The following is a 288,358-nucleotide window of genomic DNA, read 5'->3' as shown; positions in this document are numbered from 1 at the left end:
TTTTCTTCCAATTGTTGTGGTGTCAACCTTATAGGTTGTGGAATACTAGGGGCAACAACACTTCCGTCTTTATAGTTGTGAGTGGTATGCTTCTTGGTTGCCATAATTTTGCTTTCCATTTTTCTTGCTAACCTGAATGCCTTTTCTAATGAATCCGGTTCCCAAAGGCGAACATCATGTTGGATATTATCCTTTAAAGACCCTATGAACACATCAATCCTATGCTCCTCTGGAATATATTTTACCCTTATGTTCAATTTTTGGAACTCCTCAATGTGCTCCATTACTGAACCCTTTTGTTTGAGACTTATCAATTGGCTAAAAAAAGTGTTGTTTTTTGTATCTTCATAATGTGCTATCAATTCTTTCGTAAAAATTGCCCAAGTGATAAATTGTTTACGAGAGAAAAGCCATTGATACCATACAAACTGATTTGGTTCCAAATATACAGTTGCCATACGTACCTTTTGTGCGTTTTGCACATTATTGAGATCGAAGAATTGCTCCATCTGTAATATCCATGTAGCGGGATCCTTGCCATCAAACTTCGTCATATCAATTTTTGGAATATGGTGATTCTTCAATCCAACATTAGCATCTATGGTATCATGATTAACATTTCTTTTGTTTTCATCATGAGTTTCCTTTACTACCTTTTCACCATTAGTGACCCTTTCTTGTAGCAACTTCTTCAATTCTTCCATGTCTGTCTTCATATCTATCTTCAAATCTGCCATGTCTCTCTTCAAGTCTATCTTTGAATCATCCATCTTAGCTTCCATGCCCTTTATCTTAGATTCCACGCCATTTATCTTAGATTCCACGCCACTTATCTTAGCTTCTGTTAGCTTTTGTGAGCGTGACATTTGTTGCACTTGTTCTTGTAATTTTGATATATCATGTAGCATTTCTTCCTCTTCTTCATGGGTCATGCTAGAGCTTTCATGTTGCTTACTAGGTGTTTGCATTTTCTTTCCTCGGGGCATCAGTTACCGATAATAATGCTTTACTATGCCCTTTGAATTCCGTTAAACCAAGCTTACACAAAAATTAAAAAAAAAAACTACACACCTTTTTTAACTTTATAGAAGCCTGATATTGAATCTGATGTATCTCTGTAATTTTCGATCATCCAGTTTTGAAATTGCTACCTGTAGTAGCCTTCTACGTCATCTTTCCAATGCCACAAGTCTGAGCCAAATTGGATTCTCCAAGGAAGATTTATGTGAAATCTTCCACAGTGACTTGCTTTTAGACTGGTTCAGTAGAACGAACTTGTACGACGTGCCACGGGTCACTGTTTCAACCTTTGAATCTGAAACACACACACAAGAAACTACAGTCCGTCCTCTTTCTGTAACTTTTTACGAAATTTCAATCCGATCCTCAGAGAGAGAGTTATGACGATTTTCCCCAGATCACCTGTTTTGAATGTAATTCAGGAGTCTGCAAAAAGGTCAACATCCTCAGATCATATCTCCGAAAATATCGCACGAAAAGATCTGAAATTTGGACCCAAGGTTCAGCGCCAATTCTTCTCAAATGGGTGTTTTTTGTGACTTCTGAAACGTCACAGAAAAAAAGTTATAGTGAAAATGCCACGATGACCTGTTTGGAGCAGCGAAACCCTAGAATTCCAAAGCTTTGATACCAAATGTTATGAAACCAGCTCAAGAAAAGATAGAAAAGATAGATCAACGCCTTAGAATTCAGCCTCTTCGAGGGGGAAACCTCCTTTACATTACATAAATGAACAATTCTTGGATGATACAAATGACAAAACCTCCTTTCTATATATAGGAGTCTAAGGAGTCACAATATAATCCATTACTGAACCCTTTTGTTTGAGACTTATCAATTGGCTAAAAAAAGTGTTGTTTTTTGTATATTCATAATGTGCTATCAATTCTTTCGTAAAAATTGCCCAAGTGATAAATTGTTTACGAGAGAAAAGCCATTGATACCATACAAACTGATTTGGTTCCAAATATACAGTTGCCATACGTACCTTTTGTGCGTTTTGCACATTATTGAGATCGAAGAATTGCTCCATCTGTAATATCCATGTAGCGAGATCCTTGCCATCAAACTTCGTCATATCGATTTTTGGAATATGGTGATTCTTCAATCCAACATTAGCATCTATGGTATCATGATTAACATTTCTTTTGTTTTCATCATGAGTTTCCTTTACTACCTTTTCACCATTAGTGACCCTTTCTTGTAGCAACTTCTTCAATTCTTCCATGTCTGTCTTCATATCTATCTTCAAATCTGCCATGTCTCTCTTCAAGTCTATCTTCGAATCATCCATCTTAGCTTCCATGCCCTTTATCTTAGATTCCACGCCATTTATCTTAGATTCCACGCCACTTATCTTAGCTTCTGTTAGCTTTTGTGAGCGTGACATTTGTTGCACTTGTTCTTGTAATTTTGATATATCATGTAGCATTTCTTCCTCTTCTTCATGGGTCATGCTAGAGCTTTCATGTTGCTTACTAGGTGTTTGCATTTTCTTTCCTCGGGGCATCAGTTACCGATAATAATGCTTTACTATGCCCTTTGAATTCTGTTAAACCAAGCTTACACAAAAATTTAAAAAAAAACTACACACCTTTTTTAACTTTATAGAAGCCTGATATTGAATCTGATGTATCTCTGTAATTTTCGATCATCCAGTTTTGAAATTGCTACCTGTAGTAGCCTTCTACGTCATCTTTCCAATGCCACAAGTCTGAGCCAAATTGGATTCTCCAAGGAAGATTTATGTGAAATCTTCCACAGTGACTTGCTTTTAGACTGGTTCAGTAGAACGAACTTGTACGACGTGCCACGGGTCACTGTTTCAACCTTTGAATCTGAAACACACACACAAGAAACTACAGTCCGTCCTCTTTCTGTAACTTTTTACGAAATTTCAATCCGATCCTCAGAGAGAGAGTTATGACGATTTTCCCCAGATCACCTGTTTTGAATGTAATTCAGGAGTCTGCAAAAAGGTCAACGTCCTCAGATCATATCTCCGAAAATATCGCACGAAAAGCTCTGAAATTTGGACCCAAGGTTCAGCGCCAATTCTTCTCAAATGGGTGTTTTTTGTGACTTCTGAAACGTCACAGAAAAAAAGTTATAGTGAAAATGCCACGATGACCTGTTTGGAGCAGCGAAACCCTAGAATTCCAAAGCTTTGATACCAAATGTTATGAAACCAGCTCAAGAAAAGATAGAAAAGATAGATCAACGCCTTAGAATTCAGCCTCTTCGAGGGGGAAACCTCCTTTACATTACATAAATGAACAATTCTTGGATGATACAAATGACAAAACCTCCTTTCTATATATAGGAGTCTAAGGAGTCACAATATAATCCAGCCGACCTAACAATAATAATATAAAGCCACAAAAATAACAATAGAGGGATTCTATGGGGCACAGAAATAACAATATGGGGGTAATAGGGGCACAACAATATAAATAAGGGGTATAACTACAATAGTAATGGGGTAATCACTAGTATTATAGGGACCCAACAGAGAGCCTTACTCTCGGCATTCCCGATGTGAGGATTGATGAGTTACCTTTACAGTTGCAGCGGCATACTACTGGCGTGCCTAGACGATGGACTCGTCTCTTGTGCATGATTGCACAGGCCGTGAAGTGCTATCATGAGCATCACTAGGCTAGGGTGCCCCCTAGCATTTTTGAGTTTTTGGGTCATATGACCGATTTTTGTCTTGGTTACAAAACATTATGTATGAACGATAAACAACTTATATATATATATATTTTGATTTTCGGGGTTTATTTTGGTTGAGTTATATGATCCATATGTACAACATTGATGATGTGTCTCTTTTTATAAATGTCACAAATGTCTATCTAACACATAGTTTGCTAATGAGTCGGTTAATGTGTTTAAGTTTCTGGAAATATGCTGGTATTTAATTGAATCAAATTGTCTTTCCAAAATCTTAACCCTTAGGAACATGCGATAAATAGCTGGGTTGCGAACGGAATATATACCATTGAGTTGTAGTATTACGAGTTGTCAGTCTAGCCTGACAATTAGTCGGCGTATACCATGGGTGATGGCATCAGAGAGTAGTTCTATCAACGCGCTATACTCAGCGATGTTATTCGTTGATTGCCCAATACATACTCCTCTGAAACTTACTAACTCGCCGCTTGGATCAAAAATGGCCCAGGCTGCGGAGGACAGGTTCTGCGAACTACGACTCACTCTGTCGGCATATCCAACACATGTCTCCAGAAGGTTTGACATCTGCAATAAATGTAAAAAGGTGGATTACTCGACCAAAACAAATACTTTAGCGAAAACAAAATACAACAAAAGCATACAGGTTACTATTTAAGCATAGTAACGCTTGAGGTACAACCCATTACGGGGTTGCGCCAGTGGAATTCCGTCATAATCCATTAACTCGTAAGCTCCTTTTGCTAACACTCGTTTAACAATATAGGGGCCCATCCATAAATAATTAAATTTTCCTGCTCCCAATTTATCGGATTCTTGGTCGTAAAGCAAGACCAAGTCACCTTCTTAGAAGACACGGGGTTTGACATTTTTGTCGAACTGCGCCTTGACGCGTTTCTTATGGGCTTCGTTAGCCAAAGCGGCATCACGACAGGTTTCATCCAATTAGATTAATTCCAAGAAACGGGCCTCTTCTTCCGAAGTTGCGGGGAGGAGATCAATTGCGAGTTTAAGCGACGAAATTTCACACTGGATTGGCAAGACTGCTTCCAGGCCATACACCAGTTGGAAAGGTGTGAACCCGGTTGCATTCTTTACCGATGTTCGGTAAGCCCACAAGGCTGAGTACAGGATTAGGTGCCACCTTCTTTTGTGAACCCCGATCATCCTTTGCAACATACGCTTCAGGACCTTGTTGATTGCTTCAACTTGTCCGTTGACTTGCGGATAATACGGGGTAGAGCTGTCATGAGATAGCCCTAGCTTGGCAGCTAATTCAACCATCATGTGATTGGGAAAATGCGACCCATGATCTGTAACTATAGCCTGTGGTACGCCAAACCTGGCGACTACATGATTGAAAAAGAAAAGGGCAGCTGTTTCATCAGTGTTATCTAATGTAGGCATCGCCTCGGCCCATTTGGTAAAATAGTAATATACCCATGCCCCCTGGTCGAGGTGGGGTTACATGTCATGAAATCGATGCCCCATTTGGTGAAAGGCCCAACAGCAACTATTGGCTGTAAAGGTGCGGGTGGTCTTCTGGTTTTGCTATAAAAAATTTGACAAGCATGGTAACTTCTGACTATGGTTATGTAATCTTTGAACATGGTTGGCCAGAAGTATCCTGCTCGTAAGATTTTTTGTGTTGTAGCATATCCAGATTGATGCCCCCCACACGCGCCTGAATGACACTCATTCAGGGCTTTTTCAGCCTCTTCATGGGTTAGGCACCTCCTCAGAATTGTATCGATACCACGACGGTAAAGCGTATCACTGACGATCATGTAGTCTTTCACTTGGTATCGTATACGTTTCTGTTCTGAGTGAGAGGTGTCAGGCCTGAACTTTTGGGTTTGGAGATAAATTATTATATCTCCATACCACTCATTGCTTGCAGATATCAGAAACAAACTTTCGTCCACGATTGACTCTTATGATGTTTCATCGTTGGACGACGATGGGAGATCGCGCAATAATTCTGCGAAAACTAAGGCTTTCTTTGATTTGGATTTTACAAATTCCAGATCAAACTCTTGAAGGATCGCTATCCATTTTGAATACTTGCCCCCCAGCAACTGTCGCGACAATATATAAGTCATGGGGTTGCAATCTGACAGAATGGTAGTTTTATGAAAGAGGACATAATGTCGAAATCTTTGTATCGCTTGAATAGCAGCGAGTGCTAGCTTTTCAACGTAAGAATATTTGCTTTCTGTATCATTCAAGTTTTTACTTAAATAATATATAGGATGTTCAATTCCATCGACTTCTTGAACTAAAACCATCGCAATGGTCGTATCCGCTGCAGCCAGATACAGGTTAAAATCTCTTTGATAGTCCGGGGCATACATTAATGATGCTTTTACTAGAGAATCTTTCAGAGCATCAAAGGAATCTTGCGCCACCTGATCCCAGACAAAAGGTACATCCTTTTTCAAAAGACGAGTATAACCTTTAGCAAGTTCTGCATAATTTGGAATGAACCTCCTCAGAAAGTTTGCTTTCCCTTGGAGTTTCTGAATCTGAAGCAAATTTGAAGGTGGAGGCAAATTGATGATTGCCTGAACCTTGCAAGGGTCGAGACGAATCCCATCCTTAGAGACTACAAAGCCAAGTAAACGACCAGAACCAATGCAAAACACACATTTGTGCGGATTGAGTCTTATCTTGTAGTGTCGGCAACGTAGAAATATCGCTCTTAAATGCTGCGGATGATCCGTCCGCTTTCGCGAATGAGCCGGAAGGTCGTCGACATAAAGTTGAACGATGTTCTTGATTTCATGGAAGGCATAATTCATTGCCCTCTGAAACGTCGCCCCTGCGTTCTTTAAACCAAAGGGTAATTTTCGATAAGCGAATGTGCCCCACGGACAAATGAATGCAGTCTTTGACTGGTCCTGTGGGCGGATATTTATTTGATTATACCCGGAAAATCCATCCATAAATGAAAATATTTCACATCTGACGCATTCATCAATTATCTCGTCGATGAAGGGTGTAGGGTAGTTGTCCTTCGGACAAGCTTGGTTTACATCCTTATAATCGACACACACTCTAATTGTCCCTTGTTTCTTCATAACAGGGAAAATATTCGATACCCAATCGGTTAGAGGAACCGGGTAGATGAAACCAGCATGGAGAAGTTTTTCAACTTCTGCCTTAATGGCAGCGGCTTTCTTGGGGTGCACTTGCCGAAGCCGTTGTCTTACTGGTTTGACATCAGGATACATTTTAATTTCATGTTCAACGATACTCGAGTCAATGCCTGGCATTTCATCATATGACCAAGCAAAGACATCTCTGAACTCGCGAAAAAGAGCGTTATATATTTCCAGTTCTGAAGGAGAACAACCTTTGCCGACATAAATATTCTCTACAACATTTGCTTTAGTCGAGATATTTATGGCTATAGTCTCTTCAATATTGGATAAGTTTCGCTCGGAATCCACCGTATTTACAGTATTTGATAGGAATTCAAAAACTGAAGGGTGGTAAAGGTCATGCTGAGTATCTTCTTCATATTCTGGAAGAACGGAACGATGGTGGCAATTATTCGATGGTGCCCCCTTGTTATAGACATTTTTTTGCCTTACAGCATTGAGCATGAAATGTCCATGATCTAAGGGATCCAAAGTCCCTAAACATGTTGTTCCTACCCCTAGAGGAACAAGGCTAACAAACCATAGCAATTCACAAAAGTTCTCCACCTGAAACTGCTCAAAAACAAGTCAATTCAGGATCATGTCAGCTGCTCCACTGACCATCTGCGCTGAATGTCAATGGCTCCACTGGCTACCTGCACTGAATGTCAACTCCAACACTGGTTACCTGCGCTGAGCGAGATTGGACAAGTGGCAGACTCATTCCTCAAGGTGTCAGAACCCAGGAAGATTCCAAAATGACACTTGCCTCAGGGAATTCGACTGGTGATGAGTAAGAGGTTCCAAATCTCCAAGTGGAAGTAAGAACCTCCAAGTGGACTCAAGAACTGACAGAGCGAGAGGACACTAGTCAGATCTCAAGCTGACTCATCCTCTCTCCAAACATCTATATATGGATCTCTCCTCCATGAGATCTAGAGGCTGGAATTTTATCATTGCAAAGAATTGCTGTTGGTTTGAGACTGGAATCATTGGGTGCTTAATGCTTTGAAGGGGCTGAAGATAGGAATTCCATTTGCTGGGAAGGAGATGTTGGATTGGAGCCCTCTGGGTTGTATCTCTTCCTGAACCTTGTTATTCATCAATAAAGCTATCTTGGTTTCTCCTATATGCTGATATATTTTGATGTTTGAATGTATTAGTGTATTTGGTTTATTTCTAATCCTAAATCAGTTAAGAATGTGAATATCTATCTTTGCGTAGTGTTCTTCTCTTGTCTCAAGTAGTTGTTCTCTTGTCGCAAGTAGATGTTCTCTTGTGATCTTGCAGGAAGTTGTAGCTGGATAAGCAGTAAGGCAAGTAGCTGTGAACACCCAAAGAGAAGGGAGATTGGATCGAGGGACAAACGAAAGACACTAGTAAGTCTATTGATCTCTCTTCTTTCACATTTCATAAAGGAAGAAACCAGTGTAGCTGTATTCGTTTGTTGCTAAGGCACTGTCACACCTTAGGTGGATAGGATCGTCCTGCATAGGCATTTTTCCCCACAACAAATTGGCGACTCCACTGGGGAGAATTTGTTTAGTCATTTTGTTTGTGTTTCTATCATTTGTTTGCATCATAGACTTGACAGCAACAGTCGAACTGCATCTTTCCCGGATGCAAAGTAGAAAATTGTTGCTTTGATCCAATTGCTGGACTTGTCTATGATCTAAACAATGGATCCACAAATGATTTGATGATCCTTGTGATAGATCTTAGTAGCTTTCAAAGCATCCCTTTGATTATACCTTGCTTGTGTTTCTGATTTGGCCTGAAACTGTTGATTTTTGAGCAATTTGTGACCCAGAACCCAGGAGAAACGAGAGTTTCTCCTTCAGCGCAACTGCTGTGAAGGCAGTCTGCATTTCAACGCAGGACCTGTGAAGGCTACCTGCGCTAAATGTCAAGTCCTCAGTGTTGAGGTTGCGCTGAACCAGTTTGGCCTTGTGCAGCTGGGGTTCTCTGCTCTCTGTTGCCCTGTTTTGATCTCTGTTTTTTGCAGCCTTTAACCAGCATAGGTACCAGTCAGATAACTCCTTTTCTTTGCTTAGATTCCGCCTCCTTTTGTACAAAAAGACTGTGAGTGTTTTTATGTGTTTGTGGCGTCATTTACAGTTTTCCTTTGCATGAGTGAAATAATCATCCTGTAGCCCTTGATTCAGATCTGATTAATTGTGATCTTAGAAGAGAGTTCATTGGTTGTTTGCAGATTGATTATACATTTACTTTTGCTTATTGGTTTGAATTTGTCTCTTTTAAGTGTCAAAACAAGTCTTTATTTCGAAAATCGTTAAGTGTTGTAATCTCTTCTATCTTCTCTGATTTCGAAAAAGTGAACTTGTTTGTATTGATCATTTAAAAGCAAATTCAAAGTTGTACAAAAAGCTTTCTTTGTAGGCATCAATACTAAGAAAGCGGAAAACAAACACCTGCATTGTGCACTTTGCATTTGATAGTTTGCATGTTGGATTTAGGAAAAGTGCATTAGAGTGCGCTGATTGCTATTTGAGAAAAGATGGTGTCTTTCTTTTCCCTTAGTAGCTAGGATTTTCAAAGTTGAAAAGATATAAAGCTTGCTTATCATCTTTAGACTGCATTTAGGAATTTGTATCATACATCTCGTGGTGAACCTTGAAAGGCAAACTTTAAAAAGATCAACCTAAAATAAACTGAATGAACCTAGCAACGCTTTCCAACATAACGCACAACATAGAGGTCTAGGCTAGAGACGTGTTCCGGCGTCGTTAAGCCTAGTGACTGTCGATCTCGTGGAAGGTGGGTGATTCCTCCTAAGGGACGATAGCACTAGTACGGATTGTGCTCCCACGTACCGTCGCGTATATATTGGGAGACCCCTATGGGCATATATCCTTTATCCTTAGGAAGTCGTGTCAGCCACCCTACTGATTGCAATGCAGTGAACACAGCATTCACGAAGATCGACCGCCCATACCCTAAAAAGTATTCTGCGGTTTTGTGAAAAGTTTGACACACCCTCTGCCTAGAACTCCAGAGCAGTTCCTTTTGGCCTTTTTCAGACTCTATAACAGAAAAAGTCCATCCGAGCATTTGTCACTTCGGGCTCGTTAAAACATCGAAGGAGACTAGAGTCATCTTTAGCTTTTTCTCGACTCTTTAAAACTGAAAAAGCAAGTTGTGTCTAAAGCGTCGTTAAAATTTATTTTAAACGGAACAATCACCCTTTAATTCTTGCATTGATCTTTAGGTTGAAAGATGGAGCACACCAACCAAGGAATTCCCCTTGGTGGAAATCCTAGTCCCTTCTCCTCTTGGGGAGATGTTGGTGCGCCCCACATGGCCACATTTTCGCTTCCAAGACTGACAATTGGCCTGCCAGTCTGGCTCTTTTCAACCAATGTCGTTCAGAACACCACCATTCCTAAACAGTCGAGTCAACAGTTAGACCAGACTAGACTTTCCCACCAGCCTTCTACTTCATCTTCCTCTCCTCCTTCTTCTTCGCTAGACGGAACTGGTAAAACAAAAAACCAGGCTCCTAAGGAGAAGAAGGAGAAGAAGAAGAAAGAAAAGAAGAAGAAGGAGCCAAAGGCGACTGGGGGCAAATGAGAGTCGTCTGACAAAAATCCACACACAGCACTGACAAGGCCTAAATCACCATGCGTCATATGCAAGGGAGACCACTTCCATAGAGATTGTCCCTGTATCCCTCGAATACTAAGGGACTGGTCTCCCCGTTTGCACAATTCAGTAACATCAACCTCTGATAGCCATCTTGACTGCTCACCGTCAACTAGTGAAAGTGAAGTCACAAGACAGAGAGGGAAAGCTAGATTTCCCTGCAAACTATGTGAAGGCGATCACGCCATCCACCGTTGTCCCTTCTTAGACGAGGCTAAAAGAGTTCTGGAAGATCGCCCGATTTTACGAGCGCAACTTCCTCTTGGATATCAAAAACTCCTGCCAAGTCCTTCACTAGTTGAGAACCTGGCTGGCCCGCCTAGGTGGTCAGCCAAAGCACCTATCATTGAAGATGAACCATCTAGATCCATGCCTGACGAAAGTCAAAAGGTTGATATGGCAGTTGACCCGGTTTTGCCTTCAGAGGCTCTATCTTCGAATGATACCATCACAGAGGAGAATAAAGACGACACCGTCCAAATTCTCTTCATCAACACTGACTCTGATGAACAAGGGGGCAATGCTCCCATTCCTTTATCGCAAGAAGGAAGTTCATCAGAGCGATATCCGGTCGTTTATTCGGTCCCACCACCAAGCAACCTGGTTGTGTCCTTTGACTGGAACTAACTAGGCAGACCCCGGTTGCCAGCAAGCATACCATTCAGAATTATCGTTCAAATATACAGAGTGGTAATGGCTGGCACTATCATTGATGAGGGGGCATCTGTGAGTATCCTTTCCTCTATTGCTTGGAAAGCGCTTGGTTCGCCAGCGCTTTTACCTGAAATGAGAAATCTATCATGTTTTGATAAAGGAACCAGTCGACCTTTAGGGATCCTCCCCAATGTGCCTATAACATTGAAAGGGAAGACCATTCAAATGAACGTGATGGTCGTTCAAGGACCCTTGGATTATAACCTACTCCTTGGACGAGACTATATATATTGCATAGGAGCTATAGTCTCCTCACTCTTTAGAGTAATGTGTTTTCCGCATGAAGGAAGAATGGTCAAGCTCGTAGACAAACTTTCATTTCCCGGATCACGCATCGCAAATAGTCATGTACCATCCCTAAATGGTCTATTCATGCAAGAAGTGTCTTAACCCACGGTCCATCCTCCTGATGAGCGCGAGTAATCCGGGAGGATATGACTGGAACCCGGGGGCATGCATCCTGGCCTGCTTCGGCAGGGAAACTTTGGGTATAGAGTAGGTTTCCGCGGGAGAATATGACTAGTCTGTACCCCGTCCGTAGAGGAAGAGGGGTTATTCTAGAATAAGATTCTTTTGTCAAAGTTATGTGAGTTGAAAAGAGCATCACTCACCTTTGTCTATTTCGGTAGACATTGCTAAAGAAGTGTTTTGTTTAAAAGATTAACGAGACAATCTTTGGGTAACTTGAAAGAGGTAAGCCTCTCTCGTTAAAACATATGTCTTGACGGAAGAGAAGTAGAGGTAACCTTGAAAGAAGTAGAGGTTATTTATCTTTTTTTTGGGTTAGCCATTTCCTAACTTGCATAAAGAAAGGATGGGGAGCAAAGCTTAGTGAGATGAAGCTCCATAAAAAATAGAATCTTGATGAGACACTCTTATCTTATGACTGGGTAATCGAGCAGTTTTAGCACAAAGTTCATGCTCGTTAAAAAATAAACGCAAGATCCGAGCAGTTTTAGCAAAGTTCATGCTCGTTAAAAAATAAACATAAGATCGAGCAAATGTTTCCACCCGCGTTTAAGCTCGTTAAAAAATGAACTATCCCGGTAAATAACCACTGTGAATGTAATATCATCAGCCATTAAAGCCTTGGTCGTGTTTGCACCGTCACCTCCACTTTTCATTTGGCCGATCGTTCACCTCCATATGATTGTTTAACCATTTTGAGGAACAGCGGCGAAGAGTGATTTCACCTAGCCATCCTTGTGACACTGCCGTGTTTGGAAAATTCCAACCTGTACCTGGAATCTGCTGCTAACCCTGTTTATCACTCGTTCCTCAAAAGACAAGTCTTCTTTAAGCTCTTTTCAATTGACTCGTGAAATATGAAAAGATTGCCAAGTTTTGGCCTTCCAGCTCGTTAAAGGATAGGAAGAGCTATCCCTCCTCTAGATTTTAATCTTTTTGGACCTGAGGGATTATTGCACAAAAAGATCGAGCGCTTGTTTTATTCGGCTCGTTAAAACTATCGAAAACTCATCCCTTCTGTATTGTTTTATACTTTTTCGGACTTAAGGGATTAGATGACAAAAAAGGAATTTTGGAGTTGACTTTATGTACCTTTTCGGACTCTCTAAAAATGAAAAGGACCGAGTTATCCTTGTCTTTAGACTCGTTAAAATTATTAAATAGTGACAAACTTGTCTTTAGACGAGAATGAGTGTCACTATCGCTAGGCTCGTTAAAACATAGCGATGGGCTTGCCCGAAGGGCAGGTTATAGAACAAGCATATGTTATCCTCCTCAAGCTTGACAAAAATAAAGAGGTACTGGTCAGCAATGACTGGGGAAAAATTGGGAGAAACTAAAGAAAACTTTGATGGTAGCAAGTCGCTCTTGAACATGACACTTTTCCTCCGTACCACAATCGGGTTGGGTTGTTTCATTCACCGGTCACATCACCATGGTCTCGCCATACCATCCATATTTGGGGTAATGCTACTGATCCATCACATCAGTGTCGCCATATGTTCAAGAGAAGTCATTCAGAAAGAGTCAACCGTGTCCCATCCACTGCCATACATTATCCTTCATCCATTCATGACTGCCACCCTGAATCATATGTCACAGATCGTTTTCACCTCCATTAAAATCATTAGCTCCGTTCTGTGTCACTGATGTGGGATTCATTAAGGCCCTCCTGTGATGGATCGCTTCTTGTCGACGTCAGCTCATTATCCAAGAAGTTGATCTAGGAACAACTCCTTCAGTACTTTGAAGCTTGCATGCCACAATGGCAAGTTTCTCACTTCCGGCGACAGGTATACATCAATGACCTTCGACCGAAAGATTTTGTGTGGTGTTCGACGCCAAGTCCTTTATTCACACCACGTGAATTGTACTACAGTACCTTGAGGGTCATTATCATTATCGGTGATTCCTCTCGCGCTTGTTAACGGTTTACATCATTGACCGGTAATCAAGCGATGTCCTTCCATGTTCAACTTCGGAACATTTCTCACATGGATCGACTTGTACTAGAGTGAAGATCGAACGAGTTTGAAGACCCCGGATCTAGTTTCATCCATCCGGGCTTCGATATATATTCAGTAAAGATAAAGACATTGACATGTGCATCATTGCAGCAGATAATCATCCTACTCAAAGGATGATAATTTCAACAAAATTATTAGTCTATCATCAGACGATTGTCTGTTCTATGTATAGAAAAATGAATTTATAAAGCTGAGCATGGGAATGCCCACCTCAGCTAGATCATGAAAGCAGTATGAAAAATAATGTATTGTATTGTATTGTTTTACAGGTCTCCTCCCAGCATTGGATGAACTTCGGATCCCCCTGATAAAGCATTTCGCCCGATAAACAGCCTCATACTTTAGGGGGCAACTGTTATAGACATTTTTGTGCCTTACATCATTGAGCATGAAATGTCCATAATCTAAGGGATCCAAAGTCCCTAAACATGTTGTTCCTACCCCTAGAGGAACAAGGCTAACAAACCACAGCAATTCACAAAAGTTCTCCACCTGAAACTGCTCAAAAACAAGTCAATTCAGGATCATGTCAGCTGCTCCACTGACCATCTGCGCTGAATGTCAATGGCTCCACTGGCTACCTGCGCTGAATGTCAACTCCAACACTGGCTACCTGCGCTGAGCGAGATTGGACAAGTGGCAAACTCATTCCTCAAGGTGTCAGAACCCAGGAAGCTTCCAAAATGACACTTGCCTCAGGGAATTCGACTGGTGATGAGTAAGAGGTTCCAAATATCCAAGTGGAAGAAAGAACCTCCAAGTGGACTCAAGAACTGACAGAGGGAGAGGACATTAGTCAGATCTCAAGATGACTCATCCTCTCTCCAAACATCTATATATGGATCTCTCCTCCATGAGATCTAGAGGCTGGAATTTTATCATTGCAAAGAATTGCTGTTGGTTTGAGACTCGAATCATTGGGTGCTTAATGCTTTGAAGGGGCTGAAGATAGGAATTCCATTTGCTGGGAAGGAGATGCTGGATTGGAGCCCTCTGGGTTGTATCTCTTTCTGAACCTTGTTATTCATCAATAAAGCTATCTTGGTTTCTCCTATATGCTAATATATTTTGATGTTTGAATGTATTAGTGTATTTGGTTTATTTCTAATCCTAAATCAGTTATGAATGTGAATATTTGTCTTTGCGTAGTGTTCTTCTCTTGTCTCAAGTAGTTGTTCTCTTGTCGCAAGTAGCTGTTCTCTTGTGATCTTGCAGGAAGTTGTAGCTGGATAAGCAGGAAGGCAAGTAGCTGTGAACACCCAAAGAGAAGGGAGATTGGATCGAGGGACAAACGGAAGACACCGGTAAGTCTATTGATCTCTCTTCTTTCACATTTCATAAAGGAAGAAACCAGTGTAGCTGTATTCGTTTGTTGCTAAGGCACTGTCACACCTTAGGTGGATAGGATCGTCCTGCATAGGCATTTTTCCCCACAACACCCCTCAATCAAAATTGATTGTAGAATTCCTTTGTCAGTCCCATGTACTTTCGACCAAGGATCTAATGGGGTACCATATTCTCTAGACCTATCTACCCAAACGCTTGACGAGCGTTGATTTGGGTTTGCCTCCCATGCCAGAAACATTGATTGCTACAATATTTCTATAGGGCTTGGGGGCAAAACCATTGCATGATCCATGTCGATATCGTCTTCTGAGATCTTCGTGGAAGATATCATGTTGCAGGCTCTTACCAATGCTACTTCCCCTATATAGAATGGAGGTGGAAGTGCGAAAGTTCCCATTAATGTGGGGTCTTTCAGTAGGCCTACTCCGATGTCTTGAAGCAAATGGTTGCTTCCATGGATCATGGGAATGCTTCCTGTAACTTGTGAACCATTAGGGAGGAAGTCTTGTTGGTCGACGATCGTAATCCCTCCTTGAAAAGGGAATGCGATCTTCCTAAAATAAGTCGACACTACAACTGCCATGGCATAGATCCACGGTCTTCCTAGTAGGATGTTGTAATCAAGATTTCCATCGATGACTTCAACATCTATTTCTACTGTTTTTCCTCCTAGTTCAACTTTCAAGTTATTAAGGATACCACACGAGGTATAGGTCCTTCCGTCGAATGCTCTCAATGTTGTCAAAGATCGCGACAAGGTCGGAGTCCCTAAAGTTTTCCAGCAACTCATCGACATAATACATGTAGATGCCCCCTCATCAATAATCGTTCGGTGAACAGTTTTGTTGAGGGCTTTCACTTGAATAAGGAAAGCTAGTTGAGCTGGTAACTGAGGATCGTATCCTTTGTGGTCAAAGGATACAAGATTGGAATCCTTAGGATCAACCCCACCAATAACCGATAACAAAGCCTGCCTTTGGGATGGGCAATTTTGTAGTACTTCAAGAGTCGACATAGCGGATGGCGATTGGGCCAAATCTTCCACTATGTTATAATGCTGCGCCGCTCTGGCGCGAGGATTAAATGTCGACTTGTGTACTACTCCCTTTGGCGGTTTTATTGTTAATTCGGGAATGATGGGCAGTACAACTTCTGTCGAAGTTGTTGTCAAACTACTTGGTTGATCTTTACCTTTGTCGTTCGACAGCTGCGGATTCCCGTAATCTTTGTTCCTTGTCAAAATCAAAGCATCATTCTGCTATTTTGAAACCGACAACATAAGCACTTGCGACGGGGAAGCATTTCCACTATCAACCAGATTTTGACCTGGATTGGGAAACGGATCAGTTAACACAGCTGAGGTTTGCGAACTTTTGAAGAACCTTCTAAGCTCAGCTTTGTATGGACAATCGGCTGTCCAATGATCTTCGTCACATATCATGCATGGACTTTTTGGTTTCCCTTTCCTAGGAGGGTTTGAAGAAGTTTTTTCAGGAGATGACTCACCCTGTTTCTTCTTCTTCCCTTTGTTTTGCTTCTTCTTGCTCCCTGGTTGATTGGTTTCTTTGCCTTTATCTGCTGATACGGCATTTACTTTCGAAGCAAGAATTTCTTCTTTTGCATTTTGATCTGAAGTCTTACGGGCTTTCTTAGACGAAGCCTTTGTCGATTTCGCGTTTGCCGTGCCAATCACACCATCGCCGGCATGAGAGTCACTATTTGATTTAGGAGGAGGAGGAATTGAGAATTTCGGTCTAGGGGCGTCAGGTATTTTTTCGTAGAGCATGCCAGACTGAGTATAGATTAAGTCTAGATATTGTGCACGAGAAATAACTTGCTCCTCTGTTACGACCCCCCCCCTTTGCCACATCTTCTGTTATAGCTGGAAGTAACGACTTTATAAACCATTCAGCTAATAGCTGATCGGGAACGTATGTTTTGACCATCCTACGACGATGACGCCACTCATGTATATGATCGGATATATGAGTGGCAGTTGTTTGCTTGAAGTTGGTTAAGATTTCGGTTCCCGTTTCATACCTTATCGGTAATTGAAAATGGGTTAAGAAAGTCGTGGCTAGGGAGCTGAAATTGTCGAACGAGGCTCTAGGTAATTCAATATACCATTTTGCCGCTGGACCCGTTAACGTCCTCTGGAAAAGGCAAAGCCTTATCGAATCATCGTTTAGGGTGTTTGATGAACACCACAGATGAAAAGTCATCACGTGACTCGATGGGTCTTCACCTAGATTTCCATTGAATTTAGGAATTTCAGATGGAAGTTTGTGAGGAATCGCTGGCCACCAAGGGGCGTAAGCAATCGGATCGTTGGTTAACCGGTGTAAGTCGAGTAACTCTAAAGTTGCCACGAATGGTAACTGTTGATTCAGGTTAGGTGAAGCATACCCAGGGTACGATGGAATTTCCTGAGCAGTGGGCCTTTGCATACCAGCATAATGTAATTGATGTTGGTACGACCGATACGGTTGGTGGACTTGACCACTATAAAGCGGTTGGTTTTGACCGTTTTGAATATACGGTTGTCCACTGTTCGCAAAGATCTGCTGCTCAGAACCTCGGTACACTTGCTGGAATTGTGGTTGTTGGTATTGCACCAGCCATGGTTGTGAAGCCATGTTCTGTTGTGCTATACTAACTATTGGACCAAGGTGTGGGGTAATTGTACCCGTTTGGACGTGTGTCGCCCCACCAATTGGCGATTGTGGTTGTGTCACAGGATCAAGGGGCTGTTGCATTACAACCTGAGAAATCTGAGGTTGACATACAACAGGCAACGTTTGAACTTGTGACACTGTCACAATAGCCGGTGTGGTCGGGATGTTCGACATAGGTACACACTGTTGCATGGAATAGACAACCCTTGGTTGTTGAGGTAGCATAGGTACCCAACCACTTGATGTAATTCTAGTATAACCTGAATATTGTTGTGAACTCCCGTACGGATACCCTCCCGGAGGGGGTAATGAAAGGGCATACTGCCCCCCATACGGTAGCAATCCGGAACTCAAGGGGATTGTTTGTCCTCGGGGACTGGATTGCCCAAATTGACCTCCAAATGGATCAATCTGGCGAGTCTCAACATAAGAGTTGCCGGATATTATTCCGGATGAACAAACTAGAACAGACCACACTGTCGAAATAGTCGCTTGGTGGACTCCTTCTAGCAGTTGCGAGCTAGTCGGGACAGATGGTATGCCGGCAAACATTGTCGGAGTGACGACAGGGGCTTCTGTTGTCGCTGTGTCGTTCGACACAGTCCTAGATGTTGACGGTTGTTCAGACATTTTGAGTCTATCCAATAGATTGCATAGCGATTCTACAGGAACTTCCACTTGTGGTGGACTAACTTCTGATGAAGGAAATAGAGTGACCCCTACTCCAAAATGGGTTGGAGTATTTGCTTGCGGATCCTCTACAATTTCCTCTATCGCAATCAAACCAGGTGGAAGAGGAAGACCGTCAGGTCGGTAAAATATTTCTGGTGCCGAAGAAGGGGTTGAATCGATAGCGACAGTTGTTTGAGGAGCAAGACTCTCCGAACCGGTCACAGATGGAACGGGTTCAGTAACGCAAGTATTTGCCCCCAGACTAGGATCAGTGTTACTGTCCCTCTGTGGCTGTTGAACTTCTTCTATAGAGGCAGGGTTTCCAGAAATGTTTGGAGTTACCAGAATCTCAGATGTTGTTGGAACACTTGTTCTAACTTTGATAGGAGATTTCGAACCGGTTAAACAAGTTCGCTTTGTCCGTACTGTTTTCGATTCCGGAGACAAAGACGGTTGACTCGTAAGCCTCCGCGAACGACGGGGTTTCAATTGAATTTCTTCCACGATTGCGGATTACTCGATCAACCAAAATACAAAAGGGGAAAGTGTGTTTCCAAATTAAATGAATTTTTTAGACGCTTTTAGACACAACTTGCTTTTTCAATTTTAAATAGTCGAGAAAAAGCTAAAGATGACTCTAGTCTCCTTCGATGTTTTAACGAGCCTGAAGTGACAAATTCTCGGATGGACTTTTTCCATTATAGAGTCTGAAAAAGGCCAAAAGGAACTGCTCTGGAGTTCTAGGCAGAGGGCGTGCCAAACTTCTCACAAAACCGCAGAATACTTTTTAGGGTACGGGCGGTCGATCTTCCTGAATGCTGTGTTCAGTGCATTGCGATCAGTAGGGCGGCCGACACGGCTTCCTAAGGACAAAGGTTTTATGCCTATAGGGGTCTCCCAATATATACATGATGGTACGTGGGAGCACAATCCGTACTGGCGCTATCGTCCCTCAGGAGGAATCACCCACCTTCTACGAGATCGACAGTCACCAGGCTTAACGACGCCGGAACACGTCTCTAGCCTAGACCTCTATGTTGTGCGTTATGTTGCAAAGCGTTGTTAAGTTCATTCAATTTATTTTAGGTTGATCTTTTTAAAGTTTGCCTTTCAAGGTTCACCACGAGATGTATGATACAAATTCCTAAATGTAGTCTAAAGATGATAAGCAAGCTTTATATCTTTTCAACTTTGAAAATCCTAGCTACTAAGGGAAAAGAAAGACACCATCTTTTCTCAAAGAGCAATCAGCACACTCTAATGCGCTTTTCCTAAATCCAACATGCAAACTATCAAAATGCAAATGCACAATGCAGGTGTTTGTTTTCCGCTTTCTTAGTATTGATGCCTACAAAGAAAGCTTTTTGTACAACTTTGAATTTGCTTTTAAATGATCAATACAAACAAGTTTACTTTTTCGAAATCAGAGAGGGTAGAAGAGATTACAACACTTAACGATTTTCGAAATGAACACTTGTTTTGACACTGAAAAGAGACAAACTCAAACCAATAAGCAAAAGCAAATGTATAATCAATCTGCAAACAACCAATGAACTCTCTTCTAAGATCACAATCAACAGATCTGAATCAAGGGCTACAGGATGATTATTTCACTCATGCAAAGGAAAACTGTAAATGATGCCACAAACACATAAAAACACTCACAGTCTTTTTGTACAAAAGGAGGCGGAATATAAGTAGAGAAAAGGAGTCATCAGACTGGTACCTATGCTGGTTACAGGCTGCAAAAATCAGAGATCAAAACAAGGCAAAACAGAGCAGAGAACCCCAGCTGCACTAGGACAAACTGGTTCAGCGCAACCTCAACACAGGGGTTTTGAAATTCAGCGCAGGTAGCCTTCACGGGAACTGCGTTGAAATGCAGAATCCCTTCACTGGGTCTGCGCTGAAGGAGAAACTCTCGTTTCCGACAGGTTCTGGGTCACAGATTGCTATTTAATTCACTGCTTTAGGCCAAATAAAAGCAACAAGCAAGGTACAATCAAAGGGATGCTTTGAGGGGTACTAAGATCTATCACAAAGGATCATCAAATCATTTGTGAGTCCATTGTTCAGATCATAGACAAGTCCAGTGATTGGATCAAAGCAGCAACTGTCTACTTTGCATCCGGGAAAAGCAGATGCAGTTCGATTGTTGCCGTCAAGTCTATGAAACAAACAATGATAGAAACACAAATAAAATGACTAAACAGATGTCCCCAGTGGAGTCGCCAATTTGTTGTGGGGAAAAATGCCTATGCAGGACGATCCTATCCACCTAAGGTGTGACAGTTCCTTAGCAACAAACAGAGACAACTATTCTAATATTTCTTCCTTTATGAATTGAGAATGAAGAGAGAGATAGATGGACTAACCGGTGTCTTCCGCTTGTCCCTCGATCCGGTCTCTCTTCTCTTGGAGGATTCCCAGCTACTTGCCTTCTCGCTCACCCAGCTTCAAGAGGTTTTTGCAAGATCACAAGAAAAGAACACTACACAAGACATGGATTCATATTCATAACTAGTTCAGGATTAGAAATAAACCAAATACACTAATGCAATCATACATCAAGAATACACCAGCATATAGGAGAAACCAAGATAGCTTTATTGATGAATAACAAGGTTCAGGAAGAGATACAACCCAGAGGGCTCCAATCCAGCATCTCCTTCCCAGCAAATGGAATTCCTATCTTCACCCCTTTCAAAGCATTAAGCACCCAATGGTTCCAATCTCAAACCAACAACAATTCTTTGCAATAACAAAATTCCAGCCTCTAGATCTCATGGAGGAGAGATCCATATATAGATGTTTGGAGAGAGGATGAGTCAGCTTGAGATCTGACTAGTGTCCTCTCCCTCTGTTAGTTCTTGAGTCCACTTGGAGGTTCTTGCTTCCACTTGGAGATTTGGAACCTCTTACTCATCACCAGTCGAATTCCCTGAGGCAAGTGTCATTTTGGAAGCTTCCTAGGTTTTGACACCTTGAGAAATGAGCCTGCCACATGTCCACTCTCGTTCAGCACAGGTAGCCAGTGTTCCAGTTGACATTCAACGCAGGTAGCCAGTGTTGGCTTTGACATTCAGCGCAAACAGCTAGTGTAGCCACTGAAATGATACTGAATTGACTTGTTTTGAGCAGTTTTTGGTGGAGAACTTCTGTGAATTGCTGTGGTTTGTTAGCCTTGTTCCTCTAGGGGTAGGAACAACATGTTTAGGGACTTTGGATCCCTTAGATTATGGACATTTCATGCTCAATGCTGTAAGGCACAAAAATGTCTATAACAAGGTCCACAACAGTTCTTCGCCATCGGGGACTGCCCTTGGCGGAGGTCTGATGCGATATCACTATCGGCAATTGTAATGGCCCACTTGACACGGTATCGCCACTCCCAAAGTTCCGATGCGACATTGTGTGCTAGACCCGATATAGCTTCAACACTTCCATGAATAAGGCTTCAAATCTGCTGATAATGTTAAAGCTTATGTACACGCCTTAGCCTCCATTTGCACCTCCGATAGTGTTAAACATATATATATGCATAGTTTTTGTTGCCGATGGTGTATTTGCATATATAACCAAGTCTTCCGCCTCTACTTGCATTATATGCATATTTATATGGTTTTTAACCGCTGATAGTGATAAAGCATGCATACATGGGTCTTACAGGCCCCGATAACATAACTAGATATATATATGTGAGTTCTACTCCCGATGGCTGTGTATGCTCCCGATAGCTATGTATGCTCCCGATAGGCTCCCGATAGGCATATATGGCTCTGTTTGCTGCATTTGCTCCTTTGATGGCTCCTCTTGTAGCTCCTCTTGCTCCAGTGTGGCTCCTCTGGCTTGTTGAAATATTAATTTCACCTGCGCATTTATTTTTACAAAACAGCTGAAGAAAACCACCAAGCTCATCGGACCGCTTTTGCTGTGAAAGTGGTATTCCGTAAATCTCACCCGATGCAATAAAATTTTGCCACGCGTCAACTGTACTTTTCACAAAACCACTTTCTATCGGGACGTAACATTCGTTCTGTTTGGGCGAGCGATGATCGTTGGATTAGTATGAAGACTGTTCGCCGTCGGATCGAAGTCAAAGCTGGGTACGGTCAGAAAAAATTCCCAACATGGCTTGGTCTGCTCCTATGTGGCTCCTCTTGCTCCTCTTGGCTCCGTCTGCTCCTCTGATGGCTCTGTCTCCTCCTCTTGAATATTTCCATATTGACATCAATGACAATCTGTGTCCAACAATCTCCCACTTTGTTATTGATGGCAATATTCTTTTGCTCTCTCCCCCTTTGACATCAATGGCAAAGGAATGCATACGAACTCCCCCTGTCAAACTGCTCCCCCTGTCCTACTGCGTCTTTATGAATGAACTTGAGTGATGATAACGAAATAACCCCCATCTTTTTACGCAGATGTTCGAATGCTTCTCGAGGAAGAGGTTTTGTGAAAATATCAACTATCTGCTCCTTAGTACTGATATATTCCAAAGCGATGTTTTGTTCAGCTACTTGCTCATGGAGGAAATGATACTTGATTTGTATGTGTTTGGTTCTTGAGTGCATCACTGGATTTTTGCTGAGACTGATAGCGCTGGTGTTGTCACAATAGATGATAATCGGTTGATCTGTACATATGTCGAGATCTTTTAGAGCTTCCTTCATCCATAGTATCTGAGAGCAACATTCTGCTGCACCAATATACTCGGCTTCAGTTGTGGATAATGATATGGATGACTGTTTTTTGCTGAGCCAGGATACTAAACAGTCTCCTAGGAAGGATGCATTTCCACTAGTACTTTTCTGATCATCTATGCTTCCAGCCCAATCAGCATCGGTGTATGCAATTACCGTCAGTGTTGAGTCCTTTGGGTACCAAAGACCAAAATCAGAAGTTCCCTTCAGATATCTGAGAATTCTTTTTACAGCTAATAAATGAGATTGTTTGGGAGCAGATTTAAATCTTCCCACCATTCCTACTGCTTGCATTATGTCTGGTCGTGTAGCTGTTAAGTATAGAAGGGCTCCAATCATTGACCTGTAATGAGTTTCATCTACTAGAGGGGAGTCATCATCTTTGCTCAATTTGCAGTTTGTGGTCATAGGTGTACTCACGGGTGCACAGTCCTCCATTCAATATTTTTTGAGCATGTCTTTTAGATATTTGGCTTGAGATATACACAATCCTGCTCTGGTTTGAGATACTTGAAGTCTAAGGAAGTGGGAAAACTCTCCTATCATTGACATCTCAAACTCTTTTTCCATGCTTTGAGAAAATTCATGGCTCATTTCATCATTATTACTAGCAAAAATCAGATCATCGACATAAACAAGAGCAACTAGTAACTTACCTTGATCTATCTTTATGTATAGATTGCTTCCAGCCACTCCCTTTTTGAAGCCTTGTTGTTGGAGATAGTTATCCAGTCTTGCATACCAAGCTCTAGGAGCTTGTTTCAATCCATACAAAGCCTTTTTCAACTTACAGACTACGTCCTTTCCTGTTGTCAGATCAAAACCTTCTGGCTACTCCATATAGACTTCCTCTTTGAGTTCCCCATTTAGGAATGCTGATTTCACGTCCATTTGATAGATTTTGAATCCTTTTGAGAAAGCAAATGCTAAGAACATCCTGATAGCTTCCATACGGGCCGCTAGTGCAAAGGTCTCTTCAAAGTCAACTCCTTCAATTTGTGAATAGCCTTTGCAGACAAGTCTTGCCTTGTTTCTGATAACCTGTCCTTCCTCATTCATTTTATTTTTGAACACCCATTTGGTTCCTATTATGTTTTTGTCCTTTGGGTGAGGTACCAACTCCCATGTCTTGTTCTTCTCAATTTGGGACATTTCTTCTTCCATGGCTTTTACCCAATGAGGATCCTTACTTGCTTCTACAAATGTTGCTGGTTCTATCATAGATAGGAGGGCAATGACTTTTCTCTTGGGTGTGATTGATATCCTTCTTCGGGTCTGCACACCTTCATCTCTATCGCTAATGATCTACTCTTTTGGATGATGTTTTTGGACATACTTCATCTTTAAAGAGGTATTAGGTGGTTCTCTTTCCTCTTCTTCTTCTCCTTATTTCTCATCTATTTCTTCTTCTTTAGGTTCTTCTTCTTCAATGAGAAAGTCATCTTCATGTTCTTCAATTTCCTTTTCTGGAAGATCTTCATCAACCTTTACATCAATGCTTTCCACTATTTTCTTCAGTCGATAATTGTAGCACTTATAGGCCTTGCTCCGTGTAGAGTATCCAAGAAATATCCCTTCATCAACTCGAGAATCAAACTTTTCGGGTGAGCCATCATTTATTTTTATGAAGCACTTGCTTCCAAAGATCTTGAAGTACTTCACCAAAGCAGGTCTTCCTTTCCATATCTCATAAGGATTTTTATCACAGTTTGGTCTTAATTGAGTTCGATTCAGTGTGTAGACAGCTGTCCCTACTGCTTCTCTCCAGAATCTAGGCTGTAAGTCTGCTACTAATAGCATGGTTCTTGCCATCTCTTGGACTGTTCGGTTTCATCTTTCAACTACCCCATTTTGTTGAGGTGTTCTGGCAGCCGAGAATTCCCTTTTAATTCCATGAATATTACAGAACTTACTGAAATCGTTCGATGTGAATTCTCCTCCTTTGTCTGTTCTGAGGCACTTAATTTTTGAATCTTTTTCATTTTCTACAAGGGCTTTTAGATTCTTAAAACACTCAAAAGTTTCAGATTTATACTTTATGAAATATATCCACATCATTCTAGTATAATCATCAACAAATAACACAAAGTACCTTTCTCCTTGGAGTGCTTGATTTCTAGTTGGCACACACACATCAGCATGGATGATCTCCAAGGGCTTCGATGTATAGTGTTCCTTTGTCTTGTGGCTGGTTTTCGTCTGCTTTCCATGTTGACATGGACCACACACTGCTTGATTTGGTTTGAACAGCCTTGGGATGTCTTGTACAGCTTTGATCTTGTTGATATTGATCAGATTTTCAAAGCTTGTATGCCCAAGTCGCTTGTGCCACAGCCAACTCTCATCTGTCTAGCTCAAGTAGCATTTATTTTCCTAGATCTTGTTTACAATGTAAATGTTGTCTGGTGTTCTCACCCCTTTTGCCACAAGTTTCCATGAGGCAGAGTTCCTTATTTCACATTCTTTGGTGCTAAAAACAACCTTATGTCCTTGATCACAGATTTGGCTGACACTCAGGAGGTTGTGTTTGATTCCATCAACCAGTAGAGCATCTTGAGCTTTTCCTTTTCCATTTATCAGAGTAATTGTTCCTTTTCCTGCAATTTTGCCAGATCCACTTCCAAAAGACACATTCCCTTCCTTTTTGCTCAGTGAGACAAACTTCCCTCTGTCCCCTGTCATGTGTCTGGAGCACCCACTGTCTACAAACCACTGGTTTCCATTATTTTGAGCACATAGAGCCAGGCCGCATTTGTCCATGTTGGAGTTCTTGCTACTCGTCTTTCTTCCATTGAGTGGGAAGTCTTGTTCATAGTGTCCATTATTGTAGCAAAAAGAGCAAATCAGATCAAATTTGGTCAAGGGATCAAATGAATTGAAGGTTTTGATTTATCCCTGCCTTTTGGGGTCATATGAGTTGATTACTTGGTCCTTTTACGTTGTCTTTTCACTTCTGCAAGCCATACAGTGTCTAGCTTGGTGACCGAAGTTTCTACAGTGAAAGCAGTGTCCAAGAAAGATGGTTTTGAAGCAACCATAGTTTGAGTCGATTTCCTTCCTGGGAATTACTCCTCCCTCGTCCTTTGGATTTTTGATGGGCCCTTGGTGGAGTACAGGTTTGTATTTGCTGTAGTGTCCATGATTCGACTCCACATTCTTCTTTGGAGTAATTCTTTCTTCATTCTTGGAATCTGGGATGCACTTTTGATAACATACTTTTTCATCTTTTGGATAGCTGGAAAGTGCATCGGAATAGCTTTTCACACTATTCTTAGTGCTTGAGGATTCTCCTTTGAAACCTATTCCAGACTTATCATGTTGAGGTTTTTTATTTTTCAGAATAGTCTCAAGTATTTGAGAGCTTTTACAACCTTTTTTAATTTGCTCCAACTCCTTTCTCAAAGACACTATTTTGGCCTTGTGTTCTTCACAAGTCTCTTCTTTTTCTTTAAGCTTTTCTTCCAAGAGATCTTCTCTCCTTCTTATTTCCGCGTTTTCCACTTTGAGAGAAATGATTTTGTTCCGTAGTTTCTTGTTTTCTTCAATGGCGTTAATTAACAGTTCATCTACATTTCCTTCTAGCCCCAAGTCATCATCATCTGTGAGTGCCATGAATAATTCTTCTTGGCTTTCATCATGATCACTTTCCTCATCTGATTTCTTTTTGATGACCATAAACTCATCCTCATCAGACTCATCTTGATTGGAGAAGAAATTTTTCTTATTGAACCCTTTCTTTTTATGTGCCATTCTTTTGGAATTTCCTTCATCATCACTATCATGTTTATGAGGAAATTTTGCTCCATAATGACCTATTTTACCACATTTAAAATAGATAAGAGGATACTTGCCTTTAAGCTTAGATCCTCTCTTCAGCTTTCGTACATATTGAGCCAATTCAGATTCCACATCTGACTCATCACTACAGTCATTCCTTTCTTTCCCTTCCTTTGACTTTGAGGCCTTGAATGCTGCATCTTTGGAGCTAGGGCCACCTTTCCTCATTTCATAGGCAGTGAGAATTCCATGGAGTTCATCCATTTTGAGGGTATCTAGATCCTTTGCTTCTTCTATAGCACTTATTTTGGAGTCAAATCTGTCTGGAAGAGACCTTAATACCTTTTGAACAATGGTACTTTCTCCGCAGGCTCTTTGGCTTCCTCAACGCTTGCTTATCCTATCAGTTTCCTCTATCTAATCGTTTTCTTCTTCAGCTTCCCACTTTCGGTTTCATCTGTATATCGAACATTCCAATATTCACAGGACACATACAAGAGGAAGAGAGGCCACATACACCCAGTTGTCATAGCTTAACGGACAGCCACGTCCCATTCGCAATCATTATCACCAGAGTCAGTCTCCTGAACTATCAGGAGCATTATCATATGAATTTTTGCCTCAGAGGCGCGCACAGGCCAAATATCAAATTAAACAGGAAATATATGCAAAAATAGGCAACAGTGCTAAAGGGCGGACTTCAAGGATCATAGCACTCGTATCTATAATGTATCGGGTCCGCAGCATTCATCACAATCGGTGATCGCAAAGGGCCGATGGCCGATGGGCCAATCCTCCTATGGACGCGATATTCCATTGAATCATATTGTATATACCTATCGGGTCCACTGCTCCTATCGCTATCAGCGATCACAACATAACTGCAGTCACCAATGGCCAATGGCCGATGTGATGGACAGGATGCGATATGGTATTAAACCATAATTTATATGCCCGTCGGGTCCGCATATATTGTTGTAATCGGAGGCAGGACCTTTACCACTCTCGATACCCGCTCCGAAATTCCGGATGCGATATATTATAAACTGTTTTTAATGAGTCCATCGGTCCATGCCTCTATCGCAATCGGCGATTGGGTGTGGGAAGACTTTATAACATATGCGATTACCACAGATGCGATATATCATTAAGCCACAGTTTATATTCCCATCAGGTCCGCAACAGTTCTTTGCCATCGGGGACTGCCCTTGGCGGAGGTCCGATGCGATATCACTATCGGCAATTGTAATGGCCCACTTGACACTGTATCGCCACTCCCAAAGTTCCGATGCGACATTGTGTGCCAGACCCAATATAGCTTCAACACTTCCGTGAATAAGGCTTCAAATCCGTTGATAATGTTAAAGCTTATGTACACGCCTTAGCCTCCATTTGCACCTCCGATAGTGTTAAACATATATATATATATATATATATATATATATATATATATATATATATATATATATATATATGCATAGTTTTTGTTGCCGATGGTGTATTTGCATATATAACCAAGTCTTCCGCCTCTATTTGCATTATATGCATATTTATATGATTTTTAACCGCTGATAGTGATAAAGCATGCATACATGGGTTTTACAGGCTCCGATAACATAACTGGATATATCTATGTGAGTTCTGCTCCCGATGGATGTGTATGCTCCCGATAGCTGTGTATGCTCCCGATAGGCTCCCAATAGGCATATATGGCTCTATTTGCTGCATTTGCTCCTCTGATGGCTCCTCTTGTAGCTCCTCTTGCTTCAGTGTGGCTCCTCTGGCTTGTTGAAGTATTAATTTCACCTGCGCATTTATTTTTACAAAACAAATGAAGAAAACCACCAAGCTCATCGGACCGCTTTCGCTATGAAAGTGGTATTCCGTAAATCTCACCAGATGCAATAAAAATTTTCCACGCGTCAACTGTAGTTTTCACAAAACCACTTTCTATCGGGACATAGCATTTGTTCTGTTTGGGCGAGCGATGATCGTTGGATTAGTATGAAGACTGTTCGCCGTCGGATCGAAGTCAAAGCTGGGTACGGTCAGAAAAAATTCCCAACATGGCTTGGTCTGCTCCTATGTGGCTCCTCTTGCTCCTCTTGGCTCCATCTGCTCCTCTGATGGCTTTGTCTCCTCCTCTTGAATATTGTCATATTGACATCAATGACAATCTGTGTCCAACACAATGATTATCATGCCTTGTTTTGTACTTGGCCTGACATTTTTACAATTTTTCTTCTACTATCTAATGAACCAACTGGATTTTTTCAATGAACCACTTCCTTTGTACACATCACTATATCCATCCACTACAATGTACTTTCCAAATATAAACTCCAATGAATACTTTGGCAAATATCTAAAACATGCTTCAAATGGAGATCTCTGAGTTGATGAATGTTTGGCATCATTGTAGGAATGTTAGGTGTACTGTGAATTTTCATCCTAAAGATTAGGATGCTTACCATAATACCCATTAAGTAGATGCACTATTATTCTATTCAATACCTTTGTCTGACTGTCAGTTTTTGGATCAAATGATGTGTTCTTATTTAACTTTGTGTCCATGCGTTCCCACAAACTTGACCAAAACTTCCTGATGAATCGATCATCTTGATCAAATATAATAGAAGTTGGTAACCCATGCTGAACCCATACATTATGAAAGAACATCTCTACAATTAGTTTAATTGTTACCTATTTCATACAATGCATAAAAGCACACACTTTGTTGAATCAATTCACCAAAACATACAAATAATCATGGCGTTTCTAGACATAGGTAATCCTCCTACAAAATCCATAGAAACACTTTCCCAAGGATGAGAAGGAATAGGAAGTGGAGTGTACAAACCTATTTTCTTATTACCTGGCTTACCAGTAGCACAAATAGAACATCCTCTTACATATATTGATGCAGTTTCATTCATACGAGGCCAATTACAGTACCTTCACAATCGGGCAATTGTTTTTCCTACACCAAAGTGACAAGCAATAAGAGAAGTGTCGGCTTCTCTTATGACATTAACTCTTTCACCCTCTGGAACACACACCATGCCAAGATGATACCACAATTTCTTATGAACATGAAAATCCAACTCTTCAACGTGATTTCCTTTACATAAATTTGCATGTACATATTTAAAGTCTTCATCTTGAGCATATTGTTCAATATAACTTTACGCATGAATGAATTATGCTTAAAAGTGGCAGATGCATTAACTCTAGGTCTAGATAACATATCTGCAACTTTATTATAAATACTTTTCTTATACCTTATGACTAAATGAAATTCCTACAAAAATCCCATCCACTTGAAATTCCTTGCTTGTTGTAGCTTATTCTGCAATTGAATATATTGCAAAGGTTGATGATCATATAATTATTTCCTTAACTATCAAATGTTTCTTTCATTTCTTGATGCTTTGAAATAAAGTATATAAATACTTATCGTAGGTTGGATACTTAATTACTACATTAGAAAAATTCTTAGAATGATAACATATTGGCTTACCATGTTGGATCAACACTTCTCCCACAACATATTCACTTGCATTGGTCTGAATTTCAAATGGTTGTTTGAGATATAGAAGTGCTAGAAATGGTGTTGTACTAGTCTTCTCTTTCAATGTGTCGAAGGATTTCTATTATTTTCCTCCACATCCAAAGACTTTTTTCACACTGACCAAATCATGTAATGCTATTGCAATAGATTAGAAGTTAGCAATAAAATTTCTCCAGTATTGGGTTGCTCCCAGAAAACTTCTAACTTTTCTTACATTATTTGGATTAGACCATTTCATAATAACATCAACTTTGGACGGATCTATTCTCAATTCACCAAACCCTACAATATGACCTACGTACACAAAATATTTTTTTCTAAATTCACAATTGGACATATTTAAATACAAATTTTATTTTTTCAAAACATTTAGCACTTGTTCTACATGCTTTACATACTCATCTCAAGTCTTATTGAAAATCAAAATAGCATCTAAGTAGACTATGAAAAATCAGCAATAAATGGATGCAATAAATCAGTCATCACCTTCACAAAAGTAGTGAGTGTTATACATGAAAATGACCTCGTCATTAGCTCAGAGGAGAGAGACAAACTGGTTCAAGACATGATATACTTCACAGGCTTATTTTCCAAGGTAACACTCCCCAGGAACTAGAAATAAGAGATATAACGCTCCCTGTGCATGATCTCGGGGAATTAGTCCTTAGGGTAACTCACTGTGTTGCCTAAGGGACATCATTACCAAAGTTTTGTGAGATTCTAGAGGTCAAATGAGCAAGCTGACTAACTAGTATTCCACGTTTTACTCAAATGTCAACCCAAAAAGCATGAAACATCAACCTTGGACCTGTCTAAGGATATTATCATTCCTAACATAGTATAATGGAAGGGGAAATAGCATTAAATAAAGGAAACATCCTATATTTTTCCAAATGGAACTCATGAGAAAATTGGAAAGGAATGACTTCTCATCATCTATATATTAGAGGCTTGGGGATTGTGAAGCAGGTCAAAGAATTTCCAACTGATTGTCGAAACATTGTACGAGATATAGTTGCTTTGCTACCAAGAGGTTAAGAAGAGAGAGAGAGAGAAAGGTGTTGGAGGATTAATGGAATATTGATTCACTAGATGGTTGTAATCATTCTTTCCTACCTAATAATATAGACTTGTTGTGTTGTCTACTCGATGGTGCCAATGTCGTGATTGTTTACATGTTGATTTAATACCATTGTTTATGAGTAGCTTAGATGCATATAGTTTTAATATATTTATGTATTAACATTGTGATTATCAGAGTTTATATGTTGTATTATTACTCTCCATCTTGTTTATGCGCGAGTGTTGATCTAGGAGCTAGCAAAGGGGTCTTCCACTCTGCTACATCAGGTTCTCCAGCAAGACTGCATCAAGATTTGAGGTAATATCTCCTTTCCTGCTTTGAATATCATGCATTGATATAGATATGTATATGATCCAGATTTAAATAGGAACGCAACAAAATACATAGATAATCATATACACAAAGATGCAGAGGAAATAATACTTCATTTCATTAATGTAAAATACTGAAATATGCTTACAAACAAAAATGGAAATAAACCAGCTAAGGTGATGGTAGCTTATCTCTGAGAAGAGATGTGGCGTCTACATGCCCCTGAACTATGTTACAATGAGGATCGAATGCCTATTTATTGTTGAGAAACAATGGAAAACTATAAACATCCAAAATCCTAACCCTAGAAGATGAAATGCCAAACTGTCGGCCCCGTTTGGGTAAATTAGTACATCAACTTCCTAGGGTCGTAACTTTGGCATACGATCTCCATTTGACGCACACAGTATCTCGTTAGAAAGATCTATTCGAGAACTACAATTTTGGGAAGAGAAACATCAATCTATGAACCCATGTTGCTTCCATTTTTCCCAAAAAATGTCATTTAGGGCCTCAAAACGGCTCCAGAAGTTCAAGACCTGAAAAACTACTAAAAATAGTAAATTGTACTACAATTAAGGAAACTAAAAAGCTAAAAGAAACAATGGTGTGGGTCGAAGTGGACTTGGTAGGTGGCCACCAATATCCACCTGGATCATTCCTCCCCCCTTAGGAAGCAAAGGTCCCCATTGCATTGAGTTCCTCCATGAGATGAGGAAACTTCTGCTAAACTTGGTCCCTGGTGAAGGAGTTGGCATGCTTTGACAGCTCGATACAATTGGATATTCTGCTGGTGAGTGTGCTTGATCTATGTGTCCATGATCCAATTAGTTGCAGCTTGTTCCATGCAATCTGGATTTAACTCTATGTGTGTGAGCTGTTCTGCAATGTTGGATGTGTCTAGTAATGGTGGAAACTATGGCCGAAGGCGATCCACATTCAACATTGGGTGCAGGCCAAGGAATGGGGGAATGTTGAGCTCAAATGCATTGTCTCCCATAGATTTGGTAATGGTGTAAGGACCATGTCAGAGTGGTCTAAGTTTCCGATAGGCTCCAGTAAGGCGTTCCTTTTACAAATTCAACCAAACTTTGTCGCCCACTTGAAACTTGTGTGGCACCCGATGTTGATCATGTCGCTACTTGTACTTGGCATTTGATTTCTCCAAAATGTCATGGACCTACTGGAAAATATGTTGGATGTTCTCAATGAAGCTGTTTGGCTTATCTATTTCAGATTGGACATGAGTCGAATCTACGTGAGTAGCTGCAACTAGCATGGCCACATCAATGGGACATATTGGCTGGAATCCCAAGCCCACCTAAAAAGGGTTGTGGCAAGTTGAGCTGTGGAGAGCCCAGTTGTAGCTGTGTTGAACATAGGGGAGCCTCTCATCCCATGTGCGTAGATGCTTTGAGTTGTACATGCACAAAATGTGCACGATCATCTTGTTAACAACCTTTGTCTGGCCATCAATTTGAGGATGGAAGGCTGTGGACTTAGTGAGTTTGGTGTCGAGCATCGACCAGAGACTGGACCAAAATTTACTGAGGAACCTACTATCCTGATCTGAGATGATAAACTATGGGATCCAAAAGTGTACCCACACTCGTTCAAAGAAGAGTTTAGCAGTGGCTTCTACTATGATATTCTTCTTACAGGCAGCCATAATGGCCATCTTCGAGAACCTGTCGACGACCACAAAAGCACAGTCATTTCCATGCTTAGTGGAAGGAAGACTTGACATGTAATCCATGGAGATGGATTCCCAAGGTCGACTAGGGGTAGGCAGTGGGGTATAGAGGCCTTGCTTCTTGATGGTTAGTTTGGCAATGGCACAGGCAGTGCATGATCTAATGTACTTCCCGACATCATGTCGAAGATTCGGCCAATAGATATACTTCTACAGTATTGCCATCATTTTCTCGACTCTAAAATGTCCAACAGCCCAACTGTGGTGTGCTTCCCAAATCATCTTCACACCCTCGCTTGAAGGAACACAAAGGTGACCTAGGTGGCATAACAGGGCATCCTGGAGGTGAAAATTTGGAACATGCTAACCCTCCAAGAGTTTCTGGTATGTGTGGCCGAATTCTAGGTCACTTTTGCAAAGAAGTGGCCAATCAAAAGTCTCGTGCCCATAAGAGTTAAGCACAGTGGTTAACGCGATGATCGGTGGTCGACTGAGGCAATCTGCAACATTATTGGTGCTACCCTTCTTATACTTGATATTCAAATGGAACTATTGCAGGTATGTGGATCACTTTTGATGGCAATCATGCTGCAATTTCCCTTAGGTCTGCATGAACTATAGGGGTCGTTGGTCTATGTGGATGACCGTTTCCTTCCCCAAAATGTAATGCTTCCATTGTCGGTAGGCTTGCACAATGGAATACATCTCTTTGTCATAAGTGGGTACTTCCAGACTGTGTCTGAAAGTGTCTCACTGTGATATGCCACTAGATGCCCGTGTTGAGTAAGGACAGCCCCAATAGCATAGTTAGAGGAATCTGTCTCGACCTCAAATGGTTGTTACAAGTATGGTAATGCGAGAATGGGTTCTGTGCAGAGCTGATCTTTCAACTCTGTGAATGCCCTATGTTGAGATTCATACCAAAAGAATTTTTCTTTGCCTCCTCCCTTGGTGACTTGACTCAAGGGCCAAGTGAAATGAGAAAATCCCAACATGAACTTGCGGTAGAAGTTGGCAAGACCTAGAAAGCTGTGGAGCTCTATCACAGTGGTTGGAGATGGCCAATCTTGAATGACTTGGATCTTGGATGGATCCACATGCACCCCCTGTTCATCAATAATGTATCCCAGATACTGAACCTGGGTCATGCCAAAAGTGCATTTCTCCAAATTGGCACATAACTTGTGTTGCCGCAGTGTTTAGAGAACCCATCGGATGTGGTGGAGGTGCTCTTCCCAACTCTGGCTGAAAATCAGGATGTCATCTAAGTATACCACTACAAATGAGTTGGTGAATGGCTGAAAGATGTCATCCATTAGCCTCATGAAGGTTGTAGGAGCATTCTTCAATCCAAAAGGCATCACCAACCATTCGAACAGGCCCTCCTTAGCTTTGAAGACAATCTTCCACACATCGGAGGGTTAAATTGATACCTAGTGATATCCTGACTTCAAATCGATCTTGCTGAAATATGTTTCCCCCTTCTGTTGGTCCAAGAGGTCATCAATCCATGGGATCGGGTACCTATTATGGATAGTGATCTTGTTCAGTTCCCGATAGTCAATACAGAGTCTCCAAGTCCCATCCTTCTTCTGTACCAACACGAACGGTCTCCCACAGGGTGATGAACTTGGACCGATGTGACCTTTCTGTAGCAACTCCTAAATCTACCTCTTGAATTCATCATTCTCCAGAACATAGCACCGATAGATTGGTATATTGGGCAATGGCACACCTGGGGTCAGATCAATGGAGTGCTTGACCTGACAGTGCAGAGGAACCCCTGTGGGGGAGGTGAAGATGTCCTTGTACTCCTCCACGACCTTGTCCATCTATAGTTGTCATGTGGAGGGACCCTAGCTGGAGGTCCTGATCACCAGGAAAACAAATTTCTCGGTTGTGGAAACGAGCTTACTACATTGTTTTGCAGTAATCAAAGAGATGGAGGTAGGTGGTGCTACCTCCAGTATCCTGTACAACTTAGTTCCAAAAGTAACAATAACAGCACGGGGCCTTGATTCATACACAACATGTGGCTTCCACAAGTATGGTTGTCCTAGTAGTACATCACAAACTTCAAGGGGAGCAATCTCACAAAATACCTCATCCGTGAAGGGCTTGATGTTGTATGGAAGGTGACACTACTGGCTCACACGAAGATCCCATCCTTGGTGAAGTGTATGGCTGTTGATGTGTTGTGGTCGGTAAGCCCAGTCGCTTCATGACCTCTACCAAAATAAGGTTCCTTTGGCTCCTGCTATTGACAATGAACTATAGAGAGGAGTCCTTTGGCTCCTCCTCCTCTGGATCTTCGGGTTCCTCCTTTTGGATCTTCCTGGTGGAAACAGTGGCATTGGGCTCCGCATCAATAATCTGCTGCCCTTTGTCATTCCCCTTACCGGGTTCTAACTCAGAGTCGAAACTTGCATCTGATTCTGAAACCTTTAGCTCAGCCACCAGTGACTGCTTCGCTCGACACTCACTTGTGTTGTGAGTGGAGCTCTTATGGAACTCACACCACTTTCTCGTGTCCTTTTTCAGCTTCACGGCATTGTTCTTTTCTTACGGCTTTGGAGGGTTGTCTTGGGCCACCCCACCTTGGCTTTGTCCTTTGTTCTATAGTTTGGGGGCACCTTTCCCGTGCTTCAAATTCACAGATCCAAAGTCTCGCTTCTTTTGTTTAAACCTTTCCTCGACCCTGACGGCATATTGGTATGCAGTGCCGAGCGAGGAGATGTTCAGGAATTCTATTTCTTCCTGGATGTACTTGTGCAGGCAGCCATGGTATTTGAGTACCAAATGCTACTCTGAATCCTTGATACCTAACTTTTTGTGAAGCATATGGAAAATATTGGTGAACTCTGGCACGTCTTGGTCACTTCCCTGCCACAGCGTGGTCCACTTTATGTATTGATCCTCATAGCTTCTGACAGGGTAGTGCTTCTCCTTGTTGGCATCCTGGAATGAATTCCAAGTGCGTTTGGCTGAAAATAATGACCCTATACTTTCATGCTTATGCTAACAGTAGGTTTCCCACTAGTCCTTGACGTGGGGGGCTGCTTTGAGAAGAGCGAAAATAATCTTTTCCCGACTAGAAAAATCATGAATAGAAAAATAACCCTCTAGCAGATTTAACCATTTATCGACAACATCTGCATCTATCTAAACCTCAAATATGGGGATTTCAAAATTAACTTATACCTTAAATGGTGTGGCATTTCCAGAGTAGCTATTGGAAGCCGATGCGTCGCCCATAGGTAGTCGCTGAAGGATCTGGGAAAATTTGTCCATCATCGCGTTCCTTTGTCACTCGAGGGCTTCTTCGAGCAAGGTTTTGATAGGATCTCTTTCCCCCTCATCTTTCTTTTCATCCACCATGTGTTATCGAGAAATCTAGTGTCCACTCAGAGCTGCTAGTCCCACTAAGACTAGTAGCTATCTTAGAAACAAACAAACTAAAACTACTTTTATTTTCCTTTATGAGAAGTAGATAAGAGGGGAATGAAGGACACCAACCTTAGTCTTGTGCTTGGTTCCTTACTCGGTTCCTCTCCCTTCTGACAGATCCTTGCCACTTCTCCTTCATCTACCTAGCTTCAAAGATCACCCGTGGAATCAAAGCAACATAATACTATCGAAGAACAGAGATCTAAAATCATAAACAATATAGGACCATAAGTATATTGACCACACAAATGCATATATCATCAAACATACAAGAATGTGGAGGAAAACTTGAATAGATTTATTAATATCAAGAATAGCAAAGAGGATTACAACCAATTGTTCTGACCCAGCGTCATCCTCTAGCATGAAAGCCCTTCTTTCACCTCATGAAAAGCTTAGATCACCCAAAACTATGATGTTCCACCAAGAAACCAACAACACTTCCTTACAAGATACAAAATTCCAGCCTTTGGATCTCTTGGATGAGGGATCCATATATAGATGATTGCAGGGGGTGAGTCAGCTTCTGGGATTTTGATTAGTGTCTTCTCTCTGATAGTTCTTGATTCCACTTGGAGATTGATGATCTCCTACTCATCCCTGGGCGAATTCAGAGAAGCAAGTGTCATAGGAGAAGTTTCTGGAAGATTCTACGATCATCAACCTCGTAAATTGTCTCTGCCATTTGTCCACTCTCGCCCATCACACCCTACAGAATGGATTTTTAGTATGCATCACACCCTTTTCACTGGGCATGTGAGATGCATCGCACACTCTGCACTGGGCAGTCTGTATGGTCCAGCTTTGACCAGTTCTGAGATGTTTTCTGTGGAGAACTCCTGGGAGATTATGTAATCAGCTGACCTTGTTCTTTTAGGGTGTGAAGCAACACTTTTAGGGACTTAGGAGCCCTTGGTTTATGGACATGTTTGATTGGGGTTGCAGTGCCCAAAAATGTCTATAACAATTGCCCCCTAAAGCATGAGGTCATTAATCTTTTGATGTCGGGTGAAATTATTTATCATGAGGATCCGAAGTTTTTTCAAGTTGGAAGGATACCTGTAATAAGATACAATACAACACATTATCTTCATAATATTTTTCATGATCTAGCTAAGGCGGGCATTCCCATGCTCAGCTTTATAAATTCATTTTCATGTACATAAGACAGACAACCGTCTGTGTGGCAGACGGATGATTCTGATAGAGTCATCATCCTTTGGTTCAGATGATCATCTGTGTAGCAACAATGTACATTTGATGTTTTTATTTTCCTGAATATATCGCAGCCCGGATGGATGAAACTAGATCTGGGATCTTCAAACCTGTTCAATCTTCACTTGGAGTACAAGTCGATCCATGTGAAAGATGTTCTGCAGTCGAACATGGAAAGACATCGCCTGATTACTAGCCAATGATGCAAGTTGTTAACAGGCGCGAGAGGGATCACCGATAATGATGATGACCCTCAAGGTACTACAATACAATTCGCATGGTGTGAAAATGGACTTGGCGTTGAACACCACGCAAAATCTTTCGGACGAAGGCCAATGATGTAAACTTGTCATTGGAAGTGAGAAACTTGCCATTGAGGCATGCAAGCTTCAAAGTACTGAAAGGGTTGTTCCTAAGTCGACTTCTTGGATAATGAGCTGATGTCGACAAGAAGCGAATCATCGTAGGAGGGCCTTAATGAATCCAAAATCTATGACACGGAACGGAGTAAATGATTTTGGAGGTGAAAACGATCTCATGACACAGGGTTTAGGGTGGTGGTCATGAAAGAATGGAGCGTGAATGTATTGCAGCGGATGAGACACAGGTGAATTCTCTGAGCGACTTCTCTTGAACATACCGGTGACATTGACATGGATTGGTATAGCTAACCCCAAATATGGATGGTGTGGTGGACCAATGGTGATATAATCGGTGAACGGAACAACCCAACCCGATTCAGATGCAGAGCGAAAGTGTCATGTTCAAGAGCAACTTGAAACCAATAAAGTTTCTTCAAGTTTTCTTCCCAATTTTTCCCCAGTCATTGCTGACCAGTACCTCTTTATTTTTTATCAAGCTTGAGGAGGATAACATATTCTTGTTCTATAATTTTCCCTTCGAGCAAACCCGTCGCTATGTTTTAACGAGCCTAGTGACAGTGAAACTCGTTCTTGTCTGTATGGACAAGTTTGTCGCTATTCGGTTTTAACGAGTTTAACGACAAAGATAACTCGGTCCTTTTCAATTTTAGAGAGTCTGAAAGGGATGTAAAGGAAACTCCAACAATCCTTTTTCGTCATATAATCCCTTAAGCCCGAAAAAATATAAAATAATACGAAAGGGATGAATTTTCGGTAATTTTAATGAGCTGAGCAAAACAAGCGCTCGATCTTTTTGTGTAATAATACCTCGGGTCCAAAAAGATTACAATCTAGAGGTGAGATAGCACATTCGGTCACTTTAACGAGCTGGAGAGGCCAATCGCTCGGTAATATTTTCATATTTTATGAGTCAGGTGAAAAGAGCTTAAAGGAGACTCGTTTTTGAGGAATGAGTGATAATTTCGGGTAGCAGCTGATTCCAGGCAAGGTTTGGAATTTTCCAATCACGGCAGTGTCACAAGGATGGCTAACAAGATCACTCTTCGTAGCTATTCCTCAAAAGGGGTAAACAATCAAATGTAGGTGAATGATCGGCTAAAACAGAGTGGAGGTGATGTTGAGAACATGACCAGGGCTCAAAAGCTGATGATAATGCATTCAAAATGGTTATTTACCGGAAATTGGTTCATTTTTTAATGAGCTTAAACTTTGGGGGAACGTTTGCTCAATGCTAAGGTTTAATTTTTAACAAGCTTGAACTTCGTATAAGAATTGCTCATGCTAGTCGTATAATAAGGATGTCTCATCGATAGGTTCAATTTTTAGGGAGCTTGCACCATTCGAAACTTTGCTCCGGATCCTTTCATTATGAAAGCTAGGAACGACCAATCCTACGAGTTTAAAGGGTTGAGAAACTACAAACTAAGAAAATAAATGGTCACTCTTCGCTTGCATGCAAAAAGGTTTGCATGCCCCAAGGTATAACGAAATAGAGTTTCTAGGTTACCGTATGAAAGCTCTCCATCCACGTTGTAGATAAAATGCTTCCTTGGCGATGTCTACTGAAATAGACAAAGGTGAGTGGCACGATCACCTCCACTCACATAACTTTGATGAGGGAATCTTATTCCAGTCTATTCCCATTTTCCTAAATGGCTGGGTGTGTCAGACTAGTCATATATCCTCTGCAGAAACCTACCCTATACCCAAGGTTTTCCTGTCGAAACAGACGAGGGTGCATGCCCCCTGGGTTTCAGTCATGTCCTCCCGAATCACTCGTGCTCTTCAGGTGGACGGACTGGAGATTGATGAGACATTCCTTGTGTGAAAAGACCATTTAGGGATGGCATTTGACTATTAGCTATGTGTGAGCTGGGGAACGAAAGCTGTTCTACGAGCTTGACCACTAAGCCTTCATGCGGAAAACACATTACTCTAAAGAGTGAGGAGACAACAGCTCCCATGCTATAAATATAGTCACTTCCAAGGAGTAGATTATAATATAGAGGTCCTCGGACTACCATTACGTTCATTTTAATGGTTTTCCTCCTCAATGTTATGGGCACATTAGGAAGGATCCCTAACCGGTCGATTGGTTCCTTTGTCGAAGCTTATCAGATTTCTCATCTCAAGCAAAAGCGATGGTGAGCCAAGCGCTTCCCAAGCAGTTGAGGAAATGATACTCACATAAGCCCCTTCATCTATGATGGTACCGACCATGATCATTTTGTAAGCTTGTACAATGATTCAGAATGGTACACTAGCCGGTACACAGTGTCTGCCTATTAGATTCCAATCGAAGGAAATGACTAGGTTGCTTGGAGGTGGTGTTGTTGGGAAAAGTATCCATTCGGAATGCCCCTATCCCACTCTAAGGTGTGATAGTGCCTTAGCAACAAACAAGGTAAACTAATTGAGTATTCTTCTTTATGAAATGTAAATGAGGAAGAAGGATGTAACTAACCTGTGTCTTCCGCTAGTTTGTCGATCCAAATCACTCCTCTCTTCAGTAGCTCCCAGCTTCTTGCTCCTTCACCGGCCCAGCTTCGCCGAATTCTTACAAGATCACAAGAGAGAGAAACTACACAAAGATACAGATATACATTCATAAAAAGCTCAAGATCAGATTAAGCTAAACATGTAAGCATAACAAAACATCATTGGTACACAGCATGTAGGAGAAACTCAAATAGTTTATTGATAGAATAAGAAAGTCCAAGAGGAGATACAACCAAGTGAGTTCCGATCCAGCATCTACCTCCCAGCAAAGGAATCCCTTCCTCTCCTCCAACAAAGCATAAATCACCCAATGTACTAATCTCAATCTCAAACCAACAGCAATTCTCTGCAAAGTACAAAATTCCAACCTCCTGAACCTCTGGGTGAGAGATCCATATATAGATGTAAGCAGAGAGGATGAGTCAGCTTATGTTTTGACTTGTGGCCTCTCTCTGTCAGTTCTTTCTTCCACTTGGAGGTTGAGAGCCTCTTACTCATCACTAGTCGAATTCATTGAGGCAAGTGTCATTGGAAAATATTCTGGAAGCTTCCAGGGTCTTTCCACCTCGTTGAATGAGTTTGCCATTTGTCATTTCCTGCTCAATGCACCCTGGTAGTGCTTCCACCTGCGTTGCAGTGCACCTAGCCAGTGTAGTCTCTGCATTTCAACGCAGGCAGCTAGTGGAGCCTCTGAATTGATCCTGAATTGACTGTTTCTGAGTGGTTTTTGGTGGAGAACTTCTGGGAGAAGCTGTCATTGGTTGACCTTGTTCATTTAGGAGCTGTAACAACATCTTTAGGGACTTTGGATCCCTTGAATTATGGACATTTCATGCTTATAGCTGTAAGGCACAAAAATGTCTATAACAGGTGGGACCGAATAGACAGTCGGATATGACTCTGACGAACTTCCTTCCTGTGGTAAAGGAATGGGTAGACTGCCCCCATGTTCATTGGAGTTTGTTCTTACGAAAAGAATTTGAACGGTGTCATTCTCATTCTCTTCGGTGATTGTGTCATCTGAAGACGGACCTTCCGAAGACAAGACCGGGTCGACTGCCACCTCAACCTTTTGACTTTCGTCTGGTATGGATTCAGTGGGTTTATCTTCAATGACAGATGCTTCGACCGACCATAATGACGTGTCAGTCGAATTTTCAACTATTGATGGACTCGGCAAGAGCTTCTTATATCCAGGAGGAAGTCGTAGCGGTGAAGCAGGACGGTCATCCAAAACTCTTTTAGCTTCATCTAGGAAGGGACAACGGTGGACGACGTGATCACCTTCACACAGCTTACAAGGAAATTTACATTTCCTCTTTTTTTCAAATGCTTCGCTTTCACTAGTTGATGGTGTACTTTCAACATGATCTTCAGAGGTTGATGAGATCAGATTGTGCAAACAAGGAGACCAGTCCCTTAAGATCCAAGGGATGCAAGGAAAATCGCGATGATAGTGGTCTCCTTTGCAAATGACACATGGAGATTTAGGCTTGGATGGTGCAGTGTGTGGATTTTCACTAGACGATGCCTGGTTACCCCTTTTCACCTTTAGATCCTTCTTCTTCTTCTCTTTCTTATCCTTCCACTTCTTCTCCTTCTTAGTTACTTGATTTTTGGCCTTACCAGCTTTATCAAGTGAAGAAGAAGAAGGAGAGGGAGAATCAGATGAAGTAGAAGGTTGGGGGGTAACTTTAGTATCACCCAGTTTCTGACTTGATTGCTCAGGAATCACGGTGTTCTGAATGACGAAGGTCGAGAAGAGCCATATTGGCAAGCCAATCATCAATCCTGGAAGTGACAATGTGGCCATATGAGGTGCACCAACATCTCCCCAAGAGGAGAAAGGACTAGGATTTCCTCCAAGGGGTAATCCTTGGTTGGTGGACTCCATTTTCCTCGACCTAAGACCAGCGTGGGAATGGTGATATTATTCTAATTAAAATAAATTTTAGACGCTTTGACACAACTTGTTTTTTCAATTTTTAAGAGTCGAGAAAAAACAAAAGATGACTCTAGTCACCTTCGATTTTTAATGAGCTTGAAGTGACAAGTGCTCAAATGGACCTTTTCCTTTAAGGAGTCTAAAAAGGAACGAAAGAGACTACTCTAGAAATCTAGATAGAGGGATTACCAAACCAATCGCAAATCTACAGAATACTTTTTACGGTACGGTAGTCAATCTTCCCGAATGTTGTGTTTAGTGCATTGCGATCAATAGGGTGGCAGACACGGCTTCCTATGGATAAAGGATATAACCTATTGTGGTCTCCCAATATATACTCGACGGTACATGGTAGCACAAGTCCGTACTGGCACTTGTCATATCAAAGAGGAGGAATCACCCAACCAACAGTGAAAGCGACAGTTACCAGGCTTTACGACGTCGTAATACGTCTCTAGCCTAAACTTCTAGATGTTGTGCATTAGGTTCCAAAGCATTTTTATGTTCATTGAATTTATTTTACAGATGATCTTTCTTAAGAAATTTGCCTTTTAGGTTCACTGCGTGATGTAGATATAAAATTCCTTAAATGCAATCTAAGATGATAAACAATCGTTTAATCTTCTTTTTGCAATGAAAATCCTAGCTACTAAAGAAAGATGATATTCTTTCAACATAGAGCAGAGAGCACACACTAGATGCACTGTCCTAAATCAAACCAACAAGAAGTCTAAATGCAAATGCACATGCATGTATTTGTTTTCAACCTTCTTAATGTGTGAATGACAAGAAGAATGCTAAGTACAAATCTGAAGTATCTTTTCAAAGAGACAATATTAACAAGATTCTCTTCAAAAACGAAAGGAAGATAATGACGAAACTTTGCTATTTTGAATTGAAAACTGCTTTCGACACTTGAAAAACTACTAATTCAAATCAAATACAAGAGTAACTATATAATTGACCATCAAGAACAATAGAATTCTTTTCTTTGACTGAAAATGACACTTGCGACACTTTCAAATCAAAAGACGACAGTTTGATTATGCTACTTCTTTGTAAAAGAGAACTGAAAATGGCACAGAATACATAAAAACATTCACAGTTCTTTGCACAATGGAGGTAGAATGATGGAGAGGAAGGGAGTTTCCACAGTGGTATACTGATCACAGATAGAAAACTTCCTGAATAGAGCTAAAAAAAGTAAAGAAAAACCAAAACCTGGAGGCAAAATTAGCATTTTCTGATCATCGCACCTGTAACACAAGGAATCCAGTATGCATCCCACCTATCACACATGGGAGGTGCGATGCATACAGACTTCCTTGAAGAGAGGGTGCGATGGTACTAGGACGAGACTTTACTTGGCTCTTGGTCACAGTTTGCAGCTCAGTTAAGGGATTTAGGCTTAGGAAGTGATGTTCAGTAAATATAAATCACAGGGTCTGATCTAATAAGGTTACTAGAGCCACCACTAGGGCAATTAGAAGGTTTGAAAATCGATTGTTCAGTTTATAAACAAAACCTGGAGATAGATTGAAGCAACATTCATCTACGTTGCACTCACATAGCAAATGCAGTTCGAAGGATAGCTAGCTTGACTTCAGGCTCCATCTGTAAGTTTATAAAACAAACAAATACAGACAAATAAACAATCTATTCGCTTCCCAGTGGAGTCACCATTTTGTTATCGAGAAATCTAGTGTCCACTCAGAGCTGCTAGTCCCACTAAGACTGGTAGCTATCTTAGAAACAAACAAACTAAAACTACTTTCGTTTTCCTTTCTGAGAAGTAGATAAGAGGGGAATGAAGGAAACCAACCTAAGTCTTGCGCTTGGTCCCTTATTCGGTTCCTCTCCCTTCTGACAAATCCTTGTCGCTTCTCCTTCATCTACCCAGCTTCAAAGAGCACCTGTGGAATCAAAGCAGCATAATACTATCGAAGAACAGAGATCTACAATCATAAATAGTATAGGACCAAAGGTATATTGACCACACAAATGCATATATCATCAAACATACAAGAATGTGGAGGAAAACTTGAATAGATTTATTAATATCAAGAATAGCAAAGAGGATTACAACCAATTGTTCTGACCCAGCATCATCCTCCAACATGAAAGCCCTTCTTTCACCTCATGAAAAGCTTAGATCACCCAACACTATGATGTTCCACCAAGAAACCAACAACACTTCCTTACAAGATACAAAATTCCAGCCTCTGGATCTCTCGGATGAGGGATCCATATATAGATGATTGCAGGGGGGTGAGTCAGCTTCGGGGATTTTGATTAGTGTCTTCTCTTTGATAGTTCTTGATTCCACTTGGAGATTGATGATCTCCTACTCATCCCTTGGAAAATTCAGAGAAGCAAGTGTCATAGGAGAAGTTTCTGGAAGATTCTACGATCATCCACCTCGCAAATTGTCTCTTCCATTTGTCCACTCTCGCCCATCGCACCCTACAGAAGGGCTTTTCAGTATGCATCACACTGTTTTCACTGGGTAGGTGAGATGCATCGCACCCTCTGCACTGGGCAGTCTGTATGGCCCAGCTTTGACCGGTTTTGAGCAGTTTTCTATGGAGAACCTCTAGGAGATGACGTAATTAGTTGACCTTGTTCTTTTAGGGTGTGAAGCAACATTTTTAGGGACTTAGGAGCCCTTGGTTTATGGACATGTTTGATTGGGGTTACAGTGCCCAAAAATGTCTATAACACCATGGGAGTCCGTCGGGATTTGTGAGGCTGGTCTTGCAAATGTTTGACCAATTCAAGCCCCAACTCCTTATATCCCAACCTCGTTGGTGACATGAAAAGAAAAAAATAGAAAAGAATAGACCGCTCTAATACCACTGATCCAGATTTAAACAGGAATGCAACAAAATATAGAGATAATCATATACACAAAGATGCAGTGGAAATAATACTTCATTTCATTAATGTAACATACTGAAATATGCTTACAAACATAAACGAAAATAAACCAGCTAGGGCGATGGTAGCTTATCTCTGAGAAGAGATTTGGCGGCTACATGCCTCTGAACTATGTTACAATGAAGCTCAAAGGCCTATTTATTGTTGCGAAACAATGGAAAACCCTAAACATCCAAAAACCTAACCCTAGAAGATGAAACAGTAAACTGTGGGCCCCATTTGTGTAAATTGTTACATCAACTTCCTGGGGTCGTAACTTTGGCATATGATATCCGTTTGACGCTCACAGTATCTCATTAGAAAGATCTATTCGAGAACTACAATTTTGGGAAGAGCAACATTAGTCCATGGACCCATGTTGCTCCTAGTTTTCCCAAAGAACATCGTTTAGGGCCTCAAAATGGCTCTGGAAGTTCAAGACTCGAAAAACTGCTAAAAATAGTAAACTGTGATATAATTAAGGAAAATGAAAAGCTAAAAGAAACAAGGTGGGGGTCCAAGTGGACTTGGTAAGTGGCCACCAATATTCACCTGGATTAGTATATGCTTATTTGTGTGAGTTGCAGTTAACTGAATGGTCTACCTTGGATCTTAGGAAGACCCTTGAGGGTATTCTAACCACAACCATCATGGATTAATCCCTATAATAGAATTAGCAACTCCGCTGGGGAATACACTAAGCTCCCGGTTTTCTCCTTCCACATTCCCATATTTCTCTTCATTTACAGGCCCTCCTATTCTTCTTGGTTCCCTTTCTGACCACTCAAGACTCTTCATAACATTCTGTGTTGTGCTCAACCTTTGATTTGAACCTGAAAGACTCTTTTTATAGCTTCTACCCACCTAACGCACCCCATTAGTGTACTAGTGAGTTAAAACACTCTGATGGCTTGCAAATACAATTTTAGTCCTACCATTAACACCCTGTTGCCTTTCTAGAAGTGTGTTATCTAGCCAATATCTTGATCAACATCATGTTCTATGAATTCCTAGGTTGGGGAAGCTACCTATAGTCTATTTAAGGATCTATAGTTGTGCACTGTGTTTGGTTGCCTGTTTCCTAAGCATTTTTTCTTTTTAGGAGAATAGATTGAGTGTTTATGTTTTTGAAGAAAAGAAAATAAATTTTTGTTTGAATTTTTTTGAGTTTCAATTGGTTAGATTTTTCATCTATATATTGGGTTAGTTGTTAGAGAGCATTACATGTCTACAAGTTGTTCTTGTGTTTACTGCATTGGATGCATGCTACGAATTCATATATAAATGATTCTCTCCTTTTAGATATAATTCATTCATTGAATTGAAATTGAAAATCATTTTCTGCATGGTTTGTGTCAGAGTCTCACAAAAACCCATACATCAACACCCTTTCCAAAGACATTAATAAAGTACGTCTAAAATCTATCTCATAATAAAATAAATCAGCAACACTTTTTTGAATATTGATGAGCCTCATCATTGGGCAACTATATGGACCTTACTTCACCTCCTAGCTTAGTCAAATAAAATCATCTCACAATTTATTACATATTTTGATTGTATTTTGTTTAATGAGATGAGTCAAAGTAAGATACTATGCCTAGTGGACTAATGTTCATTGAATGTAGGTCTGTGAGAGAAAATCATGGATTTTTGGCTAATTAAGGGCTGGAAATCGAATGATACATGGAGGAGATATTTTAGGAGATAGATCCTGATTTACTCCTCCCTCATTTGAATATTCCTCCATCAATCACACTATCTCGAAGTACAAGTAACCAAGTCATGGAGATCAAAAGGGATTCCAAGTAAGTGATAATCAAAGAGCTAGTTTATCTCATGTTTCGGAGCAGAGCCTCTCTAGATTTAAGGAAGTCATTGGAGACTTAAGTTGTATAACTAAGTAGGCCTAGAGCCTCATTGGGATTCAAATTTTTGTTGTAAAAACACTAGTCATTTTTGAGTTCAAGACTTGTGGAAGACATTGCTATGTAATTTTCTATTTTGATAATGAGAATGAACATTTCCTTGATCCATCACTGAGTTAAATTAGAGGGATAAATCTCTTGGGTTAGGGCCCAACCCTAGAATCAAACCCTCCTCTTCTTGAATTTTTATGCTTAGATTGATTTCATAGATTAATGATTGAATTGTCTTCAGAATTATTTCATCGCAAGTAGTGTAGATCTGATTAGTTTGCTTCCATTTGTGCTTTACCTTAGCAGTAGTTTAGAAGAGATAAAGGAACATCAAAAAGATGTAAATAGGTGGTTTTGGTCTCACTCCATCCTTCAGGGATCATGGTTTGAGGAAAAGACTCCTATGCAGCCCCAAAAAGATAGAATTCTAGTTTCTCATGGAATTTAGTGTTTTCTGTACTTAGTCTAGCATTTGATCGGTTTACAAGAGTAGGATTTCATTATAATTTATTCTATCTTTAGTATTACATTAGATATCATCCACGATCCATCTTATCCTACAATTTTTCCTCATGCATGAAGTAGGTTGTTATATCATGAAATATTTTTTTCCTAGATCATTGAAATTCTTCTTATTTACATGATTTTTCGGTAAATGTCAATGTTTGATGCAGCGCATATGTTTTAGAAGCATAGGTAGATTTCATAGTCAGAAACCTCATTCCAACTTCATCCATCCATTATCATTCTTTTCTTTCACTAAAACCCTCACCAATTTCATCATTTCAGAAGGAAACTTCTCCAAGTTTGTTGAGCAAAGGCAACCATCTCCCAACCTTGGTTTTGAGTTCTGAAGTAGTCCTAGGCACTCCCTTGTCTCATTCCATCCACCAACCACCTTCGGTAAACCTTCCATCATCTTCAAAACCAATCATTTTTCTCTCAGCTATATCCTGTAGAAATACAAGGGATCTTGTAGGTTTTCAGGACATCTTGTAAAACACATTAGGACATCCTGTAGGTTTTCATGTAGTGGCCTATTTTGAGGTTGAATTAAGCGAAAATCCTCTAGGAAACTAGAAAATTTCACCTACTAGTATCCCCAACCTTCTAACCATTCACCAACATCCCTAAGCCACCTACCACATGTAGGTTTTAACCTCGTACAGAAATTACCTGCATATGAACTCTAAAACATAGAAAATAAACAATAGCGAGAGAATACACATATACACAAATATTTTCCCCTGGATCCCAAAACCGGGACTACCAGCTTGATTTTTCATTATGTTCATTTCAATTTTACAATATATATATATATATATATATATATATATACATGCCGAAGCATCCAATACCATGGACTGAAAACAATCGCTCGCAAAACCATGTGGAAAAATCATGCACATAACCATAGGTAGGTTCACCCCACCTAATATAGGGTCCAAAAAATATTTTCCCCAGGGCGCTGCCCCAAACCCCATAGAGGGGGGCTACTCGCCCCCCTCAAACCCCCTGTGACCCCCCAGTTGTGCAATTGACACAATGAAGGGGGGGTTCCGCCCCCCATCTAACCCCCTGTGACCCCCATATTGCACGATCAACGCAACGAAGGGGGGGCTTCGCCCCCCCTCTAACCCCCTAGTTAACTAGGGGAGCTAGTTGTGGAAAGAATATAACACAACCCAACATTCTCCCACTTGTTATTTTCTTTCCACAGGGGGTCACATGAGAGCTTAGTCATTCATCTAGCCTCCAACGCCCATTGTTTCTCTACACCAAGAGAACTTCTCAGAGCTCACAGACTATTGTCAATGCATCTACAATATTCTTCAAAGTGTCCTCCTTTACCAGCAACACCTTTTTGTCTTCTATCATATCCCTCACAAAGTGATACTAAACATCAATGTGCTTTGTCTTTGAAGGATAAGCAGGGTTCTTTGCCAAGAAAATTGCACTTTGGCTGTCAAAGTCTATCGTTATAGCTCCCTGTACTAACCCCATACTTGAACACAATCTCTGCAACCAAACCGTTTCCTTTCTTGCATGAGTGGCTGCCATGTATTCTGCCTCTGTAGTTGATAGTAGCACTACAGATTGTTTCTTACTCATCCAACTGACTACACCTCCAAATAGGTTAAACACAGACCCACTTGTAGATCTTCTTTGATCTAGATCTCCAACCCAGTCTGCATCAAAAAAGTCATGAATATCCAAAACCCTATCCAATCCTGGTCCTCCTTGGTAGTACAAACCATAATCACTAGTGCCATGCAAATACCTTAAAACCCACTTCACTATTGTCCAATGCTCCTTCCCTGGTTTTGACATAAACTTGCTCAATACTCCAATTGCATGTGCAATGTCTACTGTAGTACAAACCATTGCATACATCAGGCTACTAACTGCACTTTCATATGGAACAGGGGACATGTCCTCTTCCTCTTCTTGTGTCTTGGGACACTGTTCAACAGATAAATTTACACCTACAGGAATAGGAACCTTCACTGGTTTACTATCCTCCATATTAAACTTTTGCAATATTGTCTCAACATACATCCTTTGGTTTAACCAGAGCTTCATCTTTGCCTAATCTCTTTTAATTTCCATGCCCAAAATATAGTTTGCAGCACCAAGATCTTTTATCTTGAATTCAGAGGACAATTGGGTTTTCAAATCTTGGATAATTTCTTTGTCATTTCTAGCCAGCAACATGTCATCCACATACAAGACCAGACAAATAACATGGTCACCAGTTGATTTAAAATAGACACAATGATCTACTTTGCTTCTGGTGAAGCCAGGCCCTCATATAAATATATCAAATTTCTGATACCACATCCTTGGTGACTATTTTAGCACATACAAAGACTTCTTTAACTTGCATACTAGTTCTTTCTTACCGTTCACCACACAGCCTTTTGGTTTCTTCATGTAGATCTCCTGTTGGGTGCGGGATCCCCCAAGGGAGGTTTTGGGGCTTAAAGCCTAGATTTTGACTAAATCTAATGTAAAGACTCTGCGTTTTGTGGGCACAAAAAGTGAGCTTGTAAATGAATCATAGGGTTTCCGACCCTCATTTTTGTAATGTAATGTTGGCTTTAGAGATCTACCCATGGTCTGCAGACCATGGGATTGTATAAATAGAGTGAGGCTCTTAGGTTTAAAGAGGTAAGTAGATGGAGAATTGAGTCTTATCTATGTGTAGAGACGAGTTTGGGGTCGTAGAGTAGGAAAACGCTTTGCAGCTAAGTGCGCAGAGGCCTAGTAGTCCGTAACTGATTGCGTGGACCCCTGCAGCTGAGTACATGGGGCATGTTGAGTCTGTAACTGATTGGAGAATTAATAAAGAGAAGTTTTATACCATTCTTGTGTATCTATTTATTTTTTTCTGCATCAAATGTATTGGCTATAAATTACATTTTTGTTGTTTATATGATGTGTGAACATATATGATTGCATTGATTAAGTGAATATAAGATAAAGTATCTATTTACGTGAAGTTAACTAACAGTTATAAGATAATATGTAAGATTCGTGGTATAACTTGGGGAGATAGCGCAGATCACTGCCTTAGCAGTGTGAAACCTCCTCAGCCCATAGTTAGCGCTGCACGAAGGTGATTATAATAGATTGTGAAGGCCTCGCAAGTTAAGGAAGTGCGTAAAGTGACCTGCACGAATCCATTCACAGTTGGACTCAATTGACCCCTCATTCATCTCAAGGGTGCAAAAACCTGGTTCTAGAATCCCCCCATACTGCTTCGAGTGAGACCTCAATCCGCGCTCCACGGGCTGTTGCCGAAAGGGCCAGTAGTGTAGAGATTTGTTTGGCTAATTAACTCTGAACCTAGGTCAGGCTCCATCAAGCCAACAAATGGTTTCGTTGCCAGGACAACAATTTGCATATAGATGTCCGATGTCATATCATTAGAATCCAACTAAGAAGGAAATTGAAGTTTGGTTGGATAGGATCATTCATGATTTTGTGGCGCAAGAGAATAGGAATCTGCGAATGATAAAAAGGAGTGGTTAGACTGTTACCTATACTCAAAGATCCATTAAATATTCTTCGCATCATTCCCTACTGAGTTGTATGAGTGGATCGTGAAGCTAGCAGGTAGCCAAGGAAGGTGGAAGCTTAACAATCATATTGTGTGGACCCTAGAGTTGGTACGCAGATTGGAAGCATAAAAGGATAAGATCGTGCGCTTTGTTGATCACTGGCTCGATCGGATTATAGGAGGATTCATTACTGAGTTCGCGGTAGATACTTCAGTCAGTTATAGCAAGGTGAAGTGACACTTTCTCAAAGGACTGCAAGGTAAGTATGTAAAGTCTTTGAATACTTGCATTAAAATGATATTGTGTTAAAATAGGTTTATTTAATTACCTTGATGTTTGGAGCTACGTGAAGCAGAAAAACCTACAAAAATGAAGGTAGTAACAGACTAGAGAATAACCCTTTGATTTCACCTCCGCGAGGGGACGAGGAAGAGGTCGCAAAAGTCTCTTCGTGAAGTGCGATCCATTTTATAAGGAAAAGGATTCCACACATACCACCCCCACCCACACCACGACCAGCTTCACCACCATCACCTCCATCTTCACCCGTACCACCTCTGCCACCACTGTGAGTCAATATGGCAGGCACGAAAAAGTTGCCTATGTTCAAGGGAGTAGGAAATGAGGATCCAGACCAGTTTTGGTTCATGATAAGATTTGTATGGGAATCACAGGGAATTACAGATGAAAATATAAAGAAAGCGACATTGGTTAGTGCCCTCTAGGACCGCATGCTGACCTGGTATATTAAGCATTCTAATGATAATCTGAATGCCGACATCGCAGATATCCAAATTGTGCTAAATAGGGAATTTAGTAGGCTGAAGTCAGAAGCAATGTCGATCATTGGATTCAAAGAGATCAAAATGCTACCAGGCAAGACTACTTGGGAGATGGATCAGAGGTTGAAGTGTACAATTCGCGAAGCTAATATGAATCTGATGGATGGAAAACATCGAGAATGGTTTGTAGCATTGCTAACGCCGCATTTGAGGAGCACGCTATCACCACAGAAGTTAACGACTTAGGCAGAGGCCTTAGAAATCGTGATGAGGCTACATGAGATCCTGATGTAGGATCCTAACTTGAGAGTTTAGCAGATCCACATGCACTTGAAAAACTTATGCCTTGAGATGCAGAGTCTAAAGCAGGACATGACAACTCACTTGGAAGTGCGTGAAGAGGTATGGTGCGTAAAATGCAAGGGTCAGGGTCATGATAAGGACCACTGCCTGGTGTTCATGAATTACCTCATGGGAGGAGGACTGGTGCCATTAAGGATGAAAGCACAACTAGGACCTAGTGTGGTGCCTACTTTTTGGTGTGCAATTTGTCAAATAGGAGGGAAACATGCTACAAACAACTGCGATTTGTTATAGAAGTATACTAAAAAATTCACGGCAATTGTTCTATAATTTTTGTAGATCGGTTGGACACGATGAGCACACTTGTAGAAGCTATGAGCTAATGATGGGTATAACTCCCACCTATGGGGTTTAGGCCAGAATGTGGCCCCTAGACCCGAATGCAGTAGTGGCGCAAATAGAATTTCAGGGGTGCGGACGAGGCTGAGGTGGATGAGGACTTGGAAGATTTCACGGACAGTTGATATGCTACAATTGCAAAGGGCCAGGACATTATGCCCATGATTGTACAAATCCAACGCGTTCATCATGTCTGTATTGTACCTTGTTTGATCATGAGACAGAGGATTGTCCTACACTGATAGCTAGGATATGTGACAAGGGAGCGCTACCACCTCCCCCAACTCAGAACCTATAGATGATGAGGTCTGAGCCACATGAGGAAGATCAAAATGTGAACATTGTGCTCCGAAGTGGAATCGCAATGGGAGATGATAAAGGAAAATAGCCAAAAGATATTACTTGGGTTTGCAAGGCTCTGACAAAATAAGCAGAGTTTGATTTGGAGCGCACTAAGGAAACCTTCATGGAAGCTAAGAAGAGCTTCGTTGATGCCTCCACTTTAGGAAGAAAAGATAGACCGAAGCCAGAAATGGACCCATCTATGCTGACGACATTCCTGGAAACATGCATGAGGCTACTACGTGACAGTAGCGCTATAAAGGGACTATAGGAACTCAGTAACAGATGCATTGGGACCGCGCTAGGAGAACCACGCATAGTCCTGAAGATTGGAAAGCATAAAGTGAGAATAGGAAGAGAAATGAGGTTAACCACACAGATTGGAGAATATGAGATGGACCAAGTAATTATGGATCTAGGATCGGATGCGAATGTTCTACCAAAGTAGACATGGGAGCACATGGGGAGGCCTATGCTGCAATGGTCTCCTATTTAGTTGCAAATGACGAACCAGCAGAAGATAATACCTATGGGGTGATTGCATGGAATCACTATGGAAATTGAGGGAGTGAGCATGCTAGCTAACTTTTAAGTAATAGAGATTGTTGATGACAACAATCCCTACCCTGCACTCTTAGGAATTGATTGGGCCACTGAAATGAACAGCGTAATCAATATGAAGAAGCGCAAGATGATTTTTGTGAAGAAGTCTCTTCACATATTTATAACCTTATACCCTACTGAGGGATTGTGCTACACAGAGCCAGTGTGTGACTATAAAAGCAACGATGATTTGGATTGCATCTACAAGATAACTATGCAAGAGCAAGATTGGGTAAATCCTACCACGGACGGACATATCTCATGGGAGCTCGAAAAATCCTGTACATCGGATTCTAATGAGGAGATAGAGCGATGGCATAAATGGTTACACAAGGTAACCACGTTGAACTGTAATATGATCACAAGATCACTGTGTTGCATATCAACAGAAGTGATGGATCTACCTACTTATGATGGGTTAAGTGAGGTAGACAATTTCCTAGATAAGTTTGAAATGGAGGTGCTTGTTAAACACACATGGGTAGCAAAGGAATCTGAATGATAAAACATGAGAATACAATTTTATTAACAAATGATATACATTTATAGTACATGGTTTGACCATTGGGTTTCACATCCCAAGGTCTCTTGGACTTCTTTTTGTCTATTCGGCTTCCACACTAACCCATTGAGGATTAGGTGTCGAACATTCCCCCCCTTAATCCGAAGGGTTATGTATGAGTTCAAGAAGAGAGCTGTAATAAAAAATGTGCAAAATGGTAGCACTAGGCTGAATTTGCTCTCTGAAATGTTGGTATAAAGGGCGGTGGTTTAAGGATGACCACCAACACTGGAATGCTTAGTGTAGTTCCCGGAACTCTTCCAAAACTGGCAAGAAGCTGAAGTATTCTGCTAGAGGAAGTGCTCCTATTGTTTTGAAGAGGGAAATATTCAACAATGAAAGGGAGGTCTCACCCCGCATAACTTCAACCTAAAAAGGGAAGTCTCAACCTATGATGGTTTAAGGATGACCAACAACTCGGGAATGCTTAATGCAATTCTTGGAACTCTTCCAAAACTGGAAAGAAAATGAAGTCTTCTGCTAGAGGAAGTGTCCTCAATTTTGTTCCTGGAATACTTCCAAAACTGACAAGAAGCTGAAGTCTTCTGGTAGAGGAAGTGTCCCAAATTACCAACCGAAGGCATGCTCAGGGGCATCTTTGTCTCTGGCTACAACTCGGAATCTAGTGTGACAGGTTGTTGCTCAGGATCGCTTGATGTGACTTTGAAGATTGTAGATGACCATCATTGCCCCCCTTGTCAGATACAAGGTGAGATGATGGAGAAAACTCAACTGCAACATTGTTCAATACTCTGGAACAAGTTCTGACATTTGATTGTAATATCTTCTTAGCTATTGATGCCCATTGCCCAGAAGCGATCCATCCAAGATGAATCGTTGTTCTTGCAGGATGTTTGTTTTTGAAGCATCTGTGTGAAGAATGGGCGATTTTATGACAATGCTTACATGGATGAAGATCAAAACAATGATCTTTCAAATGGCCAACTCAGTCACAGTGTTGGAATTTCACAATCTCTTGTTGTTTTTGTGGAAGAGTAGCAGAATCTAGAACAGTTGGAGGTGAATTGTCATGAATGAATCCAACACTCTGAAACTGAATGGGCTTTTAGTAGTCTGGAATATGAAAGGACAAGTCCTTCTCATATCCAAGACTAGTTCTGTGGTTGTTGTGGACAAGCTGTTCCTAAGGTCAAATGATAGGCTTGGGCAGTGCAGACTATGTTTCTGTATCTACATGTACAACTGCTACTTTATTGGGTACTAAATTTGAACCAACTGTAACATTATTGAATTGCTTCTGATGGGTTGTAGTCTCAATGTTCTGAACAAAAACATGTTCAGAATGACTCCTCTATTTTAATTCTTCTTGCTGTAGCTGATATTCGAGCTGCAAAAAATCAATTTTCTCTTATGCATTTTGTAGACAGACCTAAATGACTGTGAGAGAAACTTTGCTAACTTTTAATGTATCATGATTAGTAGACAATATGAGAGTTTTGAGGAACTCTAATACTTCACTGATTCTGTCCATTTTTTCTTCAATGTCAGATTTACACCTTAAAAACTAATCACAACTACTACTCAATGCAGAAAAGTAATACCCACTCACAGTACACAACAATATCCTTTATAAATGTCAGCAAATGATTAGTGTGCAACCAGCAAGCACCAATTACAATCCATTACATAAGAAATAAGAGTTTACTCATGACCAACATTATGTTCTAACAATACAACCGACAAAACTTTTCTCCATAAAAGATTAAATCATCCCACCAAACTTTTTATGTAGCAGTCAAATCAAGGAATAAATGCACTATAATGAGTTTTAAATACAATGCCAAACTGGGGTAGCATCAACTGCAAACTTTCTTGGATCCTTCAAATACTCCACTTTCAAAGCAGAAATGATGGCTATCAAAACTTCAACAACTATAGCACCATGTCATGGACAAGACTTGAATGCTCATATATAAATACTTTGAGTAGGGTATGAACAAATATTCTTTGATTTGGCCACTTTCTTCAAAGAAAATAGTAGTCCACTATAAGAAACCCAACTAGAATAACTAAGAGAAAACCACAAAGAGTCCTGAGTTTGCATGGTTTGGTCCACTGTAGTATTTTAACAAACAGTTTGTGTATCAATTATTGTAGGTGCATTCCTTGTTGCTAGCTCATGTAAATACATAATATGTTAGGACAAATACTTGGGGAAGAACTTCAAAATATTAATTTGATATCAACTTTCGACCCAGAAAGCATAAATAATACTAATAACAAGTGTAGCAACCACAAACTTCTTCACTCTTCACTGAAATACACGTTCAGAATTTACACAATGATGTTGTAGATGCTAGCAGTGATTTGATACCATGAGCAAGAACTACCAATGCTCAAATCAACACAGGGTTTGGATTTACAAATCACCAAGACAAAAAATAGGGGCAACATTCCAATGGACCATCTGGTACAGCTCTTGAAGACTGTGAACACATTCTACACATTTTTTTTTATTAAATATGATCAGATATCTCATTAACTCACAAACATAATTTACAATACACAGAGATAGAGGAACCTAGGATTATCTTCAGCAAGGAGGCTCTGATATATCATCCATACAAATAAGATATTATAGCAAGGCACTCTTCAAAATCATAGGCTCCAAATATCTGCGTACTCATCTTCTTTTTCCCATAGTAAATGTACAGTGTTTTCTTGACAAGTAGCTACAACAGTGAGTCTCAAATATGGTACATATAGGCTCGGTAAATGCCATAGTTCATACAGTGGTTAGCTACAACCAAAATACTCAGGAACTTGTCCCCCAAGACTCACTGAATGTGAAGCAAGATTATAAGGAATGCTCAGCCCACGTATAAGCGTGTAAATCTATTTGGGGAGAAGTCCTTGGCCCACTAAAATCTTATGAACTCAACCCACATAAATTGATCCTCCATTTGATAATAAAGACCCCATCCTGTAACACCAAACTAATCCTCCAAGAGTGACAGAACTTCAGTCAATGTGCGGGCCTCTATGACAGTGGAAAACTTGACCCTTTGGTAAGCAGAACTCAGACCATAGAAAATGATGTCACCAGTGTAATAGAGGGTGACCTTCTTGGACTGGAAAATTTGAGCCAATAAATTACAGGAATACTCTGCCTCTTTGGTGAAGGAAAAATTTGCTTCTTCCTTGGCAGAGTAATTTCTAAATATGTTTACACAATTCGGCCTTCAAAAACATCTTGGTATCGTTGAATAGCTGAAACTTCAGCCTCTTGCAACATATACACCATGAAAGGTGACAAGGTGAGCACCTCACTTTTTGTGGCATCTGTCCCTACGAAATTATACCTGGAGGTTGGTTGATCTTTTCGAGGAATGGCGTGGAGAATGCAAAGTAGCATTTTGAAGGACATCACACACAACCGCTGCTATGAATTAATTAGGGAAAATCTCCAGTGATCTCAAGCAATTGTGAGGGGTGGATTGCCTGGACGGCGTGAGGAATATGGCAGGACAGGAACTTAATGCCATTAAATGGCGACTCTGAAAGAGGAGAGTGGGAAAACAATGCTCCCATATTCATAATGCTAGACATGTGATCAATGCACCAAAGTTATCATCCTCAGGTGCAACCTCCATGCTCACCGCACGAAACTATTTCATATATGCAATATCAAACTTTCAATCCACGGAAATCCAGTCGATTGAGCATGAAGTTGACAGCCCGGGACCAGTTACACATAAATGATGGGCCAACACAGACTTGAACACATACTGGGAGATTATCAATGTATTTCAACTTCAACGCACATACCAGGAGATTATTCGATACATGGAGAAGAGATAATGTTATTAAACACGCAGGAAATAAACCACAGAGCTGTAGAAAAACATAACCTTCAATTATTCGTTGGAGATGCCTTATGCAATCCGCAACATTCATGGGCTTCAAAAATAAATCTCAGTCGTTTCATCATCCACCTTTAAGAACACCAGCATTCCTACCATAGCATTCAGCTTTTAACTAAAATACATATGACAGAGGGCGCAGTCTAGACAGAAGGTGCAATCTTGATAGAAAAATTCATATATGACACTGCCATAGAAGGCATAAGGCAACCAGGCAGAATATAGATAGTTCTGACAAGCTGGAAAATGGAGTTACAAAGGCAGGAATACTAAAAATAAGACCTGCTCATAAAGACCATACAATAAATGGCTCAAAGAAATTATGCGGGGTAGGAATATGCCTGCTCTGATACCATTTTAAACACACATGGGCAGCAAAGGAATCTGAATGATAAAACATGAGAATAAATTTTTATTAACAAATGATATACATTTATAGTACATTGTTTGACCATTGGGTTTCACATCCCAAGGTTTCTTAGACTTCCTTTTGTCTATTCGGCTTCCACACTCACCCATTGAGGATTAGGTGTCCAACAGTGCCAGAAAAGCAATGGTTCTAGGATTTGAATTGGGTACTGTGCGCTACGCCAACGAGGTGGTGGGGTACGCACAAAGGGAACTTTGAGGACTGGCGTGAATGCAAGAGAATGATGCGTGCATAGTTTGGGAAGCCTAAGATGTGACTAACAGACAAGTATGATGGACAGGATGATCTGCACACACACCTGGCCAAGTCGACGAAGGTCTATGGAGAAAATCCACAAACTAAGTGGGTGCACATCTTCTGTCATACCCTAGATGTTATACCCATTAATTGGTATATAGAGACGAAGCTCCGCCATGGGATAGGTGAATGGGATATCCTGCGCGAAGGGTTCATGATGACCTTAAGTTTTGAGGATAGATGGTGGGACAACGTTGATGAAGTGCTACAAGGGGTAAAAGCAACTATCTTCAAGATACCACAAGAGTCGGTAGAATCGATTCAGCCTGAATGGGCTACTCAGCTGAGCTGCACGCTAGAATGTTATAATGTAAATGCTGAAGAAGAAGACGAAGATCCGCGGAAAATTAACATTCCCGAAACAAAAGGCCATCACAAGGTTCAAGGACCATAGGTTGAGAACCCTGACATAACCATGCCGATAAAAACGAAGCAGGTGAACATTGGTATGAAGGCCGAACCTAAGTTTACAATGCTCGGCGACTACTGGGATGACGCGATGATGGATAAGGTCATTGAGTTACTCCGCGAGTGCCAAGACGTATTCATGACCAAGTTTACGGAGTTAAAGGGAATCATCAGAGATTTAGGAATGATGAGGATCTCATTAAAACCCAACGTGAAGCCAGTTAAACAGAGGCCTTACTGCTTAAATCTGAAATACAAGGAGAAGGTCCACATAGAACTAGACAAAATGCTCACAGTAGGAATTATTGAACTAGTGTAAGAATCCAATTGGGTAAGTCCAATGGTGGTGCAAGAAAAGAAGCAAAAGGATGAAATAAGAATATGCGGGGATCTCAGGAAATTGAATGACGCTTGTGTGCATGATCCATTCCCAACTATTTTCACAAATGAGGTGTTGGAAAATTTCGGTGGGAATGAAGCATATTCTTTCATTGATGGGTTCTCAGGGTACCACCAGATCAGAATCGCACCAAAGGATAGGAGCAAGACAACCTTCATGACTGAATGGGTTTGCTTTTAATACACTTTCATGCCATTTGGGTTGAAGAACGCATCGGCCATCTTCTTGCGCGTGGTGGTTGCAGCATTCAAGGAATATATTCATAAGTTCTTGGAGGTTTATTTTGATGATTGGACTATATTTGGGTTGGTTAAGAACCATGTAGCAAGCCTACGCTTGATGCTGGATACTTGCCCAAGACACCAAATTGCACTTAACCTCAAGAAGTGTACGTTCCTCATTCCTCTTGGGAACCTATTGGGACATGTGGTTTGTAGACAGGGACTGATGGTAGATCCCATGAAGATTGTGGTGATTCGGAATTTGGAAGCGCCGTGAAGTGTGAAATAGCTGCACACTACCCTGGGACATACGGGGTACTATAGGAACTTCATGAAAAGCTATGCCCAGATCATTGCATGGATGGAAAAGCTGTTGAAAAAAGATGTCACATTCTAATGGAATGATGGATGTAAGAAAATCCTAGATGTATTGAAAGAAAATATGGTCACTGCATTGATCCTGGTCTTCCTAAACAGGGACAAGGAGTTTCATGTCCATGTTGACACATCATGTATAGTGTTGGGAGCGGTACTAACATAGGATGGTGGAGAGGGCTTGGACCACCCTATCGCATTCACGAGTCATAGATTGTCTAAAACAAAAAAGAACTATTCCACCACTAAACGTGAGGGACTGGCTATGGTGTATGAACTCCAGAAATATCGATACTACTTGCTAGGGGGACACTTCAAAATGTATACAGATCATTCCACGCTGAAATACTTGGTCAATAAGCCTGTGTTGGGGGGGGCGCATATGCAGATGGATTTTATTGTTCCAAGAATATGATTTTGAAGTTCTTGTGAAACCTGGATGATTGAACGCAAGACCATATCACCTGTCATGCATTGAGACAGGAGAGGAACCTACTAGTCTAGAGGAAGGATTAGTTGATGCACAGCTCTTTGTTGTGCACACAGTGGATGGACATTTTGAAGATATAATCCATTTTCTTACAACTAGAACTATGTCAAAAGAGTACTCCATCCAACAGAAGAAGGAACTAGTGGTGCACGCAGTAGATTTCTTCGTCATTGCAGGGAATCTACATAAGATGAGCAATGATGAGATATTGTGAAGGTATGTACCTGAATTTGAATGAAGAAATATCCTCGTGGACGCTCATGGGGGTGCTGTGGGAGGACATTATGTAGGGAGAGTGACCATGCAGAAGATTCTCCGTGCAGGGTTGTGGTGGCCAACCCTTCATCAGGATTCAAAAGCACACTGCAACCCTATGATGTATGTCAAAGAACAAGTAAACTATCATGGGGGGATGAGATGCCTTTGAATCCACAAATTACACTACAGTGCTTTGAAAATTGGGTGATTGACTTCGTAGGACCTATCAAACCTCAAGGAAAAACGAGTGCGAGATATATTATCACTGCGATAGAGTACCTGACTCATTGGGCAGAAGCGCAGCCAGTAAAAGATTGCACAGCGGCCATGGCCGCAAAGTTTCTGTTTGAACACGTATTGACACAATTTGGATGTCCAAAGATCTTAATGAGTGACTGCAGTACAAATTTTCTGAATAAGACGATCAGCACACTGACAGAAGAGTTTCATGTGTATCATCAAAAAAGCACACCATATCACCCACAAGCCAACAAAACAATAGAAGAATTTAAAAAAGTACTAGAGATTGCACTGACCAAAGTATACAACGCACAGTGAAGTGATTGGGACCTACACGTAACTTCAGTATATGGGCTTATAGGACGACATGTAAGAAACTAACCGGGTGAACACCTTTCTCGCTGGTCTATTGAGTGGAAGCTGTAATGCTGATGGAATACATCATACCTAGTCTACGCATAGCATTGCTCATAGGTATGACAGACCGCGGAGCCCTGGAGGAGAGGCTTGCGTAGTTGGAGGAACTCGAGGAAGAATGATTTTTGGCTAGCTTTCACCAACAAGTACAAAAGCAGCGTGAAAAGGCCTGGCAGGATCGACATATTAAGTTACGCACCTTCAAGGTGAATGATTTGGTGTTACTGTATGATAGTAAGTTTGATAAATTCCTGGGGAAATTCAGAATGCATTGGCTTGGAAAGTATGCTATTAAGGAAGTCACAACCGGAGGCACGGTGCAATTGGTAAAGTTAAATGGAGAACCTTTCCCAGGAAAAGTTAATGGTAGTCGGTTGAAGCCATACACAGGTGGCCTGACTATTTGACTAGCCGACCGAAGCACAGTCTTAGTGCTACAGGCAACTAAAAGGAGGCGTGGGACTATAACCAGGTACAAGGAAGCAATTTAGATATCACGATCTCTGAACAACGCGTGCAGGAGGTATAGCAGGCAGCTGCTTAGTGTGTTTCTTATCTTGCAGTAGTTCAGGTAGAGTTGGGAGGTCTCTGAGCAAAGATCTCCACACTGACAGAGTGACTTGAGGGCGAGTCACGATGTTTATGTTGGGGGGTTGTTGGGCGAGGGATCCCCCAAGGGAGGTTTTGGGGCTTAAAGCCCAGATTTTGACTAAATCCGATGTAAAGACTCCGCGTTTTGTGGGCGCGGAGTGTGAGCATGTAAATGAGTCATAGGGTTGTCTGCCTTCATTTTTGTAATGTAATGTCGGCTTTAGAGATCTACCCATGGTCTGTGGACCATGGGATTGTATAAATAGAGCGAGGCTCTAAGTTGTAAAGAAGTAAGTAGATGGAGAATTGAGTCTTATCTAAGTGTAGAGACGAGTTTGGGGTTGTAGAGTAGGAGAAGGATCTGTAGTTGAGTGCGCAGAGGCCTAGTAGTATGCAGTTGAGTGCATGGACCCCTGCAGCTGAGTGCGTAGGGTAAGTTGAGTCTGTAACTGATTGAAACATTAATAAAGACAAGTTTTATACCATTCCTATGTATTTATTTACTGTTTTCTGCATCGACTGTATTGGGTATAAATTACATTTCTATTGTTTATATGATGCACAAACATATATGATTGTGTTGATTAAGTGAATATAAGATAAATTGTTTGTTTACATGAAGTTAACTAACAGTTATAATAATATAAGTCAGATCCATGGTATAACTTGGGGAAATAACATGAATCGCTACCTTAGCAGCGTGAAATCTCCTCAGCCCCTGGTTAGGGCTGCACGAAGGTGATTATAACAGATCATGAAGGCCTTGCAAGTCAAGGTGGTGCACAAAGCCATTCAAAGTTGGACTAAATCGACCCCTCAAACATCTCAAGGGTGTCAAGCCTAGTTCCAGCACCCCCCCATACTACTTTGGGTGAGACCTCAGTGCGTACTCCACGGGCTGTTGTCGAAAGGGCTAGTAGTGTAGGGATTTGTTTGGCTAATTAACTCCGAACTTGGGTCAGGCCCCATCAGGCCAACATCTCCTCTTTGAGATCCCCATGAATAAATGTTGTCTTCACATCCATCTATTCTACCTCAAAATAAAAAGCAACAACAACATATAAAAGTAATCTAATAGAAGCTACCTTGGCAAGAGGAGAAAAAATATCACGAAAATCAGTTCTCGGCACCTGGGAATAACCTTTTGCTACCAACTGAGCTTTGTATTTCTCCACCTTTCCTTTTTCATTTGTCTTCTTCCTAAACACCCATTTGTTGCCAATGGGTTTCCTTCCAGCCGACAACTCTATCAGATCCCAAGCCTCATTTTTGTGCAAAGATGCCATTTCATCAACCATGGCCTCTTTCCAGAGTTTTGATCCTCTAAATTTACTGCTTCCTTCACAGTTCTGGGATCATCATCAGTAATAGATAAAGCAAAATTTTAATAGAAAGTAGATGGACTATACCTTTCTGGCTTCCTTCTTTCTCGAACTAATCTTCTCACAACCGGATTTTGTGGCTCTTCATATTCTAATTCCTCTTCTTCTGTAGAGTCTGATTCTTCCTCCTTTAGCTTAAATTCTATCTTCTCAGGTTCCTTTGATGGGACTTCATGTTTAATAACATTTTTCACTTATCTGAACACCACATCTTAGTTGTACACAACCTTCCTTGTTATTGGGTTCCAAACCTTATAGCCCTTTAAACCATACTTATACCAATAAAGATGCACTTTTCAGATTTACTATCCAAATTTGTTCTTTTCTCCTTTGTAACATGTACATATGCATCACATCCAAATACCCTCACATGTGAAAGAGAGGGTTTCTTACCAATCCGTACCTCTTGTGAAGTCTTATCCTCCAACGCTGATGAAGGTGATCTGTTGACTAGGTAACATGTTGTCTCCACCACCTCTTCCCAAAATTCTTGTCATAGCCTAGCACCACTCAACATGCTTCTTGCCCTTTCCATCAACGTATTGTTCATTCTTTCTGCAACTCCATTTTTCTTAGGTGTGTATGGAGTAGTCTTCTGTCATGATATACCACACTTCTTACAGAATTCTTCAAATTCCTTGCTGCAAAACTCTCCACTGTTATCTATTCCTAGCACCTTTATCTTCTTCTCTGTTTGGTTTTCCACCAAAACCTTAAATTCTTTAAACCTGTCAAAGACTTCAGATTTATTCTTGAGGAAATATATCCATGTATTCCTTGAGAAGTCATCTATAAATGATACATAGTACACAAACTTACCCAGTGATGGAAACTTCATAGGTCCAAACACATCACTGTGCAAAACCTCTAATATATGTTTTGCCCTCTTACTACCAGAGGGGAAACTCACCCGATTTGGCTTCCCATATATACAATTTTCACATAAATCAAAATCCAAAGAGTTATTAGTCATACCTTCTACCATACCTTTACCATGAAGTATTTGAAGGTCCTTCGCTCCAATATGTGCAAGCCTTTGATGTCATATCATGATCTTTTCTCCAAAGACCATTAGATTTTCTACTCCACTTTCAGGAACCACAGAACTATTGCACCGATCAATGATAGTGCTACCTTGCAGCTTGTACAGAGTTCCAATCCGAACTCCCCACATAAATACCAATGCTCCCTGAACCATCTTTCAAATATCTTTCTCGAACACTGTTTTTACACCTGCGTCATCCAACTTGCCTACAAAATTTAGATTTATGGCCAATGCAAGGATATGCAAAACACCTGTAAGTGTTCTAACCCTTCCACCTTGCAACTTCAGCTTTAAGTTTCTGTGACCAATGACTATCATCGCCTAAGAAGACATCACCACCATCATATTTATCATACTGATAGAACCACTCTCTATGGGGAGTGAAGTGAAAGGATGCACCTGAGTCAATCAACCATGCCTCATGATCTACATGTGTACTTGAAGAAGCCAAGTACACATCCCCACCTTCATCTAAGGTGGTTTTCGCCTCTACAAAAGCAGCATCATCAGATCCCTTTCCTTTGTCAGGAGCTTTAGATTTACATTACATTTTCTAGTGTCCTTCCTTTCCGCATTTCCAACACACCACCTTTACAGGTTTTCTTGGAGATTTAGATCTCCTTCTAGATTTATATCTCCCACTCGATGACTTATTTTTGTTTATGTTCTGGGACTGTCCTCATACAGACAAGGCATCACCATTCTATCACTCCATATTTTTCTGTCTCATCTCTTTCGTCAGCAAGGGTGAGACTATTTCATCAAACTACAAGGCAATTGCATTCCTACCTATTGCAATAACCAGACTATCCTATGAATTTGGTAGAGAACACAACAAACTAATGCACTTATATTCATATGAAATTTTAATATCAACAGAGAATAACTGAATTACCATTGTATTAAATTCATTCAAATGCTTTGTCACTGAGTCTCCATATTTCATCCTTGGGTTATACAACTTTTTCCGTAGGAACAATTTAGTCACCAGAGACTTAGATTGGTACAAAGTCCCTAACTTGTCCCACAAAGCCCTCATTGTAGCTTTCCCTAATACATTCAGCAATACTGAATCTGATAGACACAATCATATTGTGCTATTTTCCTTCCAATCCAACTTCTTCCATTCTTCAGTGGACACTCCCGTTGGTTTAGTACCTCGATCTACTACGATCCACTGATCTTTATCCACCAACAAATCCTCCATCTTGAGTTTCCATAACTCAAAACTCTGACCATTAAATTTCTTGATCTCTATCTTTTCACTGCTCACCATCTTCTTTCACCACCATAATTGATCCCATAGATCTCCCACTAAACAGGGTCTACCACAGGCCCGAGCGAAAACCCCTCAGCAATAAAGGCATCCCCTTGAAGCCAAAACAACTCTGATACCAAATGTAGGTTTTAACCCCGTACATAAATTACCTGCATATGAACTCTAAAACACAAAAAATAAACAACAGAAAGAGCTTAACACATAAGACACACATATACACAGAGATTTTCCCCTGGATCGCGAAACCGGGACAACCAACTTTCTTTTTCATTATCTTCCTTTCAGTGTTACAATACATATATATACATGTCGAAGCATCCAATACCATGGACTAAAAACCATCGCGCCCAAAACCATGTGGAAAAACCATGCACAAAACCATAGGTAGGTTCATCCCACCTAATATAGGGGAGCTAGTCGTGGAAATAATATAACACAACCCAACACCACATCACCACAAGAGATTAGCTTGCTCACTTTCACATAAAAAATGGGACAAAAATAAAAACAGATTTGTTTTAGTCGTTTATATGCATAGTAGTATAATTTTGATGTTTTGAATTTGCATGCTTAGGACAATAGGATTTCATACATTTTAACTTAGCATTCCTTTGAAGCATAGCCTCTTAGAAGTTAGTTAGAAAGTGGTGTGTTTTTAGCATTTGATTTCAATCTTTTTCCTTACTGCAGTAGACAAGATTTCTCTTAGAGTAGATTTCTCTTTCCCTTATTACTAATCAGGCTTCTTCTAAATCCATAGAAGTTTGGATTGAAAAATACTAGTGATCTATCGCCAACTGAGCAGTTACAAATAGCAGACCCATCACTTTTACTTCTGTATACAACACTGTCACCTCCAAGTTATTATAAACCCCAAGTTGATAAAGTAAAGTTGGTAGCCCCATGAGTTACAACATTCTTGCTGCAATACTAGTGCTCATCAAATTTTGGCATTGTTTCCAGGGAGGTGACTGAGTAATATGTGATTATTGATTTCTTTCTTCCATTTCTTGTCTTTGATATTCTATTATTAGTTTCATTTATGCAAAAGTAATTTAGTTTTATTTCTTTTACATTCTGCATTCTTTGATTTCCTTTCCATTCTGCAAGTAAGATTTCATTCAAGTAGTTAGTTTTTATTCAGTCAATTAGTTTTCATTTAGTCTGCAATTTGAATTCTGAAATTATTTTCAAATCTTGAAAAAACAAAAAAGAAAACAAAAACACTTCTTTCTTGCCTCTTAGGCATAGGGATAGCTTATGGAAATCTTTTCCAAATACCCCCACCGCTTCAAACAACCAACCTTCCCTCTTCTTTGGTGGTTGTGAATTGGAGGAACCCTTAGGTGAGAAACCAGAGATATTTGAAGAGCCTACAGGGGGAGAAGAAGAAGAAGAACCGATCCCAACTGACCCAATGGCTGAAAATAGAAATCACAGGGGAAATAGAGAAATATTTGAGGGTGCCTTCCCCATCAGGAAAACTAATGGGAATACGAAGATGAAGAATATAAGCCCCTCTTCGCTTCCTCAGTTCCATGGCCGACCTCAAAATATCCAAACACTTTCTTGTTTGAGTTTGTTGTTATATGCAGAACCTATTATTACACCAATGATGAGCAGAAGTTGAAACTATTCCCATCCACTCTCAAGGATGCAGCTTTGCACTGGTTCATGGGTTTACCTGGAGATAGCATCACAAATTGGGCTCAGATGCAATAAGCCTTCAACAACTAGTATCGAGACTACTGCAAGTCTAAAGACACTAAAGAGGAAATTTTTAGGATGACCTTAGGCCATGATGAATCCCTAGAGAATTATGAAGAAAGATTCCAGCTTAACTACAAAAGGGCCAGGTGCACACTTGACTCTAAGTCACTGAATCTAGTCCTTCTTAGAGGGGTAATGGAAGATCTTCTAGATACCCTAAAATTTCTAACAGCAGGGGACATCTACCAGGTACCTTATGAGGATATCAAGACTGTCTTTAGAAACCATTCTAGGGCAGCCAGGAAAAAGGGTAGGGGTAGTCAACCTATGGTTAGTCCATCCTCTTCCAATACATCCATCAAAGGTGGAATTGGAAACATCCTAGAAGATTTCAAGAGTGAGATGTTGCAAACCCTTTCTCTACAGATGGACACTATGCACATTAAGAGAAAATGGGAGGAAGCAGAGAGATCCTTAGCCATTTTCTACCCTAGATGCATAAGGAGGCACCCTAGGAATGAATGTCCATTAAACCTGATTGAAGTCTGCTCAGTCTGTGAAGAAAACCACTCCACAGACAAGTGCCCTTCTCTGCCTGGACTAAAAGTTGTATATCAGGGAGTTGAAGGGGTGATTGAATAGCTCTGCTACATAAATCAAAGGAGACCTCATGGGCCTTGACTATACTAGTAGGCCATGCAAGGGTCATCCCATGCATATTACAACCCCAACCAGACTACATCCATTACCACTTGGGGGCCCCCTGCCAACCAGCCAATCATTTCAACCATATGCTCTGTCGCAACCTCAGTGGAATGCATCGCCCCAAGGGACAAGACCCCATACAACAATGCTCTAGCTTTATTTCCTTCACCACCTTCTCAGCCACAAAGTTTACACCCTGCTCCACCTAAACAACCCCAGATGTCTACGCAGCCAAATTCGAAACCGAACAATAGACAGGCACAAAAAACATACAATGGGGAGACATCCTATCCTATTTATGTTGTGGAGACTCAGGAAATCAACCTGAGATTTGGGAGAGTAATCCCAGACAACCAACCGCTACCTCCACCTAGGGAGAGTGAGGAAGAAACAGAGGAAAGCATGCCTGAAGTAAATCCACCACCCTTTCCTGAGAGATTAACCCAACCAATCCAGCCTACCCCAGAAGAGACTGAACTTCTGGGAGAATTGAAAAATTTATGTGTCAAAAATAAACTTCTCCAAGCTATAAAAGATGTACCTATTTACAACAAGTTTATTAAGGACAAGTTCTTCAAATATCCAGGGAGGCAAGAAAGAGATGCCCCTACAATTAATGTCATTGGACAACTATCCGACTTAATGCTGGGGCAGCTAATCTATCCAAAGTATTTGGACCTTGGAACCCCTGTAGTAGATGTACAGAATAATGGCACCATTGTCCGCCACACTTTGATTGATCTTGGGCTTGCCATTAATGTGATGACCAAGGACACCATGCTCAACCTCAACCTCCAGGGTTCATTGAGAAACACCACAACAGTCCTGCAACTTGTAGAACACTCCACAATGACCCTTGAGGGGATTGTGGAGGATGTAATGGTCTCTACTGACTCTTGTGAGTACCCTGCAGATTTCCTAGTTCTCCAACCTAAGGCCAAGCTTATTGGTTACCCTCTCATCTTTGGGAGGCCCTGGTTAGCCACTATCGATGCCTACATTAGCTGCAGGGCTAGAAATATGACTATAAAAAATGGGCATATGTCCAAGCAGTTAGTCCTACACCCTCCTGCTCAACCATCTCTAGAACATGACTTACCTTTATTGCTGGATGAGGAGGAAGAAGATTAAGTTTATCCAGCCCACCTCTATACCTTAGAAACAACCATGGGGGGAGGACAACAAGATGAATATGATTTGATTGAACACATACTCCAAAGTCCAACTCCTAGCACATTCTCCTTGGAATAAGTAGTAAAGGAAACCCAGAACAACCATCAGATTGATCTATTCTTAGATGATTCAAACCCTACCCATATTAAAACCATAGAATTATGCCCTGAGAGAACTTTGAATATCAACCCATCTCTTTATGTTCACTAGGAAGAAAAGTTGTGCAACATGCTAAAGGAACTGTTAGAAAATTATATATTACGGAGCAATGGAACACATAAAATACTGCAGAAATATAAACACAGAAAACGCACAAAACAAGAGAGACATAGATATACGTGGTTCACCCAGTTTGGGCTACGTCCACCCCGAACAGCCAGTCCTTCCTTTCTATTATCCAACAAAATGAAGAGACACAACCTACAACAAATCTGCTGTAATATCCTCTGTTTTCTCTCTCACAGTCTCACCTCTCTGTTTCTCGCTCAATGAGTACACATATATCTCAGCCTCAAATACAATGCCCTCATACAAAGAGAGGGGGTTGCCTTCTAGGGCAAAAAACCCTAAACTAAACATAAGTTCTACCATCAGATCATCCGCCTAATGAACGGCCCAGATTGACTAGAAATTACTATACTTTTACAATGCAATTTTACATTTGTTTTTAGCTTCGGGGGCGCTGCCCCTGAGCCCCCGCCGGGGGACCGCTGGCCCCCAAACCCCCGAGCTGGGGGGGATGGGCCCCCCCCCAGACCCCCGCGGGGGGGACAAGTCCCCCCCGCACCCCCCCGCATGGAGGGGTGTACAAACTTCTTGGGGTATACATCCGGCTGAAACAAAGACCTCTGAACAATCATGCTCCACACACAACAATCTCCCACTTGGAGAATGATTGTAGAAACTCCACCGCTGCTTCATTTGCTGGACAATGACTCCTCTTTGGACCTGGTTGTTTTTCATCTTCATCTTCATCCTTGAAGACCAATTGAAACTGAGCATATTCTCAGTTTCTCCCTGGTTACAACTTTTGTTAGCATATCTGCAAGATTCTGGCTAGTGTGTATCTTTTCCAGCTTCAACTCTCCATCTTCCAACACTGATCGTATGAAATGGTACTTGAGCTGTATGTGTTTAGTCCTAGAATGAAATGCTGAGTTCTTTGCAAGATGAATGGCACGTTGGCTATCACTGTATAACGTGCCCATATCATGCTCCTTACCTAATTCATCCATAAACCTTTGTAACCAAATCATTTCTTTACTAGCCTCTGTAGCAGCAACATACTCTGCTTCTATTGTTGAAAGTGCAACAACACTTTGGATTTTTGAAATCCAACTGACAGTTGTTCCACCAATAGTAAATACATATCCTGTAGTGCTCCTCCTGTGATCCCTGTCACCTGCCATATCTGCATCAACATGTCCCTGTAGAGAAATGTTTGCACCACCAAAGCATAATGCTTGATTTGTGGTACCTTTCAAATATCTGAGAATCCTTTTCACTGCCATCCAATGTTCCTTTCCTGGATTGTTCATGTACCTGCTTACAACTCCCACTACATGTGCAATATCAGGCCTTGTGCAGACCATTGCATACATTAAGCTTCCAACTGCTGATGCATATGGAACTTTAGACATATAATCCATGTCTTCTTGGGTCTTTGGGAACATTTCCTTACTAAGTTTGAAATGGCTAGCAAAAGGTGTACTAACTGGTTTTGCATTGTGCATATTAAATCTTTTCAACACCTTTTGTATGTACTCATTTTGAGACAATGTTAATTTGCGATTTGTCCTGTCTCTAGTGATTCTCATACCAAGGATTTGTTTTGCAACTCCCAAATCCTTCATTGCAAATGAATTCGCCAATTTTCTTTTGAGTACATTTATTTCTTGCATGTTAGATCCTGCAACAAGCATATCATCCACATACAATAACAATATAATATAGCTGCCATCATTTTGCTTTTTCAGATAAACACAATGATCAGAGTGACATCTAGTATAACCTTGTTCAGACATAAACTTGTCAAATTTTAGATACCACTGCCTTGGAGCCTGTTTTAAGCCATACAAGCTCTTCTTCAACCTGCACACTAGTTTCTCCTTCCCTTTCACCTCATATCCTTGTGGCTGCTGCATATATATCTCTTCCTCCAAATCCCCATGGAGAAAGGTTGTCTTTACATCTAACTGCTCAAGATGCAAATCTTCCACTGCTACAAGACTTAAAATAGTTCTGATTGAAGTCATTTTAACAACAGGAGAAAATATTTCATCAAAATCAATACCTTTCTTCTGTGCAAACCCCTTCACCACAAGTCTAGCTTTGTACCTATGTTTTCCTCCATCTTCTTCCTTCAACCTGTAAACCCATTTATTCTTCAATGTAGTTTTTCCTACAGGAAACCTGACTAAATCCCAAGTCTGGTTATGCATTAAGGAGTCCATCTCTTCATCCATGGCTACCTCCCACTTCTTCCTGCTTTCAACCTGCATTGCTTCTTCATAACATTCAGGTTCACCAGAATCAGTCAACAATAAATAATATAATGAAGGAGAGTATCGTTCAGGGGGTCTACTTATCCTGGTAGATCTTCTAACACCACTTTCAGGTGTTTGGAGTGCCTGTTGCTGTTGTGGTGGTTGTTGTTGTTGATTATTATTATTTTCAGGCACCTTTACCTTTTCAGTGATTTCATCAAGAACTACGTATTCCTTGTTTTCTTTTTCCTGTTTCTTTTCCTGCAACTGGTTCTTATACAAGACCTTTTCATTGAATATTACATCTTTTCTCCTAATGATTTTGTATTTTCGTAATCATATAAGCGATAACCAAAATCATTAACACCATATCCAATAAAGGTACATTTCTTTGACTTTGCCTCAAGCTTTGTTCTATTTTCTTTATCAATATGGACAAAGGCCTCACAACCAAAAGGCTTTAAAAAAGAGTAGTTTACCTTTTTACCTGTCCATGCTTCCTCTGGAACACCACCATCCAAGGAACTTGAGGCCCTCTGTTTATTAGATAAACAACAGTATCTACAGCATCTGCCCAAAACTGTAAAGGCAATCCTGCATGCAATCTCATGCACCTTGCACGCTCCATGATTGTTCTGTTCATCCTTTCTGACACACCATTTTCTTGTGGTGTTCTTAGAACTGTCTTCTCTCTGCGAATTCCATATTCTGAACAGTACCTATCAAACTCTTTGCTGCAATATTCACCTCCATTGTCTGATCTAAGACACTTCAATTTCTTTCCTGTCTCAATCTCAACCAAAGCTTTCCATTTCTTGAAAGTATCAAATACATCAGATTTATTCTTAATACAATAAATCCAAGTTTTTCTAGTTGCATCATCAATAAAAGTGACATAATAACGAGAGCCACCGAGAGATGATACCTGAGCAGGTCCCCATACATCTGTATGCACAAGCTCTAATTTTTCGCTCTTCTTTTCTTTCCCAACTCTGAGAAATCTGACTCTCTTCTGTTTTCCATAAATGCAATTCTCATAGAAATCCAAATCAACATTCTTCAAACCCGGCAACAAATTCCTTGAGTGAAGAATCTTCATACCCTTTTCACTCATGTGTCCGAGCCTATGATGCCATAATGCTACATCTTCCCCTTTGGAAGTTAAAGCATTAACAGAGTTAGAAAAACCATTGCATAAATACAATGTACCAACCTTTTCACCTTTTGCTATTACCAGGGCTCCTTTGGTTACCTTCCAAGTTTTGTCTGTGAAAGTTGTCAAACAACCTTCACCGCCTAACTGCCCTGTTGAAATTAGATTTTTCTTTGGATCTGGAACATGCCTTACCTCCTTTAGTATCCATTGGTTTCCATTCTTTTGTTTTACAAGAACCTTACCCATTCCAACAATTTTATAAGGTTTATCATCACCCAAATGAAATTGCCCAAAATCTCCTTGAACATAGTCATGAAAGTATTTCTTATCAGGTGTGGCATGGAATGAAGCCCCTGAATCTACCACCCAGGAATCAACAATATTTTCGAAAGAAAGAATCAAAGCATCTTGTAACACTTCACCTGTCACATTTGCTTCATGATTGTTTTCTTGTTGTGCATCTCCTTCTTTTCCCTTCTGAGATCTACAGTCTTTCTTTAGGTGTCCTTTCTTTCCACATTTCCAGCACACTATCCCCGATCTAGACATGGATATGCCTTTCCTTGATTTACTGCGATATCCTGAGCTCTTTCCTCTTTCCATTTTTCTTCCTCTAGACTCTGCACTCAAAGCATTTCCCGATGTCTCACCGGAGCTTTTCCGTCGCATTTCCTTGCTAAGGATAGCACCGACAACATCATCAAACTTTAAAGTACTAGATCCAGAAACAGAGTTACTAATGGCCATTACCAAACCATTCCAAATTTCTGGTAATGAGCACAAGAATAACAGAGCTCTAACTTCATCATCAAAGTTTACCCCTACAGAGCTTAACTGACTTGTAACTGTATTAAAATCATTTAAATGGTTTGCAACAGATCCACCTTCCGACATATTCATATTAAATAATCGTTTCATAAGAAATACCTTGTTTGAGGCCGAGGGTTTTTCATATAGTTTCGACAACGTCTGCATCAAACCCTCTGTCGTGGTTTCCTTCGAAATGTTGAAGGCGACTGACGCAGCAAGGCACAAATGTATTGTTCCGAGTGCCTTTCTATCGAGAAGGTTCCATTCTTCGTCTTTCATACCCGTCGGCATCCTTATTTTTTCGCCCAATGGTAGGTATAGATCTTTCTAATACAGATAATCTTCCATATGCATCTTCCACAGTGAGAAGTTTTGGCCGTTAAATTTCTCAACCCTAAACTTACCATCTTCCGGCATTGCTCCCACTCGAACCAGGAACCCTTCTTTCCTGCGAGTTTATCAGCCAAATAGACCTTCGGCTCTGATACCAGTTGTTAGAAAATTATATATTACGGAGCAATGGAACACATAAAATACTACAGAAATATAAACACAGAAAACGCAAAAAACAAGAGAGACATAGATATACGTGGTTCACACAGTTTGGGCTATGTCCACCCCGAACAGCCAGTCCTTCCTTTCTATTATCCAGCAAAATGAAGAGACACAACCTACAGCAAATCCGCTGTAATATCCTCTGTTTTCTCTCTCACAGTCTCACCTCTCTGTTTCTCGCTCACAGAATACACATATATCTCATCCTCAAATACAATGCCCTCATACAAAGAGAGGGGGTTGCCTTCTAGGAAAAAAAACCCTAAACTAAACATAAGTTCTACCTTCAAATCATCCGCCTAATGAACGGCCCAGATTGACTAGAAATTACTATAATTTTACAAGGCAATTTTACATTTGTTTTTAGCTTCGGGGGCGCTGCCCTCGAGCCCCCGCCAGGGGACCGCTGGCCCCCAGACCCTCGAGCCGGGGGGGATGGCCCCCTCCCAGACCCCCGCGGGGGGGACAAGTCCCCCCCGCACCCCCCCCCGCGTGGAGGGGTGTACAAACTTCCTGGGGTATACATCTGGCTGAAACAAAGACCTCTGAACAATCATGCTCCACACACAACAGGAACATCTAGATGCCTTTGCTTGGAGTTACAAACAAATGAAGGGAGTGCACCCCTCAGTGTGTACTCACCACATTTATATCAAAGAAGGTTGCGAACCAGTTTGACAACCCCAAAGGAGAATGAATCCAACTCTCAAGGATATAATCAAAGAAGAACTGCAAAAGCTACTAGATGCAGGATTCATTTACCCTATCTTAGACAATGAGTGGGTCTCTCCTTTGGTGTTGCTTCTAAAGAAAAATGGTAAGTGGAGGATTTGTGTTGATTATAAAGAGTTAAACAAAGCCACAAAGAAGGACCATTTCCTTCTACCTTTCATTGACCAAGTGCTAGATGACCTGGTAGGGAATTTTTTTTTCTCTTTCCTAGATGGGTTCAGTGGGTACAATCAAATCTAGATCAGCCCAAAAGACTAGGACAAAACCACCTTCACTTGTCCTTGGGCTACTTTCACCTATAGGGTTCTTCCTTTTGACCTATGCAATTCCCCTGCACTTTCCAGAGAGTAGTCCTGAGTATCTTTGTCGAGTTAGTCCAACTTAGTAAGGTGTTGAGCAAATGCATTGAAATGAACCTATCCCTTAGTCTAAAAAAATGTGAGTTCTTGATGACTATAGGAACTGTGCTAGATCATTCAATATCCCAACAAGGACTACAAGTGGACCCAAACAAAATAGCCATCATCCAAAGTGTCCCACCTTTACAAAAGCAGAGAGATGTTAGAATTTTTCTAGGTTTAGCTAGATACTATCAAAGGCTTATAAAATATTTCATCAAGTTAGCTTATCTTTTATTTCGGTTGTTGGCCAAAGACTCTGAGTTTGTATGGTCCAAAAACTATCAAGAGGCCTTGGACACCCTGAAGGACAAGTTGACCACTGCACCTATTCTGTGAGGCCAAAATTGAGCCCTTCCTTTTCATATACATGTTGATGCCTCACACAAAGCCATAGGAGAATCTCTAGGCCAGATAGATGATAGATTTCCTTATGCCATTTACATTATTAGTAAGAATCTGTCAAAGGCCAAACTGAACTACACAGTCACCGAAAAGGAGCTCCTGGCTGTGGTGCATTCATTGAACAAATGTAGGCATTACATTATAGGTTATTAAACATTTTTACATATTTACCATGCTACAATCAAATATTTAATGAATAAACCTGATGTGAATGCTCAGACTATTAGATGGTTACTTTTACTACAACAATTTTATCTAACTATTGTTGATAAGCCTGGCAAGGAAAATTTTATTGCAAATTTTTTGTCTGGATTGACTTTGCCTGCAGGGGAGTAAGGAATGGTTGATGATCAATTACCGAATGAACACTTATTCGCCATTTCAGTTCTCTCTCCATGGTTTGCCGACATAGAAAATTATTTGGAAACTACACAACTCCCACTGAATTTGTCCTCCAAAGAAAAAATCAAGATTGTAAGGAAGAGTGCCCCATTCACTTGGATAGGGGGCAACCTCTTCAAACTAGGCTGGGATGAAATTCTGGGAAGATGTGTTAGGGAGGAGGAAGTCTTTGAAATGCTTCTGACCTGTCATGATGGGCTCTGTGGCAATCACTTTGCAACCAAGGGAACAACATTCAAGGTGTTACAAGTTGTTTACTATTGGCCCACTCTTCATCAGGATGTGAGAAGGTATACTAGTCAATGTGATCGGTACCAAAGGATGGAAAAGCCTACTCCAAGGATGAAATGCCTTTGCAACCTCAAGTGACTTTCGATCCATTTGACAAGTGGGGCATGGATTTCATTGGACCTATTGACCCTCCTTCTAAGAAAAAGCGGTACATCATTGTGTGCACTGAATATTTGACTAAATGGCCTAAAACCAAGGCAATCAAGGTAACAACAGAGGAGAAGGTGGCTGAGTTCTTAAGGGAAGTTGTATTTTACAAGTTTGGGTACCCTAGAGAACTAGTTATTGATCAAGGCATCTAGTTTACATCTAACATGATTGAAGACTTGTTAAGCTAGCACAAGATCAAGCATAGAACCTCCACTCCCTATCACCCACAAGCTAATGGAAAAGTGGAGGTGACCAACAGAGCACTGGAGGGAATTCTTACCAAAGTGGTTAACAGCAATAGAAAAGGTTGGGCATATAGATTATTTGAGGCCACCTGGGCCTACAATACCACCTAGAAGACCACCACTAGATTCACACTCTATGAGTTGGTCTATGGGAAGGAGGCCCTGCTGTCCATTGAATTTGAGTACAATACATTGAGGATGGCAGCCCAACTAGATCTAGATCTTAGCAGTGCACAAAAAGAGATATTTCTCCAGTTGAATGGGTTAGATGACTTCAGAATGCAAGCCCTCCTACACATAGAGGTGACTCAAATTCAGAGGAAGATATGGCATGACAAGAACATCAAGGACAATAAATTTCAAGAAGGTGATCGGGCGTTGTTATATGATTCAAGATATAAAGACTTTAAGGTAAAGTTAAGGCCTAGATGGTTAAGGCCTTATGTCATAGAGAAATGCCACGAGAATGGTTCAATGTAGATTAGAACCATAGATGCAGAGGCCATTCCTTTACTTGTTAATGGGCACAGTTTGAAAGTTTACAAGAGACCATTATCAAAGCAAGAGATCATTGATGGTATCAACAAAATAGTGATGGTGGTGGAGAAATTCTCAGCTCCTACCTCATCAAGTAACTGAGAGAAAAAAAGAAAAGAAAAAAGAAAAAAAAAGGAGAAAAATAAGGAGACTCAGGTGAAAACCTCCATGAGGCGCCTAGTTCCCGTTGTTTGGTTGAATACCTCTTGAGGCAGCCCAATGGTGTAAAAACAAAAAAAAAGAGAAATAAAAGAATCTCTGGGTGAAAACCTCTCTTGAGGCACCCAGTGCAAGCAGCTAGGATGAAAACCTCTTCAAGGCAGACTAGTTGTTTTCAAGATTTTGGTGTTGTTAATTTGCACGTATTAGTAAGGTTAGTTAGTTTGCTTCCATTTGTGAATAGTTCTAATAGCAACATCATAGTGACAATAATACATTATAGAAAGGCTGCCAGTAAATGGTTTCCACCTCATTTCTCCCTTTCAAGGATCATGATTTGAGGAACACTTCCCATACAGCCCAAAAAAAACAAAATTCTTGCTTTTTCTGCATAATCTAGGGTTTCTTGATAATTAGGTCATTATCTTTTAGTTTCATAGGATAAGTTGCAATTGGAATTTTTGATCTCTTAGGTTTTTTACTGATTTCACAACGCTTTTGTATTGATTTCAAGCACTTCCATTCATGAACTTAGAAAATAAATGGTAACAACTCTGTTTTCTTCTATTGAATAAACCCTTCTTGTTTATAGATGAATTTATGTATAAATGCAAACAATGATGTGTGTTGTTGTAGGAGCTTCTACATTGTAGGGAGACCTCATCTCATTAGCCTCATCCAAGCCATATCCACCCATGTTGCCAAAAGTCACTAAGGTCTCAATTTGAATTCTTGTTTTATAAGGAAAAATTTCCATTTCCATTGAGAAAATCCAACCATCTTAAAGCCTTTGCTTGAGTTATGAGTAGTGTCTACCACTTCCATGCCTTATTCCCTCCTTATTCACCTTTCCCAAGCTCCATTCCACCTTCTAGACCACTTGTTAAGCTTTTTCCATGTTCCTATAGTAAAACAGGGGATCCTGTAGGAGAATGAGTACATCCTGTAGACATCCTATAGGAAATCATGTAGCACCCTGTTTTGAGCCTTAATTGAGAAAAATCATCACTGAAGCCAATTAGGCCCCTACATGGCCTCCAAGCCATCAAAAACATTGTACCCATCTTCCTCCACACCTATCTTCCTTGCCAAAGGACAAGGAAATATTAGCATTTACATTTATAAAACAAAAATATTAAAAAAATAGAGTTATTTTATATTTACACATGCACACAGCAGTTAGTACTCTCTAGATCAAATTTCATGCTTAGATTAGTTAAAACCTCACATGTGACAAGTAGGGTTAAAGTAGGGTTATTTTGCAAGCAAAGTGTGTTAACAAGTAGATAGAGGATTTCATGTTACTTTGCAAGCATTTTTTCAATCTTTCATTCTTGCAATTAGGCAACATTTCTTTTCTCTCATTTAGGGTAAATTTCCCCTCTCCAGTTGGTAATCAGACTTCTTCTAGTCAATGGAAGGTTGGTTTAAGAAACTCTAGTGTTCTATCGCCCCAGATAAGCAGTGAGAAGAGTAGACCAATTACATCGATTTTTATATACAACACTGTTACCTCCAAGTTTGTGCGAACACCCAGTTGATGAAGTAAAACCGATAGCCCCAGGAGTTGTAGCATCCTTGTTTCCATACTAGTGCTCATCACTTTTTGGCAGCATTGCTGGGGAGGTTTCTAAGTATATGTGATTTCTTCTTTCTTTCTTCCTTTTCTTATCTCTTTCATTATGCATTTAGTTCCATTCAACAAATAGTTTCAATTTAGTTATGTTTTCTTTCAATTGTGCAAGCAATTTAAAACTTAAAAAAAAAAACACTCCTTTGAGGCCTCATAGTAATAGAGATAACTTAGGAAAATTTCTTCCAAATACCCCCACCACTTCAAATAGCCAACCTTCCCTCTTCTTTTGTGGCTATGAGCTAGAGGACCCTTTACACGAACAACCAGAGATTTTTGAAGAGCCTATAGGGTAAGAAGAAGAAATCATTCCAGCAATTGACACAATGGATGAAAATAGAAATGAAAGGGGAGAAAAGAAAGAATTGAGGGTTATTTTCCCATCAAACAAACTAATGGAGATGCTAAGATGAATAACATAAGCCCCTCTGCTCTTCCTCACTTCCATGGCCTGACCTCAGAATATCGAGATACTTTTTTGTTTGATTTTGTTGTCATATGAAGAACTTGTGATTACACCTATGATGATCAGAAGTTGAATTATTCCCATCCACTCTCAAGGATGCAACCTTGTGTTAGTTCATGGGTTTACCTAGGAATAGTATAACCACTTGGGCTCAGATGCAGCAAGCCTTCAACAAAAAGTATAGGGACTATTGTAGGTCCAAATATACCAAAGAGGAAAATTTTAGAATGACCTTGGGACATGATGAATCTTCAGAGGATTATGAGGAAAGATTCTGACTTGGCTACAAAAGGGCCAGATGCACCCTTGATCTTGAATCGCTTAAGTTAGTCCTTCTCATGGGGATCAGGGAAGATCTCCTCGAAACCCTAAACTTGTTGTCAGGAGGGGACATCTACTAGTCACCCTATGATGATATCAAGACAATTTTCAAGAACCAATCTAGGGAATCTAGAAAAAAGGGTAGGGATAGTCAAGCGATGGCCATTTCATCCTCTTCGAATACATCCATAAAAAGTGAAATTGGTAACATGTTGGAAGACTTTAAGAGTGAAGTGTTGCAAACCCTTGCTCTGGAAATGGAAACTATGCATATCAAAAGGAAGCAAGAGGAAGTAGAAAGGTCATTAGACATCTTCTACCCTAGATTCAGAAGGAGGCACCCCAGGAATGAATTTCCATTGAACCTTATAGAAATTTTCTCGGACTATGTGGAAACCCACTCCATAGACAAGTGCCCTTCTCTGTCTGGATTAAAAGATGTGTCTCAGGGAATCGAAGGGGTGGATGAACAACTATGCTACATAAATCAAAGGAGGCCTCATGGACCTGGACCATACCAATTGGTCATGTAAGGGTCATCCTACTCATATTACAAACCTAATCAAAACACATCTATTCTCGCTTGGTGCCCCTTGCTCATCCTTCCTAGTATACACCTTCTCCCTGATTGTTTGCACCTCAATACCATTCCCAATCGTCCAGCCAACCATTTCATCCATATACTCCTCCACAACCTCAGTGGAATGCACCACCCCAGGGTTGGAGGCCCCCATCCAACCAAGCTCTAGCTCTATTTCCTTCACCTCCATCTCAACCATAGCTCCTACAACCTGGTTCGCCTAAACAACCTCAAATTCCTACCCAATCAAAGTAGAACACAAACAACAGATAGACACAATAGGTCTACAGTGGAGAAACATCCTACCTTACCTATGCCATGGAAATTCATGAAATGAACCTTAGGTCAGGGAGAGTTGTTTCGAATAACCAACCTCCATATCCACCCAGGGAGCGTGAGGAGGACAGAGAGGAAAGTGTACCTAGAGTGAATCCACCCCCCTTTCCTAAATGTTTAACCCATCCTATCCAACACACCCCAGAAGAGACTGAACTTTTGGGTCAGTTGAAAAGTCTGTGTGTCAAAATCTCACTTCTCCAATATACCAAAGATGTCCCCATCTACAACAAGTTGATCAAAGCGAAGTGTTTAAAACATCTAGGAAGGTGAAAGAAAGACACCCCTACCATTAATGTCATTGGACATTTTTCTGACTTAAAATTGGGGCGGGTAATTTTCCTAAAGTATCTAGATCCTAGGAGTCTTGTAGTAGATGTACACATCGATGGAACAATTTGTCCCCATACCTTGATTGATGTTGGAGCTGCCATCAATGTGATGACTAAGGAAACTATGCTCAAACTGAATCTCCAGGGATCATTAAGGAAGACAATGACAGTCGTGCAGCTTGTAGACTGATCCACAATATCTCCTAAGGGAATTATTGAGGATTTTATGGTTTCCATTGATTATTGTGAATACCCTACTAAATTCTTAGTTCTCCAGCCTAAGACCAAATTCAATGGTTATCCTCCAATCCTTGGGAGGCCTTGGTTAGCCACTGTCAATGCATACATAAGTTGCAGGGCTAGAAATATGACCATAAAAATGGGCATATATCCAAACAATTGGTCTTGTACCCTCCTTCTCAACCATCCCTAGAGCATGACTTACCTTTATGTATAAAAGAGGAGGAAGAAGATGAAGTGTACTTTTCCCTAATATATACCCTAGAAACTACCATAGGAGGGGGACGACCTGATGAAGATGACCTGATTGAACACATCCTCCAAAATCAATCTCCCAACACCATGTCTCTAGGGGAAGTAGTAAAGGAAGTCAGAGGCGACCGTCAAATTGATCTATGCTCAGCTGACTCAAACCCTACTCATGCCAATACGATAGAATTTGGCCCTGAAAGAGAATTGAAAATCAACCCCTGTCTCTTTGTACACCAAGAAGATGAGTTGTGTAACATGCTAAGAGAGAATTTGGATGCCTTTGCTTGGAATTACAAAGAAATGAAGGGATTGCACCCTTCAGTGTGTACTCACAACATTTACATCAAGGAAGGTTGCAAGCCAGTTTGCCAAACCTAGAGGAGAATGAATCCATCCCTCAAGGATATAGTCAAAGAGGAACTACAAAAGTTGTTGGATCCAGGATTCATTTACCCCATCTCAAAAATGAGTGGGTGTCTCCTCTGGTTCTAGTTCCAAATAAAAATGGAAAGTGGAGGATCTATGTGGATTATTGAGAGCTACACAAAGCCAAAAAGAAGGACCGTTTCCCTCTACCTTTCATTGACCAAGTATTAGATGGTCTGGCAAGAAAGAATTTCTTCTCTTTCCTTCATGGATTTAGTGGTTACAATCAAATCTAGATCAGCCCAAAGGACCAAGATAAAACCACCTTCACCTATCCTTAGGGTACTTTTTCTTATATGTTCCTTCCTTTTGGTTTATGCAATGCCTCTGCCACTTTCCAGAGAGTAGTCCTGAGCATCTTTGCAAAGCTAATCAATGATTCAGTAGAAATTTACATGGATGATTTCACCCCCTATGGGTGCAATTTCTCGGAGGCTCTCTCTAACCTAGGAAAGGTGTTAAACAAATGCATTGAAATGAACTTATCCCTTAGTCCCAAAAAATGTGAATTCTTAATGACTTCAGGGACTATTCTAGGTCACTCAATATGCTAGGAAGGACTGCAAGTTGATCTAATAATCACCCTAAGAGTGAGTGTTATTGAAGCAATGGATCGATCAGATTGCCAATACAAAGACAATAAAATGGAAAGACAGTAGAGAAATATAGTAAGCAACACAAAGACACAAGAAATTTAATAAGGAGTTCACCTTATTCTCCAAGGCTACGTCTCCAGTCCAGATTTTAGTGGTAGCCTTGTTTTATTGTGTCTTTAAGCAGAGAAATTACAATACAGGGACTGAATATGAGTTCTCTTGAAGAAGATTTGCTTGGCAGGGTGGTTCTTGGTTTTTCCAAGCCACTGGAGTGCACAGACTCTTCTTCTTCCTACCAGCTCTATGACCTTTTGGTCTACAATGGAAAGAGCCAAATGTGATGCTCAGTTCGGATAGATTCCTCTATGGGATGGCTTGAATCTTCAACCTCTTGGTGCTCGATGCTGCCTCTAGTCAACTCAGCCCTCTGTCTCTTCTACTTTGCTTTACTGTTCTCTGTGTTCAGTCCTCCTCTCTAGGTTTGTTGTTCCACTTCTTCATCGTCGACTCTTCTCTGTGTCTCTCGACTACTCAACTCTCTTGTCTTCTTCCTCTGTTCACGGCTTTAACCATTTAAACCAATACCGGCTTGGTTCCTCTTCTGCCTCTGTTGATTAACCTTCTGCAGTTGTGCTTGGAGTTCCTTATTTGGTGTTAGCTACCTATACCAATAGGTTTCATATTTCATGATTGGCAAAGAAAGTTCCAAATATGCTCTGCTTTGGTGATACAAAGATCCCATATTTCCAAAAGGAGACCAGGTGTGTATATAGCTTCATGTTGATTAAGTTTTGATGGGTGGTCCAAAAGCCTAATCTGGATCATGCCATGTTTCAATTTTTCTGTTGTAGAATAGAGAAAGAAGTCTGTCCAAACTGTTTAATCTTGGCAGACTAGTAGATTAGGTAGAGAAGTAAGGTTCCCAACTGCTTAATCTGGGACCTTGGAAGAAATAAGGGTAGTTCTAGATAGAAAATCAAAAGGGAAAAGCCAAAGAAAAGGAAAGGCACATAAGGGTCTACAAGTCTAAGTGCACCCTCCATGAAGAAACAAAAAATGCTAGACAAATAGATGGGTAGGCAGATGGGGTTGTAGAAATGTCATTCCTTACAATTCAATGTGTGCTAACCTATTCATAAAAGAATATCAATGGATTGAGAAGGTCTTCTTCTCCATCATGTTGCAGCAAAATAAAGAAGCATGACTAACTTCCTTTTCCCCTTTCTCACCTTCATTACTAACATCCCTTCATAAGTTGTGTTCATGAAAGAATTTGAGGTTTCATGCTGGTTCTTATTCCTTTGAAAGCCACATTTCTTGTCTAAAATTCTTTTTATTTTGATCTACTCCCTAAGCTAAGTTATCTTCACATAAACTTAGTGATTTCACTCCTCATTCACCTTTTCCATCCATATTAACCCCTAACTTCTATTATCTAAATCCCCTATGTTACCTTTTCCCTACTATTATAACACCATGGTGTATAAATCCAAGTCATTGTATAAATATCCTCCCTTTTTAGCACTATAGCTAAATAAGTTTGTCTAAGGGAGACATTAGTCCACCAGGGACTATGGTCAACCCTATCATGGGATTGCTCTAACCTCTGGTTGGAGTGATAACCTCCCCCTAAGCCCTCACCTCACCTCTGCTCAAGAATTCCACAAAAACCCCTTCCCTCTGCTTAAAACCCACTTTTTAACCCTTCTTCCCCCCTCAGATTAACCCTTGCCCCGAAAAACCCACAAAAAGCCCTTAAACCTAAAGTTCTCCGCCCAAAATATTAATTCGAATATTTTAATATGCCGGCGGGACCCCCCCAACATGCACGATCCGTCGGGAGGCCCGCCAGCCGTCCATCGTCTGCCACCCCCGATCCAACGGTGGGCGGGTATTTCCAGATTTGGATCTGCCGTCCTTTAGCGTCCGGGGAACGGTGGTTTTCCGCCCCGTACATGGGACGCGTGGCAGGCGGCGGGGTTGTTCGGAGCCCCCCTCCCCGATACCGCCTTTGCCCAAAGGTGGTGCGGGGAAACCGCTTACCACCCTCCCCGTTACCACCTTCCCTCCTACGTCACCTACACGTCACCATGACGTCGGACCATCTCCCGCCCTGCGCCATGTGGCCCTCCCCGTAGCCCTGCCACCTTATCCGCCCGCCACCGTGTCCGGCCACGCTAGCCTCCACCTTAGCGCCCACGTCACCCTCCGTACCTGGGCCCACCATGACATCATGCTGACGTCATCGGCGGAAAAGCGCCAATAACCCGTTTTTGCCAAAATTGTCGTTATAAACGCCCGAAATAGCCGTTTTGTGTCATTTTCGAGCGAAATACACAGAACTCTTGTCGCTGCTTCGGCGCCAGATTGTTCCCGAACCTCCAAATTTGAATTTTCGACCGCCCGAGCTTATCAACTCAGGTACATTGAGCCTTCATAGTTCGGCCTGCAGGCTTTTCAAGCGATTTTATCTAGGTATTCAGCATAATTCTCCCATTTCGCCCATACATACCATTTCTCTACAAATTCACCATTAAAGCACTTGTCAAATTCCAAATTAAACTCTGTCTGCCACCTAAAAGTGAGCTAAGGTAACCTGCATTGCCCCAGCACCATAATTTAACATTAAAACAGTCAATTCGCGGACCAAAATTGTAAATTTGTCCTCGAGGTGCCCGGCATTGTTCCCTTTTGCCGGGTGTAGACCAGCTGCAGCTTTTTACAAAAGTAAATCTCACATACCCTCTGCAATCATCCTCATAAATTCACAATCCCTGTGAATTTACTAGCAAACAGAAAAAACAAGTCTGCCAAGCCTGCCTTTTCCACTTTGAGGAGAATTTCAAGTATTGTCTGTTAAGCCTGTCACTCAAATCTTTGAGGAACCTTGCAAACCATTGTAATCACCTCAGTTAAATTCAAACTGCATAATGGCTGCTCCTGCACCCTCAGCCCTCAGTGTTGCTCCATTAAATCCACCAAATAAAGACCTGGAGTCCTTACCTCTTGCTGACAAGGACTACCTCATTGAAGACTTTGTGGGTAACAGGGACTTTCTGCAGACCTTCAGGCAATTGAGAGAGGACTACCTGAATGGTCATGATACATATGGGATATGGGAGTCAAACCTGCCATACTATTGTCTCCCCTCTGTAAATGTTTTTCCTGAGATCATTCGCCTATGTGCTGAAAACTATGATGTGCAGCAAAGAGCCATTAAGTCTCCATCTGGGAGCATCCTCTTTCACATCAATCCTGAAACTATCAATAAGATGCTCCACTTTGATCAAACTGAGCTGCTGTTCCCCTTTTCCATGAATTATCTGCTGGACACTGGTGCCAAGATGACCAGTGAGGATATTCAGAAGGTCACCAGGACATTTGTGAAACCTGAATGTCAGCCTGCAGGGCCTCCTCCCTACTTGGATGTCTATTTTACTGAGGTAGGCAGAATGTTGCTAGACATGATTGCTTATGTGTTGGGATACAGAACCAATGAGCATGTGGATGAAACAATGCTAGTATTGCTAGCTGCTTACAGCCTAGGCCAACCCCCTGCCCGCAAATATAACTTTGCCAAGTTCATAGCTAACAAGATTCATGATCAGCTGTGCAAGGTAGACAGACAGGGTGTCTTCAAGTACTCATCCTATATCTACCACCTTTTTATGTACTATCAGTCTGAGGCTTTTCCATGCTACATCAAAAAGCTGGACTATAGAGGGGAGAGAAGATCTGTTATCTTTTGGACATCTGTCTATCACCAAGTCCAAACTTCACCCTATTCCTATTGTGAGTTTATTGACCAATTTGCATACCCTGTCTCTTGCCTATTGATGAGGTCCCCTCCTCCCAGAATATCAACTGAGATACAGAAAGCTCTGCAGCTTTCCAAAAAGTACAAAATAGGTGATTGGTACCTATATGAGAATCATACAGTCATCAGAGTCTATGGCTGTGAGCTCTGTCCATACAGGCTCCCAAAATATGTGCCTATGAGAATTTTTTCCTTGGAGTATTACAGGCAGTTGATTCAGTCTGACCTCACTCACTTCCACAGCTCCAAGAAGAAATCCCACCTCAAGTTCAAACACCAGGTGGGCCCCTTCATCATGAATAAGAAAGAAGGATGGGAAGATGTCGACCTAATCCTCAAAGACAAATACAAGCTGTCATATAGTTTTCGGTGGGTCCCTTATGACCCTGAAGGCTTCATCACTACTAGAAGAATCAAGTACAGGCTTCTAGGTTATAGGCATTGTAAATACCCACATATTGAAAGATATGCCAACCAGCAAGAATGGCAGCAGGATACTCTAATTGAAAAACTAACTGAAGAAGAGAAAATGTTAAAGAATGTCAAGGAACTAGAAAAAACTCTTGACCTAGACTCTGTGCAGTAGGTACCCTTCAAACGGCCTTATTCAGCAGGAGAAGGGACCTCGGCCTCAAGGACTGCACTAGCCACACAGGCACCTTCCACAGCAGCACCAGCTACAGACAAAGGGAAAGGCATAATGGGTGCTGAAGAAGAAACCGTGAAAGAAAAGTCTGCCCCTTCAAGTGAACAACAACAAGGGCAGCAACAAGGGCAGCAACAAGGGCAGCAACAAGAACAGCAACCGGAGCAGCAGCAAGAGCAGACTCCCCCTCCACAAACTGAGCCACCAACAGCTCCAATTTTGCAGACCCCAGCACAAGAAGACAGGGGTACGAAAAGAGCCAGAGAAGAGTCCACTCCTGCTAGTGGATCCTCCCAGCAACCCCAGACCAAGAGGCCAAGAGCTGATTCCCCGGAGGTAGAAGACATCACTGAAGAATTCCTTGACAGTTCAAGGAAAAACAGGGAGGGCAGCCAGCACACAGGGACAAGCTCCTTTCAGCAGGAGCAAGGATTACAACTTGGCTTGGAGTTGTCCTCCCCCTCACAGCAGAGCAAGAAGCCCAAAGGCACTAAGGACTTCTTCAAGCAAATAAAGGCACAGAATGACCTACTGAGGGTGGAGGTTTATAAACAATTTCTCAATGCCACACCAGCCCAAAAGGAAAGGCTAATGTCTGTGTATGACATTCAAGAGGAGAAAATGATCCTCAGCCGTTTCAAGCCTACAGTTCCCCATCCAAAATCAGCAGCAGATTATGTGAAGACAAGGGTGGAGGTCCTAGCCAAAGACATCCATCCCATGGACCAGATTGAACTCCACAAACAGACTGGAGAAATGGTCTATGCAACCTTGGTGGAGAGGGCAACCTTGGCCCATGAATTGAAAGAGTCACTCAAAAATACCAACACTCAGTTGGATTTTGAGAGAATGTCCTCCCTAGCCAAGGATAACAGAATAGAGTCACTGGAGGACATTATTATCGACCTGGGACATGATCCTAAGGATCCAAAGGGTGTAAAGGCCCTTATGAAGAAAAAAGAAGATGACCTCAATGCATTGAAGAAGAGGTTAAAGCTGCAGCCCACAGAGCACCCTCAAACAGCAGAGCTACAAAAGGAAAAATAGGCTGATGAGCAACTGGACCTCATAATGCAGCTAAATCAAAAGGTCCTCGATTTGGAGAAGGAGCTTGAAGGAGAATTGCAAGATAAACAGGGAGAATCTACATCCCAAGCTCCTCCAACTACTTCAACCACTGCAACAACTACAAAGGCAGCAGTGGCCCCTACGACAGAAGCAGCAGCAACAACAACAGCTCCAGATTCGAGTGCAAGTGTGGAAGAATTAACCAAGGCCATTAAGGAAATGGAGCTTCAGGCAAATGAAATAAAGAAGGCCATGGAAAAATTGGCAGAACTAGATGCCAAGTATGACAAATCAAAAGTGACCATAGCAGAGCAAGGCAGAGAAATAAAGGCTCTAAAAGAAAAAATAAAAGCCTTGGAGAAAGAGCTAAATCTAGAGAGTTCCATGGCTGAGATAAAAAGAATTCTATGGGCCAAAATTGGCCAATCCATCACTCAACAATGGAGGTCAATCAAAACTATACATGAGCAGATGGATTTAGTTGGCCAAGCACAGACAGAGATTCAGAGGGCCAAAACAACACTGGGAGACAAGCCTGAACAAGCCAACAGAATGATAGATTTTTTGAATAGGCAGGAAAAGGAGGAACTGGTAGCCATTGGCATAGTCAACAGAACAGAGGCCGTCCTCACAGCCAAGAAAGTACTCACTCTCAGGAATTATGTGCAGACTCTGGAGAGAAAGTGCTTTCAAATACAGGCTGAGGTGCATGAGTACCAACAGAAGATGGCAGCACTGCAAGCAAAAGGACTGCCCAGCCTACTGAGCGGTACAGGAAGACTGATCTCCCGAGATCAATTTGCTAACAGGATGGCAGCTCATCTTGAAAACCAAATCACTGCATCTGGCAGTACCTCTCAGGAAACAAGGCCTCCAACAGGACAGAGCTTATATAATAAACTTGAAGGCCTATTTTTTATTGAGAATGAGGTAAAGCACCTTTTTGAAATTCCTCCTAACTTTTACAGGTATACATAGGCCGATGAAACTTTGATTAAGATTCGAAGACATCAAATGCCCAAGGAGGATTGGTGGCAGGCAATGCTTCAAATTTTGCCACGGTAGCCTCAGTTGCTTGGTCACTGCCATCTCCAACTCACTAGAAGACAAACAGCAGGAAAAGGTTAGCATTTAAGGCAGCTGAAAAGTGACTCAGCACATGTACAACGACAGTTAGCCCAAAGGAAAAGAAAAAAAGCATATCTTTGACAGCTTATCCTCAGCCGACTCCAACAGCCACCAAGTCAACAGTCTCTAGCCATTTTGACAGCTAAAGCACTGAAGAGTTATTACAGCATTAACTTTTTCAGCTACAACACTCCAGGAGTTGGCATAACATCAATGAGCCATTAACTCATTTCCTTGATATTTTTCATGTAAAATTTGTATATATACCCCCTTTAGCAACTCATAAGGGGTTGGTAATTTTCACTCTGAGGCAAATGTATTGTACACTTTCAGAATTGTCTAATACAAAGGGCTGGATCAGCTCAGTGATTTCCTGAAATTTTGATGTCTTGCTGATGACCTACGTGCGGTTGCAGAATTCTTGTGCTGTCTGATGAAATAATAAGTTTTCCTTAAACTCTGTTTGTTTTCCTATGTTCATTAAATCATACTCATGTTTCACTGACTAGCAGTAAAGAAAAAGAATAGTGCATGAATTGTCTGGTTACACCTTGTGCTCAATTTTTACTGCTGTAAATGTTTTTCTTCAGGATTAACTATGGACATGAATTCTTAAATGCTCATGTTTTTATTAATTCTATAATGTGAATGTTGTCTAGAAATTCTTCACTGCTTCTAAATAACACTCTCACTTCTTTAGCATACCAGTTTATTGGAAGATCCTTAACTGCCTTTCATGAACTGGACACATCACACTAAATCACAATTTCAAAGTATTGTTTCTCAGACAGTTATCCAGCTCTGCAGCTTCAATACTATATCAATATAGCACACCAAACAACTAAAGGACCACTGACTCCATTGCCCAATGACCTATAACATTCTAGTAAGAACATACATATCTTGACTGAAACATTATCCAACCAAATACAAAACAAATCTTGAACATCATAGCTAGCCTGAAATTTCTACACAAACAGAGCTAAACCTTAAAGAGTGAGCTCTCTCTGATTACAGCCTGGCTAGAAGCTGCAATCCAAAGATTGGTTAGTGGTTACCCCAGCCGTATTCCCTTGGGAGTCAAAGGGAACAACCTGGGTGCTAACATAATTGGCGACTCCACTGGGGAGCAACTTATTGTTCAACTGTTGTCTGTCTATAGACAGTGGTTCTAAAAATTTGAGCAGTCCCTTGAAATAGTTCTAAAAATATCCTAAAATATCAAAAACAAATTCAGAAGCTAGCTCCTAAAAGGGAACCTAGACACACTAGGTCAAACCCTGACCCCAATCCACCAGCTATTTTTGAAAATCCTAATACAATCCCCAAGATCATTAGGAAGCAGCAGGAACAGGAGACCCTTGCTGACTCAAGTCCTGAGACAGCTCATCCAAACCCTATTCCAACTCCAATCAAGGTTCTATTTCGGTCTACCCTTGGTTCCCCCAGCTCACCATCCACATCTCAAAGCCCTTCTTTCACACCTCCATCCACTGCACATATTCCCTTGACCAACACTCTAGTTTCCACCTTTCCCACTACCCCTGTTATACCAGTCATTCATGCTATCCCAGTTATCCCTGTTAACCCTCTAAATCCTGCAAATATGGCTAATAGATATGCACCCCTGCAGTTACTTGCCAATGCTCTAGCTCTACCTCAGGACTATCAATCCAAGATCTCATATTTTGACTCCACTGGCCCTTTCACAGCAATTCAGCATGCCAGAAGGATGCAAGACCACTTTGAGAACTATGAGATAGATGATGACAGTGTGAGAATGAGAATCTTTGTTCAGAGCCTCACAGGGGATGTAAGAACTTGGTTTAGATCACTAGCTGCAAATACCATCACAACTCCTGATGACCTTTATCAAGCCTTTACTAATAGATGGGAGAAGAAGAAAGATCCCCTGCACATACTTGGTGAATATGACACAATCAAATGAGGTCCTCAAGAGACCGTTTTGGAGTATTGTGCAAGATTCAATAATGTATATAACGCAATACCACAGAATTTAAGACCTCCCCCTGATTTAGCCTTGTACAAATTTCCTGATGGTTTTGACCCTGATATGGCATATCAATTAAAAGAAAGGGCGCCTGAAACCCTTGAAGAAGCCCAAAAGGTTGCTGTCACAGTCGAGGCTAACCTGATTGCCAAAAGAAACAGGGCAAGATTAGAAAAGAGAACCACCTTCAAAGAAGAACCCTCAGCCTTTGATCAAAAACTGGATGCAATACTCACTGGTATGAAGAGATTGGGGGATAGAGTAGAATCAGTTGAGAGAAAGTCATCATGGGATGCACCACAAAATAACCCTAACAGGAATCCAAACTTTAGGAGAAATCAAAACCCAAACGTTGGCAAGATCGGTTCTGACCCAGACATAAGACCTCCTTTCCAGGAAAACTATACTGAGGCATCCACTTTGGATGAACAAACAGATGACACCCACATTAACCTGATGGGCCTGAATGATGAGCAGCAAGTTTTTCTAAGTCAAGAGGATCATAAGGATGATGACATTCAGCAATTCCAAACCAGGTCAGGTGAGTCGTTTGACTTTAAACAAGGATATGACACAACTGTTTATGAAGTTCATAAGCAATACAAGCTAAGAAGCAGAACTATAAATGTGACACAGCCTGACAAGACAAAGGACACTCCGCAGCCTAAGAAAGCCACTGTCACAGAACCAAATGACAAAACTGGCCCAATCACAGATGAGGTAATAGTTGAGGAAGTAACTGAACAACAGCCTATGGCTACATCACCCTTGCAGCCCAATCCAAGTAACACTTCTCAAGAGGTCAGTAACAAGGACAAGCTTCAAGATCAAGATAAGAATCAAGAAGAAAACCTAGTGAACAAGGAAAAGGCTGCCACCCACAACACCAAGATCCAATCTGAAAGACCCTTTGACTTAGAAGCTGAAATTGGCAAATTGAAGGTAGTTGTTCCTCTTTCAGAACTAGCCAAGCATGACATTTATAGACAACAAATCAAGAAGTCCCTTCAGCTAACTCGTAATAAAGATAATGTAAATGTGTTAGATGACACCCCAGAATTGCTTTTCGGTCCAGAAGTTGATGGAAAAATAGCCGTTGCAGGTATCTTACCTTTTTATGTCAGTTTACATGTTCATGATAAGATACTACACAATGCAATGTTTGATTCAGGTGCCTCTCACAACTTGATGCCCAAATCAGTCATGGAAAGATTGAATCTAGATATTACAAGACCATATAAGGACCTATTCTCATTTGACTCCAGCCAAGTCAAGTGTCTAGGCTTGATAAAAGACTTATGTGTGTCCCTTGTTCAGTACCCAATTAAAAAAATTCTCATGGATGTTGTGGTTGCTGATATCCCACCTAAATATGGGATGCTGTTATCAAGATCATGGGGGGCTAAACTCCAAGGTTCCCTACAACTAGACATGTCATATGCAACCATCTCTGTCTTTGGGCAACCAAAAAGACTATACAGAGAAACACTTATGAAATACATGGTCAGCAGTGAAGAAAAACCTCAAAATTTTCCCATATATGTTGTTCATTCTGATCTAGACTCATATATTCTTTTCAATGACAATACAGGTCTTACAAATAATGATGTTGAAACCAAAACATTTGAACAAGACCAGGACATTAATGAACAAGCTGCTGCTCTAGAAATCAAGCTAATTCAATCAAGTGATCAGACTGTCCTAGAAGACAAACCAGGTGAAAAACCAGAACTTCAACTTATGATCCCAGATCACAGAGAAGTTATTAAATCTCCCCTAGAAAAAGAGAACCTATGGTTTCTAGAATTTGATGGGTCAGTTAACAAATTAGGGGCAGGAGCTGGGGTTTGGATACATAACAAGAAAAACAATCATGCAGAAGGTCGAGCCTATAGACTGAATTTCAGATGCACTAATAACATGGCAGAATATGAAGCTCTCTTGCTAGGCCTTAAGCTAGTAAAATCCTTACAAGCCATAAAAGTTTCAATCATGGGAGATTCAGACTTGATTATCCAATAGGTAAAGGGAAATTTTGTTACTAATGATAAAAGACTGAGATCTTATAGATCTGCTGCTGCTGAACTACTACAGTCCTTCACTGAATTTCAAATTACCAAGATTCCCAGGACCCATAACCTGCATGCTCATAGCTTGGCCACATTTGCAAGCACCTGCAAGTTACCTTTTGAGCCCCATCATTGCTTTACAGCTGAGGTAAAACACAGACCTTCTGTCCCAAACAATGTCAAAGACTGGCAAGTATTTGAAGATGATGCACAAATAAATAATTTCTTGACCTTGCAACAAGAATTTGCAGGACTAAATATTGACACTGAGGGAGCAAGTCAATCACAAATACTTGAAAGAGCAAGTCAATCACAAATACAGAGTAAACATAATAACAAGCCAATATCACCTAAGACAGCTCACCAAATCCTACACCCAACAATTTTCAGCAAAGACAACATACAAGAAATTCAACAAATCAGTTGTGAAGAAGTGGCTGATGCTGAAGCTGAAGTGATACAATTGAAAGATAATTTTCTTCCAACAGGCCTAACTCCACTAGAGGATATCTTTGATTCAAATGATGTCCCAAGAAAACCAAAAATGCAGCCCCTTAACTCTGCCATTGAAGAATGCAACATTGGCACCATTGAAAAGCCCAAGATAATAAAATTGTCTGCTTCCCTACCCCCTGATCAAAAGCCCAAATACATTGACCTTTTCAAAGGATTTCAAGATGTCTTTGCATGGAGTTATGAGGACTTAAAATCCTATGACACCTCTGTTATCCAACACACAATCCCTCTCAAGCCAAATCAAAATCCATTCAAGCAAAAATTGAGAAGAATAAACCCCATGCTTCTCCCCGCAATTGAGAAAGAGGTACAAAAAATGTTTAAGGTTGGTATCATAGCACCAATCAGGTTTTCTGATTGGATCTCAAATTTGGTACCTACAAGAAAGAAAACTGGTGAAATAAGACTTTGTGTCGATCTTAGAAACCTAAACCAAGTATCCCTCAAAGACAACTATCCCCTACCTAAGATGGATCACATCCTCCAAAGAGTGGTAGGAGCATCAAGGATCTCATTACTTGATGGATTCTCAGGTTTTAATCAAATCCTAGTGCACCCTGATGATCAAGACAAAACTGCATTCACAACCCCATGGGGAACCTTTAAATACGTAAAAATGCCTTTTGGATTGAAGAATGCAGGGGCAACATTTCAAAGAGCAATGGATATTGCTTTTGCCAAAGAGATTCATGACTTCCTTGTCATTTATTTGGATGACCTCACACCTTTCTCAAAATCAGACCAAGAACATTTGAAACATTTGAGACAGATCTTCCTAACATGTAGGAAATATGGAATTTCCTTGAACCCAAAGAAGTCTCTATTTGGTTTGGAAGAAGGAAAGCTCTTAGGACATATCATTTCAAAGGATGGCATCAGAATTGACCCAGACAGGATACAAGCTATCTTGCAAATGCCCCACCCAAGAAACATCAAAGAATTGCAAGCCTTCTTAGGGAAGATTAATTTCTTAAGAAGGTTTATCCCAAACTTAGCAGAACTGATCAGATTATTGAACAACATGCTAAAAAAGGATTCAAAAGGAAAATGGACAGTAGAGGCAAATCAAGCCTTTGAAGACATAAAATTGGCCCTTACCCAAACTCCAGTCTTAACAAATCCTCAATTTGACAGGGAATTTATCATTTTCTCTTTTGCCTCCCAGCATACTATTGCTGCTGTTTTATTACAGAAAGATGACCAAGGAAATGAGAAACCCATTGCTTTCTTTAGTAGAGCCCTTAGAGATGCACCTCTGAAATATCAGATCATGGAGAAACAAGCTTATGCTTTGGTCAAGGCCATTAAAGACTTTAGGATTTATATCCTTTATTCCCATGTTATAGCTTATGTGCCAAGTCCCATTGTAAAAGACATACTCACTCAAGAAAATTTAGAAGGCAGAAGAGGAAAGTGGATTGCCAACATTTTGGAATTTGATATTGAGATAAAGCCTACAAAACTAATAAAAGGGCAAGGTTTGGCCAAACTAATGACAGAAGCAAACTTCCAAGCCCTAGACATAAACCAGCTGGACAATGAACCGGAGCTGGCGACTCCAAAGATCAATGTAGCCTTTGAACAATCCCCTTGGTACTCTGATATATGTTATGTGTTACAAAACCTGTGTGCTCCACCAGGATTGTCCAGAACTAAGTGTAGGTTCCTAAAAATGAAAGCTTCAAGATTTTGTGTCATGGAAGGCAATTTGCTTTGGAAAAACCATGAAGGTATACTGCTAAACTGCCTGATTGAAAATGAAGCTAATAATATCACCAAAGAATTTCATGCAGGTGACTGTGGTGGACACTTGTATTGGAAGTCCATCGTGGATAAAATACTGAGGGCTGGTTATTATTGGCCCACTGTTTTCTCTGATGTCAAGAAATTCACCACCTCATGTCATAAATGTCAAGTGTTTGAGGGAAAGAGAAAGTTACTACCACTTCCTTTGAGGCCTATTGCAACAGAGAGACCTTTTCAACAATGGGGCTTGGATTTCATTGGGGAAATTCATCCCTCATCTTCAGGCCAACATAGATGGATTCTAACAGCTACAGACTACTTTAGTAAATGGATTGAAGCTGTTCCATGCAGACAAGCAAATGATTCCACTATCATTCAGTTCCTTGAGACGTTTCTAGATTTGGTTGTCCTGATAAAATAATAACAGACAATGCTGCTACCTTCAGATCTAAGAAGATGGTCAATTTCTGCCACAAATTTCACATTACCTTGGGCCACTCTACTGCATATTATCCCCAAGGAAATGGCCTTGCTGAGTCATCAAACAAAAGCCTTGTAAACATCATAAAGAAGGTATTGGAAGAAAATAAGAAGAATTGGCATAAGAAGCTTGTGAATGCCTTGTGGGCAGATAGACTAACAACCAAGAGATCAATTGGGATCAGCCCATATGAGTTAGTTTATGGAATAGAAGCCAAATTCCCTTCATCATTAGGGGTTCCTGTTATGAAACTACTTCAAGAAAGTCAAGCTGAGCCAAATGATATGCAAAGAAGAATCAATCAAATAATATGTTTGCAGTAAACTAGAGACCAAGTTTACAGCAGAGTTCAAGTTTTACAAGAAAAGTTAAAGAAAGCCTTTGACAGAAGGACCAAGGCAGAAGATTTTAATGTTGGATACAAAGTCCTCAAGTGGGACTCAAGAAGAGAAGATAAGGGAAAACATGGAAAATTTGATTCCCTTTGGAGAGGACCATTTGTTGTTCAAGCAGTACAAGGAAACAATACTTATTTCCTTAAAAGTCTTAATGAAACTGATGTGGATGAAGGTCCTGTGAATGGCAGGATGTTGAAGCACTATTTTGACTACTACCCATAAGTGCAGCCTAAGTTTCCCTTGTACATATTCAGGGGTATATATTACTTTCTGTTAAAATATAAAAATGCAGTTTCTCAAGTTTTATTACTTATCAGCAGAGGGAAAATGAGTTCAGAGATCTACCAAGATGGGAAGAGTACAATTTGGCATGTCAAAGCAGCATACTTTAGGATTTAGTAAAAGCAGTCAAGGGGCCAGGCATTCTGACCTGCTGTTCTTGGCTTTTCAAATGGAAAAGCCATCCCCATGTGGAGCCACTGTTAGCTACCTATACCAATAGGTTTCATATTTCATGATTGGCAAAGAAAGTTCCAAATATGCTCTGCTTTGGTGATACAAAGATCCCATATTTCCAAAAGGAGACCAGGTGTGTATATAGCTTCATGTTGATTAAGTTTTGATGGGTGGTCCAAAAGCCTAATCTGGATCATGCCATGTTTCAATTTTTCTGTTGTAGAATAGAGAAAGAAGTCTGTCCAAACTGTTTAATCTTGGCAAACTAGTAGATTAGGTAGAGAAGTAAGGTTCCCAACTGCTTAATCTGGGACCTTGGAAGCAATAAGGGTAGTTCTAGATAGAAAATCAAAAGGGAAAAGCCAAAGAAAAGAAAAGGCACATAAGGGTCTACAAGTCTAAGTGCACCCTCCATGAAGAAACAAAAAATGCTAGACAAATAGATGGGTAGGCAGATGGGGTTGCAGAAATGTCATTCCTTACAATTCAATGTGTGCTAACCTATTCACAAAGGAATATCAATGGATTGAGAAGGTCTTCTTCTCCATCATGTTGCAGCAAAATAAAGAAGCATGACTAACTTCCTTTTCCCCTTTCTCACCTTCATTACTAACATCCCTTCATAAGTTGTGTTCATGAAAGAATTTGAGGTTTCATGCTGGTTCTTATTCCTTTGAAAGCCACATTTCTTGTCTAAAATTCTTTTTATTTTGATCTACTCCCTAAGCTAAGTTATCTTCACATAAACTTAGTGATTTCACTCCTCATTCACCTTTTCCATCCATATTAACCCCTAACTTCTATTATCTAAATCCCCTATGTTACCTTTTCCCTACTATTATAACACCATGGTGTATAAATCCCAAGCATTGTATAAATATCCTCCCTTTTTAGCACTATAGCTAAATAAGTTTGTCTAAGGGAGACATTAGTCCACCAGGGACTATGGTCAACCCTGTCATGGGATTGCTCTAACCTCTGGTTGGAGTGATAACCTCCCCCTAAGCCCTCACCTCACCTCTGCTCAAGAATTCCACAAAAACCCCTTCCCTCTACTTAAAACCCACTTTTTAACCCTTCTTCCCCCCTCAGATTAACCCTTGCCCCGAAAAACCCACAAAAAGCCCTTAAACCTAAATTTCTCCGCCCAAAATATTAATTCGAATATTTTAATATGCCGGCGAGACCCCCCCAACATGCACGATCCGTCGGGAGGCTCGCCAGCCGTCCATCGTCTGCCACCCCCGATCTAACGATGGGCGGGTATTTCCAGATTTGGATCTGTCGTCCTTTAGCATCCGGGGAACGGTGGTTTTCCGCCCCATACATGGGACGCGTGGCACGCGGCGGGGTTGTTCAGAGCCCCCCTCCCCGATATCGCCTTTGCCCAAAGGTGGTGTGGGGAAACCGCTTACCACCCTCCCTGTTACCACCGTCCCTCCTACGTCACCTACACGTCACCATGACGTCGGACCATCTCCTGCCCCGTGCTGCGTGGCCCTCCACGTAGCCCTGCCACCTTATCTGCCCGCCACCGTGTCCGGCCACGCTGGCCTCCACCTCAGCGCCCACGTCACCCTCCGTACTCGGGCCCGCCATGACGTCATGCTGATGTCATCGGCAGAAAAGCGCCAATAACCCGTTTTTGCCAAAATTGTCGTTATAAACACCTGAAATAGCCGTTTTGTGTCATTTTCGAGGGAAATACACAGAACTCTTGTCGCTGCTTCGGCGCCAGATTTTTCCCGAACCTCCAAATTCGAATTTGCGACCGCCCGAGCTTATCAACTCAGCTACATTGAGCCTTCACAGTTCGGCCCGCAGGCTTTTCAAGCGATTTTATCCAGGTATTCACCATAATTCTCCCATTTCGACCATACATACCATTTCTCTACAAATTCACCATTAAAGCACTTGTCAAATTCCAAATTAAACTCTGTCTGCCACCTAAAAGTGAGCTAAGGTAACCTGCATTGCCCCAACACCATAATTTAACATTAAAACAGTCAATTCGCGGACCAAAATTGTAAATTTGTCCTCGAGGTGCCCGGCATTGTTCCCTTTTGCCGGGTGTAGACCAGCTGCAGCTTTCTACCAAAGTAAATCTCACATACCCTCTGCAATCATCCTCATAAATTCACAATCCCTGTGAATTTACTAGCAAACAGAAAAAACAAGTCTGCCAAGCCTGCCTTTTCAAATTTGAGGAGAATTTCAAGTATTGTTTGTTAAGCCTGTCACTCAAATCTTTGAGGAACCTTGCAAACCATTGTAATCACCTCAGTTAAATTCAAACTGCATAATGGTTGCTCCTGCACCCTCAGCCCTCAGTGTTGCTCCATTAAATCCACCAAATAAAGATCTGGAGTCCTGCCTCTTGCTGACAAGGACTACCTCATTGAAGACTTTGTGGGTAACAGGGACTTTCTGCAGACCTTCAGGCAATTGAGAGAGGACTACCTGAATGGTCATGATACATATGGGATATGGGAGTCAAACCTACCATACTACTGTCTCCCCTCTGTAAATGTTTTTCCTGAGATCATTCGCCTATGTGCTGAAAACTATGATGTGCAGCAAAGAGCCATCAAGTCTCCATCTGGGAGCATCCTCTTTCACATCAATCTTGAAACTATCAATAAGATGCTCCACTTTGATCAAACTGAGCTGCTGTTCCCCTTTTCCATGAATTATCTGCTGGACACTGGTGCCAAGATGACTAGTGAGGATATTCAGAAGGTCACCAGGACATTTGTGAAACCTGAATGTCAGCCTGCAGGGCCTCCTCCCTACTTGGATGTCCATTTTACTGAGGTAGGCAGAATGTTGCTAGACATGATTTCTTATGTGCTGGGATACAGAACCAGTGAGCATGTGGATGAAACAATGCTGGTATTGCTAGCTGCTTACAGCCCAGGCCAACCCCCTGCCCGCAAATATAACTTTGCCAAGTTCATAGCTAACAAGATTCATGATCAGCTGTGCAAAGTAGACAGACAGGGTGTCTTCAAGTACTCATCCTATATCTACCACCTTTTTATGTACTATCAGTCTGAGGCTTTTCCATGCTACATCAAAAAGCTGGACTATAGAGGGGAGAGAAGATCTGTTATCTTCTGGACATCTGTCTATCACCAAGTCCAAACTTCACCCTATTCCTATTGTGAGTTTGTTGACCAATTTGTATACCCTGTCTCTTGCCTATTGATGAGGTCCCCTCCTCCCAGAATATCAACTGAGATACAGAAAGCTCTGCAGCTTTCCAAAAAGTACAAAATAGGTTATTGGTACCTATATGAGAATCATACAATCATCAGAGTCTATGGCTGTGAGCTCTGTCCATACAGGCTCCCAAAATATGTGCCTATGAGAATTTTTGCCTTGGAGTATTACAGGCAGTTGATTCAGTCTGACCTCACTCACTTCCACAGCTCCAAGAAGAAAGGCCACCTCAAGTTCAAACACCAGGTGGGCCCCTTCATCATGAATAAGAAAGAAGGATGGGAAGATGCCGACCTAATCCTCAAAGACAAATACAAGCTGTCATATAGTTTTCGGTGGGTCCCTTATGACCCTGAAGGCTTCATCACTGCTAGAAGAATCAAGTACAGGCTTCTAGGTTATAGGCATTGTAAATACCCACATATTGAAAGATATGCCAACCAACAAGAATGGCAGTAGGATACTCTAATTGAAAAACTAACTGAAGAAGAGACAATGTTAAAGAATGTCAAGGAACTAGAAAAAACTCTTGACCTAGACTCTGTGCAGCAGGTACCCTTCAAACGGCCTTATTTAGCAGGAGAAGGGACCTCAGCCTCAAGGACTGCACCAGCCACACAGGCACCTTCCACAGCAGCGCCAGCTACAGACAAAGGAAATGGCATAATGGGTGCTGAAGAAGAAACCATGAAAGAAAAGTCTGCCCCTTCAAGTGAACAACAACAAGGCCAGCAACAAGGGCAGCAACAAGAACAACAACAAGAACAGCAACCGGAGCAGCAGCAAGAGTAGACTCCCCCTCCACAAACTGAGCCACCAACAGCTCCAATTTTGCAGACCCCAGCACAAGAAGACAGGGGTACGAAAAGAGCCAGAGAAGAGTCCACTCCTGCTAGTGGATCCTCCCAGCAACCCCAGACCAAGAGGCCAAGAGCTAATTCCCTGGAGGTAGAAGACATCACTAAAGAATTCCTTGACAGTTCAAGGAAAAACAGGGAGGGCAGCCAGCACACAGGGACAAGCTCCTTTCAGCAGGAGCAAGGATTACAACTTGGTTTGGAGGTGTCCTCCCCCTCACAGCAGAGCAAGAAGCCCAAAGGCACTAAGGACTTCTTCAAGCAAATAAAGGCACAGAATGACCTGCTGAGGGTGGAGGTTTATAAACAATTTCTCAATGCCACACCAACCCAAAAGGAAAGGCTAATGTCTGTGTATGACATTCAAGAGGAGAAAATGGTCCTCATCCATTTCAAGCCTACAGTGCCCCATCCAAAATCAGCAGCAGATTATGTGAAGACAAGGGTGGAGGTCCTAGCCAAAGACATCCATCCCATGGACCAGATTGAACTCCACAAACAGACTGGAGAAATGGTCTATGCAACCTTGGTGGAGAGGGCAACCTTGGCCCATGAACTGAAAGAGTCACTCAAAAATACCAACACTCAGTTGGATTTTGAGAGAATGTCCTCCCTAGCCAAGGATAACAGAATAAAGTCACTGGAGGACATTATTATCGACCTGGGACATGATCCTAAGGATCCAAAGGGTGTAAAGGCCCTTATGAAGAAAAAATAAGATGACCTCAATGCATTGAAGAAGAGGTTAAAGCTGCAGCCCACAGAGCACCCTCAAACAGCAGAGCTACAAAAGGAAAAACAGGCTGATGAGCAACTGGACCTCATAATGCAGCTAAATCAAAAGGTCTTCGATTTGGAGAAGGAGCTTGAAGGAGCATTGCAAGATAAACAGGGAGAATATACATCCCAAGCTCCTCCAACTACTTCAACCACTACAACAACTACAGAGACAGCAGTGGCCCCTACGACAGAAGCAGTAGCAACAACAGCAGCTCCAGATTCCAGTGCAAGTGTGGAAGAATTAACCAAGGCCATTAAGGAAATGGAGCTTTAGGCAAATTAAATAAAGAAGGCCAAGCAAAAATTGGCAGAACTAGATGCCAAGTATGACAAATCAAAAGTGACCGTAGCAGAGCAAGGCAGAGAAATAAAGGCTCTAAAAGAAAAAATAAAAGCCTTGGAGAAAGAGCTAAATCTGGAGAGTGCCATGGCTGAGATAAAAAGAATTCTATGGGCCAAAATTGGCCAATCCATCACTCAACAATGGAGGTCAATAAAAACTATACATGAGCAGATGGATTTATTTGGCCAAGCATAGACAGAGATTCAGAGGGCCAAAACAACACTGGGAGACAAGCCTGAACAAGCCAACAGAATGAGAGATTTTTTGAATAGGCAGGAAAAGGAGGAACTGACAGCCATTGGCATAGTCAACAGAACAGAGGCCGTCCTCACAGCCAAGAAAGTACTCACTCTCAGGAATTATGTGCAGACTATGCAGAGAAAGTGCTTTGAAATACAGGCTGAGGTGCATGAGTACCAACACAAGATGGCAGCACTGCAAGCAAAAGGACTGCCCAGCCTATTGAGCGGTACAGGAAGACTGATCTCCTGAGATCAATTTGCTAACAGGATGGCAGCTCATCTTTAAAACCAAATCACTGCATCTGGCAGTACCTCTCAGGAAACAGGGCCTCCAACAGGACAGAGCTTATATAATAAACTTGAAGGCCTGTTTTTTATTGAGAATGAGGTAAAGCACCTTTTTGAAATTCCTCCTAACTTTTACAGGTATACAGAGGCCGATGAAACTTTGATTAAGATTCGAGGACATCAAATGCCTAAGGAGGATTGGTGGCAGGCAATGCTTCAAATTTTGCCACGGTAGCCTCAGTTGCTCGGTCACTGCCATCTCCAGCTCACTAGAAGACAAACAGTAGGAAAAGGTTAGCATTTAAGGCAGCTGAAAAGTGACTCAGCACATGTACAACGACAGCTAGCCCAAAGGATAAGAAAAAACGCATATCTTTGACAGCTTATCCTCAGCCGACTCCAACAGCCACCAAGTCAACAGTCTCTAACCATTTTGACAGCTAAAGCACTGAAGAGTTATTACAGCATTAACTTTTTCAGCTACAACACTCCAGGAGTTGGCATAACATCAATGAGCCATTAACTCATTTCCTTGATATTTTTCATGTAAAATTTGTATATATACCCCCTTTAGCAACTCATAAGGGGTTGGTAATTTTCACTCTGAGGCAAATGTATTGTACACTTTCAGAATTGTCTAATACAAAGGGCTAGATCAGCTCAGTGATTTCCTGAAATTTTGATGTCTTGCTGATGACCTGCGTGCGGTTGCAGAATTCTTGTGCTATCTGATGAAATAATAAGTTTTCCTTAAACTCTGTTTGTTTTCCTATGTTCATTAAATCATACTCATGTTTCACTGACTAGCAGTAAAGAAAAAGAATAGTGCATGAATTGTCTGGTTACACCTTGTGCTCAATTTTTATCGCTGTAAATGTTTTTCTTCAGGATTAACTATGGACATGAATTCTTAAATGCTCATGTTTTTTATTAATTCTATAATTTGAATGTTGTCTAGAAATTCTTCACTGCTTCTAAATAACACTGTCACTTCTTTAGCATACCAGTTTATTGGAAGATCCTTAACTGCCTTTCATGAACTGGACACATCACACTTAATCACAATTTCAAAGTATTGTTTCTCAGACAGTTATCCAGCTCTGCAGCTTCACTACTGTATCAATATAGCACACCAAACAACTAAAGGACCACTGACTCCATTGCCCAATGACCTATAACATTCTAGTAAGAACATACATATCTTGACTGAAACATTATCCAACCAAATACAAAAACAAATCTTGAACATCATAACTAGCCTGAAATTTCTACACAAACAGAGCTAAACCTTAAAGAGAGAGCCCTCTCTGATTACAGCCTGGCTAGAAGCTGCAATCCAAAGATTGGTTAGTGGTTACCCCGACCGTATTCCCTTGGGATTCAAAGGGAACAACCTGGGTGCTAACATTTAGCATCATCATGAATGCTCAGGGAGTGGCCACTTGTCATCCTCTAAACGGTGCCAGCATGCTTGATCGGTTCATTTCTTCAGTTACGTCGTGGATGTGTTCTTCTTCCACCGTGGCAGTCAAACGGATTCTAAATCCCTTTTAAAACATGGCTTAATTCTCTGTTGATTTTGCTTCCTCCATTGGGTATGATCTTAGCCGTCTAATCTGGGCCCTCCAGATCTGACGCCATACGCACGTTTCGCACGGTTGACTTGCTCGACCGATAACATGCGATCAACGACAAGTTTCTCTCACCTCCGTCTACCACGCGTTGATCGATGTATGGGATCATTCGACTCTTGTCCAAAACCTCTTACCATTTAAGGGTGCCTCGATCGAAACCACCAGTTTCCAAAGCACAGGTATCGCCTTGTACTTTCGGTACTTTTTCCTTTTCCACCCACGGTTCTTCGGTTCCCCCATGCGACCGAGTGGTCGGGATTTTCCTTCATGGCCCTGTTCACCTAGTGATGCACGATTAGTGCTAATCTCGCATCAAAAACCACCTCCGTTTCCTGATCCGGGGCTCCCAGGGGCTACTTTAACCTCCTACGCGGTCTCCATGGGCCTCGTTCAGTGCTCTTTGACCGAGGTCCTCATCGTTCCACGTTGGCTTCCATTGCCACTGGTTCAGGGTGTCTTTGATCACTATTTTTTTTATTTCTTTAGAGATATGTTTCTACCTGATACAGTTATGGTTCTTTGACAGTCTTTTATGGATGTAATTTGGATCATGGCCTTCCCACTAAAAAAGTTTTTGGACCACCAAAAGTTGGTTTTCAGGCATCGTAAGTGAGGATATTGTTTCTTCACTTGTCTAATCTCAATCCACTTTGCACTACTCGACTTTGAACCTTTGAGCCCAATCCTGAGGTATTCAACATCTCCCCTGTGCATCGTCCTCACCTTCCTGTCCAACACTATGTCTTCCTGCAACTCATTGAGGTATTCAGGTAGCAGGTCATCAATAGAAGGCAATTGACTTTGCTCTTCAAGGTCCTAAATCATTGAAGGTTCAAACAATCTCAAGCAATCTGCATTTACGATTGAGTAGATGTGCATGTAAGCTGGTAAATCAAGGCGAAAAGCATTTTCACCAATCTTCTCAAGTATCCTAAAAGGTGCATACCTGATAGGTTTTATCTTTTTACCTTCACCTTGCATCCTGTCCTTGTTGATATACAGCTAGAGTTGGTCTCCAACTTGAAAAATATGCTCCATCTGATGCTTATCATGCCTAGCCTTGTACTTGGCCTAGCTCTTTTCCAACTATTTCTGTACTACCTGGTGGATCTCCTGGATCTGTTCAATGAACCTAGTTGCCTTGTCCACATCATTGTGTCCATCAACCATGGTATCTTTACCAAAGACAAAATCCAAAGGAGACCTTGGTGTGAAACTAAAACAAGTCTCAAGAGGAGATCTATATGTAGAAGAGTGTTTGGATCTGTTGTAAGCATGCTGCACATAACACAAGTGTTCATCCCAAAGCTTAGGATGTTTGCTGCAATAGAATCTCAGTAACTGGATCACTATCCTGTTTACTAATTCTGTCTGGCCATCTGTTTGTGGATGAAAAGCTATGCTTTTCTTCAATTTGGTTTCCATCAGTTCCCAGAGACTCGACCAAAACTTTCCCACGAATTGGGTGTCTCGATTAGATACAATGGAAGTGGGTAATCCAAAATCAACCCATACATGTTCAAAGAACAGTTTTACAGTCTGTTCAGCTGTGATCTGTTTACTACAAGGTATCAAAATACACATTTTGTTGAACCTATCCACAACAACATATAGATAATCATGACCTTTCCTAGATTTAGGCAGTCCTCCAACAAAATCCATGGAAACACTTTCCCAAGGGTGAGAAAGAACTGGAAATGGAGTGTACAATCCTAGTTTTCTATTGCTGGGCTTGCTTTTAGCACACATGGCACACCCTCTTACATATCTAGAAACTATCTCATTCATTTTCGGCCAGTAGCAGAATCTTTGCAGCTGTACAACTATTTTACTTACCCCAAAGTGACCCAATATCAGAGAAGTGTGTGCTTCCCTAATTATCTTTACTCTCTCAGTTTGTGGAATGCAGAGTTTCCCACAATGGTATAAGAGTCAGTCCTTCACATGATAGTCCACTTCTTCTACTCTTTTTCCTTGACTCAAAGTTGTATGTACATCCTTAAAGTCCATATCTTGAGCATATTGTTCTATGTAGCTTTCATGTAGCACAGAATTATGCTTAAGTATGGTAGATGCATTTATAATGGGTCTAGATAACATGTCTACAACCTTGTTATGTGTGCCCTTTTTATATCTGATGACTAAATGAAACTGTTGTAGAAAACCCATCCATTTGTAATGTCTTGATTGTTGTAACTTAGTTTGGGAGTGTAGGTATTGAAGTGGTTGATGATCAATATGTATTACTATCTCTTTTCCCATTAAGTAATGTTTCCACTTTTTCACACTCTAAACTAATGCATACAATTCTTTATCATATGTAGTATAGTTAACTACTGTAGAATTAAAAGTCTCAGAATGATAACATATGGGTTTGTCGTGCTTTGTCAACACTTCTCCCATGGTATAGTCACTGGCATCAGTTTGGATCTCATATGGTCTTTGTAGATCTGGCAGTGCTAGTATAGGTGCTATGCTAATTTTCTCTTTTAAGGTGTCGAAGGCTTTCTAATGTTTGCCTCCCCACTAAAACACCTTATTCAATCCTGTTAAAGCATGTAAGGGAGCTGCAATCGAGGAGAAGTTAGAAATGAACTTCCTCCAATATTGTGTTGCTCCTAAGAAGCTTCTCACTTTTGTAGCAGACCTGGGTTTAGGCTAGTTCACAATGACTGCCACTTTAGAGGGATCTATTTTCAATTCACCTCCCCATACTATATGACCCAAGTAGTTTAGAGATGTTTTTCCCAATTCACATTTTGAGAGTTTAACATAAAGTTTTTCTCTTTTCAAAACATCTAATGTCTTCTTAACATGCTTTAAATGTTCTTCCCACGTTTTACTAAAAATCAGAATGTCATCTAGATACACAATAACAAAATCATCAAGAAAAGGTTTGAGTACATCATTCATTAGTCTCTTGAAAGTAGCAGGAGCTTTAGTTAAGCCAAAAAGCATAACTAGCCATTCATACAATCCCTGCTTTGTTTTGAAAGCAGTCTTCCATGCATCTTGCTCTGCAACTCTAACCTGATGGTATCCACTATACAAATCTAGCTTAGTGAAATAAACAACTTCTTTCAATTGATCTAAGAGATCATCTATGCGAGGAAGGGGACAACGATTTTTTATTGTTATCTTATTCAATGCTCGATAGTCAATGCACATTATCCATGAGCCATCTTTCTTTCTCACCAAAATGATTGGTGACCCACATGGTGATGTGCTAGGCTTGATGAAGCCATTCTCGAGCAACTCTTGCACCTGCTTCTTTATTTCAGCATTCTCTAAAGCAGACAGCCTGTACATCCCAATGTTAGGCAATGGAACATCTTGCTGCAAAATAATATCATGTACTATTCCCTTTTTGGATGGCAAACCTTTAGGTTCCTAAAATAAAACATCATACTCTGAAACAGCCTTTCCTATATCAGCTTGTTCTTTAGTATTATAACCCTCAAATACATTGGTTTTATCAGGTTTCTTTTCCTTTACAACCATTAGTAAGAATTTTTTGCATGAATTTATCATTCTTTTCATCTGTCCTGAATTTATGAGAGTGTAATTATTATTGAGCTTATGATCTCTTACAAAGTATTCGATTCCATCTTTAACAAGTAGATACTTGTTCTTAGCTCTATAGAAAATATCATTTCTATCATACAAGTAAGGACTTCTTAAAACAATTCCACATATATCCAAAGGAATTATGTCTAACTCAATCTCATCTACAAATGTTGACCCAAAAGAAAACTTGAGTTTTCACTGTCTAGTCACTTGTAGTTATGCTTTATCATTCAACCATCCTAATGGGTATGGTTTCTTGTGAGGTTTTGTTGATAATCCCAATTTCTTTACAATTGCTTCAGAAATTAGATTTACCTGTGAGCCACTATCAAACAAAGTATCAATCTTTTGATTTTTGGAAATAACTCGAATATGGAAAAACTCATGTCTTTTTCTCTCATTTTCTTCATCAATAATAGATTGAGCAGAATTACTAGTAGATGCTTCAGAATTCTTACCTTTTATACCTTTGGCTATTATAGTTGTTTCATCTCCCAAGTCTGACCCCAAATCTTTCTGAATAGCTGCAACTTTCTTCTTCTTTTTTCCTTCGAACTTCTCAGGTCTTAGCTCTGGATGCAGAATCCAACAATGCTCATCATCATGCCCCTCCTTTTTACAGTGAGTGCATGAAGCTTTGGCTTTCTGTGCAGTGTTAGCCTTCCCTGCTTTTCACTTCTGCTTTCTTTTCTCCTTGCTCTTGCTTACAGTGGGTTGGGATGGTCCCCCAACTTTTGGATTTCCATTCTTTCCTCTAGCCTCTAGATGAGTAGCTTGTACGGATATAGCTTGTACGGATACCTCATTGGGATTAAACATGAGAATGGTATGCCTCATGTGGCTGTGTAGACCACCAATGTACTTCAAAAGAGTCTCTGGTGAGTCTAGTGAGATACCCAACATCAATGCTCTCTTTCTGAACTCTTGAGTATACCCTTGCACACTTTTCCTTTTCAACTGTCGAAGAGTTTTCCAACTCATCATGGCTTGTTGCATGTAGGCCAATGGATAGAATTGCTTTTTGATTGGAGAAACAAATTCACTCCAGACAGAGATGGTCTTGCCATGTCTTTTCATATCAGCTTGGGTTCTGCCTTCCCACCAAACCAAGGTAGTGCCTCCTAGGCGTAGGCTTGCCAGCTGAATCTTACTCTTGTATGAGTTTATGTTCTGTAACCTGTGATACACATCAATTTGTCTAATCTAATTGTCAAATTTTTCAGCATTTAGCTCTCCATCATATATAGGAAAGTCATATTTAACATCTAGCCTAATCAGAGATGCTTTCTTATTATGCACAGGGCTATTAGGAGGTGTGAGAAAGCTTTCCTCTTTCCCCTTTCCTTTGGAGTGGTCATGGAAGTGAGACTCATCTTCTTCTTTATCTTGTTTAGAACCTGATGAATCTTCAACCTTTTGCTTTCTAAAGTCTCTGTACATTTCTTCAACCATAGACTTTATAGCTAGGAAACTCTCTATGAATTGAGGTTCTGGCCCTATAGAACCTTCCTCTAACATTGTCTTTCAAGAGTAGACTCTCCCAATTTCAAGATTAGTTTCCACCAACTCTCCTTCTCCTAATTTGAGCTTTGATTTTGTTATATACATATTTGGGCACCGCAACTCCAATCACATATGTCCATAAACCAAGGGATTCTAAACCCCTAAAAGTGTTGTTTCATACCCTAAAGGAATAAGGTCAGCTGATTACATCATCTCCCAAAAGTTCTCCCTAAAAAACTACTCAGAATTGGTCAAAACTGGACCATGCAGACTGCTCCATGCATAGAGTGTGATGCATCTCACCTATTACACATTGGGGGTGTGATGCATACTAGAAAGCCCTTCTGTAGGGTGCAATGAGCGAGACCAGAAAAACGGAAAAAACATTTTTCTAGGTGGAAACTCAAAGAATCTTCTAGAAACTGCTCATATGACACTTGCCTCTCTAAATGCGCCCAGGGATGAGTAAGAGATCATGAAATCTATAAGTGGAACCAAGAACTATCAGTGAAATAACACTAATCAAAATCTCATAAGCTGACTCACTCTCCTGCAAACATCTATATATGGATCCCTCATCCAAGAGATCCAAAGCCTGGAATTTTGTAATTTGCAAGGAAGTGTTGTTGGTTTCTCTTTGAAAACATTGTTGGGTGATCTTGCTTTGTATGAGGTGAAGAGGGCTTTCATGCTGGGAGGATGATGCTAGATCAAATAGCTTGGTTGTAATCCTCTCTTCTACGACTTCTATCAATAAAGCTATTTGAGTTTTCCTCCATATGCTTGTATATCGTTGAATCTTGTATTTGTATATGCATCTATATGGTTAATGTATATCTAATCCTACATTATTTATGGTTATAAATCTCTATGCTTTGATGGTATTTTGTTGCCTTGACTCTACAGGTGTTCTTTGAAGCAGGATGAGCGAGAAAGGAGTGGCGAAAGCTCTATCAAGGGAGAGAGGAAACAAGCAAAGAGGCTAGCGAAAGACTTAGGTTGGTACTCTCTGCTTTTCTCTCATCTATCTCTCATAAAGGAAAACAAAAGTGACTTTAGTTTGTTCGTTTCTAAGATAGCTACCCATCTTAGTGGGACTAGCAGCTCTAAATGGACACTAGTTTTCTCGATAACAAAATGGCGACTCCGTTTGGGACAGAATAGTTTATTTGTTTTGTTACTATTGTTTGCTTTATAAACCACAGACGGAGCCTGAAGTTAAGCCAGCTAGCCTTCAAACTGCTTTTGCTATGCAACTGCAAAGTAGATCAATGCTGCTTCAGTCAATCTTCAGGCTGGTTTATGAACTAAACATCTAGCTTGCAAACATCCTAAGTGCCCTGGTGGTAGCTCAAATAACCTCATTAGATTAGCCCCTATACTTTGTCTTTACTGACAATCATTAGCTCAGCCTAAATCCCTGAACTTAGCTGTAAACTGTGAGTGAAAACCAAGCTCAGTCTCATCACTAGTCCATCGTACTATCTCCTCTTGGAAACCTGGATGCATCACACCTCCCATGTGTTGCAGGTGAGATGCATCCTAGTTTCCCCGTGTTACAGGTGTGATGATTGAATGAGACTGTTTCTGCCTCCAGATTTTGGTTTTTTCTTCATTTTCTTCAGCTTTATTCAGTAGTTTTGTTGTCTATGATCAGTATATCTCTGTTGAAACCATCTTCCTTTGCATTATTCAGCCTCCATCATAAGGAATTGTGAATTTTTTTTATGTATTTTTCATCATTTACAATTCTCCTTTGCAAATAGTAGCTTAATCGAACTGTCGTCTTTTGATTTGAAAGTGTCGCAAGTGTCGTTTTCAGTCAAGAAAAAGAGTGTCACAAAGCATTCCTCTTTTAGATAGTCGATTACACTTTTGCCATTGTATTTGATTTGAATCATTAGTATTTCAAGTGTCAAAAGCAATTTTAAATTCGAAATCGCAAAGTGTCGTCTTGACTTTACTTTCATTTTTTTTTTAAAGAAAATTGTTAGTACTGTCACTTTGAAAGAAGATATTTCAGATCTATACTTAGTTTTCTTTTTGTAATTCTCACATTAAGGAAACTGAAAAAAATACATGCATGTGCATTTGCATTAAGACTGCATGCTGAAGTTGATTTAGGAAAAGTGCATCTAGTGTGTGCTCTCTCCTCTATGTTGAAAAAATTTCATCTCTCTTTCCTAAGTAGCTAGGATTTCATTGCAGAAAGAAAGTAAATGACTATTTATCATCTTATATTGCATATTTAGGAATTGTATATCTACATCACACAGTGAACCTTAAAGGAAAACTTCTTAAGAAATATCAACTATAAAATAAACCTCAATGAACATAAAAAATGCTTTGGAACCTAATGCACAACATCTAGAAGTCTAGGCTAGAGATGTATTTCGGCATCATAAAGCCTAGTAACTATTGCTTTCATCATAGGTTCGGTGAATCCTCCTCTTTGAGATGACAAGTACAAGTACGGACTTATGCTCCCACGTACCATCGATTATATATTGGGAGACCACAATAGGCTACATCCTTTATCCTTAGGAAGCCGTATCTGCCACCCTATCGATCGCAATGCACTGAACACAGCATTTGGGAAGATTGACTGTGGTACCGTAAAAAGTATTCTGTAGTTTTTCAATTGGTTTGGTAATCTCCTCTGTCTAGATTTCCAGAGTAGTCACTTTCATTCCTTTTCAGACTCTTTAAAAGAAAAGGCCCATCTGAGCACTTGTCACTTCAGGCTCATTAAAAATCGAAGGCGACTAGAGTCATCTTTAGCTTTTTCTCGACTCTTAAAAATTGAAAAATCAAGTTGTGTCAAAGTGTCATAAAATTTATTTTAATCGGAATAACGTCATTGTTCCCTCGTTGGTCTTTAGGTTGAGAAATGGAGTCTACCAATCAAGGATTTCCCCTTGGAGGAAATCCTAGTCCCTTCTCTTCTTGGGGAGATGTTGGTGCTCCACATATGGCTACATTGTCCCTTCCAGGACTCACAATTGGCCTGCCAGTATGGCGTTTCTCGACCTCTATCATTAAAAACACCACAATTCCTCAGCGATCCAACCAAAAACCAGATGAAGTTGCTCCCCAACCTTCTACTTCATTTGTTTCTCCGTCTCCTTCTTCCTCTTCGCTTGGTGAAGCTAGCAACGCTAAAAACCAAGTAACTGAGAAGAAGAAGAAAGGGAAGGAGAAGAAGAAGAAGAATCCAACAACAAAAGGGGGCAATTGTACATCATCTGGCAGAAATCCACACACTACACCTTCCAAACCTAAATCTCCATGTGTCATTTGCAAGGGAGACCATTATCATCGAGATTGTCCCTGCATCCCATGGATCTTGAGGGACTGGTCTCCCCGCTTGCACAATCCAGTGTCTTAAACTGCTAACAATCATGGTGAATGCACACCGTCAACTAGTGAAAATGAAGTTAATGGAAAAAAAGGAAGATCCAAAATTCCTTGTAGACTTTGTGAAGGTGATCATGCCCTCCACTATTGTCCCTTCCTAGATGAAGCTAAGAGAGTCTGGGATAACCATCCTGCTTCACCGCAATGAATTCCTCCCGGATACAAAAAACTCTTGCCGAGTCCATCGCTAGATGAAAATCTGACTGACACATCGTTGCTATCGATCGAAGCACCTATCATTGAAGATAGACCCTCTGAGTCTACACTGGACCAAAGTCAGCAAGTCGAGATGGCAGTCGACCCAATCTTGTCTTCAGAGGGTCCACCTTCAGATGATACTATCACCAAAGAGAATGAGAATGACACCGTTCAAATTCTCTTCATAAACACAGACTCTGATGAACATGGGGGAAATCTACCCATTCCTTTACCACAGGAAGGAAGTTCGTCAGAGATTTATCCGGTCGTTTATTCGGCCCCACCTCCAAGCAATCTAGTCATTTCCTTCGATTGGAATATACTAGGTGTTATCACTCAGGTTGCTCCCTGCCTCCTGAAGGGAATACGACCGAGGTAACCACTAACCAATCTTTTAGCTGCACGTCCTAGCCTACCTGCAACCAGAGAGGGCTCTCTCTTTGTGATTTAGATTTATTTTGGTGCTTTTAGGCTAGTTATGATGTACATGGTTTTTGTTTTAAGTTTTTTGGATGGTGATTTCAGGCAGAGTTGGGATGCAAGTCTAAGACAGTCTCTTCCATTGCGCTATGGAGTCTATGATGGTGTATAGCTGAAAGTGTTTCCTGGGTAAAGGTAATACTACAAAGCGAGATAGGCAGTTCTGGAACAATTTTCAAATCTGGAAATTTGTGGAATGAAGTCAGGGAATGAAAGGCAATCAAGAATCTTTCATTATGCTGGCAGAGGGAAAGTGTACGAATGTTATTCAGGAGCAATTAAGAATCCCTAAACAATATTCAAAATGAAAGGAATTAGTGCAAACATGAGCAGTTAGGAATTCATATTTATGACTAATCCTAAAGAAAACATAATTAATAACAGAGATTGAGCACAAGGTGCGTTTAAACAAATCCTGGGCTATTCTTCTTCTCTATTACTAAGATTATGGAACATACATGACATTTTACAAACACAGAAAACATAAAACAGAGTTTAAAATAACTTATTGTTCGATAGAGTGACACAGGAATCCTGTAGCAGGTCCTAGACCATCATTTCCACATTCAGACAACGCAGAAACCATGAACTTCAATAGCCATTTGTATTAGAGATTCTAAGAAATTACAACGTAGCTTAGAGAGGAAATCACCAACCCCAAATACATATTATGGGGAGGTATTTATACAAAAGGGAGATACAAAATATCATGAAGATAAGTTTTGAACTCATGACTTCCTTTACCAACTCTTAAGAAGTAGTAAATGAGGGAATAAATGCTGCAATAGATATGAATATGCTAGCTGTCCAATTTGTTAGAGGTATTTTGACTTTCTGGGTTGAGTGAGTCGGCTGGTCACTGCGCATTGATTCTGCATTTGTTGCCTTGATGCTGCTATGTTGTTTTTCATTGTCTTGGCCTTTGTCATCGGTGTTTGATTTCTTTGCATTAACGAGCTGTAATCACCATTCCATTTCTGCTTTATGCTGCTTTTTATCTTTTGACAGGTGGACCATGTCTCTATATTCGCTGACCTGTAGCTAATAAAAAATAATCAAAAACAAAATTTACCTGAGCAATGTCTCCATCATTCCTTTCCACCAATCCTCTGTAGGCAGCTGATGTCTTTGTATCTTTATCAATGTTTCATAAGCTTCAGTGTATCTATAAAAGTTGGGCTGGACTTCAAATAGGTGGTTTATCTCATGTTCAATGTAGAACAGATTTTCTAGTTTGTCTTAGAGACTCTGTCCAGATGGAGGCCCTTTTTCTTCGGAGGTGCTTGAGGACACTATGATTTGATTGGAGGCATAGTTGTTTACTCTGTTGGCATAATGCTCATGTGACAGCAATCTTCCAGCGCTGGTTACTAAACTAGGTAGCCCTCTGCTCTATAATGCTGCAAAATTTATCCTGAATTCGTTCACCTGTGCTTGCATTTCTTGGCATTTTCTTTCCAGAGTTTGCACAAAATTCCTTAGGGTCAGCACCCCTTTTACTAGTAAGATGGTATCAGTCCTTTTCCTGATACCTATTGCTGCCAGCTGCTCTTTAGTATGAGTGTTGAGGAATTGAATCATTCTGTTGGCTTGCTCAGGCATATTTCCTAAAGATTCTCTAGCCTTTTGATTTTCAAACTGAGCCAAGCCTATCAAGTCCATCTGCTCATGTATAGTTTCAATGGATTGCCATCGGTCTGTAATGGATTGGCCAATCTTGGCCCACAAAATTTTCTTGACCTCAGCTAAAGTCCTATCAAGAGTAAGTTCTTTCTCTAGCTCTTTTATTCCATTTTCCAGTGTTTCACTTCCCTCGTCTTCTCAGCTACATCCATTTTTGACTTGTAATATCTTTCCTCAATTTTGGCCATCTTTTCTTTGGCCTCTTTCAATTCTGCCATTTGTACTTCCAGGGGTTTTATTTCTTCATTATCCCCTCCATACTCAGGCAGGTCTCTTGCTCTGCTGTTGCTGTAATTGTTGCTGAAACTGGTGCTGAGCTTGAGGTACCTGCTTCTGTTGTTGGACCAGTGGGAGGGACTATTGTGGTCGCTGTAGGAGGAGCAGCTGTAAGAATCTGAGTTGTTTGAATTGGCTAAGAGGCCAACTCTCCCTGTCTTCCTTGCAATGATGCCTCCAAGGCATTCTTTGTTTCTATCAATCTTTTGTGCAAGCTCATAAGCAAAGTTACCACATCCTGCTCTTCTTTTTGTTGTGCTACCTCTGTGGTTTGAGGATGTAGTGTAGCTGGCAGCCTGAGTTGTCTTTTGAGGTCTGCTATGTCTTCCTCTTTCTTTTGATCAAGGCCTGAATGCCCTTTGGATCTTGGGGATCATGTCCCAACTCTATAATAATCTCCTCCAAAGACTTGATTCTATTGTCCTTGGCCTGTGATGAATATTTCTCCAATTCTAGTTGGGAAAAAGTATTGTGCAAAGAGTTTTGCAATCTATGGGCCAACGATGTTTTTTCTGCCAAGGTAGAATATACCATTTCACCGGTCTGCTTGTGTAATTCAATCTGGTCCATCAGATGGATATCCCTATAAAGAACTTCCAGATTGGTTCTAATATAATCAGCAGCTGATTGTGGTTTCTGTGTTGTAGGTCTAAAATGACTGAGAGTCATTTTTCCTTCTTGAATGTCATAGGCTGCCATTAGCCTTTGCTGATTAGTGGGAGCCATTCTTAGCAGTTGGTTGTAAAGCTAGAACCTGACTGGCTCATTTCTAGCCTTAATATCAGTGAATGCCTTCTTGATGTCAGAGCCCTGTCTACTCTGTTGCCTGGTAGATGTAACCTCCACCCCTTGTTGTCTTTCTTGCTCTGGCTAGAAGGAGCTGGCTGATGTCTCCATGCTTAGGGGAACTTGTTGTTCAGTTGGCCCCTCTGGCATTTCTTCTTCTGAATAAGGATTTAATCTCTGTCTCTTTTCTCCTTGCTGATCTGTAGATGTCCCGGTGGGAGTCTCTTCTTGTCTATCCCTTTTCTTGGCCCTTTCCTCATTAAGAGGAGTCTGTAACACTGGGATTTCAGTTGCCTTTGCTTGAGTTAAAGGGTCTTGCCCTTGACTTTTTTCATCTGTTGAAGCTGGGCAGTCTGCCATTGTCTCTTGCTGTTCTGAATGCTGCACCTCTTTTCCTTTAGATGTTCCTGCTAGTGGAGCACTTTCTTGGGTAGGTTGTTGGGAAGCTGTGGTGGATGAGGTGCCTTCTCCAAGGTGCCGAGGAGATGTGAAAAACACCTATGCAAAAGATTCCAAGTCAACTGATTTTTCAAGATTCTTGATTGCTTTTTCGGTTATCTCTTCTTTAGTAAGCTCTTCCACTAGTGTGCCCTCTACCCATTCTTGTTGGTTGGCATATTGTTCAATTTCAGGGATTCTATGGTGGGGATACCCTGTGAGCTTGTTCTTGACCCTTCTAAAGCTTATGAAATGTTCAGGGTCATATGGTGACCAATAGAAACTCAGTTTGAGCTTAAGTTTCTCTCTCAGAATCTCATCGGCATCCTTCCATGCTTCTTCCCTTTTATTAAAAATAAAGGGGCCTAATTGATGTCTTATTTTAAGTTGTGCCTTTCTCCTAGCACCATAGAAGTGATTTAAGTCTGCACTGTTGAATTGCCGATAGTACTCCAAGGCAAAGAGTCTCATGGGGACATATTTTGGTAGTCTGCATGGGGCTAATTCACAGCCATAGATCCTTATTACAGTGTGGTTTTGGTAGTAGTACCAGTCACCAATGCTGTATCCTTTTGAGAGGTGCAGAATTCTCTGCATTTCAGCAGCGAGCCTAGGAGGAGGATCTGCTGATAAAAGGCAAGTGGTTTGGTAGACAAAGAGGTCAATGAACTCACAGTATGTGTAGGGGGAGAGATTAACATGATGGAACACTGAGGACCAAAATATCACAGACCTTTGCTCTCCCCCAACATCCAATTTCTTAAGGAAGACCAGGACACTTTCAGACTAATAGTATAGAAGCAAATGATAGATATATGAGGTGTATTTGAATACCCTTTCCCTCTCTAAGTTCATGAACTACTCATGAATCTTGTTGGCTATGAAGGTGGCATAGTCATACTTGAAAACATGGGGTTGTCCTGGAGTAAAAATAGACATCAAAGCAAAGACAGTCTCATCCACAATTTCACTTGTTTTGAATCTTAGGATAAAAGAGATCATGTCTATGAGCAATTTTCCCTCCTCGGTAAACCAAGCATGGTGATAGGGGATTGTGAATCTAGAGTAACAGTCTGGTGGCATAAATAGCTTGGCAACTCGGTCAACTTCTGCAGAGGACAACTTTGAGGCTTGATCCAGTAACTATTTCATGGAAAGGGAGACCAGAGGTTGAGTTGGCTTGAATTGTAGCATCTCATTTATGGACTAAGGGGTAATATAAAAGAGGACATTTCCAGCAGGATCCATCACTGCCCTTTGAGAAGGCTCATAGTTAGCACAAAACTAATGGATGAGGTCAGGGAAGACATTCACTGAGGGTAGATAATACATAGGCATATTGGATTCCCATATTCCTAATAGGTCAGCTTTGTTTTTGAATTTATTCCTTATTTCACAGAAAGCCTGAAGGTGAGGCTTATCTCCCTCCATATCAGCAATTTGATAGTCTCTGTCTGCCAGAGGTATCCACTCTAACTCTCTATGAGGTGCATTTAGTGGTGCAATGTTGAGGGCAACTGGAGCCTCCACGATTTTACTGGGATTATAATTGAATTTGGTGTATACTTCAACAGGAAACAGAGTCCTGATGATGGATTTTTGACGGGGAATTTACAGTTTTAAGTTCTGTGCGAAGATGCCCCTGCTGAGTAGAGCTCAAGGGGAATAAAGAGTATGCAGGGCTCTGCAACAACGAAGCTTAAAAAGGAATGGAAATAGCAGGGATTTTGCAGGTTTTCTTTAGTGTTTTTGCAGGTGAACAAGGGTCAGATTTTGAGCTTTAATGGGTAGTATGTCAGAATCATAGAAATTGGCAGGTTTTTGCCCGAAAATATGGTTGCCCAGTGAGGCAGAGCAGAGGAGTTTGCAAACAGGAATGTCTTTGGATTGAATTTAGGTGTATTAGTGATCTTATGCAGAGAATTTATGAAAAAACAGGGTCAAGGGCGTTCCTGGGTAAATACATGTTTGTTTCGAGAGTTTGTGGTGGAAAGGAGCTGCAGATAGAGCCGAGGAGGTCAGGTTGGTAGGTTGAACAGGCGTGGGTGGTCGACTGGGACATAAATGGTTTACTGAACGTAAAAACTCATGCAAGAACTTTTACAATTAGTCACGCAAAAACAAATAAAAACATCACTTTCATTGGTTTTTAACGAAAATTTGCGTTTCTGCGGTCTTTTGGTGCTTTTTTGTGCTGATGTCAACATGACGTCATGTGGTCCTGTAGCAGGGTATGGCGGGTAACGTGGCACCTGACATGGATGGGTGACGGGGTGGCCACGACGGACTATACAGTAGCAGGGATGTTGACGCAGAGCTGATGTGGACAGCGGGGAGGACAGGCGGTAAGTGGTTTGCTATCGGACTGCCTTTGGTACGGGGGCAGTATGCCTTAGCACAGGCCTGATGCAATCAAAACGGGCCACGCGCCCCCGCGTACGGGCTTCTGCAACCTCAAACTGCCTACCCAGCCTAATACACCTAAAAAATTTTCTTCCTTTGGATTGGGTGCATTTGAACTTGCAAACCCTGAAGTTCGTCTTTTCTTTTGACTGCCCTCCTATCTAAGTCTACCCTTATCTCTTCCAAGGGCCCAGATTAAGCAGTTGGGCTCCTTAATTTCTCTACCTATCTGCTCATCTGCCAAGCTTGAACTGTTTGGATAGGTAATCATTCTCTATTCTATAACAAGCAATTTAAACATGGCATGGTCCAGATTGAACTGTTGGACCACCCATCAAGTGTGATAAACAATAGTATTTGCACATTGTGAATTTGCAAATAATATGATAGTGGCATTTTGGCTGGCCACTTTCTTGGTCTTTTGGTTTGGGGTTCATTTTCTTTACTTTTGTTGACCAATTTACTCTTTTTGCCCTTTTATTTTTCTTTTAGGGCATACCCTCTTTACATTTTTTAATTTTCCCTATCTGTATACAAAATATGGAACCTTTGCAGCATAAAAGGATGAACATATTTGGCACTTCCCTGGTCAATCATGAAAAATGAAACCTATTGGTATAGGAACCTAACAGTAGGCAAACCCCACCTACCATCTAATGTACCATTCCCAATAATAGTACAAGCTTATAGAATGATCATGGTTGGTATTGTTATAGATGAATGGGCTTCTGTGAGTATCCTTTCCTCAACTTCTTGGAAAGTGCTTGGTTCGCCATCACTTTTGCCTGAGATTCAAAATCTGACAGGCTTCAACAAAGGAACCAGTTGACTGTTAGGGATCCTTCCAAATTTGCCTATAACTTTGAGAAGGAAAGCCATTCACCTAAACGTGGTGGTAGTCCAAGGACCTCTAGATTACAATCTACTCCTTGGGTGTGACTACATTTATAGCATGGGATCTATCGTTTCCTCACTCTTTCGAGTGATGTGTTTTCCACATGAAGACAGAGTGGTCCACCTAGTTGACCAACTTTCATTCCCTGGTTCAAACACAGCTATTAGTCAAATGCCATCCCTAACTGGTATTTTTGCACAAGGAATGTCTCATCAATCTCTAGTCTGTCCACCTAATGATCGTGAGTGATTCGGTGATTGTGACTGAAACCTAGGAGGCATGCGCTGTGGTCTGCTTCGGTAGGAAAACCCCAGATATAAGGTAGGTTTCTGCATAGGAATATGACTATTGTGATACCCCTATCCATTTAGGAAAATGGATTTGGACTGGAAAAAGATTCCCTCGTCAAAGGTTATGTGATTGGCACTGACAATAGTCACCTTTGTCCATTTCGATGGACATCGCCAAGGAAGTGTTTTGTCTGCGACGCGGATGGAACAATCTTGCTAATGCAAGAACTTCCATATGGTGACCTGGAAACTCTACTTTATACCTGGGGGCATGCAAACCTTTTTGCATGCAAGTGAAAAGTGACCATTTATTTTCTTAGTTTGTAGACTCTTAACCCTTTAAACTCGTAGGTTGGTCGTTCCTGTCTTGCATAACGAAAGGCTCTAGGAGCAAAGTTACGCATGGGGAAAGCTCCCTAAAAAATGAACCTACTGATAAGGCATCCTTATTATATGACTGGCACAAGAAGTTTTACACAAAGTTCAAGCTCGTTAAAAAATAAACCTCACCATGAGCAGTTTTACGTGAAGTTCAAGCTCGTTAAAAAATAAACCTAGAAATGAGCAAGTGTTCCCATAGAGTTTAAGCTCATTAAAAAATGAACCCCACCTTCGGTAAATAACCATTGTGATCGCATAATTATCTGCTTTTGAACCTTGGTCGTGTTCTCACCATCACCTCCACCTTTTTCAGCTGATCATACGCCTCCATTTGATTGTTTACCCTTTTGAGGAATAGCTACGACGAGTGATTCTATTAGCCACCTTCTTTACACTGCCATGATTGAAAGGTTCCAAACCTTACCTGGAACCAGTTCCTATCCAAAAACATCACTCGTTCCTCAAAAAATGAGTCTCCTTTAAGTTCTTTTCATCTGACTCGTAAAATATGAAAATATTTCCAAGAAATTGGCTTCTCCAGCTCATTAAAGCGATCAGAAGTTCCATCCCTCCTCTAGATTTTAATATTTTTGGACCTAAGGGATTATTACACAAAACGATCGAGTGCTTGTCTTGTTCGGCTCATTAAAACTATCGAAAAGTCATCCCTTTCGTATTATTTTACACTTTTTCAGACTTAAGGGATTACATTATGAAAAAGGACCACTGGAGTTGCCTTTCCATCCCTTTTAGACTCTCTAAAATTTAAAAGGACTGAGTTATCTTTGTCGTTAAACTCGTTAAAACAATAGCGACAAACTTGTCCATGCAGACAAGAGCGAGTTTCACTGTCGCTAGGCTCGTTAAAACATAGCGACAGGTTTGCCCGAAGGGAAAATTATAGAACAAGCATATGTTATCCTCCTCAAGCTTGACAAAAATAAAGAGGTACTGGTTAGCAATGACTGGGGAAAAAGGGAAGAAAACTTGAATAGCTTCATTGGTAGCAAGTCGCTCTTAAACATGACACTTTCACTCTGTCACCATGATTGAGTCGAGTTGGGTTATTCCATTCACCGGTCATATCACCATTGGTCCACCGTACCATCCACCTTGGGGTTAATGCTACCAATCCATTTTAGTGTCGCCAGTATGTTCAAGAGACGTTTCTCAGAGAATTCACCAACCTAGCTAACGCCTCATCCGCTGCAATACCTTCACTCTTCATTTTTCATGAATGCCACCCTGAACCTTGTATCATCATATCGTTTTCACCTCCACAAAATCATTTGCTCCATTTGTTATAGCTCCAAATCTCACTCTTATGGTTTGTGATGCTGCACTTATGGCCTAGGGCAACCCCTCCTTCCAGACCTGGTCCAAAAATTTAAAAAACAGTGTTTTATTCCCTATACGCGACTTTGCCCTGTGTTAAACGCGTGTACACGCGGGTCTGTCATACCCAACCCGCGTGTATCTATTAAAACACTTAAAAAAATATAATTTCCTCTTTTTCGGGCAGTGATCGCGGGTTTACCTACTGGATCACCTGTTAGTGCCCGTGGCCCAACTGTTCCCAACCAACTCCTAACTAAAAAACTACTTTGGAGAGGGTATAAAAAGACATCAAAGGGAAGGCCAAGGGGAGAGAGAAAGGAGAGCAAGATTATTATGCTGAGATTTTTCCCTTACACCAGGTCTGAAGTCCTTGGTGCATTCTGCACTTCCCCCATTTTGCATTGGAAACCCTTGTTTCCATGTGTATTGGTGATCATTCATCCTTGACATCATCATTGAGTAAGACTTGGAAGGAGCTCTTGTTGGAGGCTGGAGGCTGGAATGAATCCGGGAGGAAGCTTGCTTGGAGCCTGCTGAAGGTGTTCAGGTGATATCTTTCCGATATATGTACTTTATTTGCCTTTATATATAAAGAAACACGTCTTTGTTCCCGAATAATCTTTCTTTATGCTTATGAGATTCTTGTGATTGAATTCTTATGAAAGTGGTTACTTAAATATTTTTTATAACTAACTTTATAGCATAAAGATGATTTATATATAAACTTCTATACATGTACTGTCGTGTTCTTTGATTTGTTTGTCTTGCAGGTCAAAGAAAGAAGAAGGGAACTCCAAGAAGGGTTTGCACCCTAACGGTCTTCTCGAACGTAGGACCTTAGGTATGTACCCTAAACATTAGAATTTGCTTAAAAGTAAAAAAGATGGCTGTGTGTGTGTGTTTCTTTGAATAAGCAATTTTCAGTCTGGTAGAGTCTTAGCCCAAAGGACCCTAGGGGTACTTTCCCTTCAACCAGAATTGGCGACTCCACTGGGGACAACACTCTTGTTGTTCCTAGTTTGGGTAGTCCTCAAGCCAATCAAGGCTCAGTCCCTCTGTTTGTTGGTTCTGACTGTCTGATATTTTCTTGAACTCCAAGCTTTTCCAGTTTTTCAGTTTGTGTTTTTTTTATTTTTCTAAGACTTCAGATACGCACTTTTTCTGGATTACAGAAGCGTATATACGCAAGTTTCACTAAGTAAACCCGCGTATACGCAGGTTTCCTTAGTTACAGTCGCGTATACACGCATTCTGCAAATAATTGCAGGCGCGTATATCACATAATTTTCAAGATTTATAATTTTTCTTTTGCTGAATGTTTGTCTGGTAGTTTGGGTCAGTTTAAAACAGTCAATTTCCAGTGACAGTTCTCTGTTTAACAGGGGGCATCTTGTTTCGAACTCTCTCTAGTTATAAGGAGTGCTAGTCTTGTTTTTCGTTGATTGCAAGCGTCATTGATTTTTGACACACAAGATTTCTGTTTAAGAATCTTGATTGCTCTGTTTCGGCAGAGTGGGAAGATTGTCTTCAAATCTTTGTGTCCATTTTGTTTTCATGACATTTGTGTTTGCTTAACGAAATCATTTTTATGACCATTTACTCCTTAGTTTCGGGAAATTTGTTTGTTACCAGTTTCTTGAAACTTGTCTTTTGATATTTTAGACTTTCATTGCTGCTTTTGATTGTCAAAAGCGTTTTCGAACACATTTTATTTTTGTTGAGTTTTCATCATTTGAAAGGTATCAATTCACAAAAGTGTTTGGTGGCTTGTTTATCAATCATTAGTGTCAGTATTTTTGAGAGTTTTCCTTTGAAAAAGACTTTTTGGTTTGATTGAAAGAAAATCTTTTGAAAGTTTTTGAGTTTTGCTTTCTTAAACTTGCTTCTCATTTGATTTCCTTTTTTGCGAAGTGAAAGTGCTTTGTTTTTATCTTAAAACTTGTTTTTATTGTTTGGACGAAATGATTAGTAACAAATCATCTTCTATCTAAGCATTTCAGTGGCAAGACAAAATTTGGTAAAGCAGCAACTTTCCTTCTTTGTTTTTAGAGTAGTCTTTGAATCATGCATCCACATTTAGTTCTTGCATTAGGGTAAGATTTGCATCTTTTTTTTAGGCATATTTAGTTTTGTTAGTTTTTGTGAGTGTGGAGTCTGAAAAGAAAAAGGAAAAAATTTTGTTTATATTACAAGTGCCTTCTGAACCTCATAGAAATTGCTATTCATCGAAAACAAAAGTGCATATGCATGTAGCTAAGTTTTATTAATTTCTTTTGCGTCCATAAAACACCACAAGTTTCACCTCCATTACCTTTGACTTAAAGAACAGCCTAATAAAATCAAGCGCTTAATTAAAATCCACTAGAACTTTTTGTTTTAGTTATTACACCAACAAGGTTAGGATTTTAGGGCCTTGGATTAGGCGAGTGGAGAGTTAACTCTCCAAGGCCACACAAAACGTCAAACATAAGAGTCTGATTAAAGAGAGTAAATCCAATAGCGTTAGGAAGATCAGGAAAGCTCCGGATCTGGGAGTTAAGCACGAGGGTCTGTGAAGACAGGGAAGAGAGATACCCCCTCTCCTACTTGTCCGAACTTACCTCACGACTGTTCCGCCTGGCTTCTGCGACGAGTTGGTACCCATAGTTGCCTCTCCTAGGGATCTGCATAGGTGGCTGCGGAGGGGAATCCCGTAGCACCTGAGGTCGACGTTGTATCACTCTCGACAGTACTTCCGGAGGGCACCCTTGCGAAGCTTGGGGGCTTGCACCGGCGCAGACTGTTGTTAGGAGGTCAGCGTAACTTACTCTGATACCTTCGCTGATAGGACTGGGCCCTCATCATCCCAGACTATCCTCGGAAGGCCCTTTGATTCACTTTCTCGTATTTTGGTGTCTGGTCTCAATCACCCGGAGCGGAAATACTTGAAAGTTGTTTGACTGGCTGTATCTTTAGGAACTTTATACTGTGTGCTCTGTGCTCCTAGTCGGCTTAGCTTTTAATTTTTTGAGTCTTTAGTTAGATCTTAACAAAAAATTCAAAGTGGCTGACCGGTCTCCAAGACAGCCTCGAAGACTTCGTGGTCTCTCGCCACCTAGTTTAGAGCCTTCTCCTAGAAGGCGCAGAGGGAATACTACCGGTGGGGTCCGTCCCACGCCGGTTGACGCATCGGGGATTGATCCTCCTCTCGGGGATATTAGCGGCCAAGCAAGGCCTGGTACTTTTGAACAAGAGAGGGACACTCCAGTCTTTTCTCAAGTTCGCTTTCAAGCGGAGAATAACGTAGAGGTAGAAGAACTTTCAGAATCATTAGTGATTCCAAATTCTCCACTACCATCTAGTTATCCAGACGTATTGCAATACGTTGGGCCTCCATTATATAGACCAGCGAGTCCAGGTTACGCTACGCGCTTACCATTTATAATCACTACTGGAAGCATGGCTTCCACGAGTGCTGCGACTATGCAAACCCCAACATCGGTGCAAGGGGGAGGAACCATTTCCATCCCCTCCGCTTCCTTGTTCGGATCGTTTGCTAGCACATCTTTGGTTGGGTCTACCTCCATTCCGTCCACGAGTGGAAATGCCCAAACCAATGCTTTTAGTACTGGTTCCTTCCTTTTTGGCACCCAATCACAGGGTATTCCGTCAGTTCCGTTCAGTGTCGCTACGTCCATGATGGGCGGATCGGCTTCATTTCAGGGTTTTCCTTTTGGAAGTGGTCATATCCCACATTCCAACCCAACGGTAGGATCCATGCCTTTTTCTTCAATAGGACAAAGCAGCAATCCTTTCCAAGGTTGGAATAACCCTGGGGTTAGTAACGCAGGAACTGCGAATCCATTCATTGGCCAACAAGGAAGTAGGCCGTATTCCACGGTTAGCATGTTTCAAAGTATTCCTCCCCTCGCTTCGGCTTGGAACCCATATCAGGGGTTATCGACTCCTTACAATTCTTTAGGAGGAAACTTTGCAAGCTATGGAGCTTATACGGCAGGAGTCGGTCAAACTCCGAATTTAGCTGGACCACAAGGCTTGCCTTTTGGTTCAGCTGCTTCTACTGGTCACTTGGGGCAGCCTGGTGCCTTTCAAATCCCAGGACAATCTTTTCAGAACTTTGGGAGTTCTGCCCAGTCTGGGTGGAATCCCCTAGGTCCTCCTAGGCTTCCATTTCTGGCAACGTTAAACTTGCCAGATCTCACTAAGCTAACGAATGACCCTATCAGATACAATCCGGCCTGGCCTCCGGTCCCAACCAAACTCCCTTCGGACATCCCAAAATTCGAAGGGAAGAGTGGTGAAGATCCGGGCAATCATGTAACCACATTCCATTTGTGGTGCTCATCTAACTCCCTCATCGAAGATTTGGTTAGGTTGAGACTCTTTCAGCGCACCTTGACTGGTAATGCGGCTAAATGGTATATAGAGTTGCCAGGGGGCAGCTTTACATCGTTCGCTGACTTAGCCAATATCTTCTTGAATCACTTCCAGTTGCCTGTCCGCTATGATGCCGGAACTGAACTTCTGGCTACCTTTCGTCAGGATAAGGCAACCCACATTTCTGATCACATACAGGAATGGAGACGGAGAAAAAGGCTCATTAAAGCCGAAATCCCTCCGGAGTACCGTCTAGAGTGGTTTTTGAAGTCTTTGCAACCTGAGATCTCCAAGGATGTCTCCATGTCTGGGGTCTATTCTGAGGAGCAAGCCATTTTCAGGGCCCAGCAATTAGAACTGATCTACTCTCAGTCTGGGATCCTCCAAAAGTACTTGCCAGATGCTCCTGGATCTAAGGTTGATTTAGCTAAGCCAAAGCCAGGTCCTCACGCGGATGGTATCGTGGGGTCAGTAGACTCAACTACAGTGAACTTGTTGAATCAATTGCAGCAGTTGTCATTACAAACTGCTCCTAACAACCAAGTCACAATGTCTAATCCTCCCGCTTCCCAAAATTCTTCCATTAACGTCGTCCAATCCGATAACCCCAAAGGAAATCAAAATTCCAATGGGAAAAAGAAAGGACGTGGTAAAAAGAAGAACTCGGATGGGAAGCCCGATGCAAATAAATCCGGCAACAACGCTGGTGGTGGTAAGGGTGAGTCGAGAAAGAAAGTTAAGTTTCCTTGCAAGTTATGCAGTGGGGACCATCTAACTCATCTTTGCCCTAGAATCGAAGACGCTCAGCGCTTGTTAGGAGAGCAAGGGACTTCTAGTTCGCAAGCTGTGTTGACTAACCCGTTTCCCCAAGGGCAGCAACTTCTTGCTGGCGCAAATTCGAATCCTGGGACCTCCTTGGGGGGCAACCAGGAAGGGGAAAAAGCATCAAATGTTTTTATGATGGGTTCAAACGTTAACATGACTACTCGGTCACGTGATTATGGTGAAGCTGAAACATCTAAGGATAAAACGGTTCCCGGAAGTAATGACCTTCATATTGAGCGACCTCCTGTTGAGACTGTACCTAGGATACCGAAAGGTTCCGCCAAACGCGCGACAATTAACCCCAATGCTAGAGCTGCTCAAAATTACTCCATTGTGGAGGATTTGGCTCAAAGCCCATGTGCTATGTCCACTTTGGAAGTTCTCTAGTCGTGTCCGTCTCAGAGAAGTGCTTTACTCTCCGCCATTGGAGCAGTCGATCCAGCTAACTCTCTAGTGCTCTCTTTTGACATGTCAAATGTCAAAAAGAGACTCCCTCATCATATGGCTTTTCAGGTAAAGTCAACATACCGGAAAATCAATATTTTTCGCACCGTTATAGATGAAGGAGCTTCCACATGCGTCATGTCCATGTCATGTTGGAAGGCTATTGGTTCACCTTCGGCCGTTCCTTCACCAACCGTCTTAACTGCATTTGATGGCCATTCTCACAAGCCGCATGGGATTATCCCGGCCTTTCCTATATGTGTTGGAGGGAAGGTCGTTAATATCGAAGTTGAAGTCATAGATGCTAACCTAGACTATAATCTCCTATTAGGAAGGAACTGGGTGTACGAGATGGAAGCCGTTGTTTCGACTCTGTTTCGTGTCATTTGCTTTCCTCATGAGGGGAAAATCATTAAGGTTGATCAATTGGACTATGCTCCAATCGATCCTCAAGCAACCTCCGACTCTACTGTTCCTTTGGTGGATAACCCTCGCCCGCCGACTGAGAATTTAGGAGTAGGGATGTATTCCTCATTGATGGGTACGTTTGATCTTCCCTCTCCTTTTGCAAGAATCAATGCTATTTCATCATCCAAGGAATCTTCTCGAGAGGAGTTCTTCCGAACTCATCATTTTTCCGACCCTTGGACCTTGCCTTCACCTACGACCACATTAGTTGAAGGGCAAGTTAATGGAATGGCATTTCCTATATCTGCAGCTGAGCTTAGATATCAGGCTATCGTAGACTCTGCAGATAACCATTCTACTCCTTTTTCCGAAGAGGAGTTAGATGGTCATGTGGCCCCCACTTGGAGCTTTGATTCTAACTCTGCCTTGGACTACTTAGATTCGGTTCTACCTTCTGAAGAAGCAATCCTCGAAATTATGATGGGTATAGATCGACCTTGGGAAGACTTACACCATCGCTCATATTTTCTTCCTCCATTGCAGGAAGTAGAATCTAGATTCTCCGAGCTCGTTGGTAGTGATGTTTGTACGGTGTCGAACCCTTTGGCTCCAACACACGTGCGTGCCGAAGGTAATATGTCAGTAATCTCAAAAACGATACCTATAAACATCTCTAAGGATCCTAACATCATCGAGAATATCTTCATCGGAAGTGAGTGTTCCCCTGAAGAAATTCAAATTTACACCGACCTATTCAAGGAATACCGTGATGTATTTGCTTGGTCTTATGAGGAAATGCCCGGCATTGATCCTTCTATAGTCCAACATGAGATCAAGACGTATGAAAACGCAAAACCGATTCGTCAAAGGCTTCGGCCGGTTAACCCTAGGAAAGCAGCGGCTATCAAAGCTGAGGTTGAGAAGCTGCTAAGGGCGGGTTTTATATACCCTGTTCCTCTTACGGATTGGGTTTCGAATCCAGTCCCTGTGGACAAAAAGCAAGGAACAATCCGAGTATGCATCGATTTTAGGGACTTGAACAAGGCTTGTCCAAAAGACAATTACCCCACGCCATTCATTGACCAGATTATCGACGAGTGTGCGGGTAATGAAATTTTTTCCTTCATGGACGGTTTTTCGGGTTATAATCAGATCTCCATTCGTCCTGAGGATCAGCATAAGACTGCCTTCATATGTCCCTGGGGTACCTTTGCATATCGAAAGATGCCCTTTGGTCTTAAAAATGCTGGAGCCACCTTTCAGCGGGCCATGTCTTACGCTTTCCACGACATCAAACATATCATCGAAGCATACTTAGATGATCTCGCTGCTCGTTCTCGAAAGAGGACTGATCATCCTAGTCATCTTCAATTAGTCTTTGAGCGATGTCGTTTCTATAAAATCCGGTTGAATCCCAATAAGTGCGTTTTCGCGGTTACATCCGGTCGGTTGTTAGGGTTTATTGTGTCTAATGAAGGGATTCGGGTTGATCCCTTCAAGGTTGAGGCAATAGTTCAGTTGCCTCCCCCGTCTTCAATTCGTCAACTTCAAAGTCTTCAAGGGAAGGCCAATTTCTTAAGAAGGTTTATAGCAAAATATGCCGAGATCACTAAAGGGTTCATGCGTTTGCTACGGAAAGGAGTTCCATTCCTGTGGGACGACTTTGCGCAGCGGTCATTTGATGCTTTGAAAAAGGCATTAGTCTCTGCCCCGCTTTTGAGTCCACCGGATTATGGTAGAGACTTCCTTTTATATCTCGCTGCAGCAGAATCTACCATTGGTATGGTTCTAGTTCAGGAAGACGATGCTCTTGTCGAGCACGTGATTTATTATTTGAGTCGAGGCTTGATAGGCCCTGAACTCTGCTATTCTCCAGTTGAGAAGTTGGCCTTGGCAGCAGTCCATGCTGTCCAGAGGCTCCGTCATTACATTTTGCTACGCAAAACTTTTGTCTTAGCGGTGGTCAATCCATTCCAATTTGTCCTCAGTAGGCGAGTGATTGGGGGCAAATATAATAGATGGATAGTCATTTTACAAGAATTCGACCTCGAGTTCTTGTCCGCCAAGTCTAAGAAATCTATGGTCTTCGCGGAGCTAATTTCTGAGCTTCCTTGTGGAGAGGATGTTGTTTATGAGGAAAGTTTACCCGACGAACATATATTCCTCATCTCTTCACAAGACCCTTGGTATGGAGATATCATTGTTTATCTCCAGACTTCGAAGTTTCCCTCTAATTCCTCCAAGAATGAACGTCGCAAGTTACGTCACCTGGCTAAAAACTATGTTATCATTGGTGACACTTTATACCGTCGAGGGGTTGATTCAATTCTTCGACGTTGTTTAACCTTAGAGGAAGCAGAGTCTGTTCTTAATGATTGCCACAGTGGAGCTTGTGGTGGTCATCTATCCGGGCTTGCTACAGCCCAGCGCATCTTACGTGCTGGCTACTTTTGGCCTTCACTCTTTAAGGACTGTGTGGAAGCGGTAAAACGCTGTCACCCGTGTCAAATTTTTACTCGCAAGATGCACGCGCATCCAGCTCCCCTTTTTCCCGTTGTCACTGTCGGTCCCTTTACTAAGTGGGGTATTGATTTTACGACTTGTAATCCGCCTTCAGCGGCAAATCACAAGTACATTATCGTGGCTGTAGACTACTTCACGAAGTGGGCTGAAGCCATGCCTACTTATAAGAACGACAGTGACACGGCAGCTTTGTTTCTTTTCAATCAAGTTATCTCAAGATTCGGTATCCCAAGCGAGATTGTCACTGACCATGGCAGTCATTTCCAAAATCAGCTAATGTCCAAATTGGCTTTTAAATTAGGTTTCCGTCAGGAGCATTCGTCCCCTTACTATCCTCAGGCCAATGGACAGGTCGAGGCGGTCAATAAAACTCTTAAGACGATACTCCAACGGACAATCGATAAAAATCGGTCCAATTGGCACATTATGTTGTATCCGGCTCTTTGGGCATACCGAACCTTCGTTAAAACGGCTACTGGTTTTACTCCTTTTCAGTTAGTTTACGGGATGGAATCTATCTTTCCGATCGAATGTGAAATTCCATCTCTGAAATTGGCTGTCGAGCTTCTTCCTGAGACTTCGAGTCTCGAGGAGCGCCTAGTTCACCTGGAACATCTCGATGAGCAACGTCGAGATGCCGCCACGACGAATGAGGCCCATAAGAAAAGGGTTAAAACTCAGTATGACAAGTCTGTCTGACCTCGTGTCTTTTCTGAAGGTGACCTTGTCTTGGTCTATGACCAAGATAAGGACGCCTTGGGGGCAGGCAAATTCAAGCCTATGTGGTACGGTCCTTTCATTATCAAACGAGTCTTAGAAAAAGGATCGTATGAGTTAATTGATTTCGAAGGAAACAAGCTGGCGGAGCCCCGAAATGGGCTCTATTTAAAGAAGTATTTTTCTTAGTTTTACCAGGCAATGACTTCTTTGTGTTTTATGTATATTTGTACATATCTTATCGAGCGTTTTCTGATATCAGCACTTTTTGGTCTGCTTTGGCAGGTGTTGATGGATGATTTGGTTTATTTTGGATTCGCCGATGGTGCTAGTCGGCACACTCGGAATCTTGCTTCCGCAGCTTGGGTACTTTATTACCCAACTGGTCAGTTGATGACATCGAGAGGCGTGTGTATCGGTCCTGCGTCAAGCAATATGGCCGAGTATACAGCTGTTATCAATTTACTATCCGAGGCAATCTCTTATGGGATCGACTCGTTGGTAGTGTATCTTGATTCTCAATTGATAGTGTCTCAGTTAAATAACATTTATCGGGTTAGAGATCCATCATTATATCACCAATATTTAAGGGTGAGGTTGTTGCAAAGATCATTTACTTACATTAATTATTTTCACATTCCAAGATCTCAAAATTGGTTAGCTGATTCTATCGCTAATCAAGCATTAGACTGGCATATCAATCATTCATCATCATAAAATCATGTATCAAAAAGTCAAACTGTATATATATATATATCGCAAAGCGTCTCGAGTGTACATATGTGTGTCCAAAATATACAAAATTGGGACTCAAATGCCCATAATCATGTCAGGCATATCTAATGCCTCGGCTCTGGATGAGCAGCTAAATAACTAACTATAGCATTGGCCACGCGCCGAAAAACGTGAACCCAGTCACGTGGCATCCCAACCACATGACGCTGCATATCTGGAGGAAGGTCCTCTATCTCAGCCATCGGTACTTGGTAGCTCAATCTCGCCAAGTGTCGCTGGACGTTGTTGAGGGTCCTTTCCGCATTCGCAGCCTCCTCTTCGGCTCCGCGGCCACGCCGTCCATGCCGTGGGAATCCATCTGGTCGCACGGGCCCAATGTCTGGAACATGATCATTATATCAGTCATTTGAATCTCATCAAAAAAAATATATATATATATATATATATATATATATATTTTTCAAAGTTCATCATTATACTTGAAAAATCCTAAAAATCAAAAAAATCTTACCGATCTCGCCCCATGCTGCATCTGGTGGCAACACTAGGTCAGGATCTCCTCGGAAATCCAGTCCAGCATAGGGGTAGTCGTCTATGGCGATGATCTGTTGCTCCCACCAAGCAAAAAAGTCGTCGTCGAATGCATTCCTGGGCACTTCCCCACCCCCCAGACGTTTCATCAAGTCAGCCCACCGGCCCATGCGTGGATCACGTGGACTACTGATGGGAACTGCTACCCTGGGGCGGAGTGCGGGAACCTTCTCGAAGAAAAAAGTGCATAAAATGGTTCCGTACCCAAAGTTCTTGGTCTGTCCCCTCCTGATAGAAGCAAGCTGCTCCTTCATGTTGGCAAGTAGAGGAGTACACCAGTCAAACACCGTGGTGAGACAGTCCACTGCTACGCTCATGTTTACCCGTGATGCCTGATGTAGCGAAGACGATCCGTTCACTCGAGCTATGGTGAACAAGATTATCCGCAGTGACAAACTCGCCACGTGTGGGATCGATATCTGACTCCCGACCTTCCGATGACCTGGGCAGTAAAGTTGTACATAGTCGTCTACACTGAGACTATTCTGGGTCCTGCCCCGGGAGTGTACTACCTCTCCCCTTTGGGAAAGGCTCGTGATGAAATATATATCTTCCACTTCTATCCTGAGTGGCATCTGATCAATCATAAAAGCTTCTTCCTCGACATCCCAATAATCAATAAGTCTCTCGAGCAGACGCATATTTGCTTTCATATTCGGCAACTTGAAGAATTTTAACAATCCGCATCCCCGTAAGGCATCTAATGCCTCATCATTGTCCATAACTTCATTATCTACAGCTGAGTGCTCTCTTTCACGCCATGTGAGAGTCATCCTGGAAGAAAAAATCACTTTCATCCATTAGTTTTATGTATAAAAATTTTTCGCTGCGCACACGCGGTTTACCCTATACACAGTCGCGTGTAGGGCCGTCGTATACGCGATTTATATACATCCAACCCGCGTGTACGCCGCAGAGCGATTTTTTGCAAAAATCTAACGGTGAAACATTAATTAAACTTCCTAAAAACTATCACAATTGATTGCAAGACAAGTTTAGTGCTTACCTGGAAGTTTTCGGCAAGTTTGAACGGTGGAATAAGTCAAGGGGAAAGTTTGCTCCTTTTGCTCCACAATTTGCTCTCCAAGTCAAATGGTGAAAATGGTAAGTCCAAAATTTCTTTTTATAAGTTTTGAAAATGCAAAATTTTTTCAAAATTTTATTTTGTTTGGTTTCATGTCACTTTTAACTTGGGAGCTTGGAATGTCGAGATTGAGTTGTTTTTCAGGACATTTTTGAACATTTTTCGACGGTTCGAGACGGTTCCATGACTGCTGACCCGTCATGGCAGGTATCGTGTTCTCACTGGCATATAGGTTAGGGACACCATTTTTCCGTTGCATTATGCATACTAGCCTCCATTTGACCGATACATCTGCCGTAGGGTCGATCCCATCATGTTATGGTTCGCAAGCCATTTTCACTCGCCGATTCTTTAAATCATGACATGATGGTAGAGCCATCCTTTTACATGGGCATCCTAGTTAGCACCTCACTGACATTTGTTGCCCATGCTGCTTCGTTTTGAGTAGGCTCGGGAGTCCTCTGTAGTCCCGCCATGACTTATGCGTTGAAGACTCATTCTTCTTTGCTTCTTCGTTTCGTTCTGGCCTTATACCCCAGAGGCTCCTATGTGTGTTGAGTTGTACTTCTGCATTGCATGTTGACCATTTGCACCTTTTGGCCTATAGCCGGCTTCACTTGGACTCGTGTTAAACCCACTTTTGACCATGACGTCTGCAAAAATCAACCTTGCATACCCTTGACCTCTGCAGCTTGACATACCCAGACCCGTGGAAGGGACATACCTCTGAGTGTCACTGACCAGTTTTTCACCTCCCTGCATTGAGCATAGGAACGTTCCTTTCCCAGGAACTAGATCATCTGTTTCACCGACACTCGTTCTTTCCACTGTACCATAGCATTCTTTTATTCTTTTTCCAGCTTATCAGAAAAAGACAAAAAAATTAAATATTCCAAAAAGAGCGGGAACAGGGACATTATTTCCATTTATTCTTGGCAGCTAGAGTCAGTCGTGTCGCCCTTGAACAAAGCACTCAAAACAAAGTCTCCTCCGCATGGGTGGGATTTAGTTTGACTTAGGTAAGCCATAACCTTGTTATCGAGTCAGTTCTCCCCCGATTGGTTATCTCTTCCAATCATATGGAGGGTTCGTTCGTGCCTCCTGCATGACGAACTTATACAGATTCATTATATGCTGCCACATAGTCACATTGAGTCGTGCTTTTGTTCAAGGGAAGTTAGCCTGAGTCGGCCTTTCTGCGGTGTCTCTTGACTCATTTTTTCAGTCGGCCATCCCTGGTTGTCAGTGTCATGTCTATCATCACATCAGTTATATTGGTCCTTCACTCGTGTCGGTTTGAGAAGGTCCCCATTGACTTCTTGCTGGCGGGTCTTGTCCTTATCGACGACGACACATTGCTCTGAGGGCAGACCTAGAGACCGCACCCTGGCCCTATTTTCATTATTGATAGGTCACCTTGTGCTCAACATCGATCAGTATCATGGGTCTTTGACTGAGTGGTTTCCCTTGTGTTCGACATCAGCATACATTATCACACATTGGGATTCGTGCAGTACCTTGGTTTCCATTTGACCCTATTGGTGGATACCTCGCCTCTGTGTCAGCTTTCATTATTGGTTGGTTCAGAGGGTTTCTGCCGTGCGCTAGCCACATCTTGTGTACGCCGGAAACATACTTCGGTTGGGTTACTACATCTTTTTCGTTCGATTCCTTCCACATTATTGGCCTACGGGTTACACTCGCGCTAGATTGATGGAGGATGCCTTAATGCCTTCCTTCTAGCGGATCTTTCCCTATCGACTCCGACTCATTGCTCTGGGGCAAAGATCTAGAGTCCATTTGGCAGTACCTTGGGGTTTGCAGTCATTAGTGGCAGATTCCTCGCTATCGACAGTGGGAAACCATCATTGTCTCCTGATTGATAGATTCTTACAGGTGTTCGACTTCAGCTCATCTATTCACACTTGTTAGATTGTACTGGGTACCTTGACGCTCATTATCATTATCAGTGAGTAGTCTCGCGTTTGTTAACGGTATACATCAATGACCGGTAATCAAACGATTTCTCACATGGTCGACTTCAGATCATTTATTCCCATGGTGTAGAAATGTACCACGGCGGTCGGTGAAGACCTCAGGTTGTATCAGCATTCATTGGTTCACTTGACAGTTGCTCCTATTGCTGCTAGTTGATACCACTCCACCTTATATGTTGCAGTCAGTCATAGCGACATTCTATATACTGGCACCTGAGTTTGCAGTATAGTACCATCCTATTCCATCATGTTCAGTTGGTACCTTATGGGATCAGTCTTTGATTTCAGTGATCCGTTGCATCTTTCAGCATCATTGACAGTTTTATATGTGATATTCAGACATGTACTTACTCATTATGATCAGATGATCCATTATGTATTTTACAGTCATTTATACTTGTATACTTAGTGGATCCGCTCGTACTTGATATGCGGACATGCTTTACTTTTCCTGAGCATGGGTATGCCTGCCTCAGACAGTGTTTCTTTCTGATCTCCTTTCGGTGGCTTGGCAGGCTGAATTCTGGTGAAGTCCTCCTCGGTTTTTCGGCAGAGTTCCTTTCCTTGTACTTACTTAATATATTTCGGCCATCATGTTCCCCTTCTGACCTCATACATTAGGGGGCATCTGTTATAGCTCCAAATCTCACTCTTATGGTTTGTGATGCTGCACTTATGGCCTAGGGCAACCCCTCCTTCCAGACCTGGTCCAAAAATTTAAAAAACAGTGTTTTATTCCCTATACGCGACTTTGCCCTGTGTTAAACGCGTGTACACGCGGGTCTGTCATACCCAACCCGCGTGTATCTATTAAAACACTTAAAAAAATATAATTTCCTCTTTTTCGGGCGGTGATCGCGGGTTTACCTGCTGGATCACCTGTTAGTGCCCGTGGCCCAACTGTTCCCAACCAACTCCTAACTAAAAAACTACTTTGGAGAGGGTATAAAAAGACATCAAAGGGAAGGCCAAGGGGAGAGAGAAAGGAGAGCAAGATTATTATGCTGAGATTTTTCCCTTAGACCAGGTCTAAAGTCCTTGGTGCATTCTGCACTTCCCCCATTTTGCATTGGAAACCCTTGTTTCCATGTGTATTGGTGATCATTCATCCTTGACATCATCATTGAGTAAGACTTGGAAGGAGCTCTTGTTGGAGGCTGGAGGCTGGAACGAATCCGGGAGGAAGCTTGCTTGGAGCCTGCTGAAGGTGTTCAGGTGATATCTTTCCGATATATGTACTTTATTTGCCTTTATATATAAAGAAACACGTCTTTGTTCCCGAATAATATTTCTTTATGCTTATGAGATTCTTGTGATTGAATTCTTATGAAAGTGGTTACTTAAAGATTTTTTATAACTAACTTTATAGCATAAAGATGATTTATATATAAACTTCTATACATGTACTGTCGTGTTCTTTGATTTGTTTGTCTTGCAGGTCAAAGAAAGAAGAAGGGAACTCCAAGAAGGGTTTGCACCCTAACGGTCTTCTCGAACGTAGGACCTTAGGTATGTACCCTAAACATTAGAATTTGCTTAAAAGTAAAAAAGATGGCTGTGTGTGTGTGTTTCTTTGAATAAGCAATTTTCAGTCTGGTAGAGTCTTAGCCCAAAGGACCCTAGGGGTACTTTCCCTTCAACCACCATTCCGTGTCATAGATGTGGGATTCATTAAGGCCCTCCTATGACGGGTCACTTCTTCTCAACATCAACTCATTATCCAAGAAGTTGACTTAGGAACAACCATTTCAGTACTTTGAAGCTTGCATGCCTCAATGGCAAGTTTCACACTTCCAGCGACAGGTTTACATCAATGGCATTCGACCGAAAGATTTTACGTGGTGTTCGCCATCAACTCATACATTCACACTATGTGAATTGTACTGCAGTACCTTGAGGGTCATTATCATTATTGGTGATTCCTCTCGCGCCTGTTAACAACTTACATCATTGGCTGGTAATCAGGCGATGTCTTTCCATGTTCGACATCAGAACATATTTTCACATGGATCGAATTGTACTTCGAGAGAAGATTGAACGAGTTTGAAGACCCTGGATCTAGTTTCATCCATATGGGCTGTGATATATTCAGGAAAATAAATACATCAAATGTACATCAAAGCTGCACAGATAATCATCCAAACTAAAGGATGATGGCTCTACCAGAATCATCAGTCTGCCACACAGACGATTGTTTGTCTTATGTACATGAATATGAATTTATAAAGTTGAGCATGGGAATGTCCACCTCAGCTAGATCACGAAAATATTATGAAGATAACGTATTGTGTTGTATCTTATTATAGGTCACCTTCCAGTTCAAAAAACCTCCGATCCTCATTATAAAGCATTTCACCCAACATCAAAAGATTTATGACCTCATGCTTTAGGGGGCAACTGTTATAGAAATATTTCGGCACTGCAACCCCAATCACATATGTCCATAAACCAAGGGATTCTAAACCCCTAAAAGTGTTGTTTCATACCCTAAAGGAACAAGGTCAGCTGATTACATCATCTCCTAGAAGTTCTCCCTGAAAAGCTACTCAGAACTAGTCAAAACTAGACCATACAGACTGCTCCATTCATAGGGTCGATGCATCTCACCTATTACACATGGGGGGTGCGATGCATACTGGAAAGCCCTTCTGTAGGGTGCAATGAGTGAGAGCAGACAAATGGCAGAAGCAGTTTTCTAGGTGGAAACTCAAAGAATCTTCTAGAAACTACTCATATGACACTTGCCTCTCTGAATTTGCCCAGGGATGAGTAAGAGATCATGAAATCTCCAATTGGAACCAAGAACTATCAGTGAAATGACACTAATCAAAATCTCAGAAGCTGACTCGCTCTCCTCCAAACATTTATATATGGATCCCTCATCCAAGAGATCCAAAGGCTGGAATTTTGTAATTTGCAAGGAAGTGTTGTTGGTTTATCTTTGAAGACATTGTTGGGTGATATTGCTTTGTATGAGGTGAAGAGGGCTTTCATGCTAGGAGGATGATGCTGGATTAGATAGCCTGGTTGTAATTCTCTCTTCTACTACTTCTATCAATAAAGCTATTTGATTTTTCCTCCATATGCTTGTATATATTTGAATCTTGTATTTGTATATGCATCTATATGGTTAATGTATATCTGATCCTACATTATTTATGGTTATAAATCTCTATGATTTGATGGTATTTTGCTGCCTTGACTCTATATGTGTTCTTTGAAGAGGGATGAGTGAGAAAGGAGTGGCGAAAGCTCTATCAAGGGATAGAGGAAACAAGCAAGGAGACTAGCGAAAGACTGAGGTTGGTACTCTCTGCTTCTCTCTCATTTATCTCTTATAAAGGAAAACACAAGTGACTTTAGTTTTTTTGTTTCTAAGATAGCTACCCACCTTAGTGAGACTAGCAGCTCTAAATGGACACTAGTTTTCTCGATAACAGATCTTGTGAGAATTCACAGCTAAACCAACACAGGCTTGTCTAACCTTACAACCTAGAGCTTTGATACCTCTTGATCTGATATTCACCATAAGAGTGACATCAGTTAAAGTTTTATTAAACTAAGGTATTACAGACTCATGTGCTGGTGTGTGTTATGTGGTATTGAAGCAATGGATCGATCAGATTGCCAATACACAGACAATAAAATGGAAAGACAACAGAGAAATACAGTAAGCAACACAAAGACACAAGAAATTTAATAAGGAGTTCACCCTATTCTCCAGGGCTACGTATCCAATCCAGCTTTTAGTGGTGGCCTTGTTTTATTGTGTCTTTAAGCAGAGAAATTACAATACAGGGACTCAATATGAGTTCTCCTGAAGCAGATTTACTTGGCAGGGTGGTTCTTGGTTTTTCCAAGCCACTGGAGTGCACATACTCTTCTTCTTCCTACCAGCTCTGTGACCTTCTGGTCTACAGTGGAAAGAGCCAAATGTGATGGTCAGTCTGGACAGATTCCTCTATAGGATGGCCTAAATCTTTAAGCTCTTTGGTGCTTGATGCTGCCTCTTGTCAGCTCGCCCCTCTATCTATTTTGCTTTGCTTTATTTTTCTCTGTGTTCAGTCCTCCTCTCTGGGTTCACTATTCCACTTCTTCGTCGTCGACTCTTCTTTATGTCTCTTGACTACTCAACTCTCTTATCTTCTTCCTCTGTTCACGACTTTAGCCATTCGTACCAATGTTGGTTCGATTCCTCTTTTTCCTCTGTCAATTCACCTTCTACAGCTCCACTTGAAGTTCCTTGTTCAGCGTCATCATGAATGCTCAGGGAGTGGCCACTTGTCCTCCTCTAAACGACTCTAGCATGCTTTGTTGGTTCATTTCTTCAGTTACGTTGTGGATGCATTCTTCCTCCACCATGGCAGTCAAATGGATTCCAAATCCCTTCTAAACGTAGATTAATTCTCTGTCAGTTCCGCTTCCTCCATCGGGCACGATCTTAGTCGTCTGATCTACGCCCTCCAAATCCGACGCCATACACATGTTTTGCATGGTTGACTTGCTCGACTGATAGCGTGCGATCAATGGTGGTTTTCTCTCACCTCTGCCTACCACGTTTCGTTCGATGTATGGGATTGCTCCGCTCTCATCCAAAATCTCTTACCATTTAAGGGCACCCCGATCAAAACCGTCGGTTTCTAGAGCACGGGTCCCACCTTGTACTTTCGGCTCTTTTTCCCTTTGCGCCCACGGTTCTCCATTTCCCCCACATGACTGAGTGCTCAAGATTTTCCTTCACGGCCTTGTTCACCCAACGATCCTGCATCAAAAAACACCTCTGTTTCTCGATCCGGGGCTCCCAAGGGCTACTTTGACCTCCCGCGCGGTCTCCATTGGCCTCGATCAGCGCACTTTGATCGAGGTCCTCGTCGTTCCATGTTGGTTGCCATTGCCATTGGTTCAGGGTGTCTTTGATCACTGTTTTTTGGAATTCTTTAGAGATTTTTTTCTACCTGATATAGTCATGGTTCTTTGATAGTCTTTTATGGATCCAATTCAGATAACAAGTAAACTCAAATAAAATAGGCATCATAAAAAAGGTCCCTACTTTGCAGAAGTAGAGGAATGTCAAAATTTTCTTAGGTTTAGCCGGATATTATAGGATATTTATAAAATATTTTAGCAAGTTAGCCTCATCCTTATTTGAATTATTGGCGAAAGACTCCAAATTTTTATTGTCAGAAAGCTACCAAGAGGCCCTAGAAACCCTAAAGGACAAGTTGACTACTGCACCTATTCTCTGAGGCCCAGATTGGGCTCTTCCTTTTCACATTCATGATGATGCCTCTCACAAAGATATAGGAGCATCTCTAGACTAGATAGATGACAAGATACCTTATGCCATTTACTTCATCAACATGAATATGTCAAAATCTTAGTTAAACTACATAGTAACTAAAAAATAGCTCCTAATTGTTGTCCATTCATTGAATAAATTTAGGCATTACATTACTGGTTACCAAACATTTGTACATACCGACCATGCTGCCATTAAATATTTGATGAAAAACCTAATGTAAATCCTCATATTATTAGATGGTTACTTTTATTACAACAATTTGATCTAACTATTATTGATAAGCCTAGCAAAGAGAATGTGGTTGCAGATTTTTTATCTAGATTAGCTTTGCCTACAAGTGAGGAAGGAATGGTTGATGACCAACTACCAGATGAGAATTTATTCACCATTTTAGTTCTCTCTCCATGGTTTTCTGACATAGAAAACTACTTAGTATCTACACAGTTCCCTCCAAATTTTTCCTCCAAGGAAAAGAGCAGAATCATAAGAAAAAGCGCCCCATTCACTTGGATTGGGGGAAATCTCTTCAAGATAGGTCCAGATCAAATTCTGAGAATATGTGCCAAGGAGGAGGAAGTTCTTGACATCCTTCTCACCTGTCATGACAGACCTTGTGGAGGTCACTTTGCAGCCAAAAGTACAAAATTCAAGGTACTATAAGCTGGCTATTACTGGCCCACTCTCCACCAAGATGTAAAAAGATATACTATCTAGTGCGATCAGTGCCAAAAGATGTGGAAACCTACTCCTAGGGGTGAAATACCTCTACAACCTTAAGTGACTTTCGATCCTTTTGACAAGTGGGGCATGGATTTCATCGGGCCCATTGAACCTCCATCCAGATAGAAGAAGTACATGATTGTGTGCACCGACTACCTAATAAAGTGGGCTGAAGCCAAAGCTATCAAGGTAGCCACAAAAGAAAAAGTGGTTGAATTCTTAAGGGAGAATGTGTTTTGCAAGTTTGTATTCCCTAGAGAGCTGGTATCTGATCAAGGTAGTCAACTTACATCCCACATGATTAAGAATCTATTAATCCATCATAAGATCAAGCACAGAAAGTCCACTCCTTACCACCCATAGGCTAATGGGAAAGTAGAAGTCACCAACCAAGCATTGGAAAGGATTATAACCAAAGTGATTAACAACAACAGAAAGGATTGGGAAGACAAATTGGTGGAGGCCACCTAGGCCTACAATACTACTTGGAAGGCCACCACAAACTTCACTCCTTATGAGCTGGTATATGGGAAGAAGGCCTTATTGTCCATTGAATTCGAATACAACACCTTAAGGATGGCAGCACAATTGGATCTAGATGTCACAAGGGTACAACAAGAAAGATTGCTTGAGCTGAATGGGTTAGATGAATTTAGGATGTAGGCCTTCCTACGCATAGAAGTGACTCAAGTACAAAGGAAAATATGGCATGATAGAAATATCAAGGATAAACTATTTCGAGAAGATGATTGGGAATTGTTGTATCTCCCGGCACAAATATTTCAAAGGAAAGTTAATGACCATATGGTTGGGACCATATTTGATAGAAAAGGGCCATGATAATGGTTCTATTCAAATAAGAACTGTCGATGTAGAAGGTATCCCTTTTCTTCTCAATTGGTACATGTTAAAAGTCTACCAAAGCCCTTATCAAAGTAGGAATTCATCAATACCTATCATTCTTACCTTCTTGGCGCAACCTACTTGTGCAATTTCGGTTTCTAGTGTAGAAACCTAGTTCTAGCACCCTCCCATACTACTTCAGGTGAGACCTCAGTCCACACTCCATGGACTATTGCCAAAAGGGCCAGTAGTACTGGGATTTTCTTGGCTAAATCACTTTTGAACCTGGGTCAAGCCCCATGTAGCCAACAAATGGTTCTGATGCTGGGACTGGGATCTGCCTAAGGGATGTCTAATGTCATGCCACTGGAACCCAATAAAGAAGGAAATTGAGGAGTGGTTGGAAAAGAAGATTCATGAGTTCACGACACAGGAAAACAAAACTCTGCAAGTATCTAAGAAAAAGTGGTTGGATCGCTACGTGTATACTGAAAGCCATGAAATGTTCTTTGCATCCTTTCCATCTGAGCTATATGAGTGGATTGCGAAGTTAGCCAATAGCCAAGGCAAGTGTAGGCTCAAAAAACCAATAGTGTGGACTTCGTAATTAGTGCGTAGACTAGAGGCATCAAAAGATAAGCTTGCATGAGCAGTGTACCATTGGCTTGACTAGACAATAGGAGGATTTATCACTAAGTTTGCGGTAGACACAACCGTGAGCTACAGCGAAGCAGAACAATGCTTTATCAAAGGACCAAGAGGTAAGTATATTAAGTCTTTGAATACTTGGATTAATATGCTATTGTGTGAAAAGAGGGTCATGAGAATACATTAATGTTTGGGACAAGGCGGAGCAGAAATATCTACAAAAGTAGTGAAGAGTTAGAAAATAGGCCCTTAATTTCATCTTCACGAGAGACCGAGGAAGAGCTTGCTAAGGTCTCTTTGAGAAGCGCAGTCAGTTTGATAAAGTAGTGTATTCTGTGGTTACCACTTCCACCCATTCCACCACCTGCTTCACCTCCCTCACCTCCATGTCCACCCACTCCACCTCCACCACCTCCACAGTTTAGTATGGCAAGTGTGATCAAACTACCAGTATTCAGAGGGGTAGGAACGAAGATCCAGACCAATTCTGGTTTGTGGTAAGAGTAGTATAGGAAGCACAAGGTGTCACGGATGATAATATTAAGAAGGCTACATTGGTAAGAATGTTGCAGGATCACGTATTGACATGGTATATCAAGCACTCTAACGACCACCCAAACGTAGGAATAGCAGAAATCCAGATCACGCTAAATAGGGAATTCAATAGGCCAAAGTTAGAAACACAATCAATCTTTGGGTTTAAAGAAATCGTGATACTCCTGGGTGAGACTCCTTGGGATCTGGATTAGCGGCTGAAAAGTATGATCCGCGAAGCCAATATGACACTGACAGATGGACAACATCGCGCACGGTTTGTGGCATCTCTGACACCACACTTGAGGATGGTGCTGTCACAACAGAAACTTTCCACCCAGGCCGAAGCATTGGAAATGGCAATGAGGTTGCATGAGACCCAGATACAAGACCCTGGGTTGGGAGTTCAACAAATCCATGCACAACTACAGAATCTATGTCTGGAAATGAAAAGTTTGAAGTAGGATAGGGCATCGCGGCCAGAGGCATGCGAGGAGGTATGGTGCATAAAATGCAAAGGATAGGGCCATGACAAGGATCACTATCTAGTGTTTGCAAACTACTTGGCAGGGGGAGGGCCAATTCCTTTGAAGCCAGAGGCATAGGCAGGGCCGAGTGCGACACCCAAGTTATAGTGTGCGATCTGTCAGATAGGAGGGAAACACACAACATATAATTATCATTTGTTGAAGAAGTATACACAGACTCCCCAGCAGTTGTTTTGTAATTTTTACAGTTCGGTAGGCCACGAAGAGCACACTTGTCGCAGCTATAAGCTAATGATGGATCAGACCCCAGCCTATAGGATGCAGACAGAAATGCGATCCCTCAACCCAGCCGTGGGGATGGCACGCGCTAGATTTCAGGGGTGAGGTCGAGGACGAGGAGGAATGGGACTAGGAAGGGGTCGCAGACAGTTAATTTGTTACAATTACGGAGGACCAAGGCACTATGCCCACGATTGCACTAACCTGATGAGGATATCCTGTTTGTATTGTGCTTATTTTGACCATGAAACAATAGATTGTCCTACGTTGTTCACACAAATGCGTGAAAAAGGGGTATTCCAGCCTCCTCTGACTCAGAATATACAAATGATGAGGTCTGAACCATGCGAAGAAGACCCGAATGTAAACATGATGCTCAAAAGCGGTGTGACAATGGGAGAGGATAAGGGGAAGTAGCCAAAGGAAGATACATGGGTTCGCAAGGCTCCTGCAAAGGAACCTGAGTTTGAATTAGAATGCACAAAGGAGATGTTCATGGAAGCTAAGAAGATCTTCATGGAGGCCTCCACTTCAGGTAGTAAGGATCAACTAGAGAAAGGAATGGATCCTTTAATGCTTACTACCTTTCTGGAGAGATGCATGAAACTGTTGCATGAAAACAAGGTAGTTAAGGGACTACAGGAGCTGATCACCAGGTGCATGGGGTTAGGAGAACTGCACATAGTCCGAAAATTAGGGAAGCATGCATTGCTCACTGGGAGGGTAATGAGATTAACTGCGTAGATTGCTGAGTATGAAATGGATAAGGTAATCCTAAATCTAGGTTCGAACGCAAATGTGTTATCGAAGAAAACATGGGAATGCACAGGCAGGCCCGTGTTACAATGGTCCCCTATTCAGCTACGAATGGTGAACCAAAAGAAGATTTTACCCATGGGGAGATTGCAAGGAGTAACAATTGATACTGAAGGCGCGAGAATGCAGACGGATTTTGAAGTGATAGAGATTGTCGATGACAACAATCCCTAACCCGTGTTGTTAGGAATAGACTAGGCCATCGATATGAATGGAGTCATCAACCTAAAGAAGCGGAAGATGATATTCGAGAAGAAGTCACTATGCGTAGTAGTCCCACTAGACCCAGCCGAAGGAGCGCGCTACATTGAACCAGTGCGCAATGATGAAAGTGACGATGAGTTGGATTGTGTTTACAAGATAACGACACAAGACCAGGATTGGGTGAATTCGACTGTAGATGGGAGAATCTCATGGGAGCGTGAAAGCTCCTGCACTACAGATTCAGATGAAGAAGTAGAGTGCTGGCAGAATTGGTTGGATGAAGTGACAATGATGAATTGCAACATGACGATTAGATCACTACGTTGCATGAAAACATAGGCACGAGAGCTGCCAACATATGATGGATTGATATCAGTGGATGAATTCTTGAGTAAATTTGAAAGCGCAGTACCAGAAAAATAGTGGTTCGATGCATTGAAATGCGCACTACGCGTAACACCCGCACAATGGTGGAGTACACATCAAGGCAAGTTTGAGGACTGGTGTGGATGTAGAAGGATGATATGCCTATGATTTACAAGCCCCCAACCTCGAACAAGAGTTGGTCAGCTAGGGTGGAGCAGCTTATGTGCCCACCTGTCTCGATGGGTACAAACATGCACACACACACAACCCAAACTCAGGATTGAAAATAGGAATGTGACACAGCAGCAGGAAAGGAAACACAAACCACAAATGTTCCATGAGGAAGCATTCCAGAAGGTATGCGAGATCCTGAACAGAGTTCACCAGGTGTGACAATATGATTGGGACATGCGTGTACCAGTGGTCTGATGGACCTATAGGGTCATGTACAAAATCCTGAGCACTGAAACGATTTTGAAGTTGAGGAGCAGAGCCAAGACCATAGTTTTGGAAGGAAGGAATCCTCATGCAGTAGCTCCCACAGCTGAGACAGTACGTTAGGACTCAGAAAAAGGAATTATGCAGTTACAAGAAACCATTCGGTGAGGGGACCTTAAACTTCGCAAACTCGAAGAAGATCGAGTACGACCGAGGAGGAAATAAATGTTAATGGATGCAGAAATCAGCAAACTGGAAACTGAAATAGTGCAAGTAGGTTGCACTAAGAAACTAAGAATGACAAGACAAGACATGGGCAGCCATTCTATTGCATTAGAAGATTTTCATCGAGAATTTATGGCTCTTCTACCATGGCTACGACTGCACCTTACCAAACAACATAACCAAGGGAGTGCACCACATAAGAAAGAACGTGCGGCACTGACTGTCGTGAGGGTAATTGAGGAGTGCCTACGGACTAGGTTGGAAAGTGAATTGAAGCCTCGCACATGTGGTGCAACCACCTGACTATCCATAGGGAGCACAGTCTCAGCGCTCCAGGCAGTTGAAAGAGAGCGCAAGACTATACAAGAGTTTGTATGGAAGCTGCATGATAAGGCAGTTTCACATAGGATCAACATGTCACAGGGGTTACGAATGCACAGAGGCAGCTGCGCTGCCATGCAGATGGGCTAGGAAGTGACCGTTGGTGTCACTTTTCACAACAAGGTGTCCAATTTAAGGCAAAGAGGAGTGGGCGATGGGCAATTAAGACATGAATTAAGAGCTAGATTTGAGATGATCTACCCCCAAGAAGACATTAATGACTTAGAAGTGGGAGTGCGATTAACCAAAGTTACTGCGGAGCCCCATATGGCCCATGAGGAGCCTGGAGAGATGGCAACTGCGACAGAAGTTCCAAAATCACCACAAACCCTGCGGCCACAGAAAGATAAGCAGACTATGGGCCCAGTCTGTGTATCCCTAAGTAACCCACGGTTTGGCAAAATATTAGTGACAGAAAAGGGAAAAGCCGTCACTATTGAATTATATGAGAAGGAAGAAGATTTGCAAGCTCTAATTGCTCAAATTGAGGCGTAAGACGAGGAGGCGGAGGATGTCTCACCAATGCCTTCCGCAACAAAGTTAACTACATACGTTCCCCCATGGAAAGGGAAAGACAAGATACCAAAAGACCTGGAGGCCATGAAGAGTGCTCTCCAGACCCCAATCCTCCCAAACAATATACTGCCTGAAGGTCTGCCTTTGGGATGAATACTAACCATGAAGTTTGAGGATTGGGACCTCACAGATAGCAAGAAGTTCCCACACCTGGCCACGGAAAGATTAATGAAGCAGAAATGGTTGCGCGGTGTGGAGAAGGCTGGGTTACTCCATCTGCGATGGATACCCCACTACCACCACACTCCCATCACCATTTTAATCATCAGGCAGCTACTGTTCCTGGTGCATGATGGGTATCTCTGGCTAGAGGAGCCTATTCCCATCACGACCGACCTAATTCATAGAATTTCTTGACTGCCCTTCAAAGGACACGACCCTGTGGCCATAGAAGGAAAAAGGAGTGACTTGGCCCTCGCAAAAGCCATGAAGGCCAAATATAAACTAGAGAAGAAAAATCGGGGGTACACAATAGTAATCATTAATCACAAAGGGGTGCATGTGGTGACCCAACTACTAGCCAGAAAAATGATTAGGAAATGTCACGCCGACGAAGTACCAGCATCTATGATTGCACTGGCAGAGCAATGCGCAGAGGGGGTCCAGTTCAACTGGGTGCAGTTCCTCTGCGAGGAGTTTTTGACGAATTGCAAGGAGGCCCAGGAGTAGGCTAAGACCTTCCACTATGCGTGGTTGCTCTTATCCATCCTGCTAGTTGCAGGGGAGCTGCCAGAGGACATCCAGTTCCTCAGTAATGAGCATGATCTACCAGACGCTGTGAGGTATGCCTCCCTCTAAGCTACCAAAGATGTGAAGAGGATTTGCAAGATGAAGGCATTCTGGGTGTTCATGGAGGTGAGCATCCGAATGTGGATCAACCGAAGGCTGCGCCTGTCTCCTATGGTTCATAACAGCTGTTGAGCTATAAAAAGGATCTTTTTCACCTCTAATTACCTCACATTAACTTGTCAATCCAGGAGTGATTTGTTATCTCAAAGAGTGTACTCAGTTTGAGGTGATCATTTGTCAAAGTAATGCTAGTAGTATAGCTCAAGAAAATAGAAGAGTAAACGGATGCTTGAAAAAGGATCTACTTACAGCAAAATACTTCAAAAACTAAATCATGCACTCGGAAAACTAAGCAATTTATCAGTGAAGGGTCTAGTAACAATAACTCATCCCTTTGGAAATTGATGTAACTAAAGGTAATCAAGGAACAGATCATCAATCTGGGGACTAGACAACAAATTCCAATGCCCACTACAGTTTCAGATCGTTCTACACACCAAAGCAACAATAACGCAGATAACAGGAAATGGAACAACAACTAAGAAATGGAACAGTAATTAGAAAATGTAAGAGCAACCTTTACTTAAAGGATAAATCAGACAGCAAATAGAAATGGAACGGAAGCCAGTTACCAATGAAATATATAACAGTGCTTAGAGCCAATTATGAATATACAGTACCGAAATAAATAACACACACAACAGACGAAGATATTAAGAGAAACAGTAATCTGTGTCTGATAGCACAAATATTGATCTCAATTAGGAAGGATAACGATCACAATTCATAATGGAACAACAATGTCAATTAAGTATAAACCATAGACAAATACAGTAATACCAACTTAAGAATATTACAGCTCAGTTACTCTGCAATTGAACAACAATAGCATCAACAATTTTACATTAATGACTTAAAGAAACAGCAATACATTATAAGGTCAAAATGAACAATACGACTTTCCTGTTACAGAGAACAATATTGTAAATATAACGGAGCTATAATATAAAATAACAAAACACACCAGATTACCGATCATAGCTAATAACGAAAACCACACACGAACTAAAGATAATGATACAGGAGCAAGTGTTCCACCAGGGCCGGGACCTTAGCCTCCAGGGACACACCACTTGAAATTATTACAGGATCAAAGATGGAACAATAACCATATTTATATTAAAGAATTAAAATAGAGCTACAGTGGATCACTTCTCAATGAGAGTCGATGATCAAAGTTTCAAATACGGAGTACAGTACATAAAAATTAACAGTCTTCCACCCCTGGGCTAGCAGTGTTTCCCCTACTTATAACAGCTGAAGCGGAGATATCAAGGATATGAAAACAGTTAAAGCAGCAATCCCTTAGGATCAAAGGATCCTGAGGGATTCGCCAAGCTGTTAATCCTCATTTATCCTGTTGTTTTCTTGCGCCGAGTCGATATCTCATTTTCCTTTCCTTGGCTGAGATGTTTTAATTTAGATCGTCCTGTTTGCATATGGTTCCCCGCCAAGGGGACAGCGGTTAGCTTGGCCCTGTCTTTTTCTTTGGAGTGGCAATCTTTAGTTTTTCCCTTTTCTTGCATAAGAAATGGCAATTATTAGTTTTTTCATGTTGCATATAAATCTTATAGATTTGTCATGATTTCCCATTATCTACCTAGTTCATGATGTAAAGATGTTATGAGTTCTAAAGAAAAGATGACAAAATAGTCAATAAAACCATACCTTCCTCAGTACTCCACAATAGCTTGCAGAGCACGGTAGAGTTCAAGGCGAATATGCATAACCTGTATATCCGGGCACGCAAGGGTCCAACACAAAAATCAGTGAAGCTTCTATTCATTACAACAGATGATGCGATCTTTGTAGTAATGGATTCGTGGCCTCTGGAGTGGCATGCCCTAGACTTGGCAAAAATGGAGAAGGTTGCAGTCCAGCAAACAAAGAAGGACATCAAGCTGCGCATCACACAACTGGTTGAAAAAGTGCGCTAGGAAGAAGAAGCAATGACACAGTAGAAGATAACTGATGCAACAGCAGCGGCGTAGATGGAAGAAACCACAACAGCACTAACAAGAGAGCTAGAGGAGGGCCAGGAGATTTCCATGGGGTGATAGATTGGGGAAGTGGATAGGACAAAAGAATGCGTAGACCCCAGATCAACATCGACCCAACTCAAGAGGCCACACGGATCTAAGAAAACAACTCCCAGGAAGAAGGTAAAAGTGACAAAGATGTCCATCGACCCAATCACGCTAATAGAAAGTGATATGTTTGACATCGGTGAAAGGATTCGTGAGGTCACGAAGGATGCGCTCCAGGAACTCAGGATGGAGGAGAAAACTATGTTGGGGGTGCTCAGCGCATAGCTATAAGACTTATAAGTACAACCCCCCCAAGCAGGTACAATGGCTCAGTACATCACAGCAGGAACCACCGAGGCAGAACAGACGCTACGCGCCCGTATGGACAACCCTTTTGTATTGCCTGAAGGCATGCTCGTAGCAGCAAGTGAGGGTAACTGGGCTACGATGAGCAGCATGAAAGGCGTCAAACTGAACTTGGCAGCCATGCTGCATGAAATTTTATACCAGGTGCGGGATGGGGTCATTGCAGAGCTCTGTGCCTGGGAAGGCCACGCGATCCAGGTCTTGAACGAGCAGAAAGTCAACATGGACCAGCTCAGCCTTTAGCATGATGAGTTGGTTGCGCAGGCTCGTGAACTAGAGAAGGCAGTAGAGGATGTGTGCAGGATCGTCCCAGAGTTGGCTATGCTGGCAGAGCTACCAGCAGCAGAGTGGGTCCATAGATTGGCGGTTGGAATCTGTTAGCGCTCAAATCTGCCTCAGGCTAAGGAGGGAAAACTTCTTGGCCACATCATATCTAAAGATGGCATCCATATTGACCCTGCACGTGTTGAAGCCATTCAGCAAATTGAACAGCCCCGGAACAAGAAAGAAATACAGTCCTTCAATGGTAAACTGAATTTTCTGCGTCGCTTCATTCCAAATCTAGCAGAGCATCTCAGAGAAATCACGAGCATGGTGAAAAAGGACAGTAAGGTAAAGTGGACCGAAGAGGCGGTGAAATCATTTAATTTAGTGAAGTTAGCTCTTTCTTCAACTCCTATTTTGATCAGCCCAGACTACACTCAGGATTTTATTTTGTTCTCATTTGCTTCTGAGCACACTTTGGCAGCTGTATTAATGCAGAAGAGCGAAGGTGTCGAAAAGCCCATTGCTTTTTTCAGTCGGATTATAAGAGATGGAGCCTTAAAATATAACATCATTGAGAAGCAAGCACTTGCGCTTGTAAAGGCCTTGAAAGATTTCCATGTGTATTTATTGCATTCCCATGTTCTAGCTTATGTTCCTAATGCAGCAGTTAAATATATTTTAGTACAGGCAAATCCAGAAGGTAGGCGGGGTAAGTGGATTGCTACGTTGCTAGAGTATGATGTGGAGATTAAACCAACCAAGCTGATCAAAGGTCAAGGAATTGCCAAGTTAATGGCTGAAATGAATTTGCAAGTTCTAGACATAAATTTGATTGCTGCCATGTCTGATGAAGATGAGGAGAATTCATCCGTTCAGGTATCTGAAATGTTTATTTCTTCTCCTTGGTATGCTGACATTTTATACGTACTTCAGCATTTGTCTTCACCTCTCTGAATGCCTAGAAACAAAAGTAGAACATTGAAATTGAAAGCTGCAAAATTCTGCATACTAAATTCTGCATTGTATTGGAAAGATCCTGGTGGAATGTTATTGAATAGTTTGGTAGAGGAGGAAGCCAAAAGAGTTGTGGAAGACTTTCATAGAGGTGACTGTGGAGGCCATCTGTTTTGGAAAACCACAGTGAACAAGATTCTAAGGGCAGGTTATTATTTGCCTTCATTATTTTCAGATGTATATAAGGCTGTTAAGAATTGTCATGACTACCAAATTTTTGAAGGGAAGAAGAAACTACAACCATTGCCTCTCAAACCAATTGAGGTCAGTGCACCATTTTAGCAGTGGGGATTGGATTTCATCGGGGAAATTCATCCAGCATCATCAGGACAGCATCGATGGATATTGACAGCCACAGACTACTTCACAAAATGGATTGAAGCAATTCCTACTCGACAAGCCACGGATGGGGTAATTATCTCTTTTCTTGAAACCAATATTTCGTCATGTTTTGGATGCCCAAGTAAGCTAATCACAGATAATGCAGCAGCATTTAAGTCAAAAAGGATGGTTGAGTTTTGTTATAAGTACAACATCAGCTTGGGACATTCAACCGCATATCATCCTTAAGGAAATGGATTGGCGGAGTCATCTAATAAATCTTTGGTCAATATCATTAAGAAATTGTTGGAAATTAGTAAAAAGGGTTGGCACAAGAAGTTGATAAATGCACTATGGGCTAATAGGGTGAGTCAGAAAAAGTCTATTGGCATGTCTCCTTTCGAGTTGGTGTACAGAATAGACACGGTTTTTCCAACTTCACTTGCTGTCCCGGTAGTCAAATTGCTTCAAGAAGCGGGTAGTGAGGAAGATCCTATGCAGAGAAGGATTAATCAAATGATTCATTTACAACAGACACAGGAGGAGGTATTTCAAAACACTTGCAAGTTGCAAGAGCGCATCAAAAATATTTATGACTAGAAAGCAAAGGCGGACACATTTCAGCTAGATGAGGTAGTTTTGAGATGGGATGCTCGACATGAAGATAAGGGAAAGCACGACAAATTTGACAATTTATGGAAGGGTCCTTATAAGATTGTAGAATATCGTGGTCAGAACGCTTTTCTTCTCAAAGAAATGAATGGAGATGAATGTCCTGGAGGGCTAATTAATGGTCGGCTGTTAAAGAGATATTACTTCTGAGTACTTTCTGCTCATTTCATCATCATTGTACATATCATTTTACTTTTATTCTATTGTGCGTGTAAACTAACTTATCATCTTCAGTCTGGGGCCCGAGGTGAAGGCTATAATTCTGAAAATGAAGGTTAGTTAGTCTAAGTTTGTCAAGTCAGCTGTTTAAATCCTTTAGTTTTGACTCTAGTTTGGTCAAAGCAGTTTTTGGTTTTTCTCAAGTTTTTGTGTCGGAAATAATGACTCCATCGCCCAATGGATGAAGGCACTGTCTAGCTCTTACAAAGATCTGTGGTTCTTGGCATCTCCAAGGAGCTATCATCCCCATTGGAGCCAATGTTAGAGTCGGTCTAGTTATCCCTCCATCAGAGATCAAAGCTCTTTTTCATTTCATGATTAGGTGTCCCATCAGTTTTGATCAGTTGCATTTCGTTAGGCATGCCATAACTCTGATGGAGTGGGTTGTGTCATTCATTCCCCTCATGCTTGGCCCAGCTGGTTCAGGCCTGTTTATTAAAATAAGTCTTCAAAAGGTCATTTACAATCATGTTTTAAATTTTTAGGTCTTAGGTCTAGGGTTGAGTCAATTTTGTCTTGAAAAGTCTTAGAAGACCAGCATGCCAGAGGGATGTCTTTGATAGATCTTCACTTCAATAATTTTCATCATTGTACAGCTCAATTAGGACTTCTCTTCAAAACTTTGTTTTGAAGATAAGTCACCATCTCATTTTTGTAAAAAATTGTCAAAATTTTCAGTTCTTCAAACGTTCAAGTGCAGCCTTGGTCTCCTTTGCCAGAGTATATCAGAGCTATCCCTGCAAAAATTATCAGAGAAAATCATTACTTCAACCAATTTTAAAGGGGAAACCAGAAAGTTCAAAGCCTATTAATTTTCAAAAAGTGTCAACAACCAAACATAAGAAAAGGGGTTTTGGATCAAGCAAAAATCAACAAGGAGTCTATATGAAGATATTTCTCCTCATTTGCAACCCATTCCACATTCCAAGAGTGAAGAGCATCGTTCAAAGGCGATTTTGTGAATTTGTGGGCAAATCGGGCCGTTTCCAGGGTGCCCTACGCATCAGGTTGGGCGTGCTACGCATCAGTGGCACGATACGCATCAGGCCGCAAATTTCAGTGTAATTTTGCAAGGGCGCTACGCATCAGGAGCGCGCGGCGTGTTGGGTGAGGTGCGCTACGCATTGAAGTTTATGCCCAGAACTTTGCCAGAAATCACTAAAATGCCTCTTCTCAAGCATCAAATCACAGGTAGGCTTACATTCACGGCTTGTTCTTGATTTTTGGACGGTTTATGTAAGAGATTATGATATATTTGCCATGGAAAACCAAGTGTAAAAACCCTCCTTGTCCATTAATTTGCTGTAAGGATTTAAATGCCAAGATTGTTGTAGGGTTTCAAAAATAAATGTTAACCAAGGTTCTCATTTTCCTATTTCCTTTCGATTCCCCATCCCCTATATTCACCAATATTTTGCCCAATAATTCCTCATAAAACCCTACACTATTCTCCCTCAAATCCTAACCCCTCCCTTCTACTACAAACATATTTTTCCTACCCTACCTCATCCCAAACCCTAAAACTTCAAGATTTTCATGTCCCTTCCCTTCCCTAAATTCCTTGTTTTATTTACATTGTCCCCATTTCCTTAATGTTTCCCCTTTCCTAACATTTCCCTTGTATATTTGTGTCCCCTTGGTCACAGCATTTTGAGAAAAAGAAAAAGTCTACAGTCAATTTTGCACACAGTTGTATATCAACATATATAACATGTCAGAGACCGAGTCAGCTTATGAGCAAGATTATGATAGTGACTCTACACCAGGGGTAAGTGTGCCAAGGAGGTATCACAAAGGTGGCAAAGGTGGTTGGCATGTCAGGGAGGAGCCTACCTCTTTGGCTCAATTGCAAGCTTGTCCACTTGCAATGGACTGTTTTCGGTATCAATCATGTTTTGAATACTGTGAGCAGATCTCACAAATCCAGCATCATCGGGAACTAGTCCGTTTATTTGTTCTACATTTACAGGATGGTCATCTAAACCTTGCCGGAGTGAATTTCACCTTGTCACCCAAGATTATTGCTCAGGCCACTGGGATACCAAATGTAGGGGAGGAATGGAGTAAACGCCAGCAGTTAGACATATTTCACTATGATCCATATATTAAGCCCGGATGTGTAAGACACTTGACTGCAGTTTTTCCTTTCAGATTCCTAAGGGATGAGTATGCACCATTGATGAAACTCATCATTTGATATTTCAGGTGCGAGGGTAGATTCTCATGTCTCTACGCGTACCATGTACGTTTGTTGATGCATTTTACAAGGGTACGTATGATGAACATTCCATTTTTCATGTGTCGCAACATAGAGAGGATGGTGCCTTTAGTACAAAGGAAGAGTCCAGCACATCAGCATAAAAGAATCTATCATTATGCATTGATCAAAATCATAGTGATGCATCAGTTGGCATAGCAGGGCATTACTTGGGAGGATTTTATTTCTCGTGACCTTTTCACAGCGCCGCATCCACCTCCTGAGATTGTTCATGATGAGGGAGGGCCTTCACATCAGTTTGACATTCCTGAGATAGAGCATGTCAGCACTCCAGCATGTGTGACATATTAGCGAGGACACAGGGCCTTATTTGCATCTACACGACTAGTACTATCTCCACCCGGGGTGGAAGGGGTCTCGTTGACTTCATCAGCACAGCGAGTGTTATCTCCACCTCATGTGGAAGGGGCCTCGCTTTCGACAGCAGCACCGCAGGTACAGGATAAGGGAAAGAAGCCCAAGCATGAGGAGAGGCCTTTAGGTGAGCCATCAGGTTTTGTTACTAGTCATGATGAGACAACTTCATATATCAGGTATCTAGAGCAGCGCAATAAACGGTTAGAGGACGAGCACACACTTATAGAGCTGCAACGAATCCGTGAAGACCGTAGGTTGGCCCGTAAAAGACCAGGTGATTTGACACCTGTTGCACGGAAATTTGTGCTTGAGAAGGTTAACCGACACTTGGAGGGGTTGTTGGCGAAAGCCAATAGAGACAAAGACTTGATTCATCACATGAAGAATCATTACTGGGCCCGCATGCATGTTTGCAAAGCGAAAATGAAGATCCTTAAGAGGCGATTGAGCAAGGCACTAAAACGACGGAAAAGGCCCGATCCACTCCAAATTTTGGCTGAAGCCTCTTTGACGGAGCATAGTACTTGATTTGGGACCCCCAGCCCAAATTTCAAGAAATTTGGGGAAATTTTTGTCAATTTTGAAATTTTTATGTAGAAAACAGGTTTTTGGGCTCAACGCGTAGGGTGTCGCGCGCTACCCTTAAAATTGGGAGGTCCAAATCATGAAAGGTTTGCATTTTTGGATTTTTCATGATGAAATACACCTGTTCAGCCACTTCCAAGGCATTTCATCAAGGTTTGGGTCCCCAAAAGGTCAAAAAACATGCAAAAAATGACCTCACTGCCCCTTTTTGGACACACAGGTAGCAACCTTGGGAGAATGCACTTTTGGAGGGGCCAATGGACATCAAATTGGAAAATTCCACTTGGGTTGGAAAGTAGACATCTAGGGCTTTCCAACAAGCCAAGCTAGGCTCAATTTGGATGCTGGGAAGTGCCCCAAAAGCAGGTGGAAAGGCGTGCTATGCGTAGGGCTCAGGCGCGCTACGCATCAGGATTTTTGCACATTTTTCACCTTCCAGCTCAGGAATTCGCCCAGTTTTGACTTGTGATGGGATTTTTCACCCTCCTTGATGTAATTAATGTAAATTTATGTTGACTTGACACTTATTTACCTATTCTAGATGATTCATTCATAAAATAGCAAAAATTTAATGAATGAATTGGTTTCCTAGCTTATAGAGGCAAGTTGTTTTGACTGCCTAGATTGTAGTGCTTTGTTTAGAATTGGTTGAAACAGCTCCTAGGATGATGAGCTAGACCCCTAGAGGCAAGGGAATGGGTTAGCTTGCCTATATTATGTATTTTCTTAGTCATTTTCAGGGTTGGACTCTTTGGGAAGAGGCTTTGAGACTTTATTGTACATTTTACTTCAGCATTTTGGCAAAGGGAAGACCAGGGATTTGCAGCACTATTTGGAATTCTTGTGGCTTTATGTCTTGATGGTGTGATTCTTTCAGTACTTGTAAGTTTGTTATGTGTATCATTTTCCCTCTCTCATCTTCTACAATTGAACAAATGAAGTGTTAATGTAGAATCCATAATTTTGCTATGCTCTGCCTTTAAATTTGTTTAATTTTCCATGTTTTTCTTCAGTTTAAGGGGAACCCTTGCACTTGCTTGCTCTCCTTAGCTCCTCACCTGTCTGATCTATTCACCTCATCACTTTAAAAGCATCAAAACGAGTGCCTACCTTGCTCCAATCAGACCTCTGCAGAAACTGTGTCTCATCCCCGCACCCAAAATTGCTTTTCCATTTGATTCAACAAAAATCCCAAAAAATCACCTTTAAACCTCTGCACTTAATATCTAGCCTAAGATCAGTATTCCTTATTGGTCATCTTAGCCCCTTTGAAAACCTTTTGTCGAGATAGACCCGGAGAGAGCCCTCTCCTGTCCTCGTAGGGTTAGCTACGAGGCTGAGCGTGGTATGATGTTGCCTCGAGTTTTGCCTTCCTCAACCTAAGGCAGATTTGAGCGCTAATAGAATCCACGAGGCCAGGGAGGAAACAACAAAGGTTCAGTTGGATATGAACCTGCAGATCGCCAAGCTGTGATTGAAGGCGCAACCCTCCACGCACCCAGAAGTCAAAGAGCAGCGTGCCCATGCTATCCAGATGGGGTTCAAGCAAATTGGCCAGGCGACAAAGGATTGCACGTGGATGTTGGAGCAAGCACTAACCATGCTTACACACCTGTAGGAAGACCTGAACCTACAGTGCCTAGAGACAGAGGCGTGTGAGTTGCAACAAGAGTATAAAAGTGTCTAGGGCACCATGTAGATGGTTGTCCTTACTGAATGACTCACCAGACTACAGTAGGAAAGGGCACTGAAGGACCAATTAGACTTCGTGCACCAAAAACAAGCCCTGCTTAAAGCATGCATCCAACCATGGATCGATGAAGATTTCACAATTACAGCTACCATTGAAGGGAAGTTGGCACAAATGTAGGAACTTATGCGGTTAGACAAGAATGTGAGCCTGCTCACAAAGGTTCAAAGATATGTGTGCAACAAGTACAATAGACAGTGGAACAGTGTGTTGTGTACACCCAAGCTGCACAAGACCTGCTGGATCAACTTCGCGCAAATATTTCCACACCAATAGAGTGAATCGAGATGAGTCACGATGATTGTGTTGGGGGCCTGTTGGGTAGCGGATCCCCCCACATCATGTTTTTGAGGCTTAAAAGCCCAAGTTTTGTTCAATGTAATGTAAAGACTCCACGAAGTACGAGCACGGAGCGCGAAAGTCTAGGATGAGTCATAGGGTTGTTCGCCCTAAGAATTGTAAAATAATGTAAAGTTGAGTCGGCCTACCCATGGTCCATGGACCATGGGATTGTATAAATAGAGCGAGGCTCTAAGTGTAAAAAAGAACAAGTTTTTGAAGAAGTATATAGATGCAAAGGCATAGTTAGAGGATGGAAGTGGATCTAAAGTTTATTCGGTCATAATAGTAGGAAGAGGTTCTGCAGTTGAGTGCGCAGAGGCCTAGTAAAGTGCGTAGCTGAGTGCGCAGGGCAGAGTCGGGTATGTACTTGGATGGAACATGAAAAGAATTATCAATAAAGATAAGTTGGATTTGGAATATTGTGCATCTGGTCGTGAATCTATATTTTTGATATTATGCATTAATTGTTATCTGGTTATTTATATGGTCACACTTGATAAACACTTATCTGAATGTTTATGTATGAAAATATTCTAAGTAGTTAGCAAACATAACCTAATTAAGGAGAACTTGGATAATTAACACGGGTCACGTTGCGGTTAGAGCTGCACGAAGGCAGTAACACAAGACGCAACGCATGGTGCGCGTAGCCCCTATCGCCGCATATCAGAAATCCATAGGGTGAAGAAACCTAGTTATAGCACCCTCCCATACTACTTCGTGTGAGACCTCAGTTTGCACTCCGCGGACTGTTGCCGAAAGGGCCAGTATTACCGGGATTTGCTTGGCTAAATCACTTATGAACTTGGTTCGGGCCCCACTAAGCCAACAACTTCCACCTCAGTAGGTTCTTAAAAAAAAAATAGACCCAGGTGAAAACCTTCACGAGGAAACTCAATCCAACTTTTGAGTTTAAAACCTCTTAAAGGCAGCCCAAGAGTATTAAAAAAAATAAAAACATAAAAAATAAAAGATCTATGGGTGAAAACCTCTTTTGAGGCACTTAAGGCAGGCAAAAAGGATGAAAACCTCCTTTGAGGTAGCCTAGTTGTCTTAATAAAAGACTAAGAGGAAAAGAAAATAAAGAAAAAAAACATACAAAGATAATGGCAATGACCTCACACCTGCCACTCATAACAATTCTGGTTTTGCAGGTTGGCAAGAATATGATGAGCACAGGATACAGAGGGAAGCAATCCCTACAACACTATGTTTTCCTTCATCCATTTCATCTCCTCCATAATCCCCATGTTCTTCCATCCATACTCAACTCCATATTCCAATTCCAAGCAATTATGTGTTTTCTACATGATTTCTTGTAATTACTACAAGAGTTTCTTGTAATTACCATAGGAGTTTCCTGTAGGTATTACATGAGGTCTTGAAAAAGTATAGGAATGGAATTCCAATGGAAAAATGGTGACACAGGCCTGTTTTGGAATATGAAAAGAGCCATTGACTTCACCACACCTCATCCAACACCCTTCATGACCATGTCACCCCTGTGTCCATCATAAAAAATCAAGTTAGAAAATATGAGAAAAGGGCATGCCAATAGCATCCTACCTTACTTGTCACTCCATAACCACACCTTCCACCCATTCCAATACCCATTCAACTTTATAACATAGAAATGATGTAGAAATTTAAGAAAAAGTCAACTACTGGACATCCTATATATATCTTGTAGGAAATCCTGTAACAACCTATTCCACAAAAAAGACCACAACAACTCCAACCCACTTTCAGCACAATGACTACAGGAATAAGGAAGCTCCTCTAGAGCTCAATAGCAACAAAAGCCAACACCTGTACATCATCAAAGAAACAAACCATCAACAAAAGAACAAAAATACAATTGATAATATGCAACTAGGCTAAGAACAACAAATTGACACCACTCTCCAGCATACATCATCAAGGCAAAGGACCAATAGGTATGTCATCTCACCAATACTCCCTCATAGGTATGAATATGATTAAACTCTAGGAATATGTAGGAAGATGATCTTATAAGTGAAGGTGGCCAGCTAACTTGGCTACCCTTAGTCCGATAGTGAAAAGTGAAGGGTTAGTCAACTACACATGTGGCAAGGTCACATAAAAAAAAAGAAAAAAAAAAGGAATGAATCAAAAAAGTGGTCAAGTTATAGTGAATAGAAGTGGGAGATGATTACAAGGAAAGCTGGTATGATGAACTTGTAGAGGGACCAACGGTCCAAAAGTAGGTATTCATACTCGGCTAGCCAACACATAACTCAACAAAATCATCCATAAATAGAAATAATCGTCATGCGAAGTATTGGTTATTTCGACAATTTGAAGGTGGAGGTAACCTCGAGGAGTCATCAAAGGAAAAATTTACTCTCTGCCTCCCTGCAGTGAACACCTATAGAAACAGGTATCATCCATAGGAAACAAGAGCACCTACAGGAAACTACAGGAAAGCTACAGGATACAGGGAGAATTATCACACAGTGTTGTAGGTGGACACCAAGGGCCATCAATTCAAGAATTCTCATCACCAAAGCATAGAAAAGGAAGGTAGGTGCCATACCTTCTGTGTTTTTCATTTGTAGGGAGAAAAAAAGGAAGAAATCCTCATTTCTTTTAAGTATTTGCAGTACGCATAGAGATAGACAGATTTCTGTGAAAGTTAATGAAGGGTAAACTCTGAACCCTCATCACCTACAAAAGTTCTTAAACTATAGCCACCCAAACCTCATTCAGACAAAAAATTGCCAGAAAAATATGATAGGGGGTTTCAACAAAAGAGAGCCCACAAGCACAACCAGAATACACCAACATCCTCTTGTGATAGAAATATTTACAAGGCATCAATGGATGGGGTTCTTTGAGCTACTAAGGGGATACGATGATGATGTGGTTAGGGAAGTTACAATGTCACCGATACCTCTAGCTAGAGCCAGTGCCACTACTGTAGTGAGGGGTTTATCAATAATAATTACCCCTGAGAGTATTAGCAGGATAACTACACTCCCCCTAGGATTGTAGTGGAGAAAAGAGGAAAAAACTAACAACACTCTTGCCAAGAAGGGCTTTTTCTTGGAAGGAGAAGAACCAATTGAAGACAAAAATGGGGTTAGAAGGGAAAGAATTCCATATCCTTGGAATGAAGTAAGTTATCACATCATCAAGTATATTTCCTGTGAAGGTAGATATAGTGTAGTGTATGGGTACCATTTTAGACTCCTCCATGAGCTAAGATTTGGAGGGGAGACACCTCCTCATAATAGACTTAGTGTACCTTACTTTTTGTTACAATCAATAATAGACATGAGCATCAAGGTACAAGAAGGGAAACATCAACAGCTAGCACATCATGGGTTAATCAAACTCATCCTGGAAGATGCTCTAAACAATTTGAGAATCCCTATTACATGGTCAACATTTGCAGACATGAAGGAAGAAGATGAAATTCAAGCCATTGAGTATGACAAAAGCCCTACTTCTAGTGAGGGAGAAGAAGAAAAAGAGCATGAAGAAGAGGAGGAAAAAATAGATGAGACAAAGAATGAAGTACAGAAGGATGAACAAAATTCTGGAAAATAAAGCAGGGAGGAAGAGGAATCACCAAGGGTGTCTCTAGAGCCTAGAGAGAAGGAGGCAACAACTGCTTTAACTTCCCTAAGTACACCTATCAAATCAAAGGGAAAGAGATAGAGGAAAACTCCCCTTTACTTCAGAACAAGGAAGAGCACCCGGATAAAACAAGGGAGACCTCAAACCCCTACCAAGATTCTGATTATCATAGAGGACTCACTAAAAGAACAAGAGGATGTAGTTCTTTTAGAGAAGAAGGAAGAAGAAGAAACATCAAAACAAGCTTCTCCTAGGTCACCAATCACCTATGTTAGGAGACCTGTCATGAGGTCAACCTCAAAAAAACAAGTAAAACAACCTTTGACCCCTTCATAAAATGGGAAAAGTCTCCACAAGAAACACAGATAGAACTACAGGAAGAAAAAATAGTCCTATAGGAAACCCTGTCAAAACTATAGGAAACACAAAAAAAATATCAAAAAAGGCCGCAACAGAAAATGGAAGGAATTTAGGTAGAAATTACTCAAGAAACAATAGAGGGAGAGTCCCAGGAGCTGAAGGAGCCTAGCCCATAGCCAAACCTCATCTCCTACTACAGATTCATTGAAGGGGATAGGGTGATCCCACAAAAATTTTCCATTCCTCTATTATTTCAACTTGAAAAAGAGAGAGCAAGGACACATAGGTGGATGAAAATTGCCAAATCAAAATGGGTGGAAGATGTAGGCCACATGGAAGAGAAGCTGCAAGGAATGGGCAGAGAATTAAGTAGCATAAGACATAAGGAAAAAATGGTGAAATCTAAATTAGAGGCTGAGAACACATGGCTAAGAAAGCAACTACAAGAAAAGGAATTCCAATTGGAAACTATGTCAAGTACATCCATGGAGGCAATCAATGTAGGATGCCAACAAAGTCATATGCCTTATACCTCAAAGAATAATGGCTATAGTTTTAGATAAAAACCCTAGCACAAAGAGGAACTATACCTTTCCAAGACTATAGGCAGTTCATTGACCTTTGTGACCAAAGCACCCTAGAGGATAGAGAAAAGATATCTAAATTATACCTACACAGTTTGGCTCTGATAGATTTAAATGTGTTGCACCCCAATCCAAAGATAGGGGACTTACAACTAATGGCCTTGCCATATTGGATGAATCATGAGGAAGCCAGAGCTATAAAAATAAAAAGGGTATTGGAAAGAGAAGAAGCGGAACCCATTTTCATCATAGGAGAACAACCTAACTCAATGGCTATCATCAACACCCACAACCTCATTGCCAATGATCCCAAGCTTGCACCAAGATACCTTGTTGTACAAGAACAAGCAATCACTCATTTTGAAGACATGCTAAGATTGCTAGGGGATGAGAGCCAACAAGCCTGCCAAAGGAGATGGAACACCTTACCCTACAACCTAAATATCAGAGAATATCATTCTCCTGACAGAATGAGGGATGCACTAGAAAGAACCCCAATGTATAAGCAAGCATTACAGAGACTCAAAGTCAACTGGATTGGATTGAAACTCAGTCCACCATTTCTTTTAGGTATGTTAGAGGGGATAAAGGAAGAATAAGAAAGAATGTAGTGGGAGGAGATATAAAAGAATGCAACATTTTATCCACAAGAGGAGGAGACTACAACAAAAGCATGGAATGTCAGGGAGACCACCAAAGAAATGAAAGACATGGACATAGGTTGAGTTGCTCAGAGGATAAGAAATATTTTCATTAGGGGGGTGATGATGAGGCTCATCAATGGGTAAATTATATGGACCTTAATGCACCTCTAGCTAACTAAAATCAACTTTTCTCATAAATATTTACATGTTTTAATTATATTTTGCTTAATGAGAAGAGTAAAGATGAGATGTCATGTTTAGTCATATAATGTGCATTGATTGCAGGTTTTGGAACAAATTTTTTCTAATTAAAGTGCAAGAACTCGAATGAGACAAGCAAGAGGGATTCTATGAGATAGTATATCCCTCGTTAACTCCTCACTCACTCGAAGATTCCTCAATCAAATCTCATCAGCTCAGAGTTGCAAGCAGCCGAGTCATGAGGATCAATGGCAACCAAGCTAGTGATAGTTGAAGACCAATTGATCTCGAGATTGAGAGCCAAGCCTCCCTAAATTTAAGGAAATTATTGGTAACTTCAGTTGTATAAATAAAGAGGCCTAGAGCCTCATTAGGATTTGGATTTTTTGTTCAAGATAGCTAAGAAGCATTTTCGAGTTGAAGCATTGTAACTGAGCACTCTTGTGTATTTTTTATATTTTAATGAAAATGAGAATCATTCCCTTGATCCAGCACTAAGTTGACTCAGAGGGTTGAAGATCTTGGGTTAGGGCCCAACCCTAGTAGCAAAGGTTCCTCTTTTTCTAGATGTATGCTTAGATTATACTCATAATTAGCCGCTGAACTGATTTTATTGTTGCTAATTTGCAAGTATTGGTAGGGTTAATTAGTTTTCTTCCATTTGTGAATAGTTTTAACAGTAGCATCATAGTGACAAAAAGATATTCCAGAAAGGTTGTCATCAAGTGGTTTCCACCTCATTTCTCCCTTTTAGGGATCATGATTTGAGGAATACTTCTCATACAACCCCAAAAAACAGAATTCTTACTTTTTTGCATAATCTAGGATTTGTTGATAATTAGGTCATTATCTTTCAGTTTTGTAGGATAAGTTGCAATTGGAATTTCTAATCTCTTAGGTTTTGTACTTATTTCACAACACTTTTGTATTGATTTCAAGCACTTCCATTCATGAACTTAGCAAATAAATGGTAACAACTTTGTTTTCTTCTATTGAATAAACCCTTCTTGTTTATAGATGAATTTATGTATAAATGAAAACAATGATGTGTGTTGTTGCAGGAGCTTATACATTTTAGGGAGACCTCATCTAAGCCATATCTACCCATTTCGCCAAAAGTCACTAACGTCTCAATTCAAATTCTTGTTGATAAGGAAAAACTGCCATTTCCATTTAGAAAATCCAACCATATTAAATCCTTTGCTTGAGTTCTGAGTAGTGTTTTCCACTTCCTTACCTTATTCCCTCCTTATTCTCCTTTCCCAAGCTCCATTCCACCTTCTAGACAACTTCCTAAGCTTTCACCCTATTCCTGTAGTAAAATAGGGGATCATGTAGGAGAACTAGAACATCCTGTATACATCTTTTAGGAAATCCTGTAGCAGCTTGTTTTGAGGCTGAATTGAGAAAAATCATCATTGAAGCGAGGATTAGACCCTTACTTGAAATCCAAGCCATAAAAACCATTGTACTCCTCTTCATCCACACCTATCTTCCTTGCCAAAGTACAAGGAAAGATTAGCATTTACATTTATAAAGCGAAAACATTAAAAAGAAGGAGTTCTTTTATATTTATACGTGCACACAATAGTAATTACTCTCTAGATCAGATTTCATGCTTAGATTAGTTAAAACCTCACATGTGACAGGTAGGGTTAAAGTAGGGTTCTTTTTCAAGAAACGTGTGTTAACAGATAGATAGAGGATTTCATGTTACTTTGCAAGCATTTTTTTAGTCTTTCATTATTGCAATTAGGAAACATTTAGTTTCTCTCATTTAGGGTAAATTTCCCCTCTCCAGTTGGTAATCATACTTCTTCTAGCCAATAGAAGGATGGTTTGATAAACCCTAGTGGTTTATCGCCCCAGCTAAGTAGTGACAAGACAAGACCAATAACATTTATCTGTGTATATAGCACTATCACCTCCAAGTTTGTACAAACGCCAGGTTAATGAAGTAAAATCAATAGCCCTGGCAGTTGCAACATCCTTGCTACAATACTGGTGTTCACCAGGTTCGTCAATATTTGGTTCAAAAATGGGGTTTGTATCAAAAAATTCTTTAGTATCTGATTCAGTTTGAATGAGTTCAGTAATTGTAAATTAGTTGCCACTGAGTGTGATGTTAAATTTTTTGTTTGACTAAATTTAGTTTCTATAACTTCAAGGCCTAAAATAGTAGATGTTATCGGTTGATTAACTTAAATTCCTCTTACATCAAAATCTATAATAGTAGAACTTTCAGTTTTTATTATAGTTCTAGATTCAGATTATTTAGATTTTTCGGCTTTAATCATTTCTAATTGAATTGGTGTATACTCAGGGGGATCCCCATGTATCCTACATGATTGTCTTCGTAGTTCTACCACAATGAAAAATTTTCAATTTATAAATTACGCAATATCTAAATTACACCTAAAGTCTCTAAAAATTAAAAAAAAACAACACATAAAGTAACACGTGCTAAAAATATAGGAGTTCAAACCATACAAAATTACTCTTCACAGAGATCAATAATTATTAGTTGATGATGAAATCCAACATCGAAAAGATCAAGGTGAATTCTTTTATAGAAATGAGTGTTTGGAACCAGTTATCCTGACAACCTACCTAATGAAATAGTCTGGTGCAAGTAACTCTGCTATAAACCATCTTGAGAAAATATTACCCTCCAAAGAGTCCAACTGAGTCTATCCAATGTATGTTCCAGTTACAACATGACCTTCCGTTCGCCGTCACCTTAGGTAGATCCCTAGGATTATAGTCGCTAAGTTTTCCAAATACAATAATTTTACCTTGGGGGACAGTCATAGACCGAACGTCCATGCAAGGGTAGAGTAACAAGCTAAATCCCCTAGAAGGCTCCTCCTCATGATTAATTGGAGGTTTAATTTCAAGTGACCCCAAGTATCTTTCATTACCATTGTAATATGTGAAAATCACTGTATCTAGGCCGATGAAGTGGGTATGATCACGTCACTAGATTCGACACGATCTCGTGCTTAACTCGTGAATAAGAGGAGATTCCTAGAGAAAGAAGGAAATAATGTATTTTATCTCCCTAACTGAAGATTCTATTATTCTTTTGTAGCTTTGGAATTTTACATTTTAATTAATGTTATATTATTAAGTTTTTCTTTACTCAATGGATGATGAAGGTGAAACTTATGATGTTATGACACGACTCGAAATCTTAATGCACTCTAAAATGCAATAACAACTTTCAAATTCGATGAAATTCTATTTAGAGAAAAGAAAGAGTTTCTTTGATTTTTTGATTTTTTGAGAAATAAAATGCAATAACTCATAACTTTTCCAATTTTCTAAAGAAACCAATTTCAATATTATGTAATGAAAATGCAATCAACAAACTAATTTCTAGATTTCCCTAATCATCAAATAAGCCAAAATACTCTTTTTCTCTAATCACTCAAAACTTTCAAGCACACAAAAATCAATCAAGAGAGTTGGAGAAAAGACATATTCTCCTATGAATTCTTTTTTCTAATGATAATACAAGTGTAATCGTGAAAAAATTTCCAAGATGAAAGAAACAATTTATTTTATCAAGCAAAAATAACTACAATTATTTCACAAAAGCACAAGGTCTTAAGAAGCCCTAATTTACAATTCAAAATGATTTTGACAACAAATAAGAAATAATTAAGGTTTAAATAGTGTATTTGAGAGAACAAAATAAGAATATCATAACCAAAAGGACACTCTATCTTGTTTTGATCAATAAAAAAATAAACCAGGCAAAACCCTAAGGTATTCTTCCAAAAAGACCTAATTACCCAAAGTCATCAATAAAGAAATCAATTGAATTCATAGGAGATACAACACAGTCCAAACAAAAATTAATGACTCTTTCAGAAAAACAAATTCAGGTCTGGGTTGAACCAAAAACAATATTTTCAAAAAAATTCAAGGCGTGCACAAGTTTTTTGTAGTGCATGCACTCTGTTATTAAGGCAAAAAGGGCACATAACTGCGGTTTGCTAACAGAAAAAAACGTAGCAAGGAGAAAAAATAACAAATTTGAAGAATCAACCACTCTTATCTAAAAGGCAATTAATTTATGAAGACTCAGGCTAGATACATCAGAAAAATCAGAAAGAAATACTAAGGAAAAAGAAACGAGAAAAGACATTCCCCAATGGAGTCACCATTTTGTTACACCGAATAATCCCTCTTGCGGATAAGAGCAATCTCCCTAGATCTTGAATGGAAACTAGAAACAAGCAAGACAATTAAACTGACTCTTTTGCTAGGTTGAACTTGTTTTAATTACAAGAAGTATAGCTAATGGATGAGCCTCTTACCTATTTCATGAAATTCCTGATGAAGATCCCTTGTTGTGACTTGATGTAATTCTTTAATGCTTGATAACACCTGCAATCATAGACCATAAAAGGATCAAAATCACATGTGATATAATAATCCAAACAAATTAGCCTAATGATTAAGGAATTAGCGATTGAATTTTCCTTAATAAACATTATAAACAATTGTAAACCATTCATCATTCCAATAAGACAAATCAATGGGAGAAAGTGTTCACTTGTATTAATCAATGATTAAGAGGAGCCTTACAACCATCGCCTTGATGTTGTGAGGTCCCTCCCAAATGCCTTCAATCCCCTCCTTAGATGACAGTCTTTCTATTGTAGCGGCTACAACCACCCTCCAAAATTTTTCCCTAGCTTCGTTTTGGAGCCTCCCTACCAGATTTTCATAGCAGCTTGTGTTTCTTCATCAAGTACACAAGATTCAGTGTTTTGCTTGCACAAAGGCAACCTGTCGATCATAGCTCAATGCATTCCCTTCACAGGCTAATCACCCAGACGTAGTCTGGCTATAGGCTGAGCAGTTCCCCCAAGAAATTGTGTAATTTTGGAGGGCAACCGACCTTCCCTCCATAAATTGCGCAATCCTGACTGGCAGCCTAATGGGCTCCAGATTGTGCAATTCTCACAGTCAACACTCACAGTGAAAATTGTGCAATTTTCACCAACAGGGCTGCTCAGCCCAGAATTTGTGCAAATTTTGGCATCAGTCAGCTACTCTACCCATAAATTGCATAAAAATCCTAGGCAGCCAGCCCAGCTCCCAGCCAGAAATGCACATTTTCTCCCAGAACTCGAACAACCTCTTGCATGTGTAGCTAAGTTAGCCAGTTCCCTCAGGAATCGAGCAAAATAGACTTGCATGCATGGGCAACTTCTCCCAAGGCAACACGTAAAGGCATACCTTATTTTAGGGATCAATGTTTAGCAGTTGGAGTTTACATGCAAGGATCATTTCAGAAACCTCCCACCATGTGTCGCTTTCCCTAGAATTGTGGCATGCATGTCACAACGTCGATGTTATCAAAACTTATCAACCGGACACTGCAGAGCTCATTCCTCACATCAACCTTGTAGCTTTGACATCCCACATCACATCTAGGAGCAGTTAGCACATCCAGCTCAACTGTTTTGGGGTAAGCCCGCTTTCCATGCCTTGTGTTGCATCTTTGTCGATTTTTTTGTTTTCTCTTGTGTGAGTATTGTTTTCTTGATTTCTCTAAACACTTGTTGTTGTTTACATGTATTCTAGCATTTCCTAGCACTGTTTTAGTTTTCATTGCTATCTCACTTTTGTTGCATGCATGAAACTGTTTTTCATGAATGGTCATCAATTCGGCAACTCGCTTCACCCACATGCATGTTGAACTGTTTACTGAATATTTCATTCATGTTTGCATGCACTGTCAATCACTTTTTCTTTCACTAAGTGTCACCATTCATCCACTGTCATATTTTATTTCAGTTGCTTGTTGGTGAGTCAGACCAACCTTGGTCTGGACTCCACCTTCACTCAGACAACATTGCACAATATGGGGAAGGAAGGATCTGTCTTCCTCTCTAGAAATGCGCATTTCTGCCTAGGCACTATTCTCCAGGATTGTTTTACACATTTCCAAGGGACAATGACTGCGGACCCAGAAAATTGTGCAATGGAGTCACTGTATGGTGATTTAATTATATGCTAAATCCCTATCATTTAATTTGTCAACCCGAGGGTTTCGTAAAGTTAGAAGAAAACCAAAATATATGGGACCTTAGATGAAACTCATGTAGGAATTTTGTTTAGAATGGAAATGCATATTACAAATCTAAACTATTTTGAAAAGAAACGATTCAGATCTATTTTATGAAAGCATAAAAGTGTTTGATCAATGGAATTAGTTTACTTTAGAAGATATAGAAGATTCTCTTGTTCAAGAGTCTTGGTTGTCCTTCTACAATCTTTCCATAATAACATTTCCAAAAACCTAAGAAAGAAGGAAAGAAAACATATAAATGAAAGAAAGTAAATTTTGTTTTTCATTTTAGTTCTTAGCTCATGGAGAAGAGTCTCCTAACTTATGAGATCCTGGTTGTCCTTCTCACATAAAAACTAGATACTGAAAGGAAATATATCTTCACATAAATGTAATCTAGGAAAGAATATAAGAAAGTGAATCTTGTTTCAGTTCAGTCTAGCTCATGGAGAAGAGGTTCTCAACTTAGGAGTTCCTGGCTTTCCTTCTAACACAAAAACTAGCTACTGAAAGGAGATCAAACTTCACACAACAAAACATGGTTATAACATGAATTCATACTGAAATAATCTACAAGTATTTACAACAAAGAAATAACATGAGCATCTAGAATTAAAACTAGTATATTCACAACTATAAACATTCATCTACAACAAAGTGTACTTATCTTGGTATGGGGATCCTTGCATTCCTCATGAGCACACATGAACAACTATCACACCTTAAGAATCAAACAACACTCATAACTCATGATTTGGAGAAAATGATATTGTTCATGTTGAATGAACAATGATAAATTTGATGCTAATGAATAACTGATAATGGTTCTTCTTTGCTTGAAGGATGCTCCTCTTATTTATACATGAATTAGGGATGTCTACTCAATTAATGTAGATCCCTTAAATATCTACTAGATCCATACTTGTCTCAACTTATCCCTAAATAATAGATACAAATCCTATGACACATCAAGATCTATATGATCTTTCTCCTTGGAATATGGTCCACCTTTTGAGTTAAAATTTGAATTTGATATTGGGCAGCCACATAAGGGTGCCTTGGAAGCTTCCAAATGATATAGACATGTCATCAAACTCAAGCCACTTTTAGGTATATGAAAATACATGTTATATATCTAACTTTTAATCATAAATTCACTATAAATACATAAAATTAATAAATTTAGAAATGTAAATGTGAAATCATGTAGTAATGATAATGTATGGTTATGTAATCATAATGTAGTGGAATGAGGTGACAAAATGAGGATAAATGTGAAAAATAGTGAAAGTGAATGTTAATTTTGGTGGCCCAATAGCCACTGAGCTTGTAGCCATTGCCAACTGATATTTCGCATTACGCAATACCAGTAGTCAGCAGCCAGACTAGACTATGTATTGCGTAGTTCCAACAATCAGTCAGTCTCCCAGCAACCCAAACTATGCCTTGCGTAGTCTTGGAAATCAGTCTCCCGACCTCTCGGCTAAAATTGTGCAACCTTCATGATCAGTCACATAGGTATGTTGCAAGTAAGTTCTGAAGTTCATTTTTCTTTTCAACTAACATATTGCTTTCTATGAGTGTTGCCATGTCTCCAGGTATTGTGGGTGTTCATTTGCCTCTCAGCAGTTCATGTACAATGGTTTCCAAGAGAGCAAAGTCAAAGACACCATTCAGAGCATAGCTATAGATGCAGTTGATCAAATGTCTATGATATTGCCTACTCACAAAGATATCAAGTTGTTTGTAGACAAGGAGATCAAGATATGACAATAATATTATCACAACTAGTAGCATCATGAGATGTAGCTGAAGCCAACACACTGAATGCAACAAATGTAGAGAATGCAACAAACACAACGAAAGCACCGAATGAAGCAAACGCAGCGAATGCATCAAATGCAACGAACATAACAAATGCAACGAATACAACAAACGCAAAAAATGCAATGAATGCAATGAATGAAAGAGGAAGGTTGTTGACAACACAGAGGCAGAACAAAGTTGCAAGATCAAGAAGATCCACTGATGATGAAAGAAAATTTGGAGACTCAGGCTATGAGGTGACGACGCGAAATGAAGATCATGTGAAGATAGAGAATGGAACAAAGATGGAGTTGCATGTGATGAAGCCAACTCAAGGAAGAACATGGAGCTGCACAAACAGATGAATGAGTTGTAGCAGGAATAGGAACAACAGTGGGCGTAACATGCACTCATGGATGAAACTGTGCCCGTACAAGTTAGAGATCCAACCCAATAGCTGGCACGAAGGAGACATGATGAGTAATTTTGTTGATCACATGCAAAGGATTTAGAAGCATGCATGTCATTGTGCACACACATGCAATATGGCAGGCCAGGAGGTAACTCCTCAAATGAGATTATTATTATTCATTTACATTGTTCATTATTATATACATGAGGGAGTGACTGTTGAGTTTCATTTCCTGATGACTCTCCATTTTATCTATTATTTATTTACACTATTTACAATTGTTCACCTAATCCCTATGATTAGATGTCAACATTCCCCCCCTCAATCTGAAGGGATGTTGGTGAGTCCAAGCATCATTTTGAATCTTTAAAGCTTTTATCTTCCAAGCGCTTTGGTGAAGATGTTTGCAATCTACTCATTAGTGGAACAATGGCGAAGATGGATTGTTTTTGCCTCAACATGATGTCAAATCAAATCATATTTTGTATTGATGGGCATCATTCGATCGTGGAACTCTGGATTCTTGGCCAACTTTATTGCCGAGGTATTGTTAATCATGAGTGGAGTCAAATGTACTTGTTTTACCTACAAATCTTCCAGAATTTTCTTGAGCCACACAATTTCTTTTGTTGCCTTAGTTGCTGCCACATATTCTGTCTCTGTCATGGAATCTGCTGGAACTGATTTTTTTTGTGATCTCCAAGAGACAAATCTTGATCCAAGACTCATAGCATAACCTGAAGTAGGCACCCCAGTTTCTTTGTCTCCATCGAAGTCTGAATTAGAGTATCTAATCAAGCTAAAGTCACCCACCTATGTATACTTGAGTCCAAAGTCTTGAGTTCCATTCAAGTACTTTAGAACTCTTTTTTCAGTAGACCAATGCCCCTCACAAGGGTTTTGCATAAACCTGGGGAGGATTCCAATATTAAACAGAATGTATGTTCTCGTGGTAATCAGGTAGTTTAGACTTCCTTCAAGCTGTCTATACTTTGTTGCATCCTCAAATTATTTTCCTTCAATGGATGTGAGCTTTAAGTTTTGTTCCATTGGAGTAGTCATAGTATTGCATTCAAACATGCCAAACCTATTCAAAATATCCCCAATGTACTTCTTTTGAGAAAGGAATATGGACTTTGGATGTTGAGTTACTTCAATAACAAGATAGTAATGAATATAGCCCAGATCAATCATTTCAAAACCTTTCCTCAATTCATTCTTTATGGATGAAATGTAGCTCTCATTGTTCCCTATCATCAAAAGATCATATACATATACCACAAGATATACAACTATTTTTCCAACTTTCTTGACAAAGAAATTTGCTTCATCAAGATCATAATGTTTGAAATTGAGTTTTAGAAGATGCTCAGTTAGTTTTTCATACCAGGTTCGCGGTGCTTGTTTGAGGCCATATAAGGATTTCACAAGTTTGCATACTCTATGTTCATGTCCTTTCACAACAAATCCTTCAGGCTAGGACATAAAAACATTATCTTTTAGATCTCCATTCAAGAAAGCAGTTCTTACATCCATTTGATGGACTTTCCAACCATTCTGCACTGCTAGGAAACAGAGTGTACATATGGTGGCCCATTTTGTTGTGGGGGAAAAAGTTTCCTCATAATCAACCCCTTCCTTCTGTGCAAAACATTTTTCCACAAGCTTGGCTTTGTTCTTGTCTGTTATCACTCAGGTTGTTCCCTAGAAGCAGTGAAAAGGGAATACGGCCGAGGTAACCACTAACCAATCTTTTAGCTACAGATTCTAGCCAATCTGCAACCAGAGAGGGCTCTCTCTTTATGATTTAGCTTTGTTTTGCTACATGTTAGGCTAGTTATGAAGTGTAGATAGTTGTTTAATGTTTGGACGGTGACATTCAATAAAACAGGGCTGCAAAGTATGAGAAGTTCAAACCATTGGGTTAATGGATTCCAATGAAAATAAACTTCTGGGTATGGTTTCTCTGGCAAAAGGAAGAACTATAGAGCAAGATAATTAAACATAGAACAATTTCCAAGCTGGAATAATATGGGATGAAGTCAAGGAATTAAAGGCAATTAAGAATCTTTCATTATGTTGACAGAGGGAAAGTGAGTAAACACTATCAAGGAGCAGTTAAGAATTCCCTAATTGTATTCAGAGTGTAAGAAACAGGGAGACAGGAGCAGTCAAGAATTCCTACCTATGCTAGTCCTGTAGAAAACATGAAAAATGACAGGAATTGAACACAGAGTACAACAAAGTAAATTTTGGGTTATCCTTTTTTCCTGTAATTTAGAACATGATATATAGATGATATAAAACACAGGTGCAATAAAACATGGGTTAAAAAGACTTATTGATCCATGAGGTAACACGAGAATTCTGCAACATATTCTTTTGCCATTAATCCCACAACCAGCAAGTTCACCAGCAAAACACTCCAGCAACCTTTATTCAGAAGGTTTCTCAAAATTTATAGCACAGGTCCAGAATGATATTCACCAACCAACCCCCAATACATCTCTAAGGGAGGTATTTATACAAAAGAGTTACAAAATATCTTACAGAGAAAATATCAAGCAATAAATTTATCTATCTACTTCTTCAAAGGGAATAAATGACTTTGAAAACAGAGCGTAATTAATGTAGGAGTAACTTCCGTTGTACTGGCTGCCTTAGGTGGTCTGCTATACTTGACTTTTTGACTCAACAAGTCGGCTGGTAGCTGTCTCTTTAATTTGCATCCCTGCGTTGTTGTCACGACCCTGTCATCTGTGCCTAATTCCGCTTTAATGTGTTCTGGCGTGCCTTTCTTTTCTATTGTTTTCATTCCCATGATGTGTGGCACGTACATTGAATTTGATTAAATGCAGATGATCAAAAGAAAGAGAACCAAAATTACCTTGGTAAAACCTCCAACATGCCCTGCCACCATTTGTCTATTGGCAGCTGGTGCCTTTGTAGTTTTACTAATGTTTCATTAGCTTCAGTATACCTGTAATAATTGGGCTGGACTTCAAAAAGATGTGTTATTTCATGCTTAATGTAGAACAGATTTTCCAATTTGTCATATAAACTCTGTCCAGAGGGAGGTACTATGTCTTCTGAAGTGCTTGATGATGCTGTCATCTGATTGGTAACATATGTATTCACCCTGTGTGCATATTGTTCATGTGTCAACAATCTTTGATTGCTGGTCAATAAGTTGGGTAACCCTTTGCTTTGCAAGACTATGAACTTCACTATAAAGGTATTTATTTCTGTCTGCATTTCTTGGCACTTTCTTTCCAGATTCTGTACAAAATTCCTCATGGTTAGCACCTTTTTCACTGTCAAAATGGTGCCTGTTCTGTCCTTGATTTCCAGAGCTGCTAGTTGTTCTCTGGTATGAGTATTCAAAAAATGAATTAGTTTATTGGCTTGCTCAGACATGTTTCTCAGTAATGTCTTGGCCTTTTGAATCTTTATTTGGGCTATTTCTATCAATTCAATTTGCTCATGGATGGTTTGAATTGATCTCCATTGATCAGTGATGGACTAGCCAATTTTGGTCCACAAAATTGTCCTGATTTCTGTTAGAGTTTTATGCAGAGTAAGATCTTTCTCCAAGGATTTTACCTTATTTTCCAAGGCCTTTACCTCTCTGGTTTTTTCTGCTACAATTATCTTGGATTTATCATAGTTTACCTCTAGCTTGGCCAGTTTTTCTTTAGCTTCCTTTAGCTCTGCCATTTGGAGTTCTAAGGCCTTTATTTCCTTCATCATCTCTTCCATGCTCAGGCTGGTATCTGATACTGTTGTTGTTGCTGCTGTAGTTGTTGCTAAAGCTGAGGTACCTGCTGTTGATGCTGCGACAATGGGAGGGACTGCTGCTGTAGTTGTAGGAGGAGCTGTTGTGCTTATTGGAGCTGTTTCTAGTGGCTGGGAGGCAAACTCTCCCTGTTTTCCTTGTAATGCTTCCTCCAATGCCTTCTCTATTTCTGCCAACCTCTCATTCATCCTCATCAGTAAACTCATTGTGTCATCCTCTGCTTTCTGTTGTGCAACTTCTGCGGTTTTTTGATGCATTGTAATGAGCAGCTTGAGTTGCTTCCTAAGAGCTGCAATGTCTTCTTCTTTCTTTCTTATTAAGGCTTGTATGCCCTTGGGATCCTTGGGATCATGCCCTAGCTCAAAAATAATCTCCTCTAAGGATTTAATTCTATTATCCTTAGCTAATGAGGAGGCCTTCTCCAACTCTAATTAGGCAGAGGTATTATGCAATGAATTCTGCAATTTGTGAGCTAATAGTGCCTTGTCTGCCAGGGTGGAGTACACCATTTCTACGGTTTGTTTATGTAGTTCAATCTGGTCCATTGGGTGGATGTCTTTAGAGAGAACTTCTAGATTGGTCCTGATATAATCAGCAACCAACTGTGGTTGTGGCATTGTGGGCCTGAAGTGACTAAGGGTCATTTTCCCTTCTTGAATATCATAGGCTGCCATTAGCCTTTGTTGATTTGTGGGGGCCATTCTCAGCAAATGATTATAAAGTTGGAACCTTACTGGCTCATTTCTGGCCTTTATTTCAGTAAATGCTTTCTTGATATCCGAGCCTTGCTTTCTCTGTTTCCTGGAGGATGTAACCTCCACACCATGCTGCCTCTCTTGCTCATGCTGATATGAGCTAGTTGATGTTTCCAAAATTGGAGGAGTCTTCTGTTCAGTTGTTCCCTCACCCCTTAGGTTGCCTGTTGTCTCTTCCGCCAGTTCTTCTTCAGAGTAAGGATTCAACCTTTGCCTCTTTTCCCCTTGCTGTTGTGTTGATCCACCTATAGGTGTGTCTTCCTACCTATCCCTTTTCTTGGCCCTCTCCTCATTGAGAGGAGTTTGTAACACAGGGATTTCAAGCACCTTTGTCTGTGTTGAAGGACCTTGCCCTTGGCTTTGATCCTTTGATGTATCTGGCTGGTCTGCCATTATATCCTACTGCTCCGAATGTAACACTTCTTTGCCTTTGGATGTCCCTGCAGGTGGAGTACTTTCCTGGGCAGGTTGTTGTGAAGTTGTAGCTGCTGATGTGCCCGCTCCAATGTGTTGAGGCAATATGAAAGGGACCTGTCCAAAAGAGTACAGGTCAAGTGTTTTTTCAAGCCCTTTCATTACTTTTTCTAATTCATCTTCTTTAGTAATCTCTTCAACTAATGTGCCTTCTACCCATTCTTGTTGATTAGCATATTGTTGAATTTCAGGGATATTGTGGTGAACATATCCTATAAGCTTGTTTTTGACTCTTCTAAAACTTATAAAATGTTCAGGGTCATATGGTGACCAATGGAAACTTTGTTTCAACATAAGTTGATCCCTTAAAATCTTATCTGCTTCTTCCCAAGCATCTTCCCTTTTATTGAAGATAAAAGGGCCCAATTGATTTCTTATTTTGAGCTGTGCCTTTTTCCTAGCACCATAGAAATGAGTCAAATCTGAACTACTAAATTGCCGGAAGTATTCCAGGGAAAACAGTCTCATAGGGACATACTTTGGCAGCTTGTAGGGGGATAATTCATAGCCATAAATCTTGATCACTGTGTGATTTTGGTAAAAATACCAGTCACCAATACTGTATTCCTTTGAGAGATGCAAAATTTTCTGCATTTCAGCAGAGAGACTGGCAGGAGGAGTTATCAATAATAGAGAAGTAGCTGGATATATGAACAGGTCAATGAACTCACAATATGTATAAGGAGAGTTGTGGACTTAATGGAATACTGAGGTCCAGAAAATTACAGACCTCCTTTCTTATTTGAGGTCCAATCTTCTAAGAGAAATTTGAAAACTATCAGGTTGATAGTACAACAGCAAATGATATTTGTAGGATGTGTATTTGAACACTCTTTCTCTGTCCAAGTTCATGAATTGCTCGTGGATTTTATTTGCTATGTAGGTGGCATAATCATACTTGACTGTAGGGGGTTGTCCTCGAGTGAATATGGACATCAATACTAAAACAATTTCATCCATATGCTCACTAGTTTTGAAGCCCAAGATGTAGGAGATCATATTAGTAATGAGTATACCAACTTCATTGAACCAAACCTGATTAAAAGGAGGTGGCTGCCTGGGCTGGCAGTCTGGTTTCATGAACAATTGAGAAATTCTTGTAATATCTAAATTGGGCAGTTTGGCACCTTGTTCAAGCAAGAGTCCCATGGTAAGGGGAGCCAGAGGCTGAGTTGGCTTAAAATTCAGCATCTCATTTATGGATTGAGGAGTGATGTAGAAGAGGACAGTCCCAGATGGAGCCATAACTGCTCTTTGTATGGGATCATAATTTGCACAACACAAATCAGGGAGGTCATTTACTAAAGGGAGGTAGTAGATAGGCATGTTGGGCTCCCAAATTCCAAAGACATGAGTGTTGCTTCTGTAGCTATTTCTAATTTCACAAAAGGCTTGGAGGTGAGGCCTTTCTCCAATCATATCATTAATCTGGAAATCTCTGTCAACAAGGGGCATCCATTCCAATTCCTTATGTGGTGCATTTAAGGGGGCAACATTCAAGGCCACTGGAGCTTCCATGCTTCAACTATCTGTGTTTATAATTGGAATTTGGGTCTGTATAGCAATAGAAAACAAAGTACTGGCTCTGGGGTTTTTCTCAGGAAATTTGCAAACTGAGTTTTATTTAGAAATCGCCTCATTGGGTAAAATTCATAGTAAAAGACAAAGTTTGCAGAGTTTAGTCGGGAATCTGAATAAAAAAATGGAAATGGTGCTCCTTTTGCAGGTGATTTGACAAATTTAACTCAATATTTGGGCATTTTTTGGAGATTTTGTAGGTGGAAAAGGCTTGAATTTTAGTTTAATGGGAAATTTTGCAGAGGAGAATAGAATTCACAAGATTTCTCTGGAAAATTGGGTAAAATAGTGATTTATAATGTAGAGGTTTGTAGGCAATAGCACATTTTAATCTTGAATTCTAGTTCTTCGGGCGCTTTTTACAAAAAACTTCAGAAAAACAGGGTTTATGAGCGAACTACCGGTAAATACCTGCTCTATGGACACCTGGTGCAAAATGCAGGTAGAAGACTGAGCTGAGGGGTCAAGCTGCGGAGTAAATTCCTCTGGGTGGCGGACTGTGCAGAGAAAATGGTGTTTTGGACGTCGAAAACCATGCAAAGCTCGTGAAAAACGAACAGATAGAAATGGAAAAAAACAACGTTAAAACGGCTTTTTAACAAAATTTTGATTTTGGCAGGTTTTTGGCGTGCTTTGGTCGGGTTACATCAGCATGATGTCATCTTTTTCGGGTAGCGGGGGGTACGGAAGGTGACTTGGCACTGACGTGGGTGACATAGCAGATGAAACACTGACGAGGTGGCAGCTGACGTGGGCGCTGACGTAGATAGTGACATGGGCAGTGACGTGGGCGCTGACGCGGGCGACAATGTCAGTGACAGGAAGCAGGAATGGTTTGTGGTTTTATTGCACCGCTTTATGTACCTTGGTGGTTTTGGGCCAAACAAACGCGATAAACTGTGGGGGCGACACGCGTCCCGTAGTACAGCAGGAATACCGCTTTTTATTGGAGCCTATCTTTTGTCATCGGGGCGCCTCCGATATTGATGAGAGCCATCCAATCTACGGGACCAGATCCGACGGTTGATGGGACAAGGAGTTGACACGGAGGTACGGCACAGGCCCTGCCCATATATTTTCAACGTTTTGCAATGTTTTTGTGGGGTTTGCAATGTATTTAGACTTTGGGTTTGGGCGCTCGTTATTTATTTAACTCGATGTCAAATAAAACCCATAGTTTATATGTGCTCGAGATGGTTGTCCATTGCTTCGGATAAGCCTTGGACCCCCAAAGCATTTAGCAAATAATATTAACATATGGCTTTAATAAGCCTGGGGCAGGATATTTAAAATATTTCTGGGATTTTTTTATGTATTTTACATAAGATAGGGGTGGGGAAACATTATAAAGGAGCTATACAAATAAAATTAATGTTAATATGGTTTTATGGATAGAAAACACTAAGTTTATAAGGTAATAACTTAGGTTTTTAAGGAAATGAAAGGGAAATGGAATGATTATTTTTACACAAGAAATGTGGCTTGCTTAGGTTATGTGAACACAGAGTTTCACTTAGTATTTCTCATAAAATGAAATGAACTAGGACCATTGAGCAGATCCCAATGTCCTTGAGGGGATGTTAGTGAGTAGTTGCTGTGAGAGGAATGAGGGTAAGTTAGACATGCTCCACCTGAACTGTAACCAAACAACTGCCTTTGCACTTATAATATTTACAAAAGATGAATTATCTCCTATAGACAGCACTGCTAATCAACATGCTTCTGCAACCTCAAAAACTGCCTACCCAACCTAATACACCTAACATTTTTTCTTCATTCTCCCTGGGTGCGTTTGAGCTAGCAAACCCTTTCTCTCTTTTTATTTTGACTGCTCTCCTATCTAAGTCTTCCCTTATCTCTTCCAAGGGCTCAGATTTAGCTGTTGAGACCCTTTGATTCTCTACCTATCTGTTGATCTACCAAAATTAAACTGTTGGAACATATCTTATTCTCTAATGCTAAAACAAGAAATTTAAACATGGACTGGCCAAGATTGAGTTGTTGGGCCATCCATCAAGCGTGACAGAAGTCATTGATTGCATAATTTGAACATGTTTGCAAAAATAGGACAGTAATGGCATTTTGACTAGCACACTCTCCTGGTCTTTTCTTTGGGGTTCATTTTCTTTGTTTTCTTGACCAATTCATTCTTTTTTCCCTTTGATTTTTCTTTTAGGGCATACCCTCTTTACATTTTTTTAAGTTTTGATTTTTTTTTGAAAATATGGAACCTTTGCAGCATGGAAAGGATGATCATATTTGGCATTTCCATAATCAATCATGAAATATGACACCTATTGGTATAGGAACCTAACAGTGGCTCCACTTGGGGATGGATTTTCCAGGTGAAAAGCCAAGAACAGTAGGCTAGATGGCCTTATTTTCAACTCTTGCTGCAATCTGAAATTTCCTTTGCCTGTAAACAAACAAAAGTGTATCTCTGTAACATATATGCTTTTCCCATAAGCTGTTTTGAACAATTACAGCTCTGTATCTGGCAGTTTGTCTCGGTATTAGTCATCATTTTTATAGTTCCCCAGTCTTCTTCCTTAAGTCTTAGAATAGACTCAAGATATCATATAAAAAGTAGCACAATTGTTACTTTTCCTCAAAATTTGTTGCATCTTATTCCCTACCTTATTGTTGTAATAAACTGCTGAAAATAGACATTGTTATGTACCAAATACAGTCCTAATAGGTTCACCAAAGAGGATCAAAATAGTGCTTGAGCATCAAAAAATTGACTGGCCCTTCCTCAACTTCTGTACCATCTAGGATTCTAAAAAAGTAGTTGTTGTTTCCTTGTACAGCCTGAACAACAAAAGGTCCCTTCCATAGGAAATCGAATTTGCCATGTTTTCCTTTATCTTCCCTCCTAGAGTCCCACTTCAGCGCTTTGTCTCCTAAGAAAAAATATTTTGCCTTTGTCCTTTTGTCAAAATCCTTCTTCAGTTTCTCTTGTAGGATCTGGGTTTTCTGGTACACTTCTTCTCTAGTCTGCTATAAATGAATTGTTTGATTGATTCTTGTTTGAATATCATTGGGTTCTCCTTGTATTTCTTGCAGCAATTTTATCACAGGGATTCCCAAAGATGAAGGGAATACAACCTCCATACCATAAACCAACTCATAGGGGCTTGTCCCAATAGATATCTTTGTGGTTAACTTGTCTGCCCAAAGTGCATTGACAAGCTTTTTGTGCCAATTCTTCTTATTTTCCTCCAATACTTTCTTTATGATGTTTGTCAAGCTCTTATTGGATGATTCATCTAGACAATTACCTTGAGGGTAATAGGCTGTGGAATGGCCTAAGGTAATGTGGTACTTGTGACAAAAATTGATCATTCTTTTGGATTTAAAGGCAGCAACATTGTCTTCCAGATAGCCAAATCTAGATAGGATATTGGTCTCTAAGAATTGCATGATGATTGAGTCATTGGCTTGCCTACAAGGGATGACCTCTATCCATTTGGTGAAGTAATCTGTGGCAGTTAAAATCCACTTATGTTGGCTAAAGGAGGAAGGGTGAATTTCTCCAATGAAATCTAAACCCCATTGTTGAAATGGTCTCTCAGTGGAAATGTGTTTTAGGGGTAAAGTTAAAAGCTTTCTTTTGCCTTCAAAGATTTGACATTTATGGCAAGAAACTACAAATTTCTTTACATCAGCAAACAGGGAGGTCCAATAAAAACAAGCTCTTAAGATTTTATCAGTTGTTGATTTCTAATACAAATGTCTGCCACAGTGTCCTGCATGAAATTCTTTCAGTACTTTGTCAGTTTCATCCTGTGTTAGGAAATTTAGTAAAATCCCTTTATGGTTTTTCCAAAATAAAACATTGTCTACAATACAAAACTTTGAAGCTTTCATTTTCAAGAATCTCTTTTTAGTTATGGATAACCCTGGAGGAGCTTGTAGGTTTAACAATACATAAATTATATCAGCATAGCAAGGTGATTGTAAGAAGGCTTGATTGATCTGTGGAGTCGTTGTCTCCTATTCGTTATCCAGTTCATTAATGTCAAGGGCTTGAAAATTGGTTTCAGTCATCAATTTGGCTAATCCTTGTCCTTTTATTGGTTTTGTTGGCTTAATTTCAAGGTCATATTCCAAAATATTAGCTATCCATTTGCCTCTTTTTCCTTCTATTCCTTATTGAGTTAGAATATCTTTGACCATGACATTCGAGACATAAGATATCACACAAGAGTATAAGATGTAAACTCTGAAATCCTTGATGGCCTTTACAAGGGCATAGGCTTGTTTCTCCATAATTTGATATTTGAGTGGTGCATCTCTAAGTGCTTTGCTGAAGAAAGCAATGGACTTCTCGCATCCTTGGTCATCTTTTTGTAATAGGACAGCAACAATAGTATGCTCAGATGCAAAGGAAAAGATTATGAAGTCTCTATCAAACTTTGGGCTTGTGAGGACCGGTGTTTTGGTTAAAGCTATTTTGATTTCCTCAAAGGCTTGTTTAGCTTCTATTGTCCATTTGACTTTGGAATCTTTCTTCAGCATGTTATTCAACAGTCTTATTAGTTCAGCCAAGTTGGGTATGAATCTTCTTAGGAAATTGATCTTTCCTAGAAAAGCTTGCAATTCTTTGATGTTTCTTGGGTGAGGCACTTGGAGAATAGCTTGTATTCTGTCCAGGTCAATTCTAATGCCATCTTTTGAAATTATATGACCTAAGAGCTTGCCTTCTTCTAGGCCAAACAATGATTTCTTTGGGTTCAATGATATGCCATATTTTTTGCAAATTAGAAACACTTGTCTGAGATGTTCTAAATGTTCTTGATCTGATTTGGAAAAAGCAGTGAGATCATGAAGATATATGATTAGGAAATCATGGATCTCTTTTGCAAAGGCTATGTCCATTGCTCGTTGAAATGTGGCCCCTACATTTTTAAGTCCAAAAGGCATTTTCACATATTTGGAAGTTCCCCAAGGTGTTGTAAAGGCAGTTTTATCTTGATCATCCGGGTGAACTAAGATCTGATTAAATCCTGAGAATCCATCTAACAGTGAAATCCTACTACCCTTTCTAAGATGTGATCCATTTTTGGTAAGGGGTAGTGGTCTTTGAGAGAGACTTTATTTAGATTTCTCAAGTCAACACACAGTCTTATTTCTCCCGTTTTCTTCCTAGTGGGGACCAGATTTGAAATCCATTCTGAGAACCTGATGGGTGCAATTATTCCAGCTTGGTACATTCTTTTGACCTCTTTCTCAATGAGAGGAAGGAGGACTAGATTAACCCTTCTAAGTTTTTGTTTAAAAGGTTTTTGATTCTCCTTTAAAGGTATTGTGTGTTGGATGACCGAAGTATCATAGGACTTGAGGTCCTCATAGCTCCATGCAAAGACATCTTGAAACTCTTTAAACAACTCAATGTATTTCAATTTTTGGTTTGGAGGCAAGGATTTGGACAATTTTATCATTTTAGGGTCATCTGCAGTCCCTATATTACTGTCCTCAATTTCTACATTTAAAGGTTGCATTTTTGGCTTTCTTGGTATATCATTTGAATCAAAAATATCCTCCAAATGATTCAAGCCTGTGGGCAAAAAGTTATCTTTTAAATCAATTACTCCAGACTCTTCCTCAGCAATTTCATCAAGATCCATTTGCTTTAGCTCTTGCAAATTTTCACTAGTAAAATTTGTTGGATGCAAAATCTGATTTTCTGTTTCAGCTGATATACTTTTCTCAATTTTTTCTATTTGTTGTTGATCACAAAGGGTGCTTGTGTCTATGTTTGTGCTTGAGAATTCCTCTTTCAAAGTCAAGAAATTATTGATTTGTGTATCATTTTCAAACACTTGCCAGTTTTTTACGTTATCTGGGACAGCAGGTCTGTGTTTAATCTCAGCAGTAAAGTGATGGTTGGGCTAGAATGGCATCTTGCAGGTGCTGGCAAAAGTTGCCAAACTATGCGCATGTAAATTATGGTTTCTTAGAATTTTGGTGAGTTGATATTCTGAGAAGGTGTTGAGTATTTCCATTGCTGCCCCTCTATAAGCTCTCAGCCTAAGATCATTTGTAACAAAGTTCCCCTTCATTTGTTGGATAATCAAATCAGAGTCCCCTAGTATTGAAATCTTATTTGCCCCTAGACTTCTAATTAGTTTAAGTCCCAGCAAAAGGGCCTCATATTCCGCCATATTGTTTGTAAATCTAAAATTCAGCCTATATGCATGTCCTTGAGCATGGTCATTTTGCATATTGTGTATCCAAATCCCTGCCCCTGCTCCTAATTTATTCACTGACCCATCAAACTCTAAGTACCATAAGATGTCTTGTTTACAACTATCATTAGGAGTCTTGGAAACTGTCTTAATGGGTAGATTTGGATTTTGTAACTCATATGGTGTGCCTTGTGAATTCGTTTGATCAATTATTTCAACAATTTTTTGATCTTGAGCAGTGGACTCCTCATTAATACTTCTTCTTTGTGTTGGTTCTAGAAGCTTGTGATCCGTTTTGGGACATATTTCAGCATTCTATAAGATGAAAGAATCCATATCTGAATGCATGGAATAAATGGGAAAGTTTTGGGGCTTTTCCTGACTGCTAACAACATATTTCATCAATGTTTCCCGGTACAGTATTTTAGGCTAGCCAAAGACTGAAATGGTGGCATAGGACATGTCTAGTTGCAAAGATCCTTGGAGTTTTGCACCCCAAGATCTGGACAAAAGCATTCCATACTTTGGTGGGATATCAGCTACCACCACATCCATCAAAATTGTCTTAGTAGGGTATTGTACTAGAGATACACACAAATCTTTGATAAGGCCTAGACACCTAACCTGGCTGGAATCAAATGAAAACAAGTCTTTATATGGCCGTGTGATATCTAGGTCCAATCTTTCCATCACAGACTTAGGCATTAGGTTATGGGAAGCTCCCGAATCAAACATTGCATTATGTAGCACTTTGTCATGAATGTTTAAGCTTACATAGAATGGAGGGACTCCTCCATCTACTGTTTTACCATTTACCTCAGGCCCAAAAATTAGTTCTGGTTGGTCATCTAAAACATTGACTGCATCTCTATTCTATGATATTTGAAGTGACCTGTTGATTTGTTCCCTATAAACCTCATGTTTAGCCAATTTGGGCAGTGGAATGGCTATTTTTAATTTGCCTATTTTTGTTTCGAGGTTGAAAGGTTTTTCTACTGGAATTTTTATATTCCGAGCAGCAAGGTTTTCCTTTTCTGCTGTGTTTTCAGTGGTTTTTTCTTCATCAGGAGTGCTGGTATGAATTAAATCTTCTTTGAAATTATTTTCAGGAGAGTTGTTTGCACTCTTCTTTAGAGGAAAGGATGTGGATGGCTGATCACTTGATGGCTGCAAGTCTGATATGTCCTCAACCGTAGGTTGTTTTGGGTTGAGGTCTGTTTTAGCAAGGAGTTTTGTCAGGGTAGTTTTATCCTTTGCTTTTTTAGGGTGTTTGGCATCTTTCAGCTTGCTGGGTTCAGGCACATCTATCGTTCTAATTCTCAATTTGTATTGTTTATGGACCTCATAGACAGCTGCATCATAACCCTCTCTAAAATCAAAAGATTCTCCGGATTTGATTTGAAATTGGTTGAAATTATGAGCTTCTTGGTCATATTGGGTTAGAAAGTTTTGTTGTTCACTATTCAGACCCATTAGGTTGATTTGTGTATCGTATGTTGGCTCACTAGAGGTTGAAGCTTCAGCATAGTTCTCTTGAAATGGAGGTCTGATATTTTGATCAAGGCCAGCTTTCCCGGTGTTAGGATTTTGATTTTTTCTAAAGTTTGGATTTCTAGTGGTGTTACTTGGTTGACCTTCCCAAGAAGATTTTATTTCAATGGATTCCACTCTATCACCGATCCTATCCATTCCTTTGATTATTCCATCTAGTTTTTGTTCAAATGCACAAGGCTCTTCTTTGAAGGGATTCCTTCTCTCAGCTCTAGCTCGGGCTCTTTTATAGATCAGATTGGCCTCTACACTAACAGCTATGCTCTGCATGTCTTCTAAGCTTGGAGGAGCTCTTTCCCTTAGTTGATATGCCATGTCAGAGTCAAATCCATCAGGGAATTTGATCAAGGCCAAGTCAGGTGGAGGTCTGAGATTCTGAGGGATAGAATTGTATACATTGTTGAATCTGGTGCAGTAATCTTGAACACTCTCTTATGGACCCCTTTTCAAATTCTCATATTCTGTTAGGATGTGTAAAGGGTCCTTCTTCTTTTCCCATCTGTTCAAAAAGGTTTGGTACAGGGCATCCGGATCAGCAATTGTGTTTGCAGCAAGTGCCCTAAACCAAGTCCTTACATCACCGATCAAACTTTGAACAAAAAATTTCATCCTGACATCATTGTCATCAATTTCATAATTCTCAAAATAGTCCATCATTTTCTTAGTGTGTTGTTGGGCTATGTATGATCCAGTACCGTCAAAATATGTAATTTTTCTCTGATAATCTTGAGGCATAGCCCCTGGATTTGCGGGTAATTGCAGAGGAGCATATCAGTTTGCCATATTTATAGGTATAAATGGGACAGCTGGAAGCAAAGGGATAAAAGCTGAGATAAGTGGAGCAGATGGAGGAGTGGAAGAGGTGCTTTTAAGTGATGATGGGGAACTAGAAGAAGCTACAGCAATTGTAGAGAAGACTGCTACTTTTCTAGGAGGTGATTGGGTAAAGTTTTGCTTAATTATATCAAGATTTAAATCAGCAAGATTTTCTAGACTTTCTTGGTTTCTAAGGTCTTGGGGATCAAGTTAGGATTTTCAAAAATAGCTGGAGGATCGGGATCTGGATTTGATCTAGTGTAACAGGTTTTCTTCTTTAGAGCCAGCTTCCAAATCTATTTTTCGTATTTTCTGGGAATTCTTGAAGAACACTTTTTTTGACAATATTTTCCTAGGAAAATATAACTTGTAATAGTCTTGAATTTCCTAAAAATCTTTTGAAAATAAAAGGAAACTGATCAAATTTTTGAGACAGCTGTTTAAAGCCTAAAGTTATACTGGAGATTGACTGAAGCAGCGTTTATTTACTCTTGTAAATGCACAGCAAAGATAGTTTCAAAGGCTACCTGGCTAACTTCAGGCTCCATCTGTAGCTTTAGAAAATAAGCAGTAGTAACAAACAGTCATTCAGTTCCCCAATGGAGTCGCCAATGATGTTATCACTCAGGTTGTTCCCTAAAAGCTGTGAAAAGGGAATACGGCCGAGGTAACCACTAACCAGTCTTTTAGCTGCAGATTCTAGCCAATCTGCAACTAGAGAGGGCTCTCTCTTTATGATTTAGCTTTCTTTTGCTATATGCTAGGCTAGTTATGAAGTGCAGATAGTTGTTTAATGTTTGGATGGTGACATTCAATAAAACAGGGCTGCAAAGTGTGAGAAGTTCAGACCATTGGGTTAATGAAGTCCAATGAAAATAAACTTTTGGGTATGGTTTCTCTGGCAAAAGGAAGAACTACAGAGCAAGATAATTAAACATAGAACAATTTTCAAGTTGGAATAAGATGGGATGAAGTCAAGGAATGAAAGGAAATTAAGAATCTTTCATTATGCTGACAGAGGGAAAGTGAGTAATCACTATCAAGGAGCAGTTAAGAATTCCCTAATTGTATTCAGAGTGTAAGAATCAGGGAGACAGGAGCAGTCAAGAATTCCTGCCTATGCTAGTCCTGTAGAAAACATGAAAAATGACAGGAATTGAACACAGAGTACATCAAAGTAAATTCTGGGTTATCCTTTTTTCCTGTAATTTATAACATGATATATAGATGATAAAACACAGGTACAGTAAAACATGGGTTAAAAAGACTTATTGATCCATGAGGTAACATGAGAATTCTGCAACATATTCTTTTGCCATTAATCCCACAACCAGCAAGTTCACCAGCAAAACACTCCAGCAACCTTTATTCAGAAGGGTTCTCAAAATTTACAGCGCAGGTCCAGAAGGATATTCACCAACCAACCCCCAATACATCTCTAGGGTAGGTATTTATACAAAAAGAGTTACAAAATATCTTACAGAGAAAATATCAAGAAATAAATTTATCCATCTACTTCTTCAAAGGCAATAAATGACTTTGAAAACAAAGCGTAATTAATGTAGGAGTAACTTCCGCTGTACTGGCTGCCTTAGGTGGTCTGCTATACTTGACTTTTTGACTCAACAAGTCGGCTGGTATCTGTCTCTTTAATTTGCATCCCTGCGTTGCTGTCACAGCCCTATCATCTGTGCCTAATTCTGCTTTAATGCGTTCTGGTGTGCCTTTCTTTTCTGTTGTTTTCATTCTGATGGTGTGTGGCACGTACATTGAATTTGATTAAATGCAGATGATCAAAAGAAAGAGAACCAAAATTATCTTGGTAAAACCTCCAACATGCCCTGCCACCATTGGTCTGTTGGCAGCTAGTGCCTTTGTAGTTTTATTAATGTTTCATTGGCTTTAGTATACCTGTAGTAATTGGGCTGGACTTCAAAAATATGTGTTATTTCATGCTCAATGTAGAACAGATTTTCCAATTTGTCATATAAACTCTGTCCAGAGGGAGGTACTATGTCTTATGAAGAGCTTGATGATGCTGTGATCTGATTGGTAACATATGTATTCACCCTGTGTGCATATTGTTCATGTGTCAACAGTCTTTGATTGCTGGTCAATAAGCTGGGTAACCCTTTGCTTTGCAAGACTGCGAACTTCTCTGTAAAGGCATTTATTTCTATTTGCATTTCTTGGCACTTTCTTTCTAGATTCTGTAAAAAATTCCTCATGGTCAGCACCTTTTTCACTGTCAAAATGGTGCCTGTTCTGTCCCTGATATCCAGAGCTACTAGTTGTTCTCTAGTATGAGTATTTAAAAAATGAATTAGTTTATTGGCTTGCTCGGGCATGTTTCCCAGTAATGTCCTAGCCTTTTGAATCTCTATTTGGGCTATTTATATCAATTCAATTTGCTCATGGATGGTTTGAATTGATCTCCATTGATCAGTGATGGACTAGCCAATTTTGGTCCACAGAATTGTCTTGATTTCTGTTAGATTTTTATGTGGAGTAAGATCTTTCTCCAAGGATTTTACCTTATTTTCCAAGGCCTTTACCTCTTTGGTTTTTTCTACTACAATTATCTTGGATTTATCATAATTTACCTCTAGCTTGGCCAGTTTTTCTTTGGCTTCCTTTAGCTCTTCCATTTGGAGTTCTAAGGCCTTTATTTCCTTCATCATCTCTTCCATGCTCAGGCTGGTATCTGATACTGTTGTTGTTGCTACTGTAGTTGTTGTTGAAACTGAGGTACCTGCTGTTGATGCTGCGACAATGGGAGGGACTGCTGGTGTAGTTGTAGGAGGAGCTGTTGTGCTTATTGGAGCTTTTTCTAGTGGCTGGGAGGCCAACTCTCCCTATTTTCCTTGTAATGCTTCCTCCAATTCCTTCTCTGTTTCTACCAGCCTCTCATTCATCCTCATCAGTAAAATCATTGTGTCATCCTCTGCTTTCTTCTGTGCAACTTCTGCAGTTTGTGGATGCATTGTAATGGGCAGCTTGAGCTACTTCCTAAGAGCTGCAGTGTCTTCTTCTTTCTTTCTTATTAAGGCCTGTATGCCCTTGGGATCCTTGGGATCATGCCCTAGCTCAAAAATAATCTCCTATAAGGATTTAATTTTGTTATCCTTAGCTAATGAGGAGGCCTTCTCCAACTCTAATTGGGCAGAGGGATTGTGCAATGAATTCTGCAATTTGTGTGCTAATAATGCCTTATCTGCCATGTGGAGTACACAATTTCTCCGGTTTGTTTATGTAATTCAATTTGGTTCATTGGGTGGATGTCTTTAGAGAGAACTTCCATATTGGTCCTGATATAATCAGTAGCCGACTGTGGCTGCGGCATTGTGGTTCTGAAGTGACTAAGGGTCATTTTCCCTTGTTGAATATCATAGGCTACCATTAGCCTTTGTTGATTTGTGGGGGCCATTCTCAGCAATTAATTATAAAGTTGGAACCTTATTGGCTCATTTCTGACCTTTATTTCAGTAAATGCTTTCTTGATATCCGAGCCTTGCTTGCTCTATTGCCTGGTGGATGTAACCTCCACACCATGCTACCTCTCTAGCTCTTGCTGATATGAGCTAGTTGATGTTTCCAAAATTGGAGGAGTCTGTTATTCAGTTGTTCCCTCACCCCTTAGGTTGCCTGCTGTCTCTTCCGCTAGTTCTTCTTTAGAGTAAGGATTCAACCTTTGCCTCTTTTCCCCTTGCTGTTGTGTTGATCCACCTATAGGTGTGTCTTCCTGCCTGTCCCTTTTCTTGGCCCTCTCCTCATTGAGAGGAGTTTGTAACACAGGGATTTCAGGCACCTTTGTCTGTGTTGAAGGACCTTGCCCTTGGCTTTGTTCCTTTGATCTATCTCGCTGGTCTGCCATTATATCCTGCTGCTCTGAATGCAGCACTTGTTTGCCTTTGGATGTCCCTGAAGGTGGAGTACTTTCCTGGGCAGGTTGTTGTGAAGTTGTAGCCGCTGATGTGCCCGCTCCAATGTGTTGAGGCAATATGAAAGGGACCTATCCAAAAGAGTCTAGGTCAAGTGCTTTTTCAAGCCCTTTCATTTCTTTTTCTAATTTCTCTTCTTCAGTAATCTCTTCAACTAATGTGCCTTCTGCCCATTCTTGTTGATTAGCATATTGTTGAATTTCAGGGATATTGTGGTGAACATATCCTGTGAGCTTTTTTTTGACTCTTCTAAAACTTATAAAATGTTCAGGGTCATATGGCAATGGAAACTTTGTTTCAGCATAAGTTGATCCCTTAAAATCTTATCTGCTTCTTCCCAGGCCTCTTCCCTTTTATTGAAGATAAAAAGGCCCAATTGATTTCTTATTTTGAGCTGTGCCTTTTTCCTAGCACCATAGAAATGAGTCAAATCTGAACTACTAAATTGCCGGAAGTATTCCAGGGCAAACAGTCTCATAGGGACATACTTTGGCAGCTTGTAGGGGGATAATTCACAGCGATAAATCCTGATCACTGTGTGATTTTGGTAAAAATACCAGTCACCAATATTGTATTCCTTTGAGAGATGCAATTTTTTTTGCATTTCAGCAGAGAGTCTGGCAGGAGGAGTTATCAATAATAGAGAAGTAGCTGGATATATGAACAGGTCAATGAACTCACAATATGTGTAAGGGGAGTTGTGAACTTCATGGAATACTGAGGTCTAGAAAATTACAGACCTCCTTTCTCCTTTGAGGTCCAATCTTCTAAGAGAAATTTGAAAACTATCAGGTTGATAGTACAACAACAAATGATATATGTAGGATGTGTATTTGAACACTCTTTCTCTGTCCAAGTTCATGAATTGCTCATGGATTTTATTTGCTATGAAGGTGGCATAATCATACTTGACAGTAGGGGGTTGTCCTGGAGTGAATATGGACATCAATACTAAAACAGTTTCATCAATATGCTCACTGGTTTTGAAGCCCAAGATGTAGGAGATCATATCAGTAATGAGTATACCAGCTTCATTGAACCAGACCTGATTAAAAGGAGGTGGCTGCCTGGGCTGGCGGTCTGGTTTTATGAACAATTGAGAAATTCTTGTAATCTCTGAACTGGGCAGTTTGGCACCTTGTTCAAGCAAGAGTCCCATGGTAAGGGGAGCCAGAGGCTGAGTTGGCTTAAAATTCAGCAACTCATTTATGGATTGATGAGTGATGTAGAAGAGGACAGTCCCAGATGGAGCCATAACTGCTCTTTGTATGGGATCATAATTTGCACAGAACAAATGGATGAAATCAGGGAGGACATTTATTAGAGGGAGGTAGTAGATAGGCATGTTGGGCTCCCAAATTCCAAAGACATCAGTGTTGATTCTGTAGCTATTTCTAATTTCACAAAAGCTTGGAGGTGAGGCTTTCCTCCAATCATATCATTAATCTGGAAATCTTTGTCAACAAGGGGCATCCATTCCAATTCCTTATGTGGTGCATTCAGACGGGCAACATTCAAAGCCACTGGAGCTTCCATGCTTCAACTGTCTGTGTTTATAATAGGAATTTGGGTCTGTGCAACAACAAAAAACAGAGTACTGGCTCTGGGGTTTTTCTCGGGAAATTTGCAAACTGAGTTTTCTTTAGAAATCACCTCACTGGGTAAAATTCATAGTAAAAGACAAAGTTTGCAGAGTTTAGTTGGGAAGCTAGATAAAACAGTGGAAATGGTGATGCTTTTGTAGCTGATTTGACAAATTTAACTCAATATTTGGGCATTTTTTGGAGATTTTGCAGGCGGAAAAGGCTTGAATTTTAGTTTAGTGGGAAATTTTGCAGAGGAGAACAAAATTCACAAGATTTCTTTGGAAAAATGGGTAAAATAGTGATTTATAATGCAAAGGTTTGTAGGCAACAACGCATTTTAATCTTGAATTCTAGTTCTTCGGGTGCCTTTTACAAAAAAACTTCAGAAAAACATGGTTTATGAGTGAATTACGGGTAAATACCTGTTCTATGGATGCCTAGTGCGAAATGCAGGTAGAAGACTAAGCTGAGGGCCCGAGTTGTGGATTAACTTCCTCTGGGTGGCGGACTGTGCAGCGAAAATGGCGTTTTGGGCGTCAAAAACCATGCAAAGCTTGCGCAAAACGAACAAATAGAAATGGACAAAAACAACGTTAAAAGACTTATTAACAAAATTTTGATTTTGGCAGGTTTTTGGTGCCCTTTGGTCGGGTGACGTCAGCATGATGTCATCTTTGTCAGGTAGCAGGGGGTACGGAAGGTGACTTGGCATTGACGTGGCAGACACGGCAGACGAAATAGTGATGAGGTGGCAGCTGACGTGGGCGCTGACGTGGACAGTGACATGGGCAGTGACGTGGGCGCTGACGCGGGCGACAATGTCAGTGACGGGAAGCGAGAGCAGTTTGTGGTTTTATCACATCTCTTTATGTACCTTGGTGGTTTTGGGCGAAACAGACGCAATAAGCTGTGGGGGCGACACGCGTCCCGTAGTACGGTGGGAATACCGCTTTTTATCAGAGCCTATCTTTCGGTCATCGGGGCGCCCTCGATATTGACGAGAGCCGTCCGATCTGCGGGATCAGATCGGATGGTTGACAGGACGAGGAGTTTACAGGGAGGTACGGCACAGGCCCTGCCCATATATTTTCAACGTTTTGCAATGTTTTTGCGGGGTTTGCAATATATTTAGACTTTGGGTTTGGGCGCTCGTTATTTATTTAATCGAATGTCAAATAAAACCCATAGTTTATATGTGCTCGGGAGGGTTGTCCATTGCTTCGAATAAGCCTTGGACCCCCAAATTATTTAGCAAATAATATTAACATATGGCTTTAATAAGCCTGTGGTGAGATATTTAAAATATTTCTGGGATTTTTTTATGTATTTTACATAAGATAGGGGCGGGGAAACATTATAAAGGAGCTATACAAATAAAATTAATGTTAATATGGTTTTATGGATAGAAAGCACTAAGTTTATAAGGTAATAACTTAGGTTTTTAGGGAAATGAAAGGGAAATGGAATGATTATTTTTACACAAGAAATGTGGCTTGCTTAGGCTAAGCAAACACAGAGTTTCACTTAGTATTTCTCATAAAATGAAATGAACTAAGACCATTGAGAAGATCCCAATGTCCTTGAGGGGATGTTAGTGAGTAGTTGCTGTGAGAGGAATGAGGGGAAGTTAGACATGCTCCACCTGAACTGTAACCAAACAACTGCCTTTGCACTTATAATATTTACAAAAGATGAATTATCTCTTATAGACAGCACTACTAATCAACCTGCTTCTGCAACCTCAAAAAATGCCTACCCAACCTAATACACCTAACATTTTTTCTTCATTCTCCTTGGGTGCATTTGAGCTAGAAAACCCTTTCTCTCTTTTTCTTTTGACTGCTCTCCTATCTAAGTCTGTCCTTATCTCTTCCAAGGGCTCAGATTTAGCTGTTGAGACCCTCTGCTTCTCTACCTATCTGTTGATCTTCCAAACATAAACTGTTGGAACAGATCTTATTCTCTAATGCTAAAACAAGAAATTTAAACATGGACTGGCCAAGATTGAGCTATTGGGCCATCCATCAAGTGTGATAGAAGTCACTGATTTCATAATTTGAACATGTTTTCAAAAATAGGACAGTAGTGGCATTTTGTCTAGCACACTCTCCTTGTCTTTTCTTTGGGGTTCATTTTTTTTGTTTTCTTGACCAATTCATTCTTTTTGCCCTTTGATTTTTCTTTTAGGGCATACCCTCTTTACATTTTTTAAAATTTTGATTTTTTTTTGAAAATATGGAACCTTTGTAGCATGGAAAGGATGATCATATTTGGCATTTCCACAATCAATCATGAAATATGACACCTATTGGTATAGGAACCTAACATTGTCAAGTGAGCCATCAACTTTATACTTGTTCTTGTAGACCCACTTGCAACCAATTAGTGTCGTTCCCAATGGAGGATCAACCAGCTTCCAAGTGCCATTCTTTATCTATTCATCATACTCCTTTTGCATTGCTTCTTTCCATTCATCATGAGAAGAAGCTTCTTTGAAGGAAGTTGATTCAAAATCTGTAGACAAATTCAATTCATAATTATAACAAAAATCCATATCAATAGATGAGTCAGAGTCATCTACATCACCTCCATTTTTCTGATTTGAATTTCTAGTTTCTATCTTTCCAACCTCATCAGGATGAACACTTTCACGTGTCTTTGTCAACCACTTTGGGGGACCTTCCTAAGATGGTCCAGACTACTTAGTTGATTGAGTTGGGACTGAATCAAGATTGAGTCTCCCAATTATTTCAATCACATCACTCAAAGTGTCATCCATTGTTGGAGTTTCATGCGGGGGAGAGAGTGCTTTAGAAGAATATTCCATAGGTTGATATAGTATAGGAATCCCCCCATCAAGATGTGGAATCTGATTATCAAATTCTTGAAACGATTATGCATTTGCGAATCTATCCAAGTGATCAAGTTGCTGCTCAGCAACATTGTCAGCTTTGGATGATTCAAGAAAGGTTACATCTCTAGATACAACAAAAATTTTATTGACTTCATCATAGAGATGGTATGCTTTGGAGGTGTTTGAATACCCCAGGAAGATACACTTACGACTCCTTGCACCAAGTTTGTTTTTATGTACCTTTGGTATCAAGTCATAACATGTGGAACTAAAGACCCTGAGATGCTTTACCGAAGGAATTTTCCCATACCACATTTCATGAGGAGTCTTGTTTCTAATAGCATTAGATGGACATATATTCTTTACATATACAGCAGATAGAACTGCATCAACCCAAAACATCAATTTTACATTCTTGAAAAACATCATGGAGCGCACCATATTTAATTCATTCTTTCAGCTAATCCGTTGTGTTGGGGATTATGTTAGAGTCAGTATTTTCATACTTCCACCAGTGATCAAACATGCTCTTACAAAGTGGTCTTAGGGTGTCAAAGTCAAATTGTCATTTTAGTGAGTCTTCAAGTAAAATTTGGTCACTAGGTATTAGTAGGTCTAGGATTGTTTTCACTCCTTTCAAAGTTTTCCAAGTACTGGTCCATGTCACCGTTCAGCTGAGTGTACCATCATTCAAAGAGTTTTCATCATTATTTTAGGCTCCAATGGGTCATTTTACACCTTGTTTGTGCTTCAGTTGTGCTTAGGTAAGGCTCATTTCCCTCTCCTAGGGTTTTGAAGGTAATTTTCCTTGGATGGTAAAATCATCAATAAAACTTGTATCCTGATGCTCATACACCTTCTCCTACCCTTAAAATACCTTCTTAAACACTTCTCATCACTGATATCCTTCAAATTCATCGTTTTCCCACAAACCCTAGCCTATTGCTACAATTTGACAATTTTCTAGGTTAGGCCTATGTTTTGCCCTTTTGGACGCCTTCCCCTCAATAAATCCTTGAAATTCCACTTTCCCCTGCTTCCTAAAATCCCTCCCTACTTCCCAAAATTTTCTCAAGAAATTAGAATCCCCTCATCCCCTTCATTTCCCTTCATTTCCACAAATCCCCGGTCTCACACATCGGGATAGGTTTTATTCAAATGATGTTTCTGAGCAAGATAAGATGCATTTAACAAAAGTGAGGGAGGTTTTTTTCCACCATAGACCCAGAAAGAAAAAACTCCTTCATTTTTTACACAGGTCTCATGGTTTGGGAGACATGTCCAAAACATCATTTGCCTCAAGAGAGTTGATGCATTTCTGGAGTGACCTAAGGAAAATCAAATTTTATCCTAGCTGGAGTGAAAGAATGAATTTCTTGATGAGTAAAATAATAACTAGACATAGAGACCTTTCCAACGAGCTATCATGAGCTCAATTTGGAGTTGAGGAAGACCTCAAAAAGTTGTCTTCAAACTGGCGTTGCGCACTCCCTTCAGGCATTGTGCGTTTGATCAGTCTTGGGAGATTGGGATTTTGATAGAGCAAATGAACTCCAAATTGAAAAATTAAATATTTTCGGGAAACTATACTCAAAAATCTTTCCAATGAGCTATCCCACGCTCAATTTGGACATCAGGAAGGCAGTCAAAAGTGGACTTGAAGTGTTAACATTTCCTGTCATTTTCAGGCATTTATTTTATCAGTCCACTAGCCAAACACGTAGTGCCTAGGGCATTGCGCACTTTTTTGGGGCACTTTTTGGAGAAATTACCACCACCATTGGATTTAGAAGGCCATGTACATTCAGAAAAAACCATGTTTCCAAGTGAGAAAGTCAGTTTTGTTAGGTGAAAAGGCCAAAAAACCACAAAAATTTCATGTTTCTGCCTGTTTTTGGAGCCTGGCGCTACGCGTTTGAGAAATATTGGGAGATTGCAATTTTGGAGGGTAAATACATCAAGTAAATGGCCAAGGTGGCATGTAATGAATCAGTTTCCTTCACCTTAAGGATGATTCAGTTTGACCTCCCTAGTCTTTAGCTTTCAGTTCAATTTGTTTTGTAACTACTCGTCCTCTCATGGATTCTACCCCTGAGGCTAGGATGAGTGGTTTTGATGCCTATATTATGTATTTTCTTAGACATTGGTTGAAGTTGGACTCAACTGGATGCTCAAAACTTGATTGTATTTCTCTTGTAAGCAGTTTTGGCAGGCCATTAATAAGAATTGCAACTATTTTATGGGATCCTTATGGTATCGAGTTCTAGCATAGTTTTTCCTTATGTGATCATTTGTTTACTTGTTTTATGTATGCTCTCAATCATATGAATGCTTCTAGTTGAATGTTTTCAAGTAAGATAGGTAGAATCCATTGTATTTAATGCTTTGCCTTGGGAAAACACTCAATATTTCATGTTTTTTCTACTATTTAAGAAGGATCCATGATCTCCACATGCCCTCCTTAGCTTCTCACCAGTCAAACACTTCATTTCATCAAGCTTAAGAATGTTATACCCTATGCCTACCTTGCCCCATAGAACACATTGCAATTATGACCTAATTCCATAGACCTAAACTGCCCAAATCCTCCTGATCTAGCAAGACATCAACAAAACCCAATCAAAACTCCCATGCTACTATACCTAGCCTAAAATCCTTACCTGATCTAGTCATCTCGACTAAGATTCTAAAGGAGAGAGCCCTCTCCCGGCCTTGTAGGGCTAGCTACAAGGCTAAGCTTGCTTTGTGGTTACCCTGGAAGTTGCCTCCCTTCAGCCTGAGGTAAATCTAGGTGATAACAAATTATAAGGCACATTTGTTTGATGTTTGATCCCAGGTTGGTGAAGATAGTTTTAAAATTCATTTGAAGTGTATTCTTTTCCATTATCAATGCAAATAGAGCCAATATGACATTGTGCATAATTTTCAATCCATGTATGAATGTTCTTGAATGTTTGAAAAGCATCAGATTTGTTATTCAATAATAAACCCAACACATTCTGGTGTAGTCATCAATAAATGTTATCATAAATTTATTTCCATTTGTAGAAGGAACATGCATTGAACCACATAAATCTGAATGAATGAGTTCAATTTTTCTATGTGCTCTAGAATGTGAATCATGAAATGACTGTTTCCTATGCTTTCATAGAATGCAAGCATCATATTGCTTAAGTTTCCTAGGAATTGTAGGCAAATCAGTAACAACATTTTTCTTCAACAAGTGGAGGCTATCATAGTTCAAGTTTCCAAATATAGCATGCCATAATAAAATTGACGGAAATGTACCTTCATCATAATTAGAATTGTATGAGAAATTTTGTGCATGAGCAAAGGTACCCTGCAACTTGATAAGCTTTTATTCTTCTATCCCTGTCATGAGAAGTGAGTGGTATGATGCTTTTATCACCTCAAACTTGCCATCAAACATGTGAATGGAGTGTCCTTGATGGCGGATGTGGACCAAGGACAACAATTTTCTCCTCATCTGTGGGAGATATAACACATAATGCAGAAGAAAGTCTAGAAGACTAGGCAATTTAAGCCTGATTGTGCCAAGCCATGATGGCTTGAGTTTTGATTTGTCTGCAAAGTATACTACTCCATCAACATTGTTAGTAAATTCTTCAAAAAAATCTCTTCTAAAAGTCACGTGGCAAGTTGCTCCTGAATCAAGCAACTAATCATTTTTCCAAGAAGCAAGTGAAGCATTAAATAATTCTTCATTTACACCAATATTAAAGTGTGCCACAACATAATGAGAGGATTCAGGTGCTTTACCTTTCTCTTTGTCATTAGTTTTACCTTTGGGTTGGTTTCTTTCCTGCTCAATTTTGTCCCAAGGAAACTTGCATGTGGATGCATCATGTGATCCATCTCTTTTGCAATGTATGCAATGTAGATCTGACTCTTCTCCTTGAGAGTGTCTGCCCCCGCTGTCTCTGAAATTTCTTCTTCCTCTTCCTCTTAAACCATCTCTTCCTTTGGAAGAATCTTGAGAAATATTATTCTCTCTATGTGCAAGACATATAGTCTCTTCAGAAGACTAAGGAGCTATCTTCTTCCCAAAAGCTTCCTCTCTTTCAGCAATTTTTTTCACAAGGGAGTCAAAGGTAATTTCTTTGAGGTTTCCATTTGCTTGCAATGACTTAAGATAATTTTAGTAAGTGGTATAAAGTGCCTTGACAAAAGCTATCAGAGGAATGTCTAGTTCAACATTAGTGACATTGATATCATGCATAATAGATTTTACTTCTAATGCAAGAGCAAGAGGATGATCATTTTGTAATTCAAGGTTGAACAATTTAATCATGAGTTGAACAACTTCAAGTGCAGAGTGTGAGTCATATAGTTCCTTCAGTTTTTGTAAGGCTTCAAAAGCATTCGAAAATGGCGAAATATGGCAACTCACCTCTTCATTTACTGATGCTACAATCAAGGCATAAGCCTTGCTATTCTTATCTTCCCAAATGGCGAATTCCTTGTCCGAGGTAGGTTGTTCTGGTTCCTTGTCTCTATCTCCAACACATACTCCTTTCCAGAATTCATTAAAAATGAGATTGTGTTTGATTTTCCATGAGCATTCTGGATAGTTCTCATTGCCGATGAGAACCACTCCCACTATAGATATCAATGAATGCATTTTAAAAAGATTGTGAACTGTCAAAAATATACTTCTGCTACCAATATATAAAATATTTTCACTTCTGGTGTTAAAGAAAAAAACTGCACTATAATAGCAATATTCTGTAGAAAAAAGTGCAATTCTGATGAAGAATGAAGTTCTGGTAAAAAATGCATCACTGGTAAAAATGCAGTTCTGGTAAAAATGTAGTTCTGGTAAAAAAAAATCTGGAAAAGAAATTCGATAGGATAGCCCTTTAGCTTGTGGGGCACAACTTCCAAGTCTGCAAATGTTAATGCATCTGGAGACACCACATTAATCCATGTAATCCTGGTTAAAGACCTCAGAAGATGGAGGCGTGGGCACCATCAAGTAGCTCAACTTCACCTATGCTAACAAGGATTTCACCTTCATAGGAGAAGTTCACGTATAAGTCTAGTGCAATACTGGTTTGAAAACGTTGTGTATAGGAGGAAACCATAACCGGAACATTGTGTGTGAGGAAACAGAGGCTGTGACATTCTGCGTAGGGTAAGATAGAATGAGAGATGCATAGGGTAAGATAGAATCCTTAGATTCAAAAGGGGGATGTCTATGACTTATCAGAACAGATAATAACCAAGAAACGAGTCGAGTCTTGAATGCCTGGAGAATAACGAAAGCAAGGAAAAAGGATGGTGCGGAGAGGGTAGTTTTCGAAATAATTGGAGCATCATTAATAGAAGTGTAGGCCAAGACCAATATCGTAGGTAACTGGAGACCATAGCATGCTATCTGCCATCGATAATGAAAAAATTGAAAACAACATTGAAAACAGTGAGACTCAGAACCATAATGGCAGTGGAAGCATTTTAAATGAATAGCATATTATACCTCTAGAGATGCGGGGAGCCAACGTTGTTGTTAACCTATGTGATATGACCAAATATGTACTCATCACACCATAGTACAGGCAGAGGTGTAGGTTCTTCAATATGGGCATAACATAGGCAGAATAGGAAAATAGTCAGAAAGGGAGTTACAAGGGCAGGAATCCTAAAAATAGAGCTGGCTCTGATACCATCTCAGGCCAGGAGGTAACTCCTCAAATGAGATTATTATTATTATTCATTTAGGTTGTTCATTATTATATACATGAGGGAGTGACTGTTGAGTTTCATCTCCCGATGACTCTCCATTTTCTCTATTATTTATTTACACTATTTACAGTTGTTCATTGAATCCCTATGATTAGGTGTCAACAAAATCAAACCCATTCAAAACACTCACCAAGGCGAAGACAAGAAGAAAGTCCAACTAAAGCTAAACTCGTACTTCGGCAAGTTGATGTGCATGACCACCAACACACACTTGAAGATCAGCATGGACACTATGCATCAATGTGTTGACCAGTTTAGCCACACCCAAGAATACCATGCGCATGTTAGCAGATGAGTTGGATGAAGGAGACGAACTAATGCACTGGTTGCAACGGAGGCAAGAGTTCGCTTCAGTAAGATATCACCATGAGGTGCGTGAACACCATCACGGATGACCAAGCTTGGCCTCAACACACCACCTTCACCAACACAAGCATGCCAAAGAGTTGGTCTCATCACAATGGACCAAGTGTCAGTGATGTCTTGCATGGCTTGCTCAAGCCATGTTGTCTCAAATGAGTACATGTGCATTGTAATGTAATGTCATGTTAAGTGTAAGTCACGTGTCAATAGTTGGATGTAACAGTCATAGAGTAGATGAAGAGTCATGAGGGTAGATGAACTATCACAAAGGGGAATGTCAAGGGTCACCCCACCCTTTGCTATAAATAGTCCCTCATAACTCATTATACATGCTTTTGGTTAGCCAAGTTTCCAATAAGACTATCTTGGAGAGAGCTTGGACAGTATTGTAATGCACCTTGTCTTCTCCACTGCATAGAGATGGTACATCTCTTTGGAGGAGTAGGTGGATGTGGCTGCAACGTGCCATTGTTGGGGCTAGCAGGTTTACATGGATGTATTGTATGACTGGAACTTACACTTCTTTATATAATAAGAGCCAACACATTTTCATGCATATGTTGTTATTGTAGTTGGACTATTCTAGTCGCTGTAGCAATGTATGTTGTTTAACTTGCGTAGTTGTGTATGAAATTTTTTGTATGCAATTATATGAATCTTGTTGCAGATGTGCTATTGGTTTAACCATCACTTTGGATTGCTAGCTGACTTGCTTTCCAGTTTGTGATGTATTTTCCCTCATGTGTTCCATTCCGATCCGAGTATTGTTACAGGTTGCAAAGGGCTACACTCATCTCAAACCACATGTGTTAGAACCTCTCATACACCTTCCTTGACTCACTACAACAATCACACTCTTGTTTATCTTACTTTCCTCTATGCGAAATCATAGTCAAGGCATTACCATACAACCCATTGCTGGGACTCCTACACCAAATGGTCTGAGGTCTAATTGGGACTATTTACTGGGGAGATCCCCTTGACATGTTGGCGAGTCTAGCACCATCAACATTTTTGGTGCTAGAAGGAGGTCTAGATGACAAGCTGTGTCCTCTCATCCAGTTTTGAACCTTTTCATATTTTTTATGGATTCTTGCACTCTTCTCCCTCCGTGGTGTTTTTTGAATCGTGAAGATGTCTTCATCACGAGGGAGTTTTTTGATCTCTTTTCCACTTACACATATGATGGTGAAGGCGAAGTGGCCTAGCTGGAGTACTTACATGAATTTCTTTGCATGTTTCATGAGGAATATGGGTGTTTTGACGAACAAGCCAGCTTTCTTCTTGTACACACACTTCACGGATCTCCACGTCAATAGCTACTCGGCCTACTAGCTGACAACATGCACTCACTTGAGCACTTCTCTTATCTCATTGAAGACACTTTCTATCATTTTGATCCAGAATGTCTTCACCAAAAAATGTTACAGCAACAGAAGGCTCCACATGAATCACTTATGGATTTTTGGCAGCGCTTCTGTGACTTGCAGTTTCAAGCTTCGAGGAGCTAGATGGAATTTTTCCTATCTTTGGGACCAGTTCGAGTATTTCCTTAAGAAATCTTCTTATCCCAAAAGAAGCTTGAGATCAAGCCTCACTCGACATTCTTCAGTGAGGGAGCTGAGCAATATCATGTGTATGCGATCACTGTCTTGACTGACTGTCCCCATTTCCCTCATTCAATAGCTCCACCACTGCCCAGTGATGTTGAGGATCATGCTGACATAGTTGTTCAACTTTCACATCCTCCCAACATCACTTCACTCAATTTTCACGTAGATTTCGTTGTGATTCCTTCAAGTTCACATATGCATTCTATTCTATGACCTTCATTTTCAAACTCTGGTTTTCCTCCAGATGATATTGTCTTGTGTTCATCCATTCCGGACTCTTCACTAATTGTGAATGAGAAAAAAGCTACTGACAGAGTTGGTGTTGCACAACCAACATGCACTTTCATTCATGAAGAGTATGAGTGGGAGCTTGAGCATCAACAGTCAGCGAAGGATGGTTCCCTTCCATCCAAGCCCCCTCCATTCTTTCCTAACACCTTTGGTGAACCTGTCATCCATGATTTTGCATTTGTGTCTTCATCCACGGATGCACCCATTATTGATCACTCGCAGGACTCACCAGATTTTGGTCCATCATTCGACAACGAAGAGGATGACTTTTTTGTTAAAAATCCACTTGATCTTTCATCTATCTCTTCTGGAAACACAGAGGATGAGTTCATTTTCTTTTCATCTACCCCTCTATTTGATTCATCTGATGATGAGGATTCCAATGAAATCATTGATTTTTCTGATTGTGGCAGTCGTGATCCATTTGTTTATGTATTTGATCACGATCATGAATCTATCACAGTTGATTTTTCGAAGCCACTAGTTTATGATGATCTATCTGATGCTAAAGTTGAAACACCCAAGCTTATCGAGGCACTTTAGCCCGAGCCGATGGTTATGTCAAGCCCTCACTCTCTTAGGGTTGGTCTCACTTTTGATCATGAAACTATTCAATCACCCAAGGCTCGTCATCACTCATCTGTATGCATTGAAGATCCATCTCACACACAAATCACACGTCCTCCACTCAAACTGCACGATCCCATCGCTCATGCATTGGAGGAATCTTACATTGCAAGCACTTGTTCGCAACACAAGTTATATTTGTTTCTTTCATTTTCTTGCATGTCATAGTTAAGAGTGTGCTTATGCTTCAAAGTTGCACGCAATGTCACACAAAACCATGATAAGTCCACAAACTACTCGTCATGCACTTTCACTCACTTATGTTCTATGGGCACTATCAAACACGAAGTGTGGTTGTCTTCATTATTATATCTTTCTTGCTTGTTGGTTCGCACAACTAGGTTTCTCAGGGATGAAGCCTTCACCAACATGGGTCAGCCAATGCACCATGGCTACATTGGAAATATCACTTCACGTGATCAGGCCCATGCACTATTAGTGTAGGAGTAGGAGTAGTATTTTCTTTTAGTCAGTTTTCTTGCATGCTTGCTTTCTTATTCACTTTGATTGCTTTTTTTCCTACTTTCTTGTTTTCTTACTTGCTTTGCTTTCATTTTTTCTTCTACTTTTGCTTTTCTTTGTTGTTTGTTATTTCACTTGTTTTGTTTGTTAGTTCACTCGTTTCATTCGTACATTAGTTTTGCATGAAACCATGTATGACTATTGAAATGAGCTCGACGAAGTATAAGAGGGATTGTACAACTATCACTACTTGGTTATCTGTCATCTTGCCTTTGTATGAAGAACTTGATACCCTTTGTCCATGATACGTCGAAGGAAAATACATAATGTTCGAAGTGAACCTTCATGAAAACACAATGCTTGCGCACTAGTTAGTGTCACCTTCTCTAGTCGGTTGTTTTTGGGTTAACCCTTGTTATCTCAGTCAAGTAGAGTAAAGTGAGGGGGAAAGCCTTAATAGGCATGTCAAAGATATAATAAACTACTTCTATGCTGGAACAACCTCTTCTGCTCTCAATAAGTCAGGATCCGTTTTCTGCATTTGAAATGAATAAGTGTTATGCATAGATGAAAAATGAAAAAATGAAAAGTAAAAAAATTCAAAAATGAAAAATGAATAAGGCAAAAGAAGAAAAAGGCTTCCTACGCAAATAGGGGATGCAAGTAACTCTGTCGGGGTACTGACCAGGCTCACTAGTAGTGGAGCCATTCTTGTGTTCCTATGTGACTCCACTAGGGTACTATCCAGGCCTACTGGCAGTGGAGCAACACCAAAGATGAAACTAAGACTTTGATGACTATAATACTTGTGCATCAATATACCCCTCAACCCAAATTGAAACAATTATGTTTCCCTGGCTTGGAATGTGTGTCAATCAACCAAGGGCTTGGCAGATACTATATCTTACAATCAAGTTAGTGTGAAACCAAGATGAGCTGAGAACTGAACAATACTTCCAGAGGTGTTAGACTTGATTTTCTCGAACAATGTCCATTCAGTAAGTTGGAGTTCTACTAGTGTAACCACCCTCCAAAATTTTTCCTTAGCTTCATTTTGGAGCCCCCCTACCAAATTTTCATAGTAGCTTGTCTTGAATCATCAAGTACACAAGCTTCAGTGTTTTTCTCGCACAAAGGCAGCATGTCGATCACAACTTGATGCATTCCCCTCACAGGCTGATCACCGAGACTTAGTCTAGCTGTAGGCTGAGCAGTTCCCCTAAGAAATTACGCAATTCTAGAGGGTGACTAGCCTTCCCTCCAGAAATTACACAATCCTGACTAGCAGTCTATTGGGCTCTAGAATTCTGCAATTCTCGTAGTCAACACTGAGAGTGAAAATTGTGCAAGCTTCCCTAGCAAGGCTACTCAGTCGAGAATTTGCAAGAATTTGGTCAGTAGTCAGCTGCTCTTCCCATAAATTGCACAAACCTCTTGTGTAGCCAGCCTAGCTCCCAGCCAGAAATGGGCATTTTCTCCCAGCAGTCGAGAAACCTCTTACATGTGCAGCTCAGTTGATCGATTCCCTCTAGGACCGAACAAAATAGACTTGCATGCAAGGGCTGCTTCTCCCAATGCAGCATGCAAAGGCATCCATTGTTTCAGGGATCTATGTTTAGCAGTTGGAGGTTACATGCAAGGATCATTTTAGAAACCTCCCACCAAGTATCACTTTCCCTAGATTTGTGGTAAGCATGTCACAACCTCAATGCTATCAAAAATCATCAACCAGATGCTACAAAGCTCATTCCACACATCAACCTTGGAGCTCTGACATCCCACATCACAACTAGGAGCATTCGACACATTCATCTCAGTTGTTTTGGGGTAAGCCCGCTTTCCATGCCTTATGTTGCATTCCTGTCACTTTTTGTGTTTTCACTTGTGTGAGTACTCTTTGCTTGATTTCTCTAAATGCTTGCTATCGTTTACATGTATTCTAGATTGTCCTAGCACTTTTTCAGTTTTCGTTGCTATATCACTACTGTCGCATGAACAAAAATGTTTTTCACAAATGGTCGATGATTCGGTGACTCACTTCACGCACATGCATGTTGAACTGTTTAATAAATATTTCATTCATGTTTGCATGCATTGTCAACCACTTTTGCTTTCACTAAGTGTCGCCATGCATCCACTGTCATATTTTCTTTCAGTTTCCCATCGGTGAGTTGGACCAACCTTGGTCTAGACTTTTCCTTCACTGAGACAACGTTGCATAATCTTGGAAGGAAGGCTCTGTCATTCTCTCCATAAATGCACATTTTGGCCCAGACACTATCCTCCAAGACTATTTTGTGCATTTCTGAGGGACAGTGACTGTTGGCCCAGAAAATTGCACAATGTAATCACTGAACCTGCAACCATTTCCAGTTGATATTGCACATTGCGCAATCCCAACAGTCAAAAACTAGACTGTACTATTCATTTTGTAGTTCCAGCGGTCAATTAGTCTCCCAACAGCTTAGATTGTGCCCTATGTAGTCTTGGCAATCAGTCTCTCGACCTCTTGGCTGAAATTGTGCAACCTTCATGATCAGTCACACAAGTATGTTGCAAGTTAGTTCTCAAGTTCATTTTGGTTTTCGACCGACAGATTGCTTGCCATGAGTGTTTCCATGTCTCTAGATGTTCATTTGCCTCTCAGCAGTTGTTGGCTTAGGGGGTCCTAACCTAGGTTCAACGTTATTTTAGCCAAACAAATCCATACAATACTGGCCATTTCGACATCAATCCGTGGAGCGCAAACTGAAGTCTCACCTGAAGCAGTATGGGGGGATGTTGGAACAAAGTTTCCACACCCAGAGATTAGTGTAATGTCATTTTATGCCCTAACTCTACCTTTGCACAGATCGATAAGCCTTTTAGGGCGATATACTTCTCTTAATCACCCTTAGACCTTCGTGAAGGTCCACAACTATCTTTCACGAAATTTAAATAGGTGAATCAACTACTTATGTGCTTCTATGATTGCTTCTTTGTTTACACATATTGGCTCAAGTATCTGATAACTTTAATATGCATTAATATATTGTTCACGTAAACATATATTATGACTTGCGTTTGTATAACAATGTAAAACATATAGATTCACACATCAACACAACATTAAATCATAAACCCATTACTCATCATAACATAATCGCATTCATTTCCATGCCTTTTTGCACTCCTTTTGAACTTGTTGATGGAATCCAATCAAATATCTATCTTCTTCAAGTTCTGTCAGTTGTGCGAGCCTTTCTTCTAGGGCTTTGCAGTCTACCATTCCTGTGAACAGTGCTATGCATAGATTTGGCATAATGTATTCCATAGGTATCACAACTTCTATGCCATAGACTAGTCGAAAAGGTGTCTGTCTAGTCAGCTTCTTACAAGTAGTTCTATAAGCCCATAACACCACTGGTATGTGCATGACCCAATCATTCCTCTACACATTGCAAACCTTTGTTAGTGCATTCTCCAATATTGTATTAAATGCTTCCATTGTCCCATTAGCTTGAGGGTGATATGGAATGCTCTTTTGATGATAAAATTGGAATTCTTCTGTCAGCGCGCTGATCGTTTCATTAAGGAAGTGCATACCTCGATCACTCATCAACACCTTTAGGTAACCAAACCTGGTCAGCACATATTCAAACAAGAACTTTGTTGTTGTTGCCCCTATACAATCCTTTACAGGTTGTGCCTCTACCCATCTGGTCAAATACTCAGTCGTGGTGATGATATACCATGCACCCATCTTCTTTCCTAGAGGTTGAATCGGTCCTACAAAATCGATTGCCAACTTTTCAAATGGCTGCAATGACACTTGTGGATTCAAAGGAAGCTCATCCCTCCATGATGACCTTATCATCATCTGACATGCATCACATGCCCTACAATATTCTTTTGAATCCCTATGCAATGTTGGCCACCACAACCCAATGCGTAAAATCTTTTGTGTTGGTTCTTTTCCTACATAATTGCCTCCCGTAGCCCCATCATGAGCTTAAGCTAGGATACTGCTTTGTTCAAAATTAGGCACATAGCATCGAAATATCTCATTCGCTCCCATCTTATACAAGTGACCTACAATAAGAGAAAAATATATCGCGCTCACCACAAATTCCTTCTTCTGTTGACTAGTGTATTCCTCTAGAGCCATTCCAATAGTCAAGAAGTGGATGATGTCTGCAAAATGATTGTCTGCCATTCACACCACAAAGAGTTGCACATCAGGCAGCCCTTCCTCCCAATTAGTGGGCTCCTCACCTATTTCAATGTGCAACAGATGATCTGGTACTGTATTCAATCACCCTAGCTTCACAATGACTTTGAATTCATATTCCTGAAACAACAACAACCAACTGCATATTCCCCCCCCAACACAGGCATGTTGACCAGGTATTTGGATGTAGAATGGTCTGTATAAATCTTAAAGTTTCTACTGAGCAGGTAATGCATAAACTTTTGGAGCACATACACCATATCCAACCCTTTGTGCTCCATCATCGAATAGTTCTTTTTAGCATTCGACAGCTTCGTGCTTGCACATGATGTCGGGTGATCCAATTCTTCTTCACCGGCCTAGGTCAATACTGCTCCCAGCACAATATATGACATGTCCACATGCACGTGAAATTCCTTCTTCCAATCCGGGAAGACTAGGATCGGCTCAGTGACCATCTTTTCTTTTAACACATCGAAGCTCCACTCACATTCCTCAATCCAATAGAATGTAGCATCCTTTTTCAATAGTTTCTCCATCGCCGTGATAATCTAGGCATAACTCTTGATGAAATTTTGGTAATAACCAGTATGACCTAGTGTTGCACGTAGCTGTTTAACACTTCTTGGCGCCTCCAAATTTATTATAACTCTGATCTTAGCTGGATCCACCATTAATCCTTGTCTGCACACTACATGACCCAACGAGATTCTAAAGGGGACCCAAAATAAGCACTTTTTCAAGTTTAGCACGGTCTTATACCTTCGGCATGTATCTAGTATTAACTGCAAACTAGCGACATGGCATTTGACCAATCCAAACACTGTCCAATCATCAAAGTATACCTCCAGAAACTTGTGAATGAACTCTTTCAATGTCGCAATGACTACTTGTGAAAATATTTCTGGCACATTCTTCAGTCCAAAAGGCATTATAGTATACTGAAATCATCCCCACTCAGTCGCAAAGGTAGTCTTACTCTTGTCTTCTAGCGTGATCGTGATATGATGGTACCCTGAGAACCCATCAGTGAATGAATATGCTTCATGTCCTCCTACATTATCCCGCACTTCATCGATGAATGGAGTTGGAAAAGGATCATGTACAAAAGCGTCATTCAACTTCTTGAGATCTACGCATATCCTTATTTCATCCTTCTGCTTCTTTTCCTGAACGACCATCGGACTTACCCAGTCGGACTCCTCCACTAATTCAATGATACTTGCCACCAACATTGTGTGAAACTCTAAGCATACCTTTTCCTTATACCTAGGATTAAGGTGGTACGGCCTCTACTTCACAGGCTTCACGTCTGGTTTCAACGTTATCTTCATTACTCCTAAATTGCTTATTATCCCTTTCAAGTCTGAAAAATTTGTAGGGAACAAATCCTAGTACTCACAAAGCAACTCAGTGATCTTATCCACCATAGTATCATCCCAGTAGTCCCCTATATTCACAGACTTCAGCTCTGCCTCTGTCCCAATGTTCACTTGTCGAGTTTTCAGTCGTGTGGTGATATCTGGATTCTCTATCTGCGTCCCCTCAAATTCGCGGTGACCTTTTATTTCTGGGATATTAATTTTCCTTGGATCCTCCTCTTCTTATTCAGCAGTCACATTGTACCATTCCAGGGCATGGCGTAGCTGGGTGGTCCGATCTAGTTGAATCAAATCCAAGGGATCCTGCTGGAATCTAAATATTGTTGCTTTGACCTCCTGCAGCGCTCCATTAATGCACTTGAATCCATATTCAAAGCTGAATGTCATCAAGAATCCTTGTCTTAAAATATCCCATTCATCTGTGCCATGGCAGAGCTCTATTTGCAAGTACCAATTCATGGGTATCACATCTAAAGTGTGATAGAACAAATGCACCCACTCCAGTCGTGGTTCTGTTGCATAAGCATCAATCCATTTTTCCAAGTGGTCACACGGATCACTCCTTCCATCGTATTTCTCTATCAATCGCACCTTTCAATGAAAAGAACGTGCCCTCATCAGTCTTTTGTAGTTGCACCATCCATCGAAATTGTATTTATGCATGGCCTGCCGTCTTGCAGGCATAGCACGCAGCACCAAGTCCAAGGCTTGGAAGTGATGCTTCTCTGGCATTTCCCTTTCAAATGCATCCAAAAATTTATTAATGGTAGTTAAACCATCATAATAAGGAATACTTCTTACCTCTGACGATACACAATGCAATGATTTGGTCATCATGTTACAGCGTAGCGTAGACACTTTGTGTAATCGATTCTACTAGTGTTCCAATTCCTCATCTGAATCTGATGTGCAGGAGCTTTCATGGTCCCATGCAATACATCCATCTACTGTCAGATTCACCCAATCTTTATCTCGCACCATTATCTTATAAATTTGGTTCACATCATCATCACTTTCATAATCGCGGACCAGATCAGTATAGCACGGTCCCTCTGTAGGGTCCAATGGTACGACTACGCGTAGCGCTTTTCTCTCAAATGACATCGTCCAATGCTTCAAGTTGATCACCTCATTCATGTCGATAGCCCAGTTGATCCCAAGGAGTGCGGGGTAGGGATTGTTTTCATCGAAAATCTCTATTACTTATAAATCCACCAATGCACTCACACCTTCAATATCAAATATCACTCCCTGCAATCTTCGCATGGGGATAATATTTTTATGATTCGCCATCCTCAATTGAATAGGCAACCACTATAGTGCAAGTCTCCCCAATCTCTCCCATGTTTGTTTCGGCAAAACATTCACATCTGACCTAAGAACCAGAATAACTTGGTCCATTTCTGTTGGGCATGGAATCCCCCCAAGGCATATTTTGGGAATCAAAGCCCAAGTTTTAACCAAATCTTGTTGAAAAGCTTCACGAATTGCGGGCGTGGGGCGCAAAAGTATGATAGATTAATAGGGTTGTCCGCCTTATTTTTGTAATGTAATGTCGGCTGGATAGGCCTACCCATGGTCCGTAGACCATGGGATTGTATAAATAGAGCGAGGCTCTAAGTGTAAAATAATAGGTAGAGGAGAAAGTCTAAGTGACTGAGTCGAAGTGTAAAGTGTTTCTTTGGGTCGTCGAGTAGGAGAAGGCTCTGCAGCTGAGTGTGCAAAGGCCTAGTAGTCTGCAACTGAGTGCGCGGACCCCTACAGCTGAGTGCACAAGGCGAGTTGAGTCTGTAACCAAGGAAGGAATGAAAACATAGAAGTTTTGTCATAATTCTGTGTATCTATTCATGGGTTAATGCATGTTTGTTATGATTTGCAAATATACTATTTATTTACTGCGTGCACCTGTATGAATGATTTATGTTGTTAAGTATAACGTAAAGCATGCAAGTAGGCTAAGATAATAAACTAACATTGGAATACCAGTAAGGTCTTGGTTAATAACGTAGAAGCATGACGTTTAGCCACTAGGTAGGGCTGTGCGAAGGCAATATATCAGACTGTGAGGTATGAGAAAGTGCATGAAGCAACCTGTGCGTAGGGTCAACCCGCGGACCACTTGAACTCATCAGACATCTCCAGGGTGTGGAAACCTGGTTCTAGCACCCTGCCATACTAGTTCGGGTGAGACCTCAGTCCACACCCCACAGACTGTTGCCGAAAGGGCCAGTAGTACCGGGATTTGTTTGGCTAAAATAAATTTGAAACTAGGTCAAGCCCCATTAAGCCAACAAATGGTTTCATTGCTCGGCCCGAGATCTGCATAGAGATGTCTGATGTCATATCACTGGAATCTGACAAAGAAAGGAATTGAAGAGTGGTTGGACAAAAAGATTCACGTGTTCGCAGTGCAGGAAAACAAGAATCCAAAATTATCAAAGGAAGAGTGGTTAGATTGCTACTTATATACGGAAATCCATGAAATTTTCTTTGCATCCTTCCCCTTTGAGTTGTACAAGTGGATTGCGAAGCTAGCAGACAGTTAAGGAAGGTGTAGGCTCGCCAAACCTATTTTGTGGACTCCAGAGTTGGTGAGTAGACTAGAAGCATCAGAAGATAAGATTGTGCATGCTGTGGATCACTGTCTCCATTGAATTATAGGATGATTTATCACCGAGTTCGTGGTAGATACTTTAGTCAACTATGGTGAGGCAGAACAACGCTTCCTCAAAGGACCGCGAGATTAGTACATTAAATCTTTGAACACTTGGATTAAAATGCTACTATGTGAAAAGCGGGTTATGCGAATAAATTGACGTTTGGGGCTACGCAAAGTGGGAGGATCTCCAGAAACAAAGGTAGCACAAAACTAGAAACTAGCCCCTTGATTTCACCTCCACTAGAAAGCAAGGAAGAGCTTACGAAGGTTTCACCAAGAACTATGATCAGTTTGATAAAACAGTGAATTCCACGGATACCACCCCCACCTACACCACCACCAATTTCACCATCTTCACCCTCGTCTTCACCCACACCATCTCCACCACCACCACAGTTCAATATGGCAAGCACGATAAAGTTGTCGGTGTTCAAAGGAGTAGGGAATGAAGATCCAGACTAGTTTTGGTTCACGGTAACAGTTGTATGGGAATCACAGGGAGTCACAGATGAAAATATAAAGAAAGCAATGCTGGTTAGCGCTTTGCAGGATCATGCACTAACTTGGTACATTAAGTACTCCAATGATAATCCGAATGTAGGGATCGAAGATATCCAAGCCGCGCTAAACACGGAATTTAGCAGGCCAAAATCAGAGACACAGTCGATCATTGGATTTAAGGAAATCATGACGCTTCCAGGCGAGACCCCGTAGGAGCTATATTAGAGACTGAAGTGTACAATTCGTGAAGCCAATATGACCTTGATTGATGGGCAACACTATGCATGGTTTGTAGCATCGCTAACGCCGCATCTAAGGAACATATTGTCACAGTAGAAGCTAAACACTTAGGATGAGGCCTTGGAAATCGAAATGAGACTACACGAGACCTCGATACAAGATCCCAACCTAGGAATTCAATAGATCCACGCGTAGTTGAAAAAATTGTGCCTTGAGATGCAGAGTTTGAAACAAGACAGGATAGCCCGCCCAGAAGTGCGCGAGAAGGTATGGTGTGTAAAGTGCAAAGGCCAGGGACATGACAAGGACCATTGTCCAATCTTCATAAACTACCTGGCTGGAGGGGGAACCAATGCCATTGAGACAGGAGGAACAAGTAGGACCGAGCACGACACCTATGTTATGGTGTGTGATTTGTCAAATAGGAGGGAAGCATGCTACAGATAACTGCCATCTATTATAGAAGTATACGTAGAATTCCCAGCAGTTGTTCTGTAATTTCTGCAGGTCAGTAGGCCACGATGAGCACACTTGTAGAATTTATGAAGTAATGATGGATTGGACTCCTACCTACAGAGTTGAGACCAAAACATGGGCCCTCAATCAAAATGCAGGGATGGCACACACTAGATTTCAGGGACGTGGACGAGGTCGAGGTAGAATGGGACTAGGAAGAGGTCTGTTACACAGTAATTTGTCACTGTCTTCCCTCCAGTCCTTCTACTATGTCATGTGTCCAAGTCAAACATGCTCATATTAGAAAAATGTTCTTAGATGTTGCCAAATGACCCACTTTTCCTAAGTTATCTACCTCATCACGGCTATGGACTAAATATACACATTAAAGGGCGCTCATGAACAGTCCAGAAGCGCTGCCATTGTGGAAGTACCCCTGATTCTCGCGATGGTCTGATTTCATGTCCTAGCGCAAGGTTGTTTATAATCTATGGCAATGACCTGACTAGCTAGCGATGTCAGCGCTATAGGTCAGTTATGTCCCCGCGATGATCCAGATTGGGCGAATTTGTTCCAACAGACGGCCTTCTAGATGACTCCTAACCTGGTTGTTGGCATAAGTTGTATCACCCTCCTTTCTCTGGCGTGGCTGTTCCATCATTTGTGCTACCTTCCTTGAAGATAAGCTCACTCTTCCACCTTTCATGGAGACTCCTTATCCTATTTAAACTCTCACCATTTCTATGCATTGCTAGTCTTTTTGATAATTGGCTAGTTGAGCAGTGCTGTTAGTGTTTGTGAGTTTGCTAGATAGCTGGTGTGAGTGTGACAAGTTTGTGATTGTTGATAGCTTGTGGAAGGTTGTGAAGTGCCCTTAATCTTGTGTAAAACTTGTGAGTGAGAGGGACTCATATGTTGGGAGATCCATCTTCAAAGAGTGAATGCTTGAAGAACAGGCTGGCTGGATCCCTCTGCGAAGGCTTGTGACATCAAGACTTTGGTTGTAAACTTACTCTTATTTCATTATTAATACAATCAATGATGTTTTCCTATGTCTTGTATGTAATGCACTTGATAGCTCATGACTTCTTGACTTTGTGAGTAAATAGATCATTGTTGTTTCCGGTTATGTGCTTTGTTGTATTTCCTTTGCATTGTTTCAGGTTGATCACTCGTCAGGAGAAGGAAGCGGAAGCTGGAGCAACGCAATGGAACTCCATCGACCACCGGTTAAGGTAGGCCTCCAACTATGACTGTTTAAGGAAGTATATTGTTGATCTATCCTTGTTTGTGACTAGACCCACTCTAGGGCTAGAGGGGTTGCCTCTGTCCGTATAGGGAACACTTTCCCGCATCACAAATTGGCAACTCCGCTGGGGAGCTTTGGCCTTTGTTCTTTTCTTCTTTACTCTTGTCTTGATTTTTGATTTGCTCTCTTTTGAAGTTTGGGGATTAGTTACCAGTCTCTTGAGTTTTCCTAGGTTGATCTGGGAAATACCCCTATTTGACTGAGGGATTGTTTGCTTTTGATTTGGGATTTTTGGTTCACCTGTCATTGTTTTGAACATCATCGCACTGTCATCATGCTCACCCTTTTGTAATATCCTATTCATCGCATAATTACGCCTTACAGTCACGACAGTTCTGAAAATTTGACCATCGTGGAAAAGTCGTGTACTTCCACGCTGACATCGCTCTCTTGCTACGGCTAGTGCTTTATCAGCGCTTGTTTCTTGTGTATTACCCACGCTGATTGTTGTAGAATTGATTTTCTCAATTCTGCCTCCTGAGTCAATCAGTCCTACTAGTCCCTTGCTTTTATCACTCGTTTGATAACTTATTTTCCACTGTTTATGATTAAGGCACTCTCTTATGAGCTTTGTTGAATGAATCCTGCTTTTTTTCTTATGTGACCTAGTTCATTATTTCAAGTCTCTTGAATTGGTTGGCTTGGTTGTTTGTTTGCTCAAGGTTCGTTTGCAGCTTGTTGTTGGTTTGATTGAGCCTTCCCCTTTTCTTGTTTTTGGTTGATTGTTTAGTGACTGTTATTGAAACAATCTTTGGCATTGATTTGATTTCTTTTCACTACCGAACATAGATTACAATTGTTTGGATCAACTGTTTTTTCCACACTTGCTTGCTGCTTATTTGTTTCTTCTAGATTTAAAGACATCAAAATCAAAATAATTGCATTCATTTAGTATACGAAAGTGAAAGTGAATTTGCATTTCAATTTTACATATTGGAAAGCAAATGTTTAAATCTCTCATTAGTAGTATCTGTGCACTTTAGGGATTGATGTCTACTTGCATTGAGTGACTGCCTTTGTTGTCTTGGTTTTGGAATGATCTCTCTACCCTCCCGTAGGTAGGTTTTCATTGAAGAAAAAGGATATTTCATTCATTCTAGCTGCATCCTAGGATTTGTTGTATACACACAGTAAGGCCTGAAAACTGAAACATAATCCAAGATCATCTCTAAAATGAACTGAATAAATCTAACAACGCATTGGAACATAACGCACACTATTTAGAGGTCTAGGCTAGAGACGTGCTCTAGCATCGTTAAACGTAGTCACTTTTGTTTCCACTCAAGGTTGGGTGATTCCTCCTTCTGTGACTCAATAGTTGTCTAGCACAGAATTGCGCTCCCATGTACATTGAGTGTATGTTGGGAGACCCCACTAGGTTATCATCCTTTATCCCTAGGAAGCCATCTCTACCGCCTTACAAACCATAATGCACCGAACACAACATTCGGGAAGATTGACTGCCGTATGGAAAGTCCTTGGTTTTCATATGACTGCCAAGGTGTATATGCAGTTTTATGAATTTTTCTGGTAAACCTTTTGCCTAGTTCTCCAGAGTAGTCACTTTCATTCCTTTTCGGACTCCCTAAAAGAAAAGGTCCATCTGAGCACTTGTCACTTCAGGCTCATTAAATATTCGAAGGCGACTAGAGTCATCTTTTTTTCCTTTTCTCGACACTTTAAAGATGAAAAGGTCAAGTTCTATTCTTGTGTCTTAAAATTTATTCGGCCACGTTCACATTTACCCTGTTAGATTATTTGTGTTAGCTTGAGTAGGGTTCTTTATCATTAAGTTTTCCTAGGGTTTTTAAATCATCATTCTGGTGGAATCACTAATCCCGTCTCTCGTTCCAAGTGACCAAGGGTCTCCCTCTTCTATTGCTCCTGAGATACCGGTTGCTAGTGATACTCTCCCTGTTATTCCGAGTATCCAACTGATTAACTCTCGCGCTCCAGAAGACGAGACTTACGATATCCACTGGAACCTTGTTTGGGAGCCTTTCGAAGAAGATATTCCTAGAACTCCTCCTAGTGTTTCGGTGCCAATGTCTTCTTCCGACATGGAGGAAACATCCCCCATTACGAGTGAGGAATCCGTTGCAACTAGCGGTGAAACTCCTATCTCAACAGAAACTACACCTTTTCGTGTCACCCCTCTTGGTGTCACGTTTCCTTTACGCTATAAGGCTTTGAGGGATGTTATGGGCTCTAGGACCTCCCTTACGAGTTTTATGTGGTCTCACACCATCACTTCGACCTTGAAGTATTTTATTCCTCAAATTCACAATGTGTTTGTCACCTCAGTCTCGACTATTCCAACTATCTGTGTGGCTTCTTCAACCCCTGTTGTTGGTGTTGTTACTCCATCCTTAGTTGTGACCACTGTTGTTGGACCTTCCTCCGGATCAGAAAATAGTGGCCCATCGGCATCTACACCTAGAATTGTTGATCCTACACTAAATGCCCCGTCTTCTTCTGGTTCCATTCCAGCAGGGGGGGCATATGATCAATATTTTCATGCTCTTCAGAATCTGAACCCCCAAGGTCCGTTTCATTATTATGATTCTTGAGGAGCTCAAATTTATTACCTCGGACCTTTGCTCTCTCAGCCTGCAGTTGAGGTCACAGTCCCGTTATCTGTTGCTTGGGGTACCACCAGTTATCATGGTGCCCAAGTACCCCCTGCGAATTTTCAAGGACCACTTTATCAAGGTCAGTCGTCTTACATGCAACCTTCCTATGGGCAGTAGTATTACAGACAACCTTATCCAGGGCAACCTCAAGGCCACAAGGACAACCCTTCCAGGGACAACTTTTGGCCTCTGGTGGTTCATCTTTTACCTATTTCGGGCAACCTTCTAGTAATCCGGGACAACCTGACATGCAACAAGGCCAACCTGGTGTCCAGCAAGGCTACCCTTCTGGGCAATTTGGTTAGCCCTATGCTCAACAAGGCCAACCGACTGTCCAATCTGGTCAACCATCTAGACAAGTTGGTCAGCCTCAAATCCAATTAAGCCAACCAACCGTCCAGTCTGCTCAGCCATCTTGTCCATCAAGACAACCCTCAGTTGTACAAGGACAACCCAATACCCAGTAAGCTCAGCCTTCTAGGCAAATGGGTCAATCTCAATCTCAACTAGGTCAACCTTCTGGCTAGGTGGCTTAGCCTCAGTTCTCTCAAGGAAATCTGTCTAGGCCTGCTCAACCGAGCACTCAAACGATTGTTGCTTCTCAAGCTCAACCCAGTTTTCAGCCCCAGTCTGGTTTTCAAATGCAGGTTGGATCTCAATCTCAACCGGCCTATCAAACGTAGCCTGGCTCCCAAGCTCAGTTTGGAGCCCAGCCGCCTTATGGTTTCTAGGAATCCCAAGGGCAAACTCAATTTGCCCTGTATCAAAATTATCAACGACTGCAGGTGAGTCCTTATCAGAATTATCAACAATTTTATGTTGCTCCCACGGGCCAAGTTGGTAATCAATGGAATGCTGGGGGAAAATCTAGGGTCAGCCATCCTATAACCCCTATGGACAAAATCCCTACGGACAAAACCCTCCTGGGCCAAATTCGTCCAGACAGAATCAATGGGGGCAACAAGCAGCTGGCTGGAACTCTGGTGCTACCTCCCACCCGCGGCCTCAAATGTCCTTTAACCCTAAATTACCTTTTTTAGCAATGTTGGAGTTATCGGATGTGTCCAAACTGACAAATGATCCTATCCTTCATAATCCGTATTGGCCGCCGGTTCCAACTAAGATTCCCGGTGATTGTCCCAAATTTGATGGTAAAGCTAGAGAATATCCCTAAGCCCACGTTATGATTTATCATCTATGGTGTTCGTCAAATTCGTGGCTTGATGATTCAATCCGGCTCCGCCTTTTTCAAAGGACCCTCACTGGCTCTACTGCTAAATGGTATATTGAGTTAGCTCGTGGATATTTTCAGGATTTTAACTCATTGGCTATGGCATTTTTAACTCATTTTTAGTTGCCGATTCAATATGAAATGGGCACACACCTCCTGTCATCCTTGAAGCAAACAACGGCTACACATATCTTCGATCATATCCATGAATGGAGACGGCGTCGCCATTTGATTAAGTTTTGGATTCCCAATTAGCTTCTGACCGACTGGTTCATGACCTCATTTGTCGGCCTGATAGCGCGAGACATTGCTATTGTGGCATGTGTAACTGAGGAGCAGGCTATCACGCGTGCTCAGTACCTTGACTTGGTTTACTCCCAATCTAGTATGCTATATGATTATTTGCCTGATGCCCCGAGACCTGAAACTTCCAAAGCCCCACCAACACCATCTATTGATGGTGTCATTGGTTCTGTTAATCCGCTTTCTAAGAAATCTTTCGTGAACCTTGGGAAGTAAAAGTCGAATGCTCTGAATGAAAATGCTTCGTAGGCTGTATCCAATTCTAGTAATAATTCCGAGGCTAACGCCGTCCAGTCCACCACAACTAATAAAGCCTCGAAAGGAAAGAAGAAGGGAAAAGGAAAGAATAAAGCTAATCAACCCAAGCAGGATTCCCCTAAACCTCCACCCGAGGAAGGTGCCAAACGCAAACCTAAGTATCCTTGCCTTATCTGTGACGAGGATCACTATACCAAAGACTATCCGAGGTGGTCCAAAGTTAGTCAATTGTTGGAACGTGCTCCCAGGACTCCTGCCGTGCTCAAAGAACCTTTTCCCTCGCAGCAAATGCAAATGGTGGCTGATCCATCCCAATCCTCTTCTCCCTTTGGTTCTCAAGTGTTTATGGCTGGGATGATTCCCGTCCACATTAGTACTCGGGCAAAAGAGTATCCATTGCCTGTCGGGAAAGAGCCTGAGGTCCCCTCTAGCACTCCTCCATCTAGTTCTGGTCCGCTCCATATCGAGAGACCTAGCACTGAGACGCCCATCTGACCCCCTCCTAAAGGTGTACTCTGGAAATCTTCTTACAACCCTAATGCTCGTGCTGCTTAGCACTATAGCATCATTGAGGACTTAGCTCAGGCTCTGTCAGCTATGTATGCTTTAGAAGTTCTCCAGAGCTGCCCCTCTCGGAGGAAGTCCTTGCTATCAGCCATCGGTGGCAAGGACCGAGTTATCTTTGTCGTTAAACTCGTTAAAAAGATTAATAGTGACAAACTTGTCTTTAGACGAGAACGAGTTTCACTATCGCTAGGCTCGTTAAAACATAGTGATGGGTTTGCCCGAAGGGAAAATTATAGAACAAGCATATGTTATCCTCCTCAAGCTTGACAAAAATAAAGAGGTACTGGTCAGCAATGACTGGGGAAAAATTGGGAAGAAAACTCAAAGAATCTTTATTGGTAGCAAGTCGCTCTTGAACATGACACTTCCACTCCGTGTTCGAGTCGGGTTGGGTTATTTCATTCACCGGTGACATCGCCATGGTCACGCCATACCATCCACATTTGGGGTTAATGCTAGCAATCCATCACATCAGTGTCACCGACATGTTCAAGAGAAGTCATCCAGAGAAGTCACTTGTGTCCCACCCCCTACCATATATTATACTCCATACTTTCATGACCGCCACCCTTAACCGTATATCATGAGATCGTTTTCACCTCCATAAAAATCATTTGCTCTGTTCCGTGTCATTGATGTGGGATTCATTAAGGCCCTCCTTTGACAGATCACTTATTGTCGGCATCAGCTCATTATCCAAGAAGTTGGTCTAGGAACACCCCATTCAGTACTTTGAAGCTTGCATGCCTTAATGGCAAGTTTCTCACTTCCGGCGACAGGTTTACATCAATGGCCTTCGACCGAAAGATTTTGCGTGGTGTTCGACGCCAAGTCCTTTATTCACACCACGTGAATTGTACTGTAGTACCTTGAGGGTCATTATCATTATCGGTGATTCCTCTCGTGCTTGTTAACAGTTTACATCATTGACTGGTAATCAAGCGATGTCTTTCCATGTTCGACTTCAAAACATTTCTCACATGGATCGACTTGTACTTCAAGTGAAGATCAGACGAGATTGAAGACCCCGGATCTAGTTTCATCCATCCAGGTTGCGATATATATTCAGGAAAATAAAGACATTAAATGTACAGCATTGCAGCACAGATAATCATCCTACCAAAAGGATGATGGCTCTATCAGAATCATCAGTCTACACTCAGACGATTGTCTGTCCTATGTACATGAAAATGAATTTATAAAGCTGAGCATGGGAATACCCGCCTCAGCCAGATCATGAAAACAGTATGAAGATAAAGTATTGTATTGTATCTTATTACAGGTCTCCTCCCAGCATTGAAAGAACTTCAGATCCTCATAATAAAGCATTTCACCCGATTAACGACCTCATACTTTAGGGGGCAATTGTTATAGACATTTTTGTGCCTTGCAGCTCCAAGCATGAAATGTCTATAAACCAAGGGCTCCTAAGTCCCTAAAAGTGTTGTTTTAACCCCTAAAGGAACAAGGTCAACAAATTACAGCTTCTCACAGAAGTTCTCCACCAGAAACTGCTCAGAATAAGTCAAAACAGGATCATTTCAGCTGCTCCACTGGCTAGCTGCGTTGCATAGCACCTAAACACACTATCTAGGTGCATTGCAACGCACCTAAATGCACTATGAGGGTGCGTTGAGCGGGAAATGACAAATGGCAGTTCCATTCCGCGAGGTGGAAAGACAATTGAAGCTTCCAAAATCTTCTCCTATGACACTTGCCTCACTGAATTCAACCAAGGATGAGTAAGAGGCTTTCAGTCTCCAAGTGGAAGCAAGAACTGACAGAGAGAAGACACTAATAAAATCACAAGCTAACTCATCCTCCTTGCATACATCTATATGTGGATCCCTCATCCCAGAGATCCAGGGGCTGGAATTTTGCACATTGTAAGGAATTGCTGTTGGTTTTGAGATAGATATCAGAGTATTGGGTGATTTATGCTTTGTTGGAGGTGAAGAGGGGCTTCTTTGCTGGGAGGTTGTTGCTGGGTCAGGAATCATCGGTTGTAGCTCCTCCTGGATCTTCTTGTATATCAATAAAAACTATTTGAGTTTCTCCTCCATGCTTTTGCATCATTGATGCTTGTTACATTTGTATGGTTAGCTTAAATCTGATCCTAAGCTGTTTATGAATATAGATCCATGTCTTTGTATAGTTTTCTTCTTCTGTGATCTTACTTGGTGAAGCTGGGCAAGTAAGGGAGCAGGTAGTTGGAAGCTGTCAAAGAAGAGAGGGATTGGATCAAAGGTTTAGCGCAAGACACAGGTCAGTTCTTTCAATCCCCCTCTATCTTTAATTCATAAAGGAAATACAAAAGTAGTTTTCTCTGTTTGTTTCTAAGGCAGCTGTCACACCTTAGTGGGATAGAGCAGTTCGAAATAGACACTTTTCTCGGTAACAGACCGACTCGAATTTGATCACTTTTGACCTCAACAACCATATACCGCGACTGCCTCACCAAATTTCCTTCCTTATCTAGGTCATCATCAATTCTAAAACGATTCATCGTACCGTCATTAATGAAGGCGCTTCAACTTGCATAATGTTTGTTGCTTGTTGGAAGGTTATTTGTTCTTCGACTCTAAGCCTGTATCCTATGACCTTGGAAGCCTTTGATGGGAGAGAGTCTTGCCCTTATGGTATACTCCAACATTTGCCTATTACATTGGAAGGGAAGATGGTCAAAGTGGAAGGTAAAGTTGTTGATGCCAATCTTACTTACAACCTCCTTCTGGGACGAAGCTAGACATACGCCATGCGAGCTGTGGCTTCATCTCTATTTCATTTCATTCATTTCCCTCATTAGGGGAAGATTGTCACAGTAGACCAGCTGTCTTTCTTCACCTCCTCTTCCGAAGGCAACGTGCCCTTTGTGGAGCATACCTCCATTCCATGTGAGAGTGTGGGAGCTGGACTCTTTAAAGATCCTTCCCTTATGGGTGTTTTTTCACTCCCACCTCCCAACGTTGCTCCTATTAATATGATTTTTGTTTGCTCTGATCCTTGGGTCCTTCCCCCCATCGATCAGATAGACTCATGGGGCAATGAGATGTCGTTGAGTCTTGCCGAGCTCAACTACGTCGAAATTGTTACTACATCGGCTCCATCCTCTGAATCTACTCCTTCGAGCAGAGCTCTCGACTCATATGCTCATTCCCCTTAGCTTGGAGATGACGTTTCTTCAGACCCTTTAAAGTAAATATTTCCTTTTGATGAAGCCATTATCGAGACCATGTCTCTCAAGGAACCTCCTTGGTCTGATCATCACAATAGTTCCTCATTTCTCCCTGCCCACCAGGAAATGCTTACTTGTCTTGAGCGGTTTGCTCCTTGTCTCCCATCCCAACCCCTTCAGACACCCATTCAAGTTTATCAAGTGTCTTCTGAAGGGAAAATGGGAAACATCATGCATACCCAGCCCATTGACATCTCTGTTAAACCAGGGGTTGTCGAGCATATCCATGTTGGAGTGACTAGTACTCTGGAGCAAATTTAGCTCTATACTAATCTTTTTCGCGAATTCTGTGATGTCTTTGCTTGGTCTTACGAAGAAATGCCCAGCATTGATCTTAATATCATGGTGCATGAGATACCTACGTATCTGGGTGCTAACCCTATTTGCCAGCGTCTACGCCCTGTGCACCTCCGAAAGGCTGCAGCTATTAAAGCAGAAGTTGAAAAGCTTCTTGAGGATGGTTTTATTTACCCCATCCCACTAACAGATTGTGTCTCCAATATCATCCCTGTGACAAAAAAATAGGGTACCATCAGAGTCTGTGTTGATTACGTGATATTAATCGGCCCTGTCCCAAAGATAACTTCCCCACACCCTTGATTGACCAGCTCATTGATGAGTGTACTGGGAGTGAAATGTATTCATTCATGGACAGTTTTTATGGTTATAACCAGATTAATATTGTGCCCGCCGATCAGCACAAGACCGCCTTTATCTGTCCATGGGGCACTTTTGCATACAAAAATCTCCCTTTCATTTTGAAAAACGTCAGTGCTACCTTCCAATGCGCAATGTCTTATGCATTCCATGATATTCAACACATTGTGCAACCATACCTGGATGATCTACCAACTCATTCAGCAAAATGGTAGGACCACCCCGCTGTCGACACTACCGCATTCGGCTTAATCTGCAGAAGTGTGTCTTCTACGTTGAGTCAGGCAGACTTCTTTGGTTCATCATCTCCCGAGAGGGCATCCATTTGGATCCCCTTAAATTTGAGGCCATTCTGAATATCCCTCCCGTTGCTTCTTTGCAGCAATTGCAGAGTTTGTAGGGCAAAGCAATTTTTTTACGACGATTCATTCAGAACTATGCCAAAGTGGCCAAAGGTTTTATGTGGTTATTGAAGTGGGATACCCCTTTTCTTTGGGATGCCGCTGCTCAAGAGTCCTTTGAGTGTCTCAAGGTTCTACTTGTTTCTACTTTTTTGTTGCATCCTTCGAATTTTCATCGTGACTACACTCTGTATTTGGCCGCTACCTATACCACTATTGGCATGGTTCTTGTTCAAGATGATGATGATGACACTGAGCATGTCATTTATTATCTTAGCTGCAATCTATTAGATATGGAAACTCAATATGCTTATGTTGAGAAGTTGGCATTGGCCGCCGTTTGTGCCATCCAACGTTTCCACCATTATATCTTGTTGCATACTACGATAGTGGTTTTTGATTGCAATCCGATGACGTACATACTATCACGTCAGCTGCTAGGGGGCAAGTACTCGAAGTGGATTGTTATTCTCCAAGAGTTCGACTTGGAATTCACCACCGCCAAGTCTAAGAAATCCCTCGTCTTCATTGAGTTGCTTTGCTCCCTACCATCTCCTACCGCGCCCTCTCGGTTAGAGGACCATATTCTGGACGAAACTCTATTCTTAATTAGCACCCTCGATCCCTGGTACAAGGATATCATTGTCCATTTGCAGAAGTCCTCTTTTCATCCTGATGTGTCTAAGGATGCTCAGCGATGGATTCGTCATCAGTCTCAACCCTATCGTATTATTGGGGACACCCTATACCGTCTCGGCGCCGACTCTCTTCTTCGTCTATGCTTAACATTCGAGGAAGATGGGTGAGTTTTAAATGACTGCCATTCTGGCACCTGTGGTGGTCACATGTACAGATGTGCTACTACTGAAAAGATCCTTCGTGCCAGTTACTTTTGGCCCTCCATCTTTAAGGATTTCATTCTTTCCGTCCGCTCCTGTCATGCGTGCCAAATCTACTAGCGAAAGATGCACGCGCCCCGCGCTCCATTGCACCTTGTTGTTACCATCAGCCCTTTTGCAAAATAGGGCATTGATTATATGACTTGTAACCCTCACTCAGCTGGGCGGCATGGGTATATCATCGTTACTGTTGATTACTTCACAAAATGGGTTGAGGCGATGCCCACACTATCTGAAGAGGGTCACACAGTGGCGAAATTTTTGTTTAATCATGTTATCTCATGTTTCGGAGTCCCTCAGGCTATCATCACTGATCACGGTAAGCGTTTCCATAATCATATGATGACTAAGCTAACAACCCAGCTAGGCTTGCAGCATGATAGCTCGAATCCATACTATCCTCAAGCCAATGGCCAAGTAGAAGCTGTCAACAATGTTCTAGTTACGATGCTTCAACGTACCATTGGCATGCACAAGTCTAACTAGCACTTGATGTTGTTCTCTACCTTATGGGCCTACCGAACTTCTGTGAAGGATGCCACCAGTTTTACTCCATTCCAATTAGTTTACGGACTGTGGTGGGCTCCAGTATTGTAGCAATAATGCTACAACTCCTGGAGCTTCCTATCTCTAGTTTTATCAACCCGGTAGTTCGTACAAACTTGGAAGCGACGGTGCTGTATGCACAAGTACTAGCTCTTGTCGCAGCTGTCACTTGGTCAGCTGGCACAAGTCTGCTAGGGCTCAAGCCAACTTCTATATGTTCTCAAAAGAAGCTTTCTAAATGATGGATGAAGGCTATCTCAAAGGAAATTAATCTACTTTGCAAAAATGAACTGAAAGCCAACCAAAACATGGAAACCCTAGTAAACCCTAATCTGACTAGTTTAACCTCTATGATGCAATAGTGAGAGTGCAAATGTCTAAAAATGATGCCATTACTTCTAGTGATGTGAAATACATGAACTCAAACTACTTCCATTGAAAAGAACATTGTTTTTGTATTTTTGCTTAAGTGGATGGAGTGATTATGATTTTGTTTCTTATTAGGGTTTGGCTGTGCAGAGGTGGTTCGAAGGAAAGAAAGCTTGGGAAAGGTCAGGAGGGCTAGGAGAGGTTCCAGAGCATCCAAAACATCATTCCATAGAAGTCCACAACATTCAGGTGCTCGGCAACCGAGGTTACAGGTTTCTACAGGATGTCTGCAGGGGATCCTACAGGAAGCTTGGGATTTCTACAGGAAGTCTGCTAACTTCTACAGGATGTTCTACCGTGGGAGTTTTGGGTGATGGTGAAGTGATGGAGTGGTATGGGTGGATAGATAAGATGGAGATGGAGCTTGTGATGGCTCAGGGGCAGAGAAATAAGATGGAGAAAGAGTGCACGAAGTTGGTTGGTGGATAGAAGGATGGAAGCAACGAAAGGTCAAGAAAATGGAGCTACGTGGGAAATGGAAGAGTTGGAAGGTAAACGAGCTGAACAGAGGTCGAGTAGGTGGCTTTAGGCATGGTTAAGAAGAGGAAGAAGGAAATGGAATGATACTGAGTAGCGTAAATAAAACAAATTGCTTATGTCTTGCACCAAAAACGAGAATCCATTAACCTGTGCTACCTGTGCTATTAAACAAATGAACAACAATGTAAATCGTGAAGAGAAGTCGTGCATGGAGTTGGAATGAAGAAGTATGGCTCAAGATCAGAGTACATGGATGGATCTATAATTAAAATGATTGTGTTGCAGCTTGCATAAAAATAAAAAAAACTGCGTTTTTTTGGTGGTTGGTACAGACTGCACCCCAATCTCTAAACAGAGATGGCAGTGAAGGCACTATCAACCTTTTCTTGGAGCTCCAATGAATTACAATCCTCCTATTCTAATCTAAGCAACTGAAAGTGATTTAACCATAAGCTAATCCTACTCAATCTCATTAAAGAAATCAAATTAGCAGACTGTGTCCTTGAAATGCATGTCAAAACAAAGAAACAAAGTGCTGAAAAGAAAGGCAAATAACACTACAAAGAAGAGGAGGTCTATTGCTCTCAGGTTGGGCCCTAACCTGAGAGCTATAGCTCCCTTAAAAGCTCAGAATTAGATCCAAATCTGCTTGCCTTTATTCATAATCAAGAGTCTAATGTCATGCCAAAACTGGCTTACAAAAACAAACACCGAGCTGTAGCTCGTGCTCAGAAATTACAATATTAGTTCAAAAGTTCAAAAAGCTCCTATCAAAGGCTATGGACTTCATATTTATACACAATGAAGATCAAGCTGGCTTCCTCCATTCGTGGAGCTTGGCTGTCCAACTGAAATTCAAACTGCTGATCCTGTAGAATCCGTTGGCTGCCTTTAAGCTCGGTGGGCAGAGCTGTTGGAGCTCGGAGTTAAGGTGAAAATCACGAGGAAGGTCATCAAGACTATGGACAACCTCCCTATGAACCCACAATGTCACCTTTGCTGTCTCCTTGTCTCCATTTGCGTGGTCTTTTGCTCTCTTTAATGCCAAAAACCTGAAATCATCATGTATTAGCCACATAGATATAATGCCTGCCCTTCTTCCTACAAATAACACGAATATACTAAGAAATGAATGCATAAGTGATAAAAGATGAATGGTTGAGCAAGGTAAGTAGGCCAAATGAGCCCAAATTGTACCAAAAATTGGGGCTCATCATCACCCCCCAGCTAAAATATTTGCTCATCCTTGAGCAACTTAGTCCAAATCTTCATCCTTCATTGCTTTTACTGCTTCCCTTACATCCCAAGCCTCTGTGGTAGTGTCCTCCTTGCTGATATGGAACCCAGCTTTCCTGTTCACCTCTTCCCATTGTTCACTGTCATCCTTCTCTGTGCTGCCTTCAGCCAATCCTAGCAGCAGTGGTGGGCTGAGTTTAAGGCCAATCCGGCTGGCCTGGAGGCTTTGCATGGATTTCTTGTAAAGGTCTACCCTTACCAAAGCTTCCCTCATCCGAGTTGGGGTATGGTACTCTCGGATCTTCAAACTGTGTGCCAAGGTATTCCATCTGTGTGTGCATGCTTGGGCAGCAGTTTCTCCTAACAGTCTTTCCATGTCTTCAAAAGGAGCTATGGCTTGGGCCTGTTGGTCCATAAATCTCAAGGAAGCTGTGGGATCAGTAGACAAGTGTTGGTGTGCTGAGATGAGTGCCACTGGATCCTCTGGTTCTGCTCGAATGAACAATGGCTCGTTCAATTCTCGGTTCATGACCGATTTTGCTTCAGCTGCTCTTTGATCCTCATGGTTCAACCATGAAGCGAACGCCATCAATTGCATATCTCCCAAGGCAGTATTGGGATCCCAGGAAACTTCATTAGGCAAGGCCAAATTGTGGAGGTAGAACTCTGCTAATTTGGCTTTATCTTCTGACGAACTAGTACTGCACAACTCAGAAAATTGTTGTGGGTCCTAGATCCGAGAAATACCTCTTTGTGCCAGGGTATTTATTTGGAACTACAGCCATTGGTCTTTCAAATACAAACCATAGGATTTTGCAGGTTGTCTGCACTGTATTGCCTCCATGGCCCAACCGGCCATGCAGGCCAATTGTGCTTCCTTTTGCTGCAGTTGTTCTTTTAGAGCTTGTACTTCAATTTGTGCTTGTTGTTCTGCTTCCTGTAGAAGTGTCATTGGCTCCTCAAGACTGGTGGTTAGCTCCTTTTTGCCTTGTTGTTCTTCTGTGGTGTCTTTGGAGGATGTGCTTGCCCCTGCCCTTAGCTCCTGTAGCTGCAATCTCAGCTTCTGGTTTTCTTCCTGTAGAAGCACACGTTGGCAATTAGCCACATGTTTAGCCATGGCGAATTCACTCCTGACCTCCTTGAGTTGCTCTTGTAAGGGACCTATGTCCGCCACACCCTTTGACTTGGCGATCTGCATCCATGTGTGGGTACAGACTCTTTCTTCCTCCAATGCAAAAAATAGGGGTACAGTAAATTTCTGCGGTATGATTTTGCCCGCCTCTAAAAAGGTGTAGTATGAACTCAGACTAGGCTGAGGGTTGGGCTCTGGTATATGTACTTCTTCTGCCTCTTTAGGTGGCTCTACCTCACCCTCCCTTGGTGGTGATGAGGGTCCTTCTCCTTCCCTCTTCTCTGTTTCCTGTAGCCGGGCCAGAGTGTCCTGTAGAACATTTTCAGCCTCCTGTAGCCGAGCTTTTTCAGTCAACAGGTCTAACCTTTCTTGCCACGTATTTTTCTTTGGGCTCCCCTTCTCATAGGTGACTGTTATCCTTGAGGGGGACTTTTCCTTGGGAGAAGTAGGGGTATCTTCAATGACAATTGGGCTGCTGGACGAAGGCTGTGGTTTGCCTGTCTTTATTCGGACACTTCTTCGAGCTTTAAAGTATAGAGGGGTCTCCCTCTTCCTTTTCTCTTTTGGCTTAGGTGGCATGCTGAGGGCAGCTAGCACAGTTGCTGCCTCTCTCTCACGAATATCAGCCTTCTTCTCCTTGGGTTTCACTTTGTCAGGGCTTCCTGTAGAAGACCCCTTTCCAATAATTTTCGGGCTTCCTGTAGAAGCCTGTTTCTGCTTTCCTGTAGACACAGGTGTCACCACCTTTGCTTGCTTTGCTACATGGGTTTTGCTTTTTGGTTTGGTTGCGGGTGCTGATGAGGTACTTGGGCTGATGTGGACCATCTCAGCTTTGTCCGTTCTGCTCTGCAACCTCTTTTCTCTTGCTGACAAGATGGGTGTGTCACCTTTTTCTTTGTCATCCTTTTTCTCATGCTTCTTCTTTTGTTCTTTCTTCTGCACTGTGGTCGGGGTCTTCTGGCCTGTTTCCTTCTTTCCCTCGGCCACTGATTCTTTTTCCTCACTGCTGGAGGAACCACTTTCTTCAGTCAGCATCCTTATGTCTCCGTCTCTTATCAAATTCCTGAATGCTTCGCATGAGAGGGGAACCTTATATGAATGAAGCGCATCCTCCACAAGAAGTTTGATCAATCCATGGTGGGCTACCTGATCTGGTATGCCTTCTTTTAGCTTTGTGGCACACTCAATTAGAGACTATAGCAGGAAATAAGGGATGCTCAGTTTCTTTTCTACAGGAAGATCAATCCAGTGCCTCAATTCAGTGAGCAACCGAAAGTGATACCCGTACACAATGCTATAACGGCCTTCACAGGTTATATACTTCATGATCTATAGGCTAACCTCATTCCATGGTGGCAGCAAACTGGTTCTACGCACCCCATTTTTGTCCTCCGAGAATTCCTCCTCAGGTGGAAAGAATTCTTTCTTGGCCTGCTGGCTCAACTTCCTTTCTTCCTTATCCCATGGCAAACCCATTGGAAGTTCAGTAATTCGACTGATATATTGCGGGGTGAGCTTGAGGCTTAGGCCCCTGAAGTTCATTGTGGCCAGTGTCTTGAATTTCGGCCTCAGAGCCTGCAAAAATTCTTCTGCCACTTCATCGTCGTAACCCTGCAATTTGTCACAAAAAGATATCCATTGAACCCGTGTGAAGAGCTCCACCACCTCCTGGTTTTCCCTTAACTTGGTTGAATCAGTGGGTTCTCGTCTAATAAACCCACCTGGCATGATAAAACAGTTTCCTTAACCAGAGGTGGTGATTGTGGAAGAAATTTGGTCTACTGAGATAGAGCGTAGAATTACGCTTCTGTCATGCACATAATCCACAAAACTTATCCCTGAGGAACTTAACACAGTTTAATTACCCTGACATCCTGTAGAATGACAGTATAGGCACAGCAGACAACAATTTCACCACTTTTCTATGACCAGACTGTGGACAACGATTCTGCCACCTTTAAAAACCAGTTGCATGAAGAGTTCAGGGTTACCTTTTTAATCTGCCACCTTTTTACGTGAGGCACCCGCCTTCCTGTAGAAACTGCGTTCCTGTAGAAACAGCGTTCCTGTAGGAGCAACGCGTGATTTTCTGGAAAGACTGCAGTTGGTCTACGCTCTGGGTGTGCTTCACAAGCGTTCTGATAGCCAAAGGCTCGGCGTATCGAACTGCAGAAAGATCAGGATAGCCACTCGAGTTCAAAACGGCGGTTGATAAATGCATGAGGGCAATCTAGCCGATTAGATTTTGAATCGGCAGAATCCATGGCGCGGGGGTGAGCTGTCCCCGCTGGACCATTGGGCGACGTCATCCCATCATTTGCCTGCGAGTTCCCTTGCTGCCGCATCAATTCCCGCAGATCTCCTGCCGCCTCTTCTGTTAAACTCGTTTTTTCCCGACGGGATTGCTCTCACGTGCGTGTTGCCCATTCTTTTTGTCATGGCCGCCACCCAAACATCCAACTAGACCATTAACTGGCCGACGTGGCTGGCCAAATGGCCATACGGCCGCTCAACCCATTCACCTTTACACTTTGCAATCAATTCAAAGTAAAATTCATGCAATCTGATGGAAGGAAGGGTCGAGACACTTACCTGCACAGCTGCACACGATGTTTCGGTTTTTTGGACGCTGATGAGTGGATTTACATGCTGCTGGCGAACTTACACAGGCCCGGAGGTCCATGTTTACAGGCTGCCGATGATGGATTGGATGCTTTGGTTGCATGCGCTTGCGTTTCATTGCATATGGCCGGTGCTGTGAATGGTATCCACTCTAGCGGGCTTAACTGTTACAGGACTCCCGCGGGATGTCTTGTAACAGTTCTTCCTCCTTGGGTGCATGTTGCACGACAAAGGATCTGGCCTCACGATCACGCTCCCGGAGCTTCTGGATGACTGGGATGAATATGGTGTGAGATCTCCAGTGTTTTTTCATTTAAAATTTGCTTTTTCTTGAGAACTCATCGATCTGCTTTGCTGGTGCAGGTAACTTCGTTGCATGTCGACAAGGATGGCAGGACGAGGTGACAACAATGTGCAAGGGAGATAACAATAGCTTGCATGCGTCCAAACTGATCCTTAGTCGTTAGATCTCCTCACAAAATGGATTCTGGGCCGTTCTGAGCTTCTACAGGACGTTTCCTGTAGAAATACAGAGCTTCCTGTAGAAAGGCTGCGTTTCCTGTAGAGAGTCTGCACCTTCTTGTAGAAAATCTGCGTCTTCCTGTAGAAGACTCAAGCTGTAATAAAATTGCACATACCTTGGAGAAAATGAGTATTCTTGGAGGAGGTGCTGGTGAGGTGTCTTGACTGCATGATAAGGACCCTTGGCTTTGAGTTGAGAGGCTCCCTCTCCTCCATAGAACACCTGCAATCTGCATGCAATTTCACATGATAAACTTGTTGTCTTTGTCTTTCTTGTTTTTTTCTTCTTTTTTCTTTTTCTTTTTCTCTTTTCTTTTTTTGAAAGATAACAGGGGCGCCTCAATGAGGTTTTCACCCTTGCCATCTGCCCTGAGCGCCTCAGAAAGGTTTTCACTCAAGGATCTTTTCCAAATTTTTCTCTTTTTTTTTTTTTTCGAAAGACAATAGGGGTGCCTCAATGAGGTTTTCACCCCTACCACCTACCTTGGGCGCCTCAGAAAGGTTTTCACCCAAGGATCTTTATTATATATATTTTTATTTTTTTTTAGATTCTTCAGGGTATGCCCAAAGCAGAGGAAGAACCCTTCTATATGACCAACACTGCCTTCTCCATAGTTTTGATGAACTCTTGTCTTGAGAGAGGCTTCCTGTAGATCTTCAATCGATGCCCATTGACAAGCATGGGGATGGCTTCCTCATCAATGGTCTGAATAAGAACAGATCTATTTTCATGACATTTTTCCATTGAATATGGCCCTAGCCATCTGGTTCTCAACTTCCCCTTGAAATCTTTGTATCTGGAGTCATACAACAAAGCCCAATCTCCCGGCTGAAATTGCTTGTCATGGAGATGTTGGTCATGCCACACCTTTCTCTGAAGTTGAACCACTTCTGAGTGAAGGAGGGCCTGCATTCGGTGCTCATCCAGTCCATTCAGCTGCAATAACCTTTCTTGTTGTGCATGGCTGAGATCTAGGTCCAGCTGAGCTGCCATCCTCAACGTGTTGTATTCAAATTCAATGGACATCAAAGCTTTCTTCCCATAGACCAGCTCATAAGGTGTGAAGCCGGTGGTGGTCTTCCAAGTGGTGTTGTAAGCCCATGTGGCTTCAACCAGGCGATCTACCCAGTCCTTTCTGCTGCTGCTCACCACCTTAGTCAAGATCCCTTCTAATGCTCTATTGGTGACTTCCACCTGCCCATTTGCTTGAGGGTGATAGGGGGTGGAAGTCCTATGCTTGATCTTGTGATGAGCTAGTAGATCTTCAACCAGGTTGGAGGTGAACTGGCTCCCTTGATCGGTGACCAACTCTCTTGGATAGCCAAACTTATAGAAGATGTTTTCTCTTAGGAACTCAGCCACCTTTTCTTCTGTTGCTGCTTTGATTGCTTTGGTCTCTGCCCACTTTGTCAGGTAGTCAGTGCACACAATGATGTAAGACCTTTGCCTCGAAGGAGGGTTGATTGGGCCCACAAAGTCCATACCCCACTTCTCAAATGGCTCAAGAGTCACCTGAGGTTGGAGAGGAATCTCATCCCTTTGGGTCAGTTTCCCCATTCTTTGTCATTGGTCACACTGGCTGACATATCTTCTGACATCTTGATGAAGTGTGGGCCAATAGTAGCCTGCCTGCAGGATTTTGAAGGCAGTTCTCTTTGCTGCAAAATGTACTCCACAAGGCCCATCATGATAGGTGAGGAGGATATCAAAGACTTCCTCCTCCGTTACACAACGCCTTAAGATCTGATCAGGGCCAAGCTTGAACAGATTGCCCCCGATCCAAGTAAATGAGGCACTTTTTCTGATGATTCTTCTCTTCTCTCTTGAAGATAGGTGCGGAGGGAACTGTTCTGAAACAAGGTAGTTTGCTATATCAGCAAACCATGGAGAGAGTACTGAAATAGAAAACAGATGTTCATCGGGCATCTGGTCATCCACTGTTCCATCCTCATCTGCAGACAAATCCAATCTAGATAAAAAGTCAGCAACAACATTTTCTCTACCTGGTTTGTCAACAATGGTCAAATCAAACTACTGCAATAAAAGTAACCATCTAATAATACGAGCATTCACATCTGGTTTATTCATTAAATATCTAATTGCAGCATGGTCTGTATGTACAAAGGTTTGATAGCCAGTGATATAATATCGGAACTTGTTCAGTGCATGGACCACAGCCAAGAATTCTTTCTCGGTTACAGTGTAATTCAGCTCAGCTTTGGACAAGTTTTTGCTAACAAAGTAAATGGCATATGGAAGTTTTTGCTCAACTTGTCCTAAATCTGCACCTATGGCTTTGTTCGAGGCATCAGTGTGGATGTGGAAAGGTAGGGCCCAGTTTGGTCCTCTCAGGATTGGGGCTGACACCAACTTGTCCTTCAATTCATTCAAAGCCCTATGACAATCGTCAGTCCATTTAAACTCCACATCTTTTGCCAACAGGCCAAACAATGGCGAGGCTAGCTTGCTGAAGTCTTTAATGAATCTCCGGTAATATCCTGCTAATCCCAAGAAACTCCGAACATCCCTTACCTTTTGAGGAGGTGGAACCTTCTTGATGAGAGCAATTTTGTTAGGATCCACCTGTAACCCCTGGCAAGAAATGGTATGGCCTAACACGGTCCCTTCAGTCATCATGAATTCACATTTTTCAGGACTAAGGGATAGGTTCATCTCAATGCATTTGGTTAGGACTTTTCCCATATTGGACAATGCTTCCTGGAAATTGGCCCCATAGGGAGTGAAGGCATCCATATAGATTTCCACTGCATCATGGACCAGCTCCGAGAAGATGCTCAAGACAGCTCTCTGGAAGGTAGCAGGAGCATTGCATAGCCCAAAGGGAAGAACTCGGTAGGCAAAGGTACCCCAAGGGCAAGTGAAGGTGGTCTTATCTTGGTCTTCTGGGCTGATTTGAATCTGGTTGTACCCGCTAAACCCATCCAGGAAAGAGAAGAACTTCTTTCCTGCCAGCCCATCCAACACCTGATCTATGAAAGGTAGAGGGAAATGGTCTTTCTTGGTAGCTTTGTTCAGTTCTCGGGAGTCCACACAGATTCTCCACTTCCCATTCTTCTTGGAAACCAACACCAGAGGGGACACCCATTCACTATCTAAGATGGGGTAAATGAATCCGGCATCCAACAGCTTTTGCAGTTCTTCCTTGACAATGTCCTTAAGGGTTGGGTTCATTCTCCTCTGAGGTTGCCTAACCGGTTTACAACCCTCTTTGATGTATATGTGATGGGTATAGACCGAGGGATGGACTCCTTTCATCTCCTTATAGCTCCAAGCAAAAGCATCTAGGTGACTGGCCAACAGGTTGCACAGCTCCTTTTCCTGGGAAGGAGATAGGGAGGAGCTGATATTTAACGTTCTCTCAGGGCCGAACTCCACATTCTTGACTCTGGGAGTGACAGGGTTGGTCGTACAAAGATCCACTAGGGTGCTGGCTTGGGCATCCTCCACCAATTTCTCTAAGGATAGTGCACTGGAAGGTGGATTCTGGATCAAGGTCTCAATCAAGTCATCCTCGGTTGGGGGGTCTCTTCTAGTGGTATCTAGGGTGCACAGAGATGCTGAGTACACCTCGTCTTCCTCTCTTTCCTCCAACCAGAGTGGTAAGTCATGCTCTAAGGAGGGTTGGGTAGGAGGGTATAGGACTAGCTGCTTGGACATAGGACCATTTTTGATGGTCATATTTCCTACACGGCAACTTATGTAAGCATCTGCAGTGGCTAACCAAGGCCTTCCCAAAATGAGAGGATATCCAGCAAGCTTTGCCTTGGGTTGCAGAACCAAGAAATCTGCAGGGTATTCCCAAGAGTCGATAGAGACCAAGACATCCTCCACAATCCCTTCAGGAGTCACAGTGGAGCGATCTGCTAATTGCAGTACTGTCGAGGTCTTCCTCAAGGAACCATGAAGATTGAGTTTGAGCATGGTATCCCTGGTCATCACGTTAATGGCAGTGCCCAGATCAATCAAGGTGTGTGGTATGATGGTGCCATTGATGTGGACATCTACTACAGGACTTCCAGGATCTAGGTACTTTGGGCAGATGACTTGTCCTAACATAAGGTCAGACAGTTGTCCTATGACATTGATGGTTGAAGCATCTTTCTTCCGCCTGCCTGGGTGTTTGAAACACTTTTCCTTAACCAGTTTGTTGTATATTGGCACATCCTTGATGGCTTGGAGAAGTGGTATTTTCACACACAACTGCTTGAGCTCTCCCAGAAGCTCATCCTCCTCTGGGTTGGGTTGTGTGGTGGCTGTTAGTCTCTCAGGAAAGGGTGGAATAGCCTTTGGTTCACTTTCCTATTTATCTTCCTCATCCTCTGGGGGAGGAGGTTGGCGATCTGGTAGAGTCTTTCCAGATCGAAGATTGATCTCCTGGATCTCCACAGCATAGGTAGGGCATGAGGTTTCCCTAGTGTATACCTGCTGGGCCTGTCTATTGTTGGGGTTTGGGTTCGGTTGAGCAGGCATTTGAGGTTGCCTTGGAGGAGCAGGAGGTAATGGCCGAGGTTGAACTGGTGGTGGAGGCAAAATGGCGGGAGGAGTATTGTACTGGGGCCTCCACCCCGACTGAGGTGCATTCCACTGAGGCTGTGGCTGGGCATGTGAATGATATGAATGAGAAGTAGCTTGAGTAGGGTACTGAGGTGGATAAGACCATGGAGGAGGCATGGACCAGGAAGGATGAGCAGGGGGACCCCAGGAAGGCATAGGAGTCGATTGGTTGGGGCTGTAATAAGCTTGAGGTGCCCCTTGCATTCCCTGCTGATAAGGTCTAGATCCTTGTGGCCTCCTTTGGTTGATCAAATAGAGAGGTTCAGTGGGGGCTTCTGTCCCTTGGTACATGGCTTTAAACCCAGGTAAGGTTGGACACTGATTTATGGGATGGTCCTCGTCACAAACGAAACATACTTCAACCGAATGCAATGGGCATTCGTTCTTAGGGTGTCTCCTTGTGCACCTAGGGCAGAAGACAGCCAAGGCTCTCTCAGCTTCTTCTTTCTTCTGCTGGATCCTGAATGTGTCCAGCTGCATGGAAATGGTCTGTCTCACCTCACTCTTAAGATCTTCTAATTGATTTGCAAGCTCATGTTTGGAGAAAGGGACACTAGTTGAGAGGGGGTTTCCTCTACCTCATTTCCGTGCTGCTCTGGAGTGGTTTCTAAACACAGTCTTGATGTCCTCATAAGGCAGTTGGTAAATGTCCCCCCCAGCTAACATGTGAAGGGTATCTAAGAGGTCTTCAGGGACTCCTCGGAGAAGGACCAACTTGAGGGATTCAGGGTCAAGTGTGCACCTGGCCCGCTTATAGCTAAGTTGGAACCTCTCCTCATAATCCTCTAAGGACTCATCATTTCCCATGGTCATCCGAAAGATTTCTCCCTTGGTTTCCTTGGACCTACAGTAATCCCTGTACTTGGTATTGAAAGCTTGCTGCATCTGAGCCCAAGTGGTGATACTATTCCCAAGTAAGCCCATGAACCAGCGTAATGCTGCATCCTTAAGAGTGGAAGGGAAGAGTTTCAGCTTCTGCTCATCTTCAGTATAGTCATAGGTTCTACAAAGGACAGCAAACTCAAACAGGAAGGTATCAGGACCTTCAGTATTCAGTCCAGAAGTGAGGTAAGGCGGAGGGGCTAATGTTCTTCATTTTCATCTCTCCATTGGTCTCTCGGATGGGGAAGGCACCTTCTATTCTCTCATCTTCTCTTCTATTGTCAGCCATAGCTTCAGATGGGATGGTTTCTAATTCTTATTCTACTATAGGATCTTCGTATATCTCAGGGGGTTCACCTATAGGTTCTTCTGGATCACTGTCACCGAAGAAGAGAGAAGGGTGACTCAGTGATGTGGTGGGGGTGTTGGGTAAGAATTTGCCTGTTTTATCTCGATTCCTACGAGGCATGAAATGGAAAGACTTTTTTGATCGCTTTTGTTTTTCTGTGGTACCTGCAAAACTGAAACAGATTGATCTACAACTAACTATAAAGATGCAGAATTAAACTGAAGGTAGGAAAGAACTAATCTACTTTGCTCAAATGAAATTGCAGGAATGGAAATGCTAGTCTACGCTTGCAGGATTGAAACACTAATCTACGCTTGCAGAAATGAAATGCTAATCTATGAAAGCAGGAAATGCTAATCTATGAAAGCAGGAAATGCTAATCTATGAAAGCAGGAAATGCTAATCTATGAAATCAGGAAATGCTAATCTATGAAAGCAGGAAATGCTAATCTATGAAAGCAGGAAATGTCTATGCTACTTTTGCAGAATGGAAATGAAATAAACTACTTAGCAGAAGGCAAGAGTAAGAAAATAGAAGAAAAGCAACAATTTCTAATACTCTGACGCTTCCCCAGCAACGGTGCCAAAAATATGGTGGGCTCCAGTATTGTAGCAATAATGCTACAACTCCTGGAGCTTCCTATCTCTAGTTTTATCAACCCGGTAGTTCGTACAAACTTGGAAGCAACGGTGCTGTATGCACAAGTACTAGCTCTTGTCGCAGCTGTCACTTGGTCAGCTGGCGCAAGTCCGCTAGGGCTCAAGACAACTTCTATATGTTCTCAGAAGAAGCTTTCTAAATGATGGACGAAGGCTATCTCAAAGGAAATTAATCTACTTTGCAAAAATGAACTGAAAGCCAACCAAAACATGGAAACCCTAGTAAACCCTAATCTGACTAGTTTAACCTCTATGATGCAATAGTGAGAGTGCAAATGTCTAAAAATGATGCATTACTTCTAGTGATGTGAAATGCATGAACTCAAACTACTTCCATTGAAAAGAACATTGTTTTTGTATTTTTGCTTAAGTGGATGGAGTGATTATGATTTTGTTTCTTATTAGGGTTTGGCTGTGCAGAGGTGGTTCGAAGGAAAGAAAGCTTGGGAAAGGTTAGGAGGGCTAGGAGAGGTTCCAGAGGATCCAAAACATCATTCCATAGAAGTCCACAACGTTCAGGTGCTCGGCAACCGAGGTTACAGGTTTCTACAGGATGTCTGCAGGGGATCCTACAGGAAGCTTGGGATTTCTACAGGAAGTCTGTTAACTTCTACAGGATGTTCTACCATGGGAGTTTTGGGTGATGGTGAAGTGATGGAGCGGTATGGGTGGATAGGTAAGATGGAGATGGAGCTTGTGATGGCTCAGGGGCAGAGAAATAAGATGGAGAAAGAGTGCACGAAGTTGGTTGGTGGATAGAAGGATGGAAGCAACGAAAGGTCAAGAAAATGGAGCTACGTGGGCAATGGAAGAGTTGGAAGGTAAACAAGCTGAACAGAGGTTGAGTAGGTGGATTTAGGCATGGTTAAGAAGAAGAAGAAGGAAATGGAATGATACTGAGCAGTGTAAATAAAACAAATTGCTTATGTCTTGCACCAAAAACGAGAATCCATTAACCTGTGCTATTAAACCAATGAACAGCAATGTAAATCATGAAGAGAAGTCATGCATGGAGTTGGAATGAAGAAGTATGGCTCAAGATCAGAGTGCATGGATGGATCTATAATTAAAATGACTGTGTTGTAGCTTGCATAAAAATAAAAAAAATTGCGTTTTTTTGGTGGTTGGTACAGACTGCACCCCAATCTCTAAACAGAGATGGCAGTGAAGGCACTATCAACCTTTTCTTGGAGCTCCAATGAATTAAAATCCTCCTATTCTAATCTAAGCAACTGAAAGCGATTTAACCATAAGCTAATCCTACTCAATCTCATTAAAGAAATCAAATCAGCAGACTGTGTCCTTGAAATGCATGTCAAAACAAAGAAACAAAGTGCTGAAAAGAAAGGCAAATAACACTACAAAGAAGAGGAGGTCTATTGCTCTCAGGTTGGGCCCTAACCTGAGAGCTATAGCTCCCTTAGAAGCTCAAAATTAGATCCAAATATGCTTTCCTTTATTCATAATCAAGAGTCTAATGTCATGCCAAAACTGGCTTACAAAAACAAACACCGAGCTGTAGCTCATGCTCAGAAATTACAATATTAGTTCAAAAGTTCAAAAAGCTCCTATCAAAGGCTACGGCCTTCATATTTATACACAATGAAGATCAAGCTGGCTTCCTCCATTCGTGGAGCTTGGCTGTCCAACTGAAAGTCAAACTGCTGATCCTGTAGAATCCGTTGGCTGCCTTTAAGCTTGGTGGGGAGAGCTATTGGAGCTCGGAGTTAAGGTGAAAATCACGAGGAAGGTCATCAAGACTGTGGACAACCTCCCTATGAACCTGCAATGTCACCTTTGCTGTCTCCTTGTCTCCATTTGCGTGGTCTTTTGCTCTCTTTAATGCCAAAAACCTGAAATCATCATGTATTAGCCACATAGATATAATGCCTGCCCTTCTTCCTACAAATAACACGAATATACTAAGAAATGAATGCATAAGTGATAAAAGATGAATGGTTGAGCAAGGTAAGTAGGCCAAATGAGCCTAAATTGTACCAAAAATTGGGGCTCATCAGACTGGAGGCTACCCTTCCCATCAAATGTGAGATCCCTTATTTGAAATTAGCTGTCAAATTACTCCCCAACACTACTCCGGTAGAAGAACGCCTTCTTTACCTAGAATGGCTGGACAAGACTCATTGACTAGCCTCTCTAGCAATTGAAGCATAGAAGAAGAGAGTGAAAAATCACTTCGATCATACTCTCCATCCTTGTTCTTTCGTTGAAGGAGATTTAGTCCTGCTCTACGATCAAGCGTATGATAAGCTGGGGGTAGGAAAATTCGAGCCCATGTGGCATGGGCCTTATATTGTAAAGTGAGTTTTACAAAAAGGGGCCTACGAGCTACTTGATTATGAAGGGAATCCTCTAGATAAGCATCGAAATGGGCTTTACTTGAAAAATTATTATGCATGAATTTCATGCACTTTGATTTGTACATACGTGTGTTTTTAGTAGGTGTGTTGTGTGTGTGTTTTCATGTTTTGGCTTGGTGTGTAGGCATGATTGCCGCTTATTGTGTCTTTTGCTTCTTGTGCAGATGTCTGGTGCACCTTACGTTGGTTTCGCTGATGGTGCCTGCCGCAGTACTCACAACTTGTCTTCTGCGGCATGGGTGATCTACGATCCTCATGGTGAGTTGATAGACCTTCAAGGTGTTTGTCTAGGTTGTACCACGAACAATGTCACTAAATATAGTGTTGTTATTGAGTTATTGGCCAAGGCGATCAATCTCGGTATTCGTACATTGGTTGTGAACTTGGACTCTCAGCTTGTTGTCCACCAACTCAATGGGCGATATTCCGTCAGAGACCATCGGATTTTAAGGTTGTATTTACGTGTTAAATTGTTAGAAAGGAATTTTGATTTTATCACATATCAGCATATTCCACGAAGATTAAACACATTAACTGATGCATTAGCTAACCATGTATTAGACAGACATTTGCATAACATGTAAAACACAATAATGAACCATAGGAATATGTATATATATATATATATAGATATATATATATATATATATATATATATATATATATATATATATATATAGCTCATGTGGCACACTGAGGCGCTCAAAAAATAAGTGTACATGTCCAAATAGATTCTGTGTTCTCCATACATCTGAGACACATGTCTCTTAAAAATCATCAGCAGGAACTAAAACCTAGGTTTCTACTATGGTGGGTTATGCTCCCTATAGCACACCCCCACTTGTGCCACCTGCCTCAACAGGCAGTGCACCCTGGGTTCCACTCCTACTGTGTGGGTCTGGAACACTATGGGGACCTCCTCGAACCCCATGTAATCTGGAATCCTTGCTGTTAGGCCCTCAAGGTTTCGAGCCATTGTATCCACTATATCATCAGCTGGGGGAGCCGAGGCTAGTGCTGCAATGTCCTGCGCATCCCTCCGCGCCTCTGGAGCCAGCCCAACAGGTCTCACTGGTCCTACATCTACATACCATAGCGTTCGTCATTAGGAAATATACATAAAAAACCAAAAAACATCATAAAAACTAAAATGTAAACAATGTGATCAAGTGTCTTACCACGATCATCCCACTTCTCTCCAGCAGGCATCTACATGTCAAGATCTTCGTGAAAGTCCATGCCAGCATATGGCCAATCCTCAACGAAGATCGTCTGGCACTCCAGCCACTCTCGAAACAGTGTCCCCCACGACACTGGTCATCCGCCACCTCCTCGTGGCATGACATGTGCCCACCGTGTGGCCCTGGGCTCACGTGGTCTGGGAAAATCTAGATCCATGTCCTGCAACTGCAGTACCAGCACCCACTCCAGCATGAGCGGGACTAAGATTGACCTGTAGCCAAACTACTTCATCTCCCCTCGACGGCAGTTGGTAAGTTGCCTCTTCATGTTCACTGTCACCGTTTCTGCCCAGTTAAACATGGTTGGATTGAGACATTCAAGAGCCAGCTAGAGATGGGTCTTCGAAGCCTCGTGTTGGGCTTGGGAGCTCGCTGTCCATGTCACCATGAATAGCATAGCACAAAGGACTATGTCCTCCACTGTTGGGATTTCCACCTTCCTGCTCCTCATCTTGCGTGCCCGTGGGCACACTTGAGCCATCAACATCTCTAAGGAATCATCCCCGGGTCGTTGCCCTTCCAGAATGGGCCTCTCACCACGACGGGACAACCCGGTCAAAAAATATATGTCTATAGCGTCAAACTCGATATCTTGGCCTCAGATGATGAGTTTCCCATTTGTGGGATTCCAGGCCTGGATCAGTAGCTCCAGTAAATCAGGTTGTTACTAAAGGTGTGGAGTAAGGAAGAATGTGAGCAATCCGAATGGATGTAATGCATTTCGGCACCCCACATCGGTGAAAGCTTCCACATCATTGTCATCATGCGTTCGTTCTTGCCAAACAAATTCCATTATGGCCTGCATGACGAGAAAAAATAAATTAGCACTTTATTTGCAAAATTCAACACGTCATTTTCATAAAAACATAATTTCGCGTCGTCATCGCCTCTGTTTTTAAAACAGATGTGATGACACAAGGTCACTAGTTCTATTTTCTCACGGTCATCGCGGAAGTACATCACTTTCCTACGATGATCAGAGCCCGTGATGTGTAAAATTTTTTGGTCATCGCAGACCTAAGTGGTATACCCGCAATGACCGAGCGGCGGAGCCCGGTCCAAAAATCTGCCTAAACTAACACGTGTAATGTTCAAAATGCATGAAAAAGATATTGAATTGGAGTGCAGGATGAAGTCTATCTACCTGGATGGAGTTTCAGGATGAACGGTGGACGAACGAGGCCAAAATTAGCTCACCAACTTTGGTGCTCCAAAACGCTCCACAGTGGAATGAACAGTAACAATGGTAAAAATGGATGGATTAACCCCTTTTTATAGTAATTTTTGGAAATTGAAAAATTATATTTTATAAATGTGGGTATTTTCTCATTTTTTGTCACATGGTTAGTCAAAATTTGGCTTTTTAACTATGTTTCTACATATATTGTTCATTTTATATCAAATGGGTTTACGTTTGACGTGCTTTGTGTAGAGCTACAGGTAGTGGAATTATGTCGGCTTCGTGTACACTTGATCCAAAAATTTGTCTTTAACACTCTTTTCCAACTTGAAAAATGAAAAGATAGCCGAGTTTTTCCTCTTGACTCGTTAAAGAAGTAAGGGGTGGTCACCTTTAAGCTCTTTTCTGACCGTGTAAAAACGAAAAGATTGTCGGGCCTTTGTCGTTTCAAGCTCATTATTGGTTCCAAAACAACGTGATTCTGACCACTTTTCTAATTTTTCAGGTCGCAATCATTAGTTATGAAAAGTACTCCTCGATCGTAATGGTCGAGCGGTTCTTTCAAGTATCGTTTTATACTTTTTCAGGCTCAAGAGACACAAACCTACGAAAAAGGACCCCCCTAGAGTTTTCTTTTCTGTGTCTTCTTCAAACTCTCTAAACCTGAAAAAGACTCTGAGTTTCACCTATATTGGACTCGTTAAACCCTGATGACATTGGACTCGTCACCATGACGAGACTCGAGTTTCTCCTTCCTAGGGCTCATTAAATTATTACTATGTTGGATTCAATATCAGGTTTATCATTGATTGTCTATGGCAGCTAGTCACTCTTGAACATCGACACTTTTGCTTCTTTTCAGGTTGGGACATCCATACATCATCATTTAGCCTTCCGTGGGTTTTGGGTTGTCATTTAGCCTCATTCCATCTAATTCACACCTTTTCTGTCATGCCTCTGATCCCTTGGTACCTGAATGCTGCCACCCTCCAGAGTCGTGTCGCTGACATGTTCAAGAGTATAATCCTTCTGCAATTTACACCCTTGCCTTCTCCTCTGATACTCTGTTTCACCATCTACCACTTGTTCCTTATCTCGTGTCATTGATGGGGGAAACATTATGGCCCTCCTGCGATGGGTCGTCTCCTGTCGACATCAGCTCATTATCCAGGAGATTGATCTAGAGATCCCCTTTGGTACCTTAGAGCTTGCATGCCTCAATGGCAAGTTCTTCACACCTGATGGTCGACTTTCATCATTGGTCGTCGATTAGGTGATTCCATGAGTGTTCGACTTCAGCTCCTTTTTCACACTTCGTGGATTGTGCTAGACAGTACCTTGAGAACCATTGGCATTATTGGTGGTTTCTCTCATGCTTGTTAACAGTTTTCATCATTGACCGGTAATCAAGCAACTTTCTATCATGCTCGACCTCAGCACATCTATTCGCATGTTAGAATTTGTACTATGATCGGATGGGTTCAAGACCCTGAACTCAGATTACACATGTTCGGGCTGCGTGGATTGGTTCGTGATTACATGACTCATTGATGGATGGGTGTGACCATACTTGAGTCTTCATGGATGGTTGCGACCATACCTTTATCATTATCATGGTCTTATTAGCTGGATGGCTGTGTCCATACCACAAACCTATTTTGTATGTCCTTTGGATAGCTACACCCATGCCTAGACTACATGTACTTTATTATCAGAGATATCAGTTGTACTTGCATGCAGGTTCTTCTAGATGGTGTTCCAGCTCAGTTAGTTTCGTAAAGCATTTCACCTCTCCCACTCTCTTGGGCTTCATACTTTAGGGGGCATCTATTACATAGTAATTTGTCACTGTCTTCCCTCTAGTCCTTCTATTGTGTCATGTGTCCAAGTCAAACATTCTCATATTAGACAAAATATACATGTTGAAGGGCGCTCATGAATAGTCCAGAAGCGCTACCATCACATAAGTACACCTGAATCCCGCGATGGTCTGATTTCATGTCCCAACATGAGGTTGTTTATAATATTTGGTGATGACCTGACTAGATACGTTATTCAATAGCGATGTTAGCACTATAGATCAGTTATGCCCCCGCGATGATCCAGATTGGGTGAATTTGTTCCAACAATCAGCCTTCCAGATGACTCCAGACCTGGTTTTTGGCATAGTTTGTATCACCCTCCTTTCTCTGGCGTGGATGTTCCATCATTTGTGCTACCTTCCTTGAAGATAAGCTCACTCTTCCACCTTTCATGGAGACTCCTTCTCCTATTTAAACTCTCACCATTGTTATGCATTGCTAGTTTTTTTGATAGTTGGCTAGTTGAGCAGTGTTGTTAGTGTTTGTGAGTTTGCTAGATAGCTGGTGTAAGTGTGACAAGTGTGGGATTGTTGATAGCTTGTGGAAGGTTGTCAAGTGCCCTTAATCTTGTGTAAAACTTGTGAGTGAGAGGGACTCATATGTTGGGAGATCCATCTTCAAAGAGTGAATGCTTGAAGAACAGGCTGGCTGGATCCCTCTGAGAAGGCTTGTGACGTCAAGACTTTGGTTGTAAGCTTACTCTTATTTCATTATTAATACAATCAATGATGTTTTCCTATGTCTTGTATGTAATGTACATGATAGCTCATGACTTCTTGACTTTGTGAGTAAATAGATCGTTGTTGTTTCCGGTTACGTGCTTTGTTGTATTTCCTTTGCATTGTTTCAGGTTGATCACTCATCAGGAAAAGGAAGCGGAAGCTGGAGTAGCGCAACAGAACTCCATCGACCACCGGTTGAGGTAGGCCTCCAACTATGACTATTTAAGGAAAACTATTATTGATCTATCCTTGTTTGTGACTAGACCCACTCTAGGGCTAGAGGGGTTGCCTCTGTCTACAGAGGGAACACTTTCCTACATCACAAGGTCACAAAGAACTGATATGTTACAATTGCGGAGGACCAGGGCATTATGCCCACAATTGTACAAATATGACGAGACCATCATGCTTATATTGTACCCAGTTTGATCATTAGACAGAGGACTATCCCACACTGATAGAAAGGTTTCGCAATAAAGGAGCACTCCAACCTCCACCAACTTAGAACCTACAAATGATGGGATCTGAGCCGCATGAGGAAGACTTGAATGTAAATATCATGCTCCGAAGTGGTATCATGATAGGAGATGAAAAAGCTAAGCAACTTGAAGAGAGTTCCTGGGTTTGCAAGGCTCCAACAAAGGAACCAGAATTTGATTTAGAGCATGCTAAGGAGACATTCATGGAAGCTAAGAAGAGCTTCACAGATGCCTCCACTTCAGGAAGTAAAGACAAACTGGAACCAAAAATTGACCCATCAATGCTCACTAAATTTTTGGAGACATGCATGAAGCTGTTGCACGACAACAAGGCTATGAAGGGGATGCAAGAATGCATAACTAGATGCGCTAGGACTACTCCAGGAAAACTGCGTGTAGTCCAAAAGCTCGGGAAGCACACAACACGAACAGGAAGAGAGATGAGATTGACTATGAAAATCGGGGAATATGAAATGGATCAAATTATTTTGGATTTAGGATTGGACGTGAACGTCCTGGCAAAGTAGACATGGGAGCGCATGGACAAGCTTGTGCTACATTGGTCTCCTATTCAATTGTGAATGGTGAACCAGCAAAAGATCCTATCTATGGGAATATTGTAGGGAATAACAATATATATTGAAGGTGCGAGCACACTTGTAGATTTCAAAGTGATAGAGATTGTTGATGACAACAATACCTATCTCATGCTACTGGGAATAGATTGGGCCACTAACATGAATGGAGTGATAAATATAAAGAAGCGCACGATGATTTTTTAGAAAAAGGCACTACACGTAGTGGTACCGTTAGACCTAGCGGAAGGATCACGCTACACAAAGCCAGTGCATGACTATGATAGTGATGATGATCTACACTATATCTACAAGATAACCACATAGGAGCAAGACTAGGTGAATGCAACAGTAGATTTCAGACTCTCGTGGGAGTGTGAAAGCTCCTGGACCTCAGATTCGGACGAGCAAATAGAATGATGGCAGAGCTAGTTACATGAGGTAACCACGCTCAATTATAACATGATGACAAGGTTCTTGTGCTGCATGGCAATAGAGGTAAGAGATCTGCCTATGTGTGACAGGTTGACCAAGGTGGATGATTTCTTGAACAAATTTGAAAGAGAAGTACCGGAACAACAGCGTTTCGACGCTCTGAAATGGGTACTACGCGTTACGCCTGCAAGATGGTGGGGTATGCATCAAAGAAGTTTTGAGGACTAGCATGAATGTAGAAGAATGATGTGCATGTGGTTTGGGACACCTCATATGCGGCTAATAGACAAGCATGACAGATGGGATGATCCACGTGCACACCTCGCGAAATGGACCAAGGTCTACGAGGAAGAGCCACAACCTGAGTGGGTGCACCTGTTTTGTCATACCCTAGATATCATACCCATGAATTGGTATACTGAGATGGAGCTCCGCCATGGCACGTGCAAATCAGATATCTTGCACGAAGGATTCATGTTAACCTTCACATTTGAGGATCGTTGGTGGGATATTGTTGATGATGCACTACAAGTAGTAAAAGTAGCTATCTTTAGAATGCCCCAAGAGCCAATGGAGGTGCCTCAGCCGGAATGGCCAACCCAGCTAAGCTACGCGCTGGAGTGTTATAATGTAAACATTGAGGAGGATGATGAAGATCCATAAAAAATTAACATTCTAGAAACTGAAGGCTATCGCGAGGTTCAGGGACCATTGATTGAAGATCGTGACATCACCGTGCTAGTAAAAACAGAGCAGGTAAACATTGGGATGGAGGTTGAACCAAAGTATGCAATGCTCGATGACTATTGGGATGATGCCACGGTGGATAAGGTTGTTGAGTTACTCTGCGAGTACCAAGACTTATTCCCAACCAAGATTATGGACTTAAAGGGGATCATTAGCAATTTAGGGATGATGAAGATCACCCTAAAACCTGACATGAAGCTAGTTAAGCAGAGGCCTTACTTCTCGAATCTGAAGTATAAGGAAAAGGTCCACGTAGAACTAGACAAAATGCTCGCAGCCAGAATTATTGAGCTAGTGGAAGAATCCGACTGGGTAAGCCTGTAATGTAGGTAATGTTCCCTCTGTGGACAGGGGAAACCCCTCTAGCCCTAGAGTGGGTCTAGTCACAGCAAGAAAAATACAACAGTAAATTCCCTAAATAGTCATAGTTGGAAGAGCCTACCTTATGCCGATGTTCTATGGAGTCTTTGTTACGCTGCTTCAGCTATCGTTTCCTTCTCCTAGATGAGTGATTCACATGAAACAACACAAGAGAACAACAAAACACATAATAGAGCACAACAATGAACTATTCACTTATAGAGTCAAGGAACCATAAGCTATCAAATGTATTTTACACATGACATAGGAAATCACCATTGATTGTATTAATATGAGCAAAAGCAAAACTTACAACCAAGCCTTAACGTCGCACGCTTCCTCGAAGGGTCTAGTCAGTATGTCTCCTCAAGAATTCACTCTCAAATGGGGCTCCCAAAAGGTTGATAACTCTCTCTCTCACCCAAAGGAACTAGTATAAGGCTAAGGCAATCCACAACCAATTGCTAGACTATCAGCAATTCACACTGCAAACTATCAATCTCACACCAAAACTAGCTAATTTGCTCAATACCCAAAAACTAGCTGATCATAGTAATGGGGAATGCTTTTATAAGAGGAGGAGCCTCCATAAATGAGGGAGAGGGAGCTTATCTTCAAGGGAGGTTTCTCAAAAGAAGAAACCACCATCTCAAAGGAGGAAAGGTGAACTTCCTTGACCCAACAACTAGTTCCAGAACCACCCAGAAGCATTTTGTTTGAACTAATTTGCCATATCTAGGTCGTCGCGAGTCAAACACTAGGACACAGAGACAACGTCGTACGACAAAAATGTATTTAGAGCTATCGTCGCAAGCAGGATACTGAAGACATGCAATGAGCCCTAAAATCCGACCGTCGCAGAGAACAAATGTACCCTTGCAATGATGTCACGATGTTCTAGTCCACTCCAGGTTATCGTCCCAGGAAAAATGAGGTTGTCTTGCGACGATCTTGGAACATGGGTAAAAAGGGTCAATCTTCAGGCTTAAAGAGCATTGTTAATATTCTTGAATGATTTGGAAGATGTCGACACATTTGTTGATGTATGACATAGAACAGATGCCTTTCAGGGACCGACTCTACCCAGGACCAAGGGATGCGAGGTCGCTGACAAAATATTGTGTAACAAAGCCCTATGTTAGTGCAGGAGAAAAAGTAGAAGGGAAAAATAAGAATATGCATGGACCTCAAGATGTTTAATAATGATTATATACATGATCCATTCCCAACCGCATTCATAGAAGAAGTATTAGAAAATGTCGGCAGGCAAGAAGCATATTCTTTCACTGATGGGTTCTCAGGGTACCACCAGATCAAAATCACGCCAGAAGACAGGAGCAAGAACACCTTCGCCACTGCATGGGGTTGCTTTTAATACACCATCATGCCGTTTGGGTTAAAAAATATGCCAGCCATATTTTCACGCATAGTTGTTTCCGCGTTCAAGGGATATATCCACAAATTCCTGGAGGTCTATTTGGATGATTGGACTATCTCTTGATTGGTTAAGCACCACGTAGCAAGCTTACGCTTGATGCTAGATACTTGTTGACAACACCAGATTGTACTGAACCTTAAGAAGTGTACGTTCCTCATTCCCTTTGGGAACCTACTGGGACATGTGTGCTGCAAACAGGGACTAATGGTCGACCCCGCGAAGATTGCATTAATTCTGAATTTGGAAGCACCGTGAAGTGTTAAACAATTGTGTGCTACATTGGGACACATAGGGTACTACAGGAAGTTCATCAAAAGCTATGTGTAGATCACCATGCTAATGGAGAAACTATTGAAAAAAGATGTCACATTCTGTTGGAATGATGATTGCATCAAGAGCCTGGCTGTCCTAAAGGGGAAATTGGCCTTCACTCCAATCCTGGTCTTCCCAAAATGGCTGTGGAGTTTCATGTCCATGTTGATGCGTCATGTATAGCGCTGGGAGTGGTGCTCACACAAGAGGGTGGAGTGGGCTTGGATCACCCTATCACATTTGCAAGTTGTAGATTCTCCAAAGCCAAAAAGAACTATTCCACAACCGAGCACGAGGGATTGGCTATGGTGTACGCGCTCCAAAAATATTGGCACTATTTTCTAGGAGGAAATTTCAAGATGTATATAGACCATTCCATGCTAAAGTACTTGGTCAATAAGCCTATGTTGGGGGGGCACATATGTAGGTGGCTCTTATTGTTCCAAGAATATGACTTTGAGGTCGTGGTAAAACCTAGACGCCTGAATGTAGGACCAAATCATTTGTCACGTATTGAGAGGGGTGAGGAAACTACTAGTTTGGAGGAAGGATTACCTGATGCACAACTCTTTGTTGTGCGCATCGCAGATGGACACTTCGAAGATATAATCCACTTTTTGACAACAGGGACTGCGCCATAGGAATACTCCATCCAACAGAAGAAGGAATTGGTTGTGCACATAATGGATTTTTCTGTCATTAAAGGGCACCTATACAAAATGGGAAATGATGATATATTGCGAAGGTGCATACCTAAATTTGATTAGAGTTAGATCTTGGCGGAAGCACATGGGGGCACTATAGGAGGACACTATGCAGGATGAGCAACCACACAAAAGGTTCTTCGCGCAGGGTTGCAGTGGCCAACCCTTCATCGGGATTAAAAAGCACACTGTAAGGCCTGCGATATATGTCAAAGGATAGGTAAACCATTGTTATCGAGAAAACTAGTGTCTATGCAGAGCTGCTAGTCCCACTAAGGCTGGTAGCTACCTTAGAAAGAAATAAACTAAAAACTACTTTCGTTTTCCTTTATGAGAAATAGATAAGAGGGGAATAAGGAGACCAACCTCTGTCTTGCGCTTGGTTCCTTGCTCGATTCCTCTCCCTTCTGATAGGTCTTCGCCACTTGCTTCCACATCTACCCAACTTCAAAGAGCACCTGGAGAATCAAAGCAGCATAACACTATCCAAGAACATAGATCTGTTATCATAAACAATATAGGACCAGATATATATTGACCACACAAATGCATATAACATCAATCATACAAGAATGTGGAGGAAAACTTGAATAGTTTTATTGATAATCAAGAAAGAGAAAAGAGGATTACAACCAATTGTTCTGACCCAGCATCATCCTCTCAGTAAGAAATCCCTTCTTCACCTCATGAAAAGCTTAGATCACCCAACACTATGATATTGCACCAAGAAACCAACAACACTTCCTTACAAGATACAAAATTCCAGCCTCAGGATCTCTGGGATGAGGGATCCATATATAGATGTTTGCAAGGGGAATGAGTCCGATTTTGAGATTTGATTAGTGTCCTCTCTCTGATAGTTATTCATTCCACTTGGAGATTGTTGATCTCTTACTCATCCCTGGGCGAATGCAGAGAGGCAAGTGTCACAGGAGAAGTTTCTGGAAGATTCCATGCTCCTCCACCTTGCGGATTGACCCTGCCATTTGTCCACTCTCGCCCATCGCACCCCATAGAAGGGATTTTCAACATGCATCGCACCTACTGTGTGTATTCAGGTGGGATGCAATGCACTTTGACCATGGAGCAGTTGAAATGGTCCAGCTTTGACCCGTTCTGTGTAGCTTTTCATGGAGAACTTCTGGGAGATGCTGTAATCAATTGACCTTGTTCTTTTAGGGGTTGGAACAACACCTTTAGGGACTTAGGAGCCCTTGGTTTATGGACATTTATGATTGGGGTTGCAGTGCCCAAAAATGTCTATAACAATTGCCCCCTAAAGCATAAGGTCGTTAGTCTTTTGATGTCGGGTGAAATGCTTTATCATGAGGATCCGAAGTTTTTCAAGCTGGAAGGTGACCTGTAATAAGATACAATACAATACATTATCTTCATAATATTTTCATGATCTAGTTGAGGTGGGAATTTCCCATGCTCAGCTTTATAAATTCATTTTCATGTACATGAGATAGATAATCGTCTGAGTGTAGACTGATGATTCTGGTAGAGCCATCATCCCTTAGATTGGATGACTATCTGTGCAGCAACGATGTACATTTGATGTCTTTATTTTCCTGAATGTATATCGCAGCCCGGATGTATGAAACTAGATCTGGGGTCTTCAATCTCATTCGATCTTCACTCAAAGTACAAGTCGATCCATGTGAGAGATGTTTTGGAGTCGAACATGGAAAGACATCGCCTGATTACCAGCCAAAAATGATATCTAATGATGTAAGCTGTTAACAGGCGCAAGAGGAATCACCGATAATGATGATGACCCTCAAGGTACTACAGTACAATTCACGTGGTGTGAATAAGGGACTTGGCGTCGAACACCACACAAAATCTTTCGGTCGAAGGTCATTGATGTAAACCTGTTACCGGAAGTGAGAAACATGCCATTGAGGCATGCAAGCTTCAAAGTACTGAAAGGGTTGTTCCTAGATCGACTTCTTGGATAATGAGCTGATGTCGACAAGAAGCGATCCGTCATAGGAGGGCCTTAGTGAATCCCACATCAATGACATGGAATGGAGCAAATGATTTTAATGGAGGTGAAAATGATCTGGTGATATAAGGTTCAGGGTGGTGGTCATGAAAGAATGGAGCGTAAATGTATTGCCGTGGGTGAGACATAGGTGAATTCTCTGAGCGACTTCTCTTGAAAATATCGGTGACATTGACATGATGGATTGGTAGCATTAACCCCAAATGTGGATGGTGTGACGGAACAATGGTGATGTGACTAGTGAATGGAACAACCCAACCTGACTCGAATGCGGAGTGAAAGTGTCATGTTCAAGAGCGACTTGCTACCAACAAAGTTTCTTCAAGTTTTCTTCCCAATTTTTCCCCAGTCATTTCTGACCAGTACCTCTTTATTTTTTTCAAGCTTGAGGAGGATAACATATGCTTTTTCTATAATTTGCCCTTCGGGCAAACCCATCTCTATGTTTTAACGAGCCTAGCGATAGTGAAACTCGTTCTTGTCTGTTATGGACAAGTTTGTCGCTATTCTGTTTTAACGAGTTTAACGACAAAGATAACTCGGTCCTTTTCAATTTTAGAGAGTCTGAAAAGGGATGTAAAGGAAACTCCAAAAATCGTTTTTTGTCATCTAATCCCTTAAGTCTGAAAAAGTATAACACAATACAAAAGGGATGAATTTTCGGTATTTTTAACGAGCCGAACAAAACAAGCGCTCGATATTTTTGTGTAATAATCCCTCAGGTCCAAAAAGATTAAAATCTAAAGGAGGGATAACACTTCCGGTCACTTTAACGAGCTGGAGAGGCCAATGGCTCGGCGATCTTTTCATATTTTATGAGTCAGTTGAAAAGAGCTTAAAGGAGACTCGTTTTCTAAGGAACGAGTGATAGATTTGGGTAGCAGTTGATTCCAGGTAAGGTTTGGAATTTTCCAATCACGGCAGTGTCACAAGGATGGCTAACAGCATCACTCTTCGCAGCTGTTCCTCAAAAGGGTAAACAATCAAGTGGAGGTGAATGATCGGCCAATACAGAGTGGAGGTGATGATGAGAACACGACCAAGGCTTCAAAGGCTGATGATAATACATTCACGATGGTTATTTACCAGAAATGGTTCATTTTTTAATGAGCTTAAACACTGGGGGAACATTTTCTCATTGCTTATGTTTATTTTTTAACGAGCTTGAATTTCGTGTTAAAACTGCTCGATCTAGTCATATAATAAGGATGTCTCATCTAAGATGCCATTTTTATGGAGCTTGCACCTTACAAATCTTTGCTCTGCATCCTTTCGTTATGCAAGTTAGGAAATGATCAATCCTAGGAGTTTAAAGGGTTAGAGGACCTACAAATTTAAAAAAATAAATGGTCACTCTTCACTTGCATGCCAAAAGGTTTGCATGCCCCTAGGTATAGCGAAAAATTTCCAGGTTACCAAAGATTGTTCTATCTGTGCTACAGACAAAACACTTCCTCGGTGATGTCTACCAAAATAGACAAAGGTGAGTGGCATAGACACCTCCACCACATAACTTTGACAAGGGAATCTTATTCCAGCCTAATCCCATTTTCCTAGACGGACGGGTGTGTCATACTAGTCATATATCCTCCGCGGAAACCTACTCTATACCCAAGGTTTTCCTACCAAAACAGACCAGGGTGCATGCCCCCTGGGTTTCAATCATATCCTCTGAATCACTCGCGCTCATTAGGAGGACGGACTGGAGATTGATGAGACATTCCTTGCGTGAAAAGACCATTCAGGGTTGGTACATGACTATTTGCTATGTGTGAACCGGGGAATGAAAGCTGGTGTACGAGCTTGACCACTCTTCCTTCGTGTGGAAAACACATTACTCTAAAGAGTGAGGAGACAATGGCTCCCATGAAATAAATATAGTCTTGTCCAAGGAGTAGATTATAATCCAGGGGTCCTTGGACTACCATTATGTTCATGTGAACGGTTTTCCTTCTCAATGTTATCGGCACATTGGGAAGGATCCCTAACGGTCGACTGGTTCCTTTGTCAAAGCCTGTTAGATTTCTCATCTCAGGCAAAAGCGATGGCAAACCAAGCGCTTTCCAAGTAGTTGAGGAAAGGATACTCACAGAAGCCCCTTGATCTATGATGGTACCGGCCATGACCATTCTATATATTTGAGCAATGATTCGAAATGGTACACTAGCCAGTAAGCGGGGTCTACCTAGTAGATTCCAATCGAAGGAAACAACTAGGTTTCTTGGAGGTGGGACCAAATAGATGGCCAGATATGACTTTGACGAACTTCCTTCCTGTGGTAAAGGAACGGGTAGACTGCCCCCATGTTCATTAGAGTCTGTGCTTACATAGAGAATTTGAACGGTGTCGTTCTTGTTCTCTTCGGTGACTGTATCATCTGAAGATTGATCCTCTGAAGGGAAGACCGGGTCAACTGTCACCTCGACCTTTCGAATTTTGTCTGGTGTGGATTCAGATGGTTTATCTTCAATGATAGATGCTTTGGCCGACCACAAAGGTGTGTTAGCCGGATTTTCAACTAGCGACGGACTTGGCAAGAGTTTCTTATATCCAGGAGGAAGCCGTAACGGTGAAACTGGATGGTTGTCCAAAACTCTTTTAGCTTCGTCTAAGAAGGGACAACGGTGGATGGCGTGATCGCCTTCACACAATTTACAAGGAAATTTATATTTTCCTTTTTGTCCAGGGGTTTCACTTTCACTAGTTGACGGTGTACTTCCAACATGTTCATCAGAGGTTGATGACACCGGATTGTGCAAACGAGGAGACCAGTCCCTTAAGATCTAAGGGATGCAAGGACAATCTCGATGATAGTGGTCTCCTTTGCAAATGACACATGGCGATTTAGGCCTGGATGGTGCAGTGTGTGGATTTTCGCTAGACGATGCCTAGTCGCCCCTTTTCGCCTGTGGCTCCTTCTTCTTCTTCTCTTTCTTCTTCTTCTCCTTCTTCTTCTCGGTTACTTAATTTTTGGCTTTACCAGCTTCATCAAGTGAATAGGAAGGAGGAGAGGAAGAATTGGACGAAGTAGAGGGTTGGGGGGTGACTCTGGTATCGTTTAGTTGCTGACTTGATTGTTCATGAATCACGGTGTTCTGAATGACAAAAGTTGAGAAGAGCCATACAGGCAAACCGATTGTCAATCTTGGAAGAGACAATGTGGCCATATGGGGTGCACCAACATATCCCCAAGAGGAGAAGGGACTAGGATTTCCTCCAAGGGGAACTCCTTGGTTGGTGGACTCCATTTTTTCTCAACCTAAGACCAACGTAGGAAAGGTGATTTTTATTCCGATTAAAATAAATTTTAGACGCTTTGACACAACTTGTTTTTTCAATTTTTAAGAGTCGAAAAAAAACAAAAGATGACTCTAGTCACCTTCGATTTTTAATGAGCCTAAAGTGACAAGTGCTCAGATGGACCTTTTTCGTTAAGGAGTCTGAAAAGGAATGAAAGAGACTGCTCTAGAAATCTAGACAGAGGGATTACCAAACTAATCGCAAAACTGCAGAATACTTTTTACGGTACGGCAGTCAATCTTCCCGAATGTTGTATTCAGTGCATTGTGATCGATAGGCCGGCAAACACGACTTCCTATGGATAAAGGATAAAGCCTATTGTGGTCTCCCAAAATATACTCGATGGTACATGGGAGCACAAGTCCGTACCGACACTTGTCGTCTCAAAGTGGAAGAATCACCCAACCAACAGTGAAAACAACAGTTACCAGGCTTTACGACACTGGAATACGTCTCTAGCCTAGACTTCTAGATGTTGTGCGTTAGGTTCCAAAGCGTTTTTAGATTGATTAAATTTATCTTACAGTTGATCTTGCTTAAGAAATTTTCCTTTCAAGTTCACCGCGTGATGTAGATGTACAATTCCTAAAATGCAATCTAAGATGATAAACAGTCGTTTAATCTTCTTTTTGCAATGAAAATACTAGCTACTAAGGAAAGAGAGATGATTTTCTTTCAACATAGAGCAAAGAGCACACACTATATGCACTGTCCTAAATCAAACCAACAAATAGTCTAAATGAAAACGCACATGCATGTATTTATTTTTAGCCCTCTTAATGTGTGAATGATAAAAAGAAAGCTAAGTGCAAATCTAAATTATTTTTCAAAGCGACATTACTAACAAGTTTATTTTCAAGACAAAATGAGGACAATGACGACACTTTGCTATTCAGAATTGAAAACTTGCTTTCGACACTTGAAAAACTACCAATCCAAATCAAATACAAGAGTAACAGTGTAATCGACTATCAAGAATAATCAGATTCTCTCCTATGACTGAAAACGACACTTGCGACACTTTCAAATCAAGAAACGATAGTTCAATTACGCTACTTCTTTGTAAAGGAGAACTGAAAATGACTCAAAAATACATAAAAACATTTATAGTTCTTTGCACAATGGAGGCGGAATAACGGCAAGGAAGGGGGTTTCAACAGAGGTGTACTGACTACAGGCAGCAAAACTCCTGAATAGAGCTGAAAAGAGTGAACACAGAAGCTAAAATCTAAGAGCAGAAGAGGTCTGATCAGCGCACCTGTAGCACAGGGAAACTGAAATGCAATGCACCTACTACACTCTGGAAGTGCGATGCATTCAGGTTTCAAAGAAGACACAATGCGATGGACCAGGGACGAGACTTTAGCTGGGTTCTGGGTCACAATTTGCAGCTCAGTTCAGGGATTTAGGCCGAGCAAGTGGTAATCAGTAAATGAATCACAGGGTTAGATCTAAGGAGGTTACTAGAGCCACCACAAGGGCAATTAGAGAGCTTGTAAATAAACTGTTTAATTCATGAACAAAACCTGGAGATAGATTGAAGCATCATTGATCTACTTTGCACTTGCATAGCAAATGCAGTTCGAAGGCTAGCTGGCTTGAATTTAGGCTCCGTCTGTAAGTTTATAAAGTAAACAAATGTAGATAAACAAACAATCTATTCGCTCCCCAGTGGAGTCGCCATTTTGTTATCGAGAAAACTAGTGTCTATGTAGAGATACTAGTCCCACTAAGGCTGGTAGCTACCTTAGAAACAAACAAACTAAAAACTACTTTCATTTTCCTTTATGAGAAATAGATAAGAGGGGAATAAGGAGACCAACCTCTGTCTTGCTCTTGGTTCCTTGCTCGATTCCTCTCCCTTCTAATAGGTCTTCGCCACTCGCTTCCTCGTCTACCCAGCTTCAAAGAGCACCTGGAGAATCAAAGCAGCATAACACTATCCAAGAACATAGATCTGTTATCATAAACAATATAGGACCAGATATATATTGACCACACAAATGCATATAACATCAATCATACAAGAATGTGGAGGAAAATTTGAATAGTTTTATTGATAATCAAGAAAGAGCAAAGAGGATTACAACCAATTGTTCTGACCCAGCATCATCCTCTCAACAAGAAAGTCCTTCTTCACCTCATGAAAATCTTAGATCACCCAACACTATGATATTTCACCAAGAAACCAACAACACTTCCTTACAAGATACAAAATTCCAGCCTCAGGATCTCTGGGATGAGAGATCCATATATATATGTTTGCAAGGGGAATGAGTCAGCTTTTGAGATTTGATTAGTGTCCTCTCTCTGATAGTTCGTGATTCAATTTGGAGATTGATGATCTCTTACTCATCCCTGGGCGAATGCAGAGAGGCAAGTGTCACAGGAGAAGTTTCTGGAAGATTCCATGCTCCTCCACCTTGCGGATTGACCCTGCCATTTGTCTACTCTCGCCCATCGCACCCCATAGAAGGGCTTTTCAACATGCATCGCACCTACTGTGTGTATTCAGGTGGGATGCAACGCACTTTGACCATGGAGAAGTTGAAATGGTCCAGCTTTGACCAATTCTGAGTAGTTTTTCATGGAGAACTTCTGGGAGATGCTGTAATCAGTTGACCTTGTTCTTTTAGGGTTTGGAACAACACCTTTAGGGACTTAGGAGCCCTTGGTTTATGGACATTTATGATTGGGGTTGCAGTGCCCAAAAATGAATATAACAACCATCGCGAAGGGACATGATGCCTTGAATGTGTAAATGATGTTGCAACCCTTCGAAAAGTGGGCAATCAACTATGTGGGACCTATCAAACCCCACGGAAAAATAGGCGTGCGATACATCATCATCGTGACGGAGTACCAGATGCGTTGGGCAGAAGTGCGGCCAATCAAAGACTGCATGGCCGCTACAGCTGCAATGTTTTTGTTTGAACATGTGTTGACTCGATTTCTCTGTCTGAAAATCTTAATGAGTGATTACGGTACACATTTCTTGAACAAAACCATCAACGTGCTCACAGAAGAGTTCTAGGTGTATTATCAGAAAAGCACACCATATCACGCACAAGCCATTGGGACAGTAGAAGCCTTCAACAAAATACTAGAGACTGTGCTAACCAAAGTGTGCAATGCGCAACGAAGCGATTGGGACCTGCGCATACCTGCAGTACTATGGGCTTATAGGACAACGTGCAAGAAATTGAGGGGACAAACACCTTTCCGGTTAGTTTATGGCATGGAAGTTGTCATGTCGATGGAGTATATTGTACCTAGTATGCGCATAACAGTGCTCATAGGTATGATGGACCGTGAAGCTCTGGAAGAAAGGCTCATGTAATTAGAAGAACTTAAGGAGGAATAGTTCTTGGTTGGTTGTCATCAGTAGGTACAAAAGCAGCATGAAAATGCCTGGCACGATCGCCATATCAAGTTGCACACCTTCAAGGTAAATGACTTAGTGCTGCTGTATGACAGTAAGTTCAAAAAATTCTTAGGAAAGTTTAGAATGCATTGGCTAGGACCATACGTGGTTAAGGAGGTCATAGACGGAGGCGCGGTCCAGCTAGTAAAACTAAATGGAGAACCTTTCGCAGGCAAAGTGAATGGGAGTCGCTTGAAGCCCTACACGGGTGGGTCAGCTATCTGACTAGCTGGAAAAAGCACAGTCTTCACGCTCCAAGGCTTTGGACAAAGGCACAGGGCTATAAACATATGTAGCAGATACCGATATGTATGTAGAGAAGTAGTTCAGACACAAAGTTCTCAGAACAACGCATGCAGCAGATCCAGCAAGAAGCAGCTCAGTGCTCTGCTGACCTCCACGCAGTTCAAGAACAGCTGGAGGTACTCCATGCAATGAACTTCGCGCCAATAGAGTGACTCGAGGGTGAGTCACGATGTTTGTGCTAGGGGCCTATTGGGCATGGAATCCCCCCAAGGGATGTTTTTGGGCTCAAAGCCCAAGTTTTGACTGAATATTGTTGAAAATCTGCACGAATTGTGGGCACGAGGCACAAAAGTATGATAGAGTCACAGGGTTGTCCGCCCTATTTTTGTAATGTAATGTTGGCTGGATAGACCTACCCATGGTTTGTAGACCATGGGATTGTATAAACAGAGCAAGGCTCTAATTGTGAAATAAGAGGTAGAGGAACAAGTCTAAGTGACTGAGTCGAAGTCTAAAGTGTGTCTTTGGGTCGTAGAGTAGGAGAAGGCTCTGCAGCTGAGTGCGCAGAGGCCTAGTAGTCTGCATCTGAGTGCGCAAACCCCTACAGCTAAGTGCACAGGGCGAGTCGAGTCTGTAACCAAGGAAGGAATTAATAAAGAGAAGTTTTGTCATAATTCTATGTATCTGTTCTTGGGTTAATGCATGTTTGTTATGATTTGCAAATATACTGTTTATTTACTGCGCGCACCTATATGAATGGTTTATGTTGTTAAGTATAACTTAAAGCACGCAAGTAGGCTAAGATAATCAACTAACATTGGAATACCAGTAAGGTCTTGGGTAATAACACAGAGGCACGGCGTTCAGCCCCTTGGTAGCACTACATAAACGAAGTATATCAGATTTCGAGGTACGGGAAAGTGTGCAAAGCAAACTGCACGCAGGGTCAACCCGTGGACCACTTGAACTCATCAGACATCTCCAGGGTGTGGAAACCTGGTTCTAGTACCCTCCCATACTACTTTGGGCAAGTCCTCAGTCTGCTCCCCGTAGAATGTTTCCAAAAAGGCCAGTAGTACCAGGATTTGTTTGGCTAATATAAATCTGAACCTGGGTCAGGCCCCACTAAGCCAACAATTTCATACTCTCCTATTTGTGTGGTGAGCCTCATCTCATGCCCTGTTCTTGCCTTATGCTTACCAATTTTCCTGACCATGAGTGGTCCCTTAGGAGCATTACCAACACATTTATTGATCAACTCCTGTAATCCCTTTACAAGCTTTCTATTGCATAGCAACTTCATACAGGTCTCCAAGGCATCAACCCTCCTCCTGAACACAATTCATGAAGACAGGGAAATGATCTTTATCATGCCCTTGACTCTTACATTTCAAACACCAAACTTCTTTACGCACCTCTCGCTGAGCCGCTCTATCATTCTTCTGACTTTGTAATTCTAGGAAAAGGTTCTGCAACTCCATGTGAATCTACTGAACTCCCAAATTAGCATCTTGAATTGGTGTCTAATGCAATCTCATCGCAATTTCTAGGGCCTCCACCTGGGTCCCAATCTTTTACTGTGATAAAGCAACCCTCAGATGAGGCAAGAGCGAAGCCACAAACCATTTGCAGTTTTGTCCATCCATAAGATTCATGTTAGCTTTGCAGATATTGCACTTCAATCTTTGATCCAACACCCAGGATGTCTGGCTAGGCTTCATCATGATCTCTTTTAATCCAACGATTGATTATGCTTCAGACTTGGGCCTATTGAATTCCTTATTCAACGTAGTCTGAATGTTTGCCAACGTAGTTGTCGAGTTATTAATGTAGTACTTAATGTACCATGTTAGTGCGCATTCCTGCAAAGTGGTAAGAAATGTTGCTTTCTTCATCTGATCATTTGTAATGCCATGGGTTTCCCACATAGCATTCACAATGAACCAAAACTGGTTCGGGTCCTCATTCCCCAAGCCCTTGAAAATGAGAAATTTTACTAAATTTGCCATATTGAATGGGGGTGGAGGTGGTGGTGGTGTGGGTGAATGTGTATGTAGTGGAGGTGAAGATGGAGGTGGTGTGGGTGGATGTGGTATTCACGGGAACCCTCACCTTATTAACTGGACAACACTTTACGAAGAAGCATGCGCTACTTCTTCGTTGTCACTCAGAGGAGGCTCGATCAATGGGCTATATTCAAGTCTTGTTCCCCTTCTATCCTTGAATAACTTTCCACTTCATGTAGCTCTGAACATCAAGGTAATTGCATAACTTTCTTTTCACACAAGAGAATTTTAATCCAGGTATTCAAATATCTTAAATGCTTACCTCACGGTCCTTTGAAGAAGCATCGCTTTGCTTCGCTATAGTTGATAGAGGTATCAACCATGAACTCTATCACAAACCCTATGAGGATACGATCAAGCTAGTATTTGACAACATGTTTGATCTTATCTTCAGAGGCTTCCAATATTCGCACTAACCCGAGGGTCCAAACTATTGGATTGTCAAGCTTCCACCTTTCCTGGCCATCTGCCAATTTAGAAATCCACTCGTATAATTTGACTGAGAAGGAACATAAGAAAATTTCGTGTATCTCTGTGTATAGATACCTTTCCAACCACTGTTATTTTTTCAATCGCGGGTTCATGTTCTCTTGCGCCATGAATTTGTGGATCTTTCTATCCAACAAATCTTCAATTTCTTTCTTTATTGGATTCCAGTGATGTGACATCACACATCTCTTTATGTAGATCCTAGTCCCGATAGTGGAACCATTTGTTGGCTTAGGGGGTCCTAACCCAGGTTCAATGTTAAGTTGGCCAAACAAATCCCTACACCACTGGCCCTTTCAACATAAATCCATGGAGCGTGAATTGAAGTCTCACCCGAAGCAGTATAGGGGAATGTTGGAACCAAGTTTCCACACCCAGAGATTAGTGTAATGTCATTTTATTCCCTAACTCTACCTTCATGCAGATCTATAAGCCTTTTAGGGTTTATCAATATACTTCTCTTAATCAACCTTAGATCTTTGCAAAGGTCTACGAATATCTTTCGCGGACCTTAAATAGGTGAATCAACTACTTGCACACTTCTATTATTGCTTCTTTGTTTACCCAGATTGGCTAAATTATCTGATAAAGTTAATATGCATTAAGATATTCTTCGCATAAATAGATATTATGACTTGCATTCGTATAACTATGTAAAACACATAGATTCGTGCATCAACACAACATTAAATAATAAACCCATTATTCATCATAACATAATCACATTCATTCATAACAGAAGTAAAAGGGAAAAACACAGATATTTCTGGAACAATCTCTTTATTAATGCTTCAGATATTCATACAGATTCAAACTACCTTGCGCACTCAGCTGTAGGGGTCCGCTCACTTAGTTGTAGACTCTACTCTAGGCCTTTTCCCACACAACTGCAGAGTCTCTCTTTTACTCTAAGACTCTTCGCTTGTCACATCTACTGACTCATTACATTCATATCATTTGCTACCAAAAACTACCTTAGACTCTTCTAGGACTTTCTTTTTTATATAATCCCATTGTCTACAGACCATGGGTAGATTATCTAAAGCCGACAAATCTTACATAAAAGAAGGGTAAAAACCCTTTATGAGACTTTACATATATGCGGGCCGTGACCACATCTTGTGGAGACTTTACTCATTATGTACAAAAACTTGGGTTTTCAACCCCAAAACTTGGGCTTTTGTTCCAAAATTGACCTCAGGGTACCCTATCCCAACAACAGTGTAGGTACAATGGTTTCCAAGAGAGAAGAGTCAAAGACATTTTTCAGAGCATGCCAGGAGATGTAATCGATCAAATGTTATAATACAACAAATTGACCCCCTCATCAGATTAGAGGGGAAAGACATGATAGCTGAAGCAAAGACTAAGATCACATGCCTTGTTTCCACGCTAACACTGTCTATGCACTGACAACCTACTTTATCAAGCTTCTCTGCAAGCCTAAGGGTGCGTTAGTGACCCAACTAACTCTAGTTTCTAGTTCAGGAACAACATTTGTGGACCCTAATGAAGTTCTAAGGGTCAAAGGAGTGAATTGACTCATAAATATCTTTATATTTGCTCCTAGATCTACTTAAGAAACGTAAGGAAACATTTCAAGTTCGACCTATTTGGGGGATTTCTAATCCTAATGAAGGAGGCAAATGGGAAAGAGTTGAAAAGCATGGCAACTTTATTTCTTTTACCCTAAGGAACTCATGGAGGAACTTGGTAACCTTGACTCAATTGCTACATAAGCAAAGCTAGGGCTATGGTGACGGGGTCAGATCATTTGAAAGGATAACATACTTGATTGTCAAGCATTGTCTCAAATCTAAAGAAGTTGGTAAGAAGAGAGAGAGAGAGAGAGAGAGGTGGAGGGGTAAGGGAAGGCTGATGCAACAGATGGTTGTAATCACTCTTCCGACATTAATATAGAACTATAGTTATACTGTCTACCCCGTGGTGTTGGTACTATCATTCATCTATTTGTTTGCCCAATACCTTTTAGCATGAGTAGCTTAGTTATGTGCAACTAGATGTTCTTTTATGTATTGATGTATTAGTTATCAGAGTTATATGTTGTGATTATGCTTGTCTCTTCTATGTGTAGGACTTGATCTAGAGCCAGCTTAGGGGACTTCCACCCAGCTACATTGCACTCTCTAGCAAATCTACACGGAGGCTTGAGGTAATCTATTTGTCCTACTTTGATAGTTAGTTATTGTTTATGAACATCCATGTAACTTTGTGACAGTTGCAGATAATCTTACAGTCTGCCAAAGGTCTTGGGAAGACCTTTGAGGGTATCTCCATTCTCCATACACTGTGCATTTTATCATATAGCAAAATTGGCGACTCCACTAGGGACTATACATCTAGTTCCCATTTTACCTAGATAGTTCTCAGTTTCCTCCTCCTTCTAAGACCTCCCTATAATTCTGCATTCCCTTTTTGACCCACCAAAACCTTGTTTCATCCTACCTACATATATTCATCATTGAATCTGATCCAAGAAGCCCTGTTTTGAACTGTTTTCCCACACTAACGCAGGTTAGCAGACTACATAGTGCTTTATAAAGCACTGTGTCTACACACACAAAGTGTTAGTGGACCCAGTAACTCTCTGTGGCCACTGCTACAGAGCATTAGTCTCCCAAAATCTTGATTTCCAGTTGTGTGTGCAAACTCAAGGGGATAGGAAGCCTACTCATGGACTGAAAGAGGGTCTGCAACTGCATTTTGTTAGCAAGATCGGTGTCTTGAAAGAATTTTTTTTTTAGGAAATAAGTTTTTTTTTCTTTCTTAAAACATTTTTTATGAAAGAAAGATCCACATTTTTTATTCATTCTTCTATTTAGCTAGTTAAAAGTTGCTTTATTTTGGTTTCAAGTAGTTGTTAGGAAAGCATTGGAAATATTTCTGCTGGTTATGCATGTGTTATAATGACTAAGACGCGTGGAACAAATATGAATATGTGAAAGACTCTCACCTGTAGAATATAACTTATTTTCATCGAATTGAATATTTTTTAAAGCATTGTCTTGTGCATGATTTTTGAGTTAGAGTCCCATCATATTTCATACGTCAACTCCCCTAGTGAAGACAATAAAAAAGTACACATAAAATTTACCTAAAATCAATCAGTAACTCTTTGTTGAGCAAACAAAGATTAGTTCAATCTAGGATCTTGGGATAGGTAGTGTGAGTAAACTGCCCAAGATCAAAAACTAAAACTAGTGTCATTAAAAGAGAGAAAATTTCTTCCGCACTCATACTGCTGGGATCACTCCAGTCAAAGTGGAGCTAAATACGAGACAACATCGGACTATAAGTGAAGGTAGCACTCCTTCGCCTACAAATCCTATGGGTATTCTATGTATTGGGGATCCCTTCGAGGATTTCGGAGCTAAATTAGGGACTCAGGTATCCTGCCCACATAGCATATTGTTTGTGACTATGTCCCCCCCCAGTAGTGTCTGTGATTTGAGGTATCCTTAGTGGCCAAGCTTTTAGGGACTTACACAAGGTGACTGGGGCGGGCTGCCCTAGTACCTGACACAGACGGACCTACTCTATCTTCAGTTCTTGGGAGGGTGCTCATCTTCACGAGAGTACTTGGCCCCTCAATCTGAGGTTTGAGAAAAGCTCTAGAGTAACCGTAACTATACATTTGGCCAACCCTCTCTATTATTCATTGTGATACTGGGTTTCATCTCCAGTGATCGGTGCTTATCAGACAGGGTCATTTCCCTCTATTTGTTGATTGATCAACTTAGTGTATTTTTTATATTTTTTAGGTACCCATGTGTTATCATTGAGACTTTAACAAATATCACGATAAAATTTATTGATAAAAATTAATGGTCACCGTGGCTACATCCAACCCTCATCGTCAATCTAGATGATTGTTAGGACTTCCTCCACTCATTGTGGAAGATCTGCCAAGCTCCAGTGAACCGGATTCCCCATCTTTGGGGAATCAGTCTCCTAGATCTCACACGGAATCTGTTTGGACAACCAATGATTCAAGTTTGTCAGAGGATTTCTTTACCGAAGGATTTCTTCTTCCCTTTAACCCTCCGCTCATGAATCCGTTCGACCCACTCTTGGTCCCTATGGCACCTGTACTTCCTGTCTCTTTAGAAGGAGTATTTCCATCCATCTCATCAATGACTAACAGGTCGTGGAACTTTGTGGAAACTTTTGGTCCTCCATCACTTCCCCAGTCAATAGTCACCACCACACCATTGATGGTGAACCCCTCTATCCCATTTGTCCCATGTACAACCACTCACATGTCACCCTCCATGAGCCGATGCCAAGTTCCACTCCTTTAGTGTCAAACTGTATACCTTTGACAAGTGCTACATATAGCGCTCCTTATAACTCCCAATATAGCACTATTTGAGGGTTCTTGTCCACCAACAATATGGTCGGCAGCCATTGTATAGTTCAATCCCCCAGATTAAGTATCTGGGGGCATTCCCAATATGCACATATAGGTCAGGAATGTAATAGTTCCCCCTCCATTCTCAGGCATGCATGGTCAGTCATTGATTGACATGAGCATTCCTTATGTCAATCAAGGACATATGGTTAGTTCTATGGCAGGCGGGAATCCTCAAGGAGGTCCCAACCAATCCATGGGGGCACCCTACTCACAAATTCAAATGAGTAAAGGGGGCACTCCTTATCCTGGGGGAAATTCTATACCCAAACAATAGATTCCCCATGGAAATCCACACCACAATTCCATACCCCAAGGCAACTACTATACCTCGCAGCCTATGTATAATATTGGGACTCAAATAATGGAAGGACCGCAAGGTTCCTCAAGTCATATGTCATCACCTTGGTCCAAGTTGGGGGCACCACAAACTTTTCCTTTCTTGGCAATGTTGGATATCCTCGACTTGTACAAACTTACAAATGACCCCATCTACCACAACTTACTTTGGCCGTCGATCCTGCATAAGATACCAACAGACATCCCCAAGTTCAAAGGGAAATAAGGGGAGGATTCGGGCACTCACATCACTACCTATCATCTTTGGTGTGTTTCCAACTACATGGTGGATGATAGTGTCCAGTTACATCTTTTTCCCCGCACCATCACTAGCAATGCAGCAAAGTGGTACATTGAGTTACCACGCGCGTCAGTAAATACCTTTGACACTCTAGCGATGGAATTCCTAAAGCATTTCTAGCTACCCATCCGCTATGAGACTGGGACAGAGCTCCTCAATTCACTACATTAGGATACCGCCACCCACATCTCTGATCATATACATGAATGGAGATGTAGGCGGAGGTTAGTCAAATCTCCCCTCCTAGACTATCTCTTAGCACACTGGTTCTACAAGTCCCTACTCCCGCAAATCGATAAAGATGTCGCTTTAGGTGGTGCATTTACAGAAGACCAATCCATACGTCATGCCCAGCACTTAAATCTGATATATTCACAGTCTACCACTCTTTACGACATAATCCCCAATGGCCCTTGTAACTCTAATGCCTCCGCTACTCAGTACCCCGGAGCGCACGCCGATGGGATTATCGGCACAACCTCTGGGGCTATTGTAAAACAACTTAGTGGTCACATTTCCCAGATGTCAGTGGACCCCTCTACCAAATCGACTACTCCTCCTACCACCACAATAAACTTTGTGCAGTCTACGTAAAAACCTGGAGGTAAGAACAAGAAGAATAAGAAAAAAACCACTCCTTCTAAGGAGAAGTCAAAAAAGTAGCAAAACCCAAAATAGAAGGTTGTTGCACCTCCAGACGATGGAAAGCATAAACCTGCTAGATTCCCTTGCAAAATCTATGCTGAAGACCACATGACCTATCGTTGCCCGCGTCTTCAGGAATGCACAAAATAGATTGCTGAAAAGGATACTGGTAGGACCCCCGTTGTCCTTAATAATCCTTTCCCCGCTCAGCAGTAGAAAAACCTTATTGCAAGCCAAACCCAACCCCCACAAGGGGGCAACAGTGGTTCACAACATCCTTCAGCTAGTGAAGGATCTTCCACTGTTTACACCTTTGAAATGGTAGATCTACAAAAAAGAGCCAAATCCTATGGAGCTTCTGTTGCTCATGCAGAGGAACCTTTCTCAAGTCAAAACCCACCGCCGCCAAATGATTTGCATATCAAAAGGCTATTTGTTGACCTTGTGATTTCCCCCCCCAAAGGGGCACTTCAACACACAATGCACAATACATCTACACGTGCTGCCCAAAACTACATAATTGTAGAAGACTTCGCGCAAGTGGCGTCGGCTATGTCGGTGCTCGAAGTATTACAAAATGCCCAACACAAAGGAAAGCTTTGCTTTCGGCTATTGGTGGTATCAACCACCAAGATTCCATGCTTGCAGTTTTCAACATGGAAAAGTGTAAACCTCTCCTTTCCCACCAACTTGCATTTCAAGTGCAAATTTTTTCGAAAGGTAAAGGTATACACAGAACTGTGATAAATGAAGGTGCTTCTACTTGCGTCATGTTGGCTTCATGTTGGCTCACTCTGGGTTCTCCAACCCTATCCCCACCATTGAATTCCCTTAAAGCTTTCAACAGCCACACTTTCATCCCAAAATGCTACCTAGCTAGCTACCCCATCAATTTGTATGGGAAAATGGTAATGGTGGACATAGAAGTCGTAGATAAAAAACTCGACTATAATCTCTTGTTGGGTCGCAGTTGGACATATGCTATGACGGTTAGCATATCTACTGTCTTTCGAATCATCCTATTTCCATTGGATGGAAAGGTAGTTACAACAAATGAGTGTCTTTCTGCACCCTTGATTACTCCCCGTTACCAAGCAGCTTTGTACCCGTAGTAGATGGTGTACCTGACTCTTACATTAGTATCAGTATTAGTCTACTGAAGGCTTCTTCCCTCATGGGTTGTTTCGCTCTTTATCCATCCAAGGTTTCACAGATAGTCAACATGCTTTCATCTATTCCTCATGAATAGACTGATTCATGGATCCTACCGGCTCCTTTAGACATTGACATATACGGAGAACAAATGTCATTGTCACCAGCTGAATTGGCCTACCAAGCCATTCAATCTACATCTGCATCTCTGGTCACTTTGGTTACGGCCAACGATACCACTACCCCTCCCATAAATGCTCCTTCTTTCGATCCACTCAATCAAATCCTACCTACGGACGAAGCTATTCGATAAATCATGAGTTTAGAAGAGCGACCTTGGGAGGATTTGCACCATCGTGTTTTGATATCTGATTCAGACACGATGCCTCTTCAAATCCTGTCCCTTGACATACCAAAAATCATTTCCTCACCCTATACGACCATCCAAACTTTGGAAGCAGAAGGAAACATGGGCAATATTTCAAAGACAATGCTCATCGATATTCCAGTCAAGACAGGCATCGTGGAAAACATCCAGATTGGAGCAGATTACAATCCTAAGGAAATTGCAAGCTTCACCTACCTTTTTAAGGAATTCCGCAATGTATTCACCTGGTCTTATGAGGAAATTCCCGGCATCGATTCATCTATTATCGAGCATGAGATCAAGCTTCACGACAATGAAAAACCTATCCATCAAACACTTCGACCGGTCCATCCCCACAAAATGGAAGCCATAAAAAACAAAGTAGAAAAATTGTTACATGCTGGTTTCATCTATCCTATTCCTTTAATGGAATGGGTTTCCAATCTAGTTCCTGTCGATAAAAAACAAGGAACCATCCGCGTATGTGTCGACTATCGAGACTTGAATGCCACGTGTCCCAAGGATAATTATCTGACACCATTCATCGATCAAATCATCGACGACTGCGCCAGTTGTGAATCATTTTCATTCATGGATGGATTCTCAGGTTACAACCAGATTGCTATAAAACCCAAAGACCAGCATAAAACTGCCTTTGTCTACCCATGGGGCATCTTTGCCTATCGAAAACTCCCATTCGGTTTAAAGAATGTTGGAGCAACTTTTCAAAGAGCCATGGACTACACATTTCACAATATCAGGCATATCATTCAAGCTTACTTGGATGACCTTCCAGCCCATTCCAAGCAATGAACACAACACCTAAACCATTTAAGAGCAATCTTTCTAAGGTGTCAGTTTTACAACATCCACCTGAATCCACATAAATGCGTTTTCTTCATTGAGTCTAGACGCTTACTTGGATTCATTGTCTCCAAGTACGGGATTAGGGTTGATCCCAATAAGGTAAAGGTAATTACTCAATTACCTGAACCACAATCTGTTCTACAACTCCAACATTTGCAAGGGAAAGAAAACGTTTTACGATGGTTCATCGTAGATTATGCCGAATTGATGAAAGGCTTCATGCGCTTACATAAGAAGGGAGTGTCGTATTTGTTGGATGATCAAGCTCAACAATCATTTGATGCCTTAAAAAAGGCACTTATATCAGCCCCACTCCTTAGCACTCCTGACTATAGTCGCGACTTTCTTCTATACCTAGCAGCCTCACCATCTTCGCTTGGAATGGTCTTGGTTCAAACTCATGATGACTAGAGTGAACATCTGATCTATTATCTATCCAAAGGCCTGGCTGGGCCTGAACTCAGATATTGACATGTGGAAGAGCTATCATTGGCATTCACATTTGCTGTCAACTGATTCCGACACTACACAGTGTTGTGACAGACTACTTTCATCACCTTGGAGAATCCCATGAGACATATTTTGTCTCATCAAGTAATTGGAGGAAAATATTCAAAATGGATTGTGATCCTCCAACAATTTGATCTAGTTTTCACAACTACCAAGGCGAAGAACTCCTTAGTCTTCATTGAACTTTTGTCGAAACTTACTATCATTGATCTGAACGAGATAGCCCATGATCCTCTACTGGATGAGGCTATCTATCTTATCAACACCACTTACCCTTGGTACGGGGACATTCTTATCTACATTCAACCACAATGGTTCCACCCCGAACTATCAACAAGTGACAGTCGTCACATCCGCCACCAAGCACGACGCTATCTAGTGATTAACGATACGTTATATCATTGCAATGCAGATATAGTTCTTTGGCATTGCCTCACTCATGAAGAGGCGGAACACATTTTAAATGATTTCCATGCTGGCGCATGTGGTGGTCATCTTTCTATCATATCTATTGCACAGAAATATTGCGCGCAGGCTATTACTGGCTGACCTTGTTCAAAGATTGTGTCAAGACCATTCGACAATGCCATCCTTGTCAAGTATTCACAAAGAAAATGTGCGCTCCTCTGGCCCTACTGCACCTGGTGATCTTCGTTGGCCCCTTTGCGGAATGGGGGATAGACTTCGTAACTTGCAATCCCATTTCCTCTGCTGGACACAACTATATCATAGTAGTTGTGGACTATTTCATGAAATGGGCTGAAGCCCTTCCCACCTATAGAGCTGATGGAGAAACCATGGTGCTATTCCTATTCAATTAGGTTATCTGTCATTTTGGTGTACCCCGCACAATCGTTACAGACCCTGGATCTCATTTCCAGAACCATATAATGTCTGATTTAACATCGTTTCTTGGTTTTCGTCAAGATCAATCATCCTCCTACTACCCCCAAGCTAATGGTCAAGTAGAAGCCATCAATGGCGTCTTAAAAACCATGATCCGTAGGTTGGTAGGAAATCATAAGACCAATTGGCGCCGAATGTTATATTCAACACTATGGGCATACCAAACTTTAGTAAAAACTGCCACAGGCTTTACACCCTTTCAACTTGCTTATGGCTTGGAAGCAGTTTTTTATGAAACCAGCTCAAGAAAAGATAGAAAAGATAGATCAACGCCTTAGAATTCAGCCTCTTCGAGGGGGCAACCTCCTTTACATTACATAAATGAACAATTCTTGGATGATACAAATGACACAACCTCCTTTCTATATATAGGATTCTAAGGAGCCACAATATAATCCAGCTGACCTAACAATAATAATATAAAGCCACAAAAATAACAATAGAGGGATTCTATGGGGCAAAGAAATAACAATATGGGGGTAATAGGGGCACAACAATATAAATAAGGGTTATAACTACAATAGTAATGGGGTAATCACTAGTATTATAGGGACCCAACATGCCCCTCTCCTTCAAAAAAGTGTTGTCCTCAACGCTTGAGTAGTTCTGGATACTTCTGCATAAAATTCTCATCCTCCCATGTGGAATCTTCAGCGGATAAGTTCTTCCACTTGATAAGATACTCTGAAATTGATCGATTTCGTAGCTGTCGAGTTCTTGTTTCTGTGACTGCTTCCGGTTCCAATATAATTTTTCCTTCCTCGTCAAGTTCTGGCAATATTGTTTGAATTGGGAGCTTGTCACCTATAACCTTCTTTAAACATGAAACATGGAAAACTGGGTGCAATCGAGAAGCTGCAGGAAGCTCCAATTTGTATGCCATAGTACCAATCTTTTGCAACACCTTGTACGGACCATAATACTTTGGTGATAATTTATTATCCTTCTTAGCTTGCTTTAGGGACATTTGCTTATATGGTTGTAGCCGTAGGAATACCCAATCACCTACATCAAAACTTCTTTCACTGCGATGTTGATCTGCCTGTTGTTTCATTCTATTTTGTGCCAACACGAGGTTATCCTTTAAGAGTTGGAGGACTTGTTGTTGATGTTCGATGTGATGTTCCACTGCCTGAACCTTAGAATTTTCTCTTAAATATGATGTGATGGATGGTGGTTGATACCCATAAAGTGCCATAAATGGGGTCATTTTTGTTGCTGTATGGAAGGAAGTGTTATACCACCATTCAGCCAGAGGCAACCATTTGACCCATTGTGTCTGTTTATCAGATACAAAGCAACGAAGATATCCTTCCAAACATTTGTTTACTATCTCAGTTTGCCCATCAGATTGAGGATGATAAGATGAGCTATGAGCTAACTGAGTACCAAGACAAGAAAATAATTCTGTCCAAAAATTTCCAGTGAAAATGGGATCTCTGTCACTTACAATAATCTTTGGGTTTCCATGTAGCTTTTGAACTGTTTCCATAAATGCAGTAGAAACTGTACTGGCTTTAAATGGATGTGATAATGCACAAAAGTGTGCATACTTGGTAAGTCTGTCAACTACCACCATGATGACACTCTTTCCCTCAGACTTGGGTAAACCTGTGATAAAATCCATTGAAACCTCCTCCCAACGTTGGCTTGGAATGGATAAAGGTTGTAATAGACCCGGTGTCTTAATTGTTTCAACTTTATTTTGTTGGCAAACCAAACATTCCGCCACAAACTTTTGAATATCTGATTTAAGGCCATCCCAAAAAAATTCCTTCTTAACCCTGTGGTAAGTTTTTAAAAATCCTGAGTGCCCTCCTAAGGGAGAAGTGTGCAATTCCATAAGAATCTTTTGTTTTAGCTGGGAATTCTTACAGAGGTATAAGCGATCTTTGTACCATAACGAATCATTTTGCCAGCTAAATGTATCAGAAGTACTGGAATCTTGTTGTAGCTTTCGAATAAGTGCCCACACTTCTTCGTCATTCTTCCATTCCTCCCTTGCTTCGTTTATCCAATCTGGTTGGATAATAGAAATGGCACACAACAATGCTTCCACATCCTCATCCTTTCTTGAGAGTGCATCTGCCACCACATTTTGCTTCCCTTTTTTGTAGATGATTTCAAAGTCATAACCCAACATCTTTGTGACCCACTTTTGTTGCTCTTCAGAGGATAATCTTTGTTCTAAAAAGTATTTAAGGCTATCATGATCCGTTTTTACCTTGAAGTGTCTTCCCATTAGGTAGGGTCGCCATTTCTTAAGTGCATGGAGTATTGCCAACATTTCCTTCTCATAAATAGCTTTGCTTAAAAACTTTCCCTTGATTGGACGACTTTCAAAAGCAATGGGTCTTTCATCTTGCATTAGAACAGCACCAATTCCATTTCCTGAAGCATCACATTCCACAATAAAGGTTTTTGTGAAGTCCGGTGTAGCTAAGACCGGTGCTTGGCACATTGCCTCTTTAAGATGTTCAAAGGCCTTTGTTGCTTCCGGAGTCCATGAAAATGAATCTTTCTTCAATAATGTTGTTAGAGGTGCTGCTATTCTCCCATAATTCTTAACAAACTTGCGATAATACCCTGTCAACCCAAGAAATCCTCGCAGATGCTTTATGGATGTGGGGATTTTCCATTCCTTAATGGCTTTAATTTTGCTAGGGTCTACCTTAACTCCTTCATGAGATACAATATGACCCAAATATTCCACCTCCTGGACTCCAAAGAAACATTTGGATCTTTTTGCATATAATTGTTTCTCCTCCAATAGTTGTAGCACCCTGTCAACATGTTCAACATGATCCTTCCAAGACTTGCTGTAGATTAGTATATCATCAAAAAATACTAACACAAATTTTCTAAGGAATGGTTTGAAAATTGAATTCATCAAACCTTGAAATGTTGAAGGTGCATTGGTAAGGCCAAAAGGCATGACCAAAAATTCATAATGACCCTCATGAGTTCTAAATGTTTTTTTCGGAATGTCTTCAATCTTCATTCTGATTTGATGATATCCCGAACGAAGATCCAACTTGGTGAAGTAAATTGATCCATGCAATTCATCCAGTAATTCATCAATGACAGGAATGGGGAACTTATCTTTAATAGTGAGCTTGTTGAGCTCCCTATAATCTGGACACATGCGCCATGATCCATCCTTCTTGTGCACCAATACTACTGGAGCTGAGAAAGAACTTTGACTCGGTTGAATTATACCAGCCTCTAGCATTTCTGCAACCATACGTTCAATTTCACTTTTTTGGACATAGGGATATCTGTACGGCCTGATGTTTGGAGGAACACTTCCTGGAATCAGATGAATAGCATGATCATGATCACGCATAGGTGGGAGACCTTTGGGAGTCTCAAATACCCTGGAATGATTGTCCAGGACTTTTTGGAGATCTGGAGAAATAGATGATTCCAATGTGGAAACATCTAGCGAACATAATTGTGCAATTACACCTCTTTGCTCCTTTTTTAGAAGCTTTGTCATACCATTAGAGCTGATTATCTTTCCTGGTTTCCCTGCAATACCCCTTAATTCAACTTCCTTTCCTTCCAAGAAAATTTGATGAAAAGTTCTTGAAAATTAAAAGCTATTGTACCCAAGGATTGTAGCCATTGGACTCCTAGTACAACATCAGCACCTCCCATTGGAATGGAAAGCATTGGGCTAGTCAATACATATTCTCCCATGGATAGCTTGATATTATGGCACTTTCCAGAGCAATTTATTGTTCCTCCATTTGCAATCATCACTTGACACTCTGGTGCTGGATATAGGAAGCAATTCAATTCTTTTGCTACCCTACAATGAATAAAATTGTGGGTGCTTCCTGAATCAATCAACACTATTACCTTTTTCTTCTTGATTTGTCCTTCTATCTTGATGGTTTGAGGAGTGGTAATTCCCGCCAATGCATTACAAGATATGGTCGGATTTATTTGTTCTTCATCTAGGCTTTGTTCCTGGAATATATCCTCTTCTTTTGACCTTTCTTGCTCCTTTTCTTCTTCCTCTTCACAATCTATGTAGAATAATTTCTTCTCAGCACACTTATGACCTTTTGTGTATTTGCTATCACAATTGTAACAAAGCCCTTTTGCTCTTTTTTCTTCCAATTGTTGTGGTGTCAACCTTGTAGGTTGTGGAAGACTATGGGCAACAACACTTCCATCTTTATAGTTGTGAATGGTATGCTTCCTAGTTGCCATAATTTTGCTTTCCATTTTTCTTGCTAACCTGAATGCCTTCTCTAATGAATCAGGTTCCCAAAGGCGAACATCATGTTGGATATTATCCTTTAAAGACCCTATGAACACATCAATCCTATGCTCCTCTGGAATATCTTTTACCCTTATGTTCAATTTTTGGAACTCCTCAATGTGCTCCATTATTGAACCCTTTTGTTTGAGACTTATCAATTGGCTAAAAAAAGTGTTGCTTTTTGTATCCTCATAATGTGCTATCAATTCTTCCGTAAAAATTGCCCAAGTGATAAATTGTTTACGAGAACAAAGCCATTGATACCATACAAACTGATTTGGTTCCAAATATAAAGTTGCCATACGTACCTTTTGTGTGTTTTGCACATTATTGAGATCGAAGAATTGCTCCATCTGTAATATCCATGTGGCGGGATCCTTGCCATCAAACTTCCTCATATCGATTTTTGGAACATGGTGAGTCTTCGATCCAACATTAGAGTCTATGGAATCATGATTAACATTTCTTTTGTTCTCATCATGAGTTTCCTTTACTACCTTTTCACCATTAGTGACCCTTTCTTGTAGCAAGTTCTTCAATTCTTCCATGTCTGTCTTCAAATCTATCTTCAAATTTACCATCGAATCCTCCATCTTAGCTTCCATGCCCTTTATCTTAGATTCCACACCATTTATCTTAGATTCCACACCATTTATCTTAGATTCCACGCCACTTATCTTAGCTTCTGTTAGCTTTTGTGAGCGTGACATTTGTTGCACTTGTTCTTGTAATTTTGATATATCATGTAGCATTTCTTCCTCTTCTTCATGAGTCATGCTAGAGATTTCAGGTTCCTTACTAGGTGTTTGCATTTTCTTTCTTCGGGGCATCAGTTACCGATAATAATGCTTTACTATGCCCTTTGAATTCCGTTAAACCAAGCTTAGATAAAAAATAAAAAAAAAAAACTACACACCTTTTTTCACTTTATAGAAGCCTGATATTGAATCTGATGTATCTCTGTAATTTCGGATCATCCAGTTCTAAAATTGCTACCTGTAGTAGCCTCCTGCGTCCTCTTTCCAATGCCACAAGTCTGAGCCAAATTGGATTCTCCAAGTAAGAGTTATGTGAAATCTCCCACAGTGACTTGCTTTTAGACTGGTTCAGTAGAGCGAACTTGTACGACGTGCCACGAGTCACTGTTTCAACCTTTGAATCTGAAACACACATACAAGAAACTACAGTCCGTCCTCTTTTTGTACCTTTTTATGAAATTTCAATCCGATCCTCAGAGAGAGAGTTATGACGATTTTCCCCAGGTCATCTGTTTTGAATGTAATTCAGGAGTCTGCAAAAATGCCAACTTCCTCAGATCATATCTCCAAAAATATCACGCGAAAAGCTCTGAAATTCGGTCCCAAGGTTTAGCGCCAATTATTCTCAAATGGGTTTTTTTTGTGACATCTGCAACGTCACAGAAAAAAATTTATAGCGAAAATGACACGATGACCTGTTTGGAGCAGCGAAACCCTAGAATCCAAAGCTCTGATACCAAATGTTATGAAACCAGCTCAAGAAAAGATAGAAAAGATAGATCAACGCCTTAGAATTCAGCCTCTTCGAGGGAGCAACCTCTTTTACATTACATAAATGAACAATTCTTGGATGATACAAATGACACAACCTCCTTTCTATATATAGGAGTCTAAGGAGCCACAATATAATCCAGCCGACCTAACAATAATAATATAAAGCCACAAAAATAACAATAGAGGGATTCTATGGGGCACAGAAATAACAATATGGGGGTAATAGGGGCACAAAAATATAAATAAGGGGTATAACTACAATAGTAATGGGGTAATCACTAGTATTATAGGGACCCAACACAGTTTTACCCATCGAGTGTCAGATCCCTTCCCTACAAATAGCCATTGAACTCCTGCCCGACACTACTACCAAAGAAGAATTATTACTATACCTTAATCAATTGGAGGAAACTCGTCGAGATGCCAAATTGGCACTCGAGGCTCACAAGCGCCAGGTAAAAACCCAATACGACAAAAAGGTCAAGCCTCATTCTTACCAAGAGGGAGATCTTGTTTTGCTCTATGATAAAAAACATGACCTCTTGGGGGCAAGAACACTTCAACCCTTATGGCTAGGTCCCTATGTCGTCAAGAAAGTCCTCTCAAAAGGGGCATATGAACTATAGGACTGGGAAGGAGTCCCACTCACGGAGCCTAGAAATGGGCTCTATCTGAAAAAGTATTATGCCTAGTATTGCACTAGGCATGTGCTTTGTAATTTTATGTATTCATAAGTTTTGCTTCCCTTTTTGGTGTGATTGGATTGTTTTGATATTTATTGGAGTACTTGTCTCATACATTCTTCTTGCAATGCAGATGTCTTCATTACCCTTAGCATACATAGGATACGCGAATGGTGCCAGTCATCACACACGGCACATTGCATCAGCTGCTTGGGTCATCTACACACCTGAGTCGAAACTATTTTGTTCCGGAGGAGTCTTTCTTGGTACCGCCACCAACAATATTGCCGAGTACATGTCCGTAATTTCACTTCTCACAGAAGCGTCATCAAGGGACATCTCCAATCTGGTGGTCAGGTTAGACTCCTAGCTAGTTGTTATGCAATTGACAAATCGTTATCACATTCGTAATCCAACCTTGTTACGTCATTATTTAAGGGTACGACTCCTGGAACGTCGATTTCAAATAATCATATATGAACACATTCCTAGAGAATTTAATGCAGTTTCTAATTCATTAGCTAACTATGTATTAGATTGGAACCTATCTCATTCACTATAGAAGCATGCATGACAAGTAAATATTTACTGAGTTAATAATTTTACAAAAAACATTTACACATCCAAATACCAAAATTTTTGTATATATATATATATAGATCAAAATCCAGTATTTTACATCGAAATATTCCAAAACTTGGATGTTTTAAGTACAAAATGGCTACTAAGGCCAGCAACAAACACCCATTGGCTACGCCAAAAAAAACTGCTAAAAAGAGCCTATTGCTCCTGAAATGTTAAAACCGCTCTAGCTATCCTCCGAAGAGGAACCAGAAACTGCTCAGGTACACTGACTATGTGCCACTGCATATGAGTGGGAATCTACCTCATAGGAAGGGGGCGAACACCCATGCTCAAGCCCTCCAGGTTCCTCAGAACCTCACGAAGACTGTCGGCATCACCCTCCCAGCAGGTAGTTGGCCTCCTCATCGCATATGGTAGGGTTCACCTGCAACGTAATGGTGCCACATCTGTGTTAAGCATAAAGCTTCATGTCAGTACTTATTTTGCCTATAAAAGCATTACATAAACATTCAAAAGCTAAAAAATACTTGAAGTACTTTCAAAAATCATTCTCACCTTGAGGACCCCAGTTGATCCCAGGTGGTAGTGTTACACAAAATATTGTCACCATGACTATTTGCAGTCAGTATGGGTCTATCATCATTCATACTGTCCTCCTTAGCAAGTCTCAAACGTCAGCTCTTCATGTCAAGCTTTAAAAGTGAGAGAAAGACCTTAAAAATTAATAAAGCTCTACTTCTGCACTTTCTCTTACTGTTACCTGCAGTCTTGCAACCCTTGTTCATGTTACCTACGAACCTGCCCACTCTGTCTCTAAAGGAGTGGGTGCGGACCCCTGTGAAAGTCAAAAAGGCACAAGTTTATTCTTAAAAACTCACTTGTGGTTAATTCTAGATGATTCTAGAAGGAATCTTGATGTGGATGGTTCGCTCCTAGGTGGTTCATGCATCCCAAAACTAAAGGAGCTAATCCCTTTGAAGGAGGGCTTTATCCCTTTGAAGGTGGACCTAGTAACTTCCCTCCATTGCACTATAAATTAAGGCATTGGGCTGGTTGCTAGGGACGTTAGAAGCTAAACATTTTTGAGGGTAAATGTTGTTGGAATTGAGACTTCCTAGTTAAGCTTGAGAGGAGAGATTACATACCTTTTGGCTTCATTGGGAAGAGAGTGAAACTTGTCAAAGTAGAGGAGATTCTTGCTGGACCCTGGGAGGAGCTTGTACAGCATCAAGGCACCAAGGTTGTAAAGTTCTTCTTTGATTAAAGTTAATACAATCAGATTCATTTTTTCTCAACAAATTGTCTTATGTGATTTGTTTCATGAATTCCTTGATCATCATGATAAATATGCTTTATTATATTGGCTTTTCAGGTGCTATTTAATGTGTGTGCTTGTTTGTGTTTGCAGATTCTTTACAAGGGAGCTCATTTGGATCAACGGAGCGTGGCTTCCACAAACTTGCACTGGGCCTGAGGTAGGCCTAAGACACTTGTTTGCCTTTATTTATAAATTGCATATTTAGAGAAAGATAGAATTTGTTTGGTTTGCTTGTTGCTAGATATCATTAGATACTAGGGAGGTTGGTCTTGTCCGCAAGAACGACTTATCCGGCCGACAGGCCCATCAAATTGCTGGTACACGCAGGTCCCAGTCAATTCATCTCGCTTGGTGAACTTTGTTCATGATTCCACAGAGCTTTTTGAATGCCCCGACGTGGAATTGTTGTCGCATTTTCCTACTACCGTGTCTGGTTCTAATTTTCGATCCTTAGGTTGGGATATGCTTGCATAGAACACATCTGAACCCATCAACACAGGTGGGCGCACAAGTTGCTTCATCCTGGCTACCTGGCTCTCATTTGACACTGGGGACTTCCAAACAGTAAGCACATCCGTCTTCTACATTCGCGCTAGTTTCCAATAGTCTTCTGATGTGTACTCCACCATCATACAGGTGTTGCGCGCAGTGCCCATTCCAATGCATCATACCACTCCTATTCCGGTACTACGCTTTCAAATTTGTCTAGGAGTTCATCCACTGACGTTACTCCATCATATGTTGGTAGTTCCCTTTCTTCTGTGGTCACGGACCACAGTGATCTAATTATCATGTTACAATTCAGCGTTGTCACTTCATGCAACCAGTTCTGTCAGCGTTACTTGTTCATCTGAATCCAAAGTACAAAAGTTGTCACGTTCCTACGAGATTCTCCCATCTGTAGTCGGGTTCACCTGATCTTAGTCTTGCGCCGTTATCTAGTAAATGCAAGCTAGCTCATCGTCATTGTCATTATTGTGTGAAGGTTCAGTGTAGCACACTCCTTCGGCTGGACCTAGCGGGACTACTACATGTAGGGACTTTTTCTCGAATATCATCTTCCATTTCTTCAGGTTGATGATGCCATTCATATCAGTGGCCGGTCTATTCTTAGCAACATGGGATAAGTATTGATATCATCAACAATCCCTATTACTTAAAAGTCCATTTGCGTTCTCACGCCTTCGATATCAACTGTCACCCCTTACAACCTCCCCATGGGTAAAATCTTCTGTTGGTTCGCCATTCATAATTGAATAGGGGGCCACTGTAACGTGGGCTTGCCCATGCATTCCCTTGTCTACTTTGGTAACACATTCGCATCCAAACCCAGGTCTAGGATTACCTGATCCATTTCATACTCGCCAATCTATGCCATCAATCTCATTTCCCTCCTGGTGCGCAATGCATGCTTTCCTAGTTTTCAGACTACACACAGTTCTCTCAACCCTGTGCACCTAGTTATCAACTCCTGTAGTCCGTTGACTACCTTATTGTTGCGCAGTAGATTCATGCATGTATCTAAAAAGGTAGTAAGCATAGAAGGATCCATTCCTAGCTCTAGTTGATCCTTACCACCTGAAGTGGAGGCCTCCGTGAAGCTCTTCTTAGCTTCCATGAACGTCTCCTTTGTGCATTCTAAGTCAAACACAAATTCCTTCGTAGGGGCCTTTCTAACCCACGTATCTTCCTCGGGTTGCTTCCCCTTATCTTCCCCTATAGTCGTAACACTTGTGAGCACTATATATACATTTGGATCTTCTTTGTGCGGTTCAGACCTCATCATTTGAATATTTTGGGTCAGAGGAGGCTGGAGTACCCCCTTCTCATGCATTTGTGTGATTAGTGTCAGAAAATCTACCATTTCATGATCAAACTGAGCACGGTATGAACATGATACTCTCATTGGGTTGGTACAATCACGACTGTAGTGTCTTGGTCCTCCGCAATTGTAACAGATTAACTATCTGCAGCCCCTTCCTGGTCCCATGCCTCCTTGTCCTCGACCTCGCCGCTAAAATTCAACACGCGCCATCCCCATAACTGGGTCTAGGCCTCACGTTTTTATCTGCATTCTATAGGCTGAGGGCCACTCCATCATCAACTCATAGCTGTGACAAGTACGCTCGTCGTGGCCCACCGATCTACAAAAATTACAAAACAGTTGCTCGAGAGTCTGTGTATAGTTCTACAACAAATGACAGTTATCTGTCGTGTGCTTTCCCTCTATCTGGCAGATCATGTACCATAGCGCGAGTGCTGCACTTGGCCCTACTTGTGCCTCTAGTCTCAACAGCATTTTCCCCCCTCCTACTAAGTAGTTCGCAAAGACCGGACAATGGTCCTTGTCGTGGCCCTAGCATTTGCATTTTATGCACCACACTTCCTCGTGCACCTCCGGCCATGATGCCCTATCCTGCTTCAAGCTCTGCATTTCAAAGTAGAGATTTTATAGCTACGCGTGGATTTTTTAAACTCCTAGCCCCGGATCCTATATCGGGGTTTCATGCAACCTCATCGCCATTTCCAACACTTTAGCCTAGGTTGAAAGCTTCTGCTGTGATAACGCCATCCTCAGGTGTGGTGTCAAAGACGCCACAAACCATGCATGGTGTTGCACATCCATTAGCGTCATATTAGCCTCACGGATCATACTCTTTAGCTACTGATCTAGATCCCATGAGGTCTTGCCTGGAAGCATCACGATCTCTTTAAATCTGATGATTGACTATGTCTCTGATTTCGGCCAGCTAAATTCTCTGTTTAGTGAATTATGGATCTTTGTTATTCCTGCATTTGGGTGATCATTGGAATGCTTGATATACCATGTCAATGCATGATCCTTTAGCATGCTCACCAATGTATCCTTAGTAATGTTGTCGTTCATGACCCCTTGTGCTTCCCATACTGCTCTTACCATGAACCAGAATTGATCCGGATCCTCGTTTCCTACTCCTCTCAATATGAGTAGCTTGATCGTGCTCACCATGCTGAACTATGATGTTGGTGGAGGTGGGGTGAGTGAAGATGTAGGTGAAGGAGGTGAAACAGGTGGTGGCATAAGTGGAGGTGGTAACTGCGGAATTTGCTTCCTTATCAAACTAATCGCACTTCTTGGAGAGACCCAAGCGAGCTCTTCCTCGCTTTCTCACGAAGGTGAAATGAAGGGACTATTTCCTAATTCCCCATTACCTTTGTAGATCCTTCTGCTCCACGTCATTCCAAACATTAATGTATTCACATCACATGTTTTTCACATAACAACACCTTAATCCAGGTATTCAGGGACTTAATGTACCTACCTCATAGTCCCTTGAGAAAATGTCACTCTTCTTCTTTGTAGCTCACAGTCGTGTCTATCACAAACTTAGTGATAAATCCCCTTATTATCTGGTCGAGCCAATGGTCCATAGCTTGCGAAACCTTATCTTTTGATGTCTCTAGTTTGCGCACTAATTCTAGAGTCCACACTATCAGTTGATCGAGCTTATACCTTCCCTGGTTGTCGGCTAACCTTGCGATCCACTCATACAATTCAGAAGGGAAGGACGTGAAGAAGATCTTGTGGATTTCCATATATATGTAGCAATCTAGACACCTCTTCTCAGATATCTGTGGACTTTTGTTTTCCTGTGTCACGAACTCGTGAAGCTTCTTGTCCAACCACTCTTCAAATTCCTCCTTTGTAGGGTTCCAATGGCACAAAATTAGACATCCCTTAGGCAGATCCTAGTCCCAGCAATAGAACCATTTGTTCGCTACATTGGGCTTGACCCAGGTTCAGTAGTGAGTTTAGCCAAACAAATTCTGGTACTACCGGCCCTTTCGGAAACAGTCCGTGGAGCTCGGCCTAAGGTCTCACCCAAGGTAGTATGGGAGGGTGCTAGAACTAGGTTTCCACACCCTAGGGATGTCTTGATGTGGGAGATTAGTGCTTGATCCACCCTTTGCGCTTACTAGATTACACGTACCCGAAAGCTTCTGGTGTTCTGTGGAACTGACTTCGTGTAGCTTCCGCCGCAGTGCGATCAATGTTAATTACCCAATCCTTCCTTAACTAGGGTTTGTTCATTAATTACTAAGAAGATTCTCAACCCTAAGCATACATATAAGTGTGCACAGATAAATAAACAGGTATTATTCAATTACAAATCTATGAACCATATGCACAATATATCAAACCAACTGATCTTTATTAATAATTCCTTCAAAGCTTGACCCACTACAGACTCAACTCCTTCTTGTGCACTCAGCTACAGGGGTCTACACACATAGCTGCGGACTCTACCAAGCCTCTGCACACTCAACTGCAGAGCCTCTTACTACTACTATGACCCAAGACTCGGACTTACAGACTTAGAGCTAATTCATCATCCAAAAACCCTTATTACTTCTCAAAGCTAAGACTGACTTTTACACTTAGAGCCTCGCTCTATTTATACAATCCCATGGTCCGCGGACCATGGGTAGGCCGACACATTCTATATTAATTTACATTATTTTAGGGCAGACAACCCTAGACTCTCACACTCCGCACCTGCATTTTTTCGGGTCTTTACATTACATTGACCAAATCTCGGGCTTTAAGCCCCCAAAACTCTCTATGGGGGTGATCCGCTGCCCAACAACCATCTTAATACTAGTGGTCTCAGTGAAATTACTGGTAGTTGTTGTCCATGCACCATGCATGATTTGATCCAATCTTCAAAATGCATTTCCTTAATCCTTGAAAGTTCTGGGACTCGTTATGAAGTCGAAGATCTTTGACTTTCATTGATGGTTAATTCAAGTTCTCACAATCCTAGTAAGATCCTTGAACTAAGTTAGATGTAGATTTTCTCACAAATTTCTTCCTTTTGCATGGTTTCAGTGAATGCAAATTTGTTCTTAACAATCTCGTGGAATTTCGGATATAACTTTGTTGACATTCAAGATTCAACTTCAGTTGGTTCATCTTCATGCAACTCTCTTGTATCAAACTCAATTTTGGAATGTATCTCTTTGATGGAAACACAAAGTTGTAAAGCTAATCATTTTAAAGATTATCATTAGCTAAAAGATGGATACCTATTAGATACTTTTGAAAATATCCAACTCCTAATTTTTATTGTGAATGTTATAATGCTAATAATTTTCTTCATGGAACTATATTTCCTTTTCAATGTTAGTAAATGCTTGAGTTATTTGATGAATCAAGTTCCTCTTTTTCATTTAGTGCATCTTTACTTGTTTCATGTGTTTTTTATGCTAGCATTCCTTTTCAATTATTTTAATGATTGTGGTATTGATTTAGTTTGTAACTAGTCAGAAGGAAATATTCAACGTATGAGGAAGATGACTATATTGTTCAAAGTATTTGTAAATTTATTCAAACTAATATATATTTATTTTCCACTAAGAATTTCATGACTTAATCAGTCTATCTGATCATAATTCTCGTCCTAATAACTGTCATTCAATTTATCATTTTCCCACCACCATATCTAATGATTGTTGCCTTACATCCTTTGATCTTTATGATTTACCGTCTCATCATTTGGATACATTTCAATTATTTGAGGCACTTCAACCCTCACTGATGGTTATTCCAGGCCCTAACTATCTTGAAAAGCCTTTTGAATATGATCAAATTTATTTTCCCTTACAAGATTCTCATCTTCATCCCGTGCCTTTAATTGAAAATCTATCTTTTCAAAGATTTCAGGGTTTTCAAGATGATGATTTTGAATTTGATAATCCAATATATGATTAATTGGAAACATCATACTTAGAAATCCATTTTTATAATAACAAATCCCAATATTTATTGATTCTTGTTAAGGACAACACAAATCAAGGTGCATTCACAAGAATCTTTCGAGGTTTGCTTGATTATGGTTTTTGTTGAAAAGTTAATATTGCAAGTTGGTTAGAGGTAGTTTCTATGACACATATTTCTACCAACAAGAAAGACCTTCAATTGTTTGTGAAAGTTATTCAAGCTATTATCTTTTCTATTTCACATTGCTTTATATCGATTTTAATTTCTCATATCTTTGTGATTGTAGGTCGAGAGAAATTACACT

Source organism: Pinus tabuliformis, chromosome 5_1, assembly GCF_031772625.1.
Source record: "Pinus tabuliformis cultivar Carrire ecotype Pingquan chromosome 5_1, CPIR1, whole genome shotgun sequence".
In the NCBI taxonomy this organism is placed as follows: Eukaryota; Viridiplantae; Streptophyta; class Pinopsida; order Pinales; family Pinaceae; genus Pinus; species Pinus tabuliformis.
The sequence above is the reverse complement of the archived record's forward strand: the minus strand, read 5'-3'. Positions refer to the sequence as shown.